General features: G+C 34.3%; 1 pseudogene, besides 3 other annotated features; it reads left to right on the forward strand.

Moving 5' to 3' along the window:
- Positions 31847-32465: an enhancer, noted in NCBI's record as "OCT4-NANOG-H3K27ac hESC enhancer chr4:116339738-116340356 (GRCh37/hg19 assembly coordinates)". NCBI's record gives its function as "activates a minimal SCP1, AML or CMV promoter by ChIP-STARR-seq in primed H9 embryonic stem cells {active_cell/tissue: H9 hESC(primed)}" and the evidence as "EXISTENCE:reporter gene assay evidence [ECO:0000049][PMID:30033119]".
- Positions 32466-33085: an enhancer, noted in NCBI's record as "OCT4-NANOG-H3K27ac hESC enhancer chr4:116340357-116340976 (GRCh37/hg19 assembly coordinates)". NCBI's record gives its function as "activates a minimal SCP1, AML or CMV promoter by ChIP-STARR-seq in primed H9 embryonic stem cells {active_cell/tissue: H9 hESC(primed)}" and the evidence as "EXISTENCE:reporter gene assay evidence [ECO:0000049][PMID:30033119]".
- Positions 209667-210310: an enhancer, noted in NCBI's record as "OCT4-NANOG-H3K27ac hESC enhancer chr4:116517558-116518201 (GRCh37/hg19 assembly coordinates)". NCBI's record gives its function as "activates a minimal SCP1, AML or CMV promoter by ChIP-STARR-seq in primed H9 embryonic stem cells {active_cell/tissue: H9 hESC(primed)}" and the evidence as "EXISTENCE:reporter gene assay evidence [ECO:0000049][PMID:30033119]".
- Positions 242074-242969, forward strand: RPF2P2 (ribosome production factor 2 homolog pseudogene 2; annotated as a pseudogene).

The raw sequence follows: 288358 nt of genomic DNA on the forward strand, positions 1-288358 counted from the left end.
GGAATTTATTCCATATCTTCTAGGTTTTCTAATTTGTGTGCACAGAGGTATTCATAATAGTTTCTGATGATTATTTTTATTTCTGTGGGATGAGTGGTAACATCTCCTTCATCATTTCTAATTTTGTTTTTTGGATTGTCTCTTATTCCTTATTAGTTTAGCTAGCTGCTTATCTGTCTTATGAATTTCTTAATAAAAACAACTTCTGGAGAGGGCTGGCAAGATGGCTAAATAGGAACAGCTTCGGTCTGCACCTCCTAGCAAGACCAACGCATAAGGTGGGTGATTTCTGCATTTCCAACTGAGGTACCCAGTTCCTCTCATTGGGACTGGTTAGACAGTGGGTGCAGCCCATGGAGGGTGAGCAGAAGTAGGGTGGGGCATCACCTCACCTGGGAAGCACAAGTGGTCAGGGAACTCTCTCCCCCAGCGAAGGGAAGCCATGAGGGACTGTACTATGAGGGATGGTGCTATCCAGCCTGAATACTATGCTTTTCCCATGGTTTTTGAAAGCTGCATACCAGGAGATTCCCTCGTGTGCCTATACCACCAGGGCCCTGGGTTTCAAGCACAAAACTGGGTGGCCATTTGGACAGACACCTACCTAGCTGCAGGAGTTACTTTTCATACCTCCGTGATGCGTGGAATGCCAGAGAAACAGAACTGTTCACTCCCCTGGAAAGAGGGCTGAAGCCAGGGATTCAAGTGGTCATTTTCAGCAGATCCCATGCCCACAGAGCCCAGCAAAGTAAGATCCACTGCCTTGAAATTCTTGCTGCCAACACAGCAGTCTGAAGTTGACCTGGGACATTCGAGCTTGGTGGGGGTAGGGGCATCCACTATTACTGAGGCTTGAGTAGGTGGTTTTCCCTTCACAGTGTAAACAAAGCTGCCTCAAAGTTTGAACTGTGTGGAGCCCACCACAGCTTGGCAAAGCCTTAGTAGCCAGACTGCCTCTCTAGATCCCTTCTGTCTGGACCAGGCATCTCTGAAAGAAAGGCAGCAGCCCCAGTCAGGGGCTTATAGACAAAACTCCTAACTCCCTGGGACAGAGCACCTGGGGGCAGGGGTGGCTGTGGTTGCACCTTTGGCAGACTTAAATAGTCCTGCCTGCTGGCTCTGAAGAGAACAGCAAATCTCCCACACAGTGCTTGAGCTCTGCTAGGAGACTGACTGTCTCTGCAAGTGGGTCCCTGACCCCCATGCCTCCTGACTGGAAGATATCTCCCAGCAGGGGTTGACAGACACCTCTTACAAAAGAGCTCTGGCTGGCATCTGGCAGCTGCCCCTCTGGGATGAAGCTTCCAAAGGGAGGGGCAGGGAGCAATCTTTGCTGTCCTGCAGCCCCCACTGGTGATACCCAGGAAAACAAGGTCTGGAGTTGACCTCCAGCAAACTCCAGGAGACCAGCAGAAGAGAGGCCTGACTGTGAGAAGGAAAGTTAATAAAGAGAAGGCAATAACATCAACATCAACCAAAAGGATGCCTACACAAAAACCTCATTTGGAGGTCACCACCATCAAAGATCAAAGGTAAATAAATCCATGAAGAAGAGAAAAACCCAGTACAAAAATGCTGAAAATTCCAAAAATCAGAATGCCTCTTCTCCTCCAAAGGATCACAACTCCTTGCAGCAAAGAAACCAAACTTGATGGAGAATGAGTTTGATGAATTGACAGAAGTAGGCTTCAGAAGGTAGTTAATAACAAGCTCCTCTGAGCTAAAAAAGCATGTTCTAACCCAATGCAAGGAAGCTAAGAACCTTGATAAAATGTTACAGGAACTGCTAACTAGAATAACCAGTTTAGAAAAGAACATAAATGACCTGATGGAGCTGAAAAACATAGCACAAGAACTTCATGAAGCACCCACAAGTATCAATAGTCAAATTGATCAAGCAGAAGAAAGGGTATCAGAGATTGAAGATCAACTTAATGAAATAAAATATGAAGAGAAGATTAGAGAAAACAATGAAAATGAACAAACAAAGCCTACAAGAAATGCGGGACTATGTGAAAAGACCAAACCTACATTTGATTGGTATACCTGAAAACGACAGGGAGAGTGGAACAAAGGTGGAAAACACACTTCAGGATATTATCCAGGAGAACTTCCCCAACCTAGCAAAACAGGCCAATATTAAAATTCAGGAAATACAGAGACCACAAAGATACTCCTCAAGAAGAGCAATCCCAAGACACATAATCATCAGATTCACCAAGGCTGAAATGAAGGAAAAAATGTTAAGGGTAGCCAGAGAAAAAGGTCAGGATACCTACAAAGGGAATCCCATCAGAGTAACTGTGGATCTCTCTGTAAAAACTCTACAAGCCAGAAGACAGTGGGGGACAATATGCAACATTCTTAAAGAAAAGAATTTTCAACCCAGAATTTCACATCCAGCCAAACTAAGCTTCATAAGTGAAGGAGAAATAAAATCCTTTACATAAAAGCAAATGCTGAGGAATTTTGTTACCACTGTGCCTACCTTACAAGAGCTCATGAAGGAAGCACTAAATATGGAAAGGAAAAACAGGTACGAGCCAGTGCAAAAACATATCCAAATGTAAAGAACATCAACACTATGAAGAAATTACATCAACTGATATGCAAAATAACCAGCTAACATCATAATGACAGGGTCAAATTCACACATAACAATATTAATCTTAACTGTAAATGGGCTAAATGCCCCAATTAAAAGACACAGACTGGCAAATTGGATAAAGAGTCAAGACCCATCAGTGTGCTGTATTCAGGAGACCCATTTCACCTATAAAGACACATGTAGGCTCAAAATAAAGGGATGGAGGAATATTTACCAAACAAATGGAAAGCAAAAAAAGCAAGGGTTGCAATCCTAGCCTCCAATAAAACAGGCTTTAAACCAACAAAGATAAAAAAAAAGACAAAGAAGGGCATTACATAATGGTAAATGGATCAATCCAACAAGAAGAGCTAACTATCTTAAATATATATGCACCCAATATAGGAGCACCCAGATTCATAAAGCAAGTTCTTAGAGACTTAAAAAAAGACTTAGACTCCCACACAATAATAGTGGGAGACTTTAACACTCTACCATCAATATTAGACAGATCAACAAGACAGAAAATGAACAACGATATTCAGGACTTGAATTCAGCTCTGGACCAAGCAGACCTAATAGACATCTGCAGAAGTCTCCACCCCAAGTCAACAAAATATACATTCTTCTCAGCACCACATAGCACTTATTCTAAAATTGACCACATAATTGGAAGTAAAATACTCCTCAGCAGATGCAAAAGAACAAAAATCAAAACAAACAGTCTCTCAGACCACAGTGCAATCAAATTTCAAATTAGAACTCAGGATTAAGAAACTCACTCAAAACTGCACAACTACATTGAAACTGCACAATCTGCTCCTGAATGACTACTGGTTAAATAACGAAATTAAGACAGAAATAAATAAGTTATTTGAAACCAATGAAAACAAAGACACAATGTACCAGAATCTCTGGGAGACAGCTTAAGTGGTGTTCAGAGAGAAATTTATAGCACTAAATGCCAACATGAGAAAGTGGCAAAGATCTATAATTGATACCCTAGCATCATAATTAAAAGAACTAGAGAAGCAAGAGCAAACAAATTTGAAAGCTAGCAAAAGACAAGAAATAAGAAAGATCAAAGCAGAACTGAAGGAGATAGAGACACAAAAAACCCTTCAAAAAATCAATGAATCCAGGAGCTTGTTTTTTGAAAAAAAATTTAACAAAACAGATAGACTGCTAGCCAAACTAATAAAGAAGAAAAGAGAGAAAAATCAAATGGACACAATAAAAAATAATAAAGGGGATATCACCACTGTTCCCACAGAAATACAAATTAGCATCAGATAATACTATAAACACCTATATGAAAATAACCTGGAAAATCTAGAAGAATTGGATAAATTCCTGGACACTTACACCCTCCCAAGACTAAACCAGGAAGAAGTCAAATCCCTGAATAGACCAATAACAAGTTCTGAAATGGATGCAGTAATTGATAGCCTACGAACCAAAAAAGCCCAGGGCCAGACAGATTCACAGTCGAATTCTACCAGAGGTACAAAGAGGAGCTGGTACCATTCCTTCTGAAACTATTTCAAACAATAGAAAAAGATGGACTTTTCCCTAACTCACTTTATGAGGCCAGCATCATCTTGATACCAAAACCTGGCAGAGACACAATAAAAAAAAATTTGAGGCCAATATCTCTGATGAATATCCATGTGAAAATCCTCAATAAAATACTGACAAACCAAATCCAGCAGCACATCTAAAAGCTTATTAACCATGATCAAGTGGGCTTGATCCCTGGGATGCATGGCTGGTTCAACATATGCAAATCAATACACATAATCCACCACATAAACAGAACCAATGACCAAAACCATGTGATTATCTCAATAGATGCAGTAAAGGCCTTCAATAAAATTCAACACCCATTCAGGCTAAAAACTCTCAATAAACTATGTATTGATGGTATGTATCTCAAAATAGAAAGAGGTATTTATGACAAACTCACAGCCAATATCATACTGAATGGGCAAAAGCTAGATGCATTCCCTTTGAAAACCAGCACAAGACAAGGATGCCCTCCCTCATCATTCCTATTCAACATAGTATTGAAAGTTCTGGCCAGGGCAATCAGGCAAGAGAAAGAAATAAAGCGTATTCAAATAGGAAGAGAGGAAGTCAAATTGTCTTTGTTTGCAGATGACATGATTGTATATTTAGAAAACCCCATCATCTCAGCCTAAAAACTCCTTAAGCTGATAAGCAACTTCAGCAAAGTCTCAGGATACAAAATCAATGTGCAAAGAATGACATGCACTCCTATACAACAATAATAGACAAACAGAGAGCCAAATCATGAGTGAACTCCCATTCACAATTGCTACAAAGAGAATAAAACACCTAGGAATACAACTTACAAGAGATGTGAAGGAACTCTTCAAGGAGAACCTCAAACCACTGCTCAAAGAAATAAGAGAGGACACAAACAAACGGAAAATCGTTCCATGCTCATTGACTTTATTCATGGATAGAAAAATCTACTTTAAATTTCATATGAAACCAAGAAAGAGTTTGTATATCCAAGACAATCCTATGCAAAAAGAACAAATCTGGAGGCATTATGCTACCTGACTTCAAACAATACTACAAAGCTACAGTAACCAAAACAGCATGGTACTGGTACCAAAACAGATATATAGACCAATGAAACAGAACAGAGGCCTCAGACATAACGCCACACTTCTACAACCATCAGATCTTTGACAAAACTGACAAAAGAAAGCAATGGGGAAAGGATTCCTTATTTAATAAATGATGTTGGGAAAAACTGGCTAGCCATATGCAGAAAAGTGGAACTGGAGCCATTCCTTACCCCTTATACAAAAATTAATTCAAGATAGATTAAAGAATTAAATGTAAGACCTAGAACCATAAAAACCCTAGAAGAGAACCTAGGCAATACCATTCAGGACGTAGGCATGGGCAAAGACTTTATGAAAAAAACACCAAAAGCAATTGCAAGAAAAGCCAAAATTGACAAATGTAATCTAATTAAATTAAAGAGCTTCTGCAAAGCAAAAGAAACTATCATCAGACTGAACAGGCAACATACAGAATGGGGGGTTATTTTGCAATCTATCCATCTGACAAAGGGCTAATGTGCAGAATCTACAAGGAACATAAACAAATTTACAAGAAAAAAACAAGCAACCCCATCAAAAAGAGGGCGAAGGATGGTAACAGACACTTCTCAAAAGAAGACATTTATGTGGCCAATAAACATATGAAAAAAAGCTCATCATCATTGGTCATTAGAGAAATGCAAATCAAAAGCACAATAAGATACCATATCACGCCAGTTAGAAAGGTGTGATCATTAAAAAGTCAGGAAACAAGAGGATGTGCAGAAATAGGAACACTTTTACACTGTTGGTGAGAGTGTAAATTAGTTCAACCATTGTGGAAGAATGTGGCAATTCTTCAAGGATCTAGAACCAGAAATACCAATTTTCCCAGCAATCCCATTACTGGGTATATACCCAAAGGATTCCAAATCATTCTACTATAAAGACACATGCACACATATGTTTACTGCACCACTATTCACAATAGCAAAGACTTGGAACCAAACCAAATGCCCATCAGTGGTACACTGGATAAAGAAAATGTGGCACATATATAACATGGAATACTATGCAGCCATAAAAAAAATGAGTTGATATCCTTTGCAGGAACATGGATGAAGCTGGAAACCATCATCCTCGGTAAACTAACACAGGAACAGAAAACCAAACACTGCATGTTCTTACTCATAAATGAGAACTGAACAGTGAGAACACATGGACACAGGCAGGAGAACATCTCACACCAGGGCCTGTCAGGGGCTGGGGGGCTGGGGAGGGATAGCATTAGGAGAAATATCTAATTTAGATGATGGGTTGTTGGGTGCAGCAAACCACCGTGGCACATGTATACCTACGTAACAAATCTGCACATTCAGCACATGAATCCCAGAACTTAAACTATAATTAAAAAAAAAAAAAAAAAACTTCTGGACTTCTTGATCTTTTGAATAGATTTTTGTGTCTCAATTGCCTTCGGTTCAGCTCTGATTTTGGTTATTTCTTGTCTTCTGTTAGCTTTGGGGTTGATATTGCTTCTCTAATTCTCTCGGTTGTGACATTAGCTTGTTAATTTGAGATCTTTCTAACTTTTCGATGCAGGCATTAAATGCTATGAATTTCCCTCTTATGACTGCCTTACTTGTTTCCCAGATTCTGGTATGTTCTATCTTTGTTGTCATTAATTTCAAAGAACTTCTTGATTTCTGCCTCAATTTTATGATCTACCCAAAAGTCATTCAGAAGTATGTTTTTTTAATTTCCATGGAATTGCCCAGTTTTTAGCAATTTTTTTAGTATTGACTTCTATTTTTATCACACTGTGGTCCAAGAATGTGTTTGATATGATTTCAGTTATTTTCCATTTGTTGAGGTTTGTTTTTTGTGCAATTATGTGGTCAGTGTTAGAGTATGGAGTATGTGTCATGTGGTAATGAAGAGAATGTATATTTTGTTGGGTTTGGGTTGAGATTTCTGCAGAGTGCCAACAGATCCGTTTGGTCCAATATTGAGTTCAGATCCTGAATACCTTTGTTAATTTTCAGCCTTGACAATCTATCTAATGTTGTCAGTGTAGTGTTGAAGTCTACCACTATCATTGTGTAGGAACCCATGTCTCTTTGTAGGTCTCTAAGGATTTGCTTTATGAATCTGGGTGCTCCTATGTTGAGTGCACATAGAATTCTGATAGTTATTTTTGAATTGAACCCATTATCATTATTTTATGCTCCTCTTTTTCTTTTTTGATCTTTGTTGGTTTAAAGTCTGTTTTGTCTGAAGTTAGGATTGCAATTCCTGCTTTTTTATTTTTTCCATTGTCTTGGTAGATTTTCCTCCATCCCTTTATTTTGAGCCTATGTGCATCATTATGTGTCACATGGGTCTCTAGAAGACTGCATACTATTAGGTCTTTATTTCTCATCCAGCTTGCCACTCTGTGGCTTTTAAGTGGGGCATTTAGCCTATTTACATTCAAGGTTAGTACTGATATGTGTGGATTTAGTCCTGTAACTATGTTGTTAGCTGGTTATTATGCTGGCTTGTTTGTGTGCTTGCTTTATAGTGTCACTGATCTGTGTATTTAAGTGTGTTTTTTCATTAGCTGGTAGCAGTCTTTCTTTTCTGTATTTAATGCTTTCTTTAGGAGCTGTTGTAAGGAAAGTCTGATGGTAATGAACTCCCTCAATATTTCCTTTTCTTATAAGGATCTTATTTCTCCTTTACTTAGGAAGTTTAGTTTGGCTGAATATAAAATTCTTTGTTGATTTTTTTTTCTTTAAGAATGTTGATATAGCCCCCCAATGTTTTCTGGTTTGCATGTTTCAGCTGAGAGGTCTGCTGTTAGCCTGAAGGGATTTCCTTTGTAGGTGACCTGCCCTTTCTCTCTGGCTGCCTTTAACATTTTTTCTTTTACTTCAACCTTAGAGAATCTGAAGATTATGTGTCTTGGGGATAATCTACTTGTGTAGTATCTTTCAGGGTTTCTCTGTATTTCCTGGATTTGACTGTTGGCCTTTCTCACAAAGTTTGGGAATTTTTTATGGATGATATCTGAAATATGTTTTCCAAGTTATCTGCCTTCTCCCCTCCTACTCAGGGATGCCAGTGATTCATAGATTTGGCCTCTTTACATAATCCCATATTTCTTGGAGATGTTGTTTATTTATTTTTTTCTTTTTGCTTTATTTTTGTCTTACTGTCTTATTTCAGACAGATTTCAAGTTCTGGGATTCTTTTCTCAGCTTGGTCTATTCTGCAATTAATACTTGTGATCGTATTGTGAAATTATTGTATTATGTCTCTCAGCTCTGTCAGAACTGTTAGGTAATTTTTGATACCAGATATTTTGTCTTTTGGCTCCTGTGTCATTTTATTGTGATTCTCAGTTTTTTGGATTGGGTTTTGCCATTCTCCTGAATCTCAATTATCTCTATTCTCAATCATATTTTCAATTCTATCTCTGTCATTTCAGATAGCTCAGCCTGGTTAAGAACTTTTGTTCGAGAACTGTTGTGATCATTTGGAGAACATACAAAACTCTGGTTATTTCTGTTACTAAAGTTCTTGAGTTGGTTCTTTCCATCTCTGTGTTTGAGTATTTTTTAACTGCAGTGTAGATTGAGTAACACTCGTAAACTTCTTCACTGGATGTTTTCACAGTACCCAAGCCTTTGTGCAGGGTCTTTATTTGGAGCTGACATCTTGTCTTTGGTTTCACAGAGGTTATATGAGTGAGGTATTTTTGGTGTTGAAGCTTTGGGGGTGTGATTCAGTAGGTGGCACTTAAGCATATTGGTCAGTTGGTAGACTTGCTGCGTTGTGTGGCTCCCCTAATTTTCCTCACAGTTCCAGCTGTGTTTCCTCTCAATGATCTGAACATGTGGGCTCCTCTCCCCATTGAGTTCTAGCTATAGAATGTGGCTTGGCACTCCTGAACTGCCCATTGCAGCTCTGGGACAATCTCAGTGTTTATGTTTCTTTCCCAACTTGGAGGCAACAGAGGCAGGAACCTTAGCAGTGATTGTGGCCAAGGGTCTTTTGCTTCTCTCCTGGGTGTTCCACCCCAGTAAGATGCAGGTCAGTAATCTCTCAGTGCAATCAGTCCAGGAAGGAGGGTCTGTGCTCTTGGCCCAAGCCAGGGGTTCCCTTTCTGGTAATGAGTGGTGTGGGTGGATGGAACCCATAGGAGTTGGACTGGTCTTTTCTCTTTGGGTTGACTGCAGCTTGTTAAAGGTGTGGATAAGGCACTTAGAGTCTTTAGTTTTTTGTTAGTCTGTGGGTAGCAAGGGCAGTTCCACTGCAGAGGAAGTGGCAGAGAGGCTTTCAGTTGCCCCTGGGGGCTCTGTCTAGGGAGTTGCAGAGCTGCTAGTTGCTCAATAACCTTAGCAGGGGTGAATGGAGGCCCAGGCCTGGAGGACCTGCCCAGTAAGTTCCACCTCAGAGAGATGTAATGCTGCTGCTGATGGCTGGCTGGAATTCCAAGTCAATGGGTCTTGTCCTGTGTGGTGCCATGGAAGTGGGACCTGCAGACTGTCACTGCTAAGTTCCCTGGATTCAGCCCCTTTCCTATGGGGTATACCTAGGGGTCTAACCTCCTGCTTTGCTAAAGTTGCAGCTGCTTTTGCTGGGAAGCCCGGAAAGCCTAGGTATCTAAGGCCCCCCATGTGTGCCTGAGTGGCTGCTCTACTGAGACTCCATGTAACTGTGTGTCAGAATAAAAGCCCTGAGGAAGTGGGCTCATGAGGAAATCTCCCTACCTGAAGGTTGCAAAGATTCATGGGAGAAGCATGGGTTCCCAGGGTAACTTGCTTGCTCACCACTCCTTTGGGTGGTTTAGGTTCCCCCGGCTCTGTGTCACTCCAAGGTAGGCTATTGTCCTACCTTGCTTTTCTTCATTCTCCATGAGTTGAGTTATTTACTTGATTAGTCCCAATGCATGTACCTTGATGTTTCAGTTGAAGGTACTGTATTTACTCACCCCTTCTGTTCTTCTCCATGAGAAGAACATACCAGCCACATACTAGCTGCTTCTAGTCAGCCATCTTGGCCACCCCCATTCTTTATTTATATTACTTCCTTTTGATTATTTATGAGTTTCATTCTCTTTGCCTGCATTACCCATTGAACCTTGCATGTTATGTGCTTTTATATTTGGGCCATTAACTTAGGACACATAGTTATTTTAAGTGCCCTAAATACCTTGCCAAATAATTACATCTGTGTCATCACAAATTTGATTCTAATGATTGCTTCATTTCATTAGACGTGCATATTTTTGCATTTTGATATGCCGTGTGATTTTTTGTTTTGTATTGATTAGTAGAAAATAAGGTACATAGATCTTTATTGTGCAAATCAATGTTATTCTGGATACAAATTGGGCTATGTTTGATGTTTGTTTTAAGTATAGGGTCCAAAAGCTGCAACTTCCCTTTGTGTCCTCTCGACTTTAAGCTTCCCAAAACACCCTCCTTCAGTGACTGTCTCATCTCTTCTGCTGTAATCCACTGTTAGTTTAATGGAACTCAGTAACTTTGGTAATATGGTGTGGGGTAGGGACAGTGTTCTAATATTTGTTATCCGTCTTTTTGATGATTTGTGTATCAGGTTTGTGAGCTTCACTAGTTTGTTTTCTTTTACTTCTCCCAATTGTAGCTTTCTTCCTCCCTCCACCCCTGCCCCACCACCAAACCCTACTCTTTTCCCTGACTGTAGTGTTCTCAATCCATATTTTTAAAAACCTTCTGGAAAAACAGTAAGGCTGGGGACCGCTTGAGTGCAAAGGCATTCCCTTTCCTCATATGAAATAAAGTTTTGAATGGCACTCTGACAAAGTTATTTTCCTTAGAGAGTAGGACTCTGTTACTGAGAATAATTTGGCAGTATATCACATAGTTACTGCTAGAGCCTTGAGGGAATCTTTCTAGTGTCCTCACCATAAAAACCCAAGGCAGGGTAGGGGTGGTTTCCTGGTGCAAAAGCCCATGAAAATGTGGTGTCCTCCAGGGATTTATAACTCACCCTCTACCAATTAATGAAAATAACAATTTAATGCTGCTGTCAGTTTATTGCTCCAGCCACTTCTGCTGCAAGTAAACAGATCTTAGTTGGTACATCTCTCTGGCTGCACCTATCTCTCCAGTTGTTGGAGTGATGGGTTGTTCTGTGACTCAAATTTTCTAATGGTTCCAAGAAAAGTCACTAATTTTGTTTGTGTAATTTTTTGTTGGCATAAAAATGGGAGTGAAGACTTCTCAGTTCCTTTTATGTTGGAGCTGAAATGAGAAGTCCTACTCAGTCTCTTTTAAAGGTAAACTCACTGTAAGTGGTTTAATTTAAAAGTAAAATAAAATGGATATTCATGTGTTGACTCTTTTGTCAGATATCTTAATTGAAAAGTCTGGATTATCTAAAATAATCTAATTAAGATACCTGAGAGTCAACCAAATAGAAATCCCCAAAAGTTTATTAACTTTTACTTAAAAAATAAAAACATTTTTGGAATAAAGAATTTGAAGAATAGTAGAAGTATAAAATACTCTGAAAAATGGCATCAGAATAGATCACAAGGTATTGATGTCAATACCTTACCAATTTTAATTACCCCTGCATTTTATTAGCAAACATTAAAATATTTATTTTCAATAAAGACATATGACTATGAAAGCTATAGTTTAATTTATTTTTGCTCTTTTGATTGATTTTGTTTTGATTGATTTAAATACTGTCCCAGAGAAACTTGCACAACTTTTGAAAAACATGGCCAGAGTTAATAATAATCCGCAGATTTCTCAAACAATTAGTAGCAACAATAGTTTATGATAAACTTTTGTTGTCTAGGAGATACCAAAACTTGAAGATTTTGGCAGATTTAAGTGAATATTAATTCAATCACAGGAGATTTTCAGGGCTTTATTAAATGTTACTAATGTAGATGCTTCTTTCCAAGATAAGCAAAGTAGAATCACACAGTATGTATTTGCAGATATTGAGTAAAAATGATTATCTAGTGAAAGAAAAGTGTGTGATTTTTTTTGCAAACCTCTCTTTTTATATTAAGTTCAAACAATTTCAACTAAATTAGCAATACAGAAAAATACAAAGTCAAGAAATGTTACATGTTACCATTTTGAGTATAAGCAATTTTATAAATAATTTTTAATGAAAGAAATTATAATTTGGTAATTTTGTGTATCATAATAACACACTATTAATTTATATATTGCCAAATTTTACTTCAAATGGGTATTTATTGATCTCAAAAAGGCAAGTTCCCTTTTTCTAAACATAAACATGTATTTCTGTCTAAAATAAATGTTTTTTAATTTGAATATATTGGGAAGTTACTGTTAACATTATGACAGATGTATTTTATTTCATGGTTTTAAATATTTCGATGAGACATATAGATTAAAATTGTAAAGAAACATGAAAAAATAAAAATAGAAAATCAAGGCCAGGAGTGGTGGCTCACACCTGTAATCCCAGCACTTTGGGAGGCTGAGGCAGGGGGATCACGAGGTCAAGAGTTCAAGACCAGCCTGGTCAGCATGGTGAAACTCCATCTCTACTAAAAATACAAAAATGAGCCACATGTGGTGGCACGCGCCTATAGTCCCAGGTACTCGGGAGGCTGAGGCAGGAGAATCACTTGACCATGGGAGGCGGAGGTTGCAGTGAGCCAAGATCATGCCACTGTACTCCAGTCTGGGTGACAGAGCAAGACTCCATCTCCAAAAAAAAAAAAAAAAAAAAAAAAAAGTAAGTCATAATAATATGCTTAAGGGGTTTAATAGACAAGAATTAGTGCTATCTTTTTTTAAAATCAGAAAACATTAATTTTATTTCTTTTTACTTCATTTTTAAAATTATATTTAGTTTTATCTTAGTGCTGCCTAATTACATGCCTAATAAGCATAGCCAGGTGCAGATCGTGCCACTGACTCTAGCCTGGGTGACAGAGCAAGAGTCTGTCTCAAAAAAAAAAAAAGAAAATAATAAGCACACAAAATACTAATATTAAAATGAATACATAAATACTAATGTTATAATCTTATGTTTATAATTTTATCATAAAGTTTGATTATATAAATTACCCAAAAACAGCACTTAAAATACGTATTTTTTAAATATATTTAAGTAATTTAATTATATTATCAGCTTAATGAAATTTACAAATGTCTTAATTAGGCCAACTATTATTCTACTTGTAGAAGAATGTGTGTGACATTACCTGTTACCAAATAGACTGTTAATTTATGTATTCAATTTTTTTTCTTTTTATGTAAGATAATGTCTCAGAATCCTCACAAAAACACCTACTCACATCTATTTTCATGTATAGGAACCCAGGTGCAGATATTTGAAATAATCCTAATTTTATGCCATTCTATATTATGTGCTAAAATTTTTTAAAAAATAAATATATTTTTCCTTTGTTTCTAAGTTTCTACTCCTAACCTATAATTATACTTCTTATATTTTGTTTGATATGCCTTTAAATCTGTACATAAATTGTTAAGCTATATATTTTTGCTTCATGTTTATAGGTTTTAAAGTTATATAAATAAGATATGCTTCAAATTTTACTTCCCTCATAATGTTTTCACTTAACAGTTTTTTAATATGTCCATGTAGCCTGTTTCTTTTAAATGTTGCATAACATCAGTGGTATAAAATCTAAAATAGTTTACATAATCATTCTTTAAAAAGTAGTCAGCTAGGTTGCCCCCTAATCTATATTACCAAAAATAGAGCAATCTTTCTACTACTTACAAATGTAAGTAATTTGCATGAATTTGTCTGGGATGTAAGTTCATGATGAATTTGCTGTGTTGTAAAGTGCAGGAGATTTCTCCAGGTGGCCTTGAACTGAACTAGTTTTCCTCCTTTCTCACTTATAATTCTCAAGAATAACTGTGGAATGTGCTGGGAATGTAATATCCTCCATTAAGCGGAAACTAGCTGGAAGAGTTAAGGCTCTGCTCTAGTCCTCTAGGTCTCCAACCCCACTCCCCAGAAACTGATGTCTTTCATTGCATTAGCCCAGCAATTCCCAACACTGTGTAACTGAACGCAGGTCCGGATGCTCTACACTTACAGAGTCCAGTTACGAGCAAGTTCTGGGAGAAAGAAAGTGACTTTATTACCCAAAACTAGTAATGGGGAAATGTCTGATTCCCATCCAAAGCAACCACTTCAATTTTGGGGAAGAAAGCAGAGATTTAAAAAGAGGAAACTTGATAAGGAATGCATGCAGGAATTGTTCTGAGTACATTGTCTGTGTGTCTTGCACTGTGGCTATCATGGGTAACAGTCCACCTGGATCTCGGACTGCTGTCATCTCAAAAATGTCAGAGTTGTTAACTACTGCCTTGAAGTAAACTCTGAAATTCTGCCACTGGGTCTCCAGGCTTGATTTTTGTGTCTCAATATTAGCCCCTGGAACTTCTAAGAAGGCACATAATTAGAAAATAGCATACAGTTAGATAAATGTGAATAGAGTATATATGTGGTGAGAAAAGGCGGGACATGGAGTCTATTTGAAAGCAGAGAAAAAAGACTTCTTTAGTTTGCTTCAAGGTTATCTCTTGAAACCGAAGGGAAAGGAAAAAAAAAGTTTAAAGTGCATTTTGACGTTGAGTTGCCCGGTTACCCTTGGGGTACATAACTCAGAGATAGCTGCTTTCTGGGTTCTCTCAGCTGCGGTGCAAATGGGGCATGTGCAATTGAGACTGTATCTGTATCTGCCCCAGACAGATTTTCTGAGCCTTGGAGGATCACTGGCCATGAATCCTAGGTTTCTGTTGTTCCTTGCTGCCTATCTGTTAGTAGCAGATGCACTTCATGTAACTTGTGGAGGGCAGGGAATGAGTTGTTAACCCATGCACATAAACAGGCTGCTTCACATAAGACCTGTGAATTTTTAATTTGTCAGTCAGAAATTTTAAATTTATATTTAGGGTGGTTCTACCAGGCTAATGTTTCAGTAGCATTTCACATCTCCAGATATTTTGCCATTTCAATTGGTGTACAGTGGTAATATGCTTTAATTTGTATTTTCCTAATTATTAATGACCTATGAAACCTGTTTTATCTATTAGGTGGAACTTCAGATTTCTCCCTATGAAAATTGATAATTCACATCTTTTGCCTATTTTACAAATTTACTATTTTTTTTCTGGTTAATTAACAGGTGTTTCTTACATATTCTAGAGAAGAATCTCTAACTTATTTTACTTTGACTATGCTTTTGCCATGTTTGTTTATTTCTTTGACTAAATGATTCTTCAATGAAGAGAAATCCATAATTTTGTTGACAAATTAATTTATTTCATGCCTTTTGATGCTTAGACTAAAAATATCTTTTTCCACAAATATATGTATAATATATATTTGGTATATCCAATACCAAAAATTTGTCTTTTATTTATACTGCTATCTTTATTATATAGGAAGCTCTGATAGTAATAAAGGTCTTTCTTATATTGTTATTCTGTTTCACTGGTCTGTTTGCTTCAACACAAATTGATTTAATTAATTTGCAGTTGTTTTTAGTAACTCAGAAACTTTTATTTATATTTACCTTTAAAATTAATTGAAAGAACTTTAATGGATAGAAAAGTGTACGGTCCTAAAGGTAGAGAATAATTACAAAATGAACACAAATGTATAACCACCATTGAGGTGAACGAAATGATACATTGCCCTCTGAAGGACATTAGAGGTCTTCCTTGATTTCCTACACAGTCATTACCTAACTGTGCTCAGTATATATTAATTTGTTTTAAACTTTATGCAAATAAAATTATGCAAAATGAATTTTTAATCTAGCTTTTTACATTCAAAATTACATTTGTGAGATTTATTCATGCTGAATATAGATGGTCTTCATTAAAAAGTCATATTCCACAATAGAAATAAGCTAAAATTTTATATTATAATGTAGCTAGTATTTTCAATTTGGGGCTATTTGAAAAAAGGGCTGCCATGAATATGCTTGTCTTCATCCTTAGACACACATATTAATAAGTGTTTGTTGGAGATACACCTGCAAAGGATAATTGTTGTATCCTAGCATATGCCATAAAATACAAGGAATTCCTCAAAGTGATTTTACCAAACTGCCTCCTTTTGGTCAATGTCTTTGTTAATGCTTGGTGTAATCACATTTTAACTTTAGAAATTATGGTTTTGGATAATGGTATCTTATTTTGGCTTTAATTTTAATTTATCTGATGATAAATGATTTTGAGCATTTTTTCAAATGTTTATTGCCCATTAGAATATACAAATTGACTTTTTAATTTTTACTGTATCACTTTCATTTTTGTATTGTTTTATGGGGAGAATATATATTTGGGGTGATGTAGATATATAATACATAAAATATTGAAACTAATATATAAATTATATATAGTTCAGTTTCATATATTGAAAATGTTTCCTCCATGTCATAGTTTACATTTTTACTCTATTAATGGTATTCTTTAGTAGAACACAGTATTTTTTCTTTATAATTTGTGTTTTTGTGTTATGATTAAGGAATCTGTTTAATTCAAAGTCTGCAGTGTTATCTTTCAGAAGCTTTTTCCTTATACCTTACATTTATATCTGAATCTGGTAAGGATTGATTTTTGTGTATGTTGGAAGACAGGGGTCCAGTTTTTCTGTTTTGTTCTCATAAGACTACCTAATTGATCCAGGTCTTCCTTTCCATTTCTCTGGAGAGCTATCTTGGCCAGGTGATATAAATCAAGTGACTATAAAAGTGTGGGTCATTTTCTGGACTCTTTGTTAATGCCTCCAGCAGGCAAATAGGCCCCATTAGGCTCACTTTTCTGGGATTTCATTCTTCCTTTCTTGAAAGTTATCGATACCTTGATAATTCTCTAAGACCTTCAGCAAGGTTTTATGTTTTCTATTATTTTTTCCATCTAGGTATTTTCAGTGACCATGTAGTTCTGAAATAAACTTCTCTGCCACACAAAGAAGAAGAACTGAACATTTAGTTTTGCTTTTAATGAAAAATAATTGATTTATACTGTTTGACACTGTTTCTAAGTATATTAAATTGATCATGTATTTTTTCCTTTAGTCCATTTTATAGACTAAATGGATAAAACTAATCATCCCTATTTGCACAAGACTGTCCCCATTTTAACACTGTAAATCCAGCATCTTAGGAAACTCCTTGGGCCCAAGCAACCTGATATACTGGTTTACCATATTAATATCGGCCCATATATTGGTAGATATTCTAATTTTATGTTTTTCATTTATAGTTGGGATAAACTCTACAGTATACTCAAACTTTAACCTTAATTGTATTCTAGTACTAAGTAATTTTTTAAAAAAGGGTTTTATATTAGCTTAGATTAGGTTTGGCTACACTTAACAGATGAACCTAAATAATGGTGGATAAATAAAATACTTGTTTTTATTCTGTTTCTCATGTTTTGAAATTCTAGAACTGGTAGGCTCCAAGTTGGTATGGTCTATTCTCCATGAAGTCAAATTCCCAATTCCCTCTTACATTATTTCTTCCTCATAAATGGCCTTCATTCCAAACCACTACTCATGGTCCAGCATGCCTACTAGAGTTATGACCATTAAGCCATTAAGCAGAAAGTGTGAGAAGGCCTCCAACTTTCCATTTGTAAGAACATTTCCTATGAGCTGTGCAAACCACTTCTATCTTTTTAGCCAGAATATAATCATATGGTCATATCTATATGAAACAGATATTTAATATTCTCATGGACTCTTTTGTTCATTATGTGTGTACTATTGAGGAAGATAAGAATGGCTATTTAGTAAAAATTAAGTATTTGCAACAGATATTTTAGAATAAAAAGAGTTTATATTCTTATGTTCTTTTATTTTGATATCTGATTTGGGGAATCTAGAATACATAAGCATCACAGAATGATGGAAACAACTCTTTCTTCTTTTTTTCTTTTCTGGAAAAACTGGTCTCTTAAAGTTTGTTAGAAGTTATTATAGTGTTTGGCCAGACTTGGTGTCTTACATCTGTAATCCTAGCACTGTGGGAAGCCACGGCAGGAGGATCACTGTTGATGATATATTACTAAGTGTAGTCTAAGGTCATATATGTTCTTCGAACAAGAATGTCATATTTTATCTTCTCTCCATTAACTCATTTTTGACTATGTGACTAGAAAGCCTCTTTTAAAGCATTGAATTCTGTTCCAAATCTAGACTGCTTTAGTATTTTGCATTTTTTAAAGGAGTGGAGAAAGCTAAAGGCAAGAGTGCAAGCAAGGCCTTACTTATGATAAATGTGTGTGTATTTTTCAAAAATATATTCAATTCAATACTCTAAATTATCACATGTTCAGTTTTTTGGAGTTCATTTGAATAAACTTTATGAGATCCAAAAACTGAAAGATAGATATTGAAGAGGAGACATCAATCAAAATTTAGTGTATTATGTGTATGCTTCTGGGATGGAGAGCGGACATGATTTAGAAGCATTTGGTGACATTTTAATGCTATTGGTAATGTTCTTATTCTTAAAGTGTGTAACTCTATTAAGTGTTAATCCTTTTTTCAAAACCAGCATAAATATTATACATATTATTTAATGTGTATCTAACTACACTTATAAAAGTATAATTTTTCAAGAAAAGCTAAAATCATAACTAATGCTAATATAAATTAAAAATACATCAAATATTTTAATTTAATTAAATAGGAGAGATTAATAAAGGAGAGATTCAGCAAAACATTTAGATCAATGCAAATAGCAGTTGAGAACCTGTGTAATTAAAGGCAAGTTGATAAAGAAATGTCATTACAAGATTATGGGGTCAGATACATCTCTAATTAATATCCTATAAAGAAAATGAAGTGTGTCTTTAGCCCACATGATGTTGTCAAGATGTGCAACTCAGATGTTTGCCTTGTTGTCAAGTTTTTGGGGTATTTTTTTAAATAAGTTTAAAAACTTAGAAAGAAAGTAAAATTAATAAATTAAAAAGAAAATGTATATTTGTACAAAAAATATTTGCTTCACTTAAAATTATTATTTAAATAATGTTAATAACCCACATCTCATTAGATATTAAGTAAGACATTTTCTTATATTTTCTTTTTTTTTTTTTTTTGAGATGGAGTTTCACTCTGTCACCCAGGATGGAGTGCAGTGGTGCGATCTCGGCTCACTGCAAGCTGTGTCTCCCGGGTTCATGCCATTCTCCTGCCACAGCCTCCCGAGTAGCTGGGACTACAGGTTCCCGCCACCACGCCCAGCTAATTTTTTGTATTTTTTAGTAGAGACGGGGTTTCACCGTGTTAGCCAGGATGGTCTCGATCTCCTGACCTTGTGATCCGTCCGCCTGGGCCTCCCAAAGTGCTGGAATTACAGGCGTGAGCCACCGTGCCCAGCCTATATTTTCTTAAATTGTCTCTTTTATCAATGTTTAAAATAGAAATGAAGATAAGAATATTAAATAAAAATCAATTAATAGTATCTTAAGAATGTTTCTTTTTCTGCATGACTCATCTATTCAACAGCTGTTTGTTGTGTTCTATAGTGTATCTTGTACATGTTGAGTGCTGCTCTGAGAATCTGGAAATACGAAGGAAACAAGATATAATAATTATTGCCTCTTGTTGCATTTACATTTTAGTGGCAGGCAGTAGATAACACTTAAATAAAACCAATAACAGAACTTCAGATAGTGATACATGCAATGTAAAAATATATATAAAAAATAATAAAGTTTGGATAATAGGAGAGAAATATGGGGAATAGATAAAATAGACTGTCGGTTTAGGTCAGTGAAGCCTTCTTAATGAGAAAAGCTAGTTGTGCTAAAATCACATGTGCTTCTGAATGGAATAAGTGATAAAAATCGCATCTTGCAATTTAAAAAATAGGTAACTAATATACATCTCTCAGATAAATTGAACTTATCTAATATACTGTGCCGTCAAATTTCCAAATAGAAAAGGCTTATGTTTCTATCCTGATACTGTTTCAAAGCCATTTTTCAAAATATAAAACAAAATATGAATTATCTTTGGAGTTGTGGGAATGCCATGGATTATAGTATTAGATTAAGTTTAACAAGATTGTTTAATCATATTGCAAAAACCACAATTGCTGCTCAATCTTAAGATGTGGTGGAAGTGTTTATATTATCTTCATCTCTATTGCTATAATTACCATTAATCTTTAGGGTTTGAAATGAATAGCTTCTTTTTTATTATAAAAGTGATACATGTACATGGGAATAAAATTTTAAACCATATAGATGGGCATATTATTGAAAGTAAAATTTCCTTCCCTGCCATTCCTCAAATTCTTGCTCATATTTGTCATTTTCTGTTTTTGGTTCATCTGACATGTTATGTTCAGTAGACTTGATTAAGTTTTCCCAGTTTCAGATATCATTCCATATTATATATACATTATTTTGTATAAATGAAATACTATGATTGAATCATAGAGAAAGAAATATGTGTATGTTATTGAGCTTATGCTACTTTGTTCAAATTTCAAGATCAGATGGAATATGTCTTCTTCTTCAACTGACTAGAATGTTTTATCTTGTTTTTGAATTTTCAGTTTCTTGTTCATCTTCTTCCCCCAGTCCCTCTTACACTTGAATTTTCTACTGATTTTCTATTATTTTGTTATTAAACAAGAAATTTTACTTAATAAACCACTAACATGTTCATTTAATCAAACAACTAACTAATATGCTTCCTTCTTTTTAGGAGCATTATATGGCTGTTGTCCGGGAATCTTATTAAGTTGCATATTTGGCTACTCTTTAATTCTAATGTCTTACACTTTCTTGACTCTTTTTTTTTTTTTCAAGTCATATTGCAGCACTCCAGAAACATACTGGATGCTTGCATGTTATCAATTCTTTTCATTTTATCCTTATACTAATTGATAATACATGGCATTTTATGTGGAAAATAATTTTTCCTGAGAACTGTACAGACATTGTTTTTTCTAAATTCACTAACAATCACCTCTTCCCCCAGCGTTTTTCTCCCTTAGTTTGGGTTTTCCCAAAGGAGCCTTTTAAGCAAGATTTTGATTTCAGATAGTTGATTTTGGAGATGAACCTAAAAATATTTGCAGTGTAGACAGGAAATCTCACAGAAAAGGGAAGGCAACCAATACAAGGTTTGTTATCAAGTGAATTATCACAGTGGGTATCTGAAACCTCATCCCGCAGAGGATCCTTGAGAATCAGTGTAACTGTTGTGCCTCAATGTAATTCCCCCTGAGGAGTGAGGAATTAGGGGTATTTACTCTCCAGTTTTTATCATGCATTGAGCGGGGCATTGGATTCCCTGGCATGGGTTCTGATGAGCTGAGAATCTTAGACAAAGAAACTCAGGTGCTGGCAGTTGGACTTTGGGTGAAGAGTTGGAGCTCTGACTGCATATGCTATGTTGTTTATTTCTACACAGTCTGTCATCTTGTATCTGTTTTCCTACTCTAGAAGAATTTATGAAATTATCTTTATTCCTTGAATTTCAAAATTTCAGAAGAATGAATCTATGTATATGAGGATCATTTAGTCTGTCTAACATTTGGTAGTCTAAAGTCTTTCTTTAGCTCTGTGAAAAGTTATTGTTATTATTTTGATTATTTCCTTCATTCCACTCTCATTCTTTTTTTTCTTTCAGAAACCACTATTAGACAGATGTTGGTAGATTTCCTAGGCTTTATTTTCTCACACACATATTGATTTTTCCCTAAACAATTGTGTTTTTATGTTCCGTGACCTCTATCTTGTTTACTGCTTTTTTTCACAGCAAGCTGTTAGGTTTTATATATTCTTTTTTATCTTTTTATAGAAGAAATATATTCTGAGGACCTTTTAGGAGCATTCTCTGATTGTCTTGCTCCCATCTATGGCCTTATTCTTAAATTAGTCAAAGTGTTATTGAAAAGAGGCTTTATTATTGTGACAACTCCTTCCAGAGAAAACTCTTTCTGATGCAGGATGCAGAGAGTGGTTTTTCAACTCTCAGCAGCCACTCTTATTTTTTGGTATAGATTTCAAGTACATGTCAGGTATATTTCATTACAGATTTCTCTTAGTTTTGATGTTAAATATTCCTCCCTCCTTTTATTTTATTTAAAATTTTAATTGATTTAGATAGAAGGATATGAAGTAGTTCACTAATTTTATCTCAGGTTAACTCATCTTAAAGTTAATTCATATAAATAGAACCTAAAAGATATACCTTTTTTTGTAAGTAGCTTTCTAAATAGCTTTCTTTCTTTTTTTTTTTTTTTGTATATAGGTTTCTTTTTTTTGTAAGTAATTTCTTAGCAGTTATGAATATTTGTACTTAGTTTCAAAATGAAGTGTTTTTCATCTTTTATTTATTTTGTTTTGAGACAGCGTCTCCCTCCATCTGAACTCCAGGCTGGAGTTCAGTCATGTGATCATAGCTCACTGCAGCCTTGACCTCCTTGGCTTAAGCGATCTTCCCACCTCAGCCTCTTAAGTTGCTGAGACTACAGGTGTACACCACCATGGCAGGCTAATTTATTAATGTTTTGTAGATACGGATCTTGCTATGGTGCCAGGACTAGTCTCAAACTCCTGGGCTCAAGTAATCCTCCTGCCTCAATCTCCGAAAGTGCTGGGATTACAGACGTGAGTCACTGTGCCTGGCAAAATGATATTTTTCTAATTATACAAGTGCTATAAGTTCATCACAGAACTATTTTAAGTACATGAATATATATAAAAAGTAATGCCAGAATATCTATTACAACAGCTCAGATGTTACTTAATCTTAGGTAGTTTTCTCCATATATATTTTCACTAGTGCAGTCCTTTAAAAAATATTTTAGTGTGCATATTTTCATTATTATAATTTATGGTACAGAGATTAACACATACGTTTTCTAATAAAATCTATGTTTTTAGTACTGTTAGGGTTCTCCAGAGGAACAAAACTAATAGATGATACATGTGTATATCCTATTTGTTTATGGAATTTTTATTGCTCCTATAACTAATTATTTAGCAAATATGTATGTATATATACACACAAATACATATATTTCAGGTTACAAATTATAGAAAAGGGCATGTGTATACATACATATATAATTTATACATACATATGTATGTGTATATGTACCCTTTTCCATAATTTTTAACCTGAAATATTGTGTCTGTTGTAGACCTAATTCTAAAAATGAGACAAAGAAGTCAAGACCATGGCTTATACCCATTAAACCATTCCAAGAAATATTACAAACGGACCAAGTAACAGAGCAACTGGTTGTAATGAATTCAGGATTTGAGCCAAATGTCCAGCTCATTTAGTCTGACTTTAAATATATATATTAAAAACCAGCTGGGCATGGTGTCTGTAATCTCAGCACTTTTTGGGAAGCCAAGGCAGCAGTATTACTTGAGTCCAGAAGTTTAAGACCAGCCTGGGCAACACAGCAATACCTATCTCTACAAAAAAATAAAAAATTCGCTGGGCATGGTGGTGTATGCCTGTGGTCCCAGCTACTCAGGAGGCTGAGGTGGGAGGAACGTTTGAGCCCAGAAAGCTGATGTCGCAGTGAGCCATGACTGTACCACTGCAGTTCAGCCTAGGCAACAGCAGGACCCTTTCTCAAAATAAATAAATAAATACATATATATATATAGAGAGAGAGAGAGAGAGAAAGAGAGAGAGAGAGAGAGAGACAGACAGAGACAGAGAGAGAGAGACAGAGAGAGAGAGAAAGAGGGGTAGAATTAGGTCTACAACAGACACAATATTTAACCTTAAAAATTATGGAAAAGAGCACATATGTACATACATATGTAATATGGCTTACAGCATATATATATACATACATATAAGCATACATATATATAAGTCATATTATATGTATGTGTCTATGTGCCCTTTTCCATAATTTTTAACCTGAAGTATATAGAGGAACAAAGCTAATAGGTAGTTGTATGTATATATCCTATTTGTTTATGGATTTTTCATTATATAATATAGTTATATATATAATTGCCTATTTGAAACATTCAGAAAAAATAAATTGCATTAAATATAGTTTTGACAGGCCTCACTTGTATTTTTTAAAAAGGAATTACAAAGTAGATTGAGCCAGAATAAGATAAAGATTACTGTAAATTCTGTACTTATTTGTTTTATTTGTAATAAGGGAGTAACAATTAGCTTAATTTAAATTTTAATATTTTTCATCTGCAAATCATTTCCTAATACCTTAACATGCTTTCTAGTTTCTAGTTTATTTTATTTTAAATTAAAAATCTCATCTGCTATTTGACACTAATATCATTATCCTGATTTTTAAAAACAATTTTTTAAATAATAATATTTATGATGGCAATGATGGAGACTAAAAACATGAAATAAGAAAAAGATTTGGAGTCTGTGTACTTATGTTGAATAGAAGTGAAATAACCAATGTTAAGCAGTGTGAAGAAGGTAAATGGCATTCCCTCTAAAAGACATTGCTTATTAGGGAAGAAGCGCTATTTGTTTTTAAAAGCAATCTAAGTGTAGAGAGAAGAAAATGTGATTATTCATAAACACGTCCAATTTGAGATTTTTTTCTTCTGTGCTTTCTGGTGGTGACATCCATGCGATTCTAGTTTAAATGAGATGTTTGCATTGAATTTGTAGACATTGTGTGTCTCTTCTATATTAACAGTCTGTTCAATTAGGAAAATTACAGAAGAATCTACAATTAAAACAATAACAACAAAAAGTGGTCCACACATGGAAACTTATTGAAAGATACAAAAGAGTTCATAATGTTAGAATGAATTGGGAAATAGAAATAATATTTTTCAAACAAATATGTAAAGGAGGCTGATAAGAAGTCTTCTGAGATATAAAAGAATCAAGAGATTGCTTTGATATGGACACCAAAGGGGAAAAAAAATTAAAAAGACATGCTAAAGTGTAAAATATGATTAAAAGGAGAAAAGAGGGAATTTGATCCTAATAAATAATGTTTTCATGTTGTTTGTTTTTTACGCAAGCTCTTACTCTGTCATCCAGGCTGGAGGGCAGTGGTGTAATCACAGCTTGCTACAGCCTGGACCTGCTGGGCTCAGGTGATTCTTCTACCTCAGCATGGGCCACCATGCATGCCCAGCTATTTTGTGTGTGTGTGTGTGTGTGTGTGTGTGTGTGTGTGTGTGTGTGTGTGGAGACAGGGTTTTTCCATGTTGCCCAGACTGGTCTCAAACTCCTGGGGTCAAGACATTCACATGCCTCAGCCTCCTAAAGTGCTAGAATTATAGGCATAAGCCACCGCACCCGGGCTAAATAGTGTTTTTACAAAAGGTGTACTATTATTGACTTAATTAAATTTTAATCAAGTAATAAAAGATACATTACATAGGACCAAAATAAAATTATAAGAAGATAATACAAGAAGCAAGAGACCCAATTCTCACTGGAAAGTATAGAAAGACTATAACAAGTAATAAGTATATAGAAAGTAAGTAAAAACAAACAAACAAACAAAAAACTGATGGGCTGGGTGCTGTTGCTCATGGCTGTAATCCCAGGACTTTGGGAGGGTGAGGAGGGTAGATGTCTGGAACCCAGAAGTTCAAGAGCAGCCTGGGCAACATGGAGAAACCCCATCTCTAAAAAAAAATAATAAGCCAGGAGTGGTGGCACATGCCTGTGGTCCCATCTACTCAGGAGGCTAAGATGGGAAGATCACTTGAGCCTGGGGAGGTTGAGGCTGCAATTAGCCATGATTGTGCCACTGCACTCCAGCCTGGGTGACAGAGTGAAACCTTGTCTCAAAGCAACAACAACAACAAAAGGAGTGGTAATTCCAGTCTTAATTCAAATCTGAAAAGAGTATTACATTAGTCAGAAAAAAGTAAATGACAAAATAATAATCCTTGACATTCAATTCATATGCAAAATATTTCACAGAATATTTTTACAAATTATTTCCACAGAAACTGTCACTTACATTACACCATATAATTTTCCACATCATACATCATATAGGTGGGCTTTGACTTGTCAATTGGATGCACATATGCAATGAATAGAGTTAACAAAAGACCATTGGTTTCTCCAGAGGAAAAAGGAAAACTTAATTTTCTAAAAGCAGTCTGCAGACTAGGGGCACACTAACTCATCAACTTCAGAGCAAAAGAAAAGTACACTCTGTTGGGGGGTGTTGGAGAGTTAGAGATTATAATGTTAAAAATCTCAGGTCAGGAGAGGAGTGAAGAGAGTGAAGTATAGAGTCTTGACTGAATGACCTTTAAACCCCAAATCATCATTCTCTCTTAATTGGCTAATTCCAGGTGGTTGGTGGGATGGCACCAGCTTGTCTGTTGGTGGCCAGTTGGGGAATTTCTAGCTAGAGATGTTTTTGATATTGTTTTCAGGAATTGCTCTTTGATTTGGTTGCAGATAAGCAGGTTTTGCAATACTCTCCAAGGACACACGGAGCATGACTGCTTGCTCACCCTACCATGGCCTCTTGGTTCTACTTTTCACTATTGAGACAGGGAGTTCATCTTTTCATCTTGTCTGTCAATTGAAGGCATGATTTGACATTAATAAGGCCTTATGAATGCATCCCTAGTGTCATTTCAAAAGGATTTTGGAGTGAGTAATGATAAATGGAGTTACACCATGGAAAAATGTGTGATCTTAAGTAGGTTTAACAGGATCACAAGAGCTCACCTGTAGAGTCAGCACAGTTTATATATGTTGGGAATTGATTCTCTGTCAATTTTTCTTAAATTTGAACTAAAGTTGTGACTGCTGGGTATAACATCATCATTAGTAGTGCTTCAACTTAGTAGCATTTTAGCTTCCTCAGAATTCGAGGTTGGAAGAGTTGATTTTATGAACTGTCATGAGATGGTAAACTAGACTTCTTCAAACTTAAATTTTTTTCTGACATTATTTCAATCATTTCATGTGCCGTAACAGTTAAAAATGGTCAAAGTATACATGCTTAGATAATCAGCTATTACCCTGCCTGTTTGACTAATTCGCCAGTGATTATTTCCATCAGATAAAGGTTCTCTGGCATGCCATTAAAATGCATAAAGACAATAGAAGGAATTCTCAATTATTCTGTAACACTCAATACAGATCCTTGCTTGCCATAGATTATTTGTAAGAAAATCACAAAGCTGTACTCTTTCTGGTACATAGGTGGTAGTATGCTATTCTACCTCCTCATTATGACTGGTTGTTACATTTAAGCAATTTGCTTTCAATGGAGCCACCACCGCATTTCTTCGAAGGACGTGTGTTTTATCAACTTAAAGTAGTTTTGACAACTCTTTGACTCCAAAACATATTAGTCCACTAGAGGAGAGTGTTCCTACTTATTTTGAGCTAGTCTTTTCCAAATGTATCTACAGAAAATGAGAAAGGAAGATGTAATTATATATAGCAAGTACGTGAATGAAATTCATATACTCTTGACTATGAAAAGAAAAAATGGCTTTCATAGATTATTTCAATATCTGTTTTATTAATCAGTACTTTAAAAATATCTGAAATGAGTAAGACTTTTTTTTTTTTTTTTAGTTTCAACATTTCAATTGGCTTTATTCAGGATTCTACAACTGGGCATTTCATTTAATAAAATAGAATAAGTGTTCAAATGAGCTGAGCAAAAGAAGTGGGATTTATATACAGTCAAGGACTGAAGAAAGCAGAAGCAAAGAACAAAGAGTGTATTAGTCTTTTCAAAGCCATTTTTTTGTAAGGCAGAGATAGGAAGACAAAACAATAAAATAATGACTGATAGCTCATATTAGGTTACTTCAGCCTTCTTTTGCGTAGGGATTAAAGCAGAGGGAACTTCATTACAATGCCCACTGAAGATTTAAACTGGCCTGTGTGGGTAATTGGCTGTTATTTCTCCTGATTTTTTGGAAGGTCAGGTAATAGCTGAGATTATTTCGATTTGGTGACCTGGAACTTTAGCATGGGTGACTCCATTTTGATTTTTAGTCTAGTATGTTGGGGCCTAGACTTTTAAAAGTCCTTTTCATGAGGAACCTTTGAGATATAATTGTATAATTTACTTTTTTTTAACACTTACACAGTCAACATACTAGATTACCATTAAGAGAGAGTGAAATTGATTTACTGTATTTTCAATTTGAGTGTGTGTGCTCTCACATCACGTTTTGGAACAATACATGTTTCAAATAAAAAATAATGTAACTAATTGCATTACATAATGTAACTAAATCCAAAAAGGATATACAATTCATCCACAAAACTTCATGGCATTTCGTTATGCAATAATGGTGTACTATTACTACATATAAAAAATTAAAAGCACATTTCAAAATCAATCATTTTTTTAAAATTCTAAGGTGTTAAAAATCTTATATTCTAAGACTTTTTCCTGGGCAATGTTTCCTATGGCATAAAACATCTATATGGATAATTTTCTGAAGAGAAATTAAAGGAGGAAAAAAATTATTATATTTAATTTTACATATATGCGTATACAATATGTAATAAATATACCCTTATACTTACACATTAATGTAAGCACATATACATTCATATAATATGAAGGAAAACAAAAGTGCAATTTTAGAGGTGATTTCATCTTAAGAATAAAAGAATAGAAGGAATTTCTGACAAAAAAGGCAATATTTAAAAAAATTATGTGCTTACTTTTACATTCTAATAATAATACTGATGGCTAAATTACTCTATTCATTGAAACAGAATGAGGAAAGGTCATTACTGTTTTTCATTGAGCACTTTTAAATGTTCACACACACAACACACACACAGGGTGGGGTAGGGTTTTTTGTTCTAAAAGGTGTTTCAGTGTTTATTATCATGTATTTCATCTGGTTTCTTCTAAAATTGTTTATGCCTACAGCTTGGAAAATTATAGTTTAAGTAAGAATAGTTATTTCTTTGTGCCACACTTTTAGAGCAAAATTGGAAATCACAGTTTGAATCCCCTTCTTTCTCTGTTTCTTAAATGCAAAATCTACTAGTCATAAATGTCAGTTTTACATTGGAACACAATCTACTTAAAAATACAGTACATACAAAATTGAAAGTGTCTTCTTTGTTCTTTCCTACAACTTGAATAATGTTGAGTCAAAGGCATTTTGTTGTTTAATACTATTAAACTTTAGTCCTATACGTGTTATCAAATAAGCCTACATTTCAAGTTTAAAATCTTTTTAAAACATGTCTTTTCCTTCCTACTGTTCTTTTAATTTTGCACATTATAAGCCTAATTCTCCAGTCCACAGGTTTACGCAGGGGGTGGGGAAAATTGCAATTCTCACCCCTGTGGGAGCTTTGCCTTTCTCTGCAAGTCTGTTCTACCCCAAGACCCAGGAGATGTTGAGGAAGCAGTGTGTGTCCCCTGGCAGAGTGATCTACTCCTAGTCTGTGCTACATCACATCTTTGTGTCATCTCTGTGTGTAAGTGTGTGTGTGTGTGTGTGTGTGTGTGTGTAATATTGTGATATTGTGCCAGCATACAATGGCTCAATAACTTGACAACTGCAGGCAGGTGGAATTTATTGCTTGTAACAGGGAACTAAAAATGGTTTTGATGTGGAGATAAGTTTTTTCACACCCTATAGTTAAGGTGGAACCCCATGTAGATGATAAGAAAAATAAAACAATAAATGGAGTATGATCTTTTTTGTAGTCTTATTATGTTGCATAATTTTTTATGTTATACAACATAAAAAATTTTTAACTTGCCTTAAACATTGCATTATATTGAGAATCATAGTGCAACAAAACAGGGCTAAGTATCTCAACAAGCAGTGAAACCAAGTACTCCAAATATTTGTAAATTAAGAACATCTCTATAAAGTATTTTAGTACACTATGTCTGGGACGAATACTTTTCCTAAAATTAATTCTAATGACTGAAACTTAATTAGACATATTGCATGACAGAATTTAATAATAGTTAATAAAGAAAACCATGCATTAGTAGCTGCAGATTTTGAGTGAGACAAAATAGGAGTACCTTAATGATTAATAAAAATAGAAAAAATAAAAAGAAAACCGATATGTAAACTTACTACCAAATTTCTGTATATTCTTTCAACAGGTAATGGGGAGATGAAGGAGAGTGTAGATGAATAATTTCCCTTAAAATATTCTTATCTATGTTTCAAGTGAGTTCAAGTGTCCAAAAAAATAAAATGGAGAGGGAAATGATATGCATCATTAATGAGAAGAACTAAAACACTTAATTAGTATTTTTTAAAAAAGCATTTCCTCACATGTTGCAGTCATTTGTGTTAGTGTGGTACACACATCTGTGGAGTATACAAACATCTGTGAAGTGCTATAATTGTTTCTGGTAATAGGTTCTTCAGAGCTAACATCTGATGCTCTGCAATTCCAGAATATTTGATGCTTCTATCTAGATGAAGAACTCACATTATAGGCCCATACCCCTGTGTCTCTATGCCCACCCTCACTATTGGTTTGAAACATTTTAAAAATCTAAATGCATACCAAATGTGTCACATAGAGTTTCCTTCTCTAGACTCCTTAAAAATTCTACCTGTCTCCAAGACCTTTGATTCTCTATTTTAATGTTTCAAATATCTATACAATTAGTTGGCAAAGAATTGTTTCAAATCAGATTTATTGTGATGAATTTATATTTAATACTTAGAAAAATTATGATGACATGTTCATGCATACTGGCTATATAAATGAATGTCTAATATCAGTGAAATGATGGAGGGATTGAGGACCAATTGAGTATTTCACATTACTAGTCTAAGCATTTAACAAAATCAATTCTTATTCATAATGTTGTTAAAAGAGCACAGGTCTTGAGATCGGATACACTTGCTTTGGAACACTATCATTGTCTTTAAATGTGATTTTGACTCAGTTTTCATTAATTTCCTTAGGCCTCTTTTTCTTTATCATGAGAATGATTATTTATGAAGCAAAAACTGTGCCAATGTTAGATGTTCAGTTCCCTGCCACCTTTCCTTTTCAGTGGCAGCTGAAGTATCAAAATACGAGAACACAAATGATATGTTTATACAATTGTAACATTATCAATATATTTTTTAAAAAGCATTTTGAAATATGGCTGTATTGTCAGAACTCATTAATATCTAGTGAGTAGGAAAAATTATAATTTTCTAATTTGTTATTAATAATTCATGTCTAAGAAATTTATAAAAAGATGGGTAAATGAATTAGTTCTGTATTTTCTTATGACATTGCAAGTATTCTCACTTTGGAAATGTTACTACTTTTCTGGCATTTAGATTCTGAATGAAAACTACTTAAATCATTGCAATTGACACTATCCAGATTTGTTAAATACCATTGATAGAGGCAGGAGACAGCCAAGTGCCTAGGCAGGTAGGGGAGGGTCCCCCAAGAACCTCCAAACCACCCAGGTCATTGTGCACAAGGGGCTTGCCTACACACGCCCACATTGAAAAATTCCACCCCTTAACACATGCACAGTAAGGGAAATAAATCAATGTGGAGTGGCTCAGACTAAGGGCCTGCATGTACACTGGATGGATGGGGTGAAGCCACCAGGAATTCATGCCTTATGCATGGAAGGAGCCTGGCCTCTTCAGCTCGTGTGTGGAAGTCCTGGTACTCCATTGTGAGGGGGAAATCTGCTTGGAGAACCCCTCTCTTTGCAGAGCTTTCCTTTCACTTAATAAATTCCAACCTCCTCACCCTTCAATGTGTTCATATTCCTAATTTTTCACTGTCTTGAGAAAAGAACCTGGATTTAGCTGAACTAAGGAACAAAAATCCAGCATCATTTTGGTGGTCTATATGGGGACACATCAGAAGGGTGAGTAAAATGCAGACACAAAAATCTCTTTTACTTTTGTTTCTGAGCTTTCTCGTCCTCAGACTTTTTCTGAGGGCAAGGGAAACTGTCCACTCCTACCGTTGTTCTCAGGGGTTGGGAATGTTGGCCTTGGTCCAACCCAGTCTTTTCTTTGGCATTTTCCTTATTTTTGTTTTTGTTTTTGTTTGTTTGTTTGTTTTTTCAGGACTGTAATGACATCGATCTTTTCTCTTACAATATTGGGGGTGTTCCACCCCTCACCCCAATGGCCACGGGCTCACGTGCGGAACAGATGGACAAGTGGTGGCTCCCGTCCCCTGCCCCTCCTCCCCAAGGGCCCTGCATGTCCTGCTGGCCAGCATTTCCCGCTGGCCATCCCCTCCTACCAGATGCCCATGGAATGTTTCCCCCTCTGGATGAGTCAGGAAGGAGAAGACAGCAAGAGTTTCTCTCCTTGTTGGAGAAATCCATTTGCATAAGAATAGGAGGTTCTTCCCCCAGGCATCTTCCCCACCCAGCACTCAAACTGTTCTTTTTTCTTTTCTCCACCCTGTCAGCAGTTAACACAGCCCTACACTTAAGCTGATTTTTTAATTTTTTTTTTTTTAATTTTCTCTACCAGGTCAGGAGTTGATGGGTTGGCATGAAGGTAGTTGTGGGGTTTTTTTGCCATTAGAATGGTAGGGATGGCAATTGCTTTTGCACCAACCTAATAACATAGCCCTGTGAGTACAGGGGACTTGTCTATGCCAGAGGATTTTTCTGAAAGGTGTTTTACTAGGCCAGGACCTCAGTTCACAAGATACATTTCTCTTCCTTGTTTGAGGAGGCAGCAAAGGAGCAACGCTGCTGACTGGTGGCTGCCGTCTGGCGAGGGACACCTGACACTTAATAATGAGTCCATGCAACCTCCTGAGGGAGTTATTTTGTCCCAAACTCAATTCCAAGCTTTGGGTTGAAGCCCTAGGAAAGAAAACTGGATTGGAGGGATCCAGAGGCAGACAACAACAGAGGTTAGAAGGCACAGTGCAGGTAAGCATGACTAATTCCTGCTGATTAAGGCAAGCATCCCATTTCATGCATGGAGGTCATGCTAACATCCATGGAATAAATGAGGTCTAGGGAACTCAAAGGTTACAACAGCAGGGTGGGGCAGAGGGTATGTGGGTAAGAGTAGATAATCCCAGCCCCTAGATCCCCTGTTAACATGAGTGAAAGCTGCATTGGCACCCACAGTGGCACCCTGTTGAGGTCACCAGGACTCAGGGATATAAGGATGGAAAAAAGAGAACGGATGCCTCCTCTCTCTCCCTCACATAGTCTGGGTATTCACTGGGAAGAGAAGGGAGTTAGGAGTGCCTTATCCCCTCTTCCCTGATTGGTAACCTTTCATCTTCTTCTTCCATCTATAATTCTCTCGAATCTCTCCTGAACCCCTAGAAATTTGAAATAAAAAACAAATAGCCTTCCTTTTCCTTTTTTCTCCTCTGTCCTCTCTTCACAGATAGGTAATTGTGTCCTCATACTACAGGACACTTCCCTTGGATGCATACTCCAAACTGGGAAAACTAAAATTTCCTAAATCTTAAACTGGTTGGCTTAGAATTGAGCTTGGGGGAAGGGAACCCGGAAGCCTGGGATGCTGGCAAAAAGGTAAAAGATTTTTACTACTCGGACTTTTGGTTTCTCTCTCCCTGTGCAAACCAGTAAAAGGAATGGTAAGGATCACTGTTTATATTCTCTGTAAAGTTTTGATTAATGGAAAAGGATTTGTGATGTTGGTTTTAAGCTGTAGCCAATCTGGTGTGCTTTGCATATCTTTCTATATGGTTCTGTTAGAAAGAAGGATGTCTTAAGATAAGATGCAGACCTAGGACCCCCATAAACCAGCTGTTCACGTCAGCCCAGCAAACTGCCCAGTAACAAACTTTGCAGCAGGCCTCCATCTTGTTTTACATTCTTAGGAACATGACCTGTAACCTCTGCAGTTTTACAATAGTGAGCCAGGTTCAATTCTAACTTGGGGAATGAGTACTTTAATAGTTGTGTGAGTTTTGTCATTTGTTAATTCTCTTCCCCTCTATGAACAACTTCTACCTTCCTTTCTTAAATCTTCCTTTCTCTGGGTTACCCTTAAAGATTCCAGATGTTGTAAAAACTGCTTTCCCTACTTTGAAAGACTTTTCACACTCACGATTAAGTCAGAACCTTAATTAAGGCTTGTTGGTTTTACCTGTGAAGTTACTTTTGGTAAAGCACAAAAGCCAGAAATATTGGCCGCTTGATATGGCTGAGGTCAGGTAACAAGGGATCCAAAAGGATTTTCTTAAAGAGCTCTCAGCTTAATTAAAAGTGGATATCCAAGCTATAGGTATATTTAAAAGGCATTTATGTTTTTCTTTTCTTGGATCTTGTTTTAGTGGAAAAGATTTTTTTTTCTTCTCAGTTGACTAAATTACTTTTCTCCACTTTGTCTTGCTACTCTTAATGCATGTGTGAGTGGCCCTAATAAAATTCCTGATGGTCTGGGACTCTTTGGAAAAAACAGAAAAGGTGCTGTAAATTCCATTTTAGTAGAAACCTGTGTTTTTCTCATAGGACCCCAGGAATTAGAGATGGATAGATTCCCCTCAAAATCTGTTTTGTCTTCTAGCTGTATCTGTTTATTAGACCCTAGAAACTGCATGCTTTCTTATGCTTTCTCTTAAACGGCACTCCCCAGAGGCGAATAAGCCAATTAGGAGATTGGCAAATGAAAAATCTTGTAAATACTGGATCTTCGTCTGTCTGTCTGTGTAGTTACATATGTGTTGTGTGTTTTGCATATAAAAAAGAACTCTAATGAATTGGCTTAAAAATAGGTATTTAGATCAAATGTATTTTTAAGAAAAGGTAAAGCTGTAATAACTTTTATTTCACATGACTTTAATCTTTGAGAAATAAAAAGTATTAAAGATAATTGGTGAAATGCAAATGTTGTTAAAAGGTAAATAGGTGGTCTAAATTGTGCAAGTCAGATACTAGGTTTGCTAAATGTTTTAAGTTGTAAACTGCCTCTTTGGCCTTTGAGAACTGTTTGACTTGCCTCCTTTACATCTTGGCAAGGCCTCAGGAGATATGGAATTAACTACATCCTTAACTATGCTGGAAGGAGTCAAATTTTTTCGGGACCTAGTTCATAATTAAAACAACTTACCAGATTTTTTATTAAAGTTAAAAATTGCTAAGTGTTACCATTATAACATGTAATTGAGACCACTGAAAACAGATTTACCTGCAAGATAAGTAAGAACAGTAAAATGTGTTTTTAGTAAAAGATTTTAAGAAGGCATGGAAATGTAAATTTTCGCCTAGGGTTAAAGGCTGGTTTTAAATTAGGTAAAATAAACTAAGGGTTTAAACAAGTTGTGGAAGTTTGTAAAAATGAACTTTGCAAAAGGAATTCTGTGTGTAAATATATTGACTAAATTCAAAAGGATATTATATGTTTTTTCCATAAATTGTGCATTAAAATAAAAGCACTACAAGGTTCTCTTAAGGCACTAATCTGCTCTTTAGCAAAATTTTTAAAGGGTTATACAAAGCTTATAAGAATCTTACCTCATAGTCAAGCTGGTTAAGAATGGGTATAATTGTCTTTTAGGTTTCTTTAGGAAATTGAGGTTTGGTTGGGCATGGTGGTTCACTCCTGTAATTCCAGCATTTTGGGAGGCTGAGGCAGACAGATCACTTGAGGTCAGGAGTTAGAGACCAGCCTGGCCAACATGGTGAAACCTTGTCTCTGGTGAAAACACAAAAATTACCTGGGTGTGGTGGCGGGTGCCGGTAATCCCAATTACTCTGGAGGCTGAGGCAGGAGAATCACTTGAACTCAGGAGGCAGAGACACAGTGAGCTGAGATTGTGCCACTGCATTCCAGCCTGGGCAACAAAATGAGAATCTGTCTCAAAAGAAAAAAGAAAATTCAGGTTGACGTTAATAGTAAACTAATGTAAGGGTAAAATTTGGTTTTCTCTTCTTGTACAAAATTTTCATGTACTAGTAAAGGATAATGGAAGATTTTCATTTGCCTTGCAAATAAACTGCCAAGGAAAAGAAAGTGAAGACCAGAGACAAATTGGAAAGCTAAGTCTTCCCTCTTAATGAGTAAAAGTTTTTGCTTTGTTTTAAAAATTTTTTAAATCATTATTTTGGCTAAATAAATAGCTAATGTTAGTCTGGAATTGTAGTTCATTATTTCAAGTGTCTTAAACTTCTAACATATTTAACAGGCTTCCCAAAATCAAACTGCAGTTTCAAGGTTATCTTTTCTGATTCCTAGCTTTTGGATGCTACAAAGGGCCCCTGGAGCATCCAAAAGAGAGGTAAACAAGATTATTTGACATTTTTGGGTATAGGGGCTTGCCAAAATGATGCTTAATCTTCTTCACATTATATTGCAGTGAATAACATTAATATATTTTCCAAAATTATATGGGATTTTTAAAATTTTAAAGTCTAAGTATATGCTATCAATCTTAATTAAGGTTATTAAGTTATTGTAAACCACAAAGATAATGAAATTTCTTTGTCATTTGTGTTTTTAACTGTAAAAATGCTGGACATTATGTTATTTACAGACAATTGTTTTGATCCTCTTCAAACGATAGTTTATGATAAGCTATAGAACTTTGACAGGTGCTCTCAAATGCAAGTTTCTGATAACTTTGGAGGATGTAACATTGGAATAGAGGAAAAAAGTACAGGACTCCATGAAGAGCTGACATGTTCATGAATAGTAAGCGGAGCAAGAACTAACGGAATGGACTGAACTAATAGAAAACGGAAGTAATCTTTTTTTTCCTTTTGCTTAAAACATTGCTGATCCTTGTTTTGTTTTTCAGAGTCAAGGAAACTTATTTTGAGCTATTTACAGCCTTTAATAATTGAGTAAGGTATACTCTTGTGAACATAATTTGGAGTATATTTCTTTCTTTCTGCCTGGCTTCTCCAAAATTTTGAAACTAGTTGTGAGTATTCTTAACTTACGGCAATATAGTTATTTGCATCAGGGCAGTAAGAATCCATTTTCTTTTGCAAAGGAACAAAATTGCAGAAACTGGTTGTTTTACCAAGGCTTTGACTGAAAGAATGTGCTTCCCTTTAAGGAATCAAGCTTAACTTGCAAAGCCAATAAAAGCCCCTTGGGAAAAGTGACCTCATACCTTGTCTACATAGTCCCCTTATGGGGTTCCTAACCTGTGGTGAGTAAAGAATACCACTTTCTAACAGCCCTAGGAACCCCATGTTCTTGGGACCTCAAGAAGAGAGGAGTTTACCCAACTCTTAGATATTTGAGGGCACAAATCCATGGCTTGGCTCAACTTTAAAAGGCTTTATCTGAGGTTCCTTGTGGAAGAGAGTCCCATCAAAGCCAATTTAAAAGGCCTATGTAAAGTTAATTATCTTGCTGCACTTTATGCAAATAATCAACCCAAGTATAAGGCTAAAGTTTGTTTTGCAAACAATATGGTCCTATCATGATTTGTTTATAACAAAAATGAGGACTGGAGAGAGAACAATTATGTTTCAAAAGTTATCATGCATTTGCCACTAAATTCTAATCTCATTAGTTGTTTTTAAGTCCTTTGTCTACATTTTAGACTAACCCTGTTTATCTTATAAACCAACCAGTTATCTCTGGCTGCAACTCAGAAGACACAAAAAGGAATCAGTAATATAACAATGTGGATCAGAATTCTAGTTCTGGGCAATTATCCTGCAAATCCTGCCTGGTGATAGGAATAAATAGGGTGCCCATAACCCAGATATTTCCTCTGGGAAAATAAGACCACAGTAGCTAAACAAAGCAAAGCCCATGCACCCCAATCTTAGTAGGCATAACTGTAGCCAGTTATCTGGCTGTGGCAGCAGCCTTGGGATTTTTGAGCTGTCCTTACCCTACCCCTTGTTTCATTTTGATACATATCTTCTAATAACCCAGTTTGTATAACCAGTTTGTCTCTTCTCACTTTCAGGCCATCAAACTCCAAATGATCATGCAACCAGAGCCTCAGAGAACACCCCTTTAACTGAGAACCCTTAGATTGGCCTCTGAGGGAGATTTAAGTGCTATTTTCCCAAAACAACACCCCCTTTCAGAAGGAAGCCGTTAATATTGGTCATCATCCTTATCCTCCAACCCACCTAGGTCATTGTGCACAATGGGCTTGCCTAAACATGCCCATGGTGAAAAATTCCATCCCTTAGCACATGTGCAATAAGGAAAGTAAATCATTGTGGACTGGCTCAGACTAGGGGCCTGCATGCACACTGGAAGGACAGGGTGGAGACACCAGGAATTCACACCTTATGCAAGGGAGGGGCCTGGCCTCTTCAGCTTATGTGTAGAAGTCCTGGTACTCCATTGTGAGGAGGAAACCTGCTTGGAAAACCCCTCTCTTTGCAGAGAGCTTTCCTTTCACTTATTAAATTCTGTCCTCCTCACCTTTCAATGTGTCTATGTGCCAAATTTTTCCTGGCTGTGAAACAAGAACCCAGCTTTAGCTGAACTAAGGAGTAAAATCCTGCCTCATCATTAAGAAAGCACTGTAAGCCTCTTTGAAATACATTTTTATGAAAATAGAAACTATAATAATTACTAGAATTGTGCCAAATTACAGACATACCAATAAAAAAGAAAGAAAATACCAGTTATGACAATTTGCTTCTCAGCTATAATTTTGTTCCATATTTTACTCTTTCCTTAATGGAGTAGTTTCTAGGTGAAGATACAAAATATTTATCTTATTGAGAAAAGTGTGGCTTCATTACAACTGATTTGCCAAAACTATAATGTCATCAATCTGAATTCTATTATTTCATTGTGGTCAATTTAGCTTCAGTCTCAATTTTTGACATGGACTTGTATTTCATGCCCTTCTTGTAGGAGTTAGGGATATTTTAAATTCAAGATGTGGCTTCACATTTTACATTTTGATATTAGAACTCCACTTCTATCAATGGTATATATTAAAAATGCTCATTTGCAGAAACTTTCTATAGATTTTGTAAAACTAATCTTGAGAATTCTATTCAAAATCGTTAAATATCACTTATATAATAACTACAACCAAATGATTCTTAGGGTTTGGTATTAAGCATTTTATTTATTCTCCCAAAAACGGGCTTGCACTTCTTAGACTGTGAAAGCCAAGTATTCACTGTATTTTCACTTTTAATTCATTTAAAGCAAGTGAATAAATAAGGTTTTATTAAAATGCAGTAGTTATATGTATCCTAATTTTTGGCACAAATAAACACTCTCTCATTCTCATTCATTAGTTGGGTCTTATTATTTTATTTGTTGTCAGAGTTCTAGGGCTTGTGGGGTGTGTGTGTGTGTGTGTGTGTGTGTGTGTGTGTGTGTATGTGTCTTTGGTAAGTCAACTATAATATTTATGGAGGTCCTTAAATTATAGATGAAAAACGAAATCAATTTATATTTGTAAAAAGGATCATGAATACTATTTTTTATCCTGAATGAGAAAAGCAAGGTTACTAAGTGTAGCAATAGGTTCTAATTTTGCATAGATGATTAAAGTGAAATAAAGGGTAAGATTGTGGAATTTTTTAATACTTCAGAGCAGATTACTGAGGAAAGTTGAGAAATCTTTTTTAAAAACTTAGAGGAGGTAACAACACTCTGAAATTCCTATCTATACACTGCAATTATTTTTGAAAAAAATATGATTTAATAATGATAAACTTTGGACAGTGTTTTGCTGAAAATTAAATAGGCACCACCTTCCAGAGCAATATCAGTATTGTGGTATTGCTAAAGCTTTCCAAGTTTGACCATCTGTACTCCTAGACTTATCCTAAAGAAGTAAACAGCCTCACTGAAAAATCTCCAGTGCTTTTGTCTTCTTTACAATTGCCTTGAATATGAATAAGAACTTTCATCCTTTGAACAGTGTTTGAAAGAATCTACCTGAAACACAAATGATTAAAAACCAACAGCTGTATAGTAATGGTATGTAGAAACTTTACAGAAGAGAGTAGATCTGTTTCTGTAACTTTATATATGAAGAAATAAATATGAATCAATTTTTATTTAAAATGTGTTCAAATATCATACTCTTAATCAAGAAACAAAATAATGCCTTTTATTTTTTAAAAATTAACAGAAGATAATTTCTACTTTTTAAACTTTATTTCTGTCAGTAAAGTATCACACTGTATTTGTTGCCTTTCTTCAAGAAACACACTATTCCATAACTTCCTTCTAAGAAGCATTATGAGTATGCCTTTTACTAAAGTACCAGCTACAGAAGTCATGCATTTCTCAGAATTTTACCTAAAAACTGCTGTTATATTCTTTCCCTTTTTCATTTAGGCATTTAAATGAGATGGGTACTTTACAGATACTCATTAGTGGATCTGATTCTTTCTCTAGCAGTCACCTTCACAGGAGGAAATAGAACTGGCATCATGCATACATTCAAATTCTAAAATTGTATTCGAGAGAATAAAAAAATTATCTTCTCTTCTTTCTCAATTTTAATTCATTTTCTCTTTTGGCTCACAAAAGGGGCACAATTAGGTGAGGTGTCATGGGGAAGAGGCCGGGGAGACAAAAGGGAAAGACATTCTCGTTAGTTGAAATTGTATTTCCTGCTTGTTAATTATCTGGATGCTGAGCTACCTGACTTGAGAAAAGTAACTTTTTAAAATGTTGCCATGTCTTTGTAACAGATTATTAACATAAAGTTTAAATTTTAATTGGATATTTGGTAAGTGACCTTTATTACTCCTGGAAGGAACATGATATGCAATAATTAAATAATCCCATTGGAGTCAAGAGGATTCCAAATGTCAAGATGGCATTGAAAGTGGAACAGGCTGCGCTTCTAATTTTCAAAATCAAAATAGCAAAACAAACCACACACAGTAAACTCACTGAGACAATGAAAATAAGACTACTGTCCACCAACGCATTACCGATACATCTTTAGAAATATGTAAAAATAAAATCCTGAGCCCTTCATGCTTAACCACAGTAATGAATAGGACCTACTACTTAAGTGTGATTAGATGTTCTCAGGGATGAGAAGAGTATTGAATTAAATATAGTATTGAATTAAATATGTGTTTTATTATGTAAAAAATACGTCACAATGCTACATGGAAGTAGGTTTGATGGAGTCATTGACATTGGAATTTACTCTGCAAAAAATTTGACTACTGCAACTCCACTAAACTTGTGATGAGGAAACTTGTGATGATGAGTGAGAGTATGAGATTGTTCAGAAAGTAATATAATGTGTACCTTCCCAAGAAGGAGGAAGTATGTCTGTGACAGGATAAACACTGTTTGGGAATTTTAATACTGTATTTTCTTCTTCCTAAAACATCAGTTTCCTCTGATCATATTTAAGAGGTTAGCCAGCCTTATATTTCATTTCCTCAGGGTATGTCTAAGGCAGAGCAAAAAGTAAAGGGGGCAAATCAGTCTAGTTTTTGCTTTCTGAATGTTTAAGCTCTTGGAAGAACTTAGTAAATTTAAAGTATAAGTAAAAATAACAAAGAGCCTGGTGCAGATGTCAAAATAGGTCCCAATCTTGCCACTGACTAAAGTATTTTATCAAAGAGAGACAAGCTGATAAGGAAGACAAATTGTTTTCGCTATGATTACCACTTATGAGGAGACCCGTGACAGGGCAAAGTATTCAGATTTATCATTTGACCTGAGAATTAAAAGCTCAAAGCTATTTAGTAATATGTTTAACATATATTTTAGCAAGAATGGTGTACAGGAGCAAGGTAAGCCTCTCATTCTATTGCTAAATATACTCAGTAGAGCCTTCAATTTTATCTCTGCTCCAGAGGGTTCTGGCTCTGAAGACTTTTTCTCTGACTGAAGTGATGTGATTCATCAATTTCTGCCTTTCACAATCGTAAACACAACTTTACATGCCATAAACTATTTCTTTCTACTATGATCACTGTTAGCAAATTATTACTCCTACTTTAACTTACAACTGGACCCAATTTGTATGCAGACTTCCATCAAAACATTTGCTTTGCTTCAGCATTTCCTTAAATCAAAACCTACTGTTGGATTCTATGTTAATACAGCACATACGTATTGGGTAATCTACAAATGTATATGTAGAGTATAATTATGCATAGTTATAAAAGTACATACACACATATCATATGTATACAAATTATGAATTATTAGGTAAACCACTTAAAGAAAATTTAGAATATACTTCTGATGGTTAGTATTAAGTGTCAACTTGATTGGATTGAAAGATGCAAAGTATTGTTTCTGGGTGTGACTGTGAAGATGTTGATAGAGTTGCATCTGTAACTATTGTAGTACTTTCAATATTTGTAATTTCACTTATGACTATAATTAATTATTATATATAATTATTTTGAAATGCCTACCATTGAAAACATAATTTTGAATCAACTACTGCTGCTGCTGCTATTACCACCACTACAACAAATATAATTATGACTACAGCCAGACAATATTTATTGAAAATTTATTCTTTTCCTTCCTAATCACATTGTAAATAATAAGCTTTTACTAAGCACTTATTTTGTGTCTTTCATTGTTTTAAGTGTTTTGTATGTATAAACGATTTCGATATTATTTTATTCTTTTAAGCTTCACAACATATTAATGAAGCAGCTACATTTGGTTAGCTACTTTAGAGATGAGGAAACAGAAGAACAGAGAAACCTATAAAACTAATATGTTGCATAAAACTAACGTAACATTTTATAATATACCATTAAAATAATTTGCATTGGAAGTGGATGTTTTTTTTAAAAAAATTGTTCTTTGAAGCTTAGAATATTGAGTAATAAATCATTTGAATAAAGTAACAGGCAACTCTTTATATATATATATATATTTTGGGGGGGTGGTAGTTCGCTTACCCTTAAATAATTTTGTTATACAAGTTTTCTATACCTCAACAGAAAAAAGAAAAGTGAACTCTCTGGTACTGAATTCCCTAGTGTTGTCCAGAAGTCCAGCATTTTGCTACTAGAAGGAATCAATTAGGGGCATAGTATTTACCTTACTTAAATGTGATATGAAAATACCCTTGAATATGGTTTTTGTCTATTTTAGATTGCATATAATTTTATAATTACAATTTACCCTTAATTCATTTTTTATTTAAATATGTAAGTTTTAGCAGGAAAGCACCTATATTGAAAAAGATTCTCCTATAAGGTAGTAATCTGCCTTCAATTACTGTTCTCTCCTAGAATTCGTCAATTTTCTCTATTGACTTTTTCTTGTTATTTTAATTGTAAAAATAACACTTTTGGAAGAAACCTATTGCATTAGTCATTAAAACGTTTAGAAGAAAAGCTTCAGCCATCACATCATGTTTCACCTTATAGTTCTAGAAGACAAAAACCATAATTGTGTTACCAATGTGCCCTCCCATAACATAGTTCCTAAATGATTCATCTTTATAAAAAAATGTTTTTAAGACTGATAAGAAAGATTTAAAAGAGAAGAAATATGATCTTATCTTCTTTTCTACAATCCATAAGCCAATATAGAACAGGAAAGTGTTTTTAAGTAATGCTATTTCATGCTGAACGTGAACAGCACAGGGAAGATTATTTTTCCTATGGAAAGGAAAGTCAAATGGCCAAAAGCTTATTACTTACTACATAGCCCAAGATACAAATATGAGTAGCAGGTATTTCCAAATGAAAGTGCCACATAAAGGCAGCAGTACAGTCAAATATGAAAATTTTTCAAAGAATCTGATATATAAGCACAAATACTGAAGGAAAATAGTTTCTATAATCTTTTGCTATTTGTGATATTTGGAATCAAATGAAGCCATTCCATTTAACTTTCCACAGGCAAAAAAGATTATCCTGTATTTCCCTTAAAAGATAAATGAAAACTTATAAGAAAAACATTGCTTGTAACCTACATAACCTACAGGCACAGCACAGTCATATTAAGCCCGTTTTGAACACAGTGGTGCAGATCATGACTTGGGAACATTTTTCATTATCTAGGCAGATGACATCACAACAAGTCAATTTAACATTTTGGTAAAGAAAAATCTCACTACTTGATCACACTGTGATAAAAATAAGTTTATAGTTGGTTGACATTGTTCTGAAAAGAGAAGCTTCTATCATACAATCATTTGTATCTTACATTTAAATATTTTATATTTCTTTCACTTCAACTTTCATGCTTTCTAAACAGAAAGAAGCCAGGTAATGAATATTAAAAAGAATAATATTTGAAAGAGAGATATCTGTGTATTTACTAACACAAATACATAAAAGACACTTTTCCAGCCAGGCGCGGTGGCTCACACCTGTAATCCCAGCACTTTGGGAGGCCGAGGTGGGCAGATCACCTGAGGTCAGGAGTTTGAGATCAGCCTGGCCAATATGGTGAAACACTGTCTCTACTAAAAATACAAAAATTAGCCAGGCATGGTGGCAGGTGCCTGTAATCCCACCTACTCAGGAGGCCGAGGCAGGAGAATTGCTTGAACCAGGGAGGCGGAGGTTGCAGTGAGCCGAGATCGCGCCATTGCACTCCAACCTGGGGGACAAGATCGAGACTTCGTCCCCACCCCCCCCAAAAAAAAGACACTTTTCCAACAATGTGATTACTGATGAACCTCTCATACAAATATAATATTTATATATTTTAATTTTTATAACAAGTAGATGAACAATTCAATGCTATATATGTTAGATCTCATGAAATTATGGCACCTGAAGAATTTGCTCATCCTTTAGTTGCTATATAATTAGTTTATTCCAAAGTGTCTCAATGTCTTCTCTAGTCATTAAGTTCGAGTGATCTCAAAAGCAATGAGAAGTTTTTATTTTTCCCCGTTATCTGTCAACACAAGTTGGTATTTTCCAAAATACTAAATAAGGCCAAAGTTTATAATAATATAATTCATATATGCAAAACAATTTACATATGTATTGCTATCATTACTCTTAACCTTTGAATAATATTTTAAGCATAGAAAAATTTTTTTCATTATCTATTAGATATTTTTGTTTCTCTGAGCAACGCTGTGAAATAAATAGCATTGGGATTTTATAGCTTTTAATAAATGAGGACCTAATGCTCATTGAAAGGAAAAATGAGTTGCCCACTGTTGGAAAGTCATTCTCCATGTATATCTTGCATTTCTGCCTATCCTTTGAGCAAAGGTATTGATATATTTTGATTAGAGACTATGTTTTCAAGAATATTTATATAGCAAATAGCCTGGGATAAGATTTTAACACATTCTCACTAGAATGAATCATATTGTAAAGACTGACAGTACTAAGCATTGGTAAAGATATGGAGCAATGGTGACTTTTATTTTAACATTGAAAACATGCTGGGACTGGGCATTTCATCTTTTGTGGTTCTACGATTCTTAAAATCAAAACATAGGTTTGATTTTCACCATAATCTGATGACAACTGCAGATATTGTGGGTATCCCTTTAAATATTTCCATAAAGGCTTTCTGGCTTTCCTGGTATGCCTTGAATTGTTCATTGTTTGACTTGAACCTGTCATTCTCTTTCTTTAAATTTTCTAGGACCCTAGACAAAATCCAGGCAACTCCAAAATCTTTAACGCTATTGCTCCATTAAAACTCAAGTGCTAGAGCTATTGCAATGAACAATATTTCAGTTTTCTTCTTTCTCTGACCCAACATTGCTGTGTCTTTGGTGCCAAGGTAACATTTTAGCTAGCACATAGCATAAGTTTTAGACACTTCATAGTTCTTGACAATTTTGGTGACAAAGCTTACATGCTAAAAGAGAAATGATTTTCTCAAACTGAAAATATAAAGGCTATCTATGTGATAGAAGATACAAAAACCACTCTGGGAAATGGTAGGGAATGCTCTTTCCCAAGTTATGGACAAGGAGGACTGAAATAGGATCCCTCCGTTGTCCTATCTGTTAATGAGTATTGAAACAAGGTGCCCAAATTATTCTTTGGGTGTTAATCGCTTTCCTCTTAGCAGGATAAAAGAAAAGGTCCAGGGGTTCCTAAAAGTGAAATAAGTCATATCAGCAATGAGGAGGTGGAGCCTTGTCTGGGACAAAACCATAACTTTGTTTAGTTAAGTCCAGGCAGATGATATGATGCACAAAATGGGAAGCAAATGCAAAATATTGCTTGCTGCAACAAAGCCACTCTCTCACTCCATACATTTTTAAATTTACCCTTCTCTCAATCCCAGCATCAGCCACTTTAAGGAGAAAGATGATTAAAAGTGGGGCCAAGGTCTCCTTGTGTCCAAGTAGGAGTGAAGGGCATACATTCCTAGATTTCAACTTCTATGGCTTTGCTCAGTCAATGGTATTCAATTGATTAACCTACTTAGATCCATTGGGTATGAAGGTAAATGGTTTCAACAAAGTGAGTTTAGGCAGGGTTTACAGTGAGAAAGAGAACTAACATGTCTCTGAGGGTTATTTATGTTATTTTGCTTCTTCAATTTTCTCTTTCTGTTACTTCTAGGTCTGAGTGTGTAGTAAAAATTATGTGGGTTAATATGCTTGTACTTCCTTATTCTATAAGTGCCAAAGACAATTATCTCTACCAGGGAAGAGCTGCAAGTGTAGAAGAGCTAGTAAGACAAACTTCCTGCCATTTGCCACCAGCAACTGAGTCATGATCTAATGCAAATACTTCTACCCTATGATTTGCAAAGTTTTTACTGTATAAATGACATTCTTTTGATTAATAAGTTAGAAGCCTCAGTTGCAATGTCCCTGATTGTGGAGTCATCACAGCTCTCTCAGAAGGGATGCCTAAATAACTTTGAAAAAATTCAGGATCCTGAATGCCAAGTAGTTTCCAAGGCTTATGCAGGTTGATTCACAATACTCTACCCCTTTAGCAGTGGTAGAAGTACTGCCACCACTTCAGTGCCAAGAGCCAGAAAGGTGACTCAACTCTCATTGTACTATTTGGGTATTGAAATCAGTCCAAGTCTGTATTTTAGTTTTTCCATCTGGAGCCTCCAGCGGCAGTGGCCTCTGCCTCTTAGAGCAATTCCCTGTTGTTCTGGACTTGTAACCTCACTGACATGACTACTTTTTTGAAAAGCAACTTGCTACTGAGGGCTTATTGAAATGGGACACCTAACCTATAGAGACCCTATGATTCTCTGGCCTGATATTTTTATATTGGGATGGGTCAACTAGTACTCAATAATTAAAATAGGAGAGCTTCCTAAAGCCTAGCTATATGTGTCTGTTATCAATATATTGCCTCTAAACTTTAAATTCATCCTTCATTACTGTGAAATAATAAAAACCAAATTCCTTGAACCATTTCTCCTTTACAAAGTATATCATGTTTTCTGGATAAAAGGTACGGGAGAAACTGTTGCCTTCTGCACACCCACACCAATAGTTCCTGTTCAGTGGAATGAATGTGAGGACAAATGGTGGAGATTTCCTCAAGCCGCAGGTCCAAAACACATGGTCCCTTGGCAGCCTTGCAGTTTTGGTTTGACCTGGCAATGACCTTCCTATGACTTTCTAAAGAGAGAATCCAGTATCCTGGGAGTCTCTGCATACACTAGCACCACCATTCTCTCAGCAGATTGAGTCCCAGAGGCTCACCACCAGACCCTCACTGTTACTACTGAACACCCACCCTTCACCATACACTGCTGAAGGCTTTTATATGGTGTGATTGCATCCCACAGAGTTTCCACTTAGCTGCAAATCCTTCTGCAGATTTGTACATACACTGATCTTTTTCTCTGCAGAACAGCAGGCACTCACCTGCACCCTTAAACCACACTTTTCTGCATAACCTCACCACTAGTTCCTGGTTACCTGAATATCTTGCATGTACTCTGAAGTAAAAGAAGAAAAGTGAATTCATGAAGCCATCACTGTAGCTATGCTGACAGACATAAAAACCATGCACTTTTTGTGAAATACCTTCCTATCCCATATTAAAAATGCAGCTTTTATGGGTGGAGGATTTTTATAAGAAAGTCATTACTATAGACTCTAATGTCATTTGAGGAAAAGCAAAGTCATAACATGATAACTTAAAGCAAAAGGAAGGTAAAGGTTCTAAAGCTGGATAATTTAATGTAAGCCAAAGATAATTTGATAATTTTAGAAACAGATTTGGCTTAAAAAAAATCAAGGTTACAGTAGAAGCATATTCTGCTAAGCAAGATGCGACAGACAAGTTCCTAGATGTCATTAAGAAAACCATTGAGAAGAAAGGCTATCTGCCTGAACATGTTTTTAATGCAGAAGAAATGGCCTTATCCTGGAAAAAAAAAAAGCCACAAAGAACATTTATTAGTGAGAAAGAGAAACAAGTAGCAAGATTTAAGGAAAGAAGAGATCAGCCAACTCTACTGTTTTGTCCAAATGTAGTCATCTTTATGGTAAGTGCTATAATAGCACTAATCTACAAAGCTGCTACTGCCTACAACTTGAAGGGAAAAGATAAACACAAGCTTCCAGTTTTGGGGTTGCATCAGAAGAAAGCATGTATAATGAGAAGACTTTTTCTGGATTGGTTCCATTGATGTACCTGAAGTCAGGAAGTACCTTGCCAGTAAGGGACTGTCTTTTACAGTTCTTTTGATATTGGACAATGCCTCTGGCCAACCAGAAATCCATGAGTTCAATACTAAAGATGTCAAAGAGGTCTATATGCTCTTAAATGCACTGTCTCTAAATCAGCTTCTAGATCAGGGAGTCATGAGGGCCTTTAAGGCTCATGACACATGATACTCTATACAAAGGATTGTCAACACCGTGGAGGTAAAACCTGATAGATAGAACATCATGAAAGTTGGTGGAAAGATTTCACCACTGAGGATGCCATTGTTGTAACAGAAAAAGCTGTGAAAGCCATCAAGAGTGAAACAATAAATCCCTGCTGGAGGAAACTATATTCAGATGTCGTGCATGACTTCACAGGATATATGACATAGCAAATCAAGAAAACCATGAAAGAGATTGTGGATGTGGCAACAAAAATGAGGGGTAAAGGGTTTCAGGATATGGATCTTGGAGAAATTCAAGAGCTAACAGATACCACACCAGAGGAATTAAAGGAATACTACTTGATGGAGATGAGTGCTTCCAAACCAGTGCTAGATCATGAGGAAAAAGACAGAAGAAGCAGCACCAGAAAACCAATTGACATTTGACACAGTGGCAGAGAGATCTGATTATTCAAGACTGCTTGTGATTTCTTTTATGACATAGACATTTCTATGATACCAGAACTGAAACTAAAGCAAATGGTAGAAGAAAGATTTGTACTGCATAAAAATATTTTTAGAAAAGCAAAAGTCAAATAGAAATTATTATGTATTACTGTTAACTTACATCAAGTGTCCCTGCATTTCCTGCCTCCCTTTCAACCTCATTTACCTGTTCCACCTCTGAGATAGCAAGACCAGGACCTCCTTTCTCTCCTCCTCTGCAGCCTACTCAATGGGAAGACAATGAGGATGAAGTTCTTTAAAATGATCCACTTCCACTTAATAAGTAGTTACTATATTTTCACTTCCTTATAATTTTCTTAATAGTATTTTCTTTCTCTGGCTTACTTTGTTGAAAGAAAACAGCATATCATACATATCATACATATATCATACATATAACATACAAAATATGTGTTAATCTGCTGTTTTGCTATTGCTAAGGCTTCCAGTCGACAGTAAGCTATTAATAGTTAAGTTTTGGGGGAATTAAAAGTCATACATGGATATTTGACTATGTGGAGGGTCAGTGTTCCTAATTTTTGTGTCATTCCAAAGTCAACCGTACTTACTTGGCTGCTAGGTATGCCATCCCTAACATACAACTCTGACCATGATTTGATTGTCATTCCTCTTAAGCTTACCTGGAAGACAATCAGAAACTGCAGAAATGGTCCCAGTTTAAAGCAGCTATAATTGTTTTCTATTCTCCATCATTCCTTTGGGTGGATGAATGCAACCTGGCTGGTGGCATGAACAAACAGGACAGGTGGTACTGACTGATCTCAGGTATTTCTCTATAAAAGGACTAGACTCAATTATTCTAAATGAACTGGGAACTCTAACTCCAATCAGCCTGTTGGGTGACCACATAGGGAGTATTTCACCTTTGCCTCCCTATTAATGCAGGTCCTATCTGGAAAGCCCCAACAAGTGTAAATATTGCTTTCTTTCCAGGGGCACTATGTGCACTTTTGGGACTCTATTTTCTGTATGTAAATTAGCCATTAATTTGCCTCTCGACTTGACACAGTGACTTGAATCTTGGGCAGGTCATACGTTACCTTCAAGTATTTAAAGAAATATCACCTCAGTCTTGGAAGGCATTTGGTTCAACTTTAACTCACTGGCTAGAGTGGTTATGGAATGTGTGCAATCTTGCTGTACCTAGATTAATGCCTCAGGACAAATGGAAATGTCAGTAAGTAACGTGGCTTTGTATGGTAGATATTGATGGTTTAGCGAGTTTTCTCAGCCAGGACCTGGAGGGCATGGCTGAAGTCAATACTGCAGATCGAGCTCATCCTTTTGCTTGGAGTCCTGTTGATAACAACCTTATTCAATGCAGTACAAGAAAAAAAAATGATCAGATTAGGTTTCAGCTCCTATTGAACAGATTAATCAGAGGAGATGAGTGAAGTGCTCATGAAAAAATTCATCTGAAGCCAAGTAGGCATAAAAACATAGAGTTGTTAATGTTAGAAGAAAATCCTCAATGGATCCCTTATGTTTCTTCTGTTCTTCTCAGGAAAGACTTTCTTTCTGGACTATCTTCTCAAAATTTCTGTATAGCAGCGATTTTAGTAGTGTACTGGATAGTGTCTTCCTCCAAACAGAGGCTAGATTTCTTTTCTGATCAAGTCAACAAAGATCTCTCCGTGATGGGCACAGACTGGCAGGTTTACCACCAGCTCATCTATAACAATTGGGGTTTCCTAAGCTTGGGGATACAGAGCTGTGATGTCCACATTGCCCTCGTGTGATTGGGATCAAGTGGAAACCAATACAAACATGCAACTCATACTACCTGGTGTTTTGTGAGTAAAAGTCATTGTTAGAGCAAATAATTTTATATTTTCTGCCAGTATCCATTAACCTATGCAACCACATTGTTAGCTTGCAGGTAGTGTAAAACCTCAGACCCGTCACTGGTCACTGGTCTTGCTACCCACATTTACTCCTCTGTCATGCAAAGGAAACAAGACTAGAATCTAGATCTCATATTTCTCAGTAATACAATTTTTACATGCAATCATGATATTTGTTATTACTCCTAAGCTATCCACTGGGAATATACGCTCTAAATACATTCTGACATAATAAAAAAGTATTCCATGTGTCCTTATTTCTAATATTTAAGAATACATTTCTTGGAATAAACAGCAACATCCAGAAGTTTATTGAAATCATGTTTTCCTATAGGAAGAGTTCACCACAGTCACGTTGATTTTAAACTTGGGAATCTTATTTTTTTATTTCAAATTGAAACTGAGAGAGTAATCAGCAACAACAGGGCTGTAGGGGAAAACAGATGCTGAAGTAAAAGTAGCTTTGGTTCTTCGAATTACAGAGATTTACTTTGTTACAAGATTTATGTACAACCTAAAGCAATGCACATTAAAAAATACATCCTGGGTGATTAATCTGCAGTCTTTGGAAAAAACAATGCAAACTTGAAATTTTTTGATAAAAACTTTAAAATAATGTGCTTCGGGAGTTATATGTCATAATTCTTAGATAATTCAAGATATTAAAATTCTCATAAAAGCTATAATAGAAAAGTTAGTATTTATAATTTATAATATGGCATATAATAAATTAATTTGAGCATTTGATTTTATGACATAAGATTATGTTATTACATATTTATAACCATCATGTAAATATAATGAATTTCTACAAACAGATTATTCTTGAAGTATATTTATCACAAATCACATAGAACCTTGTTTCTTCAAAAAGTGTAGGCTAGTTCTGAGAATAATTAACTGACGATAACCTTAATAAAACGAACACAATAAAATACGTTTTATTTATTTTGATAGGAATTCATTCAGAATCAACTGAGTCTAAATTATAAAATAAATTTAACCAGGCTGCAAAATAGCCTTTATATATTTATATTAATAAAATACATAAATAATATATAGTATGTATTTATTAGCCTACTTAATTCATGAATGTACTGCTTCAAAAAATCTTTGGATTCCTAGATCTAGTTTCAATATGAAGGAAAAAAATGTTTAAGAGTAGTGTATCCTGTCCAGGGGAACTGTGACAGTTTCTGAATAAGTACATCTTGTGTTATGCAAAAGATATATATTTAATTCATCCTTCTCAAATTCTTGTGTTTTTACCAAGCTATATAATTTTAAAACATGAAGAATTCTCCATGTAATAAATATTTTAAGGTTTTTGTTTCAGCCTAAATACCTTTCTCAACATTTCAGGCACAAGTAAATCTATACCATTTTGCTATTGCTCATAATTTCTTTTTTTCTCCACTTTTTAAAATTCTCTATTTCATTTTGAATTATGCCTACCATTGTAGGTTTAATTATTTCTCCACAAAAGATATGTTGAAGTGTTAAACCCCACTGCTTATAAATGTGAGCTAATATGAAAAGAGGGTCTTTGCAGCTGTAATTATGTAGGAAGTCATACTGAATTAGGGTAAACCTTAAATCCAATATGAATGGTATCCCTATAAGAAGTCACACACACACACACACACACACACACACACACACACACACACACGCTAGAGTGATGCATCTATAAGCCAAGGAACACCAGTGATTTCCGGCAATAAACAGAAGCTAAAATAAACAAGTAACGACTCCCATATAAACTTTACAGAGATGCTCTGCTAGGTGCTAGATTTCAGACTTCTAGAACTGTGAAGGAATAAATTTCTGTTGTTTTAAGTCACCGAGTTTGCAATCCTTTGTACATAAGCTAGGAAACTAAGCCACCTACATACTCAGTATATTCCATTCAGCCAAAAGTGTTGCAGAGAGATATTTATATAATAATCATTGAGCTATTTAAAAATAATGACCCCAGAAAAACTTTTAACTCTATACAACTTGGAATAATATTAACATGTTTAAACTAGACGGGTTTGATCAATTCACTGAAAATTATTTAAAATATATATCATTGAGTCAAGAACTGAAACAAGTTTCATTCATAAACACAAAGGCATATAAAGATAGATGCTTATGACGTACTCTTATCAACTTCAATCGGGAATGAAATAGAAAAGCCTAAGTAAAATCTGTAATTCCAACGTAAAAGATGTTTCCTTACATTTAAGAAAAAAGTAAAATAATTGTCATGCGTATATTTTTGCACAGTTGTTGTTTTTTCTTGCACTTTTCACTCATTAAATTTTTTCAGGCCTTGGATTATTAATATGTTCTAGTCAAGAAAAAGGTCCTCAGCATTATGATTGATCAACATGTATTCAGTTTCACTAAAATTCAGTTGTATCTTGTGGGAATTGTATTGAAAAATGTTCAGTTCCTGAAGCATCAATTCAGTTTATGAACCTGAAAAATGGTTAAAAAATAAAGTGTGCTAGTTCCTTGGTCTGATTACCAGCAGAATTGGCAACATCAAGGGAAAGCTTAAGAAATTTAAACGCTTGGGATTAATTCTTGAACCATTTTTTAAAGAAAGAATCTCCTTTTTTTTTAATTCAAAGGGTATATATGCAGGTTTGTTACATGGGTATATTGTGTGATGCTGAGGTTTGAAATACCAATGGTCTCATCACAAATGTAGTGAACATACACCCAATAAGTAATTTTTTAGCCCATATCCTCCTTCTCTCTCCCTCCCTCACCCCCCCAGTAGTCCCCAGTGTTTGTTGTTCCCATCTTTTTGTCCATGTTTATTCAGTGTTTAGCTCCCACTCCTGAGTGAGAACATGTGGTATTTGGTTTTCTGTTCTTGTGTTAATTCACTTAGGATAATGGCCTTCTTATGTATCTGTGTTGCTACTAAGGACATGATTTTGTTCTTCTTTATGGCTGTATAGAATCCAATGGTGTATATGTACCACCTTTACTTTATCCAGTCCACCACTGATGAGTATGTAGGTTGATGTCTTTGCTTTTATGAACAGTGCTGTAATAAACATATGAGTACATGTGTCGTTTTGGTAAATCTATTTATTTTCCTTTGGGTCTATACCCAGTAATGGGATTGCTGGGTTGAATAATGGCTTTGTTTCAAATTCTTTGACAAAGCTTCAAACTGATTTATACAGTGGCTGAACTAATTTGCATTCCCACCAGTGTATTAAGTGGTCCCTTTTCTCTGCAGCTGGGACACCATCTTTTTTTTTTTATTTTTTTTAGATTCTAGTAATTTCAATTTTGACTGTTAAAATAAATCTCGGCAAATTGTGGTTTTGATTTGCATTTCTCCAATCATTGGTTATCAGGGAACCTGCCCCGATAGTCACATGGGTTCTTTTCTATTTTCCCTAAGCGTTGGCCAGTTTGAGAAATAAAGGGACAGAGTACAAAAGAGAGAAATTTTAAAGCTGGGCGTCCGGGGGAGACATTGCATGTTGGTAGGTTCCATGATGCCCCACAAGCCACATAACCAGCAAGTTTTTTATTAGGGACTTTCAAAAGGGTAGGGAGTATACGAATAGGTTGTGGGTCACAGACATCAAGTACTTCACAAGGTAATAGAATATCACAAGGCAAATGGAGGCAGGGCGAGATCACAGGACCACAGGACCAGGGCAAAATTAAAATTGCTAATGAAGTTTTGGGCACCATTGTCATTGATAACATCTTATCAGGAGACAGGGTTTTGAGAGCAACCGGTCTGACCAAAATTTATTAGGCAGGAATTTCCTCTTCCTAATAAGCCTGGGAGCGCTATGGGAGACTGGGGTCTATTTCACCCCTACAGCCTCAACCATAGAAGATGGCCACGCCCAGGGGGGCTGTCTATAGACCCACCCCCTGGCACGTATTCTCTTTCCCAGGGATGTTCCTTGCTGAGAAAAAGAATTCAGTGATATTTCTCCCATTTGCTTTTGAAAGAAGAGAAATCTGGTTCTGTTACGCCCGGCTCACCAGTGGTCAGAGGTTATGGTTATCTCTCTTATTCCCTGAACAATTGCTGTTATCCTGTTCTTTTTTCAAGGTGCCCAGATTTCATATTGTTAAAACAATCTGCTTACCCAACAATGATTGGCTACCAGCCTGAAGAGTGACACAGTAGGCTCATTGTGGGCCATGAGTGAATTTCAAGAGTGCAAGAGGTAGACTGTAGCAGATGTGGTAAATGTCTTGCCCTCTATGCTCATCTCTGAGTTTACCAGCAGCCATACATGCTGATAGCTTCTCAGTTCCAGTGCCTGCTTCCTATGTTCCTCTGACTGAAGGATTTAGCCACTGGAATCTGCTCAACCCACATTCAGTGAAGGCTGCATGTGCCAGGAATTTGGTGTCCACAGGGGAGTTCACAACGCATGAAAAACAGAAGTTAGCGGATATGTTCCACACTTCTCAATTCCTTGGTGTAACTTTGGTGTAACCTCGGCATAAGCACATTCTATGTGCTTCCTCAGAACTGTTAATAGGATCAAGCACCAGTCTCCCATAGCAGTCACCTGCTCATTTAGACATACTTAATCGGACTGTCTCCCTTTCATGGCTCACCTGTACTTCCCTCTCACTATTGTGATTACTTCCCACAACTACCTGCAACGAGATCTTGCTTTAGGACCTGGTGCAAAGGGAATCAAAATATTGACAATTACCATATTCATATTCTTCATCTTTCATTTCGCTATCTCAGACATTTGAATTTCTCTTCATATTTATTCTAGTCTTAAGCATTTATCATCTTATGAATTTTTCTTTATTTTTAAATTTCCTATCTCTTCTTGCTGATTTATAAGAATTCCATGCATATTCTTGGTATCATTTTCTTGTCTCTTTTGGACATTGCAAATATATTCTTTTAATATATCACTATCTATTAGATTCTTCAATGATATCTTTCACTGATATGAATCCTTAATTTTGATGTAATCATATTCATCTTTTTTTTTTTTTACTTTTTCTTTTTAAAACCTTAGTTGGATGACCCCTCTTTATAAAATTTATTTTTCTGGTTAGCAGGTTAGCTCACCTGTTAGTGGATGTTTGCTTCTCTATATAAATTTTGGAGTAAATTGATCAAGTTTTTTAAACAAATAGCTGCAATGTTGGTAGAGTTTATATTGATATTTAGGTTGTTTCATGGATATAGTTTATCTAAGTACATGGACTATATTTGCATTTATTCGGGTCACCTTCATGTTCTTAATGGCTAGTTTATATTCTAAAATATTTTTATTTTAATGCTTTCAAATGATTACTCCATAGTACTTTTTCTGTAATTTAAATATATACTGGCATCCACGGTTGTTGTCTAAAGATCTTATATCCATCTGATAATAGTGTTTTTCTTTTAAAGATGATGTTCTCTGTTTCTCAAAAGCTTTGAGAATTTTCTTTATATGCGTCATATTTATAAATAAACTGTTATGTGGCTTAGGTTTGGAATTTTTTCTATCTTGCCTACTTGTCATGCAATGAATCTTTTGAATTTGCCAATTTTCATCTTTCTCTAGGTCTGAGAAACACTTTCTTCTCTTCATTTGTGTTTCATTGGGTATGTCTACATCCCGATGCTGAAAATGCTGTAACTACCACCTTTCGTTTAGAAAGAGAGGCAGTGAAGAATACTTTTCTCTCCTCAATATTTCTTAAACCCTTTTGTAAATAGTGGTAAAAGGTAATGGACCTTTTAGGTTGTAATCCACCAGGTTCAGGAGTTTGGACAAGGAAGAATTGGATAAGTGAAAGAACCAGATGATCTGAACTGAAGACTCCAATAGGGCCTTTAGGCTGCTTTGATTTTACTCCAACTATTGGCTAAAAGACAATCAATATTTTTAACGACAATGTGAAGAAAAGCCAAGGGCAGACATTTACACATTTCTTTCGACCTGCCCTTTCTCTGCCCCTGGCTTCAAGTTACAACCACTATGTAAGAAATGCAAAATGCTTGTTCTCTGGTGCCGCAAAGAAATAGCACTTGAACATAAATTTAATTCTCTCAGCAAGGCAATTTTTACTTTCTGCAGAAAGAGTTCACTTGGCACCAGTCTTGCCACAAGAGTATACCGAACAAAGAAAAAGCAGACATATTTATCCCTTACGCATTTGGGTTGTCCTTAATGCTGTGTCCTGCATCCATTGGTTGGAGCCAAACCTCACAGTCTAAACTGACACCCGATTTGCTAACAACCTAAAACCTTTTTAAGTAGGTAAAGGTAAGGGAGAACAAAGGAAAAGAGGAAGTTGCTTACGATAGATTTAAAGAAGTAATAACATTTCTAAATAAGGAAGGGACGTAGGCTGTGAGCTGGAACATGCCTGTGAGCATGTTCAACAGCTACATAGAATAGGGCTTAGCAAAGAGTTATTAGCACAAAGCAAGGAGGCTTGAAGAAAGTTAGTCTTTAAAAGAAACTATTATTTCTAACATTTACGATTTATTCTTTAAGAAGGGAAACTTTGAAGAGGAAACTTTTTACTTTCTATAACTAGCCAATACATATTCCACTTCAAGGAAGCCTTTACTTTCTCTGAGAGTCTTTCATATTAGGTTTGTTAGTTTCTGTGATTCATATTTGCTCCTTTCTTTCATAATTTTTTCATCACTTTTGGAGCAGATCCAGCAAATTGTACTAGTTTACTATTTTGACCAGAACTGGAAAACATCCTCAGTAGTCCTAAGAATGCCTAAAGTTATTCCTTTCCTTATTACACCCCTCTATAAATTGTTTCAAGATTTGAAGCAATTCTTGCATGAGTGCATACATTAATCCAGCATCACTCTTGTTCTTTACAGGCATTTTCTTAAAATATGACAAAAAATCATTTATTTTGATCTCCATAATACAGTTTTATCCCAATCAAACTTATTTTAATAAGAGTATAGGATTGCCACAAAAGTTTAATTTTTTCTTCAGTAAAGTTATATAAATAAAACCTATTTTTAGTAGAACCCAAGACATTTTTCTAACACTATATGTTATCTATTAAAAATGTATTTGTCCATTTATAATACTTGCACAGTCCTTAGTGATATATTTCTTTATCAAAGCAATGAAATAGCAAAATCAATAACATTTTAAATAATTTTGGAAAGTATACATAAAAGTACACTACAATTTTTCTATATATTGAGCTAAACCAAATATCTAAAAACCTAAAAAGGAAAATAAAAGTTTTAATTTGAATATAAAAATTGAATGCTTAATAGGAAAAGTATTTGTGTAAGGTTGTGTTTTTTTCTGATCGTCACTTATTGAGACACTTTAGGTGATACACTAGAAGCTAACAGAGCAATAACTAAAATTAATTATCTCATTTCATATACATAATCACTATTAATACCTTGGTATATATCCATTCATGTATTTACATCACAACCATTCATACATACATTAATATGAACATATGCATGTAAAATATATCATATATAATCATTTAGCAAACCTTATTTTATAGTTTGTACTTTATTACTTAACTCTATATTTTTTCTTTATGGTCACCTGTTTCTCTTAAGCTTGATTTTTCTTTTTTTTTTTTTTTGAGATAGAGCCTCGCTCTGTCGCCCAGATTGGAGTGCAGTGATGTGATCTCCGCTCACTGCACCCTCTGCCTCCTGGGTTTAAGTGATTCTCCTGCCTCAGCCCCCCGAATGGCTGGGACTACACACATACACCACCACACCTGGCTAATTTTTGTGCTTTTTAGTAGAGAAGGGGTTTCATCATATTGGACAGGCTGGTCTCAAACTCCTGACCTTGTGATCCACCCACCTCAGCCTCCCAATAAGCTTGATTTTAATTAGTATATTTAGGCAATGCCAATTGTTGGACAATAATAATTATTTTATCAATCAGTGTATAATAGATATTTTTGGTAAAGCAGCTCAAAAATCTTAGTGGCTTATGAAGATAAGATATTATTACACATGTCTATAGCATGTCCAGTAAGAGGTTGCTAAGGCCTCTAATTCATATTATCTTGAATCTTGGATCCAGGTTGATGGAGGAGTCAAGATCTCTAATACTGCATGTGGCAGTGTTAGAGGGAGGGGAAGCATGAGAAACCATGTATTTACTAGTTTTTAAAATTTTCCTTGAGAGAAGACACATATATTATTTCCCCTTATTTTACGTGTCAAACATATGAATTTTTCTAATTATATTTGGCCAGGACTAACTATATATGACCATATCCAAATAAAAGGCAATTGGATATTAAAAGCTTACATGTTTCTTGAAAAAAAAATGAGAAGTAAAATACTTATGAACAACTCTGAAAACCAATGTCAACTTACCTCGAGTCTTCAAATATTCAGTTCACTCTCCTTCCAACTCAAAAACGCAGTCATTTTCTCCTGAAGAAAGACAATTTCATATGGTCACAGCATGGAACTCGAAGTACAAGCCTTCTGGATCATGAACAATAATATTTTCACTTAATGTTATTATAGTTATCAATATGGATGAAGATATTAAACTAAACATTTTTATTGAAGAACTGCTGCTTTAACATCTTAACAGATATAGTCAGTAGTTTTATCATCCCAAAATATGCAGCATATAATATTTCTATTAAATTAAATTCAATATAGTCACAGTATAGAAAATATTTGATTAAGTCAGTGGCAGAAAGAGTATTGACAATATTTCTTAGCAACATTGCATCAAGATTTCATCACCTCTTTTTTTTTATTTTGTTTTATACTTTAAGATCTAGGTTACATGTGCACAACGTGCAGTTTTGTTACATAGGTATACATGTGCCATGTTGATTTGATGAACCCACCAACTTGTCATTTACATTAGGTATTTCTCCTAATGCTATCCCTCCCCCAGCCCCCCACCACCTGACAGGCCTCAGGTGTGTGATATTCTCCACCCTGTGTCCAAGTGTTCTCATTGTTCAATTCCCATCTATGAGTGAGAACATGTGGTGTTTGGTTTTCTGTCCTTGTGACAGTTTGCTGAGAATGATGGTTTCCAGCTTCATCCATGTCCCTGCAAAGGACATGAACTCATTCTTTTTTATGGCTGCATAGTATTCCGTGGTGTATATGTGCCACATTTTCTTAATCCAGTCTTTCAATGATGGACATTTGGGTTGGTTCCAAGTCTTTGCTATTGTGAATAGTGCCACAATAAACATATGTATGCATGTGTCTTTATAGTAGCATGATTTATAATCCTTTGGGTATATACCCAGTAATGGGATGGCTGGATCACATGATATTTCTAGTTCTAGATCCTTGAGGAATCGCCACACTGTCATCCACAAAGGTTGAAATAATTTACACTCTCATCAATAGTGTAAAAGCATTCCTATTTCTCCACCTCCTCTCCAGCATCTGTTGTTTCCTGACTTTTTAATGATTGCCATTCTAACTGGCATGAGATGGTATCTCATTGTGGTTATGATTTGCTTTTCTCTGGTGACCAGTGATGATGAGCATTTTTTCATGTGTCTGTGGGCTGCATAAATGTCTTCTTTTGAGAAGTGTCTGTTCATATCCTTTGCCCACTTTTCGATAGGGTTGTTTTTTTCTTGTAAATTTGTTTAAGTTCTTTGTAGATTTTGGATATTAGCCCTTAGTCAGATGGATAGATTGCCAAAATTCTCCCATTCTTTAGGTTGCCTGTTCACTCTGATGGTAGTTTGTTTTGCTGTGCAGAAGCTCTTTAGTTTAATTAGATCCCATTTGTCTAATTTGGTTTTTGTTGCCATTGCTTTTGGTGTTTTCATCATGAAGAAGTCCTTGCCCATGCCTATGTACTGAATGGTATTGCCTAGGTTTTCTTCTAGAGTTTTTATGGTTTTAGGTCTAACATTTAAGTCTTTAATCCATCTTGAATTAATTTTTGTATAAGGTGTAAAAAAGGGATCCAGTTTCGGTTTTCTACATATGGCTAGCCAGTTTTCCCAGCACCATCTATTAAATAGGGAATCCTTTCCCCGTGTCTTGTTTTTGTCAGGTTTGTCAAAGATCAGATGGTTGCATATGTGTGCTGTTATTTCTGAGGCCTCTGTTCTGTTCCATTGGTCTGTACATTTGTTTTGGTACAGAATCATGCTGTTTTTGTTACTATAGCCATGTAGTATAGTTTGAAGTCAGGTAGCGTGGTGTCTCCAGCTCTGTTCTTTTTGCTTAAGATTGTCTTGGCAATATGGGCTCTTTTTTGGCTCCATATGAACTTTAAAGTAGTTTTTTCCAATTCTGTGAAGAAAGTCATTGGTAGCTTGATGGGCATGGCATTGAATCTATAGATTACCTTGGGCAGTATAGCCATTTTCACAATATTGATTCTTCCTATCCATGAGCATGGAATGTTCTTCCGTTTGTGTCCTTTTTTATTTTGTTGAACAGTGGTTTGCAGTTCTCCTTAAAGAGCTCCTTCACATCCCTTGTAAGTTGAATTCCTAGGTATTTTATTCTCTTTGAAGCAATTGGGAATGTGAGTTCACTCATGATTTGGCACTCTGTCTGTTATTGTTGTATAGGAATGCTTGTGATTTTTGCATATTGATTTTGTATCCTAAGACTTTGCTGAAGTTGCTCATCAGCTTAAGGAGATTTTGGGCTGAGACAATGGGGTTTTCTAAACATACAATCATGTCATCTGTAAACAGGGACAATATGACTTCCTCTTTTCCTAATTGAATACCCTTTATTTCTTTCTCTTGCCTGATTGCCCTGGCCAGAACTTCCAACGCTGTGTTGAATAGGAATGGTGAGAGAGGGCATCCTTGTCTTGTTCTGGTTTTCCAAGGGAATGCTTCCAGTTTTTGCCTATTCAGTATGATATTGGCTGTGTGTTTGTCATAAATAGCTCTTATTGAGGTATGTTCCATCAATACCTAGTTTATTGAGAGTTTTTATCATGAAGGGCTGTTGAATTTTATCAAAGGCCTTTTCTGCATCTATTGAGATAATCATGTGGTTTTTGTCTTTGGTTCTGTTTATATGCTGGATTACATTTATTGATTTGCATATATTGAACCAGCCTTTCATCCCAGGGATGAAGCCCACTTGATCATGGTGGATAAGCTTTTTGATGTGCTGCTGGATTCGGTTTGCCAGTATTTTATTGAGGATTTTTGCATCAATGTTCATCAGGGATATTGTTCTAAAATTCTTTTTGTTGTGTCTCTGCCAGGCTTTGGTATCAGGATGATGCTGGCCTCATAAAATCAGTTAGGGAGGATTCCCTCTTTTTCAGTTGATTGGAATAGTTTCAAAAGGAATGTTACCAGCTCCTCTTTGTACCTCTGGTAGAATTCAGCTGTGAATCCCTCTGGTCCGGGACTTTTTTTTGGTTGGTAAGCTGTGAATTATTGCCTCAATTTCAGAGCCTGTTATTGGTCTATTCAGAGATTCAACTTCTTCCTGGTTTAGTCTTGGGAGGGTGTATGTGTCCAGGAATTTATCCATTTCTTCTAGATTTTCTAGTTTATTTGCATAGAGGTATTTCTAGTATTTTCTGATGTTAGTTTGTATTTCTGTGGGATTGGCAATGATAGCCCCTTTATCATTTTTTATTGCATCTATTTGATTCCCCTCTGTATTCTTGTTTATTAGTCTGACTAGCGGTCTATCAATATTGTTGATCTTTTCAAAAAACCGGCTCCTAGATTCATTGATTTTTTTGAAGTTTTTTTTTTTTTTTTTATCTCTATCTCCTTCAGTTCTGCTCTGATCTTAGTTATTTCTTGCCTTCTGCTATTTTGAATTTGTTTGCTCTTGCCTCTCTAGTTCTTTTAATTGTGATGTTAGGGTTTTAGAACTTCCTGCTTTCTCTTGTGGGCATTTAGTGCTATAAATTTCCCTCTACACAATGCTTTAAATGTGTCCCAGAGATTCTGGTATATTGTGTCTTTGTTCTCATTGGTTTCAAAGAATATCTTTATTTCTGCCTTCATTTGTATCCCTGGTATGTTGTGTTTTTGTTCTCATTGGTTTCAAAGAACATCTCTATTTCTGCTTTCATTTCGTTATTTACCCAGTACTCATTCAGGAGCAGGTTGTTCAATTTCCATGTAGTTGTGCAGTTTTGAGTGGGTTTCTTAATTTGAGTTCTAATTTGACTGCACTGTGGTCTGAGAGACAGTTTGTTGTGATTTCTGTTCTTTTACATTTGCTGAGGAGTGCTTTACTTACAATTATGTGATCAATTTTAGAATAAGTGTGATGTGGTGCTGAGAAGAATGTATATCCCATTGATTTGGGGTGGAGAGTTCTGCAGATTTCTATTAGATCTGCTTGGTGCAGAACTGAGCTTAAGTCCTGGATATCCTTGTTAACCTTTTGTCTCGTTGATCTGTCTAATATTGACAGTGGGGTGTTAAAGTCTCCCGTTTTTATTGTGTGGGAGTCTAAGTCTCTTTGTAGGTCTCTAAGGACTTGTTTTATGAACCTGAGTGCTCCTGTATTGGGTGCATATATATTTAGGATAGTTAGCTCTTCTTGTTGAATGGATCCCTTTACCATTATGTAATGGCCTTCTTTGTCTCTTTTGATCTCTGTTGGTTTAAAGTCTGTTTCATCAGAGACTAGGATTGCAACCCCTGCTTTTTTATTGCTTTCCATTTGCTCGGTAGATATTCCTCCATCCCTTTATTTTGAGCCTGTGTGTGCCTCTGCACGTGAGATGGGTCTCCTGAATACAGCACACTGATGGGTCTTGACTCCATATCCAATCTGCCAGTCTGCATCTTTTAAATGGGGCATTTAGCCCTTTTACATTTAAGGTTAATATTGTTATGCGTGAATTTGATCCTGTCATTATGGTGTTAGCTGGTTATTTTGCCCATTAATTGATGCAGTTTCTTCATAGCATCAATGGTCTTTACAATTTGGCATATTTTTGCAGTGGCTGGTACTGGTTGTTCCTTTCCATGTTTAGCGCTTCCTTCAGGAGCTCTTGTAAGGCAGGCCTGGTGGTGACAAAAATCTCTCAGCATTTGTCTGTACAGGATTTTATTTCTCCTTCACTTATGAAGTTTAGTTTGGCTGGACATGAGATCCTGGGTTGAAAATTCTTTCCTTTAAGAATGTTGAATATTGGCCCCCACTCTCTTCTGGCTTGTAGGGCTTCTGCTGAGAGATCTGCTGTTAGTCTGATGGGCTTCCCTTTTTGGGTAACCCAACCTTTCTCTCTGGCTGCCCTTAACATTTTTTCCTTCATTTCAACCTTGGTTAATCTGATGATTATGTTTGTCTTGGGGTTGCTCTTCTTGAGGAGTATTTTTATGGTGTTCTCTGTATTTCCTGAATTTGAATTTTGGCCTGCCTTGCTAGGTTGGAGAAGCTCTCCTGGATAATATCCTGAAGAGTGTTTTCCAACTTGATTACATTCTCCCTGTCACTTTCATGTACACCAATCAAATGTAGATTTGGTCTTTTCACATAGTCCCATATTTCTTGGAGGCTTTATTCATTTCTTTTTACTCTTTTTTCTCTAACCTTGTCTTCTCACTTTATTTCATTCATTTGATCTTCAATCACTGATACCCTTTCTTCCACTTGATCGAATTGGCTATTCAAGCTTGTGCATGCATCACAAACTTCTCATGGCATGGTTTTCAGCTCCATCAGGTCATTTAAGGTCTTCTCTACACTATTTATTCCAGTTAGCCATTCATCTAACCTTTTTTTCAAGGTTTTTAGCTTCCTTGCTTTAAGTTTGAACTTGCTCCTTTAGCTCGGAGAAGTTTGTTATTACTGACCTTCTGAAGGCTACTTCTGTGAACTTGTCAAAGTCATTCTCTGTCCAGCTTTGTTCCATTGCTGGCGAGGAGCTGTGAGCCTTTGGAAGTGAAGAGGTGCTCTGTTTTTTAGAATTTTTAGCTTTTCTCCTCTGGTTGCTCCCAATCTTTGTGGTTTTATCTACCTTTGGTCTTTGATGTTGGTGACCTACAAATGGGGTTTTGGTGTAGATGTCCTTTTTGTTGATATTGATGCTATTCCTTTCTGTTTGTTAGTTTTCCTTCTAACAGTCAGAGCCCTCAGCTGGAGGTCTATTGGAGTGAGCTGGAGGTCCACTCCACACCCTGTTTGCTTGGATATCACCAGCAGAGGCTGCAGAACAGCAAATATTGCAGAAGAGCAAATATTGTTTCCTGATCCTTCCTCTGGAAGCTTTGTCCCAGAGGGGCACCCATCTGTATGAGGTGTCTGTTGGCCCCTACTGGGAGGTGTCTCCCAGTTAGGCTACATGGTGGTCAGGGACCCACTTGAGGAGGCAGTCTGTCCGGTCTCAGAACTCAAACACCATGCGGGAGAAACACTGCTCTCTTCAGAGCTGTCAAACAGGGATGTTTAAGTCTGCAGAAGTTTCTGTTGCCTTTTTTTCAGCTATGCCCTGCCCACAGAGGTGGTCTGTAGAGGCAGTAGGCCTTGCTGAGCTGCAGTGGGCTCTGCCCAGTTTGAGGTTCCAGGTGCTTTGTTTGCCTACTCAAGCCTCAGCAATGGTGGACACCCCTCCCCCCGCCAGGCTGCAGTCTCACAGGTTGATCTCAGACTGCTGCCCTAGCAGTGAGCAAGGCTCCATGGGTGTGGGACCCACTGAGCCAGGCACAGGAGAAAACCTCCTGGTCTTCCAGTTGCTAAGACTGTGGGAAAAGCATAGTATTTGGGCAGAAGCATACGGTTTTTCCAGGTACAGTCTGTCATGGCTTCCCTTGTCTAGGAAAGGGAAATACTCCAATCCCTTGGGCTTCCTGGGTGAGGCGACACCCTGCCCTGCTTTGGCTCGCCCTCCGTGGGCTGTACCCACTGTACAACCAGTCCCAATGAAATTAACCAGGTACCTCAGTTAGAAATGTAGAAATCACCCATCTTCTGCATCGATCATGCTGGGAGCTACAAACCGGAGCTGTTCCTATTCAGCCATCTTGGAACGGGCTCATCACCTCTTTTACACTGGTTAGGAATATGTAACTATCAAAAGAAAAATCATCAATATTTGTGCCAAAGTATCTCATCAGGGAAACAAATTGTTTATTTCCCCTAGTAATCTACCCAAATTTACCATACCTTTGACAGAGAGTTAGATTGTGTTTATTTTTCAAATTCCTGATATACTAGTTTTATTGCCTAGGGGGTGGTTGATAGTACTAATTTATATTTCAACATCAGTTGTACTTTCTTCCCCTTTATCTTTTTCGCCATGTTTATTGATTATTCTGTCTACTGATTGAAGGTCTTATTATTCCTTTGCTATTTTTAAAAGTTGATTAAAAAAAAGATAATTTCATAGTCTGCTCTTCCCTAAACTCTCCATTTTTCTTGTGAATTCTGTTGAGACCACCACAATTTTTAGTTGGTATTTCTATTTGGTATGTCAAAATTTGTACATTTTGTATTTTTACTCAGTTATGAGGCTTAACAGAATCAGAAATCAAAACCCTATAAATTCATCTTCATACCTATTTGATGCTCCGTAGTCTGATATATTTGGTAGTGTTAAATTATTTGATTAGTTTTGTTGTATAAGATATATTCACTTAAAATATTTTTGATGTGCAATCACAAGTACATATAAGCAATTTCTCCTACAAATTCTCAGTAGAAGTGATGTAATGTGCTAAATTTATTCTGACATTCTCCATAAACATTAGCAATAGCATTTTTAGTGTTACATGTCTGGGCAAAGTTCGTTTTGCTTACTTAAGGCAGTGATATCACTGTGTCAATTGTCTCCATAACTGAAGAGTTGCTCATTTTAACCCTGGCTATATATAGCAAATGCCCAAGTTTATCATCTTGGATAACTGCTCAGCATTAAAAATAATGTTGAATCTTCTGCCCCTTCTTTTTTATACCAGCAGTGTTCCCACTTGTCTTTAATATTCTTTCTGAGATCATATTCGAGCTCTTTCTTTCCTTAACTCAGTGGAAAAATTGCTGTATCTTTGGGAACATTGAGATCCAATGGTATTGATATAAAACCAGAAAATCTATTAACAGTAGAGAAAGTAACTGTGAAATCCTAGTAAAATGGCAATACAGAGCATTGCTACTGATTTTGCTTCCCAATTCAATACCAACTAGTAACGTCTCTATGATTAAACAGCTTTTTATGGTCTACGAGTTAGGGTAAAAATTGTGGTCTAGTGAAAAGAGAAAAGTTATAAGATGTTTTTCCCTTAGAGCAAATGATTGCTGAAATACCACAGGTGGAATGTCTCAGGATATGCATTCATAAACAAAGATTCTGGAGACTCTCTGCCTTGAGCAGATCTATGAAGTATGGGTAAGAAGGGTGGCATTCTCTTTGTTCCCCAAGGAGTTGAAAAATAGTAAATCAGATAGGCTGAAGATTCTCTTACCCTAAAGCTGGGAATGCTCTAATTTTGCGGCTAACATTATAAGGAAAAACACTGCTTAGTGCCTGGACAAAGGAACCGACAAGTTTTAAGCTGGTTTAGCTCTGGCACACACAGAGGAAGATTTAATTTCCACCACTCTTAGGAACAACTTCAGTGAATAACTGAAGCCAAATTCCAAGAGGTACTTAAAATACTCTGACAATGTACTTAATATGTTCCAGCAGACAGAAAATAAACAAAAAAAGAACTAGCAGTAAAGTAGGGTTACAGGAAGAAACAGGTGGCAATTTGAACAATGGGGAGACAGAGAGAAAAGGGAGAGAGAGAAATGGAGAGAGAAAGAGCAAAAGATTCCTTTTAGGGATGTCAAATAAAAATCAAATCCAAAACTAGTATGGAAAGATTTTATTTGCAAAGATTATTGCAAGTGGGGGAAAAAGCACTACTGTAACAGCATCTCCCCTGTTTGGCTATTGTGACCAGAAGAATAATCTGAATATAAAATATGCAAATAACCCAAGGGATAGAAGAAAAAGAATTTTTTCTTCATAAAGACAAGTGAACAAGGTAAAAAAGAATGAGCTATGGGCATGTGGGATAAACGAAAGAATCATGACTGGACAGTAGATCAGAGAATGTTTTACCTGGAGGCCAGCCTACTCTCAGGAGAGACTGGTAAAGAGGGATTGAATGCTAGTTAAGGCTGAGAGTGAGTGAAAATTCAAGAACCCTGAAGGAAGGAAATAATCTTAACCAAAGTTTGGTCAATAGAAATTTTATTCTGAATCATCAGCTAATTATTTATGAGGCAAAAAATGGAAATATGAAAGGTGTATGTCTGGTCTCGTCATAAGTGCACACGGTGGCATCCAAAGTTTTATCTAAGTTAATATGGGGAAGGGAGCTTCTTTGCAGTATGTTGTTTCCCAGAACAAGAAAGAAAGGCTGTGTGGGGATAGGGTGAAGGTGGGAGGAGGGGAGCGAGTGAATAGTGAGGTGTGTGTGCAATTTCTTAACTTCCACTTTTTATTAGTATTACAGGGCTCAAATAAGATTAAATGTCAGGGAGATGTTTTTATAGCACAATAAAATTGTGTAAGACTTATACTTTTTGTCTTGCAAACAATCAGGCGATAAAAAGAAAGAATAGTCACTGTTGGATAACTAAATTCTTAACTGAAAGACCACATGTTAGAAATATCATAAAACTTAGACCAAAATTTGAGAAATAAAGCAATGAACAAAGAGGTAAAAGAATTAGAGTACAAATAGTGACTATCAATGTGGAAAAAAATTTAAAATAGTCATGAAGCATCTTTTAAAATGATAAAATTAAGGAGAGACAAATATGTTAGAAGCTATAAATAAAACTTATTGATATGAAATTTTACAGTTTGTTTACCCAAATTCAAGGCAAGATTAAAAAAAATGTACACAAACAAGCACTCCTATAAGCAGATATTAGTAAAAAAAATTAATTTTGGGGGGTCAACAGAAAATATTGCAAGCCTCCAATTAGATAACGTAATTGATTTGTAGAAGTAGAAATAATGAAACTGATATTAGGTTTCCTAGCTGCAGGACTGGAAGCTGGAAGACTATAGAATAGCATCTACATAATAATACAAATACACCTGAAACTCAGTGTCCATATATGCAACTAAAAATATATCATTCATCAGTCACGATAATAGATATTTGCCAAGTTCAAGAATTCAGAGATTATATCACTCATGCCCTATACCAAAAAACAATTAGTAAAAAGACATCGAAATAATGCATTAATCAAAATAATGCATTAACCCAGGCTAAAACTTGAAATAGAGGAAGATGAAGAAAGAAAGATTGTGGTGAGCAATCAACCTTTTTGCATATATCTCTATCTATCTATCTATCTATGTATCTATCTATCTATCTAGTCTATCTATCTGTTGCAATCTAAATTAAATCTTATTAATGGAGTGCCTCAGATTGTAATATTTATGCTGAACAGGATCCTTGAAACAAAATAGACATAATATTTAGTTTAGTGCAAAAGTGATTGTGAGTGTTGTCATTACTTTATATACCTTAACAAGAATAATAGAAACTGCCAAACCTCAGAGCCAGACAGGCGGAAGGTGAGGAGTGATATATTTCAAGGTGACACCAGAGTGGGTGGAGAGTACAAAAGTCACATTAGTTTAATACTTAACTCTTATACACTTATCTCTAGGAGGAAAGCAGTGAAAAAATAGATTTGTACAGGGAAACCACTAAATTAACTTGTGGGAAAGACAACAATGAATAGTAATATGGTTCACACTGGCCAAAGTAAAGAATTTTGGGAGAAAAATTAAACAAGATAATTAAAGTATGATTAAAAGTAAATCTAATATGTATACTATTAAATTAAATGTAAGTGGGTCATTGATTATCAGAGATTATCCTACTGAATTAGGGAGAATAAAGAGTTACATGGTGCTTGAAATGACAAAAACCAAGTGCAAAGATGCACAATAGACAACCACATAAAAACAAATATTAAATGGCACTGTTAATATCAGATATGGGCAAGTTAATGGTAAGATTATTAAATAAGATAAATATGCACACTATATATTGATTAGAAGCTTAATTAATGAATTAGAGATACTAGATTGATCCACATACTTACATGCGCACCCCAAAATATCAATGAAATATACAAAGTCAAAACTATGAAAAATTCAGAGTAAAGAGAAATAAAACTTGGAAAGCAAAAATTTAGTGCATATTATTTTAATAAGTAGACTATTTAATATTCCAGTTACTAATTGTATATTCAAAATAAAATTAAGTTATTGATGGCACTAATATATAGAAATTTTTGTATTCATTATTTAAATGGAGAATATAAAGAGAATATTCATTTTTTGTGTTTCCAGGGAACATTTTCACACATAGTCTTTGAGAAAAGTTTAGCAAATTCTCTTATCAGTGAACTCCAAAAGAAAAATGCATATAAAAAATACCATATATTATTATTTTCAAACCAAGACACAAATTTCTGAATTACCTTAGAAAGAAGAAGAGACGAACCCTAAAATTCAATCTATCTGAAAAGCAATGAAAAGGAGAGAACACTTTAAACCAAATTCTAAGCCTGAGAATTTTGAGGAATGGTGTCATTATTGTAAACATAATTAGGTGGTGAGCCCAATTTTAGCCAGAGCAAACTAACAAAGTCTCTGAAACTTGGTGTGGAGCTACTGAATTGGAAAATGTAGTTTTTACCATTATGATTGGCAAAGACAACTCAGAGAATGAGAGATGAGAAGAGAGACATCACCTTCTCTGCATTGCATTGTAGCTCACAGCAGCTACATTTCCTCATGGCTCCACCTCTTGCTTGACTGGCCCACCTGTCAGGCAAACTGGCCTCTTCTTTTACTAGAAGAGTAAAAGAAGTTAACAAAATACCACAGATGGAGTAACTTAGCAGAATTTTAGCATTATTCTAGCATTATTTTCTGCTAGAAGCCTATGATTAAGGTGTCAGTCTATCTGCTTAAAGAGTCTATTCTTGGTATGCAGATGGCCACTTTAGTGCTATGGCTTCACATGGTCCTTTCTCTGTGTATACAAGCATTTCTCAGTATCTTTTTATGTGTCCAACTTTCATTTTCTTCTAAGGACCCAAGTCAGATTTGATTAGGGGCTACCTTAATGGCCTCATTTTAATTTAACCACCCCTTTAAAGGCTCTACATCCAAACAGTCACATTCTGAGGTACTAGAAGTTAGGGCTTTAACACATGAACTTGAGAGGAATACAATATTGTTCGTACCACTCTTTTATTTGCTCTTCAGCCTAGGAGTGGTAGCAGTGTCTGGCTGTGGTTAATCACTCATAATTTTGTGTTAGCATTGTTGCTTTTTGATCACCTTTGCTTTTTACTTTTGGAAAAATTTTGGAATTATACTTCACTTCATTATTAATTTTAATACTTTAAGAATAAAGTCAGTGACCAGTAGTCCCTGAAAATTCTGATCATTTCCCTTTCCCCAGTGCACAGTTATCCTGGTAAAAGGCTGGAGGTCTCTTTGGGGAAGGATGGGAGAAATATTCACTGCATAAATTGTCAGTAATGTAGTGGGGTCCTTCCTCAAGGGAACCAGGCCTCCCCTTCATTCAAGGGGTTCTGGGTCTGTAAACCTGGCTCAAGTCTAGAAATTGATTGAGGAGTTGTGATTCTCCTTTGTCCATTCGACCTAGAAGTTTTCTCCTTGTATAAATTAAGTAGAGATGGAGTAGGCTTCCTATCAATTTCACTTCTAGGAACACTGCGATTAGTTAGCCAATGCAAGAGCTCTACATGAGTCAGAGTATTCTGATTCCCACTTTGCCTCTGCTATCCACTATGGTAGCTACGCCCACCTTGCCTTTAACGGTTGAGAGCCAACACTTGGCTTCTGCCACCTCAGGATCCAGTTATTCCTATTGTATTTAAATATTGCAGTTGAGTGACTGCAGTTCCCACTATTAGATCTGATGCATAGAGAAGAGCAATTACAGGGCTCTTCAAAGATGCAGGTGCTGCTCTCACAAATCTATTTTGCAAGGCATTGGTCAAGAGTATATCTTCTGTACCTTCCCCGCTGGGATGAGTAGATGCAAAGTGACTAATCCACTCCACCATCCCAATCTCCTTAAACCTTTGGATAACTTCTTCTACATTAAACCAAGGGAGATCAGGCATTTCTGGCTCACTCACAGTGGACCATCTTTTAATACACATTTCAGCTAACCAAACAAATAAACTATTAGAACTTTTTTTTAACTCCCCAAGCTGCAACATTGAACGCAGAGTTCCTATTTAGTGAGCCCAAATCAATAAATTCAGCCTGATCCAGCTGTATGTTCCTTCCACCATTATCTCACACCCTTAATATCTATTCCCATACTTGTTCTCTAGATTTCTATTTATAGATATTAGAATACTCAAGCAGTTTTTGTTTTTTTTTTTAGAGTCTGTCTCTGTTGCCTAGCCTGCATTGCAATGGCACTATCTCGGCTCACTGCAACCTCCGCCTCCCAGGTTCAAGCAATTCTCCTGCCTCAGCCTCCTGAGTAGCTGGGATTACAGGCACATTCCACCATGTCAGGCTAACTTTTTGTAGTTTTTTTAGTAGAGACCTTTAGCAGGTCAGCCACTCACATGATAAAAGCTCGTGACTGTTTCTCCACAATTTCAGCTCTTTCTCTGCAGGAGATAAGCCTCTCATTCAGGGCAGTCTTAGCAGATTCGAGGCTCAATATCTGCTTCTGAAGCTGGGAGACAGAATCCCTGAGTTCATCATTTTCTTTCATCACTTTGTCCACTGAACTTAGGAGCAAATAAACAGCTTCATTTTGTTGCTTGGTTCTCTACATATGGTCAAAGGTATTATGTACAGAGTCACTAAACTCCTTGCCTCTCATGAGCAATAAATCAGGAGTGTCAAATGCATTTATTCTGCATAACTCTCTAAACAGTTCATGCCAAGGACTACCAGTGTTCTCCATACAATTAGAAGTAGAGTCCTTAGCAATTTGGGGTCTAATCATATTAAGCAGCCAAATCCAGAAACCCCAAAACCAATGAAAGAACTCCATCCTTAATATTCTTTTCCTCTAGAACCACTCCTTGTACCAAAATCTGTATTAGCCAGGATTCTCTAGAGGGACGGAACTAATATATATGGGAGTATATATATATATATATATATATATATATATATACACACACACACACACATATATACACATATATAATAAAAACATATATAAACTCCCATGTATATTTACATATATATATCAGAGTTTATTAAGTGTTAACTCACATGATTACAAGGTCTCACAATAGGCTGTCTGTAGGCTGAGAGGCAAGGAGAGCCAGTCTGATTTCCAAAACTGAAGAACTTGGAGTCTGATGTTTGAGGGCAGGAGCATGCAGCATGGGAGAAAGATGCAGACTGGGAGGCTAGGCAATCTCTCTTTTCACATTTTTCTGCCTGCTTTATATTCTAGCCATGCTGGCAGTTGATTAGATTGTGCTCACCCAGATTAAGGGTGTGTCTGCCTTCCCCAGCCCACTGACTCAAATGTTAATCTCCTTAGGCAACACCTTCACAGACACACCCAGGATCAATACTTTGTATCCTTCAATCCAGTCAAGTTGACACTCAGTATTAACCATCACAATTGTTTTAGAAAATTTGCCTTTAAATGCACTTCACCCACAATGGTGGCACAATGTATTTTGAGTAATGCATGGATAGGCAGAGGCAAAAGAGACAAAGAAAAAAAATGAAAACTTTGTAACTTTTAAAGACCCCCACTGACCACATCCCAATTTTCTTCAATTATCATATTTTCTCTTCTACTGAGTCTCTTCTTCATTGACTTTCCCCAAATCGGCACATCTATACCATCTTTGAGAGAAATCCTTCAAGTTCTGTGGCCAATAATCCTGCATTAAACATCACACCCTTGATTCTTTGTAATTTGAGATAACTGCGTTGTGCTTTTCTTCCTTTCTTTTTTTTTTTTTTTTTTTTTTTTTTTTGACAGAGTCTCGCTCTGTCACCCAGGCTGGAGTGCAGTGGCACGATCTCGGCTCACTGCAACCTCCACCTCCCAGGTTCAAGAGATTCTCCTGCCTCAGCCTCCCAAGTAGCTGGCACTACAGGCAAGTGCCACCACCCCTGGCTAATTTTTTGCATTTTTAGTAGAGATGGGGTTTCACCGTGTTAGCCAGGATGGTCTCGATTTCCTAACTTCGTGATCTGCCCATCTCAGCCTCCCAACGTGCTGGGATTACAAGGGTGAGCCACCGTGCCCGGCCCCAGTGTTGTGCTTTTCATACCATGGAATACTATGAAGCAGTAACATTGAAGGGACCAGAATGAATTCGTATCACAAATATAATAATAGTGAGCCAAATAAGCAAATTGAAAAATATAGAGGATATGATTCATTTATATAAAGCTAGGATCAGGCAAAAGTAAACAATATTTTAAAGGCATAAAAACATATAAAATTATGAAGAACAGCAAGTGGATAATAAATACAAAAATTTGTGGTGGTGATTCCCTTTGGGGTAAAGGAAGGGGTTCACAAAAGGATTCAAAGTTCTTGCAATGTTCCATTTTAAGCTAACTAGTGTATATAGTTGTTCTTTTATTTTCACCTAACACATGTGTTATGTTGTTTAATATGTATACGATATTTAGTAAAAAATTTAAAATCAAACAGAAAAAGTTAAATTTTTCTTGGGCTCTATCAATTATATTTCATCTTTCTTCATCTTTTATATTCTTTGAAGGGATATGGAAAACTAATCATTTAACAAAAGTTAATTAATTAATTAATTTTTATTATTTTTTTAAGTTTTAAGTTTATAGGTACATGTGCAGGTTTGTAATGTAGGTAAACTTGTGTCACTAGGGCCTATTGTAAGGTGGAGGGTGGGAGGAGGCAGAAAATCAGGATAAATAATTAGTGAGTATTAGGCTTAATGCCTGGGTGATGAAACAATCTGTACAGCAGACACCCATGATGCAAGTTTACCTATCTAACAAACCTACACATGTACTCCTGAACTTACAAGTTATATAAAAAAATAGAGAAAGTATTTTTTTAAGTATTTTGTCTTGAGAGTACCTTACGTCTTTATACTACTAAGATTTTATACATAGGTTTGCTGAATATCAAATTTGCATTATATAGATTTATATCTTTCAGGACTTAGAAGATTTTGCAGTTTTAAAGGCAATGCTTAGTCTAAAGTACCGCTATTAATAGTGTATTTAGGTTTCATGAACCATGACATTATCAGAGGAACATCTTTAAGACAAACTTTTTCATTTTATGGAGGAAGTGTCTCAGAGCCCTGAATTTTATGTTAAAACAAAATTTCAAACAGAGTAATATCAAAACAGAATCAAGCAAAATGAACTAAATTTAACATTGTAATTGTCTTTTTAATTGCTACATGTACACAAAATTACAGCTTTGTACATATGATTGCTACATATACATAGACTTACAGCTTTGTACATATCTATATAATAGATTCTTAAAGTCTTCACTAAAAATTTTGGGGCAGCAATAATTTACACAGAAATATTAAAGTTAAATTATTAATACAAAAGTAAATATTCCCTTAGTGATTATAACATTAGCAATATAGTGATAGGACTGCAATAGCATAGTGTATTAGTTTACCAGGGCTGCTGTAACAAGGAATCACAAACTGATAGTTTAAAAAAGCAAAAATTTATTGTCTTACAGTTCTGGAGGCTAAAAGTCCAAATTCAAGGTAGCAGCAAGGTTGATACCTTCTGAGTGCTGCAAGGCAAAAATCAGTTCCATGTTTCTCCTCTTGTCTTGCAGATGGCTTCTCTTCATGTCTCTTTACAGTGTTTTACCTATACGTATGCCTATCTCTATGTCCAATTTCCTCGTTTTATAAAGACACCAGTCATATTGTATTAGGGTCCACCAAATGACAATTCAAGGAATAAAAATATGCCTTAGGCTTTCTCCAAGATTCATACTTAAAATATGAAGTAAGTAATTTTTAATACTTAGCTATATGGAAAAATGTACAATAGTATGCAAAAAATTATTTTAAAAATGTCTAAGGTAAAACTTTCTAATCTTTCATTCAGATCTCTAGCTTCCCCTTTCTGAATTGTGGGAATATTTCCCTAAATATGTGTACTGATGGTAGTGTTTTAATTTATTTGTCCCAATGGGATCAAGCATATTTTCTTTTAAATATGCTGAGAGAAATGGCACTTTTGGTAAATACTGAATCTTGTTTTAATGAAGATGTAAAATTTAAAAATGTGAAGTTTAGCTTGATCATGGAACATGTTATCCCATATATTATCACACCTTTAATTTGGATACTTGGTAGGTAGAAATGATAACATTTGACATACTTTAAAATTGCCTACAAGTGGCAATTTTATATGATTTAACTTAGTAAGGATGAAAAACAAAGAAGATAATGTTTCACAACCCTCATCTCCCAAAGGAGAGTCCAGAGAGGAGGCACACCAGTTTAAAATACTACATAGATCAAAACTGCATCTTTTCCCTTGTCGCCACATCTTAAGAAAAAGAAAATACTAAAATAAGTCTAGGAAGGATTCAAGGACCAATGCAGACAGCATGGACCATAATGCAACATTGTGTAATAAAGAATTTACTTTACCTAAAGAGAGGTCTCGATTCTGTCCAGCGCTTAGGAGGTGACCTTTTAAACCTTTGAAATTTTCCAAGGGAGAAGAGTGCCTTTGCTATTGATTGTAGGCCCCTCAGACCACAACTTCATATTTTATGCGAAGAAGGTGACTCTTGGTGGGCACCTAGACATTTTATGCTAACACAATGAGTATGGATGGTGGCCATGTCAGAAACATGAATTATATGGTTTTCCCAACTGGAGCTCTAAATCATGTGCTATCAGTTCAAACTCTGGGAAGATGAGGGGCTGGATATTAAGTTCAACCGCATGGGCAATGACTCAATCAATTACACCTTTGTAAAGGATGAGCCTACCTGGTTGGCAACACTCTTTGAGCAGTGTCACATCAGGATGTGGAAAGGGACTTTTCAGATGGAACCTTGAGAATGATAAAAGCTTCACATTTCACATTTAATTCTTTGAGTCTTCACCTTATATGTATTTCTTTGGCTGATTCTCATTTTTACCCTTTTGCTATAATAAAACTGTAATTGTATGTATGGCACTCTTCTGAGTTCTGTGAGTCATTTTAGCAAATTATCAAACCTGAAGGAGTCTGTAGGCAATGCTGGATTTGTAGTCAGTTGGTCTGAAATGAGGGTCATCCTAGAAATCCCTGAACTTGGAACTGATAACAGAAGTCTTGGACAGACTCAGCAGTCTGGAAGACTGTGTCATTATTCTTATCACTATTTAGTTTTGAGACAGGATCTCACTCTATCGCCCAGGCTGGCTGGAGTGCAGTGGCACAAACAGGACTGATTGCAGCCTTGACCTTCTGGGGTCAAGTGATGCTCCTGCCTCAGCCTTCTGAGTAGCTGAGACCATAGGTATATGCCACCACACCTGGCTAATTTTTCAAATATTTTACAGAGGTAGGATTTTGCTATGTTGCTCACACTGATCTGAAACTCCTGGGCTCAAGTGATACTCCCACCTCAGACTCCCAAAGTGTTGGGTTTAGAGGTGTGAGCCATCACTCCAAGCCTGAAGGACTGTATTCTTTACCTCTAGTTTGACCTAACTTCATGTAATCACAAAGTAAGTAAACCAAAGACAATTTTAGCAGTAGATGTGCAGAACCAGTTAGAGACTGGAGAAACAGAGAAGCTGAAAAGTTAAAGAAGTGCTTTAGCTAAAAGACATAGGTTTGTCATATGGAGGACTATGTTTACGGTTTAGTTTTTATGAGATATTACTTTCATTTATTTGAATTGACTGGCTCCTTTTAAAGGAGTGGGGATGCATCGATTTCATTTAAATTCCAGGCTTTGCTGTAATCTTATCTTTTTTTTTAATTATACTTTAAGTTCTAGGGTACATGTGCACAACGTGCAAGTTTGTTACATAGGTATACATGTACCGTGTTGGTTTGCTGCACCCATTAACTCGTCATTTACATTAGGTATTTCTCCTAATGCTATCCCTCCCCCATCCCCCCACCCCATGACAGGCCCCAGTGTGTGATGTTCCTCACCCTGTGTCTAAGTGTTCTCATTGTTCAATTCCCACCTATTAGTGAGAACGTGCGGTGTTCGGTTTTCTGTCCTTGTGATAGTTTGCTCAGAATGATGGTTTCCAGCTTCATCCATGTCGCTACAAAGGACATGAACTCCTCCTTTTTTATGGCTGCATAGTATTCCATGCTGTATATGTGCCACATTTTCTTAATCCAGTCTATCATTGATGGACATTTGGGTTGGTTCCAAGTCTTTGCTATTGTGAATAGTGCCACAATAAACGTACGTGTGCATGTGTCTTTATAGTAGCATGATTTATATAAATCATGTAATCTTATCTTCTTCAGTTTCTGCTGGACCATAAAACACAAATACCTTTGATAATTTATTTAAATGGGAGGTGTTTCCCATTGTGATCATTCTAAACTATCTTTCTTATGAATTCTCATCATCTCATTGTACTCAATAGAACAAAATCTATTTCATTTTCTGATAAGTCTTCAACTTGTTTACCTTCAACTGTTAGGGAACTCTTATGTAAAAACTTGCCATTTATTGTACAAGGAAATAGGGAAATGCTGAGCAATAAATTACGAAAAGTCATCAGATCATTCATTTATTCAGTTATACTGACATCATACTATCAGAAATTTTTTAAAAGATTGGCCTTTTTATAGACCTGCAATAAAGAAAGCAATAAATAAAATGGTTACCAACCTCAGGCTGGGTACCATTATGTACATGGTTCTTTAATACATCAGATGTGTTTCTTTTATACAGGTTTTCTTTAATAGAGTAGATCCAAAAACTTGTCTAAGAATGGCCTGGAGTCTTGTGATGGAAGTTCCTTATGAAAGATTCTCCTTTCTTATGTCCTTGTAGGGTAAAAGAGACTTGGGAACACTCAATTAGGGAGAGTAAAATGTACCTTCAAGCTTTATACTTCAGAAAGGATTTTTTTTGAGATAGATGTTCAAAATAAAATACTGGAAAGGATCACATTATTTTACACATAAAATGTTTAATATTTTTTATAAAGAATCATACACTTTGAGAAAGTCAGGGTTGCTGCAGCTTTCCAACAAATACAGTGCAGGTAATTTATTTTTTCATAAGCATTTTCCAGACTTATTGATATGCTTATGTGTAGAATTGTCTTCTTATTGCTTGCCTTAATTCATCATTAGTGATTATCATGTTCCAGACTTCCCATCACGGTTTCCACTTTCAATCCCAAAGCCATTCATTTGGGAGTGATTATCCTTATCTCCCTGATGCAATACCATTTTCGTCTTTCAATTTATTTTGTTCAAATTAGTAGCAACAGAAACAATATGCAGCAAATTAAACCACAAAATATATGAAAAATACATTGCAATGGACTAAATGTGTTTCCCCCAAATTCATGTGTTGAAATCTGACCCCCAGTGTGATGGTATTAGAATGGGATTAGTGACCAGATGTGATGGCTCATGCCTATAAACCCTTTACTTTGGGCTGAGGCAGGCAGATCACTTGAGCCCAGGAACTTGAGACCAGTCTACGCAATACAGTAAAACTCAGTCTCTACAAAATATATCAAAATTAGCTGGTGAGACGGTGGGCGCCTTTAGTCCCAGCTACTTGGGAGGCTGAGGTGGGAGAATCAGTTGAGCCCAGGAGGTGGAGCTGCAGTGAGCTCTGATTGCACCACTGCACTCCATCCTGGGTGACAGAGCAAGACTCTCTCTCAAAAAAAGAAAAAAAAAATGAATCAGTGCCTGCTGTGATTTGAATGCTTATACCTTCCAAAACTCATGTTGAAATTTAATTCTGAATTAAATTTTGGAAAGTAGTATTGACAGATGGTCATTTAAAAGGTGATTGGCTCATGAGGGCTCTGCCCTCTTGAATGCATTAATCCACTCATAAATTAATAGATTAATGGATTATAAGTTATCATGGGAGTGGAACTGGTGGTTTTATAAGAAGAGAAAAAGAGTTCTGAGCTAGCAGGCCCAGTCCACTCACCATGTAATGCCCTGCACCTCCCCAGGTTCTTCAGAGTCCTCATCAGCAAGAAGGCCCTCACCAGATGGGTCACCCCAACCTTGAACTTCTCAACCTCCATAACTATAAGAAATAAAATCATTTTCTTTATAAGCTATTTGGTTTCGAATATTCTGTTACAAGCAACAGAAAATGAACCATGAGAGGAAATAGATCCTGAGAGCTGAATGTTTGGGCAATGAATACCTAAAAAAGTGAAAGTGTCTTAGGAACTAGGTAATAGGTGGAGACTAGAATTTCGAGAAGTAGGCTAAAAAAAGCTTAGATTCTAGCCTAGATCCTTGTCTACAAGACTAAAAGACTAGGGAAAGTTTCAAACTCCTTAGAGATTAGTGAGGTGGTTTTGACAAGATTGCTGTTAGAAATATGAACAGTAAAGGTCATTCTGATGAGGTTTCAGATGGAACTGAGGAAAAAGGTATTGGAAACTGGAGTAAAGGTTATTCTTTTAATAGTAGGCAAAGAATGTTGCTAACCTCTGTCCATGCCTGAGGGCTTTGTGTAAGGCTTCATATGGGAGTGATGAAGTAGGGTATCTGGCCGAAGAAATTTCTAAGAAAAATATGGAGACAGTTGCAGGGTTCCTTCCTTTCAGCTGCTTACCCTGAGATTCTAGAGAAAAGAAATAATTTTAAAACAGAGTTTATAATTAAAACTGAAGCAGAACAGAAAGATTTGGGAAACTCTCAGTCTGGCCACCCAATGAGTAAAAAAGGATGTTCAGGAGAGGAAATTAAGGATATAGCCCAGGGACTATTTGCTAAAAATGATTAGCACATGTACAAGGAAGCCAGATATTATTCCTGAAAAGAATGGAAGAAAAACTCCAAAGTAATGTTAGAGATCTTCAAGGCTGCCTTCCCATCATAGGCCCAGAGACCTAAGATGGCAGAATTATTTCAAGGGACAGGCCTAGGGTACTCTCCACAAACTTATTTCCAAGGGCTGCCTCAGGACTCTGCTTCCCATACCTCAGCGCAACACTCTGAGGCTGCCCCAGCCATGGCTCCTGCTGCAGCTCCGGAAGTTACAGGTTATAAGCCTTGACACTGTCCATGTGATGCTAGTTTGCAGAAAGCGAGAGCTGTGGAGGGTCAGCAGCCTCCACTCAGATTTCAAATGACGTATTGAAAAGCCTAGGGGCCCAGGCAGAGATTTGTCATAAGGCCTACCACAGAGAGCACTCACTCACTGGAGCAATGCTGAGTGGAAATGTGGGGTTGTAACTGACACAAAGATTACCAACCAGGGCAATGCATAGGGGAGCCATGCAAGCAGGACAAATACTGGGACTCCATAACTGTGAAGTCACCAGCAGCATGCAATGCCCACCTGGGAAACTTTAGACACCAGAGTCCAACCAGTATGAGCAGCCATGTAGACCCTACCCAGCAAAGCCACAGGGCCAGGGCCTCCTGATATCTCGGGGGCCAAATCTCCACCTCAGTGTGTCCATGAGATGGCCCACAGAGTCATAAAAGGTTTTTCTCCAGCTTTAAGATTTAATGTCTACCCTGCTGGGTTTCAGGCTTGCTTGGGGCCTATTATTCCTTTTTTTTCTCCCTATTCTTAGCTTTTGGAAAGGAAACGTCTATCTTATACCGGCACCACTGTATCTTGAAAATGCAAAACTTGTTTTGATTACACAGGTTCACATATGAGACTCTGGACTTTGGACTTCTGAGTGGGTACTGAGACAAGCTAAAGCTTTGGACTATGGGGAGAGAACAAATATATTTGTATGTTAGAAGGACATGAGTTTGGGGGATCCGTGAGTAGGATGCTATGTTTTAAATGTTTGTCCCCTCCAAAACCCATGTTGAAACCTCATCCCCAATATGATAGTATTGAGAAGGGGGTCCTCAAAAGGTAATTGGGTTATGGGACCTCTACCATTATGAATAGACTGATCCATTCATAAATTAATGAATTAATATGTTAATTAATTAATGGGTTATTATGGACATCAGACTGGTGGCTTTATAAGGAGAGGAAGGCAGATCTGAGCTAGCATACTTACCTGCCTTGCCACGTGATGCCCCCTGCCACCTCTGGACTCTGCGGAGTCCTCACCACCACAAAGGCCCTCATTAGATGCAGCCCCTTGACCTCAGGCTTCTCAGCTTTCATAACTGTAAAAATGGTTTTTTAATTTAAATTATTCAGACTCAGGTATTGTTTTATAGGCAACAGAAAATGAACTAAGACAGCACCCTTAAAAAAAGAATCCCAGAGAGTTCTCTAATTCTCTTCCTGCCATGTAAGGATATAATAAGTCATAAGAAGTCAGCAGTCTGCAACCCAAAAGAGGATCCTCACCAGAACCTGAGCATGCTGACATCCTGATCTCAAATTTTCAGCCTCTAAAGCTGTAAGAAATAAGATACTGTTGCTTATAAGCTATCCAATCGCTGACACATTATTATAACTGTTCAAACTAAGATATACATACATTAAAAAGTGAACAAAGATAAAGTTAAGATAATCTTAAAATATATCTTTGGCACAAATATTACAAAAAAATTTTCAGTTCGTTTTCATTCAAATTATCTAAGAAAGTCTATGAAAATCCAATAATAATTTTTATTTCTGCTTTTCTATCCACTATTTCCCTCCAATTAAATATCCCTAAGGATTAGAAAAATGACCCAAGTTTATGTTACTAGGAGTTTTGCTATTGAGATTCTTGCAGAGTGATGCTCTGGAAGAAAATATACTTTAATAAGTCTCTTTTTGTTCTTGCTTCAGTTTTGTTTGCATCATGTAAATAATTAATACCCAATGGGGAAGCATTCCAGTTAGTAGGTCTACTTTCTATGTATCGTATTTCTAGATGTAAAAAAAAAATTCAGTCCCATTAATCTGTTATTTGTAAATGTTATGAAATGTATGAATAACATTAGTATTAATTCATAAGACATGTTGAGCAAAGTTATAATATCCTATTTTGCATAATTGTGATATAAACGTTTATTTTTTTCTTTAGATATTGTAGAAGGCATCTCCTTTTTAATGACGAACATTTCCTTTCTTTCTTACCCTTTAACTTATTGCTTGAAATATTTTCTTTTCTTTTTCCTGTTTTTTTTCCCTTTTTTTTTTTTGAAATAAATTTTCACTCTTGTTGCCTAGGCTGGAGTGCAATGGCATGATCTCAGCTCATCACAACCTCTGCCTCCCAGATTCAAGTGATTCTCCTGCCTCAGCCTCTCAAGTAGCTTACAAGTAGCCTCTCAAGAGATTACAGGCACCTGCCACCACACTCAGCTAATTTTTGTATTTTTAGTAGAAACACAGTTTCACCATGTTGGTCCGGCTGGTCTCAAACTCCTGACCTCAGGTGATCTGCCTGCCTAGGCCTCCCAAAGTGCTGGAATTACAAGCATGAGCCACCACACCCGGCCTTCTTGAAATATTTTCATAACAGTCATCTTAAAATAATTTTCTTTAACATCAATATACTTTGGAAAAATTTCTTTATTACTATTACATTTTCACACCATGAGAATACCGAACTCTTTTCTAGTTTTGTTATATTTAATGTAAATTTAAGTAGTGAGGAAAATGGGAAGAGTCTGGATGTTATAGTACTGTATTTTCTTTTGAGGTTAGTTTTTGTAGTGTCAAACTATATTTTTATTCAAAATTTTTATAGCATATAAACTCATACAATAATTAAGTTTATTAGTGAAATTACTTCAGTAATTAGAAGATATTAGTGACTATATAGAGAGCTATTTCAGCTAAAAGTCTTTATTCAAATAAGCTGAATTAGTTTTAAAGTTATCTGTTCAGAATTAAGTTGCAAATAAATAAAAAGTTAAGTTCATCACAGCCATATCTTCTGTTTACTAACTATTCTAATAATTTTCCGTAAAAATGCATCATTAATTTTAAAATAAATGCATCATCATCATTATTATTTTGCTTTGATAAATTGCATGATACCATATTTTATTTGATGGTAATATTACAAAATTAAAATCATATGGTATAGCAAAATCTACTTTTATTTTATTAATTTAAAATACTATATTTGTATGCTAATTTAGGTTATATTGATTACAATTTTTTTCAAAATGAATTTGTTCTATGGATCAGATATATTTTGTTAACCATTTCTTTTTCCGGTCATTTTTTAAAAACTAAATCACTTTAACAAGACTTCATTGGTCAGTTATTATATTACAAAGTATAAAACTCTTAGATACTCTTGATTCAATAACAGCAAATTATCTCTACTTAATATGCCATATAAAATTTTTTCACAATACATTGGAGGAGTCAATGATAATAATAAAAAAATTCTCATTACTTATAACTGCTACCAATCAAGTACATGGTTTTCCTCAAAATGTAATATACTAGGTAAAACAAGAAGTTAAACTGTTTTATCATTAAAATAGAGTGCAAAATAATGATTACTTTTTATGAAAAACTCAGTGCTCAACTTTCAACATAATGCTAAATATGAAATTAGTGAACTAGAATATGGGGAAACTGCATAGTGTACTGAAACATTAAAACAGGGTCCCGAACATCTTTCCTTAAATATTACCTTCTCAAAAAGTCATTCCATGGCAAATTTTGTTTCCCATACATATTTTCTCCTTCTGCTCCTAGCATTTATTTAGCCCCCTGGAATTTATGACTATCTAAAATATTTGTTATATCTGTTAAACTTTTTTTTTTTTTTTTTTTTTTTACAGTCAGTCTCTTCCCATTGAAATATCTGAGAAGGATTCTTTACTACTTTGTTCCCTGATGTATTCTTGGTGCCTCAAACTATTTATTACATAATGGAAGCTTTATTAATCAAGATTCACTAACTTATACTGCTGTTAACAACCTAAACAAATCTGAGTAAATTAAGAGTTGACTCTCCATATTCCATATCCTTATTCCATAGAGTAGCTTCAGTCAATAAAAGCTCCAATATTCCGGGCTACACCATCTGGAACATGTCTCCATGTTCTCTCCAGCAAGGGATGAGAGCCCTAAAAGGCTTGACTGATAACTAGATGCTTTGGTCCAGAAGTGCTACCCATCACTTTTTTCAAGAAGTGAACACATGGTCTGCTTAACTTCCAGAGGAAATAAAGTGCAACCTTCTAGTATACCTGGAAAAGAAGGAGAACCATATGTGTGTAAACAATAACAGTTTTTTTTTTCAATACAAATTTCTATCATAAAGACCAGTAAATAAATATATGCACTAATAACTGAATAAATTGTGATTGATCACATCCCTTTGATTTAGGAGACTGCTAGTGTACATGCTGTATGAGGGTTCATTCAGCTCTAGGCCAAAATGCTGCTTGTGATATTTTAGGCTTGATATTGGTAAGAATACATGGTATTCTTAGGAATCATTAAATTGGCATACAAATAAATAACTACCATTAGAGAGACACAAAGAAAAGATTTACCTGAGAAGCTGATATAGTTTGGCTCTGTGTCCCCATCCAAATCTTATCTCAAATTGCAATCATAATTGTAATCCCCATGTGTCTAGGGAGGAAAGTGGTGGGAGGTGATTGGATCATGGGGACAGTTTCCCCCATGTTGTTCTCATAATAGAACTCACATAAAATCTGGTCGTTGACAGTGTGTGGCTCTTCCACACTTTCTCTCTTTCCTGCTGCCTTGTGAAGAAGGTGCTTTCTTGTCCTTCACTTTCTGCCATGATTGTAAGTTTCCTGACACCTCCCCAGCCATGTGGAACTATGAGTCAATTAAATCTCTTTCCTTTATAAATTATACAGTTTTGGGTAGTTATTTATAGCAATGTGAAAACTGACTAATACAGAAGCTTTTAGTCAGTAATTTGGAGGAAGGGGCTTTTGGGTAAATATAAGGTTAGTCTTACGTAATAACATAACAGTGAATATTACTGCATTTTGTTAATGCCAAACCAAAGACCAGTTTATGGGAACTAAAAGCCAGTGGATTCAACAGTAAGGTTTTTAAATATTTTTCCTTTTTGACTTTTTTTTATTTTGGAAAAAAAAATCACTTTAGCTTTCAAAGGTTTAATATTTCCTCCAAAATCTTTGATAAACTGCAATTATGTGTTCTGTTTTTTGAACATGAAGGAAGTATAAAGAATTTTCTCTTCTGCAAGTAGTATAGATATGCAGAACACATCCTTTTCTACTAAATACATTTTTTCTAATAAATTACACTCTTTTGAAAATTAAACTAATCTAATATAAAGCATCTGCAAATTATTCTTGAATTTTTATTTTTTAATATATTTTACATTGAGCATTTTCTTATCTCAATTCTGAAATGATACAAGTTAGAAAATATTACTTTCCAAATCCAAAATAGTCTATAAATATGGATTACATATTTTAAATAAATACTAAATAGCAAAATTGCATAAAACTTAGTTATATTATTAGTTATTAAATTTTATTATTTTTATTAATTAGTTATTAAAATTTATTACATTATTTTCAGTTGCCAACAAATATTTATATTCTAGTTGTGCTAAGATGGTTGGAAGCCTCTGAAGATCCATTCTCTATTCATTTTCTGGTAACAGAATTATAGCTGGGATAGAATGACTAGCTGTGAATTTTCTAGCCTGTGAAATATATTCGAATTAATTCTCTTGGACATAAAATGAGAAAAGATGCGTGTCAGTTCTACACTCAGTCTAGAGAAAACCTTTCTGATTCCTTCCTTTACAGCCTTTCCCATTTCCACAAGCTAGAACATGGAAATGCCAGAAAAATCTTTGCATACTTGCCAATGAAACAGCCTAGAGGTGGTCAAAAAATATCACAATAGATAAAATATCTATCTGTAAATGATCCTGTGGACCAGAGTCACTGGTCATTTGGAATTGTTACATGTGAGATAAATAAACATCTATTTTTTAATTAAGCTGCTAAGTTATTATTCTCTGATTCCTATACATGAGTTATACAAAACCAAATGTTCATTCAATTAATGTCATATAGTATAAATACAAAGTGGAAAAAACAAATTTAAAGAATTAGCACAATACAGTTGATGCCCTGATTTTTCATTATCTCACAAAATGATATCTTAGGTTGAGTATAGATGGACAAAAAGTCTACCACATCATCTTTCTACTCCTATTAAAAAATAAACACCTTTACATTTTTGGTCAATCTTATTATTTAAATGGTAATAAGAATGAACATTTCTTTTTACCTTCCTCACCCTCCTAATTACCTTCAAATCCTATGTTTTGCTGCGATAATTTAATCTATATTTTTATGTTGTTTATCTTATATCATGTCTATTGGAAGACAATTTTTTATGGTTTCTTGCATTCCTGCGAGTTCTAGGCCTTTTGAGTTAAGGGCTTAGAATAACTCTGTTTGAACAACAAATATACCTTAGAAGCTAGACATAGTGTCTCCATAAATATAGAGACTCCCAGAGACATTCTACGGTAGTAAAGTTTTCTTCCTGTCTCTAAGACACCGCTTCTTACCTTTGAAGCTAGTAATGGTAGACAATTTCTCCTCCTCTCTCCAAAGACTTATTTGTGTCTTTCCAAAAGAAGAATCGACAGATTTGTGAGACATCCAGTGTTAGCTTTGAGTCTTATAATTTGGGTGTTCCATTCCTTTGGCACAACCTACTATTTACAAAAATACATCTCACATCATATCACTCTGTCAGAATAGTGTCATAAAGAATTAACATCAGATGTTGCTTTGGCTGCTATGGTTGCTGTGTCATTTACCCAGGGTCTTGCATCCTGTCTGTATATATACATATAAAATTGTGGCAATCATTTTATATAAGCTAGCTTGCATTCAGAATAATATCAGACCCTTTATAGTCTCTGACTTAACAATACCTATCTTCTGACTTAACAATACCTATCTTCTTTTTATTATTTACTTATTTTCATTATTATTATTTTTTAATTACATCTTAAGTTCTGGGGTACATGTGCAGAACATGCAGTTTTGTTACTTAGGTATACACAGGCCATGGTGGTTTGCTGCACCCATCAACCCGTCACCTACATTAGGTATTTCTCCTAATGTTATCCCTCCCTCAGCCCTCACCCCTGATCAGGCCCCAGTGTGTGATGTTCCCCTCTTTGTGTTCATGTGTTCTTATTGTTCAATTCCCACTCATGAGTGAGAACATGCGGTGTTTGATTTTCTGTTCTTGTGATAGTTTGCTGAGAATGATGGTTTCCAGCTTCATCCATGTGCCTGCAAAGGACATGAACTCATCCTTTTTATGGCTGTATAGTATTCCATGGAGTATATATCCCACATTTTCTTCTTTTTTAAAAAATCTCCAAAGCTCTATGATGATAACATATTTAACTATCCTTGTATTGATTCAACTTCTCTACTGTATGTTGTCCTGTGTTTAACTATCATCTCTAGTTCAATAATTGTTGTGTCAGAATATATTATTGTGTATTATCCCCAGGTAGAATGCATAGGTAGCATATCAAATGAAACTTTGCATTTTGAAAATCACATCCACTGTTTCTGAGAGACGAGGTTATAAAGAGTACTTTGGTCATATCCACTTGCCTACCACCCAATATATTACTATTTTTGCCTAATGCTAACCTATTATTTTTAACTTAATATGTGTGTTTGTACATTTTTGTTTAAAAAGAGAGCACATGTTGTTTAAGAAAAAAATGAAAAGCTTAGATGGCTAAATAAATGTTTTCACATTAAAATAAGCAGACATTCACATTTCGGGGAAATCTAGAATACTTCTCACTTCAAGTGTCATTTGATCATGAAGATCATGATGTCATCAGCATTCCCATTCCATTTCCCAGAAGTGAAGTCATCTTGATATTTATAGTGTGCTTCAATTTTGGGTCATTTTTATCAGTAAATTCAGACATCTTAACTGATTCAAAAAAAGACAATGCACACACTACATTTCCTCTCTTAAAACTATCTCCTACAGATGAGCAAAATCACATTTTTAAAATTACATGTTTTTCAAAACTTCTTATGTTTTGTGAGCTCAAGATGTTTTATGCTATAACATAATAAGAAGAGAAAGGTAATCCTCCTCCTCCACACCCCCCATACACAGTAAGAGTATGCCCAAGAGAACAGAGGCAACAGGTGATTAAGGACAATCTCCTAGTGTCCACTAAAGCAGGCATAAACAGCATAAGAAATCAGTTCTTTCTGACTGAAAGCATTTTATAAAATGCTAGGATATTGTTGATATTGTCAATGTGAGATCAGAGATGACACAAACAAATGAAAAAACATTCTATGCTCATGGATAGAAAAAACAGTATTATTAAAATTGCCCAAAGAAATTTACAGATTCAATGCTATTTCCCTCAAACTACCAATGGCATTCTTTACATAATTAAAAAAAAATTTTAAGCTCATATTGAACCAAATAGGAGCCTGCATAACTAAAACAATCTTAAGCAAAAAGAACAATGATGAAGGCATCACGTTACTTTACTTCAAACTATACTACAGAGATATAGTAACCAAAACAGACTTATGCTGACACAAAAGCAGACAAGACAAATGAAACAGAATAGAGAGCCCAGAAATAAGGCTGTACCCCTACAACCATCTGATCTTTGACAAAGCTGACAAAAACAAGCAATGGGAAAAGGACTCCCTATTCAATAAATGGTGCTGGTATACCTGGCTAGCTATATGAACCTGGAACCCTTCCTTCCACCATATACAAAAATCAACTCAAGTGGACTAAAGACTTAAATGTAAAACCCTCAAAGACAACCTAGGCAATACCATTCTGGACATAGTAACTGGCAATATTTCATGACAAAATGCCAAAAGAAATTGCAACAGAAACAAAACTTGACAAATGGGATCTAATTAAACTTAAGACCTCTGTACAGCAAAGGAAGATTTCAACAGAGTAAACAGACAAACTACAGAATGAGAGAAAATATTTGCAAATTTTCCATCATACAAAGGTCTAATATTAAACATCTATATGAAACTTTGGCAAATTTACAAGAAAAAACAAGCAACTGCCTTAAAAAGTAGACAAAGGACATCAACAGACACTTTTCACAAGACCTACATGCAACCAACAAATATATGAAAAAATGCTCAATATCACTGATAGAGAAATGTAAATCAAAACCACAATTAGGTACCATCTTACACCAGTCAGAATGGCTATTTTTAAAAAGTCAAAAAGCGACAAATCTAGTGAGATTGCAGAGAAAAGGGAATGCTTATACACTGTTGGTGGGAGTGTAAATTAGTTCAACCATTGTGGAAGATGGTATGATGATTCCTCAAAGAGTTAAAAACAGAATTGCCATTTGACCCAGCCATCCCATTACTGGGTACATACCCAGAGGAATATAAATTTTTCTACCATAAAGACACATGCATGTATATGTTCATTGTGGCACTATTCACAATAGCAAAGACATGGAATCAGCTTAAATGTCCATCAATGGCAGATTGGATAATGAAAATGTGGTACATATACACCATGAAATACTACACAGCCATAAAAGAAAATGAGATCATGTCCTTTGCAGGAACATGGATGAAGCTAGAGGCCATTATGTTTAAGCAAGCTAATGCAGAAACAGAAAACCTAAAACCACATGTTCTCACTAATAAGTGGGAGCTAAACTATGAGAACACTTGGACACAATGAGGGGAACAACAGACAATGGGGCCTACTTGAGGGTAGAGCATGGGAGGAGGGAGAGGATCAGAAAAAAATACTATTTAGTGGTAGGTTTAGTACCTGTACAGCAGACCCTCATGACACAAGTTTACCCATACAACAAACCTGCGCATGTACCCCTGAACCTAAAATAAACTTTTAAAAATTAAATGAGTAAAATTAAAATTTTAAAAAGAAATATTAGAATTTCACTGTGTCTTTCTAGGACTATGTCTTTTAAAAATAAATAATTATAATTTTAACTTTTTTTTTTCTTTTTGAGATGGAGTTTCACTCTTGTTGCCCAGGCTGGATGGAGTGCAATGGCGTGTTCTCAGCTCACTGCAACCTCCACTTCCCAGGTTCAAGGGATTCCCCTGCCTCAGCCTCTCAAGTAGCTGAGATTACAGGCGCCTGCCACTACTCCCTGCTAATTTTTGTATTTTTAGTAAAGATCGGGTTTCACCATGTTGGCCAGGCTGGTCTCGAGCTCCTGACCTCAGGTGATACACCCGCCTCAGCCTCCCAAAGTTCTGGGATTACAGGCGTGAGCCACTGCGCCTGGCCTTAACTGATATTTTGAAGCATTTAAGAAAAACATTTTGAAGCACAGTGTAAATGTTAAATTGTACCAATACAAAAGATTTCTTTTTTCATCATTTTGTCATTTTTCTACCTATTCCCCTGCCAAGAAAAAGGTATAAAATGTACTCAAGCTATGCTATATGTGGCAAAATTAGAAAAAAAATATTTTCAATTACTTTATTTTAGACTAATTATTAATAATACATTCTAGAAGTTGTACTAAATTATCCTGGCACTTAGTACTGTGAAATAATATAAAATGTAAAAATTCCAGGTTTTTTTATTAGATTAAAAATCCCAGATAAAATATATTAGATATATAATAAAACACATATTTGAAAAGATCCATTGGGAGGAAAAGGCATATTAGCACAGTACACAGATAAAAATCTGTATTTCATACATCCAAATGATGTATTGGTTAAATAGAAGGATAATAACATTAAGAATTCTGCCAATCACAGATAATTTTCCAAAATAAAATTGTATCTGCTGATCATATATTTCTTAAAATAAACATGTAATGGCATTTTAGCAGAGACTGTAAGAGAGTCCAAAGCTCATACAGCTCACTGCACAACAGCTAAAAATTGAGAGACAAGGTGTTGGGGCAAGGAAAGCAACTTTATTTCAGAGATTGAGCAAATCCAGAGGTTAGTGGACCAGTGTCTTAAAGAACCATCTTAACTTAATAGAATTTGAGGTTCTCTTTATGTTATAGGAAGAAGAACGAGGGAGGGGCTTGAGATCAAAAGCTGGCAGATAATCACAGACATCCGAATGGCATCAAGGGTCAGGGGTGGGGGAACCTTGTGAAGATTATTTGTTGTTGGTCAGGTCACAATGCTCCTATAAATCTTTAACATGACATTGTATTAATACTTGTGTATTCACCCTCCTTATTTGGGGGAGGGAGCTATTATCATCCTTGCTTTAAATTATACACTAAATTCCTCCCGTAGTTAGCTCAGACTACTTGTAGAGATAAGCAAAAGGATTTAATGGAAAAGATATCACTGCATAGTACAGAGGGTTAGGAGCAAAATGGAGCTAGTCATGTTAGGCCTCCTTTTGACTGCTACCAGTTGATTTCCATATATGAACAGAAGAATAAATGGTTTATTGATTTATAATGAAATAAAAATAATTCAGAAATGGTGGATGACATCAAAATTAAAAGACCTGTTAAAATAAATGGACTTTTCTGTCCTTTTCTGTTTTTGATCTTAAGGGGAAGATGTTTACCATTTAATATTTTATAATTATTTCAGCTTGTTGGTATTTGCCATGTAATTCTAAGGTGGAAAAAAGTAAGATGCTAGGGAAAATATATAACTATTGTTAAGATTTTAATAATCAGTGTGAGATGGTATAAATGTTTTGGAGGGATGAATCCCTAGACAAAAAAAAAAAAAAAACAGAAACATCTGTGCAGTTATAAAGCACAAAAACAGACAACCACACAAGAAAACAGTAGCCTATCACTTTAGCCTTGTGTTTTTTAATTAATATTGTATTAAAAATAAAATGAATTGGGCCATTTTTGTATGAAATTTGTATCCAAATACAAATATAAATTTGTGTTATGTGGGGAAATTTATATCTAAATAATACAATTGATCACAGGTTATAAAGCATACAAAATTGCAAATCATCTTTATTCTACCTCTAAATGATTTCCTTAATCATTAAAGATTCTTGGGAAACAGAAGATTTACATTACACAGATGGCAAATTAATCACATTCATCACCATTTTAAGCATCGTATTTTGGCAGCTGTCAAACATATAATTGCATATATATGCATATTAATATTTTTAGGTAGTTAATGTTATTGTGATAATATTTAACATTTCAGTATTAAATTTAAATCAAGATAAATTTTAACATATAAATTATTATGTTTCCTTACTCTTAAAATTCCAGTAGTTGATTATAATCTTTAATTTAATTTTACATATTAAAAAGTCATGAGTTTAGTAAGTTTACCCAGAAGTGTAAAAAAACTAGGAACTCAGCAGTGTGCAATCTCTGTATCACTGTTTTCCCTAGTGCAGTTTTGTTGCAGTCTCTTCCTCAGAGAAATCTTGTGCTCTTCAGAGAATCAAGTTCTTATTAGATGAATAATTGGGACAAATTTTAGTTGAAATCATATTTTCTTTGAAACAGCATAACATGTGTATTTCCAGTATCTGAGTATTACATGACCATTTATTGTAAGACCATACACTAAACTAATCTCTAATTTTTTTTTGATATAATCTACTTGTGAATTTTTTAGCTATATACAGATATGCTTATAAAAACTTCATAATCGGCTGGGCACGGTGGCTCACGCCTGAAATCCTAGCACTTTTGGGAGGTTGAGGAAGGCAGATCACCTGAGGTCAGAAGTTCAAGACCAGCCTGGCCAACATGGTGAGACCACATCTCTACTAAAAATACAAAAAATTATTTGGGCATGGTGGCAGGGACCTGTAATCCCAGCTACTTAGGAGGCTGAGGCAGGAGAATCACTTGAACCCAGGAGGCGGAGGTTGCAGTGAGCTGAGAGTGTGCCATTGCACTCCAGCCTGGGCAACAAGAGTGAAACCCTGTCTCACAAAACAAAACAAAACAAAAACAAACAAACAAAAACCTTCATAATGTATCATAACAAAATATTGAAACACAATTCCTTCTCCTTTTAGAATTATTATGTTATTAAACAGGACAACACTCTCTTTAAAATAAAGGAATAAAGGTATTACCATTGTGTATTAGTCCATTACTACACTGCTATAAAGATACTACCTGAAACTGGGTAGTTTTTAAACAAAGTGGTTTAATTGACTCCCAGTTCCACATGGCTGGGGAGGCCTCAGGAAATTTACAATCATGGCAGAATGGGAAAGAGGGACCTTATTCCCAAGGTGTCAAGAGAGAAAGAAGTGCATTTAGGAGAAATGCCATATGCTTCTAAAACCATCAGAACTCATGAGGAATTACTCACTAGAGTGAGAAATTGCCCCCATGATCCAATCATCTCCCATGAGGTTCCTCCCTTGACAGGTGGAGATTATTGGGATTACCTTTCCCAATGAGATTTAGATGAGGATACAGCCAAAACCATGTCACATTGATTATTATCTTGATAATACTATTTCAGAATCCAAACATTATAAACTTTAATAAGATAATCATATGTTGTAGGGGCTAGAATCCATGTATGCTGGACAGTGTCTGGCACTCAAACTACTCATGTTTTATTGATAAGTCTGATGAGTTTAATGAATACTGATATGGTTTAGATCTGTGACCCCACTCAAATCTCATGCTCAGTTATAATCCCCAGTGTTTGAGGTGAGGCCTGGTGGGAGGTGATAGGATCATTTGGCAGATTTCTCATGAAAGGGTTAGCACGATCCCCTTGGTGCTGCTGTCATGATAGTGAGTGAGTGCCCCATGAGATCTGGTTGTTTAAAAGTGTGTAGCACCTTCCCCCTTGCTCTTTTGCTCTTGCTGTGGCCATGTAAGGTGAGCCAGTTTCCACTCCACCTTCCGCCATGATTCTAAGTTCCCTGAGGCCTCTCCAGGATGCAGCCATACTTCCTCTAAAAACCGCAGAACTGTGAGCCAATTAAACATCTTTTCTCTATGAATTATCTAGTCTCAGATATTTCTTTTTTCTTTTTCTTTTTTTTTTTTTGAGATGGAGTCTCGCATTGTTGCCAGAGGTTGGAGTGCGATGGCACAGTCTTGTCTCACTGCATCCTCCGCTCCCCGGGTTCAAGCAATTCTTCTGCCTCAGCCTCCCGAGTAGCTGGGATTACAGGTGTCCACCACTACACCTGGCTAATTTTTTGTATTTTTAGTAGAGACAGGGTTTCACTATGCTGGCCAGGCTGGTCTTGAACTCCTGGCCTCATGATCCACCAGTCTCGACCTCCCAAAGTGCTGGGATTACAGGTGTGAGCCACCGTGCCTGGCCATCAGGTATTTCTTTATAGCAATATGATAATGGACTAATAGAAATGCCAAAATTTTCTTTATAATTTTGCAACTCAATTTAACATGTAATTTTAAATTGATTAATCATTATTGCATAATTTTGTACTTTGTTTTAAAATTATTTAAAATACATAATTAATTAAAGGCAGTATTCTACTCAAAAGTTTGTGAAAATCAAAGAAACCATCAAAAATATAATGAATACTTTTTTGAGGCCATCCTTTCCATTTATTCCATCCTAGTTAGAGAAAAGATCTAATTGGTACAGAATGATTTTCAAAATTACTCTGCATTTAATTGATGTTTAAAATCATTTGAGGATTATTAGGCAAGCAAAATATCCAAAAGGATATATTACTAGACTCTAGCAGTCTAGTGTATTTGAATATGATTTAAAATATTTCTACATTAATAATCATATTCTCTGAGATATAACTTTTTACCTTATTGTAAAGGAAAAGGTATGCAAAGAAGTTATATAATTTGCTTAGAATTAGATAGGTGGAGACTCAGTTCAGCTACACATTGAATTTATATCATAGAAATAAGACTTAATGATTAGCATAACTTTAGAAATACATTTTCCCCTCTTTATAGAAGCTTCATTACAAGAAGGAAGATCATCAAAACATGCTATCAGGAAGAAACTTATGGGCAATCAATATTTGACATTTATGAGAAACAAATATATGAATTGATAAGATGATAAAAATTTATATAACTTTATATGCATTTCATCCTATATTTCTGCAAAGTAAAAGATGTAGTGATAAATTTCCCTGTTCAATACAAAATTATATACTAGGTAACATTTTCCCAAAAAAACTCAATTTAGAAGTTTTATATATTATCCATGAATGTCATTAATTTAAATATTGCATTAACTCAGAAAACTGGCAGTTTCTCTTCCAAACCTGTCATAGCTCATTGAGTGGTAAATGGGGCAAGGGTGTGTCTTAATTAAATTCATATATGGTATCTCTTTGCTAAACTTGCAACAAATGATGGGATTCAAGATTTTCTCTTCATTTCTTAAAGATCTTCAATGATTTTCTCTATTATTTATCTTATGAAAGTCACTATAATAAATTAAACTATACACTATAGAACCCATTTCAAAAGAAAATCCATAGACAGAGCTCCGTCAGGGATCAGGCAAAGTACAAATTCTGCATAATAGTTTTACACATTAAAGGACTCATTATGTCACTGCATTCCCAATCTCTTCTGTATGGCAATGATTACAAGGTAATTTTGCTTACATACATTTCTATTAAAATGAACGAGAAAATACTGAAGTTTTAAAACTACTGAAATATGTTTTAATTTATTTCACAAAACACCATTAACTTTTAATATTTTATAAAGTTAACAAATTATAAAACAAAGAAGAAAATATATCGTGACATAAGAAATAAACTGCTCATTTTATTTAGAAGCTGAATCTAGTTATCTATTAGTCTGTGTATATTTAAATTACTGCCAGACTATTTTGTGTTCAACTTTTTAATTTTGCTATGTATGACAATAATTCAAAAGAATTTTATATTATTTGTAGAATAATAAATTCACAAAATTTTTATCTTTATTTCTTTAGAAATTATTAATAATAGTCCATCAGAGCAGATAGTATTTTATTCTTTTTTTTTTTGTATCTAAGGCTTAGAATGAAGTCTCATATGTAACTGGAATTTAACAAGTGTTTTCTGAGTCAGTACACCAGAAACAAACAATGGCATTTTTAATACTTCTTTATGCAAAATATTTCTTCGGTGATTGAGGATAGAACAGTAAAAAAATACATAAAATTCTCTGTCATGAATATTGTATTCTGAAAAAGACAGACAACAAATTTCACACTGACATTCACATAATACACATACCACTGAAAGATTAATACTATTATGTAATTAAGCCAGATTATAAGGACAATGAGAAGAAATGAGTTTCCATAGTAAATAATATAAAGTTTCGTAAAATATATTAATTAGGCTATCAATCCCCAAGAGAAAAATTATGTAATAATTGCTCCAGTTTGAATGTTTTACCACCTTCCAAAATTCATGTATTAGAAACTTAATTCCCAATGTGTCCGTGTTGAAAGGTGGTGCTACTGGGAAGTGTTTGGGAATGAATGAATACTTGTATAAAAAGGGCTTGCAGGAATAAATTATTTCTCTAAAATTTTCCTGCCATGTGAGAAACAGTGTTCCTTGCCTCTAGAAGATGCAGTGCTCAAGGCTCATCTTGGACGAGAATATTGGGTCCTAACCAGACACCAAAACCCACCAGTTTCTTGATCTTGAACTTTTAAACCACCAGAAGTGTGAAAAATAAACTTCTGCTCTTTATAAATTACTCAGTCTCTGGAGTTCTGTTGTAACAGCACAAAAGAAAGTAATATTTATCACAGATTTTTTGTTTGTTTGTTTGTTTTTGAGACACAGTCTCACTCTTGTTGCCCAGGGTGGAGTGCAATGGCACGATCTCGGCTCACCACAACTTCCTCCTCCTGAGTTCATGTGATTCTCCTGCTTCAGCCTCCAGAGGAGTTAGGATTACAGGCATGCGCTGCCTTGCCCAGCTAATTTTGTATTTTTAGTAGAGATGGGGTTTCTCCATGTTGGTCAGGCTGGTCTCGAACTCCCGACCTCGGGTGATCCACCCACCTTGGCTTCCCAAACTGCTGGGATTATAGGCATGAGCCAACACCCCTAGCCTATCACAGATGTTTTTTATCTTACCCTTGGAATATCTTTTGTAAATAGTGTTTCATAGAACACATATTAGATATACATAATCAAAGTCATTTTTATTTATTCTACTCTGTGAAATATAGCTATTTCCTTAAAAGTTAGCACAGTAAATGAGTCCTGCAATATTATTAAAGTGATTAACTGAAAAATGATTTATTAATTTTTGTTTATTAATTAATGCCTATACAAGTAAATTTAATTTATCGAGCACTGTACTAAATGCAGATGATGTGAAATTAAATAGCACATACCCTCATTCTAGGAAGAGTTTACTTTCATTATTAATATTTTCTTCTTGAATAAATAAAGCACTTAGTTTTCTCAGAAGATTAATAAAGTCTCTTATTACTATGTTGAAGTCAATCTGGTTGACAAAAAAGTAAAATTCGTATATATTTCAACAGGAAAAAAGTACATTTCTAGTAATGACTCAATAAGTTCATGTACGACTAATTTCTCTGCAGAAAACAACTATAAATTCTAGACATTATTTAAAATTATCTGGTGGAAATAGAGAGTGAAACAAAGTAGGCAAATTCTTGTTGAGTATATATGTGTGGAGAAACAGAGTTGTGTGCAATGAGTGCTCATTTTCACAATGTTGCCAACCACATTTCAGTGTGACATCTGGGCTGTTGGTTGTTTTGGTGAAAATAAAAATCAGTCATTCTTGCCTAAGGAGCCAGAACCCTGAATACAAGGAAATTTTCTGTTAAATAAGTGGATGGATAACCTTATCTATAAAAAAGCCAAGAGAAGATCCCAAATTCTGTCTACCCATATTTGGCTAATACCTGAAAGATGCATATGCTAAACAGACTCAAAAATCTCAGTTAAAAATATCAAATGTAAGACTGAAACATTTCTGAAGAAACAGTTTGCAGTTCAAGCCAAATTAAGGAATTGCCTGCTAAAGCAAAAGAAACAACACATTAGAAAAAGACAACAAAGTATATAACTTTTATTACTTACAATTCAAAATTCATTAATACATTAAGTCTCCCCAAATGAAGTTCATTCTCAAATAAAAGAAAATTAATTAACTGATTACAACTCTGAAATTACTCAGTTTTTGGAACTTGAGGCAAGAATTGTTAAATGGCTCTTTTATACTACTTTGAGTAATATAAAACAAAATGCTTGCAAGAAATGAAAAGATAAATTTAAGCTATTGTGAATGGTGTTACTATGAACATATGCTCACATGTATCTTTATAATAGAATGATTTATATTCCTTTGGGTATATACCCAGTAATGGGATTGCTGGGTCAAATGACATCATGTCCTTCACAAGGACATGGATGGAGCTGGAGGCCATTATCCTTAGCTAACTAACACAGGAACAGAAAACCAAATACTACATGTTCTCACTTAGAAAAGGGAGTGAAATTATGAGAACACATGACAAGTAGAGGGGAACAACACATAATGGGGCCTATCAGAGGGTGCAGGATTAGAGGAGAGGATCAGGAAACATAATGAATGGGTACTAGGCTTAATACTGGGATGATAAAATAATCTGTACAACAAACCCCCACGACACAAGTTTACCTATGTAACAAAACTGAATCTGTACACCTGAATGTAAAATAAAAGGCTAAAAAAAAGAAAAAGAAAACAAAATAAATATAAATTTAAGCAAAAAATGGAATGATAAAAAATAAGTGATTCTACAGTGGAAGGAAACATTAAAGAATTACGATAATATGAATAATGATATGATATATATCATATCATATATAATTGATATGATATATAGAAACATTATAACATTATTATAAACAAGTTTAACAGTAAAATGGACATAACAGAAGAAAAATAAATGAAGTTGATAATTGATCAATAGAAAGTATGTAATGTGAAAAACAGAGATAAAAATTGAAAAAGAAATTGAACAGTGACTTGAAGACTGTTAGATAATATGAAAGTGATTAACCCATCATTTAATTAGAATCACAGTGTGAAAGTAGAGAAATAAATGTGACTGAAAAAATTTTTAAGAAATAATAGCAGAAAATTTGCCAAAGTTGATGGAAGACATAAATGTGTAGATTAAGATACTCAATAAACACCAAGAAAGACCAACATGAAGATGGTCACACTATTAAACATAAAAGGCATACTACTCAAAACCAAAGGTGAATCTTGGGAGCAGTAAGAGAAATTATGCTAATTATGTTCAGGAAAATGATTCAATTAATGGTTAACTTTTTAATAGAAATTATGAAAAGAAATATTTAAAGTTTTTGCCTCTAATTGTGTATTTATTAAAAATGTCACTGAAGAATAAGATAGATTTTTACATCCAAAAAAATTAAGAAAACTTCTTTTTTTTTTTTTTTTTTGAGATGGAGTCTCCCTCTATTGCCCAGGCTGGAGTGCAATGGCATGACCTCAGCTTACTGCAACTTTGGCCTCCTGGGTTCAAGCGATTCTCCTGCCTCAGCCTCCCGAGTAGCTGGGATTACAGGTGCTCACCACCACCCGCAGCTAATTTTTGTATTTTAGCAGAGACAGGATTTCACCATGTTGGCCAGGCTGCTCTTAAATTTCTGACCTTGTGATCCTCCCGCCTCGGCCTCCCAAAGTGCTGGGATTACACGCATGAGCCACCACGCCCGGCCAGAAAACTGCTTATCAGTATTCTTATATTACAAGAAATGCTAAAAGAAGTTGTTCATGATAAGGGCAAATAATTTCAGGTGGATAGTCACATACTCAGAAAGGAGGATTAAGCACTAGAAATGGTAAACATCTTAATCATACAAAAGACCCTTTAACAAATACCTCTTAATTTTTTATTAGATATCAGATGGTTTAAAACAAAGCCATAACATTGTCATATAGGTTTATAAAGGATGTAGATACAATACATATAATAATGACAGTGGTCCATTGACCTACACAATTTCAAATTTTTAATAGTATACATAAAGTTGTACAGCAGTAACAGGGACTAGAGTGAAAAGAGTTAGATATACTTATATCTTTAAGTTTTAACAGGCATATGAGAGTGTATGTGTATGTATTTATGTGTATAGAGTGGTCTCTATCACATGCATTGAAATGTATAATATAGTCAAAGACATAAGAAAATTAAAATAGTATTAAAACAATATAAATTAAATCAGAAAAATCATAGAGAAAACAGACAATAAAAATGGAAAATAAATAATGAAATACACCCAAATCCAAGCATAAACATAATTTTATTGAATATTATGAACTGAGAACTCCAACTTAAAGACAGAAATTATCAAATGGGTCAAAAGCATAATTTAAGGGGTGAAAAAAAATGGTGGCTAGCAGGCAAGACTGACTTGCAGCTTCCATCCGGATGGACAGAGCATTGTGTGGAGACTCATACTGTGAACTTTGGCTCCGATAACTACTGCAGGAACAGATCAGGAAAGCAAAGAGAATCCACAAACCCTTTGATGATAGTGGCTTGCTGCTGCAGGCTCTGTAAGACAGCTGAAAAACTGTGAGTGCCCAAAGGGTGAGGGGGGGAACATCTGCCCTTGAAAGCATACCCCCACTTGGGAACCTGAAGGTCCAGATTACAGGAGTAGACTTGACCTTACCTGGAGCTGAAACAAATTTAGAGAGCCAAATGAAATATAGTGAAAGAGGAAGCAATGGGAAGAGCCCTGTGGGCACTCTTGGTTCCCAGGGAAGTCATTCCTGACTTTGCCTTGCAGGGGTCCTTGGGTAGAGCTGCCAGTGGAATTGGGGAAAAATGATAGGGAGGAAAAGAAAACTTCTAGCAGAACTTTGTAACAATTTCGGCCAAATAAGAAGCTTCCTGGAAAGAATCTGGGGGAGGTGGCAAACGGGAAACGCAGATATGAGCACAAAAACTGTGGCAGGTGGGAAGGTGCAAAACCTGAAAGCCCTGCTTGCTCTCTCAGTGGGGAGGCTTGTAACCTGGGTCAAGTTCCAAGCACTGCTCACTGGCTGCCTAGAAATAAACTCAGTGCTCTTGGTGGGGTATGGTGGAATTGAGGCTGGCCTTTCAGGCTGCATTGGAGCTGGGTGAGGTCTGTCACTGCCAGCTTTCCCCCACTTCCCTGGCAACCTGTATAATGCAGCAGAGGCAGCCATAAACCCCCTGGGAACATAACCCCTCAGCCAGAGAATGATACCTCCATCCCCCATAGCAGCTGCAGCAAACCCCACCAAGAAAAGTCTGAGCTTATATACACCTAGCATAACCCTGGCCCCACTGGATGGCCTTTTTACCCACCCTGATAGCTGAAGACAAAGGACATAATTTCGTGGGAACTCTGCAGCCCTGCCCACTGCCTGAGAAACCCAAATTCTTATCCAGGCAATCCTAAGGCAAGCTTGTATTCTCCCTGTACTACCACAGCTGATGCTCTCTGAAAGTGCCAACTACTGGCTGTAGGCCAACCACACAAAATCAGCATGCTAAACAAAACTACAACCAAGAATTCTCAAAGAGTTCAATTCACTCCCCTGTTATGTCCACTGGAGCAGGTGCTGGTATTCACGGCTGAGAGGCCTGAAGACAGATCACATCACAGGACTCTGCACACACTCTTCAGTACCAGCCCAGAGCCTGACAGCTCCACTGGGTGGCTAGACCCAGAAGAGAAATAATAATAATTGCAGGGAGGCCCCATCCCTAGAGGAAGGGGGAGAGCACAACATCAAGGGAGTACCCCATGGGATAAAAGGATCTGAACCGCAGCCCTTGAACCCCAGATCTTCCCTCTGACACAGTCTATCCAAATGAGAAGCAACCAGAAAAATAATTTTGATCATATGACAAAACAAGTTGTTTTAACAACCCAGAAGATCACACTAGCTCTCCAGCAATGGATCTAAACCAAGAAGAAATCTCTGAATTGCCAGAAAAAGAATTCAGAAGGCCGATTATTAAGCTAATCAAGGAGGCACCAGAGAAAGGTGAATACCAAATTAAAGAAATAAAAGATATAGTATATGGATAGAAAAATCTCCGAAGAAATCAATAGCATAAGTAAAAACAATCACATCTGAAAATGAAGGACACACTTAGAGAAATGCAAAATACACTGAGTAGCCTCAACAATAGAATCAAGCAAGTAGAAGAAACAACTTTAGAGTTCAATGACAAGGCATTTGAATCAACCCAATCTGACAAAGACAAAGAAAAAAGAATGCCAAAAAATGAGCGAAGTCTCCAAAAAGTTTGGAATTATGTTAAATGACTAAACCTAAGAATAACTGGTGTTCCTGAGGAAGAAAAGAAATCTTTAAGTTTGGAAAACATATTTGAGGAAGTAATTGAGGAAAGGTTCCCTGACCTTGCTGGAGATCTAGACCTGCGTATACAAGAAACTCAAAGAACACTAGAGAAATTCATCGAAAAAGATCATCACGTAGGCACATTGTCATCAGGTTATCTAAAGTCAAGACAATGGAAAAAAAATTAAGAGTTGTGAGACAAAAGCATCAAGTAACCTATAAAGGAAAACCTATCAGATTAACAGCAGATTTCTTAGAACAAACACTACAAGCTAGAAGGGATTGGGGTCCTATCTTTAGGCTTTTTAAACAAAACAATTATGAGCCAATAATTTTGTATCCAGTGAAATTAAACTTCATAAATGAAGAAAATATAGTCTTTTTCAGACAAGTGAATGCTGAGAGAATTTGCCACTACCAAGCCAGCACTATAAGAACTACTTAAAGAAGCTCTAAATATTGAAACAAATGGTCAAAATTAAACCTCCTTAAAGCATAAATCTCACAGGACGTATAGAATAAAAACATAATAGAAAATATTTGGTCAATAAATATGATGAATAGAATAGTACCTCACTTCTCAATACTAATCTTGAATGTAAATGGCCTAAACGCTCCACTTAAAAGATACAGAATGACAGAATGGGTAAGAATTAACCAACCAAGTATCTACTGACTTCAGGAGACTCACCTAGTACACAAGAACTCACATAAACTTAAGGTAAAGGGGTGGAAAAAGATGTGCCATGCTGCAAATTGACACCAAAAGTGAGCAGAAGTACTTATTCTTATATCAGATAAAACAAACTTTAAAGCAACGGCAGTTCAAAAAGAAAAAGAGGGACATAATAAAATGATTAAAGGACTAGGTCAACAAGAAAATATCAAAATCCAAATCTATGCACACCTAACACTGGAGCTTCCAAATTTATAAAACTATTACTACTAGACTTAAGAAACTAGATAGACAGCAACACAATAATAGTGGGGACTTTAATACTCCACTGACATCATTAGACAGGTCACCAAGACAGAAAGTCAACAAAGAAACAATGGACTTAAACTATACCCTAGAACAAATAAAATTAACAGATATTTACAGAACCTTTGACTCAACAGCTGCAGAATATACATTCTGTTCATCAGCACATGAAACATTATTTAAGATAAACCATATGATAGGACACAAAACAAGCCTCAAAAAATTTAAGAAAATTGAAATGACATCAATTATTCTCTCAGACCACAGTGGGATAAAATTGGAAATCAAATCCAAAAGGATCCCTCAGATCCATGCAAATACCTGGAAACTAAATAACCTGCTGCTGAATGATCACTGGGTCAACAATGAAATCAAGATGGAAATTTAAAAATTCTTTCGACTGAATAATAATAGTGAGACTACCTATCAAAACCTCTGGGATACAGCAAAAGCAGTGCTGAGAGGAAAGTTCATAGCACTGAATGTCTGCATCAAAAAGTCTGAAAGAGCACAAATAGACAACCTAAAGTCACACCTCAAGGAAGTAGAGAAACAAAAACAAACCAAACTCAAATCCAACGAAGAAAAAACAAAGATTAAAGCAGAGCTAAATGAAACTGAAACAAAACAAACAAACAAGAAACTGTACAAAAGATAAGTGAAACAAAAAGCTGGTTCTTTTAAAAGATAAGTAAAATTGATTGACCATTAGTGAGATTATCCAAGAAAAGAGAGAAGATCCAAATAAGCTCAATTAGAAATGAAATGGGAGATATTACAACTGATACCACCAAAATACAAAATATCATTCAAGGGTACTATGAAAAGCTGTATGTGCACAAACCAGAAAACCTACAGGAGATGTATAAATTCCTGGAAATATATAACCTTCTTAGGTTAAACCAGGAAAAACTAAAAACTCTGAACAGACCAATAATGAGTAGTGAGATTGAAATGGTAGTAAAAAAAATGCCAACAAATAAAAGTGTAGGACTAGACAAATTCACAGTTGAATTCTATCAGACATTGAAAGCACTGATACCAATTCTATTGACACTATTTCAAAAGACAGATACAGGGGGTATCCTCCCTATCATTTTATGAAGCCAGTATCACCCTAATACCAAAACCAGGACAGGACATAACAAAAATCAATCAAACAAACAAACAAACAAAAAGCCTACAGACCAATATCCCTGATAAACATAGATGCAAAAATCCTCAACAAAATACTAGCCAACCAAATCCAAGTATATCAAAAAGATAATCTTCTAAAAGATTAATACATTGATATTTTAGATAAAATGATCAAAAACAATAAATAAATTACAATATTAGAAATGGAAAGGAGAGCATCACTATAGATTATGTAAGTATTAAAACATAATATGAAGATTATTCATAAGTTTATGCCATTTAATTAGAAAAATGTGAACAAAATGGACAAATTCATTGTTGCTTACCCAAAGTGAATTCAATCATGGTTCCCAACTCATCTTATGAGGCCATTGTCACTGTGATACTGACAAGAGAAAGTATTAAAGAAAAGCAATTCACAAATTTTCTTTTGGAATATTGCCTCTTTTTACCCCATTGGTGAAGGAGTGATTACTTCCCTAGATTTGTGGGAATGGCCAATACACAACACCCAATATTTGAACAGGTAACATTAGCAGCAGTTTGTTGGTCATACATACTGCCCACAGGAGGAGGACATTGCATGCCATGCAGGGACACAAAGATGTTGCACTCAGAAACAGTGAAAAACTAAGGATTGTGTGAGGCAGACATTATAGTAATGGAAGGTATCCTTGGCTCCTAATGGAGAATATAATTGGATTATTAGAATAATTTCACATTTGGGCAGGAAACTGTAACCCACTAGTTAGGGACAATCAAGAACTGTACCTGGTTCATTTGATAGAACATGTTATTTGGCTACAGCAACTTATCTTCAGAAGCACAGTAGGATGGGAACTTTTCAGTTAGGTCACTCACGGCTCTCAAAATTTTACCAAATATTAAGACAGCAGATAATATTGGAGCTTGATTTTAGTTCTTCCCCTAAAAACACAGACATAAAAAGTTATTAATATAATTTTAGAAAATTATGAGAATAATATATTAAAATATGTAATAATAATATATGTATAAAAACCCAGCCTGATATGTTTCAATTTATTCCAGCAATGTGAGGCTGGATTACCACCTAGAAATGAATCAATGTAATTTATCATTTTAATGAAATAAAGTGGAAAAATACATCATCATTTTAACGGATGTAGAAAAAATTATTTGAAACAATTGTAGAAACTTTCAGGGATGTCAGCAAAAATGATGGAATAAGTATATCCAAGGGATTTTTACTTCACTGAAACAGCAAAATTATGAGGAAAAAAACTGTCAAAATCCACCTAGTTAAAATTCTAGAAAATAGTCAAAGGTTTATGGCAACCAATCAAACACAGTATCAAGATAGAGGCAAAATGATAAGTGAATTTGAAGCATTTTACTTGCCCTTGCCTTACCTCCTTCCCTGGTTTGACAGCATTCTTTTTTTTTTTTTTTTTTTTGAGACGGAGTTTCCCTCTTGTTGACCTGGCTGGAGTGCGATGGCGTGATCTTGGCTCACTGCAACCCCTGCCTCCCGGGTTCAGGTGATTCTCCTGCCTCAGCCTCCCAAGTAGCTGGTATTACAGGCATGTCACCACGCCTGGCTAATTTTTTGTATTTTTAGTAGAGACGAGGTTTCACCATGTTGGCCAGGTTGATCTCAAGTTTTGACCTCAGGTGATCTACCCGCCTTGGCCTCCCAAAGTGTTGGGATTACAGGCATGAGCCACCGCGCCTGGCCGGACAGCATTCTCAAAGACAATAGCCTGCATTCCCTGTGTGGAACCCTAATTTGTGGTTCTGGAATGAGCAAAGCAGACCTTCTTCTCAACAACTGTGTTTGTTTTGACCTGTCTAAAGGCTAACTAAAAAGCTAACGCAAGGTACTTGCCTTTCTTTTGCCTAACTTGAAAATCTCTCGTGGTGGAAAAGTGGCATACTTCATAAATATTGAAAGGCAAATGGCCAAACCACTGCCTCTAGAAACAAAAGATTGCAATTGAGACAAACAATAAACACACAGAAATCCTGGGAGAAAATTCTTGACAGAATTAGAGCATTGAAAAATACCGTGAAAGCTGGGTATTTTAAAAAGCTACATGAATGCCCAGGGTATGATGTATGCTCAAAAAATGATATGATAGAATCTAAGCTTCTAACTCTGCTTTTTAGGCTCTTTGCAGGCAGAAAGTGAAAGCAGAGGCAAGATTGCCTGGCTGGCTAAATAATGAAGAAGTGCCTGATACCTAGCTAATCTGCAAATACAAGAAGAGTCGTTTTCCTTTCTCTTGTTTTTTCTTCTACAAGTATTCAAAAAGAAAATTGCAGTCAAAACACAAAACAGTAGGTGACCACAAACTTTAGGAACAAATTTCAGACATCACAAAAAGTCACTGAGCAAACAACTGCAACATATAGCAAACAACAAAGATAAACCTTAAGAAGGAAAAAATCTTATTTCCAGAGTTATCACATCATATTATTCAAAATGTTTATGTTTTAACAAGAGATTACAAAGCATGAAAAAAAAGTACATATGACCTATTTGCAAGATAACCAAAACTGTCTCTTGAAGCACAGAAAATAAAATTAAATAAAAATTCTCAAGCTAAAAATTACAATAACTGAAACAAAAAATTGACTAGAGAGTTTCAACACATTTGAACTGGAGAAGAAAGCCTTAGTGAACTGAATATTGGTTAATGGAAGTTATCCAGTCTTAGGAGCAGAAAGTAAAGTGAACAAGTAAAATGATCAAAGCCTAAGGAACCAGTGGGATGCCATTGAATGAGCTAATGTACATAATGTGAGTTCTGGTAGGATGGTATAGAAAGAAATGAACATAAGATGTGTTAAGAAATAATGGCTGAATTGTCTTTCAAATTTGATACATGAATGCACACATCTATGGAGTTCAGCAAACTCCAACTAGGATAAACATGAAGGAATCTGGTAGATTATAATCAAACTATCAAAATTTAAGGACAAATAGGGAATCCAGAAAGCAGCAAGAAAGAAGTGACTTCTAAGGCAAAGTAGTTTCCTTTTACCTGTGGTTTTGCTTACTGCAATTTTAGTTACCAAGTGTTACTCATGGGTCAAATATATTGATTGGAAAATTCTAGAAACAATTTATAAGTTTTAAATTATGTAATATTCTGAGTGCCATGATAAAATCTCACATTGCCCTGCTCTGTTTAGCACAGGATGTGAATAATCCCTTTTCCCAGCATAGTATACACTTCCTACCCTTTAGTTGCTTACTAGCCATCTCAGTTATCATGTCAAAAATATGATACAGGTATCTCTGGATAAGGAGAGACTACTGTACAAGAATCTTCAAGATTAACAGCCTATTTCGGATATAAATCTATGGAAGCCAGAAATGAATGCAATGACAGTTTTGTAGTGCTGAAAGAAACTATAGTACCTAGGTTAATATAAAAGTATTAATGAATTTTAGTTTATACCTCCAGTGTTTTCTTATATGATTTTAAAAATCAATGGATAAAAAATAGTGATAATTATGTGAATGTGCACACAATTTATAAAGATGTAATCTGTGACAATAGCAACTTAAAAGGGAGGGATAGAGCTGTATAAGAGCAGAATTTATACGGTAAAACTGAGATGCTATTAGTTCAGGGTAACTGCTAAGAAAATAACAAAATCCAGAAAAAAATGAAAAAGGAATTAAACTGATAAACCATAAAAAATCACTTAAACACAAAAGAAGGTAGTCATGACAGAAGGGAAGGAACAAAAAAGATATGTGATACAGAAAGCAAATATTTTGTAGCATATTGTAGCAATATGATATTTTGCTATTCTGATAACATTAGTTATTTTAAATGTAAATAACTCCATTTACATTTAAGTAGATTTACTCTCCAATTTAAAAACATACATTGGAATAATTTGTCAAAAAACACCATCAACTATGCTGTCTATAAGAGCTCACTTTATACCAAGGACCTAAAGTTTGAAAATAAAAGGATTAAAAATAATATAACATGCAAATGCTAATCCAGAGGCAGTTGGTATGGCTATAGTAATATCAGAACAAAAATAAGATTGAGAATAGGATATGCCAGCTTAATAGATAGGGAGTTTTCTTTTGTGATGATGAAAATGCTTTGGAACTTGGTAGAGGTGATGGTTGTACAACATTGTAAAGGTAGTATACATTTAAAAATGATTACTTTCATGTTATATGGGCTTCATTTTAATATAATGAAAAAAATAAACAGAACCTCTAAAAAATTGGAAGAGAGACAACATCCTCAATCTGATTAAGCAAATAAAAAATAAAACTATAACCAACATACTACTGAATGCAGAAACACTTAGTGCTTTCTTTGTAAAATAAATGAAAAGATTTCCACTCTTTTTTTTTTTTGAGACAGAGTCTTGCTCTGTTGCCCAGCTGGAGTGCAGTGGAGCAATCTCGGCTCACTGCAATCTCCACCTCTAGGGTTCACGCCATTCTCCTGCCTCAGCCTCCTGAGTAGCTGGAACTACAGATGCCCGCCACCACACCTGGCTAATTTTTTGCATTTTTAGTAGAGATGGGGTTTCACCATGTTAGCCAGGATGGTCTCGATCTCCCGACCTCGTGATCTGGCCATCTTGGCCTCCCAAAATGTTGGGATTACAGGCGTGAGCCACCACGCCCGGCCAAGATTTCCATTCTTACCACTTCCATCCAACATTGTATTCATGGTCTTAATACATGAATACAGATAAGAAAATAGAGATAAAGACACACCAATTTGAAATAAAAAAGTAAAACTTTTTTTTGCAGATGAAATAATTATGTAGATTTCTAGAGTCTAAAAAAATTCTAGAGGTAATGAGTGAATTTGCAAGTATATATGCAATTTTATTTCTATATACAAGCAACAAAGAAGTATGTAATAAAATTCTACTAATTGCTTTTATAACACATAAAAAAGAATAGATTTAACAAAAGAAATATAATGCTTATATATTAAAAACTACAAAATATTATAAATGCTATTTATATTCAACCTAAAGATATACATTATTCATAGGTTGGAAATCCTAATATTAATCAGATGAAGTTTCATACAAACCACTCAAAGAATTTCAATAGAAATCTTAGCAGGCATTTTTGATGAAATAGGCATGTGGATCATAAAATCTGTAAGGTAGAGCAGAGTTCTTAAAATAGCAAAGAAATTTGCATTAAAACTTTTATTACCTCACATTTCAGCTCTACCATAAAGTTTCAGTTATCACAATAGTGTGACATTAGTATAAAGATAGAAATATTACAAAATGAAGCATAACAGAAAACCAAGAAATAGATGTACACTTTTATAGTCAATATTTGACAAAGGCTCAAAAGTAATTCAATGGAAAGAAAGATATATTCAACAAACTCTGCTGGAGGAATAGAATATTTATGTGAAATTAGTAAACTTCTATCATTATCTCATGCCATGCACACAAATTAATTTTAAAAATTACAAAAATGTAAATGTGTTGAAAGTATACAACATTTATGATAAAACCAGGAGAAAATCTTGGTGATGTTGGATTAGGCAAAGATTTATTAAAAGATAAAAACATAAAGTATTTACAAAACACTTAAAATGGAATTTCTCAAAAACAGAACCTTATGCTCTTTACATAAAGTGATTTTGAAAATTCAAGTTTCATACTAGTAGAAAATATTTTCAAAACATATAGCTGACAAAGTTGTCATATGAGAATATAAAAGAGGACTTAGAATTCAATAAGAAGACCATTAACTTTACAAAAAAATGGCAAAATATGTGAACAGCCTTTCCACAAAAGAAAATGCATGAATAGCCAATAAAAACATGAAAAGATCATGTAATCAAGATTGATAGTCATCAAGGTAATACAAATGAAAGCCACAATAATATTCTACTATATTGTCACTAGAATGGCTAAAAGTAAATAGGTTTGATATACAGTTCCTTTGGAAAACAGTATGGCTGTATCTTATAAAGCGGGAGGTCCCCAACTGCTGGTACCTGTTCGTAATCTGTTAGGAACCAGGCTGCCCAGCAAGAAGTGAGTGGCAGGTGAGCCAGCAGAGCTTCATCTGTATTTATAGTGGCTCTCCATCACTTACATTACCGCCTGAGTGAGCCCCCCTGTCAAATCAGTTGCATCATTAGGTTCTTATAGGAACACAAACCCTATTGTGAAGTGTGAATGCAAGGGATGTAGTTGCATTTTCCTTATGAGAATCTAATGCCTGATGATCTGTAACTGTCTCCCATCACTCCCACATGGGACCAACTAGTTGTAAGAAAATAAACTCAGGGCTCACACTGATTCTACATTATGGTGTGCTGTATAATTATTATAAATACAATGTGATCATAATAGAAATAAAGTGCACAATAAATGTAATGCACTTAAACCATCTCAAAACCATCTGATGCCTGTGGAAAAAATTCACAAAACTGGTCCCTAGGTCAGGTGCAGTGGCTCACACCTGTAATCCCAACACTTTAGAGGCTGAGGTGGGTGGATCACGAGGTCAGGAGTTCAAGACCAGCCTGACCAAGATGGTGAAACCCCATCTCTACTAAAAACACAAAAATTAGCCAGGTGCAGTGGCAGGCACCTGTAATCCCAGCTACTTGGGAGGCTGAGGCAGGAGAATCGCTTGAACCCGGGAGGCAGAGGTTGCAGGGAGCCAAGATCGGGCCACTGCACTCTAGCCTGGATGACAGAGGAAGACTCTGTCTCAAAAAAACAAAAAAACAAAAAATACTCACAAAACAAACAAACAGAAAACCTGGTCCCTCATGCCAAAAAGGTTGTGGGCTGCTGTTATGAAGTTAAATATATGCTTATCATATGGCCTAGAAATCTCAGAGTTGATCCAAGAGAAATAAAGATCTGTTTCCAGAGAAAAATCTGTAAAAAAGAATATGTATCATAGTATTTTTCTTAATAGCCCAAATTTGAGAAAACTCAAACGTCCATAAATTGACGAATGGAAAAATGGTATTATATCTATACTATGTTTTTCTGCTTTGTTAAATTGCCAAGCACTATACTAGTGCTTAGCAATTATAAACAGAGTATAGATAAATAATTATAGATAAAATAAATTTGATTATATGTTTTGTTTTTATTAATATTCTACTTTGTAGTTTATTGCTAAAGTACTACTAGTGCTTAGAAATTTAACAGCATATTATTGTAAGTGGAACCCATATTTTTTAATATTATATTTTAACACTTTATAATGTTAAATATTAATATAATTAAAATATTATGTTAAGTGGAACACAAAATACTACATATAATATCATTCGATGCATATGAAAATCTAGAAAAATAAAAATTCAGTGATAGAAAGTAGATTGTAGTTGCCAGATTCAGAAGTCAAGGGCCGGGCTCCTCTCTAAAAGCATATGATTGTATTTCTAAAAATTGATGGAAAGGTTCTATATCTTCATTGTGATGGTAGCTACATTATTGTACAAGTTTATCAAATTGTGCATTTAAATTGGTGAATATCTTAACGTAAATTACATATCAATAAAGCTGGGGGAAAACATAACCAGCTATTCACCTGAATGTAAGCACAATGTAGACAAGAAATAGGTCTAATTTAAATCTGAATTCCTCCATTGTGCCCGGCACGTATTAGGTAATTAATAAATGTTAGCTAAATGTCGAAAAAATAACCATGAGTTGCATTATTTCCCATTCATATAAAACATATACTCTTAATTTATTTTACATGTATACTTTATTTTATATCTGTAATTTAATTTATAGGTATACTTTTGTGGACTTTTGAAGTCTATTTGAGATCATATATTTAAGATCAAGTAAGATTTTATATTCCATTAAAAAATGTAAAATTTGTTATATAATTTAATAATACTTGATTTTTTGGTAGTTTTTCATTTTAATATTTTGCATATGATTATTCTAAAATCCATGGCTTACTGATTTGTCAATGAAAGACAGGAAACAAAAACCAGTCACTGAAATCGTGGTGGGGAAACACTGATATAACAGCAATCAACTTTTTTTTTCTGTGTTTATGTTTTCCCTCTTCTGCATGTTTCTTGATTTTTTTTCAGGAATATTTCTTTTCCACAACCATAATAAATTACAAACAAATATTCAAAGAAAACATAAACATAAGCATAACAGAAAAGCTAGCTGGCAAAGGCAATATTTCACCATTAAGTGCCTGAAATAGGAGACGAAAAAGAGAAGCAAAGTGATTGAATATACTGATTGAAGAGAGAGGTGTTAGTATAAGGGAGGAGGTCATCACATAGGGCTTTGGAGCAAGGTGAAATGGACTCTGAGGATAAACTACCACTGAGCATGCATGCACTTTTCTATGGTCTGAATGTGTGTTTCCCCAAAAGGCACATACTGAAATCCTATCCCGCAAGGGATGGTATTAGACAGTAAGGCCTCTGAGGATAAACTACCACTGAGCATGCATGCACTTTTCTATGGTCTGAATGTGTGTTTCCCCAAAATGCACATACTGAAATCCTATCCCGCAAGGGATGGTATTAGACAGTAAGGCCTTTGGGAGGTGATTGGTCATGACTGGCAAAGCCCTCATGAATGGGATTTGTGTCCTTATGAAGAGATCCAAGTGAGACCCCCTTCCTCCTTCCACCATGTGAGGATACAGTGAGACGACACCATCTATAAAAAAGTGGGCCCTCACCCGGGGCCTTGATCATGGACTTCCAAGCCTCTAGAACTATGAGAAATAAATTTCTGCTGCTTATAAGGCATATAGTTTATCATATTTTGTTATGGCATCCTGAAAAGTCACCCTTCTTGCTTTTACCTCTGGTCAGCCTGACGTATAACAGCTCGAAACATTTATAAGCATTACCCCTTCCCTGACACAAACCAATGGAAAACAGGGGCTTTGGACACTCTGTTTGTAGTGGCAGCCTGAAGGGAAACTCTTATCCACTGACAAAGGAGGAATTCAACATAACTGGGGGAGGAATTTCTCACGAACATGGGCAGTGTATGCTGTATGTGACTGTTATTCTTCTTAGATAAAAGGAGAAGAGCCTCTCCAGCCTAATCAGATCCACTTAATGTCATTTTCCAGAAAGAATGAGAATCCTCCTCAAGGAGGCAAGAAGAAATAGTCTGCTTGACATCCAGATGCCTCATTACAATGAATCAACACTAGTCATATTGTAACTTTATCAGGAGAAAAAAAAATATCTTTCCCATTATATCCGTATGGAACTCAGAAATTTCTTGGCTGTGTAAATTAATTTTTGAACATTTCAGTTTTTTCAGTGGTAATTTGGCAGAGTTAGCAACCTCTGCTAACTAAGTCATTGCTCAAAAAGAACAGTTCATCTCTGTTGGGTTGTGCATCATTTTGGTCTGTATGCCACTCTTGTTTCTCTGCTTTCCACTTTTATGCCTTAGAATTCAGCTGTGTGTTGGTGCATCCTGATAGTATTTCTTTTGCTTTCATTTAAAATGAAAAGCACCAGCTGTTCGGATGTCTTATTGTACATCTGTCTTCTCTGTCTGCTCTGCTTTCTAAATTCACAATTCTGTCAGCATCATTACTATTCTTTCCATTTACTCTGGGTCATAATTTTAGCGTTAGTTTGACTTCTATCACTGTTTTATCTCCCATCAGTCACCTTGTTTATCAACTTTTCTCTGTTAATTGAGTTTCAGGTTCATCTTTTATATTTGTCTACCACAGACTATTCTCCAATCTCTCTTTTTTTGTATTTATCAGACAACTTAATACTCTCCAAACATTGCTTTTAGCATTTTGTTCTCTTGGTTAAAACCTCTTGCTGCTTCTGCATTGCCTAGTATATCAAATCCAAATGACTCAAATTCTCACCTAAGGCTTCTTATAACCTGAAATTCTCACACTGATCCTCTCCTCTACCTTTCAATGCTCATATCTGCTTGTGTATCTAAATGTATAGTCCTTTTTAGACTCTGTGAAGTCTTATCCAGGAGAAATGAGTCAACTAATTACATGCATATTTAAGCCACACATTTTTTTTCACAAAGACATACAGTCAATTCTCATTATTTGCAGTAGTCATGTTCTATAAAGTTGCTGTGAACATTGAATTACTGATTACTTCACTCTTACTCCAAAGGGAAACTATATAGCTATACATTTATCTACCTATATCTATGTCTGTGTCTACACACAGACATGCCCGTACAAATCACCTATAAAGTATAATCTTAATTTCTAGGAAAAAAACTCATCCTGGTAGATTCTGCATTCTTTATAAAAGATAAAATTAGAATCAAAAGTATTAAGTGGCTTGTCTGAAGTACCCCACTGTAGGTGTCAGAGTTGAGATTCAAACCCTGTCCAATTGTCTTCAGAGCTGGAGCTTCTTGCACTACATTGCACTGCCTCCTACCATCTCCATCTTCTGGTAACCTCCGTATGAGATCTTAGACAAATTGCCTTGTTTGACTTAACTGCTAACATGGTCCTAGGCTCACTTAAACTTTGCTACTCCATGAATGTCTGCAAATGACCATGAAAGCACTGTATTGATTTGGGGATTACAAAAAAACTTTATACAGGAAGAACCCACTAATAATAAAGATCCACTGTAAACTGTATATGCCTCTTCTGGGAGCTCCTAATTTAATATCTGCGTCAGCAGCAAAAAAATTATGCATTTTCAGTAATTTCATTGTGCTTCATGTGGCAATTTACTATATGAACAATGTAAGTGTGTGTGTACGGATAAGGGTACAACACTTGTCTTTATTAAACAGTTACTACATAGCCAGCTAGATTGCTGTAGAAATTTCACCCAGTGCTCATTCAGCAGACATCAATATGAAATGTAAGTACCAATGTTTGTATAGAATGTATAAGACTATTTTTAGTCTTATAACTCAATATTTAGAATTTTGGGGATGTTTTTGTTGAAAATCTTTGTAGATGTATATTATATTTGTGCTGATAATTATAATGATGTCTAATGTTTATTGAATATCAACTACACCATAGGCCCTATGCTCAGCACTTCACATACACTAGCTTTCTTAGCATTTACATCAATATGCCCTGTGTTCTCTCATTTTTTACATGTCAAACAACTTGGCCGTGGCAAAGCAAGCATTATAATCAGGTTTTTCTGATTATGGAATTTGAGCTTAGAATCTCCTTGTACGTGGATAGCTCCACATTCTTAGCCAATCATTTCTATAAAATTAGAGAATATTCTGTTAAATTATTCTTCTTAATATGAAGAAGACTTCCAAATCTTAAAAAAAAATTAGTTAGTATTGGTTGAACAAAACAAAATCGAAAGCCTCAGAAAGGACATAGGACTTTAGCTTACAGATGAGAGCTAGAAAGAGTATTGTTCCACACAACAAGGAGAAAGAAATACAAACCTTGCATGATGTCATCAGAGACCTGAGGTCACCAGACAAAAAATTACTTTAAATCCGGAGGGATACATTCCCCTATCTGGAGAAAAACCTTTTTCTCTTCAGGAGCCCAAAGCTGATCATAGGAAATACCGATGAGAATCTTAAAAATAAAACAAAACCCACCCAATTTTCTCAATGGTACTGGGTCAAGGAATAATAGGCACTGCCAAAATCAGCCCAGATTCTCTCCCATATGAAACAGAAACTTTTGTTTGTAGAAAGAAGTCCAAGAAAATAAAATCCTCCTGAGGGCACTGGTAAGGTATTCACTGGAGTTGGGGAGCAGGAGAGCAGCCCCCACAGCAAATCTCTTTTCTCTGTTATCTACTCAGTGAAACAGTAGCCTCACATTGTGGGGGGAATGGCAACTGGACTATAACCTGAAGGTACTGGGGAAACCATGAAAACCCACTGCAGATGGAGGAAGAGGCACAGCAAATGAAAGAAAGAGAGAAATACCTCATACTTGGAAAAAGGACAGATATACTTGCTAAGCCCAGGATTACTTTTAGAGAATGGCAGGAATACTTGTGAAGGCCAAACCCTAAGACCAGTGTTCACATGGCCTACTTCAGACTGAGATTTATCAGAACATTAAAGAATGACCTCCCTAGCTCAGTCCTGAAAACATAAAAACAGTAAGTAATAATGCAGTCAAAATACATTTGGGAAAGTTGCAAGTGACAGTGGCTTGGTGTGAACCACAAAGGGAAAGCCGAGAGTTTAATTTGAAGACCCAAAGGCAATGAGAAAGCAGCGCTCAAAACTAACTCAACCTGTAACCACATAAACACGAAAGCTCACACTAAAAGCCTATTAGAAGGAATGACATACTCATTTCTGTGCAGAAACAATAGATATCTCAGTTTTTATCTTATACAACATTTCTAGCTTTCAGCCGAAGTTCCAAGGCATACAAAAAAGCCAGAAAATCCCACTTAAAAAAGACAAAGGGATAATCAAACCCAGGCTCAGATATTTCACAGATATTTTAATTGTCAAGCAGGACATTTAAATTAAGTAGAATTAATATGTAAAGTTTGCACTAAACAAAGTAGATAGCACACAATACCAGATATCTAATTTCAGGAAACAGATGGAAACCAGTAGAAAGCGTCAAGCAGAAATATTGGAAATCAAAACTACAGTAATGGAGGTGAAGAACGCCTTTAATGAGCTTATCAGTGGACTCAACACACAAGGAAAAAGTCAGTAAGTTTGAAAATAGGTCACTAGAAATTACTCAGATTAAAATACAAAGAGAAAAAAGAAAGAAGATCGTGGGGTTAGGGAAGATACAGAGCATGCAATAACTATATGATCGTAGCAAGAGTTTTAATGCATATGTAATTAAAATCTCTTCCCAGAAAGTAAAGAAAGAACATTAAAAAATTTGAAGAAATAATAAATGACTAGTTTTTAGTGGCCAGCACCAATTTACAGAATCAGAAAGTTCAGAGAATATTAAGGAGAAAAAAAAATCAAAAACAAAAACAAAAACAAAAAACAAAAGGCAAACCAAAGCATTCAAATTGTTGAAGAAAATTTATGACAGAAAAAAAGTGAAGGTAGCTAGAGAACAAACACGTTACCTAAAAAGTAATAAAGATAATAGCTACAATAGGCTTTTTGTTAGAAACTCTACAACCAAGACAAATATTTGGTTTTGGTCTATAACCAAGACAAACTCTCCAACCAAGACACATTTAAAGTGCTGAAAGAAAAGTGAAAAGACTATCAAATGAGACTTCCATGCCTAATGAAAATATTCCTCAAACTAGAGTTTTTAAAGACCTGATTCATAGGAAGTATTAAAAAAGTATTCAGACAGAAAGAACAACACCATTAGAAATACTGACCTGCACAAACTATTGAAGAGTATCACATATGGGATAAATGAAGATTAAGAAATATATTTTTACATTTTTTAGTTCATCTAACATATAAATGATTGCTTAAAGCAATAACTGTAACAATGTAGTGTGTGTTTATGACTTACATAAGAGTGAAATATATGAATACAATGACAGAAAGGATGGACGATGTTAACTGAAACTATGTGTTATAAAGCTTTTAATATTACACAAGTAGCATTATAATATTAAGTAATACAATATTCAAATTGTTTTTACAATACATTGAAAACTGTGGGGTAACCACACAATGTTAAGGAAAAGAGATACACATAATAAATTAAGAAATGAGATAAACAAAATCATAAATATATTCAGTTAAACTGATGGAGGGCAGAAAAACAGAGGGAAAAACAAACAAAAAATAAAGCAAAATGGAAAACAACTAGCTAGATGGTATATTTAATCCAACAATATTGATATTTACTTCAAATTCAATGGTTTAAACCTACCAAGAACTTACTGGACATGTAAGAAAAAACAACTATATTTTTTCTACAAGAAACTGTCTTTAAATGTAAAAACACATAGGTAAAAATTAGAAGGTTTAAAAATATGTTCCATGAAAACATTAAGCAAAAGAAAGCTAAAAGAGATATATTTATCTTAAGTCAAGTCAAGAACAAAGAATGGTTTTAGGAATAAATAGAGACATTCCACAGTGAAAAAGGAGTCAGTCCTCCAAGAAGAAATAATCCCAAATGCATCTTCACTTAAGAAAAATATGTCAGGCAAATAATTGTGGATATAAAAGGAGAAACAGATAATTCCACAGCTGTATTTGGAGACTTCAACTCTCCTCTTTCATTTGTTAAGAGAATAAGTAGTGAGAAAATCAGGAATGATATAGATGGCCTGAAATCTTTTCTCTAATTTGATTTAATGGATATTAGAAACAGTGTCCATAGTAGAATATTTATAAACTTTAGACCATATCTTAGCAAATGGAAAGTAATAGAAATTTTACAAAGTATTTTGTTGAAACATCAAAATATTAAATTAGAAATTAATTACAAGATGATATCATAAAAACTCCCCAAATATTTAAAAATTTAACAACATATTTCTATATATTCCTCGGGCCAAAATGTTTCAAAAGACACTAAAAAGTAGTTTTAATTACATGAAAAGAGAAATACAACATATTAAAATACGTTGGTTGAAGCAAAAGCAGTGCTGAAAGGAAATGTGTAATGAATATGTATATTAGAAAAGTTCTAAAGCCACTATCTCAAACTTCTATCAGAAGACTCTAGAACAAAAATAAAATTAAACAAAAAAAAAATGAAGGTGGAAGAAAATGCTACATGTTAGAGAAGAAAACAATAAAATTGAAAAGATAAAAATGGTGAAAACTAATGAAACCAATAACTGATTAATAAAATTAATAAACTTCTAGCCAAACTGACCATGAAAAAACAAGACGCAAATTACTAATATCAGGAATAAAATGAGAGACATTACCCTTTATCTCACAGACTATAAAAGCCTAACAAGTAAGTACCACAAACAACTATATGACCATAAATTCAACAACTTAGCTGAAATAAATGAATTCTTTGAACAACATAAACTGTTATCCAACACAAACTGCTTGTGCTCTATAAATACAACAAGACCAGTTAACAGCACATCTGTTTACAGCATGATTTACTAAATACTTTAAGCTCACTTTTGAAACCTTGTACTCGGGGAAAAGATAATTATTTTTTATATTTTTAGAATATTAGTACTCAATGGATATGCACTTGGTCGCCCAAGAACTCTGATGGACATGTGCAGGAAGATTAATGTTGTTTTCATGTCTGCTGACACAACATTCATTATGCAGCCCATGGATCAAGATGTAAATTTGATTTTCAAGTTTTATTCTTTAAGAGATATATTCCATATTTCATAAGGCTATAACTGCCTTAGAGAGTAATTTCTCTGATGTACCTGAGCAAAGTAAGTTGAAAACCTTCTGGAAAGTATTTACCATTCTAGATGTCACTAAGGAAATTCATAATTCATAAGAGGAGGTAACAATATCAACATTCATAGGAGTTTGGAAGAACTATATTACAATCTTCATGGTTGAGTGAGAGGGTAGGGCTTCAAAGGGAGAAATAACTGTAGATGTAGTGGAAATGGCATCACAAGAGAATTAAAATTAGAAGTGAAGTCTGACGATGGGACTGAATTGCTACAGTCTCATGACAGAACTTTAAAAGATAAGGAGTTGTTTCTTAGAGGTAGGTAAAGAAAGCAATTTCTTAATCTGCAATCTACTCCTGGTGAAGATGTGAATATTGTTTAAATGAAAACAAAGGATCCTAAATATTACATAAATGTAGTGGATAAAACAGTGGCAGAGTCTGAGAGGATTGACTCCAATCTTGAAGAAGTTCTATTGTTGGTAAAATGCTATCAAACAGTATTGCATGCTGTAGAGAAAAAATTTGTGAGAGGAAGAGTACATCGATATAGCAAACTTCATTGTTGTTTTATTTTTAAAAGTTGTCACAGCCACCTCAGCCTTTAACAATCACCAACTTGATCTGTCAGCAGCCATCATTATCAAGGCAAGAGCTTCTGCCAGCCAAAAAATTACAACTTACTAAAGATCAGGTGATAATTAGCATTATTTAGAAAGAAAGTATTTTTATTTAAGGTATGCACTTTGTTTTTAGACATAATGCTATTTACACTTATTAAGTAATAGAATAGTGTAAATATAACTTTTATATGCACTGAGACACCAAAAACATGGTGTAAGTTACTTTGTTGTGATACTTGCTTTATTGCAGTGGTCTGGAATCATACCTGCAATATATTCAAGTTATGACTATAATGAGACTGACTGGCTGTTCATCATGTAATTGAAGAAAGTGGGGAAAAATAAAGGTGAGCTCATGCTTTTGAATTCCCAGTTAAAATATCCCATAAGTGCTATGAAAGCTTCTATATATGCCTTGAAGAAGACATTTATTTCCTGGATCCTTAGAGCTGAGGTTGCTGAAAATTAAACCCATAATCTTATGGTGTGATTGGCTGAATTAAAATGCAAACTGAACTTCAAGCCTTGTAGGGTATTTACTTTTCAAGTGAAGGCATGGATTTTGTAGGAATGAGATCCTTAATGTTGTATGTGAATTAGTGGAAAAAATCTTATGAAGCTGGGAACATTGTGCTCCACTGCCCTAATGAGTCTTCTTTGCCAATGAAAAAGACCTCCCCATACTCACTGAGAGTATCATCTCCACCCACAATGGAACTGGAAGACAGAATATCAAACCAAACGGGATTTTTTAGTGAGTTTTTTTAATCTTAATATCAAATGAAATATTCTTTTCTGGGTTGTAGACTTGCCTGGGACCCATTATATTTTTTCTTTATGTCTACTTTCCTCACTGGAATGGAAATATCTATCCTATGGGTGTCCCACCACTGTATTTCGGAAGCACATAACTTGTCTGGTTTCACAAGTTCACAGCTGGAGAAAAAATTTGCCTCAGGATGAATTGTACCTCGTGTCTCACCTATATCTGATTTATTTATGTAGATAAGAACTTGAACTTTAAAATATAAATTTGATGTTTGAATGAACTAAAGGTGTGGGGGACATTGGAGTAGGGCAAAGGTATTTTGAATATAAATAGATCAAAATTTGATGGAGAGGTGAGGTGAAAAATGTTATTTCCTCAATTATATCTCCCCAAATTTATATATTCAAGCCCTAATGAACAATGTGACTATATTTGGAGAGAGGCTCTATAAGGAGCTAATTAAGGTTAAGTGAGTTTGTAAAGTGGACTCTTTATCCAAATGGATTAGTGTCCTTAAAAAAGAGATATCAGAGAGCTCACATTATTTCTCTCTCCACATTCACACTCTAAAGAAAGGCTATGAGAGGACACAGTGAGAAAATGGTCATCTGTAAACCAGGAAGAGAACTTTTACCACAGAATGAACTCTGCTAGAATTTTGATCATGAACATTCTAGCCTTCAGGTATATGAGAAAATAAATTTATATTATTTAAGCTATAAAGTCTGTGGTATTTTGTTATGGCATTCTAGACAGAAAACTACACTAAAGATAGTAAGTTTCTAAAGAGTGCTTCTGAACATTATTACACTGTTCATATTATACCTTTATTTTTATCCCATATTTGATGAGTGTGTCATTAGAAAAAGTATAATGTCAAAGTTCAGTAATGAACAACATTTAGTCCTATATTATCAGTAAAAAATGGGCATTCTTTAGCTTCTGTATTATCATCACCTTATACTGTACCATTTCTGCAGTGCTCAAGACAATTTGTCATATCCTTATATGTGTACATGAAGAGCAGATTCAATCACGTGTGATAATTTATCCTCTCAATTCCAAAAGAAGTTTTGCTTTCTACATGCGCCTTCGGTAAAATTTTCAAACTAATATGCTATTTATGTTTTGAATTTAATATTATTATTTTAGTAATTTTAGAAATTCTGACTAGAGCTTAACAGGATAAACTATTCAGTAATAGATATGCACAACATGCTTAAAAGATGGAACAGTTTTGCTTTTTTTACTTGCTATGTAAATCAATTATGTTACAATTTCAATCACACACAATTTCATATTGGTTTTACATTTTTTAATTTCACTAATAGATGTATAATAAATAAATATTGCCATTAATAAGTGACCTTTAAATAATTGTAAATCAGTTATTAAAATTATTAAAATTAGCCATTTAAATTTAACTATGATTCAGAATTAGAATCAGTATTAACATAATTCTTCCCAATCTTATTTTCAACATGTTATTATTAATAGAAATTTTTTTAAAATATTCAAAATATTATGTTAAAAAATATTTAAAAATGTTTAGTGGTTTTGGCTTGGGCTGTACCTTATGTTATGAATGTGGAAATGGAAAACACTAAAGATAAAGAACAACTATACATTTGAAGTTTCACTAACAGAATATTAACTGTGTTCTGTGTACTTAAATATCTAATTTATTTTCTGTAGTTCTTCAAGCAAAAGTAAGAAGTGTTTGTTTCACAAGGTATTTTTTATTGTGAGATTAGAAATAAAATTACAAGTGTGTTTATCAATTCAATATTAAAGCTGAGTCATATATTATCTTTGCAATGTATGCCTAAAATGAATACAATATTCCACATCCAAGCAATTTCCTTCTTCATAAATTCTGAACTTTAAGCCTAGAATTTGATCTATGTTTTTCTCATAAGTATGTCTGGTGTTACTCATGTAGAATGTAAATCAAACTTAATTTATTCAACGTATTGGTGACTTGAATCACTCTCATATTTGCATCCTTTAGGCAATCTGAAGGCGCAAAGATTAGACAAGATATTTATTTATTTTATCAACAACATTTTATTGAGAACTTTATATACGTTTTGCCTTTTTTGGTGGTAGAAACACAGCAGTTAGCTAAATAAAGTTTCTGCTCTAACTGATCCTGTGCTTAACGTTAACAAAGTTTATATGTACAGACCTTCTTAGAGTATTTATATGTATTATGGAGGCATAATAGATTTATGTAAGATGGCAGAAATTAATTTTCAATTAAATGAGACATGAAAATTACACTTAAAAATGATAAGTTGAGAGAAAATCCTAGCCATCAATAAAATCTACATGGGTATCCAATGATACAATCTGTTTTTGTCTCATTGAAAATGACTCATGCTATTATTTTTACATCTCCTCCAAAACTAAAGTTGAAATTTAATTGTCATTGTTAACAGTGTTGAGAGGCAGGATCTTTACGAGATGACTAGATTGTGAGCACAATGGATTATTGCCATTATCCCAGGAGTGGGTTAGCTCTGTCTAGCATATTGCTTATTCTTACACTTTCCTGCTTTGGGATATAATCTAGCAGGAAAGCCTTGTCAGATGTCTGTGCCCTGCACTTGAACTTCTGGCCTCCAGAACTGTGATTTGAATAAATTTCTATGTTCTATAAATTACTCAGTCTGTGGCATTTGGTTATAGCAGTAGGAAATGGACTAAAACTTACTAGAACTGTAACACAGATTTTTAGGAGCTAAGAATCAAACAGTGGTACTTAATACATTTATCTGTGGTATTTAATAGAGGTCCATTAATGTTTTATATTTCCTCTACTTTTTCAATCATCAGCATCATTACTTTGCATCATTATTATTGATGTTATCATTGTCTTTATCTTTTTTATCAATACTCTTATCTTATTGTTTTCACCAGATATTTATTGAGTGCTTGCTATGTTGTTAAGATATTAGGTGTTATATGTACCAAACTAAGGTCACAATTCATCTCAGTAAATAGATCCACAATTTATCCTACTGATCAAAGCAAGCATTTTGTATATGTTTCAGACTCCTCATTGCTATCACACCTTGCATTAAAGCAAATGCTGTCTTTTGTTGTTAAGATATATCCTAAATCTTACTCCTTCTTACTTTAGCCTATTCCATTCTATTTCAAATCATCACCATCTCTCACTACTTGTTACTAAGCTACTGAAATACTTATCCAAGTGGTTTTTCTGCTTCCATCCTTGTTTTCTACAATGTATTCTCCACATAGCAGCTAAATGGCTTTCTTAAAACAAATCATATGAGGCCATTCTCTTTTCTGGACTCACCAAAGGCATCTTTAGCATATTGAATTAGTTTCATATTGCTGCTAAAGCCAATTACCATACACTTAGTGACTTAAAACAACACAAATTTATTATCTAAACTCTGGAGATCAGAATTCAAAAACGGGTTTCACTGGGCTAAAATAAAGATGTCATTGGTGCTATGTTCCTTGTGGAAGCTCTAGCAAAGAATCTGTTTCTTTGACCCTTCCAACTATTCACACCCTTTGCTTCATAACCTTTCTTCATCTTCAAAGAAAGCAATAGTCACTGTTTTTCATGCCACATCACCATGACACTGACTATTCTGCCTCTCCTTTATACATTTAAAGACCCTTGTGACTACATTAGTACTATTCAGATAATCCAGCATAATATTTTTATTCTAAGGTCACCTAATTAACTACCTCAATTTCATCTAAAATTTTAAATTCCCATACCATATACTGTAAGATATTTATAAATAGTGTGTATTAAAATTTGGACCACTGGGAACCACTGTTCTGCTTACCAAACATATTTATTACAATTTCACATAATCTGCTCCAAACCATCTTTCTGATTTTATTTTTTACCACCCTGTCTAATTCAATGCATCTAAGACATGATCAACTCTTTGTTCCTCAAAAATGTAAATTTTATTCAAATGGCAGGGCCTTTATGCCATCTTTTCTCTCCTCCTTATATAGTCTTCTCCAAGATACATGCTTCAATCCTGCATCTGCTTCATTTTACTTGTTTAAATTATCTTTTTTTTAAAAGTCCTTCACTAACAAACCTACCTAATATAATATCTTCTTTCACTATCCTTTTACTCTACCTTTATTTGTTTATAATATATATGTAGCTTTTTTATTATTATCAGTATCCCTCATAAGAATTTAAGTACTGTGATGGTTAATTTTAGAAGTTAACTGTAAAGATTACCTAGATAGTTGGTAAAGCATTATTTGTAGTTGTGTCTGTGAGGGTGTTTAGGGAAGCGATTGGTATTTGAATCAGTAGAATGAGTAAAGATTTACCCTCAGTGTGGACAGGCATAATCCAATAGGCTGAGAGCCTCAATAAAACAAAAGAGTAAGTAAACTTACTCTCTCACTCTGAGAGGGAGCTGGCACACCCTCAGAGCTCGGACACACTTCTTCTCTTGCCCTTGGACATCAGAATAGCAGGATCTCCCGAATACCAGATTCTCTAAGCTTCGAACTGTGGGATTTGCACTAGTGGACTCAGGACTTACCCCTGAGAATCCAGGGTTTCCAGGTTTATGACCTCCAGCTGAGAGTTGTATCATTGGCTTTACTGATTCTGAAGATTTTGGTCTTAGGCTGTACTTGCTACAATCATCTCTGGCTCTCCAGTTTGCAGATGGTTTCTCCTGAAGCTTCTCAACCTCCATAACTGTGTGAGTCAGTTTCCCTAATATGTTTTCTATCTATCATTTTCTATCTATCTATCTATCATCTATCTATCTATCTATCTATCTATCTATCTATCTATCTATCTATCATCTATCTCTATCTATCTATCTATCTATCTATCTATCTATCTATCTACTATCTATCTATCTATCTATCGTTTATCTATCTATCTAATCAACGTCTATATCCTATTGATTCTGTCTTTGTGGAGAACCCTAATACAAGCACTATGAGAACTGAGACTTAGTATGTTTTGGGTTCACCTTGGTGTTCTTAGTATCTACAAAAGTGACTGTTGGAGACTAGGCACTTAAACATTTGTTATATCAATGAAGGAATGTGCAAAAGCTTTTTTTTTATGCCAAGGTCTATAGTGGGCACTTCACATGTTAAATCTTATTTAATCTGCACAGTTTTCCAGTGAGGTCACTTATTGCCTATATTTCATAGCCAAGAAAACTCTGTTTCATCGAAATTAACTTATTTGAGACTACACAGTAGCAAAACTTGGATGCAGACTCAGCTACATCTGGCTTTATATTTCGTATTGTTCCACATGGAAGTCTATACATCTACAAGACTATGCTACCTTACAGAGATAAGTAATTCTAGTCCATGCTTTAAAAGCAACTGTCATCTTATTGTAAATGTAAGATATTTAATTTAAAGGGCATAAATTAGGGTACAGAAAAAAATTAGAGTATGGAAAATATAACACTGTACTTGATACGTAATTTACTCTCATAAATTTTATTGAATATTTGTTGAAAATAAATTTCTTTAAGGTCAGACCAGTGAAAAAGCCACTGAAAGTTGGAGTCGTCTGTGAAATCATCACAGAAGCAGTGAATTGGAGTAGCATGAGAACAAAAATTTCATACATGTTGCAATACCTACTAATTTTAGAATTCTTTGATGATTTACTTGGCAGATGAATTTGCCTATGTCAAATAGAGATAGAACAGAGAAACCTTGGTTATAACACAGTTAGGACATTTTATAGTACAGTGGTTCTCTACCCTGGAGTAACACTATAATCACCTGGGAGTCTTTACAAATACTGCCCCATGGGTAATTCCCCCCAGAGACAGAGATTCAGTTGACATCAGAATCTTTGAGAGTTTCCCAGGTGATTCTAATGTTCAATGTCGAGAACCACTGCCATAATATCTGTGTTGGTGAGAATATTGAATGAAGGCCAGGGGCTTCATCAGGCATGTAAATACTTTGACTTATTAAATTAATGGTTACTTTAAACTGTGCTTTGGCAAAGAAAGAACATTTAAATAGAAGCTTTGTACTGTCTTCAGTGTAATTTCTGTATGTAATAAACATTAAGTGATACATTTATTTATCCAATAATTCAGTTATGATAAACCTATGCATATCTTTGCATTAATGATATAGATTAATATAGTGATGTAGTTAAAATTATCTCTTTGTGCACTCAAAATAAGATATGACTTACTTCAAAAATCTCAGAAGTAATGGTTTCTTTCCTTTTCTCTAGGTAGAAGTTTTTTCCATATGGTTCTCATAGAGTAGCAATTTCATTTAAAATCACAGATAGCTTATCAATGTAGCAATCTGAACAACTGAGCACAAGCATTACCTAAAATGTCTTAGGTTATTTTGCTGTATCACTTATTTTCTTTGAAAGAGATTGCTTCTTCTAAAATGCCTGTATGTAAGTGCTTTAGGAGTAATGGGGAAACCACAGTCGATTGTGACATAGGTCTGGCCAAGGCTGACCAAGATAGATGTGAAGTCCCTCTATGGAGCGCTGCTTAACCTCAGCTTGGTGACAAACTGCTCAATTGTCATTGCTGCCAGAGTTGTTTGAAATATCAGTAGAAAGTTACTCCTTGAAATTAGGACACCCAAATTCAGATGACCCTTTAATAGAAGAAGCCCTCTTTTGTGTATACAGTTGCTGTTGCTACAGAGGACTGAGGATAAAGAATTGTTTGACACATCGGGTCGTTCTGCTTAGCTTGAGAATCTGTAAGTTAAAAAAAAAAAAAAAAGCTTTTAAACTTTCACATTGTGGTTGTGTATTGAAGCCATGCTTGTAATCTGACTCTTGGCCAAGAGGACCCACCCTGAAGGAACTCAAGTCAAGTAGATCACCTGCTTGTGGTCTTCCCTTTGGGCCTCTCCTGGCTGCTGGGAGCAGTAGCTACTGGCTATGTTAATAGAGAAACCAGTGTTTCATATGAAACAGAAGAGTGAATGCAAGCTCCTTTCACTTTCTATTGTTTTTTTTAAATCATAATTTCCCTAAAGCCAGATACACTGAATGACAGAATACAACCTAACTTTATTTTAACATGATTATATCTTAATAATTGTAAATGCCAATGCAATTATTCCTCTTCCAGCCAAGAATAAACCTAAGAATCTAAGAAAAAGGAAGCAAAAAATGACGGCTTTATAGAGTAGGTTGAAGGCTATATAATAAAAAGTTATCATAACCTCCTAATGGAATGACACTGAATATCTGAATCTGCAATTGAATATCTAAATCTGGTCAGCTATACATACATCACATAAAATAGCAAATAGCACTAAATCAGTATAAATTTTTGTTCTCTGGTTAAATTTACAAGTAAAACACTCCTTAAATCTGTGATTTTTCTTAAGAAATATTTTTTCCTTTTAGATTTTTATACATTTGCTCTTTATATTGTATTGAAAATTTTCATGTGTGTGTTCTTTCTATATTCCTCGCTGAGTGATCTGCAGTGTGCAATGAAAGGGTCTGTGTTCAGGCAGAATTACAATTGAATGCATAATCAAAAACCATGATGAAAAATTTTATTCAAAATGTAGAGCAAAAAGAGACAGGACTACAGTATGATAAATTTCTGGGCTTTTATAATCATAGATTCTCCATGAACTTTTCAGTTTAGTTTTCTGTAAGTGACTTATTTTTAAGCAGCAGACTTTTTACACATTACATCTTTACTGAAAAGGCAGTCATGAGAATACGTTTGAAATTATGTGCTGAAGTTAAAATCAAATGACAATAGTCGTGACTGAGAATGGAGAAAAAGCGAAAGAAAAAAAAAATAAAGGTAGATCTGTAGATTTGGGGATGTGACTAACCAGTTATCAAGATAGTAGAATACTTTGTTGCTATAGCAAAGGGACAGCAAAATGGACATGTTGACATTAACTCAGCAGGTGCAGAAACCAATCAATGCCTTCAAGTAGGTGCTCTGTAAATGTTATTGAGAATTAATGTTGACTTCAAAAATATACCTTAGGGAGGGACTGAGCCAAGTGAATGAATATTCAGCCACTTAGTCATTTAGTTGCTTGTTTTCTTCCTTTGCCTCTTTATGTATTAAGCAAACTACCTACGGCTGCATTTCAGGCTGCACTGTTAATTTTCTATTTTCAGCTGTGGCCTCACAAGTACTTGACTTACTTTTGCAATGGCTGTGATATTATTATTAAAATTTATAAAAAGGATTCTGACATTGTTTTATTATTTTGGATTTTATTTTCCAACAATGAAAGTTAAATTGTGGCTCATTACCAAGTTCCTTTATCTTAAGGATATCATAAAAACTTAATTTCATAGATTAATTAGAATTGAGATGGAGATGAAATCAGTATATTTTACTTGAAACTTTTATATATTTTTTTCTTTTTTCCCTTTAACTCTACTACTAGTCTTCTTTTATCACTTATTTCTTTCTTTATCAGTTCCTGCTTTCCCAAACATTCAGATCCCTTGTTTTCTAGCAATGTTGTGGTCATAGGAAACATGGCTGGGTCTTGGATGGGGCAAGCCAATGACCAGGGGAGTAAGGTGGTTAGCCATGGTTGTATATCATTGTGTATATACTTTGTGTATACATTGTGTATATACATTGTGATATACTTTGTGTATATCATTGTCTGCTAGAGATGTTAGACATGTTGAAAGTACTGGCTTGATTTTTTTAATGTTTTAAAAGGGAAAGTTATTGTTTAAAATGAGAAAGTTTTAATAGAATCAGAAAGGATAGAAAATAAAGGCTTTATGATAATGAAAGTTTTTATTAATAAGTTTTATGAAAAACACATCTAAATTAGCACAACTGTACCAAATATATGTGATTTAACCATATAGATCTTTGGCCTAGTTCACCAATTTTAGACATAAAACATAAAAATAAGAAAATAAATACCATTATAGCAATTTGTATAATTACACTCTATTTTATACAAAAAAAATTGTTTTCATATCACTTTCTTGGCAACAACATGAACCCAAATATTAAAAGCTAAATATAACATTTCCTTGGAAGGGGTAGAAATGCAATTATTTTCCTAAAATTACTATTGATTACATAAAATCATTTTATAAAAGGTCATTTCAAATTGGTCATATTCATTATTCAAGGGCCTATTATTCTGATTTGAATTGAAATGCACATTTCTTAGTATCACATATATAGAATAATAAATTATGTATTATTAAAATCTCAACTTTTGCTTTCAATAAAAATTGCAAAAATTAGCATGAGTGAGTTGAAATAGAAATTTTAAAATATATTAATTAATTGGAATGTTACTTCCCAAAGTTTTTAATTAAATTTTATTCATGGGCTTTTGGAACTTTCTGTGGGAAATGTGGTAAAAACTGTTAGTTATCTATTGAAAATTCAGTCTTTCTTTTTGTATCAGTTTATGAGCAGACACAGGAATATATTCAGCTATTTACATTTGCTTCCCTTGGAAAATGTAAGTGGTCAAACATATCTTACAAAGTCATTGGCTAGGTCTTTGATAAAGAATGTTTACTTAGCTGGAAGACTCTTTCACTTTCCTCTTCTTGTCTTCCTGGGTATGCTTAGGAATTAATGGTTGGTACTTTACCATTATGGTTGGTGTCTTGCCATTTATGAGTGCCAACAGTTGTCTCTTATTCTTGCTCTTACCAAATAGGTCTTACAATGTAAGGGTTTCATGTGGTTAACGTACACAAAAAGATGTGACTGTTCCAGTCATGGGGAGTAAAAGCTTTGGGAGTTAAAGCCTTGATATTTACTGATTTGAATGTGAAATTAAAATATGTATTAATGAGTAGAAAGTTTAACATGCAGGCATATAATCACATTAAGGCAAATATAATTTTTAAAGTTTTAAAGGACTATTTATTTTGATGTTTTCTCACTTAAAAAAACATATTAGTATTCATTGTCTACTGTGAGTTTTTTCTGTAAAAGTTCAATATATTTTTCTCTATCATGTTAATTTTTTAAAATTTTATTATACTTTAAGTTCTGGGATGCATGTGCAGAATGTGCTGGTTTGTTACATAGGTATACATGTGCCATGGTGGTTTGATGCACCCATCAAACCGTCATCTAAGTTTTAAGCCCCACATGCATTAGGTATTTGTCCTACTGCCCTAATGCTATCCCTCCTCTTGTCCCCCACCCCCTGACAGGTCCCAGTGTGTGATGTTTCCCTCCCTGTGTCCATGTGTTCTCATTGATCAACTCCCACTTATGAGTGAGAACATACAGTGTTTGTTTTTCTGTTCCTCTGTTAGTTTGCTGAGAATGATGTTTCCAGCTTCATCCAAATCTGTGCAAAGGGCATGATTTTATTAATTTTTATGGCTGCATAGTATTCCATAGTGTATATGTGCCACATTTTCTTTATCCAGTCTACCATTGATGGACATTCGGTTGCTTCCAAGTCTTTGCTATCATAAATAGTGCTGCAAAAATCATATGTGTGCATGTGTCTTTATAGTAGAATGATTTATAATCCTTTGGGTATATGCCCAGGAATGAGATTGCCGTGACAAATGGTATTTCTGGTTCTAAATCCGTGAGGAGTCACCACATTGTCTTCCACAATGCTTGAACTAATTTACATTTCCACTAACAGTGTAAAAGCATTCCTATTTCTCCACATCCTCTCCAGCATCTGTTGTTTCCTGGCCATCCTAGCTGGTGTGAGATGGTATCTCATTGTGGTTTTGATTTGCATTTCTCTAATCACCACTGATGATAAGCTTTTTTTCACATATTTGTTAGCCACACAAATGTCTTCTTTTGAGAAGTGTCTGTTCATATCCTTTGCTCACTTTTTGATGGGGTTGTTTGCTTTTGTCTTGTAAATTTGTTTAAGTTCCTTGTAAATTCTGGACATTAGCCCTTTGTCAGATGGATAGATCGCAAATATTTTCTCCCACTATTGTAGATTGCCTGTTCACTCTGATGATAGTTTTTTTTCCTGTGCACAAGCTCTTTAGTTTAATTAGATCCCATTTGTCAATTTTGGCTTTTATTGCAATTGTTTTTGATGTTTTAGTCATGAAGTCTTTTCCTATGCCTATGTCCTGAATGGTACTGCCTAGGTTTAGTTCTAGGGTTTTATAATTGTAGGTCTTACATTTAAACCAATTAATCCATCTTGAATTAATTTCTGTATAAAGGGTAAGGAAGGGGTCCAGTTTCAGTTTTCTGCATATGACTAGCCAGTTTTCCCAGTACGATTTATTAAATAGGGAATACTTTCCCCATTGCTTGTTTTTGTAAGGTTTGCCAAAGATAAGATGGTTGTAGATGTGTGGTGTTATTTCTGAGGCCTCTGTTCTGTTCCCTTGGTCTATACATATATGTTTTGGTACCAGTACCCTGCTGTTTTGGTTACTGTAGCCTTGTAGTATAGTTTGAATCCAGGTAGCATGATGCCTCCAGCTTTGTTCTTTTTGCTTAGGATTGCCTTGTCTATACGGGCTCTTTTTTGATGCCATATGAAATTTAATGTAGTTTTTTCTATGTCTGTGAAGAAAATCAATGGTAGCTTGATGGGAATAGCATTGAATCTATAAATTGCTTATAGCAATTTTCACAATATTGATTCTTCCTGTTCATAAGCATGGAATATTTTTCATTTGTTTGTGTCCTCTCTTATTTCCTTGAGCAGTGGTTTGTAGTTCTCCTTGAAGAGGTTCTTCACATCCCTTGTAAGTTGTATTCCTAGGTATTTTATTCTCTTTGTAGCAATTGTGAATGGGAGTTCACTCATGATTTGGCTATTTGTCTATTATTGGTGTATAGGAATGTTTGTGATTTTTGCACACTGATTTCAAATCCTTAGACTGCTGAAGTTGCTTGTCAGTTTAAGAAGATTTGGGGTTGAGACGATGGGGCTTTCTAAATATATAATCATGTCATCTGCAAACAGAGACAATTTGGCTTCCTCCCTTTCTATTTGAATACCCTTTATTTCTTTCTCTTGCCTGATTTCCCTGGCTAGAACTTCCAATACTATGTTGAATAGTAGTGGTGAGAGAGGGCACCCCTGTCTTGTGCCGGTTTTCAAAGGGAATGCTTCCAGCTTTTGCTCATTCAGTATGATATTGGCTGTGGGTTTGTCATAAATAGCTCTTATTATTTTGAGATATGTTCCATCAATACCTAGTTTATTGAGAGTTTTTAGCATGAAGGGCATTGAATTTCTTCAAAGGCCTTTTCTGCATCTAATGAGATAATCATGTGGTTTTTGTCATTGGTTCTGTTTATGTGATACATTATGTTTATTCATTTTCATATGTTGAACCAGCCTTGCATCCCAGGGATGAAGTCGACTTGATCATGTTGGATAAGCTTTTCGATATGCTGCTCAATTTGGTTTGCCAGTATTTTGTTGAGGATTTTTGCGTCAATGTTCATCAGGGATATTGGCCTGAAATTTTCTGTTTTTGTTGTGTCTCTGCCAGGTTTTGGTATCAGGATGATGCTTGCTTCATAAAATGAATTAGGAAAGAGTCCCTCTTTCTCTATTGTTTGGAATAGTTTCAGAAGAAATGGTACCAGCTACTCTTTGTAACTTCTGGTAGAATTCAGCTGTGAATCTGTCTGATCCTGGACTTTTTTTGTTTGGTAGGCTATTAATTACTGCCTCAATTTCAGAACTTGTTATTGGTCTATTCAGGGATGCAACTTCTTCCTGGTTTAGTCTTGGATGGGGAGTATGTGTCCAGGAATTTATCCATTTCTTCTTAATTTTTCATTTATTTGAGTAGAGGTGTTTATATTATTCCCTGATGGTAGTTTTTATTTCTGTGGGATCAGTGGTGATATCTCCTTTATCATTTTAAATGGTTCTATTTGATTCTCTGTTCTTTCCTTCTTTATTAGTCTGACTAGTGGTCTATCTATTTTGTTAATCTTTTCAAAAAACCAGCTTCTGGATTGTTAATCTTTTGAAGGGTTTTTCATGTATCTATCTCCTTCAGTTCTGCTCTGATCTTAGTTATATTTTGTCTTCTGTTAGCATTTGAATTTGTTTGCTCTTGCTATCAGTTCTTTTAATTGTGATGTTAGGGTGTGGATTTTAGATCTTTCCCATCTTTCTGATGTGGGCATCGAGTGCTATGAATTTCCCTCTAAACACTGCTTTAGCAGTCCCAGAGATTCTGGTATGTTGTCACTTTTTTCTCATTGGCTTCAAACAATTTACTTATTTCTGACTCAATTTCATTATTTTCCCAGTAGTCATTCAGGAGCAGATTGTTCAGTTTCCATGAGTCATGCAGTTTTGAGTGAGTTTCTTGATCCTAAGTTCTAATTTGATTGCACTCTGGTTTCAGAGACTGTTTGTTATGATTTCCATTCTTTTGCATTTGTTGAGGAGTGTTTTAGTTCCAATTATGTGGTTGATTTTAGAATAATTGCTATGTCATGCTGAGAAGGATGTATGTTCTGTTGTTTTGGGGTGGAGACTTCTGTAGATGTCTATTAGGTCTGCTTGGTCCAGAGCTCAGCTCAAATCCTGAATATCCTTGTTAATTTTCTGTCTCATTGATCCATCTAATATTGACAGTGGGGTCTTAAAATCTCCCACTATTGTTGTGTGGGAGTCTAAGTCTCTCTGTAGGTCTCCAAGAACTTGTTTCACGAATCTGGGTGCTCCCGTATGGGTTATATATATTTAAGATCACTCTTCTTGTTGCATTGATCCCTTTGCCATTATATAATGCCCTTCTTTGTCTTTTTTGATCTTTGTTCATTTAAAGTCTGCTTTATCAGAGACTAGGATTGCAACCCCTGCTTTTTTTCCTTTCCATTTGCTTGGTTAATATTCCTCCCTTTATTTTGAGCCTATGTGTGTCTTTGCACATGAGATGGGTCTCCTGAATACAGCACACCGATGGGTCTTGATTCTTTATCCAATTTGTCAGTCTGTGTCTTTTAATTGGGGCATTTAGCCCATTTGCATTTACACATAATACTGTTATGTGTGAATTTGATCCTGTCATCATGATGCCAGTTGGTTATTTTGCACATTAGTTGATGTGGTTTCTTCATAGTGTGATTGGTCTTTATATTTTGGTATGTTTTTGCAGTGGCTTGTACTGGTTTTCTTTTCCATATTTAGTACTTCCTTCAGGAGCTCTTGTAAGGCAAGACTTATGGTGACAAAATCCCTCAGCATTTGCTTTTCTGTATAGGATTTTATGTCTTCTTCACTTTTGAAGCTTAGTTTGGCTGGATATGAAATTCTGGGTTGAAAATTTTTTTAAGAATGTTGAGGCCAGGCACTGTGGCTCACACCTGTAATCCCAGCACTTTGGGAGACAAAGGCAGCAGATCACGAGGTCAGAAAATCGAGATCATCCTGGCTAACACGGTGAAACCCTGTCTCTACTAAAAAAATGAAAAACAAAATTAGCTGGGCATGGTGGAAGCAGAGCTTTCAGTGAGCTGAGATTGTGCCACTGCCCTCCAGCCTGGGCAACAGAGCAAGACTCCGTCTCAAAAGAAAACAAAAAAAAAAAGTTGAATATTGGTCCCCACTCTCTTCTGGCTTGTAGGGTTTCTGCAGAGAGATCTGCTGTTAGTCTGATGGGCTTCCCTTTGTAGGTAACCTGACCTTTCTCTCTGGCTGCCCTTAATATTTTTTCCTTCATTTCAATCTTGGAGAATCTGGCGATTATGTGTCTTGGGGTTGCCCTTCTCAAGGAATATCTTAGTGGTGGTCTCTGTATTTCCTGAATTTGAATGTTGGCCTGTCTTGCTGGGTTGGAGAAGTTCTCCTGGATAATATCCTGAAGTGTGCTTTCCAACTTGGTTCCACTCTCCCCATCACTCTCAGGCACACCAATCAATAGGAGGTTTGGTCTTTTCACATAGTTCCATATTTCTTGGAGGCTTTGTTTGTTCCTTTTTTTCTTTTTTCTCTAATCTTGTCTTCATGCTTTATTTTCTTAAGTTGATCTTCCATCTCTGATATCCTTTCTTCTGCTTGATTGATTCAACTATTGATACTTGTGTATGCTTCACGAAGTTCTCAAGCTGTGCTTTTCAGCTTCATCAGGTCATTTATATTCTTCTCTATACTGGTTATTCTAGTTAGCAGTTCCCGTAACCTCTTATCAAGGTTCTTAGCTTCCTTGCATTTGGTTAGAACTGCTCCTTTAGCTCAGAGGAGTTTGTTATTACCTACCTTCTGAAGCCTGCTTCTGTTAATTTATCAAACTCATTCTCCATACAGTTTTGTGCCCTTGCTGGGGAGGAGTTACAATCATTTGGACGAGAAGAGGCCTTCTGGTTTTAAGAATTTTCAGCACTTTTGCGCTGGTTTTTCCTCATCTTTGTGGATTCATCTAACTTTGATCCTTGATGCTAATGACATTTGGATGGGTTTTTGGTGGCGTCCTTTTTGTTGATGTTGATGTTATTGCTTTCTGTTTGTTAGTTTTCCTTCTAACAGTCAGGTCCCTCTTTCGCAGGTCTGCTGGAGTTTGCTGGAGCTCCACTCCAGACTATGTTTGCCTGGGTATCACCAGTGGAGGCTGCAGAACAGCAAAGATTGCTGCCTCCTCATCCTCTGGAAGCTTCATGCCAAAAGGGCACCTGCCTGATGCTAGCCAGAGCTCTCCTGTATGAAGTGTCTGTCGACCATTCTTGGGAGGTGTCTGCCAGTCAGGAGACACACGGGTCAGGGACCCACTTGAGGTGGCAGTCTGTCCCTTAGCAAAGCTTGAGTGCTGTGCTGGGAGACCTGCTCTCTTCAGAGCCAGCAGGCAGGAATATTTAAGTCTGCTGAAATTGTTTCCACAGCTGCCCCTTCCCTTAGGTGCTCTGTCCCAGGGAGATGGGAGTTTTATCTATAAGCCCCTGACTGGGGCTGCTGCCTTTCTTTCAGAGAGGAGGAATCTAGAGAGGCAGTCTGGCCACAGCAGCTTTGCTGTGCTGATGTGAGTTCCACCAAGTTCAAACTTCCCAGCGGCTTCCTTAACACTGTCAGGGAAAAACCACCTACTCAAGCCTCAGTAATGGTGGCTGGCCCTCCCCCTACCAAGTTTGATCATCCCAGGTAGACTAGACTGTTGTGCTGGCAGCGAGAATTTCAAGCCAGTGGTGCTTAGATTGCTGGGCTCTTTGGGAGTAAGACCCACTGAATGAGAACACTTGGCTCCCTAGCTTCAGCCCCCTTGCCAGGACAGTGAACAGTGCTGTCTCACTGGAGTACCAGGCGCCAATGGCGTGAGGAAAAAAAAAAAACTGCAGCTAGCTCAGTGTCTGTCCAAACAGCCACCCAGTTTTGTGCTTGAAACCCAGGGCCCTGGTGGTGTAGGCACACGAAGGAATCTCCTGGTCTGCGGGTTGCAAAAACCATGGGAAAAGGGTAGTATCTGGGCTAGATAGCACAGTTCCTCGGGGCTTCCCTTGGCTTGGGGAGGAAGGTTCCTGGCCCCTTACATTTCCCGGGTGAAGCAATGCCCCACCCTGCTTCTACTTGCTCTCCGTGGGTGGCACCCACTGTCTAACCCATCCCAATGACATGAACTGGGTACCTTAGTTGGAAATGCAGAAATCACCTGCCTTCTGCAGGTGACCAGTGTCTCGCTGGGAGCTGCGGGCTGGAGCTATTCCTATTTGGCCATCTTGCCAGATCCCGTATCATGTTAATTTCTTAAGGAAAATATTGTAGCTAGGGTTTGGCAGTCATAACTTATTTTTTGGTTTGAGGATACCTATTTATGGAGCAAACACTGGTATTTATATGCTGTGCACACAGAAAAACAGAAATGAGAATTAAGTGAGAAATATGCATGCATCTGAGAACATATATATACTCTATGTATATCTTTTTGTTAAACCTATTTTGGTCTGTTTTGAGATTACCTTATCTAAAACATAATTTTAGACGTTTAGAAAAAATAAGTAAAATTATTCTATTTATATATTTGTTACATATTTCTCACATTAAAATAAACAATCATGAAATATTCAATTCCAATACAATATTCAAACGTATCTGGGTTTGAAAATATGACCTGGTTCAGTGCATTCTTATTCATAAATCCTATGGAAGACTTTCAACTTTCTAATTACATGATTGGCTAATCTTAGTTTATACACATTCAAAATAAAAAATATGATTTATTCACAGGCACAAATAACTGATGAAAGTTACAGTAGGACCATTGGTCTTGGTCCTCCTGTGCTGTCTGGAGACAACAGAAGTACATACTTCTCCCTTCAGCCAACATGTGATCTGATATTTTATGAGTTAACATTTAACCATTTAAATTCTATGTCATTTCTTTTTAAATTACTACCATTAAAAGTATTATCAAACATTTCTATCTATTACTGTTATTTTGGTAATTATAATAATAAAAATGTTGTTTGTAAAGAAATGAGCATATTTTAAAGAAATGAATTTAGAGGTATATATAAATAAAATTATCTAATGAGTGATAACTTGCTTTCAAGTTCTTCACATAAATATTGAGGAATAAATAGAACAACAGTGATGAAATCCTAATAATTGCTTAATCTAAGTGATGGCCTTATGATGTTTTATTGAACTGTTATATTTTTAATATGTTAGAAAAAATTTTGTATTTGCTTAAAGACAGATTTCATTGGAAAGAATGATACATTCCAAATATTACCATGTCATTAAAGATAAATTTTCTGAAATTGGACAAATAAATATTATCAAAATATCATAATTTAGGTGCCACAAAATTTTAACATTTTTCTTACTATAGGACTCAGAAAATCATACATAATATTTCAGATGTGTAAGTGATTTATGGGTGAGGCAGGTGATTTCCGCATTTCCAACTAAGGTACCCAATTCAACTCATTGGGACTGGTTAGACAATGGGTGCAGGCCACAGAGAGTGAGCAGAAGCAGGGTGGGGTGTCACCTCACCTGGGAAGTGTAAGGGGCCAGGGACCTCCCTTTCCTAGCCAAGGGAAGCCATGAGGGACTGTGCTATCTGGCCCAGATACTACACTTTTCCCATGGTTTGTCCAACCTGACCAGTCAAATGGGCCTGACTAGAGATATGTTACTGTTAGTTTCCTGTTCTTTATCTGGATTCTTATCAAAAGAGTCTAAACCTATCATAGTAGTTTTTGACACATTCATCATGCTAATAGTTCATGTTAAACACAGAACAATTATTTTGTCTAAAATGACAGATAGATAGATAGATAGATAGATAGATAGATAGATAGATAGAGATACAAATACCAGTATACAGTCTGTTGGTGAACTACTTAGTTTTCTTTTCCACAGGGAACATTTAATTAAATAGTGATGCTTTCTTTGTGTAGGGTAGTTGTTTCTCTCTAAATCCAGTATGTTTTCTTTTTGCTACAGCCTACTTCTCCAACCTATAAAGATCACTTTAGATATTAATGCTCTCATCAAAATAATTTATTTCTGTTCCTGGCTTCTTTTGATCTGAAAATCTGGTGTATATTATTTCTGTGGTTACAAAGAAGTTTTGTATATGGAAGTATAAAGTTTGCTAAATTCCATTTTAATTTAACTCATTACTGTTACTAGTAGGCTTAATTTTTTAAATAAAATAAAAATGATAAAATCACTGTAAACAAAGACCTAGTCAAGGCAAAAATGTTGTCTAAATTGCAATGGCTTATTAAACATTATTCCTTCAAAATATAGTGAACTATTTTTGACATAAACAATTATAAATAATGACACATAAAGCACCCAGACTCTCACTACACATGTGATGTAATATGTCATTAACATATTGTAATTCCATTCAAAACTTTTGTTTGTGTTTTCTATACTCTGTGCCTCATTTGCCTCCTATAATTTTCTTGAATTTATTTGTAGTTTTACTACCCATTTGTGTATACATATGTATATACACACATACATATGTATACATACATATACATATGTATATGAGTACCTTTTCATGTTTTAATGTTCATGTTTATTTATAATCTATATGTCCTCATCCAGCTTGTTTTTGAAAAATTTTTATTCAAGTATGTGTATTATTATGTGTATTATTAAATATAATGACAATGGCCCCTCTTGCCAAGAAGATTGACTACTATCTTACTGAGTCTCTGTTCTAAGGCAACAAAAACCAATGTCCCACCATGTTTCTTTAAGGAGATCAAGCAATGGCTTAGTAGAAAGTTGATAATTGTGTCTTTTCCACCTTGGAAATAACATTTCATCCTAATTGTGTTTAGCATGTGTTTCAGTTATAAATTAGACATTACTGTTCACAGGGTTTCACCCAGTGTCACTATCAGAGGCTTTTGGAAATCTCATTTACAGAGGTGAACTCCTGATGACATGCTTAAGTCGTAGTAATCTACTTTATGGCAAATGTAATGTTGCAGTGGGTACTCTTATCATGGGTTGAACTGGTTCAAGTACATGCTGTAGCATCCGGTAGTTTGTTTCCTGAAAGAACATTGGGATAGCCTCTTGAAAATGAAGCAGAAGCACAAGCTTAGAGATTGTATCTGGGGAGACCGCAGCACTCTCCTTCAAGACCTAGTATATCCCTTAAATGAACATAGTATAGTTCTGTGATCCCAAACAGATAGAGTAGATGGACCTGGGAATAAGAGATTGAAGTAAGAGCAACTCTGACTACAGAAAGTGAGTCAATTCAAGCGACCTACTTAAGAAATTAGTTTCCACAATCTTAGTCCACGTGAATGTAAAATTCCTACTTGTCAGAGGTTGGAGTGTTAGAAGAAGAACTGAAAGAAAGACCAGAAAGAAGAGGCCTATTCCAGACAGAGAGAATAGCAAGTGTAAAGTTGTGATGTGTCCAGAGCAATGTAAGCAGGACAGAGAATATCAATGGTTCATTGCATTATTCTCACAGGTGCAAACACACAGTGCAAAAGACAAAATTTTGACTTTCTTCCTGGCTGCTATAAAATTAATCATTTTTTTTCCTGTTTTCTTCTAAGCTCCTGTGATTATTTTCTCCGAATCAACTCTTCATCTTTGCAGTTTTTACCAATAAGTTTTCTAAGACTCACTGTAGTCATATTATTTGCCATAAAACCAGTAACTGTATGCCATATCTAAACTCTTTAAATTACACAGAATTATGTACTGTGAATCATCCACTCCTTGAAATTCTTCTTTAGTTTTGATGATAGAATGGTTTGCTTATTCTACACATTGCTCCTTCTACACAGTGAAAAGGAGCAATGTGGTTAGGAAGAAATAGCACTGGGAAGATTTATCACTCTACAACTGACCAACCTCATTGCTGTGAGTTTTGGTTCTATCACGCATATTAACCATTCACTGAATGGCTTATCTTAACCACATGCTGATCTAAGTGTGCACATTATCTTGTCTAATGTGACCTTTAACATTCCTACCAAAGTAACTATCTTTTGCCACTAAAACATTTCTCCTCTTGTAATAGGTTTTTTAATATTTTTGAGTGAATTCATGATTATTAGCTATAGTATTCCCTGCTTTCATTTCAGCCTGAAGTCTACAGACATAAATAACATTTATAAATCATTGATTTATTCTGATTTTTCTCTTATGTATAAAATTTTACCGTATTATTTAATTTATTAAATCCAGTCATTGCTTCTGGCCTTCATAATCTAGTATAGAATGATTTTAATATATTTAAGCAATGCTGTTTTCTAGTATTCCTCAGGCACCTAAAAAAAGCTTCAGTTAGATACATTTTCACCAAGAATAGTCCCAAGATTTTATTCATTCTTTTCAGAGTTTCTGTTTTTGATTGACAACCAATGTTTTTCCATTCCAAAAAGCCTTTTTCACTTAGTAAAAGTCACTCATTTTTCTTCTCTGAAGTATGTAATATTTAAAAATCATATTTTTTTGTAGGACTTATTATTTTCTTGCCATCTAATCTCTAAGTCAATATTCATATGTATACATGTGTTTCTGCATGTATGTATTTATGTATATGCGTACATGTGTGTATGCATGGGTGTATTTTCTTCTTTTGTGTCTGTCACAAACCTTAGAAATGCTGAGTGCACAATACATACTTAGACAAAGCAAATGTTTTTGATTAATTGTTCTTCACTCTAGACCTCCCTTAGTTGAAAGTTAGAGGTAGAAATAATTGGTTTTATATATTCATTTTTCAGGCTCACATTAGAAAATATTTATTGTGAGAGTATTTGTACTAATGACCACGTGCTATGGAGTCACAAAGCCTGGTCTGGAACCCTTGTTTGTGGGTTATTAACTGTGTGACCTTAAACAAGTTACCTTTTCTGAGTCTTCATTATCTTATCCTTATTATACAACTCATAGAGTTTAGAGGGGAATAATAATGATGATGGTGATCATCATTACCATCATCAATACTAGAAATAATGATTGCACTAACTGTGTGCCAGAAACAGTACTAAGAATATTCCAAGATAAGGAACACAGACATGAATTTTACTAAACTCAGTAATCTATAGAAGCCAAAAATTTGGAATGACATAATAAGAAATTTATAAGACTGTGCTTTTAGCTCACAATTGGTATTCCATCAGAATTCTTAGAAAATTAGTAGATCAAAAAATATGTATAATATTCAGAATCCATTCCTTATTAAGAAGTAGAGCAGTGGATCAGCAATAATATATTGGACAGTGAAACTGGGTACTCATAATGCATAATTATAATAATCTAATAAAGGATATTATAGAACTACACAATAATGATCTTATACTTAGAAAACTAGATAGAGGATTTTTTTCAGTGAGAATTTATAAAGTACTTTTATTTCCCAGGCTTTGAAATAATTCCTGAAAGAGTGTGCAAATTTATTTGAAAATATTATGCTTATAAAAATTTGACTATAGGACTTTAATAACAAAGTAAGCCAATAAGAAAGCATAAAACAGTGTGCTCACAATTAATGGTTAAATACAGAACATGCAGTAGCAATTCACTCTGAATCACTATTAAGATGCTGAGTATCTTCCTAAACTCGATATGCCTTTGGTACCCCATTTAGAGTATATTCATTGCTTCATTACTTTTCATCCCTCAGGATGATATGGAACATGAGGGAAAAAAACAAAATTTTCCAGCGATGCCTAACGGTTGTTGATGGAAAAACATTTGAAAAATAATTTTACAGTAAGCAGCAAGTTGCTATAAATTAATATGTAGTCACAGATAATTTTGAAAATTTATAAATGTTGAGGAAGTCTGGCCTTCTAGATATTTTAGGAGGAGTATATTGGCCAGACCTTTTTCTTAAGTGCATTGGCCAGAAATTCTAGATTTACAATATTTAAAATTGCCAGCAATGATGTACAAATTCATGGCAACTCCAAGCATAAAAATAAAGCTATTTAATTAAGAATTTGCCTACTGTGTTTCATATAGTCTTAAAAATGCATATGCAAGTCCTTTACAGGGAAAACTACAAATTGCTATTGAAGAAAAGCTGTATGGTGAAGTATATACATATTGCAATGATGCCAATAATCTTCAAACTGTTTATTGATTCAATTAAATTCAGGTCAAAATCTCAGCATACTTTTGGCAAATTGAAGTGATTATATTATGGAATGGTGAAGAGTCAAGGTTAATCAAGAAAAATTTAGAAGAAAATGAATGTGAAGTTCTCAAATTATTATTTATTTGATGTAATTATAAAACTATAGTAACTTAGTCAATGTTGCATCAGCCATAACATTGAAAACCCAAAAATAAACCCCTCACCATTTTATGTAAGATCTAAAAATAGAGACATACATCGTTCATTATTTATAACTATCTAAGTAGTTAAACATCAATATCAATATAATTTTAGGTATGTTAAAGAAGGTGTAAAATGTCTGTCAAGGACAAGAACAGTGAATCAGAATTAAAATATTGAACAGTGAAACCAAATACTCTGGTTGTATGAGTCCAATAGTCTAGTATTGGTCTTTATAGAATGTTAGAAAAAAAGTCTTATTGTTCAAACAAACTTGCACCTCAATATTTTTAATGGTACTGCTTAGAATAGCCCAAATGTCCATCAACAGATAAGCAAATAAACAAAATATGGTATAGATACATAGTGATTTATTCGCACAATGAGCTATTATTAAGCAATAAAAAATAAAATACGGATGCATGATACAACATGAATGCGTTTTGAAAACATGTTAAAGTGAAAGAAGTATCACAAAAGAATATATACCATATGATTCCTTTCATATTAAAGATCAGACTAGGGAAATTCATAGAGATAGACAATAAATTAGTGGTTGATTGTGACTGGTAGTGAATGAGGGTGAAATATGGGATTGATAAGTGAAGAATACTTGGTGGTTTAATTTAGGTAATTTAACTGCTTAAACTGACAAGACCATCGTGTGTGTGAACATGCTAAAAACCAATGAATTGTAGAATTTAAATAAATGAATTTATGGTGTTTGAAATATATTTCAGTAAAGCTGCTTTAAATTGGCAGATGTTATTCACATAGAAAAACTGCATACATATTGCTACTAAAAATAGACTATTCATGCCATATATGCATATTTAATAAAAGTATATCAAATTTATATTATTCCTCAAAATATAAAATTTCAGAAAAGAAAAAAGCCATTAGAATTCATAATAGAACAAAGAATTACTTCCATTGTGGCCTTTGATTAATTGGTAGATTTTAACAAGTAGATTTTGACATAGTATATTTTTCTTTTATTCATTCTACAATGGTAAAACGAAAGGTAGAGATTATTTCTATCTTGGGAAAAGATTAATAAGTAGTCAATTACAATCAAAGCATTGTATTTTTAAATGGAAGAAGTGAGTAATAAAAGGAAAGATAAGGACATTAACATTACAACAGCAAATCTTGAACATAAAATTTGGTTATTATAACTGAAATTTCAGGCAATTACAAACTCTTTCTGATTTTTTTGTTTGTGAAAACTAACAACAAATACTCTTGGTTCAGGACATTATTAAAGTTCCACCTAAATAACCCATGTTTCTTTTCTGCATTAAAGTTTGTAATCTTGATAACAATCACAATAACAATAATAATTTAAATATTGATATTTTATAAGTGAAAAATAAATTTACTAATTTTTTAGGATATACTAGTTAGCAGATCAGAATTTTGTTTAGCAAACATAGAAGAAGATTTTGCATTAGAATTTTTTTTTTTTTTTTGAGATGGAGTTTCACTCTTGTTGCCCAGGCTGGAGTACAATGGCACGATCTCCACTCACTGCAACCGATGCCTACCATGTTCAAGCAATTCTCCTGCCTCGGCCTCCTGAGTGGCTGGGATTACAGGTGTGTGCCACCACGCCTGGCTAATTTTTGGTTTTTAGTAGAGACATTTCACCATGTTGGCCAGGCTGGTCTCAAACTTCTGACCTCAGGTGATCCACCTACCTCAGCCTCCCAAAGTGCTGGGATTACAGGCGTGAACCACCCCACCCGGCCAGCTTTAGAGTTTAGAATTTGGTTCAATCCAATTGAATTGTGCATCTCTGCTCTTAAGTAAGGTTGGAGCTATATATGCAGATGTGATGCTTAAAACCTTGAATTCACTAAAATACCTAAACATTTCCTAGAAAATAATGAAAATAAACAAAAAAACAGCACCTTGTCTATTTCTTAGAGTTGTTGAGCAGAAGAGTCTGTATAGGTGACAGAAAGAGGACTTTAAAAAAATGTATAAAATGAATTTGAAGAGTGTGATAATATGTAAAGAAACTTATAATCAAGAGACATAAAAATAAAAAGTAGTCAAAAATTGAGAAGATATTTTAGCCTTTATGTCCTTACCCTTAGAGTAAGATATCTTTCATTATACCTATCTATGCTTCTCTATTTACCTATGTATATATACACATTCATATACTTTTTCAGTTGTATCATGTAAGTTCATATGGTCTTTCTGAAATAAAAAGCCAAAACCAAACAGTAGAACATAATAATTGACTTTATGCTGTTTTTCTCTGAATGACAATATACAGACATGACAAAATGTTGACTCATTTGTACCACAAATATGAGCAGAAATATAACAAATAATTTACATGTTAAACAATAAAGAGAAAAACTAATGGAATATACCTAATTATTTACAAATTTTAAAATAGCTAAAGTGTTTCATTTGTTCCACAACATTATTATAGTTCTTTTTAATTTTCACAATTATAGTGTGTTGTATTTTATTTTTAATTTGCATTTTTCTGATGATAATAATAATTATATTCCCATGTGCTTTTTGATCATTTATGTGTATGTGAAGTGTATGTATGAAGTGTGGAAATATTCTATGTGTATGAGAACTGTGCAAATATTTCATTCCTATTTAAAATCATGTTATTTTTCTTATGATTGACATGCAATAGTATAGGAAGGATAGATAGCAGAAGGATATGAGGAAGCTTTTAAGAAGATAGAAATGTTGTATAATTTCAATTGAATGCTTTATAAACAGTTTATCCTATGTAAATTATATATTAACAAATTTGGTAAAATACAAAAATTAGGTAAAACTTTAATCATTAAAATTGCAGCATTTAGGGCAATTGATACAGAAATAAAATATCTTTATAATAGTAACTAACATCTCATTTTAACCTGAACAAGACAATTATTTTAATACATAGTGAATGGAAAAAGAAAATAAGGCATCTATATTGTTGAGCAACTTTTTGAGTCTGACTTATAATCAATGGAATTGGTTATTATATCCGATTATTCAACTAAATAACTTAATGCACTTTTGTTTTTACTCTTCCCTTTAGTTTTGTCTATGGTATGAATAGGAAGTATCTTTGATTATTTGAACTCCCTTATTAAATTTAGAACAGTATTGAGAACTGGTATTCTAATATCTTGTTCATGAATCAGACCCATAAACAGGAATTTATATTTGAAAAGAGAATAGAGCAATATCTAACAGATCAAGATATTTTAGTAGTGTGCTTTATGAATATATTATTTGATATCACTCAATTCCGCTCATAAATTCTTTGTCTACTTCTTCTTATCATCTTTATGACTTTAGATTGTTTACATTCTCTCAGTTTCAGGTGTTTTTATCTGATAAATGGGATCAAACATTTATATTAATGCAACCGTTGTGAAGGTTGACATCAGTTCAATGATTTAAAATTTATTACATGTCTCTGTATCTAGGAAATACTCCATAAACTGGAATTTTTAACGTAATATGTTAGCATTTTGTTTGCATTAAATTCAGAACAAAACAAAAATATGGCAAACATCCAGCTAGCACCCAGGAATCTACCACCACCAACAAACATTGCAAGTTTAGAAAAGTAAGGTGAATCTTGCTTTGAAAAGAAGTTTACCTTTCATCAAAAATCTTCAACGCCTTTTCTGCTTTCTTAAAACTGAGGTACATCCACGACCAACTGAAATGTAGATGTTAAGAAATAAGCTTGAAAATTTTTACTTTATAGTAAAAAAATAATGTTAAAGGCAGAGGTTAGTAAGATTTTTATGAAACTATAAAGGATATTAAAATATTTTAAAATATTTGAGAGGCGTATAGGAAAGTGTATTCTAAACATTTACATGTGCACATGTGCAAACCTCCTGTAATTTATAATGTGGAAGAATAATGTGACAGTTTCAAGAAGCTTCCAAAACCAATTTAAATATTTATCTGAAATGAATCTAAATACCTCTTGAGATTAGCCTAATTCAGATTCTATTGTGTTATGGATAAAAATGAAGACACTATAAACTTGGCTTATAAGTAATATAATAATCAACTATAACCTTTGGTTTTCTATGTTATAGTAATAAAGATGTGTTGAATTTAGAATTTTCTAGAACAGAGAGAAAGATTGAGGAGGTGATAGTTTCCTTAGGTTAGAAATCACTATGTTTTTGCTGTAGAAATTGTTCTCAGGTTCTTTGTAGTTAGAATGTATGTAGTTCCTGTCATTTATCTACTCCTTTATTAACATCCATTTTTATTGAGGCAAAATAAAATAATTCTTTCTGAGATAAAACAATGAGAAAATTAGACTGTTTTCATTTTGGCTACTTCTGTAGGCCTTCGTTTTGCAAACAGTGACTAAGTAACTAATTGGGCACACATTATTTTCATTGCATAGAATAGCTATAATTTTATTTAGAAATGAAGTAGATTTTGTATCTTATTATAGCATATTCACCTGGTTTTTCAGTTTCAATTTTTTGTATTTGTGCCCCAAAGATAAATGTGCTATGGTTTTATAGCAGACACACATCAGTTACCACCCCAAAATATAAATATGTATGTCATATACATGTGTGTGGATAAAATTTAGTAACAGCGTTACTCATGTGGCATGTTAACTCATTATTAAGTATGACTTCTTTTACTAAATTTGCTCTTTTTTGCCTGATTTAGCAGAATAGTTTTGTTTTTTAAATCTCATATGCACTTTCATTGCCTAAATTGTATTTATTCAATATATTTTTTCCCTTTTCTGTTTTATAAAGAAGTGCTCAGATACACATATTTTCAAAACATTCTTTGTACCAATAGGGTAAAATATTTACTACTTGATATTTCTGGCAGTTTTATAAAAAAGTTAAAAATTGGTATATTTTTTGTACTGAATGATTCATCAGATAAATGTTTCCTTTTATGATTCCCAACTAAACCAAACTCCAAGGAGTTTTATTATTTGGAAATTTAAGACTAAGGAATCTTTAGAGGTAACTATCAAAAGAGAAAACTTTTTAAAAAATAACATTATTAATGCAAAATATGTTTGAATGTTTACTAATTGCCAGGAACTGTTTAAGCAATTTATGTGTATATCTTATTTAAATTCTAATGCAACTTTACCACCTTATCACAAAGTAAGCTTAACAAATTAAATTTAAACAGAGAAAGAGACACAGAGAGTAAGAGGTGGTAAGAGATTTATTTAAATTTCCCAATGTTACACAGCTACGAATATGGCAGAACAAGAACTCAAAATCACACATTTTGATACCGGAGCTTGAGCTCCCATTATTGAATTTACCTACTGCTCAAGATAAAAGCAAATGAAAAGGAATGATATATTATTGATAATACTAATGAAGCTTGGAAATTTTTTGCCCTTAATCTGACATTGGATCTATCTTTAAAGTTAGAAAACTAACTAAAATGGCCTAAGTTTCATGATGGAAATGTAAAACACATATCAGAAACATACTTTACTGGGAGAGAATATATGCTGTTTTCTCTTGTTATGAGAAACATCCACTTGATAATCTGTAAGCTTCCATTTTTAAGAAGCTCAGAAATGCATATAAATTTGTAAAATGAGCATAAACTGTTAGAATTATTACTGCTGTGTTATATCTGAACTCAAAAATAAGTATTCCTGGTCAGTGCCCCATACAACCTCAAAATGTACGTATTGTCTTTATCATTTTAATCGACTCTTCCAATGCTATTTTTCTGCCTTTAGAAATAGAATAAAGGAATGCACTTATTAATAAAGGGATTTTAAAGTTGAGTCTTTTGGTGCCACCTTCTGGCATAAATTATTGCATAAAGTATTTTAAATTATAAAAATGTCTAATGGTTAAATAAGTTAAATTAGATGGTTTTATGTCTAAGAAAAGACATTTCTACTTTAAGGTAATTTACTTGCACTGAAGTCAGTATAGAGAAGGAAGATTTGAAACTGATTTGAACCATACAAAGACAATTATTCAAAAACCAGTATAATTTTTCGTATGTAATAACTGTAAATAGAAAAAAGAAAAAAGAAGAAACCAATAGGAAATGGTAGTAACATTAAACAAACTTTATTAATCTATTAATTTTATTAACTAGATATTGGCAGGAACGTTAACAGTTTTTTTTTTTCCTGAGCAACTAAATACAGGACTCAATACCTTTAATTGTTATTTGAACCAATTGCATTTGATTCATGACTTTAGTTTTTACAAACTACTTCATACTCAGGTTATTTTGTTTCATTAGTATTTTATTTATTGCAAAGTTTAATATTGTGCTATTGTATTTACCACACATTGTGCTGATAAAAATAGAAAAACAGTTTCTAGAAGTAAAGGTGAGGTAAGAAAATTCTATATAATCATGATGACCTATTTTTTCAGTAATCCATTAAATATTGAAATATTTATTAACCTGTCAATCAAGCTCTAAGTTCACTGAGATTATATTTCAAAATTATTTAAAGTCTCCCTTTTTTCCTTCAGAAGAAGCAAAGTGTATAAATACATACACACACGTATATGAGTGAAACCTCTCAACTATATACATGCATATGTTCCTGACCTAATAAACCACGTTTTGCCAGAGTTGCCAGGGGTGATTTGAAAGTTGCTGAAATGTTAATTTGGTTGATACCGATTGAACAGAACTTAAATGTAGACTATGTTCTATTCCACTTTAAAGCAAGTAAAAAAAGTAAATTTTTGTGAATTACTTTGAAATTTAGTTTTCATGAACTCAACATACCCTGAAAATGAATTTTGACATACTACCTGAAAATGAATTTGACATATCACAATCACACAGTTTTTTTCAAAAATAAGCTATTTAAGTAAGGAAACACCTTATTATATTATTAGACTTTACCCTGACTTAACTTCTCTTAATTACTTAATTATATAAAACACTATCCAACTCTTTTGAATAATTTATGTAACAATATGCTACAAACATAAATGAATGGACATTTTAAAAAAGCATTTCACCAAGAGATTTCTGGAATTAACTTATTGTGTGACCTTGAGAAGTCCTTTAACTATTTTGAGGCTTTGTTTCTTCATCTATGAAATGAGAGGATTGGAGTCAATAACCCTTTCAATCTGATCAGCTCCTGATATTCTTTGAGCATATACTTCTGCTAGCTAGGGAAATATGAACGTAATGGGACACTGTATTGTATTAATTTCTTTGTTCTGGTGGCTGGAGGAGAATCTCAGGAAAAACACATAAGTAGAATGAACAAACTTTTTTTGTATTGTTTGGGCCTCATTTGTCTTAAGGTATATTAATGGACTTTATGTTTCAGAGTCTCAAAGAAGTTAATGGCACCCCTGAAGATTATCCTCAACCAAGCTTGTATATAGTAAAAGCCATTGGCTCATTGACAATAATTCATCAAAGTATAGAGGAGGAAAAGATGTATTGAGAAGTACTGATGCTTTGAGTTTAATGAAGTTCCCCAAGATGCAGAGAGATGAGATTTGAGAGTGCGGATGGGTTTCCTGATTGGCAGGGACCTGTTCAGTTGCAGTACCTGTGGTAGGTTAGTAAAATTTGTGTGTGTGTGTGTGTGTATACACTTGCACACAGGCATGCTTGCATGTTGGAAGAGGAGGAAGAGATTGAAATGCCACTAATGAGAATCTAGAGAAAGTAAAAATACTCCTGCTGAATGCTGATACAGAAGAGTAGAGCTGTTTATCTTTCAGTGCTTATGCAGACCATGGTCATTTGGGAGTACCAAAAGTAGCAACCATAAGTTCGCTATAGAAAAAAACAGAAGCCATGTCTTTGTTGTTAGCCTTCTACCTGAAGGGAAGATATTTTAATAAAGGCTTATTTTTTGAATTCCTTTACACTAGGTATTGGGGGCTCAGAATCAGATTTAAATTCAAGAAATCCCACACTTGTCCGTGAAATGTTTAGGTAAACGGGGCTTTGGACAGTGCTTCACATTGAACAGTGTTTTGTAGAACAATGACAATTTCTTTTATTCCTCTAACGGTAGGTTGATTTAATTATATCTGACTTCTGTCAAGATATTTTCTTTTCTGGTTTTCTGCAGTTTAAATATGATACACCTAGATGTAGAGGGTTTGGCATTAATTCTACTTTGTGTCCTCTGAGCTTCCTGGATCTGTAGTTTGATGTCTATAATTAATTGTTGATAATTATCATTATTATTCAAATAGATTTTTTGCTTCTTTTCCTTTCTGCTGCTGGTAATCTAATTATACATATGTTACACATTCATAATTGTTCTGTCTTCGATATTGTATTCTTTTTTTTCTTTCATTTCAGTTTGGGAAATAGAAACAGTTAAGTTTCTATTGACATGGCTTTTCTTGGCCATATTATGTCAACTGGTAAGTACATCAAAGGCATTCTTAGGTCCTGCTTCAGTGTTTGTGATTTCCAGCATTTGCTTTTGATTCTATCTTGGAGATTCCATCTTTCTGCTTATATTATCTATCTATTCTGGCATATTAATTGACTTTTCCATTTAGGCTTTTGACAGGAGTCAGGTTTTTTTTTTACCTATCTTGTCTGTTAATTATAATATCTGTGTCATATATGAGGTTAGTTATGATTAGTTCTTTGTCTTTTCAGAGGGTTTTTTTTTTTTTGCCTTTTGGCATTTAATAAAATGTTTTTTGAACACCAGACATGGCAAATGAGCAAATGGAAGCAGGGTAAATAGGTCTTTGTTATGAGAATTCATGTTAATCTGGATAGGATTTGTTCTGTAATAAATGTTTATTTTGGTTATAGGTATCGGAGGCTTCAACATCCTTCAGAATCCTTGTTTATGCCTTCACTCTTGACTTTTGGATTCCTTATATACACTTATAAAAGGTGGACTGTGTCTTGCAGCTATTTCAACTATAATCCACTGTTATTATAGAGGCAGCATTCTATAATTTTATGATTAAATCTGCGTCTGTTAGGGGGCCAGTTTCCCTGGGTTGTAACCTGCACAAGTGTTCCCTAGCCTTTTTTTTTTTTTCTGTAGGTGAGACAGAAAACGTAGAGAGTGCTGGAGTGTATTCCTGATGGGATAAAGCTATAGAATAATTTCAGAAGGTACCATGAACTTAGGTAAATATATGCCTGCGGTTGTAAAATATGATAGCTTTGGATCATCCTGAGGTTTTTATATCCACAGATTAATACCTTGTTTGCCATATATGGATCTGTAGTCATACTTATATTCATAACTGTACCTAAATATCCATGCATATATCCACATAGACACATATAAATAATGAATGCCATTGTTCGTAATTTTTAATTTTACTTGAGATTATAAGAGCTTGGTTTTGAATTCTCTGTTATGGCTGATCAAAATTGTCTAAGTTCAGTAGTTTTGGAATTAGACTAGAGATGTAATAATTTGTGCAGATACATTGAACAAGATAGAATTGTAACAATCAATTTGAAAATAATTGGCATCTTTGCAATATTGACCTCCAATCATGAGAATGGAATATTTTTCATTTATATAGCTTTTCTTCAGTAGTGATTTGTAGTTTTCTATGTAAAGGACTTGCATGTATAGTATGTTTGAGACTATTTTAAATAATGTCATGTCTAAAGTAGATTTTGTCTATTTTATTTTTATTCAACAAAATAATTTTTACATTTATTTTTATAACGAAGTGGTATGCTATATGATTACCAATTTTCCTGTTACATATTTTATGGTAAATTTAATGTAAAATTTTCATGTTATTGACTTAGAATATGCCCCTGAACATTGGATACCCTAGATAGATAGATAGATAGATAGATAGATAAAACGTAATTCTTTCTCGTTCTACTAATATCCTGAACGTTATATATATTTTTATTGATCAGTCATATTCTATAAACTATAGAGGAAACAATGCAATGTATTTTCCACATCAAATTAGAATAAATTTTGACTATTTGGTTCGAATTTTTAACTTGGGTATATATTTAATTTTCTAAGTTTCAAAATTATATTAGGTTTAAGAATGATTATACCCTTTGTAGGAACAATTTGAAAACCAGAGACAAATATATTTAAGGAACATAGAAGTTATGTTACTCAACAAATGGTAGTTATATTGTACAGAAAATAGGTATCATTGGTCTTTTATTTCTTGGATTAGTGCAGTCCAATAAAATGTACTGTATCCTTCTATATTCCTTCATAGTATTTCTCAAACTTAATTAATGATGATATTACTGTAATATTAGTCAATCCACCTGGCCATAAATTCCACAGGAACAAGTGCCATCACCTCTGTGTTGATCACCTCTGACTCTGCAGAGCTTGATATCTAGTAAGTGCTCAATTAATGTTTATTAAATAAATAAATGAACTGTTATCAGAGTACTCATCATACTATATGTAATGACAAAAATGAAAAAGTGTAATTCTAAGAAGATTTTATTTTAAAATATAAAATAATTTTCACTAATTTAATTTATGTATCAATATTGGAACCACTACAATGTTATGACTGAATCAAAGAGCACCTGAGAGCTAAGATGTTTATGGAGAATTTAACAATGAATTTTTAGCATAAGATTGTTAAGTTAGATATAAAACTGTCAGTGTTCAATAGGTCATGTATTTTGGGGGTTGTTTCTTTTACTGAGCTTCAGAAACTATTTGTATTAGCTAAGAGCAAAAATTATAAAATTTCTTTACAAATTAATCTACAAATAACTTCTGGGATCTTTAGTCAATAGTTAACAAAGAAAGGACTAACTACTTTCTCCTAAATAATTCCTGGGAAGCCTTTGCCCCATGGGATACTGTAAAGGTGTTCCGTACATATTTTTGTTTCCTTCCTAATTTTCAGATAAATTTTTCCTTATAAGTATATTTGATGACATTAATATTGCTTTCATTCTAAATATTTAATGATTAGTATATACCATTATATCTGTGGCTACAAGCTGAGTCTCAAGAGCCATACAGGCCTGGGTACGAGACTGAGCGAATTAGGAAAAATGACTAACCTACTTATGCCTCAATGTTCTCATATGTAAGAGTAATGTGTTCTATATCCTAGAAATCCATCAAGGTTGGATGCATATAAAACTTTTAATAAATGGTAGCTACTATGTGTTCTTCAAATATTTATATTTAAAAATAATGTATAATAAAGTTAATTGAGATTCCATGAATATTAACATCTGATAAAGCAATAACACTAGGAAGAAGATAGTTATATTTTGTATTTCTATAACATACACTTTATAGGTTTAAATGGCTTATACTATTGGTTCCAAACTTCCTATACTACTAGAACTACCACCACTATCATCACCAGCACCACACAAACACTCTCACACACACACGCATGCATACACACATCTCTAAAATCCAACTTTCACTTTGAAAGTAAAAGATAGGGCCTGCAGATTAAACTTTTCAAAAATATTTCAATCAAAACCTTAGATGTGTTTAGTGTGCCTCTTTATTACATGTTAATTGTATTGTGTCTACAACTTATCAAACATATTTTAAAATCAAGTGTTATTAAGTGCTTTTAAAATCCAACATGTGAATTGTTTTGTGGATACGAAAGAGTAAACAGATGAAACCATAGAAATAAACTTTCTTCATGTTAGCTTACAAAAGAAGTTTGTTTGTTTGATTACATTATTAAAATTCTAAATATAGCTTTGTTATTTCTTTTTGCCTTTTTTTTGGCCTAAATAATTCTTAGTAATTTTTTTTCTACTGGAAGAGTGAAACATATTATGAATATAAAATACATTATATTCTAATATTTTTCCTCACATTTTTTCAAATTCCAGTAATGAATTTTGAATAAATAATTCATGGATACTAAGCTGATTTCAGTTTATGGTGTGTAATAGTTATCTTTGCACTTTCTTTCAAGGAATTAGAAGAGAGGTATAATATAAATTAAATGAACCAGAGAAAATGCTTCTGTGAAAAAGTAATTGGTATAGGATAGGTTTTCTCAAAGTTTGTTGTGACAACAACTTGAAAAGTGTTGCCTGTGATGCTTGTTAACAATGCACATCCTGACTCTCCGTGAGTCAGACATTGTCTCTGGGATGTTAGTGGCTCTCCAGGTAATGCTTAGGTGAACTAAAAAGTTTTAAGTAACACTAGACAAGCAGGCATCTGTTTTAATAAAATAAAATATCTTTTTAATTCAACCCAGAAATAGGAAATCTTACTTTTCCATTTATTGAATCTTCAACAGATACTCATCTTAGCTCTTGCAAAAGCGAGTTATTAAGTGTGTGAACCCCTAAAATCTGAGACAGATCTCAGTTAATTTACCAAATGTCAAGTTTGAGGACACGTGTCCATGACACAACCTCAGGAGGTCCTGATGACATATGCCCAAGGTGCTCAGAGCACGGTTTAGTTTTATGCAATCTAGGGAGACATGAGGCATAATCAACACGTGCAAGATGAGCATTGGTTTGGACAATGCGAAGGAAAGGCAGGAAGACTCGAAGTGGGGAGGGGTCTTTGAGATTAGAGACAAACAGTTGCATTCTTTTGAGTTTCTGATTAGCCTGTCCAAAGAAGGCAATCAGATATACATTTATCTCAGTGAGCAGAGAGGTGACTTTGAATAGAATGGGAGGCAGGTCAGTCCTAAGCAGTTCCCACCTTGACTTTTCCCCTCAGCTTAGTGATTCGGGAGCCCCAAGTTTTATTTTTCTTTCACATTTCCCCCCTTTTCTTTTTTAAAAATCTTTTGGAGAAAGCATTTTTAAAGAAAATGAGTCTCTGATTTCAGGTTTTGTCTGATCTCTCATGGCTAGGATGGTTTATTCCTAGACAGGTAAGTCCCAAGTTATTAAGAAAGCTCATTTCTAGAAGGTTGTGAAGTCTCATGTCTTGTGAAGAGAAAATAGGGGGAGGAAGGGAGAAAAACAACAACAAACAAAAGAATAATCCTGAAAAATTGATATAGGCCACATTACTCTGAAGTCCATACATCAGTAGGCAAGTATGAAAGTGGCTTATGTATGTAAATAGGTTGCTGCTATTTTCTTCTGAAGTTTAAGTTGTCCAGCTTCAGTTCCCAGGGCTTTATGAAAGCACAGCTTAGTTTTCAGTGACTCCAAATGTTAAAAAAAATGGGTAAAAAGAAGGAAAAAAATTGAAAACATTATTTTGCAGGTGTTTTGCCAAGAAAAATTAGAATTTGGTTCAAGCTGTAGAAAATAATAAGAGCTTCATATACTTCACTCTTCACTGTTCATATACTTCACTTAGTTGTTAACAGCTGTAAATAGCTTAAAAGAAAAACATCAGGCAAGACTAAAATCTAACAACAGGTATATTATAGTTTTTTGAAACATTATTTTTCTCTCCCCAGTATCTCATTTTTACTACAGACAAATCCTGGTAGGACTGATTCGCCTTATTATGCTTGGCCTGATTCTTTGTATACAGTGCAGCAAGAATAATTTTTTTTTACATAGGCTTTTAAATTGGCTTTGATGGAAATTTGTTCCATAGAAAGAATCTCAGATAAGACTTTTTTAAAGAGCAGCCCAGCCATGGATTGGTACCATTAAATACCTATGAGTTGGGTGAATTCCTCTCCTCTTGAGAGGAATTCTCAGGATAAAACTGGGGCTCCTGGGCCTGTCAGAAAGTGGAACCCTGTACAGGGACTGTGTAGATAAGGATATGAGACTACTTTTTCCAAGGGGCTTTATTGGCCTCATAAGTCAAGTTTGAGTCCTTAAAGGAAAGCACACCATTCCGGTTAAAGTCTAGGTAAAATAACCCGTTTCTCCAATTGTGTCCTGTTAGAAATAAAAACAGATTCTTATTGCACTTATGCAAATAACTGTATTGTCATAAGTTGAAAATACTCATAAACATTTTCCAAATTCTGTAGAAATCAGGTAGAGATAAGTAAGCTCCAAATTCTGTTCATATACTTCACTCAGTTGTTAACAGCTGTAAATAGCTTAAAAGAAAAGTTTTTGTAACTCTAAAAAACAAACCAAAGGATCAGCGACGTTTTAAGCAAAAAGTTAAAAAGATTACTTCAGACTTCTATGAGTTTAGTTAATGCAGCTAATTCTTGTTCTGCTTGATATTCATGAACATTTCAGATCTCCATGAGTCTTGAAAATTTTTCCTGTATTCTGATGTCACAACTTCCAAAGTTATCAGAAACCTGCATTCAAAGCATCTGTTAGAATTTTATATCTGATTATGAAACCACCTTCTAAAGAGGATCAAAATAAGACAATTGTTCATGGATGACAAAAGTTTTAGGGAAGCCACTGTCAAAGACACAATTGACAAGAAAAGTTGTTACCTCTGTGGCACAAAATAATTTAACATAACAATTACAATTATTACTGATAATGTGCACTAAGTCATATTAAATTTATAGGAGTTTCCCATAATTTTGGAACACATACCAATAACACATTTATACAAATACAGCCCAAAGAAAATCAAACACCATTTCATCTTTGACAATGCTTCCTGTATAATTTTTATACCAAATAAGCCAAATATGTCATTTTTGGACTTTAGGGAATCTCTCTCTCTTTTTTTTTTTTTTTTTCTTTTTTGGAGACAGAGTCTCACTCTGTCACCCAGGCTGGAGTGCAGTGGCATGATCTCAGCTCACTGCAACCTCCGCCTCCCCAGTTCAAGCAATTCTCCTGCCTCAGCCTCCTGAGTAGCTGGGACTACAGGCGCACACAGCCACACCCGGCTAATTTTTTGTATTTTAGTAGAGATGGGGTTTCACCATGTTGCCCAGGCTGGTCTTGAACTCCTGAGCTCAGGCAATCTGCCCGCCTCAGCCTCCCAAAGTACTAGGATTACAGGCATGAGCCACTGCGCCCAGCCGGGAACCTCTTAATAATATCTTAAAGGATTAATTATATCAGAAAAAAACATAATTTATAATTTTATTTTGGAAAGTTTGTCAAATATCAAAGATTTAAAACACTTGATATCACAAAATAGGATTACAGGTCATTGTAAAATTAGTCATTCATTTCATAAAACTGATAACTCAAGGATTTCAAAAAAAGGCAAAACATTCATTCTTTGAGAGAGATTTAATTTTTCCAAACAATATGCCCTAATAAAAAACAGCATGAAGCCAATTAAATTTGTTTTTCAAATTTTATAAACAATCTATAAAATTTAATCTTGATCATAAGATATGGCTTTCATAAGCCTTTTATAACCTTTATAACCTTTAATAAGGAGTTGGTTAATGGTTCGAAAAAAGTGTGTTAATCTGACACAGGTGCCCATATGCTGGCCTTGCATCAGTGTGCCTTTGACATTAATGGTTAATTTATAGAGAAATTGAACTTATTTTATCTCTTAAAATTGACCCTTAAAATCTTACATGCCCAACTCTTCTGCAATAGTCCCTGGGCCTCGAAGAGTTGAAGGGCTTTAATTTCTGGCCCTGTGTCTTAAGAATGCAGTTCATTTGATTGGCATCTTCTATGGGCCCTGAAGTTGAGGCTTTAATTGCTTTAAGATTTAGCAGGACTTGGTGTCTTTTTAAGACCCAGGAGTCAAAGGCCTGTAACTTAATGTCACAAGTATTTTGAAAGCATATACAAAAAGATAAATGGATGTAATAAACTTAATTAAAAAATTTTTTTATCTCAGGTTTTTTTTTGGTAAGTGAATCAAAGCTTAATGATAATGGCATAGTAATTATTTTGATAAAACATAAAATCTGTTAGGCCAGTTACCAAAAGGCAAAAAAAAAAAAAAAAAAAAAAAAAAAAGACATTCTGCAGTGTACAGAATATTATGCTGGAAGAAAATATTTTCTTTAGATCTTTAACAAAAATATTGTTAGCATCAGGCCACAACAAGCAGAACTTGAGAAAAAAATTTATATAACCTGAAACTGATTTGAAGGAGAGATGATCATTTAGCACCTTTTAAAAGAGGAGAGAAACTAAAAATGGTGAGATGCAATAAAAGTTGAACTTTCGGGTAAAAAATTAAAATATCTTATAATTTATTGAGTAAATCTCTTAAGGAAAGTTATTATTCTAATTAATTCTTTAGTGTATAAGTGTTTTTTTACATTAAACCCAATCTCTAGAAAGACCATTATAATTTCCCTTTAATTATAAACACTTTTGCTCAAAAAAAAAAAAAAAGACAAGGTTTTAGGAGAGAAAAAAACAAAAACAAAATTAAAAAAACACGAAGTCTTGCTAAATACAAACACACACACCACATATGTTGAATGTTAGCTTTTAATTAAGCTGGCTTTTAATCATCAAGTTCCTTTAAAATAAATCCTTTTAAATCTCATTACCGTATTTCAACTAGGACAAATTGCTGCTATTTCATCAGTACCAAATATCAAACCAGAAAGGGCTTGATTTAGGAACGAAACTTAGGCTGTCATGGTGGGAAAAAAAGAAGACAGAACCTTAGCTATGGAACTGAAGTATGGGGTGACAGTCATGGCTTTCTGTTTGGCTTGGCTAGCAAAAAAGTGGCCTTGTTATGTAAATAAAGCTCATTTAATAGTTAATCCTTTTTCTGGCCATTTGTCTCTCCCACCACAGCTCCTCCTTCTCCTCCTCCTCCTCCTCCTCTTCTTCTTCTTGTCCTTCTCCTTCTTCCTCTTCTTCCTCTTCTTCTTCTTCTTTTTTTTTTTGTTTTGTGGGAATTTAGCCACTTCAGCAAACTTGTTCTCTGAAAAAGGCTTAGCTATTACAATAGTTTGGGGCCTTCCCGAGCTTAAACCTACTGGGCAATATAAACATATCACATATTTGTGACATTAAAATTTTATGGAGGTGGGGTTAGGAAAAAGTATCTAGAAACCTTCTAGGAGTTAATAAAGAAAAATTGTTTATAAAACAGTATTTCAAAGCCGTTTTTTATCCTAAATTCTAAATGTATGGCACTTCCATAAAAACTGATATTCTAGAATGTGATCCTTGTTCAGTATGTATCTTTAATATAAACTAAGAAAAGTATCACCAAGCAGTGAGAATTAAACTGATTATTCATTTAGATAGCCATTGCAAATTTAGGTGATCTTTGAAAAAAGAATTAAGTTATACACTTAACTCACAACATAAATCAGTGAAATTTCAGAAAGATTAAATGTTACATGCTTAGATATTAGCAGGGTTAGTTTTTGGGAGACTGAGTGAGTTGAGAACAGACAAAATCCAGAGATGTTTCCTCTTACTTCAAAACCTGTGCTGGTAGACTGAGTTTTCCCCAAGAATTTGATGTTGCTTCCTTTTTAAAAAACAGTTAGAGATTCCCACCCTGCCCCACCCCCAGCCTTAGAAAAAATAGTGGACTTTCTGCACAGAAGTGAAAAAAAGTGCTAAGACTTTTTTTAAAACTTTATCTCCTTTTATTTAACCTCCTCCGTCTGTTTAAGAACAACAGGGCCTCATCTGTTTTCATGGGGCAGATGGTTCCCAACGCTCTGTATAGTGTCTTGCATTTTGTAGTCTAGGCTGCAACTTCTTTACTTTTTTTTTTTATGTTGGAATTCACCCCTTTACAAGCTATTCATTGAATTTCACTATCAAACATACTCTCTTTAACTTTTAATACTTAATTCCTTTGATTTTTAAACTACTCTTCTAATTTTACTAGTGTCTCAGATGAGGAAAGACAAATCTTTTTTTTTTTCCTGTCCTCCATCTTGAACTTCTCATGAACAACTGTTAAAAATTCATTTTGCTAAAATTTGTATTTCATTCAAGGATTCTGCATCTCCACTAATAATTACTACATCTCAGCAAGCCCCAGATTTCTTGTAAGGGAAGGGATTCAACTTCTGGACCCATGAATGAAAAGAGCATGGGGGAAAAGTGATGTACTTGTAATCCTATTAATTGCCTGTGAGCCACAAATTCCTCATAAGCTAGCCTTCAGTTGTCCTTATCATAATTTTACATGGTTTTACTAAATTAGAAATACATAATAATTCATTTTATGAAATACATGTGCCTTTAAAGCCTTGGCTGAAAATTTTTTAACATTTAAAAAATGGAATTAAAAATTAATAAATTTATATAGTACAATATTATCTTTATTTACCTAGGGTTCATAATAATAAGTATGTCAAATTTCAAAAAAATTAGAGCTCTCAAAACAAACTTGCATTTTTTATATAAAAATACATTCAACTTTTAGTAAAAATTGTTTATATTAATGTCAATATTTTTGGTGAAGTAAAATTGAATGTAGAAATTTTACATTTAAATTTTATTTTAGTTGTTGAATTTTTTATATTATTCTGTATAAGATGTTTAATTGAAGGTATTAACAAGAATGCCTTATATAAATTAAATCTGTTTATGGATGTAAAATATAGCACTTTTAACATTCAATGAAGTAAAACCAATTCAGTGTAAGAGCAAATTAGGCAGTAAACTTGTTTTTAGAAGGAAACTTTGAAAATGTGCCTTGTACTATATGATAACATTAAAATAAGTTACAAAAGTGTTTCGAAAAATCATTTATGTGTTATTGAAAATAGTAAGAAGGAACAATGTACTCAACACCTCATTGCATTGATGCCTGTTTTATGGCTTCATTAATAATGGGTTAATTTAACAATGTATGCTCATTGAGAGAGCTGACTTTTTTCTTGTATGCACAAATTATTCTATTTACATTTGAATTTAAACTCATAACTAAAAATATCTGTTGCTTAAATGAAATACAGGGAGCTAACTTTTTTTTTTTCTGGATGCTACCATGAAAGCATAAAAAACTCCAATTTTAACAAAGGTAATTATTTTTTAATTATTTACTAAAAGGTGTACATTGTAAGTGGCTCCCAAATATAGAATATGAATAGTTTATAATTAGCCTTTTTGTAACATTAAGCAGAACACTATAAATACTCTGTAGCACTAATGCAAATTACTGTATCACAATATTCTCTTTATAGCTGGTAAGTGTTGGACTCTATCTAAGAAGTCGCATTAAAAAGACCTTTAGGTTTTTTCAGTTTTACCTAAGAAGAAATCCTATAGCATGAAACACAATGACAGTACTTTAGCTATAAATAGACATTATTATTTACAGTAGAAAAACTCTACATATATCTCTTTTCATGATAAAATTGTGTAAAATTATTCTAAAGAAATTCTCTTAAAATAATTCTCAAGTTAAAACACTATTTTAACTTCAGAAATGTCTGCTTCTTCAAAGCATCTCCTTTGAGTTCACATCTATATAATTGCTCCCTTAATAAGAGTAATTATTACCAGCTTTAAGGAATATTTCAATCTTACAACTCCCCTCCCACCAAAAAAATAGGCTGTTTGTCTTCAGCTTGGGCTTTTCCCATGAACATCAGATGATAAATCTACCTCTATATTCAACACCTTCACCTGGATGCCCAACAAGCAACCCAAGCTTCGAAATATCCAAACTGAGCTCCAAGTCTTTACTCATCAAACTTGGACTACTGAAATTTTCTCTCATATCAGTTATTGCCAAGCTCCTCCTTTCAATTTTCCAACTCTAGAATACTGGAATTATTCCTGACTTTATCTTTCTCTTACACTATTTGATCCATCAGAAAATTCTTTGGCTTTTACCACTTCCCCTTATCTCCATTGCTATCATTCTGATTCAAATTAATGTCATCTTTAGACCCTATTTTTATGTTTGTTTTTCCTCTTTCCTTCCGTAGTTCATTCAATACAGCTAAACAGAGTTCTCCTTTGGTGTTATAACCATATCTACTGCTCAAAACCATTCAAGTTACAAATTGCACCATATTGCTTGTCTCTGATATTAAATATCTTACTCCTCAGAATTTATTTCTTTCTACATTTCTTTTGTTGCTTTGCTCTAAGTAGTTTCACGTTCCTCATTTATACCAAAAATATCTCCATCAAGCAAATTTTGCATTTGCTTTTCTCTCTTATCTTATTCAGTCCAGGCTGTCATAACCAAATACCAAAGACTGAGTGGCTTAAACAACATTTATTTCTCATTGCTCAGGAGGTTAGGAAGTCCAAGATCAAACCTTAGGCAGATCCAGTTTCTAATCAGGGCTCTCTTTCTGGTTTGCAAAAGATGGTCTTCTGCTTGTATCCTCATCTGACAAAGAGAGCAAGCTCTAGTTTCTTTCTCTTTTCATAAGGGCACTAATCCCATCATGAGGACTCTACCCTCATCACTTCATGTAAACCCAACAACTTCCCAAACATCCTACTTCCAAATACCATACTATTGGGGGTTAGCGGTTCCTCAGGTGAATTTCGGGGGAACACACATATACCATCCAATACATGCCACACCCTAGTCCCCCAAAACTCATTCCTTGCTCATATGAAAAATACATTCGTTCCATCTCAACAGCCCACAAAGTGACTTTGGACTAAAATCCAAAGTCACATCTAAATGTCATCTCAAATAGATATGGGTGAGACTCTAGGTACAATTATCCTGAGGCAGAATTTCTTTTCAGCTGTGATCCTGTGAAATCAAACACGTTATATACTTCCAAAAGAAAGTGGTGGGACAAACATAGGATAGACGTTCTTATTTCAAAAGGGGAAATAGTAAAGAAGAAAGGATTTATGGGTCCCAAGCAATTTCAAAATCTGCATTTCCTAACCCCTGCTCTGCTTTATTCATCAGGTTCATCTCATTAGAATGTGAGGTTCAAGAGAACAGATTTTTCCCTCCATCCCTATTTACTCAAGAAACTTTGTATATAGAAGATGATGCATATTGAATATACCATTGACTAAATGAATAAATGTATACTAAAAATTAAATATTTTGACTTTTCAAATAATTTAGTAAAGATAAATAATTTCAGGATTTAAGAAAATTATATCATCAATATGACTATAGCAATAAGAAGTAAGAAGATTAAACTCAAACGACAATTGTTTTGATCCATCAGATCATACAATGTTTTAAGACTACATAGAAGAAAGTATTTGAAGAAAAATGGTTTAAAATGTCAGTTTATCAAAAGATAGATTATCTTGATTTTGGGATTTAAGATTGGTAATCTTAATTGATTAAAGTTTATCTGTCTCAGAGTCATCACCAATAATTGACTGTTGAGCTAGGCATGGGACACTCTGACTCATGTCCCCTCTTAATTGAATTTGAAACAAAAACAGAATAACTTGGGTAATCTTTAACCACTTATGTGAGAATAAACTAAAATACTAAAAGAAATTCATTTAGGCTAAAAGGACAACTGAATAAAATACTTCTACAGGTTTGCAGGTGGTAACCATGCATAGTTTCCTTCTGTAAGTTAGTGATGTGATCAGTCTGAGAGACTATATATATATATGCCCTTATATATTCTACTAATATATGCCATATATATATCCTAAATATATTCTACTGTTGCATAAAGGGAGGGAGTTTTAAAAATCATTCTATTACCAGTGTGAAGAAAAAATTGGTAAAGAATTCCCCAGATGTCCTCAATCTTGTTAGGAGTGGTAAAGGGTAAAACTGCATGTTAACAGTAGACTCACCTTTTGTTCAACAAGGGTCAAGAGTTAACCGTTGCCCTAGATCTAAAGATTATGCTTTCTTAAGCCTTCTGTCTCCTTCTTCAGGGATAAAGAGGAAGCCTGAGACTTAGAGTAAAACTCTTATCTTCAGAAGTCTCAACCCATCAAAAATTTACAAAGCAAAGCCCATAAACCAGTTTTACATAGGCTTATTTCTCTCTTGACATGTGTCAAGGTGAACTCACACTCCTGGTATAAAACACACCTCCTCTAGGGTTTATTTCTGCCAACAGAAGCCAGAGGGGCTCTCATTATGGAACTAAATTAGAGCTTCTCCACACTCCTTGGCTCCACTGACACCTTGACTTTTACACCCACTATCTATCTTGAATCTATTACAACTATTTTCATTCTACCTTTTCTGTTTTTGTTACTTACCTCAAGAAAGCCTCGAACTACCAGGTCATCCCTTATTACTGTATTCTACATCTCATGAAGCTCCACACAGTCACAAATTATCACCTCCTACCTTTTCCATTCTACTGTTGATGGATACTGGGCCATTTTCAGGTTCTGGTTATTACTGATAATGTTAGAAACATTGCTGTACATTTATCTTTGTGCACATGTGCAGACATTTCTGTGACATATACGTAAGGTTTCCACATAAAACACAGATATCCAGTTAAATATCTAAATTTCAGATAAACTTGTACTAAAGATAACTTGTTAGTATAAGTATCATTAAGTATTCACTCCTTCCAACTCTCACTTGGCACTGTGGAACTCACAGTCCATCAACAAGAAAATTGCTTGCCTCCTCAGCTTCACTGAATTGTCTCTTCACGTTCTCATTCTGACAAAAACCTGTGTTTGTCTGAAAACACTGGATTACCAGCAGACCTCTCATGTATTATTATTTCTTTTTCTCCCAGAGTCCTCACGCCTCTGGGACTGGGGGTTGGTAGGAATCTTTCTTTTTCTTTATTGCTAATTTTCAACCATTCTTCCTCTTTCATTCTTTAAACCTCTCAGTTTTGAAACATGCTATCATATTGTATGATCCAGAACTACTGATTACTGTTCCATCAACTTTTTGTATACTCCTTGAATTTCTCTGTGAATTTAATTCTTGTTACTTATTATTTTCTCCAACAGTGAACCTATTTTAATGTTTAGAGATTTTAATTAATAATATATTGATGATCCCTTCAACATCCTGGCTCCTCATGTCCTTGAAATGCTCTCTTCTGAGAATCTTAGCAAACCATTCCTATGATCATGCTCTAGATCTGGTTATCAATAATAATTGAAGTGCTCTTGGTTTTCATCATGTCTCATGGATTATTACAACTCACATTCTTTTTCTGGTTCCTTCTGGTCTCTCCTCTTCTTCCAGACGTGAATATTATGACCCTCACTCTTGCAGTCTTCCTCTTTGTCATTTATAGCAATTCCTTTCTTCCAATTACTAAGGCAAAAACTTATCTTTAATTTTGTTTTCTTTCACAACTTACATCTATTTCAGCAAGAAATCTTCCTATCTCTACCATCAAAGTAGGTTCAGAATCTGACCACTTCTCACCATCTCAGCTGCTGTGGTCCTGGTTCAAGCAGCCATCCTCTATCACTTACATTGCAAGAATAGTTTATCAATAGGTTATCCTAACTCCACCTTTGTGCTTTCAAAGTCTAACCTCTAAATTCCAGCTGATAAATACTTTTAAAATGTATTTTAGGTGAAGTTGTTTTGCTGCTTAAAATTCTTAAACGGTTGTCGTTTAATTAAGCCTATAATCGCAATCCTTACAATGTCTTCCAATTCCTTAGACTCTCTAGACTCCTGTAACCTCCCTGACTTTATTTACACTCTGTCTTCACTCACTTTCCTCTTGGCACACTGACCTCTTTGCCAGTCCATGAACCACCGGGCTTATGTCCCCACCTTAAGCTTTTGCAATGGATTTTCCCTCTGCCTGGTGTACTCCTTCCCTAGTTATATGCAGACCTATTTCCTTATATTCTTTAAGTCTGTTCTCAATGGTTATACTCTCAGTGACTTATCAACCTATCTAAATTGCACAAATCTCCTCTCTTATGCCTGCAAATCCTCCACACCCTGCTCTATTTATTTTTAAATTATATATATCACCATTTAATATAGGCTGTTTGTGGTTTATTCACTGTTTCCCTCTTTGGAATGTATGCTTGACAGAGATAAGGTTGGATATCTGGCACCTAGTCGATACTCAACACATATTTGCTGCATTAATCGAGTAAACCAATGTTTTTTAAAGTGGTACAATTTTGTAAGTATTTGCTTTTCTTTAGGCAATATGAATCTTGTCTATAGCTATTCAACATCATTTTCTTATGATAAATAAACTTTATAATTCACTCACCTTCACTGACATGTAGAGACAGCTAGGTTAAGAGTATTATTCATAAACCCAGGTTCTGAAACAAATTGAGTGCACAAATAATGCTAGTATATATATATATATTTTTTTTCAGGGGGGTTCCTTAACAACATTTCCTTGTTCTTCCTTATGCCATCTTCTCCTAGCTAATTTCTACTTCAAATTTAATGTTTTCTTATAAGAAAAGATGTCCTTTAATAATAAAGTAATTTTATTGTAAACTACTATACATTACCTCACTTAAATCATAATTTCTACAATTGTAATTAGATAATTGCTTCACACCAAGTTTACCTTTTCCCAATAAAATAATAAGTAATTTTATTATAAACTAGTATACATAAACTCACTTAAATAATACTTTCTACAATTGTACTTAGGTAATTGCTTCAATCCATATTTATCTTTTCCCAATAATGAGTTTCATTAATATAAGAATTGGTCACATTACATTTCTCTAGTATCTATTTATAATTTGTATAGCAATACCCAATAACTATTGAAATATTCCAAAAATAATGGTAATTTTGTGTTGAATAAATTATATACAAGGAAATCAATGGCTTTATAAACCCAACTATATTTTCTGACAATCAATTCATATTATTTTTTGCTAATGAGTATTACAAAACATTCTCATTAAGAATGATTGTCAACAATAATATTAGGTATCATTAAAACACTTGAATTTGCATTTGGCAAAATTTACAATATAATTAATATATTTATGTACATTTGTACAAGAATGAACATTACATTTCTTAAATGTTCAATGAATAGCATATTGCAAGTTCTTAAATGATTGATTTTATTTAACAGGATCATTAAAATTATCTATCCTAATTTTGCTTACGAAGTATCAAGGATGAGATCTGTTTAAATACTGAAGCTGAGTGGCCTAGAGAATCCCTATAACTTTCAAAGTTCACTTCAATCACATTTACTCATTTAATTTCAAAAAGTAACATTTTTGTTTGTTGTAATGTCATTTTAAAGTTCTTAGTTTTTGCTATATGGTATATCATTTTAAGCATAAATTATCTAATGAATAACACTGTCATCCAAAATAAGTTATCTTATTAGATTATACACTAGAAAAATATGCCCTGGGAATTCCCAAAGCATTTGGAGCATAGTAAAAATTTTTAAAATGAATTAGACTTTATGAACTAGTTTAGCTCCTGAAAAAAAGATACTAAAAATATATGTCTTTATAGCCTTAGGCAGGAATGAAACTATATATCAAAACCACACTGTTACTGCAATTGATATATTTAATCATTGACTATGGAATATGGCACTCCTCTATACAGGAATACTTATTTTTATCAATCAATAATATTAAATGAAAATGACTTTTCATCAATCTCACCAAGAGCAGTCATGCTTTTCTAGTTTGAAACCTGCTATAAAAATATGTCTTTGGCTATCAAATCTCTATGGCAAACAGAGCTGAAAATGCTAGCTCGAATTAGTTTGTGAGAGAGTAAATAGCCCTATTTGGTCTTGACCAAGTTTTAAAAGATGTTCTTAGGTTACAAAATTGGATAAAAGCTAAATGCTACATTTAAGAATCTTCTTAAAATTTATGGTGAAGTAAACAGTTGTATAAATTTCAACCAACGTTTCATCAGAAGTGAGTTTCAAGTGGTAATTTGTAAATATTAATTACTCATTAAATATAATTCCAAAGTAAATGAAAAGAGAATCTTTAAAATATAGCATAAGAATGTATTCTCTGTAAATAAATAAAAATGCAAAATTTTAACCCAGATTTATTTTTATGGAATATTATTTTAACAACATTTTAAGTTATTTTATTATATTACTATATGATAAAGTCTTTTATTATTTTTATAAAGAAGTGTTGAAAACATAAAACATCATAGCGTAAGTAATACATTTTGTAATCTGACATAACCAAACAATTTAATGATTTTGGAACATCCTGCTTAAAAAAATTTGATTTTCTGGTGTGCTTTGACCAAAGTGCATGATATATAATAAAAATATAAAATTAGAGTGCCTGTCATTCAGAACCCAGACTTGCATAAGATATATTGGTTTCATGTTAAAAATTGCAATTTTTATGTTTACTATCACTTTCATTTGATTTTTAAGCTGCCATGTTAGTTTATATTGTGAAGAAAATATAATTAATATTGATCTATTTTTTAATTTGGTTTCAAAAATACAGTAGAAAGTTTTAATGCTAAGAAGTACAAAGGTAGACAAATAAATGATCTATTGAAATATGAATGAGGTCTAGAGACTGAGTGTTTCTTGTATATATAAGAAGATGTTACACAATAACTTTTGATATTGCATATTCATATAAAAGTATGAGGAAATTATGTCGTCCAATTTCTGAACAGAATACTAACATAAGCCATAAAAAAACCCCCAATAATGGTCTTAGGTCATGCCAGCAAGATACACAGCAGCAAAAATGGACCAGTGATCACGTTGCTAACATCCAGAATTTACATGTACTATTTAGTTTTAATTTTATGTAAGAAATATAATATATACTAATTATAAATAACATGAATTATTAAAGCACTATGAAGAAATTCTTCTGTCATCCACTTAGTCATACTGACCTCCTGGCTATTCTTCAAATATATTAAACAGGCTACCAGCACAGGCTATGGTTCCTATTGTTCCTTATACTCTTAATACTTTCTACCAAGAAGGAGTTCCTTGATTCACTCCCATGCAACATGACCCTGTCCCTATCCCAATACCTTGCTTTTCGCGTCTTTTACAGCTCCTTTCATTATTTGGTATATCATATATTTATCTTTTTTTTTCTATATGTAGCCCCTAACTGCAATTTAATCTCCATAAGAACAAATACTTTCGCCACTTAGTTTACTACTGAATCCTTCATGTCTTTACTAATTCTGGGCAAGTAGTAGATACTCTGCAAATATTTGTAGAATGAATAAACATCTCTAATCTACCCCTCTCTCCAAAAGTTGAAATTTAAATATGCGCGTTGCAACTCATGGTCTGGGCAACATATATTGTGACGATGAAAGAATCTTTGACACAGCAAGAGCAGGAAACTGCAAGAGGAGGAAACCATTTCTAGAACTAGAGATAGCATGCAAGGCCTGGAGGAAGCAACTTGAAAAGAGACGTGACTCTAGTTTGGAGATGTCAGTCCTTGGCAACTCCAGAAGAAGGGAGCCTGAAAAATAAGACCTTGACCTAACTGCCTACCCTACCTCCAATCTCTTGCTGGGGCTCACAATGGCAGAAGTAATAAAATTCCAAAGAACAAGGGAGCCCATTGAGACCGATCATTTAGGTCAGCCTCCCATATAGGTCTGGGCAAACACAGAGATGAAAATAGACTTGGAGGGAGAAACAAAAACAAATTAGCACAATAACATTTTCAAACACTTTTACAGTTATTTCTGATTCACAAAGCACTCTATGTGGCCAAAATCCCATATATTAAACACTTCTCGGATGTAAAATGGATGTAATAAAAGTAAATTCCTTATATAGTTTATATAAATATTCAATAAGTTAATTCTGTTAAAGTGCTTAGTGGGTGCCTGCCATGTAGATAATGCTCAATAAAAACCAGCCATTATTATTTTACTTTTATTGCTGGGTTATTGAGTTTCAGTAATTATAAATTATTTTTTTCAGTAATTATATAAAAGTTTTTTTGCATAAATCTTTGAAAGAGTTTCTATTTTTCAGAATTAATCATTTGCATAGTGGTCTTATAGGGACAAACTATTAAAAAGGCATATTTTATGTTACATATGTTTATATCACTACATTGAAATTTGGTAACGATTTTTATTCTCAGAACAATAATTGAGGAGACTTATCACCACTCACTTATTGAAACAGTATTCACAAGATTTACATTTTTGTTAGTTTGACAGATAAAAATCCTATCAGATTATTTTTAATTTAAAGTATCTCACTAGATTTTATATGTTTACTAGACCCATTTAAAATATATGTGTAATGGGAAAGATGTTATTGAAAACCAAGACTTACAGGTCACTTCTGTTTTTGTTGTTTGTTTTTTTTGAAATGTGGTCTCGCTTTGTCACCAGACTAGAGTGCAGTGGCACAATCTCAGCTCACTGCAACCTCCACCTCCCGGGTTCAAGTGATTCTCCTGCCTCAGCCTCCCAAGGAGTTGGGACTACAGGTGTGTGCCACCACATCCAGCTAATTTTTGTATTTTGGTAGAGATGGGGTTTCACTATGTTGGCCAGCAAGGTTTCAATCTCTTGACCTCCTGACCTGCCTGCCTCAGCCTCCCAAAGTGCTGGGATTACAGGCGTGAGCCACTGCGCCCAGTCCACTTCTGTTTTTTCAAGGTTAGAAATCTAATTTTTGTGAATGGTGAAAAGAGTTTTTAAATTCTCTTATTCTTAGAGACTTTAAGGGGAAGGAAGAAAATACTGAAATTTTCAAATTTTTAAAATGTTTCAAATTTCAAATGTTTACTCAGCAATGAAAAGCTGGAGTCTTCAGCCCATTTCAATGTTGGTTAAATATCAGTTTGCTTTAGTTGGTGAAATATAGAGGAGATCCAGAAAGGTTTGAGATCTAAATTTTACTTGGAAGAATTTAAATTTAAAGGGAATTTGAAGGGAGAAGATCTACAAAGAGAGGTAGAAGGAAGATATCCATTGTCAGGTATGTGATTTTCAAATATACTGGCTCTGTCTGTGATTTGCATATTCATTTTCTTAACAGTGCTTTTTGATGACAAGAATATTTTAAATTTAAAGAAGTCCAACTTAGCACACTTTTATTTATGGTTAGTAGTTTTCTGTGATCTCTGTAAGAAATATCAATGAAATATCCTGCTATGTGTTCTTTTAGTCGTTACAATTTTAATTTTTTTGTTATTTTGATCTATCATGAATAATTTTTGTATATAGTATGAAACAGGCATTGACCTATTTTTTTCCTACATAGACATTCATTTTTTCCAGTACTACTGGTAAAGGTTTTATTTTTCTCATTGATGGCACCAGGACTCTTTTTAAAAATCATCTAACATAAAAGCTTATTCTTTCACAAATTTCACTATTACGAACACTGTAACTTTTAGAAAATTTTAAAGTCAAGAGACTCAATCTTTAACAATTTTATTGTTGTTCCATAAAAAAAAAGGTTTTGGTTAGTCTAGGTGTTCTGTATTTTAATGCATATATATTTTAGAACCAGTTGGCAATTTTGTTTGGAATTTTGTTTGGGCTTGCATTGAATCTATACATCAATGTGGGTAGTTCAGTTACTTTAACAATACATATTATTTCAAATTATAAATTTGCTGTATCTCTTCATTTATTTAGGTGTTCTTTAATTGCTCTCAGCAGAGAATTTTGTTTTGCAATAAATATTTTTTCTTAAATTGATCCCTAAATATATTGTGACCGTGGATGCTATTGCTGATGTCAATCTTTAAAAAAATTATATTCCAATTGCCTGTGTTAATGTGTAGATTTTAATATATTTATTATGTGATATTACTAAATTCATTTATTAAGGTTAGCCTTTTTGCAGTTTTCTTACAATTTTCTGTGCATTTTCTAGTTATCTGAGACTAAAAGCAGTTTTACTTCTTATTATTGTTACAGTTTTTAAATTTTTTACACAACGTATTCCATTTGCAAGAGACAGATAAAGTAGTGTTTAGAGAAAGACAAATTGACTTAAACACACGTTCATTTAAGACAAAGAGTTAGAAAAATGAATCATCAATAGACAGGCAATAGACCATAAGTAAGGCAAACTTAAAGAGGGTTTATATAATTGATGTCAAAATTTATCAAAGAGCTGTAGGAACCTTGACTGTGTGGAATGGGTGCTCTAACAGAAACACTGCACAATGGAGGAAGAAAACATGTTTAGAAGCAGTCCCTCACATGCTCAGTGCTTGACAATTGAAATTGACACTTTAGTATATTTGAGTGAGGATAATCATCACAATAGATTTTGCTGGATCAATTGGTTATTATGTAGGAGAAAATGAATATGGATTCATATGACATGTCATATACATATAAATTCCAGATTCACTTTAGGTCTCTGTGAAAAATAAAATAATAAAGTCATTACAACACAATATGGAAAATAACTTCATGAACACTAACATTATCAGAAGTTTCATTAGCAAAAATGTAATAAATCATAATACAATAAGATATTATATACCACGTAAAATATTTAAAAAGTTGTTTATTCAAAGATATCAAAAAGGAGTGAAAAGGTAAGTTATTGATTGAAAAATTATTTCCCTCATGTATTTCCCCCAAAATATGAATATAGAGGATATCAATAAACCTTCTAAATTAATGGAATAAAATTTAAAATTTAAAATTTGGCAAGAGACTTGAACAGATAATTTACTAAAAAAAAAAAAAATACAAATAGATAAGAAACCCATGAGAAGCTCATCAGTCTTTTAATTATCATTACAATCTACGTAAAACCATAATGTGAAATACTGCATACTACTAAAATGGCTAAAATGGAGAAGATAGAAAGCATTTATCGTTAATGAGAAAATAGAATAATCAGAAGTGTTATACAATGGTCGATTGCACAAACTTTGAAAAACCATTTGGCAGTACCTACTCAGTTTGATACTCTATGGCTAAAACATATATCCCAATGTATATGCTAACTAAAATGCCTATATGTCTTCACAAAGCCATCTGCAAGAAGGCTCTGGGTAGCAGTGTTGTGACAAGCAGGATAGTACTTCCCTACTCTGGCCACACAAGATACACATTCTTTATTCTAAAAAGCTGTAATTATCTTATGATAATTATCTTGTGATAAAAGGGCCTTGCAGATATCATCAAGGTTAAAGACTTTAAAGTAAAGAGATCATCTTGGATTATCTGGTTGTGCTACTCTAATCACATAAATCCTTAAAAGCAGAGAAATTTCTCCAGCTGAAGGAGAAAAAATGTGGCATAAGTGAAAGAGCAATTAAAAGCATAACAAGAACTTAACGTGTTCCTGCTGGTCTGAAGCTGGAAGTGACAACCTGACAAAAATGTGGGTTATCTCAAGGAGATGAGAGAAGCCTCAGGCTTAAAGCCTGCAGGGAAACAGGTACTCAGCCCCGCAAGGAAGGAACTGAATTCTGCCCACAAACTGAATTTGTCTAGAGGCAGCTTCTTCCCCAGGACCCCCAGATATTGCCCAGCTGGCTGACACCTTGAATTCAGTCTTATGAGACTTGGGACAAAGGAAACAAATAAGCCAATCTGAATTTCTGACTTAATAGAACTGTGAGATAACTAATTAGTTTTTTAATCCACTAAATTTGTTAGTTTGTTCTGGAAGTAAAGAAAAATAATATACCTATTCATTACAGCCTCAAACTAAAAAGAAACAACTAATTTTCCTCTAAAGTAGAATGAATGCAAACATTCCAGCATAAACATATGATGCAATAAAATACAGCAGTGAAAACGAACTGAATGTCACTTTATACTATAGCATAACAAATCTCACCCACCAAAAATGTTGAATAAAAGAAGTCAAAGATAGAGAAGTGCATACTGTATGATTTTATTCAAGTGCCTCTAGATGTTAGGATACTGTGAAATTTTGGGCAGGAATCCTAACTGGAAATATGCATGAGAGAGTTTTTGAGATTTGGGTAATGTTTCTTTTACATATTGCTAGTTACAATTTGTGTTCATTTTGAGAACATTTATCAAGCTGCATCTTAATAATTGTTCCCATAAAATATTAGGTGAACATATAGTACTAAATATCAACAGTTCTTAGATAACTAAAATGAATAATCCATTGGAAGAGTCAGTCCAATGAATACAACAGAAATTCCAGAAACATATTCATACAAATATGATCATGTGATTTATGACAAAGAGGACTCTATCATGCAACAGAGAAATAAATGGTTTTCAATAAATGGTGCTAGTTTAATTGGATATCCATATTAAAAAATGAATTTTGAACTCCAACTCACACTATATGAAAAAGATTAATTTCAGATAGATTGTAGATCTAAAAAGGAAAGAAAAACAATTAAGCTTTTTATATAAGAACCTACATGGGATAGGCAAAGATTTATTAAATGACATAAAAGTACTAACCATTAAAGAAAAAATATTATAATCTGGACTATATTAAAAATGACAATTTCTTGGAATCAGGAAAGATAAATCTTAAAGAGTGAAAATAAAATATTTATAGTGAGAAAAGATCTTTGCAATATATATTAGAGAAAAAATTTATGCAATAATACTCTTTATTAGTGGGGCATATGTTTGAGGATCCCCGGTGGATGCCTGAAACTGAGTAGTACTGAACCTCACATGTACTATTTTTTTCTATACATACATACTTATGATAAAGTTTGACTTAAGCACAGTAAGAGATTAATGACAGTGACTCATTAGTAAAATAGAACAGTTACAATAATATATTGGAAAGTAAAATAAGGTTTACTTGAATACAAGCACTATGATACTCTGACAGTCAATCCAACAACCAAGAAGGCTAAGTGATTAATAGAGAGGTAGACAGTAGACAGATTGGTATAGTACATGATTTCATCACAATACGCAGAACAGGAGTGCAGTTTACAATTTATTAATTGATTATTTCTGGAATTTTTATCTAATATTTTGGTCTGTGGTTGATTACAGGTAACACAAACAATTAATCAATTGTTTGTTTACCCCTGCAAAGTAAATAACAATAATTCAAGTAAACCAACAGAAAAAAAATGTGCAAAATATTTCACAGGCACAGAAAAGAAGATGTTAAAATGACCAAAGCATTAGAAAATTTGCTCAATTTCATTAACTTTCAGGGAAATGCAAATTAAAACCACTATATCAGACCATTACACATCAACAAAATGAGTAAAGGTAGAAATGAACAAAACTCCAAATCATACAGGTGTTGAGGCTGAAAAGAAATTTGAACTCACATACACAATGAAAATCTAGAATTCTATCTGCTTTTATATTTATAATCAATTTTCACGTTCCTTGGGTTTTTCATTTATCAGACTTTTGTGTCTAATTTGTACTCATTTTTGTGATTATTTTCTTATTTAATAATGAATATACATAACTATATATACTCGGATATATATATATAGTTGGAGATATATATTATATATAGTTGGATATATATGTGTGTGTGTATATATGTGTGTGTGTGTGTGTGTATATATATATATATATATCCAGGAAGGTAAGAAGTCTGGCTGTATTTTAAGCTATCTACTGATCACTGTTGAATTTAATTGGTAAAAATCAGACAATGGTGAAGCACAGAGGATTTTTAGGGCATAAAACTACTCTATATGATACTATAATGGTGGAAACATGTCATCATTGAAACCCATAGAATGCACAACACCAAGAGAGAACTCTATTATGAACTATGAGCTTTGGTTGATGATGTATCAATGTTGGCTCATCAGTTATAACAAATGTACCACTCTGGTGTGGCATGTTGTCAATGGGAAATACTAAGCATGTGTTGGGGCAGGAGATATACGGTATATGTTTAAAACTTTTTCTCAATTTTGTTGTGGGCCCAAAAATGTTCTAAAAAGATCTATAAAAAAAGCATACATACACACACACACATCAATGTATTTAAGTCTCAACAGTTACCCTTCTTTAATTTTTTCATATATTTTAACCATTAATATTAGTATATTTAATTGCTTTCATATTGAATGCATAATTCAGATGATTATATTTGCACTTGGGAGAATATGTTTTCTAAGTGTCCATTTTGATGTTTATAACTATAACTTCTTTTAAAATACTTTAATGTTATCATGTGTCACGTATTTTTTATGCTTTATAATTGGCAAAAATCAGTTGCTAATCTTTTTATTATTAGTCCTTCATGTCATCTTGTTTTATTTTGGGAGTGCTTGTTTTTAGATTGGAATAATAGCAGTTTCAAGTACGTGAATTACCTCAGGAAACAACATTTGTAGTATATTTTAGAATGTTAGAGTACTTAAGACTGTGTTTCTGAAAGTTTATTTAGACAATTTATTTTGACTTACTATAAAAACTGAAAAATAATTTCTAGAATAATGATAATTGCATCTCTAAATAGCATCTAAATGTAATTTTTGAAGAAGTTTTACAGATTTTCTATGTCTCACATTATCATTGATTCAATGTTTAAAGAACATAATTTATTTAAAAATTTCATATAAACAAAATATGCTCTGTAGTTGAAAAAAATAGATCTCTGCTTCTATGATGGCGGAGTATTTCACTTCTAAACACCTATTGTAACTTGATATTAGTCTCTTAATAATATTAAATAAAATGCTAACTGATTTTATAGTATAATAAAATGATATTACAATATCTTATGTTTTATTTTTTCTAATCCATTGAAAAATTAATGGATTAGATAAATCTTTTCTTTATTGATGGAATGATCCTTTTTATTTCTGCACTTTTTTACATGTTATATCTATCCTTTTACTCTGCTACAACAAGTATTTTATCTTTTTCTCTATTGTTTGAATTATATTGATATCGGATTGAAAAAGGAACAAACAGTATATAGCTCATTATTTTCACATTATTGAGAAACAGAAGAGTTGCTTATTTGTAAGTCATCAAAGCTAAACTTTCCTGTTTTTCAGTGAAGATTTCTTTCAACAATGTATGTTTTTTTCTATAAATCCCTAGAGAAAATCTTACTGTGAAATAGCTTCAAATTTTAAATTTCTTCATTTTTAAATAGTATTTCCCAGAATACGTAATTATATGCTGAGGAAATTACAAAAATATTTAAACATCCAAAACTTTTTTGTTTTTTATACACATTATCTCTGTTGCATCTTCTAACTTTCCCCAATGCCTTGACTTGACCTAGAATGAGTACTACTGAGATATGTTTTTCTATTAGCTTCCTTGTTACAGGGATACGGATACATTTTTTTTTTTAAATTGAGACAGGCTCGCTCTGTCACCCAGGCTGAAGTGCAGTGGCACGACCTCAGCTCACTGCAACCTCCACCTCCTGGATTTAAGCAATTCTCTGCTGCAGCCTCCCAAGTAGCTGGGATTACAGGTGCGTGCCACCATGCCCAGCTAATTTTTTGTATTTTTAGTAGAGACGAGGTTTCACCATCTTGACCAGGCTGGTCTTGAACTCCTGACCTCGTGATCCAGCCACCTTAGCCTCCCAAAGTGCTGGGATTACAGGCATGAGCCACCGCGCCCAGCCAGACACCTTTATAAAGTGCCTCTAATACAAAAGAGAGCCAAGAAATCAACTCCCTCTTGATGTGCCACTGGGCCCATGACAATTAATTTGTGCTGAATCAATGAGTGTGGCTTAGGTAATACCAACTTTGAATAATTTGTTGAGTTAGACTCTTTGGCCTAGGATAAGATAATAGTAGAGAATGTTACATTTGCATTTGAAAATTGTATATTATTATTTAATAGGATGTGCATACATCTCTTAAGTCAACCAGCTTGTCTTCTATAAACATTCTATAACCACTGAAAACAGTATGTTAAAGAGTCCTAATAGTATTTTGTATTTGTTCATTTTTTTAGCAATTGTTTTCTATATTTAATATACATTTTGAAGCAGTATTATTAGGTACTTGAAAGTCATTAGCATCATTTTCATTTTCAATGGATTTTTAAAAATTTTGTCAATATGAAATATCTTTATCTCTAACATTTTTGTCCTTAAAATTTTTAACTACATAAATATTTTTTGCATTCATCTCTGATTATGTAATTTTTCTTTACTGTTTCATCTCCTGACTTTTGTGAATAGAATATAAAAATGCTTCATTTCTAATTATTTATTGTGTTAATCATAATTTACATCACCTCAAAAATTTAGAATATTAATGTATATTTATTTGCCTTCACTCGTTTTCTTCCACAAAACTCAAACTTCCTGAGTAGATCTGGCAATCAAGTTGCAAATTTTCCCTTTACCGTAGAGCACAAAATGTGACATTTTGACTTTTTCTTCTTCCTTTCCTCCAATAGCCTCCTTCTCAGAGGTTACCTACTAATATGATTGTATTCTCCTGGCCTTTTTTCTATACATTTATGCACTTGTGTATTAAAATATACATATGTTAAATGTTCCCATATGCACTTCGCTTTACTTGTTATTTTATGTGCTGTTTTACACAAAGAGCAGTATTCTGCATGTATTATTCTGAAACATTTTTCTTATATAAACCTATTTCAGAAATATTTCTACACAAGTAAATCCTAGAGTTACTTGCCTTGTCATAACCAGGATAGTATTTTATATTTAGCATGAAACATGAAGTAACTAATCCTACACTGAGGGATATTGTATTAGTCATGGCTCTCCAGAGAGAGAGCCAATGGTATAATTCAATTTGAATTTAAAGACAAGAGAAACAGGGGAACTGATGGTGTAAATCCCAGTCTGAGGGCAGGAGAAGAGTCCCAGCTCCAAAAGTAAGGCTGAAAATTTTTCCTTTCTCTGTTTTGTTTGTTTATTTGTTATTATTCCATTCAGGCCCTCAATGGATTGAACAATGCCCAAGTACATTGGGGAAGACCATCTGCTTTCTGAGTTCACCATTTAAATGCTAATATCATCCAAAACACCCTCACAGACACACTCAGAAATTGTGTTCAATCCAAGCACCTGTGGTCCACTCAAGTTGACAGGGAAAATTTAAGCATCATGGACAGTTAAAGTCAATCCTCTCCATGGGGTTACAAACTAAAATTGTGAGAAAATACTTCTTTTTTCTTTTTTTTTACTTACCAGAGCTTGGATTTAAATAAGAAGAATATTTTAAATTCTATTAAATACTTCCAACTTGTTCTAAGGAAATGCCTCTACAAGTTTATATTATGACAAAAAATACAAAAACATGCCTATTTTTTATATCCTTACAAACTCTGGAAATTATTCAACTTCTTGATATTTCTCAATCGGATGATTAAAGAATGCTATTAAATTGTGGTTAGTTTTGTATTTCCATTATTAATGATGAGAGTAAGAATATTTTTGGTATCTTTATGGATGATTCAAATTTCCACTATCACTGCTTTTCACATATGCTGCAAATATTTATATTGAATTATTAGACTTTTTCATATCAATTTCTTGGAATTCTTATTTCAAATATTATTCCTTTGTGACATATATTGCATATAGTATCATGGGTCAGTTATTTGCCTGTAAATTTGCTTATGATATTTCTGCTATTCAGAAATATTTAATCAAGAAGTATAAATTATATATATCTTTATCTTTGTGCTCTTGATGTCCATGTTTTTTTTTAAAGATTTGTTTACAATTATAAAACATATTCTCTTACATTTTAGAGTGATAGTTTAGATAATTTTAATGATACATATTTTTATGAATGCTCTAAGAATGACACTTATTTTTTTAAAGAATTGTCTCAGCCCTATTTGCATTATTTCTTCAGTCCCCACTTATCTGAAAATCAGCCATTATCATGTAACAACATCTTTTTCTTACCTGAGTAGATTTTCAAATTTTCCTTTTGATACAATTGATATACTTACTTAATTTTGTGCAAATATATCTTGACGTATTTACTTAAATCCTTTTCCAAATTGACTTGCCTCATTTTGGGCATTTATTCTTTAATATTCACTTTAGAATCTGCTTTTCAAATTACTTGACTAATAATGTTGACATTGTAATACCTTTTTTATTTTCTAATGTGTATATTAACTAGAGGAGAAACAAAGTGCTTATATCATTGAGTTTTTCTAGCCATGAACACATTTATATTCATTTTTGTGTTCATTGAAAGCTCTTGTGGCATTCTATGCAAACACAGTAAATATTTCTACTTGGGGACATTTTGAGGACAATTCATTGTTCACATTGCTATTGTTAGATGGTTTAGTGTAATTATTGCTTGTGTAAACCACATTATTGATTTTTGTTTATTGAGACTATTATAAATTTAAGTTTCCTATAGTCACAGCAATAATGCATAATGAATAACCACAAAGTATCAGTAGCATACAGTGATCTGTATAAGCATTTATTTAGACCATGAGGCTACACTTTGGCTTGAGGTCAGTTGACCTAGACTGAATCCAGCCAGATACTCCTGTTGGTGTTATCTAGTCTCACTCACACATCTGAGCCTGGCTGGAAGTCAGCTGAAGTAGAAGTGACTTGTCTAGGAATGCATCTTCTCCTTCCCATCCTCAGCCTTTCATAGTCAACTGGCTTAGGAGAGTTTCTTCTCATTGATATGGCAGAAATGAATGCAGGGAGAACATGCCCAATATTACAAATGCTTTTCAAGCCCCTGCTTGAGTAAATTCTGATAACATTCTGTTATGCAAAGCAACTCGTGTGGCTAAAACCAAACAGAAGTGGAGTAATATACTCTACCTTACTAGTTGCAAGAACTACAGAGTTACATGGCAAAGGGTGTTGATTGAGAAACAATAGTTTTAATGCCATTAATGCAATGTATGAGGCATCTACAATTTTTAGCTTCTTTATTATTTCTAACAGTCTTTCAGTTTGTAGTTGTGCTCACTTCAAAGGAGCGTATATTTTTACAAAGTTATAACTATTATGCACAAATATATATATTGCAGATGACAACAAGTGCTATCAAGCAAAATAAATCAGGGTTATGGAAGTAGAGAATGCTGGGACTGCAGTAATAGGAACTTCTCTTTTTTATAGGGAAGCCAGGAAAGGCTCCTCTGATAAGGTAACATCTAAGTTTAGCAGACATCTGAACCTAATGTACGAGTGAGTCAACGAGAATATGTGGTGGGAAGAATGCTCAAGTCAGTGGCAAAAGAAAATGCTATGCGATCATTTTGAAAAACAGCAAGTAGGCTGTGAGGCAGAAGTGAAGTGTAACTTAATAACTGTGGCAGAAGATGAGCTCAGAGAGGGAGCTGGAAGTGAGACAAACAAGCTTTCTGCCCTACGATAGGCATTTATTCTCACTGATGTATAACGCTACTGGTGGATTTTGATCAGAATAGGAATGTGAACTAAATTATTCCATCAAGTTCATTTTACCTGCATTATGGAGAACTGATTATACGTAGACAAAGGTGGAGAATAACTTATACCAGGGTAGTAGTGGTTGGTTGGTGAGAAACACCCATATTTGAGATAAATTTTGAAGGTAGAGCCAATATGTCAAGTTGATGCATGGGCTATGATATAAAAAAGAAAGGAAGGAGCCCAAATATTTAGTTTTAGTATCTAAAAGAAATTATTTACTATTGAGATAGGAAAGAATGCGGGAAGAACAGCCTTGAGAGACAAAATAGGTAAAACAACTTGGGAACATGAAGTTTGAGAAAAATATTACATACACAAGTGGAGATGTTGAAAAAGCAGTTGTATATATGCTTGGCGTTTTAAGGGGCAGGTCACAGCTGGAGATAGAAATTTGAGTGTTGCTCTTCTATAGATAATATTTAAAGACCCTACTGAGTGATTCAAAAGGAAATCCTCAAAGCACCAAAGGAGTAAATGTAGAGAGTAAGGAAAAATGGAAAAAGAACTACGCTTAGAGGGACTTCACTGGTAAGAGATGGGTGTGGCAGATGAAGAACAAAAGTTATCAGGAAGTGTGGCTAGTGAGGGAGAAGGAAATCCCCCAAAAATTGAATCCTCAGAATAAATTAAAAACAAAAAAGGTTTGAGAAGTAATCAATATCAAATGCTGCTAAAGTATGATATTTGTTTAATTTTTACAATAAAATATCATTTTAAAATTAAAGGCTTCATGCCTGTTTCTAACTTGCTAATAGTGGTTTTCCTTTTTTCATTTGCAATAGGAGTGTTAACCTTTCCTAATTGTGATTATCTTGTTTTCATGCTTCTAATTTGTGATGGGTGTATTGGAGTAAGTGTATTCATATTATAGCCTATATTTATGTACTAGAAGAAACCATATTAAATCTTTCATTGAGATATTTATATTATGCGGATGCTCTGAAATTATAAAGGGATTTAATAGCTAATTAAGTCATTATTTCTTATTTTTGTATAAGGTAAATGAGTATTTGGTTGAAACTGGTACAATGATATCAGTGATGTAATTTTTGAAAATGCATCTATGGAGAAGAAGGATGTACATGGATGCTGGAAAAAGAGAGACTAACTCTAGTACCTATAATTTTCCTTCTGCCTAGTCTCTACTCTTACTTATTTTATTAATGACGTTTAGTTTTTTCTGAGAAGCCACTCCTCCTTGACTGGAGGCTGACTAGAATTACATTTCAACTGTATAGCAATTATCAGGTATATGCTCCTGGCTTTAATGACCATAACAGCACAGTCCCTTCATAAAATAACAGTTTTTATACACACAAAGCCAAAACGCTAAAGCTGTATCCCAAAATTATTGAGGGGGAAAATAAGATGTCTTTCCTCTGGAAATAAATCTCTTTGATACACTCTTGGGGTCACAATGTCAGGAAAGATCTTCTGAGAATGAGACCACAACAGAAGAAATGGAGCAAAAGATTATTATAGCACACAAGCTTCTGACAGGGCCAGTTCAACACCAGGATGCAGTTTGTTTGTTTGTTTGTTTCCACGAAATTTGATGCTACACTCCTCTCTTGCACAACTTCTTAAGGGAATTCTATCTTGGATGCTGTAAGGATTCACTAAGTTGCAAGGGACAGAAATATCAAGATAAAATAGCTTTTATTGGTCCACCTAATTGAAAAGTTCATGGTAGATTTTGTTTTTTTCAGAAACTGCTGAAAATGGACACTTAACTGATTTTTATTCTGACTTCCACTCCATTTTCACATCATGCCATTTTTTGAAGTGACAAGATACCATACAAATGATGGGAAGAATCTGTCAGACCTTTCTGTATTTATCTAGACTAGGCAAATTAGGGATCACATATCTATGAATGGTCAATCACTTTAGTTCCAGACATTCAGGCTTATTGTTGGCTAGAAACTGATCTGAGCCACAAAGACTGAGAATGGTAGAGAAACTTCAGGGCATTGTGACAAGGAAGGGTGAAGTCATGGTCAGCAAAGCAAGAATTATCCACTACTAATGCCCATCCATATATCTATTTATTTGAACAATTATCCCTATTTTCATTTCATCTTACAAACTTTTTAATTCAATTATTATATTTTTACATTCTCAACTTTTCGTTTCTCTAGAAAGATGAGTTTTCCTTACAAGTGTCTTGGTTAATTCTTCACCATGAATATGATAATGTATCCATCTGTTTGTCCTCTTACCTGTTTGGCTGTGAAAATTTTCCATTGTTGAGGATGATGTTTGTTTGTTTCTGGTACCTCAATGTTTAGTGATTTGTGGATATAGACTTATCTATGGCTTCATATACTGTAACATAGTATCTGTTTCTCTAACCTATCTTTAGTGATTGCATTGGTGCAGTCAGACCTGCTATATATGGTTTACCAAGTGTGTGTCAGCTGCCCTTCTTGCCTGGTAGATAGTAGCTACTTAAGGAATTTCTTGATATTGCTAGCCCATTGCTCATATTCATAGCAAAAAAAAATACTTTGCTTCCTGCTTTCTGCTGTCACAGTATTAGAGAACAGCAGCTGAACAACTAGAGGCTTTAAAAGCAGCATCTCATGTATCAAATTGATCATCGAATCAGAACTTAATCCTTAACCTTCAGTCCTCTAACTTTGTTCTCAAAGCTCTACCAAACAATGCCTATCTCCCTAAATATTTGCTCCTGCTACATTTTTCTATTTTTTTATCCAGTATTATTTTCCACATATACACTACAATTTTTTATCTTCAGACTGGTCTCTTCTTTTCCAATGTTGCATTAATTTTTAGTTTCGTAATCTTCCATTAATGGTATTTAGTTTGAGGCATAAGAGATAAGTAATGTTGTCTATATTTTCAATCCTATTTATAGTGTCTTTGTTTTCTTTATTCTTTAGCCAGAAGATATTTTTATTTTTTAAAATATTTATGTATGTAAGTATGTATGTAGGTATGTATGTATTTATTTATTTATTTTTGAGACAGAGCTTCGCTCTTGTTGCCCAGGCTAGAGTGCAAGGTGTGATGTTGGCTCACCGCAACCTCTGCCTCTGGGGTTCAAGTGATTCTCCTGCCTCAGTCTCCTGAGTAGCTGGGATTACAGGCATGTGCCACCATGCCTGGCTAATTTTGTATTTTTAGTAGAGATGGGGTTTCTCCATGTTGGTCAGGCTCGTCTTGAACTCCCGACCTCATGTGATCTGCCCGCCTCGGCCTCCCAAAGTGCTGGGATTACAAGTGTGAGCCACCATGCCCGGCAGATATTTTTATTTACTTTTAGCAATTTTATTATTTCTTACTGAATGTTCTCTCTCTTTGTTTTCTTCTGAGTTAGCTTTTGAAAACATAAAGTTTAAAAATATAACATTTGAAAATATAAAATTGTGGTATAAATATTTTGAGATTCAGTATAAAAATGATTCACTACGATGTATCCATGAAACACTACTAAGTACCTTTCCTGGGTAAGAAGACTGGGGGCAGTTTTTTCTAAATAATTTATTAATAAACTTAATGCATACCACTTGGTCATGAAAATGTGTTTTCTTTAACATAGAAAATTATTAACAGAATGTAATATTTAAGTGGCAAAAAATATAAATGAAGTTCTGAGTATATAGTTACACATGCCATACATTCCCAATGTACTTTAATTATTATATCCCACAATCTAGTAATTATAAAACAGATTCATTGGTACACAATGACTAAAAGATTTTGAATATGAACCAAAAGAGTCTGTTTCTAAGAATGGTGTTTGGTAGAACTTTGAGACAAAAAAAGAATAGAAACTCAACATGGAAGTTGATCAAATTTAGCTTTATATAACTGAAACTGATATTCATTTTGTTTCATTAACAATTTAATTAGTGTGCTGAATACTCAATATTAAATACTAGTTTTAAACATACATAAGTTTGCATGTGCAATTATTTTATTACAGTTTTATTAAACCAGATTACAAGCAGATTTTAAAAATAGGTAATTATTGGGTATTTGAAGGGATATGCAATGGTTCTCCATATACAGAAAATTGGGTCACCACGAAACAATGTTAATGACAATAACACTAATTATAACAGTAAACATGTGTTAACAGTTAATCAAGATAAACATTCCTGAAACAAATAGCCATTTACATGATACTAGGCCTCTGAAGAACATAATAACAGTCAAAAATTGAACCATATCTTCACAGCATATATTACGTTTTAGGATTGAAAACAAATAGAACCTCATAACTCCCCAGGTAGAAGAATTTGGGCACCAAAAATGCAAAACGACAACAACAACAACCCTCAGGGTAACTCATCTTATTAATTATCTTACATAAAATTAAAAAAGAAAGAAACTTAAGAAGTGTCTGTAGAATTTTGAACCAACTCATGCTTTTCTGAATGAGGCAACAATTTCAAATATATAACAACTTTGAAAGTATTCTTATCTTTCTTTCATTATAAACTTATTTAAAAATTTTAACAATTCAGCTAATATGTGAATCCAAGTTAAACTTTCAAGAATGGAAGTAGAGGTATAAAAGTACTGGCAGAAATCAATTAAACTCACTTATACAGAGAATGTACAAGAAATAACCGAAGCACTTTTGGTCCCAAAATGAAATACAGTTTTCAAGAAGCATTGCTAGGTGTTCATTGAGAAATGTCTTCTTCTAAGTTTTATCACTCCTTTTTTCTGGATTTCTCTGAAGTTGACGTAATCATGAAAAACTTTCATTTTCTTCACCTTCTCCTTTATAAACATATATACTTATACACATATACAGAGCTTTTTATTCTTTGCACTGAAAGAAAAAAAAAATTTTTTTGGTTAAGCTGAATGGTAGATCTTCATGATCAATGATATCTGGGCTCCAAGGGAAGACACATTCTATTTTCTGTATATTATTTATTCAGTCTTATGTGGAAGCTTAATAAGCAAGAAATGGTTGAATCTGACACCACAAACAAAACTTTCTTATTCTGTCTTCAGTGTGTTGGATGAAAATGAAAGAGCTTTCTCCTTAATACAAAAAGCAAGACTTAAACCAGGGTTATGTCTGTCTCTTTGTAAAATAGTAGCATAAAATAAAAGGCAGAAGATTGAACATAAGTTTAGGCTTATAAATCAAAGCAACTCCAACATTCACATGAGTTCCAATGAATGAATATATTGTCCTCTGATTAACTAGATACATAATTCTCCCTCTGAGGAAGAGAAAATAAGGAAGAGGAGTTGAAATGTTCCCTAAAATTCTCTCATGTGGGTAGAATAGCTTGAATTTTTCACATTCCTATAGGCTACATAACAACAAAAAAGACAGGATTTGAACTTAACCTCATTTCAGTCACAAGTATTTGTTATTTTCCTCATAGCATTTAAGAATTAAGGGGTGAGGTGGCTATTCCGGGGGGAAAACAATCAGTAGCATATCAGCTAATTCTTGCTCTCAGTTTTGTTGGGCCAGTATCCAGTCCCTGTCACATTCCCTATGCATTCTGTGCAGCTCATCAGAGGATACTCCATAATAATCTAACTTAATTCAAAGAAAATTTCCAGATTTGATCTCTTCATTAAATCACATGAGGAGAATCAAAATGTAAGTGAAAAATACATTGCCTCTTATTAAATACCACTATAGTGATTTGTGCCAGAAAAACCTGTCTAAAGGTTACAGATTTGATTTGAGACTCAGAGAGAATCCTCTCAAAACACAAGTCAAATAGAGCATTCAGAAGTTAAGGGAATAAGAATAACAAAATAAAAAACAAATGAGAAATACACACACACACACACACACACACACACACACGCAGATTGAGCAAGAGAAAACACTGGAGGGAAAAAAGGGTGTTTCTTTAGAGAAAAGGTTAAAAATTCAGTATCTAGAGATATATAAAAGTTAAAAGAATATAAAAAATACTTATAATTGTTGCTAAAGGTAAGGCTAGAAAACACTGCATATTATGGCTATTACTAGGTCAAAGGGACCACTGAGACTCAACATTGTTTAACCATGTAAAGACCTTAGTGATCAGACTAGAATTGCTTACCTGGAGGAAAGCTGTATCAAGAAAATCAGTTAAGAGTTGTCCTCTGAAACTGGTAGAGAGTAAGTTGATTGTAAGAGCAATTGAGGATTCTCTCCTTTATTATTTGCACAGCTATTGTAGGTTATTATATATGATTTGAAATAATTTGATGGTAAAGTCCTGGAATTTTACAAAATGGCACAGTTTCTGGAGCCAGGAAGGTACATACATTGAGGAAATCTTCAGAATAACAGCATTTTGAGTATGTGAGTGTCTGTGTCATGAGAATGTATTTATTTGTAAAAGAAAATACGGAGATATAGCTACATAAATGTGACTGCAAAAACTTCCTCCTAGACCTTGATTAGATGTTGGGAAGATATGTCCTGGATAAGTAACCATAAATAAGAAAGTGAGAGTCAACAGATATGTTTAAACAATAAATAAATCATCAGGCTCAGAACCATTGGCATTGATATCTTACAGAGGGAAATTTGCAAAAAATATATGTATATATATGAGGATAATAAGATAAAACAGTAAAGGTCTGGCCAAAGGCAAAGAAAATATAAAAGAATAATGAAACTCAAATGTAGAAAACTGACTTATTCTCTTTGTTGGAAAAGATACCAAATTAGAAAAGTGACTTATTCTCTTCGTTGGAAAAGATACCAAATTAACATTTATGAACGAATTAGAACCTTTAACAATTCAAGAAATATCAAGGGATAATGGAATGGCACTCAAGGGTAGGAAACATTTTGGTTCTCTCTGTTGAAAATGATACCAAACTTATTTTAAAAAGTAGACAAAACTTTTAACAATTTAACAATTTAAGTTGACCTGCTTAAAAGGAATAGAGGAATAACAGGAATGAGCACTTAGAAGCAGATATAAATTATTTGAAGCCTGGAAAATGCAAATGCTGATAACAGAAGAAAGAGAGAACAGCACAAGGCATAGAGTTCATTGATCTTCAATGTAAATATGGGCACAGACTTTGGAAATATTTACAACAGAAACTTAAATTTGAGTTTTCTGCTAAAGCTGATTTTTCAGCTTGACAGTTGATGGTATGCATGGCTAGAAAGGAGGATTCATAAAAAGCTGAAACATCCACTGGGACAGTGATACAAAGAACTCTTGGAATCCTACTGGAGATAAAAAATGCATAAGCAATAGCAAGAATTGTATTTTGGGTAGAATACAAACAAACATAGGCTCAAATGGAGAGTGTTGAGTTGTGAATGAGTGTTGCTATGTTCAGGAGACAGACAGGATATAAATAAGCAAATAAATAATCACCACCAACAAAACATGCACTTAATTCAGCATTTGGAACTCAAAGACACAAGGAGCTCATAGAATAAAGAACTTTAAGACCATTTTCTTTCTTTCTGTGTGAATATGTGTGTGCATGTATGTGTTTTAAATATTACTCGATAAGAAAAGAGGCAAGATGCAAAGGAACCAAATGTCTCAGTGAACTCATAAGGATAGGTTCTACGACTGGAGTAGTCCATAGATTTGTGGTTCTCAAAGAGCTGGCAGTGATGGATTTACAAACTGGAAGATTAAATGAAATGAAATGCTTACTTCTCTTAGGTTTTATTGTCTATTCAGCTTTTCCCAGAACATATAAAATTACTAATAGTTCATGCCTACCAAGTGCACTACTTTGGAAATCTCACTCATGCAGAATATGTTGTGAATGACCTGTGTCTTGCAGAGTTGTACAAGATAGTTCCTCTGCTATAGTTCCCACTTGGCAATGGCAAAATGGGGCATCATGCTTTGGGGCTCCAATTAATATGAAGTTAGCCTTTGCTGCATAAAAAAACTAACTTGAAACTAAGCATTTGCATTTTTAGGTCTCTAGATTGGCTATGGTTGCTCTGATTCAAGGTGCAGACAACTGATCTTTTAATGGAGTTCAAATGCTGTTAGGGACAAGGATAAATCTAGATTGGGCAATCTGTTACTGTTGCCCACATTCTATTGGCCAAAGCAAATCACATGACAAAATCCAACATTAATAGAGTAGGAAAATGTACTCCTCCATGTGGAAGGGAGTAATGTTTGCTGGTGACTGTAATAATCAGAATAATGCTCTCTAAAAGATCTTGATCTGTAAATATGTTACCTTACAGGACAAAGGGAAAAGAAAATTGCAGATGTTTTAAATTTGCTAATTTGCCGATTGTAAAGCAGGGAGATTATTGTCAACTACCTGGATGGGCCCCATGCAACCAGAAATTCCTTTCAAAAGCAGAACAGATAATCAGATATGAAATAGAGAATAGTCAGAAAAAGATGCAATATTGCTGGCCTTGAAGATGGAAGAAGGGGTCTTAAAACTAAAAAATGAAGTCAGCATTTAGCAAGTAGAAAAGATAAGCTAATAGATTCTCCCCTCTATCTCCAAGAATGGAATTTAGCCCTGCTAACTAATTTTAACTCTACCCCAATGAAGCCGATATCAGACTTAAAACTTACAGAAGTGTAAGATGATAAAATTGTGTCACTGGAAGTCATAAGTCTGTGGCAATTTGATACAGCAGCAATAGAAAACTAATACAGATAGTAACCCCATTGGCCATATAATTGAATAATTCCATCTTAACAATTTTAATTGAAGTTGATTATTCTTGTTTGCCAATGAGACTTTGGAAAATGTATAAAATTTTCAGATTGCTTTAGGTTTACTTTGTTCTTTTTTTTTTTTTCCTAGTTCTTCAGGTAAATCCTAGATTACTGATTTGAAACCATTCTTTTTCTGTCATATAAAATTACTTCTAAGGACTGTTTTAACTTCATTCCATAAATTTTGATATGAAGTTTTATTTTTTGTTGTTGAAAACTATTTTCTAATAACTCAGGATTTTTCTTTGATGAATGGGTTATGTGCTGTTTTTTTTTTAATTTGGGATGTCTCACAGAATTCTTTCTGCCATGAACTCTAACTTAATACAATTTTTTTGTCATCAGAGAACATATTTTATTTGATTTTAATTGTTTTTGAGATGTATTTTATGGCCTAGAATATGTTTTTTCCTGGAGAATTTCTTTATGATTGAAAATAATAGGCATTTTGTAGTTATTGTGTGAAATATTCTATATTTGTCAATTGTTTTGGGCTACTGGATGTTATTATTCAAGTATTCTCTTCCTTTTTAAATTTTCCTTGTTTTCTTTCTTTTAATTAGTGAAAAAACTGTTAGATATAAAGGAAAATACACAATATAAAATTAATAATAGCTGATTTTAATACTCATCTCTCAATAGTTAAGAGAAGAAATATATATATATGCATATACATGTATATATGTGTATGTGTGTATACACACTTTGGAATTGGATTAATTTAATTTTAAAAATAAAGATTTTTGTGTGTGTATATGTATTTCAGTACTGCCAAAAGTAAATTAAATATGTATATATTTAATTTGTTTTTACATTATTCATAAAATAATTAAAATAATCAAATTTTAATGAAATAACATTTAATTATTTAAATATAATTAAATATGTACATATTTAATTTAATTTTGAAGTACTGAATACATGCATACATACATGCACACATATATATATATATATATATATATATATATATATACACAAATATATGCCTACATTATGCCTACAGACACAGAGAGATAGATATGAGCCATTTACCTAAGAATAGAGGCATGGATAGATGAAAACCAGCCCTTGCAACTGCTAATAATGCTCCTACCATAAAATTCAAACCAAAGCTATCTCAAATAAATATCTCCTGGTTAAAATGAAGGTAAGACATTGACTACTATGATATTTAGATTTTTTACATTTGAACTTAAAAAATAATAATTTTATAAGAAAAAGTGAAATAAATGAATTACATTTTATAATAAAATTATAACAAATAATTACATTATAAATATTAATATATCAATGTATTATATTAATATTGTATTAATATATTATTAAATATAATAATATTACCTTTATTTTATCTAAAATGGTATAATTTGTGGTAATATTCAACTTTTCATCTAGATTAATATATAATATTGTCTGATTAACATTTTGGACTCATAGATGGATATGATTCAAGATAATAAAAAAAGGGAATGTGTGAAGTTTTGTTCACTTCAGAGACCTTTGTATACAATGAATGAATTGACTAACTGTAGTCCATACAGAGTAGTTATAGATACTGACATAAAGACACAAAAGAAATGGAAATGTTCATTGTTATGCATATGCCTTTTTATATCCATGCATATGCAATGGTTTATTGTGTCCTCCTCAAATTCATATGTTGAAACTTAATGACCAATATGATAGTCACAAGAAGTGGAGCCTTTAAAGGGTGCCTAAGTCATGAGAGCAGTCCTCATGAATGAGATTAGTGCCCTTACAAAAGAGGTTGAAGTGACCTGACTTTTCTCCTGAGGATGTAGTTTCATGGCACCATCTTCAAAGCAGAGAGAGAAGCCTTCACCAGACACTGAATTCGCTGGCAACTTGATCTTGAACTTCCCAGCTTCAAAACTGTAGGAAATACATTTCTGTTCTTTGTGAATTACCCAGTCTAAGATATTTTGTTAAAGCAGTATGAACACACTAAAACAGCGTACCTACTTAAACAACAGCAACAACAAACAAACAAACAAACAAACTCAAATTTAAAAAATGGCTGGGTGCAGTTTCTCACATTTGTAACACCAGCGCTTAGGGAGGCTAAGGGAGGAGGATCACTTGAGCCCAGCCATTCAAAACCAGCCTGGGCAACATCATGAGACCCCCATCTCCACAAAAAAATGAAAAAATTATTCAGACATGGTGGCATCCAAGTGTAGTCCCAGCTACTCAGAAGTATGAGCAGGCGGGATCACTTGAGCCTGGGAGGTTGAGGCTGTGGTGAGCTGTGATTGCGCCAGTGCGCTCCAGCCTGGACCACAGAGCAAGACTCTGCTCCCCATCTCCCATAGACAGAATATGTTAGATTTTATTATTGAGTTAAAAATACAGTGAAAAAGGATGACTTTTAGTAAAATAATAGCAGACCAATATACAAATAAAAGATCACAGAAACTGAGAGGATAGTCTAAATATCTTTGCCTAAAAAATCAACAGATCCAAAGTATTTAGGTTCACGTTTCACCCAATCTTTCTAAAATAGGTATTTACTAAACTGTATAATTTTTGTAAAGCAGAGGAAAGACAAGAGAGTTTCATATTGGATTTATTTAAAGATAGAAGTAAGTAAATATATGTTAACAATTGAAGTACAATAGACTAATCATATTCACGAAAGCAGATACAAACCTTCTAAATATAATAATAGCAACCAAATTTATCAGTACATTAAATGAATAAATATTAAAAGTACTGCCATAATAAAAAAATGGCAATTTTTAAATCAACCATGGTCTGCTTACATTTTGAAAAAATATATTTAGGCCAGGCACGGTGGCTCATGCCTGTAATCCCAGCACTTTGGGAGGCTGTGGTGGGTGGATCACAAGGTCAGGAGATCAAGATCATCCTGGCCAACATGGTGAAACCCTGTCTCTACTAAAAATACAAAAAGATTAGCTGGGCATGGTGGTGCGCTCCTTTAGTACCAGCTACTTGGGAGGCTGAGGCAAAAGAATTGCTTGAACCTGGGAGGCAGAGGTTGCGGTGAGCCAAGAGTGCACCACTGCACTCCAGCCTGGTGACAGAGCAAGACGCCACCTCAAAAAAAAAAAAAAGTATATATATATACACATACATACATACATATATTATATATATATACTTATACGTTACTAAAGGAAATATGTTTTGGTAAAATTTAACTCATACTTACTAATGTAGGAAATATGGAAACAAATTTGCTGTAATTTGATAGATGATATTTACTTGAAAAAATATAATGATGAAATATTAGAATATTTTATTAAAGGGAACAAAAATCAAGGATGTCTATCATCATAATTGCAACTCTATATCATATTGGAAATTCTAACTAATTGAAATTACATAAACAAAATTTATACAATTGGACAGAAGTGACAGAAAACATAATTATTTTGCAAAGTTATAAGCAAATCAATTGACTTGATTGTTTAAGGACATCAAATAATTAATGTAAGCATGATTATTGGATCAAAAACAAATTTCAGTAAGGTAAACAGAAGATCCCAAGATAGTATATTTCTTGTTATAAGTACCAAGAGTTATAATATGTAATGGAATAGAATTTTTCATTCACTGCAGTCATAATTATTACCAAACATTTCTAATAAATAATGAAGAAAGCATATTACATAAAATAAATAAAATTTTGAATAAAAAGCAGACATTTTCTTGTGTGGAAAAATTAGTAAGGTTAATTCTGTGGTGAGCTGTGATTGCACCAGTGCACTCCAGCCTGGGCCACAGAGCAAGACTCTGCTCCCCATCCCCCATAGACAGAATATGTTAGATTTTATTATTGAGTTAAAAATACAGTTAAAAAGGATGACTTTTAGTAAAATAATAACAGACCAATATACAAATAAAAGATCACAGCAACATACTGTATTACTCAGAGTTCTCTAGAGGGACAGAACTAATAGGATAGATGTATATGTAAAGGGGAGTTTATTATGGAGTATTAACTCACATGATCATAAGGTCCCACAATAGGCATCTGCAAGCTGAAGAGCAAGGAAGCCAGCCCAAGTCCCAAAGCTGAAAAACTTGGAGTCTGATGTTCAAGGGCAGGAAGCATCCAGCATAAAAGAAAATGTAGGGTGGGAGGCTAAGCCAGTCTGGTCTTTTCGTACTCTTCTGCCTGCTTTTTATTCTGGTTGCAAAGGCAGCTGATTAGATTGTGCCCACCAGGATTAAGGATGGGTCTGCCTTTCCCATTCCACTGACTCAAATGATAATCTCCTTTGGTAACACCCTCACGGACACACCCACGAACAAAACTTGGCATCCTTCAATTCAATCAAGTTGACACTCAGTATTAACCATCACACATACTATGGAACTTTGGCAGTATAACCTTGCATTAACAAAAATATGATATGTAAAAAATAATCAGAATTTGGTTCTGCTACTACTTGCTTTGGTTTTAGATCCTCTAACAACATTCTGCATGATCCTTTCAGATTTTCTAAAGAACAGACCGATAAATTAAATGGTAATAGAATGGAACTAGCACCCTACATATGCAGATCTTTTAGAGTGGAATTTGTCTTTCTCATCATACCCAGTTGTGATATTGTTTGCAATTTACTGTCTTATCTGGAGGGTTGAAGGTAGTTCCAGGAGCTGACACTGGTGGTTTTGCCAACTGCAAGGCAAGTTCATTCCAATTATACATCCATGGTTTGGGAAAAGAACTACAGAGTGGTTCTTTATTCTGGTGGACTCATGAACTGACAGAAACTCATTTATTCCTTGGCCCACATATGCCCTGACTCTAAGTGTGGTTATAATGATGTGTCAGGTTTTTATTTAAGTGTCAATATTCTCTTGGAACCTGAAATATCTGTGAATTTCCCTTTTCCTCATGTAAGTTACATAAATAAATGATCATAATTCTCTTGGGGGAAGGGCAGGTTTATCCTTACCAAATATTTCTGATTCCTGAAGCTTGGGCTCTGTGTTAGTTGATGGGTCCTGGGTAGTCAATGTGTTCTGGGTATAATTACTAGCTTAGATCTAGAAACTGCATAAATCTACCACTAGCCTTCTGTTTATTCATCTTCAATTATTTTTGGTTGTGTAAATTGGCTAGCATTATTGCTGGATGGTTATGGAGGCTGCCTTTAGGAGCACTATTCTGTTATTTTAACCATAGCTTTCTGAGTCCAGGACTTCTAACCACCATTCTGATATTTCTCTTCTTTACAATAACTTTCACCAACTGACCTCTGGTGCTTAAGAATTCATACCTAGATCTAATTACTTAGGGGTCTTTTTGTCTGGATTGTTCACAAAGTGGCTAGTTACATAATAGTATCTTCAATTGTCCCTTCTGGCTTTCAGATGACAGAGATGACAGCCATCACTGAAATTTCAAAGAACTCTGGCACATTTTTAAAATTATTATTCTCATTTTAATTGTTTATTTTTATAAGTTCAACTTTTTATAGATTTGGGGATAGATATAAAGGTTTGTCACCTAGGTATATTTTGTGATGCTGGTTTGGGGTACGTTTGGTCCTGTCATGCAGGTACTGAGCATACTTAGTACCTAATAGTTACTCAACCCTTGCCAACCTTTCTCCCTCTTTCTTCTAGTAGTCCTCAGTATCTATTGTTCTCATCTTTGTGTTTATCTGTGCTCAATGTTTAACTCTCACTTATATGTGAGAACATGTGACATTTAGTTTTTTGTTCCTGCCTTAATTTGCTTAATGGCCTCTAGCTGTATTCATGTTTCTGCAAAAGACATGGTTTTATTCTTTTTTATGGCTACATAGTGGACCATTCTATGGTGTATATGTACTGTGTTTTCTTCATCCATTCAATCATTGATGGGCATCTAGGTTGGTTTCATGTCTTTCCTGTGATGAATAGTACTGTGATGGACATATGGGTACATGTGTCTTTTTGTAGAATAATTTATTTTCTTTGGAATATATGCTTAGCAATAGGATTCTAGAACATTTCTTACAGCCTTGTAAAATAGAGTGTTTGTCAGACTCTCTAGTGACACTATTATTCTATAATGAGTCTCCAGTAATAGTTATACTTCATAGTATGCTCACTCTCAAAGGCTTTGTTCTCTCCCTCTACAATGTGCCACAGCTATTCTGGTCATTTTATTCACTTAATATGAACTTTCGCTTTTCACAAAGCTTCTAAGACACAACCTAGGGATGTGTTAACAATGTTTTTGAGTTATTACCGAAGTGTCAAATCCTACGAAATAACCATATCTTATTTCCATATTAATAAACTGTCATTTATTGAATCCTGTTTTCTTGTTCTTTTGGATTTATACCCTCAGAATCTAGTCTTATACATTGTATTATTGCTGGTATTAATATTTTCTATAGCTTTTGGAGGTATAATACTTTTTTCCATGATTAGGTCCTAATCTCTCCAGTGAAGATATGTAAGACTTTAATCATTGGTCTGCTAACAGGAGGAAAATTGGGAGCAGATTCTGAAAATGTTTTGCCTCTCAAGGCAGAGGCCTCTGTAACAATCACCGTCATGAAGCAATAATATGGGGAACAGTATTCTCTAGCAATGTGAAGGTAACTATTTCTATAAACTGAGAATGTTCAGGGGACTCTGGGCTGCTACAAAGCAGATGTCATCATTACACACTTCAGGGTCTCAGGACTTTGGCACAGAGGACCGGCTATGGTTAAAAATTTATTTAAGTTCCTTTGTAGATTCTGGATATTAGATCTTTGTCAGATGTGTAGATTGCAAAAATATTCTTCCATTCTGTAGGTTGCCTGTTCACTCTGATGATAGTTTCTTTTGCTGTGCAGAAGCTCCTTAGTTTAATAAGATCCCATTTGTCAATTTCAGCTTTTGTTGCAATTGTTTTTGGTGTTTTTTGTCATTAAGTCTTTGCCCATGCCTGTGTCCTGAATTGTATTGCCTAGGTTTTCTTCTAGGGTTTTTATGGCTTGGGCTTTTACATTTAAGTATTTAATCCATCTTGAGTTAATTTTTGTATAAGGTGTAAGGAATGGGTCCAGTTTCAGTTTTCTTCATATGCCTAGCCCATTTTCCCAGCACCATTTATTAAATAGGGAATCCTTTCCCCATTGATTTTTTTTGTCTGGTTTGCAGAAGGTCAGATGTTTGTAGATGTGTGGTATTATTTCTGAGGTCTCTGTTCTATTTTATTGGTCTATATGTCTGTCTTGGTACCAGTACCATGCTGCTTTGGTTACTGTAGCTTTGTAGTATAGTTTGAAGTTAGGTAGCATGATGCCTCCAGCTTTGTTCTTTTTGCTTAGGATTGTTTTGGCTATAGAGGCTCTTTTTTGGTTCCATATGAAATTTAAAGTAGTTCTTTCTAATTCTGTGAAGTATGTCAATGTCAATGAAGAATATGTGAAGAACATGAAGAATAGGATTGAATGTATAAATAAATTTGGGCAGTACAGCATTTTCATGTTATTGATTCTTTCTATCTGTGAGGATGGAATGTTTTTCCATTTTTCTATCCGTGAGTATGGAATGTTTTTCCATTTGCTTGTATCCTCTCTTATTTCCTTGAGCAGGGGTTATAGTTCTCCTTGACAAGGTCCCTCACATCCCTTGTTAGACGGATTCTTAGGTATTTTATCCTCCTTGTAGCAATTGCGAATGGGAGTTCATGATTTGGCTGTCTGTCTATTGTTGGTGTACTCGAATCCAGAATCTACAAGAAACTTAAGCAAATTTACAAGAAAAAAACAAATGACCCCACCAAAAAGTGGGCAAAGGATATGAACAGACACTTCTCAAAAGAAGACATTTTTGTGGCCAACAAACATATGAAAAAAAGCTCAACCTCAATGATCGTTAGAGAAATGCATATTAAAACCATAACAAGATACCATCTCATGCCAGTCAGAATGGCGATTATTAAAAAGTCAAGAAACAATAGATGCTGGCGAGGCTGTGGAGAAATAGATATGCTTTTACGTTGTTGATGGGAATGTAAATTAGTTCAACCATTGTGGAAGACAGTATGGTGATTCCTCAAGGTTCTAGAACCAGAAATACCATTTGACCCAGCAATGTCATTACTGGGTATGTACCCAAAGGAATATAAATCATTCTACTATCAAGACACATGCACACATGTGTTTGTTGCAGCACTATTTACAATAGCAAAGACATGGAACTAGTCTCAAATGTCCATCGATGATAGGCTAGATAAAGAAAATGTGGTACATATACACCATGGAATACTAAGCAGCCATAAAAAGGAGTAAAATCATGTCCTTCGCAGGAAGATGGATGAAGCTGGAAGCCATTATTCTCAGCAAACTAACACAAGAACAGAAAACCAAACACCACATGTCCTTACTCCTAAGTGGGATTTGAACAATGAGAACACATGGACACAAGGAAGGGAAGGGAACAACACACAGCAGGGCAAGTTGGGGGGTAGGGGGGTGAGAGGAGGGAGAACATTAGGACAAATAGCTAATGCATGTGGGGCTTAAAACCTAGGTGACAGGTTGACAGGTACAGCCAACCACCATGGCACACATATACCTATGTAACAAACCTACATATTCTGCACTTGTATCCCGGAACTTAAAGTACAACTTAAAAAGAAAACAGAAAATTCAACGTTCTCTGGAGTTCTGCTACTTTTCTATAAAAGTTCCAGGCATAGCCTTCAACTTTCTACCATCAGCTTATTCTACAAAATGAAGGTTCTCTGGCTTTCTCTCTTAGCTTTCAATTGGTGATTGATCACTCTCAAACTTTGTTTTTATTTCTCCAACCACAAAACTGCTTCCAACAGCAGAAGCCATCTGATATCATTATTCTTATACTACAGTTTCCCCCATATTTCTTTAACGCTCTGATACATTGCACTCATCAGTTCATTTCCTTCCAGTATTATTTCATCTTAAGTCACTACTAATGAAAGTTTAATGATCATACTGCTATCACATACCGGGAGCTGTATGAGCTCCACCTACCCACCAGTGATGGGGTCCTAATTGATTGGTGGACAATACAGCTGCAAATTCCATTTCCTGTAAATCCCCAAATCCCATAAAATACTCTTTTGAGACCACTTCTTGTAGCAAATATCACAGGTCAGTTATATGAAAAACATATCATGTGCAGGAGGGCTATTATGGTGTGTTTTTGAATTCATCACCTGCAGGTTGATAACACAGCATTGGTAGAGAGAAGCTGGGTTGTGTTGCAGTCACAACAGGAGATTCAATTGACCCAAGGGGAGCTCTGGAGTTTGAATGTCCCTGCAGAATTATATCAAATTAGGAAAATGAGACTAGACACTTTATACCAATGTTGACCAATAATTAGTCACCATAATTGATCAGTAATTGTTCACTGCCTGAGAAGAAGGCATGATACTGAGGGATCATCTTCAGTCAATAGCAATCTCCAAAGGGTAGCTTAGCTCCAATCTTTCAGTCACCAACAGTTTCAACACATGGAGGAAAGAGTGCTTTAACCCTGCTTTTTTTTTGAGGGGGAGTTTTGCTCTGTCACCCAGGCTGGAGTGCAGTGGTATGATCTCAGCTCACTGCAACCTCCGCCTCCCGGGTTCAAGCAATTCTCCTGTGTCAGCCTCCCAAGTAGCTGGGATTATAGGCGCCTGCCACCATGCCTGGCTAATTACCTTTTTTGGTTTTTTTTTTTTTTTTTTTTTTTGTATTTTTAGTAGAGACAGGGTTTAACCATGTTGGCCAGGCTGGTTTCGATCTCCTGACCTCAAGTGATCCGCCCACCTCAGCCTCCCAAAGTGCTGGGAATACAGGCATGAGCCACCACACCCAACCTATCCCTGCTTTTATTGTGTATGGCTTAAATATTATTTAACTGGTGCTTTTATTATGTATGCTCTTTATATCCTTTGCTCTTACATATTTTTATTCTTATAGTTTGTTCTTAAGACATACTCTTTTTCTTAAATAGCACATCCATACAAATTCTATGCTCAATCTTCTATATTTTTAATTTATTTTAATACAAGTTCTTTGTCTTTTAAAGTTCGAAATGTGTGACGTTAACAAATGTCTAGGCATATAGCTGTTATTTTTTATTTTTTATTTATTTATTTATTTTTTTGAGACGGTGTCTTGCTCTATCACCAGGATGGAGTGCAGTGGCACGATCTTGGCTGACTGCAATCTCCACCTCTAGGGTTCAAGCGATTTGCCTGTCTCAGTCTCCCAAGTAGCTGGGATTACAGGTGTACAACACCATGCCTGGCTCATTTTTTGTATTTTAGTAGAGACGGGGTTTCACCGTGTTGGCCAAGATGGTCTTTATCTCCTGACCTCATGATCCGCCCACCTAGGCCTCCCAAACTGCTGGGATTACAGGCGTGAGCCATCGTGTTGTTATTTTACTTCTCATTAAGTCATGTTGGATTTCCTTATCATAGTCCTGTTATGAAATGGTTTTTAAGTGATTTGTGTTTTTCATCAACTTTTAAAAATTTCTTTGTCTTCTATTATATAAGAGCAATAGGTAATGCAACAACGCTAATTTCTTATGAAAAATCCCACAGACACACCAGAAATAATGTTTGGTAAACTATCTGGGCATCCTGTGGTCCAGTCAAGTTGGCATACAATTAAACAGCACATTTACCAATTTACATATGTTGCCACATACAGTAGATTTTTTCAGTCCCTATCTTGCAATGTCTCCTATTAGCAACATTGACCATTTTACTTCCAAATTGCCTTTACTATTCTTTGTAGGCTGCTTTACATAATGCAACTTATATAAAATATTCATATCTTTTTGTTTTAATATTTTGTTTTAGCTTCACCCCTCATGGATATTGGCTTTAGGTTTGAGAATTTTAAATACGAAGCTAACTGGGAAATTTGTCAATTTCACTTCAGTTTTGGCTTCTACGTTTAGATGTATTTGATAAGATCTCTTCAACAATTTTATTAAATAGAGTTAAAATTAGAATATTAAACTAATCATTTTGTAGCTCATTGGATTTTTTAACTGGAGTGCATGCCATTTTATGATAGTGGTATTAGAAAAGCCAGTGAATAAAATAACATTGTATTTTAAGTTTAAAAATAGAAACTGTTGTGCCAATAGTGTAAGTTTAGTTACACTATTGAGTAAATAAAAGAATATTATGTTTCAACCACTTACTTCATAACCTCATGACACTTATTTGTCCATTGGTTACTATATCAAAAGCGTAGAGGACTTTATTTCCTGAACTCCTTTATGTTATCACTATCACAGATACTGCCACCATTTTATGAGATTTCAATAGACAACAAAGCCTCAAGAACTCTCTTACTCAGTTCATGACTTCTTAATCCCCAATGAATTTTTCTTTCTCTTCTCTAAAACATTCATTTACATAGTCACAGTCTCAAAATGAGATAAGCATAAAAATGTGTGCCAAAGCACTAATAAATTAATTTTATTGCTTAACTATAAAATCTCATTTTTACAGTGCAGTTTTTAACCTCATTATATCTTTCATTCAACTGATATTGAAAATCTATCACCATATTTAATTTATGGATTTTCCTCATTGTACATCACTGTTATCATTTTGTGGGTACCATCAATTAATCTCCACCCTTTCTTCTCTCCCTCTCCTTTTTGTCCTACCTGCTTGAAAAACACTTTATTCTCTAATGAACCTAATGTAAACTCTTTTGGCACCCATACTGTGAATCTAACAATAGTTGGAGGAAATAAAATATATCCAAGCTAAGGTAATTGTATTTTAAAGATCACCAAATTCAACTCTCCCACTACACTCTGTTTCTTCAGGTCAATGATTTCATAATTCAATATTGCTTTTTGAACCTTTCACTTCTTCATGTGCCTATGTTTCCATTCCTCAGTTACTGACCTACACTTCTATTTTATTTAATAAATAAAAAATGGATTGTAACTCTCTTTATTTCCACTTAATGTTCATATATGGAGATTTTTACAACTGTACTGTGTCCTCTTGTAACAATAATATCCTTCCTATCAAAATCCAATTTCTCTTTAAGTATCCAGGATTTCGTCTTTCTCTACTTAGAAAATATCCATAATTTGGTATCCTATTTTGATTTCACTATTTATACCTCTCCACATTAACTCAATTACTTTAACATTTTTATAATCATACAAACATAATTTGTGTACTCTTATTAAAAATAAAATAGGACAAGCAAAGAAGCAAATGAACTACATGTGTTGACCCTACTATTTCCTAAATCTACTGATATCTGCTCATCTACACTGTAAAGAATGCTCTAAATTTCATGGTTCAATTTTTTTCTCATTTATTTTTTAGCTTACTTCTATGTGCCATATCCACCCACCAATGTGCTAAAATTTTGCTATAAATTCACTGTATTAGTCAGTGTTCTCCAGTGAAACAGAATCAATAGGATACACATACACACATGTATACATAGAAATTTATTATAAGGTATTGACTTCTGTGATTATGGAGGCTGAGAAGTTTTACAGTCAGCCATCTACAAGCTGGAGACCCTGGAAAGCCAGTGGTATAGTCCAAAGTCCAGAGAGCCAGGGACACCAAGGGGATGGGAGGATCAATGTCTCAGCTAAAGAGTAAAACACACTTAATTCAACCTTCCTCTACCTTATTGTTCTATTCAGTCTCTCAAAGAATTGAATGCTTTGCATCCACAAGGAGGAGGGCCATCTGTTTTACTCCATCCACAAATTCAAATGAAATGATAATCTTCTATGGAAACTCTCACAGACACACCTGTTGCGGGAAGTCAGGGACCCCGAACAGAGGGACTGGCTGGAGCAGCAGCAGAGAAACATAAATTGTGAAGATTTCATGGACATTTACGAGTTCCCAAATAATACTCTTATAATTTCTTACACCTGTTTTACTTTAATCTCTTAATCCTATTATCTTTGTAAGCTGAGGATGTACGTCACCTGAGGTCCACTATTGTGTTAACTGTGGAAATTGATGGTAAAACGTGTGTTTGAACAATCTGAAATCAGTGCACCTTGAAAAAGAACAGAATAGCAGCGATTTTCAGGGAACAAGGGAAGACAACCATAAGGTCTGACTGCCTGCAGGGTTGGGCAGAATACAGCCACATTTTTCTTCTTTCAGAGAGCCTATAAACGGATGTGCAAGTAGGGAAGATATCGCTAAATTCTTCTCCTAGCAAGGAATATTAATATTAAGACCCTGGGAAAGGAATTGCATTCCGAGGGAGAATTCTATAAATGGCCGCTCTGGGAGTGTCTGACTTACACAGTTGAGATAAGGACTGAAATAACACCCTGGTCTCCTGCAGTACCCTCAGGCTTACTAGGATTAGAAAACCCCACCCTGGTAAATTTGAGGTCAGACTAGTTATCTGCTCTTGAACCCTGTTTTCTTTTAAAATGTTTATCAAGACAATATGTGCACAGCTGAACACAGACCCTTACCAGTAGTTCTGTTTTGCCCTTGGCCTGTTTCCTCAGAAGCATGTGATCTTTGTTCCCATTTTTGCCCTTTGAAGCATGTGATCTTGTGACCTACTCCCTGTTTGTGCACCCCCTCCCCTTTTGAAATCCTTATAAAACTTGCTGGCTTTAAGGCTCAGGTGGGCATCACGGTCCTACTGATATGTGATGTCACCCCTGGACGCCCAGCTGTAAAATTCCTGTCTTTGTACTCTTTCTCTTTCTCAGCCAGCCGACACTTACGGAAAATAGAAAGAACCTATGTTGAAATACTGGTGGCGGGTTCCCCTGATACACACCAGAAATAATGTTTAGTAAACTATCTGTGAATCCTGTGGCCCAGTCAAGTTGACATATAATTAAACATCACATTTGCCAATTTACGTTTGTTTTCACATACAGTAGATTCAGTCCTTATCTTGCAGTGTCCCCTATTAGCTACTTACTGGACAATTGCTTTCTTCTATAAATATTCTCTTACACTTTCTATGGCAACACAATTTCTATTTTTTTTCCTACTTTTCTAACCACTGTTTCCAGGCTGTTTTCCAGGCTTGTTCTTTTTCAAAATTCATCATGATTCATGTTATTTCAATCCAAACGAAAATAAAATAAAAATAAAACCAAAAATAAAGATAATAACTTAATAAAAATTTTAAAATTTAAACCAAAAAGAAACAAACTAATAAAACAATAAAACAGATATGCTTATCAAGCACTTATCGTTTGCCAGGATGATTGCTAAGTGACTTTACATGGCTTTTCCTATTTGAACTAGATAAGAACTTTATTAAGTCTCCACCTAAATTTGGAGATGATTGAACTGAAGACAGTGTATGACTAGTTCAAGGTGATGCAGCTCTTCTTTTTTTTTTTTCTCTCCTTCCATGTTATTTGTGATCTAAACCACTTCTATTATTTTAAATGGCATCTCTTGGTCATGACTTCCAAAATTTATGTCTCCTAGTCAAATTTCTCTATTACATGCAGCACATACATACAAGCATTTCTTTGCATACATAGTCAGATGCTTCTTATACATCTCTTAATGAAGATTTTCAAAACTAAACTCCTTTTCACTCCCATACTCCCACCGCCTTTCTCAAATATTCTACCTCTAAGTAGATGATCTAAATAGATGCAGTTACTCAAATTCAAAATCCTGGTGTGGGTACATTATTCTTACCTATCACATTAACAATATTCAATTTTTCAACAACTGGTGGTGGGTGTACAACATATATTGAGGACTCAGCTACTCACATCTATCTCAAATGTCAGCATCTTGGTCAAAACCACAACTATCACTCACCTAGATTTTTGGAAAAATCTACTAATTCCACACTGGCCCCATTGCCAATCTAGTCACATTTTGCACAGCAGCCAGAATGCTCTTTATGAAAGGAAAATAAGACTGTGTCATCTCCCTGATGAGCAATACTTAATACACTCAAGACAAACTATAGAAGTCAACATCTGGCCTGTGAGAAAGTGCATTATCTTTCTCCTACCCACTACTCCAGTATTATTTGGGCCATTTGTTTTCTTATTTATTTCTTTCTCTACAGTGTTTTGTATTTCTCTCTGTCTCTATCCCTCTCTCTTTCTTTAATTTACATAATTTTATTCTAAATGATATATAAATATAACTAATGCCTTTAATTTAAATAAATATTTAAAGTATACGCACACATATTTAGTCTTAGGGACTTTGCATGTACTCTCCCTCCACCTAAAATCATTTCACTCTATAATGTACCTGGTTTCTCCTAGTAATGTTAATGGTTTGAGCTTAATTCTGACTTTGCCAAAATCATTCTTCCCCAGTAATTCCACATATCCCTTTCCTCAGTCAAAATTAGAACCCTCCTCTCATATGTCCTCATAACATTCTGTCATTTTATTTTATAGTTAAGTATGTTTAGATGACTTATAAAAATAGACATCTGACTGGGTGCAGTGGCTCATGCCTGTAATCCCAGCACTTTAGGAGCCCAAGGCAGGTGGATCACCTGAGGTTGGGAGTTTGAGATCAGCCTGACCAACATGGAGAAACCCCATCTCTACTAAAAATACAAAGTTAGTCAGGCATGGTGGCACATGCCTGTAATCCCAGCTACTCAGGAGGCTGAAGCAGGAGAATCGCTTGAACCTGGGAGGTGGAGGTTGTGGTGAGCCAAGATCGCATCATTGTACTCCAGCCTGGGAAACAAGAATGAAACTCCGTCTAAAAAAAAAAAATAGACATATATGCTACAATTGTGCTAGATTTAGCCTCAATGATATGTCTGTAGCAGAATTAAAAAAAAAAAACAAAAAACAAAACCCAGGGGAAACCGGCCATAAGAAATTTGGCTTATTTTTAATTTCAAAATAGTGAAGTAACCAGATAACAATTATATTTTATAAAAATTATGTTGTATGAAATTTTTCTCTTCATAAAATACAAAGAACTTTTGTTAGTTTACTTTTTTAAAAAGTAATTTTTAGTTAAAAATCTTATTGCTCACAAAGTGACAGTGAGTATGTGATTATATATTACATGTATAAAATTTCAGTTTATTAGCAGTAATATTCTCATGGAAATTTACTTACGATAGGGACCAAGTATCCAGCAATGTCATCATTACAAAAGCTTTTTGAAACAATTTGGAGAAAATTAACTTTCTTAGTATTGCTCAAAACACCTAAAATCATAATTAATAAATTCTTACTCTCTATTATTATCTTTTTGAATAATAATTGGTCAAAGCAATCCTGTGACTGTAAAGATAGGAAAATAGCTTTGGTTAAACATTTTTAAAACACTTGAAATATGAGGCCTGATATGATTTAGATCTGAGTCACTGCTCAAATCTCATGTTCATTTGTAACTCCTAATGTTGGAGGTGGGGCCTGGTGGCAGGTGATTGAATCTTGAAGGTGGATCCTTCATAAATGGTTTAGCGCCATCCCTTTGGTTTTGTTCTCATGATAGATTTCTCATGAGACCTGGTTGTGGCAGCTCCTCCCTCAGTATCTCTTCCTCCTGCTGTGACCACATGAAGTGATTCCCCCTTTGCCTTCTGCCATGATTGGAAGTTTGCTGAGGCCTCTTCAGGAGCAGAAGCCACTATGCTTCCTCTACAGCCTGCAGAATCATGAGCCAATTAAACTTTTTTCTTTATATGCAAGAATAGCTAATACAGAAAATTGGTACCAAGGAGTGGGGCATTGCTATAAAGATACCTGAAAATGTGGAAGTGACTTTGGAACTGGGTAATGAGCAGAGGTTGGAAGATTGTGGAGGGCTCAGAAGAAGACAGGAAGATGAGGGAATGTTTGGAACTTCCTGAAGATTTGTTACATTGTTATAATCAAAATGCTGATAGTAACATGGACAATGAAGTCCAGGATGAGGAGGTCTCAGATAGAAATGAGGAACTGATTGGGAGGTTGAGCAAGGGTCATTTTTATTATGCATTAGCAAAGAGACTGGCGTCATTGTGCCCCCGCTCTAGGGAACTGTGGAATTTGACCTTGAGAGTGATGATACAGCGTATCTGGCAGAAGAAATTTCTAAGCAGCAAAGCATTCAGAGGTTCTTTAGAGGCATCTAACACTGTATGCTTATTTGCATGAGTATGGAAATGATGTAAAATTGGAACTTATATTTAAAAGGGAAGCAGAGCATACAAATTTGGAAAATTTACAGCCTGGCCAGCCAAGTGGTAGAAAAGAAAAACCCATTTTCTAGGGAGGAATTCAAGAAGACTGGAGAAATTTGCATAAGTAAAGAAGAGCCAAGTGCTAATATCCAAAACAATGGGGAAAAGTCCTCCAAGGCATTTCAGAGACCTTTGCAGAAGTTCCTCCCAATACAAGCACTGAAGCCTACAAGGATAAAATGGTTTCATGGGAGAGGCCTAGGGCCCTGCTGTCCTGCACAGCCTCAGGACACTGCTCCCTGTATTCTAGCTGCTCCAGTTCCAGCCATTACTCAAAAGGGTCCAGGTACAGCTTGAGCCACTGCTCCAGAAGATGCAAGCCATAAGCCTTGGTGGTTTCCACATGGTGTTAAGACTGCAGATGTGCAGAGTGCAAGAGCTGGGGCTTGGGAGCCTCTGACTAGATTTCAGAGGATGTATGGAAAAGCCTGGGTGTCCAGGCAGAAGCCTGCTGCAGGGCAAAGCCCTCATAAAGAACCTCTACTAGGGTAGTTGCAGAGGGGAAATGTAGAGTTGGAGCCTCTACACAAAGTTCCCACCAGGGCACAGCCTAGTGGAGCTGTGAGAAGGGATCCACCATCTTCCAGACTCCATAATGGTAGATACATTGACAGCTTTCACCCGTCACCTGGAAAAGCCACAGGAACTCAACTCTAGCCCATGAGAACAGCCATAGACCCTGAACCCTGAGAAACCACATGAGCAAAGCTGCCCAAGACTTTGGGAGCTGCCCAGGGCTGTGGGAGCTCACTCTTACATCAGCATGACCTGGATGTGAGACACAAAGTCATAGAAGACTATCTTGAAACTTTAAGGTTTAATGATTGCTCTATTGGATTTTGGACCTTCATGGGACTTGTAACCCCTTGGTTTTGGCCAATTTCTCCCATTTGGAATGGGTGTAGTTCATCAATGCCTGTATTCTCATTGTATTTAGGAAGTAACTAAGTTGCTTTGATTATACAGCTCATAGGGAGAAGGGACTTGCCTTGTCTCAGATTAAACTTTGAACTTGGATTTTTGGGCTAATGCTGAAATGAATTAAGACTTTAGGGGACTGCTGGGAAGACATGAATGTGTTTGAAATGTGAGTACATGAGATTTTGGAGAAGCCAGCATTGGAATGCTATGGTTTGGCTGAGTCCCCACCCAAATCTTATATTGAATTGTAATAATCCCCATGTTTCAAGGGCAGGACCAGGTGGAGATAATTGAATCATGAGGGAAGTTTCCCCTATACTGTTCTTATGATACTAAGTGAGTTCTCATGAGATCTGATAGTTTTATAAGGGGCTTCCCCCTTCACTCACACTCATTCTCTCTCCTGCCATCTGGTAAAGAGGTGCCTTCCACCAAGATTGTAAGTTTCCTGAGGCCTCTCCAGACATGTGGAACTGTGAGTCAATTAAATCTCTCTTCTTTGTAAATTACCCAGTCTCAGGTATTTCTTCACAGAAGTGTGAGAACAGACAAATACAGGAGCCCACTCCTTGCACCAGAGTGCCCTGGATGTGGGACAAATAAATGAGATTATTTGGAAGCTTTAAGATTTAATGACTGCCCTGCTGGACTTGCACAGGGCCTGTAGCCCCTTTCTTTTGGCTGATTTCTCCCTTTTGGAATGGAAGTATTTACCCAATGCTTGTGCTCCCTTTGTATCTTGGAAGTAATTAACTTGTTTTTGATTTTACAGGTTCATAGGCAGAAGTTACTTGCTTTGTCTCTGATGAAACTTTGGACTGTGGGCTGGAGTGAGTTAAGACTTTGGGGGACTGTTGGAAAGGCATCATTTTATTTTGAAATATGAGAAGGATGTAAGATTTGGGAGGGGCCAGGGGTGGGATGATATGGTTTGGATCTGTGTCCCCATCCAAATCTTACGTCAAACCATAATCACCAATGTTGGAGATGGGGCCTAGTGGGAGGTGATTTGATCATGGGGGTGGATCCTTTATGAATGGTTTACACCATTCCTTTGGTACTGTTCTCATGACAGAGTTCTCACTACATCTGGTTGTTTAAAAGTGTGTAGCACCTTTCCCTTACATCTCTCTCAGTCCTTCTCCTGCCATGTAAGATGGCCTGCTCCCACTTTGCCTTCTGCCATGAATAAAAGCTCTCTGAGGCCTCCCCAGAAACAGATGCTGTCATGCTTCTTGTATACCCTGTGGAATCATGAGCCAATTAAACCTCTTTTCTTTATAAATTACCCAGACTCAGGTATTTCTTAGCCATGCAGGTATTATAGCCATGCAAGAACAGACTAATACAAGACCATAATAAGTCTTGTGTCTCACAACTGTTACAATGTCTTAAAGGATTCAGACTTAATTTCTTACACATTTTAGTTTTTTAAACAATGCCTTTTTAATGTTTTGATGTAAGTGCTCCAATATGATATAATTCAAATACAATTTCTAGCCAAAAGAAATATCACAAGAGTCTGTTTTCACAGGTATATTTATTCACATATGCCATTAATCATCATTCTCTGGTAAGTAGGAGAACACTTGGATTCTTAAAAAAAGTCACAATAAAATTTTACTTTAATCATAAGCTGAACATATCTTTGGACCATATTTTATTAGAATTAGATTTACTCTTGGCTAAATTTTTGTTGTGTCCTTTCAAATCTGAGATTGCATGAATTAGAAAGCTGGAAAATCAATGAGCCTGTTTTGGTGTCAGCATAAACACATGATGGCATTTCCAAGAAGGGTCACACCTTGCTGAAAGAGAAGAAAATCAAAATTCCCAGAGCCATTCATCCTTTTAGGGTCTGTTATCCAATCAAATAAATGAGCTACTCTTATTTCATAAAAAACAACTTGCTTTTATTATTTGTGTTGTAAGAAGAAAAAACTGCCAAAAGCCAAATGAATGCTGTAACATACCTTACCCAAATCTGGTATTTAAATTCTTTGGAATACACAGCCAATAGTCATAGTACTAGGTCAGCCAAAAAATACTTCATGTGTAGAGGTAAGATTACAGATATTGACTTGAATTAATGGTATCTATAAAAGTATCTGTTTGGCTTTGTGATTATTGTCTCTAATCTACAAAAGTATTTTTATATTTTCTTTTCTAACTGCAATTTTGACATAAGTAACTATTTTATTGTAATAAATCATGTTGTTATAGCCTTAACATCTAATAAAATATTTAAACTTTACAAAATGCTTTCTGAAAAATAAAGGAGATAACATTTAATAGTATCTTATTTGTTTATCTTGGAAAAACAATGGCAACAACAGAAACATTTTACAAAATAAGAGATCAGTTTACTTTTCCACTGAAGCTCTTACTATCCAAAATACAAAGATAAACTGGCATAAGGTCAAATTACAGATGAAAAATAGAATGAAAGAATAAGTGAAATGGACATCTCCCCATTATCCTCTTTTAAAGGTTATTTTCATCTTGACAAAGTATCTCCTTCCATGTCACAGTGATTCAATTGGCTTTATGCAATCCAAATATCATTTGAGACTCTCCCTTTTTCATAAATATTTGCCAAAAAAAATTTTCTTTTGAGAATAAGTAACTTATAACCTGACAGTTGTAAGTCAGGTCATTATTTTTTATTAAAACAAAAAACTTTTAGCAATTTTAATTTAAAATTTCTTCACCAATAATTGGAAAACATGTACTTAGTTTAAATAGATTATTAGCTGTATTCCTTGAGCAACTCTTACAATTCCTCCTAAGGGAAAGCTTAATCATTTGTAAGCCCTGTTGGCAAAATGGCATGTAGTACCAAGGAAAACACATTATTGGAAAAATTCATCAGAGGTCACATACTGTGGCTACTTAGGAAAAGTGGCACATCCAAAAATGGTTATATTTTAAAGATGAGATTTCTACTCTTTGTGTTAAAAATATGGTAACTCAAAACAAATGTAGTGTTATCTCATTCACGCATGCTTTTTTTGAGGTAAAATACATATAAAATTTACCATTTTTGCAGTTTTAAAGTGTACAATTCAATGGCATCTGATACATCCACAACATTGTGGAACCATCACCACCATGTAGTTCCATGTTTTATAGGTATGTATTGCAGGCATATGAAGAGAATTAAAAAATGAAAATAAAGTCATGATTTCTACATTCAGTCTTAATTCAGCCTTCATATCTGCTCTGTTCCTTTGAATAGAATTTTTAAACTTTGGAGCCACATTTTACTAATCTCTAAAATGTACGTGTGTGTGCACATGTTCGTGTGTGTGTGTTTTTAAACTTTAAGGGATCTCCAAAGTCTAATTTTATGTTTCTGAGAGAAGCCTGATATTAATGTGATATATGACACATTAATTTAAGACAAAAGTCTAAAAGACAAATAGATTACTCAAGCCACAAAAACAGTGTATCATTTGTATTTTTAAAGTTTTCCTACTTTTAACAACTAAATATGTTTAAACTAATTTAAATGAGACTTTTACTGAGAAAGCATTGCTTAGCTTTGATAGCTAACTTCTCAATTATAATCCATGTTATGGTGGTATCTAAGGATTTCCATCCTGGCTTGCTGAGTACAGTTTTTAACTATAACAACCATTGACTTTATTTTTTAAAAAAATCTACCAGGTATTTGTTTTTTTGCCATTTCTGTACAGTTTTTTCTGTTTTTATTTAATGGATATTTTTGTTTTAATCTTTGTATGTCATTAAATTTTAAATGTTTCTTGGCTCATTACCAGAAGCATAATATGAATATTTGTTTCTTGCCTTGAAGCTATATTTTTAAATGTACCCTTTTTAAAAGTAAGCATATCATTTTAGTTTTGTTTCATGACTATAATATTTGATTTTGTAATTTATAAATTTTGGGGTTTTCTTTAAGTTCGATTATTTTGCTGAACTACATGAATTTTTTAGGCCCCCATTAACTTTTTAATGAGATTCCTAAATACTTAGTCTCCTATAAATTTTATTATAACTTACCTTAATATTTTCAGCCACAAATGGACCCATTGAAAATGTACTTGAATATGGTAGCCATGTCAAAATTCCACAAAAGTTTCTAAAATATTCTATCAATTTTTGACTTTCTCTAGTTCTAGACTGGTAATTAGTTGTTTAGCAACCAGTGCTTGTGAGCAGGCTGCACTTTTAGTAGAAATGTTTTACTAGTCTCCTTGGTATCTCAGCAACATAGTCCTCAACCAAGAAAAGATCAAGAAAGTGGACTCATGGACTCATATTTAAGAATTCTCTGGTCTTCCAATGTTTTCCATTACCTAGAAGTGGCAAACCTGGAAAAACAGTAAAATAGCTTATCGTATAATCAGTTAAGATGCCAGTAGGTTAAAACATTTTCTGCAAGCACAGGAAGCTGTTCTATAGCCTTTATTGTATTTTTTTTAAGGTCATCATATACCTTATCATGTAAGCTACTATACCTTGTTGAGGAAAAGGAAAAAAATATTCAAAATGATGAAAATAAAAGCTGTGAACTGGTACTGTTTGGGGATAACTCCAAAATATAGTTACCCCCACCTTCAACCCAGGGCCATTTGGTATGGTCTCCTCCACGGAAAGAAAGCAAAGGACTGGGATGCATGAGAGTGAGTGAGAATAACTTCCCTCACTATCATACCTAATCAACCACTTATAAAATTGTTATGTTCTATTTCTTTTGTCTTAGAGTCATTAAGTTTTGCTGTCCTGGTACCTAAGGAGGAATGCTTTCACCAGGGAACCCATCTATCGTTCTGTTACATTAAGAGAAGGTAAGAAAGTTCCCCTCTCATTCAAGCCTTCTATGACACTGACCCAACAGGCAGAGAGGAGTTAATGTACTGTCTAAGGGATTTATCTTGATTACTAAAAGGAAATTGAGCTGCTCTTCCATAATGGTGTCAAGAACAGCTATATAATCATATTGCAAAGTGAAGAGCGTCTCTAAAATTCATTCTAGTTTTTCCATGCTGAATAATCATGGTCAATCTATCAGGACAGAAACACAGAAAACTTGGACCCATGGGAATGAAGACTTGTGTCAATATAACTCTTTACATAAAAATATCCAACCAGCAGATATACCAGCAGATACAGAGGGTAAGACGAATATAGAATAAGTCATACACGAAAGATTTTTTTGCCTAGGCCTAATGACTAGTTACATAAAAGCAACCATCTTTTATGTAAATTTATCAATGTATTTGCCCTCCTACCTTTCCTGAGTCTTTCATTCAAATGAAATATCTGAGTCAATGTTAAAGGCAAAAAGGTGAAAAGATTGTGAAAGTTACTCTGTTAGTTGTCCATCCACATTCATATTTCTACCTGCTCTATCCTGTTACAAGCACTGAAAAACTTATTTCCAGGTGCTAACAACTGACATCTAAAAAGCCCCTGAATCTCCTTCCAAGAGGGTTTGTCCAGTGGAAGGAACTGAAAGGGGTTGAAGAACAGTTGAAGAGAGAAGTCACAGGATTTACTATCCTGGCTCACATGAATCTCTGTTTGGCTGTACTTTGACAGTGATTGCTCACCACATTTTTAAAAAATAGCCCCAGCAATCAGATTTTATAAGTACTAGTTCCCTATTTCCTACCAGCCTAGGGGTGGTAAGGAATGACCGCTCTTGCTAGCACTGTACAATTCACCATCCTGTGTTAGGTTTTCTTAAGCTTTTCTTTACTTTTATTAATAGCATTGCATTAAACTCCTCATTTATGCATTTTTAGTCACCCTCTGTTTCATGTTAGAATTCTGACCAATCCTATAATGGACATTTGACACTGTTAGAATTGCTGAAGACCTTTTCTTTTTTAAAAAAATTTATCTGTACTAATTATAATTTTCATTGTGTATAGAATAACTGCTGCTGGTAAAGGTCAAAGAAGGTGGGATTTAATAAAGAAGTAAGAAAGAGGATTATTGATATAAGGTAGATGAAAATTGGTCTTTCATTTTATAGTTGTATCTATATTAACATTACATACACATACATACATATATACTGAGAAATTACTTCATGAATAATAATTCATAAAAATAAATGAGCTGCTTGAGAGCAAAGACTTGATACAGTTTAAGGTCATAAGTAAATTTCTCTGCACATGATACAGCATTTTTGAAATAGGAATTAACAGAAAAGAGATAAAAGACAATGCAAATTCAAAAGTGAAAAGACCAACTAGGTAGAGATGTAGAAAGCTAGTGAACATGAAATTTCTTAGGGAAAGGTTGACAACCAACTTTTTATTACTATTAGAGACATATCCACTGTAGATTATTTATTCTATTGTATAATAACATTAATCCATCTCCTCAAATATTTAGTAAAAACTGGTACACCAAGAAAAGGCTTGAATAATAGAATTAGGAGTAAAAATAGTGCAAAGCATTGACATAAATGATGGCCTACCCAACATTCACGCCTCTGCTTCAGTTAAAATGGCAAGGCCAGCACCGAGAAGATAATACAAGTCTTTTGCTATTTTCAGCCATGACAAAAGCAGCAGAGTGAATGCACTGGAGACGAGAATGGCAAAGAAAAAAAGCTACGTCCTAGAACTGCCCTCGGAAATGATTAAGACAAATTCCTTTTTGGCCTAATATACTAAGGAAAGAGGAAGATTGACACTCGGGTTACTTTTTAAATGATATTTTTATTACAATCTTTAATATGAAGTTTTATAAGTCAGGAATCATGCATGTTCATCAGTAAAATAAGCATCACATTTATAATACTTACGTTTAACATATTTTGAATGAATTAGATTCTATATGGTAAGACAATTTTATTTCACCTACGGTCTTTTCATACACTTCTCCTGAATATAATCCCCTGAAGACATGTTTTTCTTTCACTTTCTGGTTCCCCATTTTCTCTCCTTATTTGCTGTTTTATCCCCTTTGGTATGACAGGGCAAGTTTCGGGAGGTCAATGAAGATACAGGGAAGGTTTTCAGATGATTGGTTTCGTGTAATTGGGTCATGTACTAATCTTTATTTGGTAGGTTCAAAACTTCTTGCACTTTCCCTTAGGTGATGCTTATGTGGATTTCCTAAAAAATTCGTTTGCTGTGCATTTCAGCAGTTCACACTGTTAATTAAGAAATTTTCCTTCTGATTGGCCATTCTTCCTACAACCCCTGTTTGGTACCTCTGTTTGTATATCCTGGCCTTTTCAGGCATATCTATTAGACAGAGATGGCTCAGTCTAACTCCATTTTGCCAGGTTCACAGGAGAGTTATAGGCATCCTTACCCCATCAGTTTCTGGGGGTGTCAGCTATCCCTGCTCTGCTGCCCACAGTCGTGATTCTAGTCATCATTGCTCACCTTTGACTTGTGTAGATGGAGTCAGTATACCCTGGTTCCATGACTTTACAGCAAACTCTTTCAGTGTTTAGTTTGAAGACCCTCAACTGGCTTGATACAGATAAAAACACTTCTTCTCATTCCCCATGAGTTAGAGTTGAGAAAGAAAATACAAGGAAAACCATCAGCTCTCTTTACAATAGAAACTTTTCTTTGTTTTATAAATAATTCACATATACCTGGATGTACATATATATATATGTGAATATACATACACAAACATATGTATATTCATTTATATACATCTTCAAAAGTAGTAGTCTATTTAATCTCCTTAGTGATTACTTTTTATTTAAAAGGATGGAGGTAATGGGCCAGGTGCCTTGGCTCATGCCTGTAATCCCAGCACTTTGGGAGGCCAAGGCGGGCGGATCACCTGAGGTTGGGAGTTCGAGACCAGTCTGACCAACATGGACAAACCCAGCCTCTATTAAAAAAAAAAAGCAAAATTAGCCAGGCGTGGTGGTGCATGCTTGTAATCCCAGCTACTCCGAAGGCTGAGGCAGGAGAATCACTTGAACCCGGGAGGCAGAGGTTGCAGTGAGCCCAGGTCGTGCCATTGCACTCCAGCTTGGGCAACAAGAGCAAAACTCCATCCCCCCACACCCACAAAAAAGCATGGAGGCAATGATATGCTGTTTGTGAGAGTACCCTTTAATATCTGTTTAGTGTATCCTGCAGCAGAGATCTCTTCTCTGTCTTTAGGATGCAGGACTACTTGAAACCAATAATTTATTATTTGCTTTCAGTTTGGGAGCCACAGTCCAAATGAAGAAAATCAAGTCTCCTTGTAAGTGCTTGCACATGTTTAAAATATTGTAAACCTATACACTGTTGGTTGTTTTAAAGAACAAACATCATTTTACATTGCAAATATATTATTTTAATTTTGAGTGATATTAATTTGTGTTCTTTATTTCTTTTTTCCATTTTACTTTTCACTCTTTCCCCCTCAATTCTCTTACGATTAAAATTCTCTCCTCAATTCTATTAGGATTCAATAATTTAATACTTTCAGTGCCGATTTTCCCAGGGGATGTATATAACCAAACACAATTGAACCTTTTTAAAAATACATCATGTTTTTTTTAAAAAAAACCTTTGACATTCCATGACATTAGGCAATTTGATAGTCTAGTCATAGACAAAATTGTTGATAGATATTCAGGGATTATAACAGGGCATCTGTCAAGTACGAAGACTTCCTCTAAAGACTAGAAAATATTTTTCCTGGATTTAGGCTAAAGAAGGGGCAAATGATAAAACAATGTTCCAGTTTAGGGTCTGTAGCCTGTGTGGTGGAAGACAGAGAAGTCCTGTGCCCTGCTTTTTATAGGCATCCAGTAAAGCTTATTAAAAAAATAGCATGTATGAACTCAGTCACTCTGGGCTATACAGAGGTTCTTTGAGAGCTATTATCCCAGCACAATGAAAAATTGCAGATGGATTCTCAGCTACAGCCTGACATTACTACAGAGTGCTGCTGATCCTGAGTCTTTAGAGACAGTAGGGAAGAACATGCTCACATTTACAATTTGGAAACAAATAAACAGATGTAATGAGGCATCTCAACAATTTGGTTGACATGCATGTAGACAAATGATGCCAGGGCTACATGTGTTTCCTACTACTAGTATAATGGCCTACCAGCATTTTCACTCAACTGGAAATCTTCACTTCTGAAAATGGAGATAAGTAGCACATTAACTAAGATGAACTTTTTCCTATCTTAATGAAAAGGTGATTCAAAATAAAGATTAACCTGAGTTCCCCAAAAAATATGCACTAATGCATATCAGAGCTAAGACTGAAAACTGGACAGTGTTTCTGTGTGTGTATAAGAGAACATACACCAAATGAATACAAGTATTTAGAAAATAATATTTGTATATTACAGATGTCATTTGGCTGTATAATCAAGAAGATGAGTGGCAAATAAATTGTAAGTTCATATGGAATAATGAAAGAATAAATTTAACATTTCATAAATAATTTAAATCTAATTTATTATACACAAGCTATCTTTGTCCCTTCATAGCACAGAGAATTTTTTAAAACCTGCAGAGAACAGGGTGATGTTTTCCATTATCACTTTGAGTTAAAGCTCACCGCATGCAATGCCTTAGGCGTAATAAATTACTCAATTCTACAAACATTATTTATGCCGCCAGGTGCCTTATTTTCATAAAGAATCAATTTTCCATAATCCCTGGAATAATTAAATTACACAAACAATATTGTGAAAACACATACAGAAAAACTAAGCCCAGAAATATTTAATCGCTTATGGGAAAAAATGAATGATAGAAATGTTAAGTAATGAAATATTAAATGATTATTTTTAAAACATGATGGTTAATTTGCCTTTGCATGTAATTTGTACACTGTGCATATTGACTCCTAAGACCAACGTATCATCCCCCAATCCTCTCTAATTGCAAAACTGTCAGGCTCCTTACTTTGGCAAGCAGTGCCCTGTTCCAATAGCTGTTCAAAAAATCAGTGCTGATGAGAAGACTTGTGCCAGAACTCGTAAGCAATTAATTTCTTCACCGATCTCTGGAATTCATCCAAACTCTTCAAAACTGAAAAGAGCCTTGCCATACTGTCACTCATGGATATATTTCCAATTAGGCTGTCTAATAATTTCACCTTGAAGTGGTGAGATTAACTAAATCTAATATTAAGGTATTTGGTTCCTATTTTAGTGTATAAATGTATAATGCATACTTCTATCAGTGAAAGATGTTTATTAAAAACAAACCAATGAACAGAGCTAGTTCCTGTTAAAACACATTTGGACCAGAAAATAATATTTATTTCAACATGCAACAAAAATAAAGCATCCTGATCAAATATCTTGAGATTATCCTTCTTCGAGGAATAAACTTGTCACACCCCATATTTGCCTTCTCAGAGAATCCTCATGACTATAATTTCCTCATATATATAAGGAAATTACATATATATACATATTATGTGTAATAAATACATATATTCATATTTTTATCTGTACCTAAATACCTCTTACCACTTACCATTTCCTCTCCAGTCCATGTCACCAATATTTCACTCCTGTACTGATTTCAAACTTACCTTCCTAATATCTGTTTTCCATATATGAATCATAGTCATTGCGTTAGTTTTCTAGGGATGATATAACAAAATCACAGGCTGAATGGCTTAAAGAAATATAAATTTATTCCCTCACAGATCCAAGATGAAAGTGTCAGCAGGTTTGGTTTCTCTTAAGGACTTCTTCCTTGACTGGCAGATGACTGCCTTCTCTATGTGTCCTCACATGGTCTTTCCTCTGTTTGCATGCATCCCTGGTGTCTCTCTGTGTATATAAATTTCCTTTTATTATAAGAAAACCATTCAGATTGGATTAGAACCAACTTATATGACCTCATTTTACCTTCATTACCCCCTTAAATGCCTCAATTCCCAAAGCAGTCACTTCTGGAATTACTGAGATTTAGGGCTTCAATATACAAATTTTGGGGTAACAAATCCAGCCCTTAATAATCATCCTTTTCAAGCCAAAGTAATACTCTGTCATACCTGTGGTGTGATTACTTCCCAAAACATCTAAAATGAAAGTAGCATTTGGTTCTCTCTTCAATATCTTTCTCACAATTTTCCACCCCTGTACCAGACAAATTTACTTCTTTCTTTTCCGTAATACTGAAGTAAGCTAGAGCTAGTGAACTGGTGATTCTTCAATCTGAAACCCTCTTCTCTAGATATCACTAAGACTTTCTCCAACTTGTATGCTAAATCTTTGTTTTACCTATTTTCTGATACTTATAGAGGGTTCCCTGGTCACCTGTCAAAAGTACTACCACCCTACTTCTCTGTCCTTTTACTTGCTTTTCTTTTTGTTTTTTATTACTGTCCAATATGTATTTGTTGATTATTTGTTAATCTCTTACTGGCACAAATAGAATACAATGACTTCTCACAGATTCTGTCTAAATGTTCCACCCTACCTTCCCTGAGGAGTGTCTTAGTTTTAAGCTTCTTCTCACATAAACAAAAGTAAGTTCTTTTATTTAAGAACTTACTTTGTAGTTTTCTTCATACGTTGAACTTCTCTGATAGTTGCTATATGAGATAGGATCTAATAAACAAATTTTAATATAAACAAGATTAGTAATTTTGTACCTACAATATATTCACATGTTTTAAGCTTAATGACTTAAAATAAGGATGGATAAAGTTTCAGACATCAGAAACAAGATAGTTTGTCAGATGCTGGGTTCTCTTCCTCCAAGACCAGTTGAGAGAAGCCTAAGAGTCTCAACCACAAGCCCCACTACTCAATCGAATAAGCATCAGCCTCACTTCTTGTGTTTTGATTACTAGTGATTCAGATCTGCCTTATTTTTCCTAAAGAAACATTTTCTTCACTGTTAGCTTATATACTGATCTTTCTGTCTAACTAGAAATTGCATCTACCTATTAGATCTTTTGTTCTATATATAATTGCTTTCATGTTTTAGCTTGGTTTTCCTTCATATTGGTTCCATTTCCCCCAACACTGCAAATATTACCATTTGTTTCCCATGCTTGCTTGGGGAAGAAATGCATGAGGAGAGGTTAAATATTTAGGGTAAACCATCTGGTCTCTTAAATCGTACAATTTGCACTTTCTATTCTTTGTAGAAAACACATTGAATGAAGATGATATGGTGCTGGCTTATGGTTTTATACCGAGTATTAATAATAAGGCTTTTTAACTCTCAGGAGAATCCTGGTTTGGATGATACATTGTATGGTCACCCTATAAAGGAAAATGTTAACACAGTGGGTTGGGTTACTCAATATTTATATAACTCTGAAGGGTCCTGGAATGATGATTGATCTTTAGTCATCCCTTGGAAATGTGGTCTTTGGATTGTTCTTTATGTCACAGACAGATGATGTTGTTTTATACACCTGGATAAACAGGGCACACTGTACTATTAGGTTATGTTGTAAATATATCTGTAAATGTTTACCAAAATTTATAATATAGATCTGGACCCTGTACTAGGTCTTGGGTATCAGTTATCACGGCTGTTAGCAGGAATGTGCCTACATGATCAATTCTTATGATCATTAACCACCCAGGCCTGGAGAATTAAGCAGAATTCAGTGGAAAGATACTTCTCTCATGGGTTCCTATAGTTTGCTGCTAGAGAGAAAGTGCATCCTATGGTACCCTATGAGTAAAGGATTTGTAAACCTGTTTTTGATGACTCTGGACTTTGCCTAATATAGATGTTTTACTTGTTGCTTTTACTCTTTTATTTTTTGTTTTTAATCATTCTGTAATAAACTCTAGCCATGTGTATAACCTGCTGCTATGTCCTATGAGTCTTTCTGGCACATTAATTAATTGAAGGTAGTTGTAGAACCCATGAAACACTCTGATGTGGCCACCATTCACTTTCTTATAGATAATGGAAGTACCGTAGGTAGATATTAGGTAATTTGCAAAATTATCTAATAGTCAGGTGACACATCAAGAGAATTTGCTGTTGTAACTTCTCTTTCAATTAGCATAATTTTTAAATGAAGTTATTCTGTTTTTTTTTTAATTTAAATGCCACCTGGATAGCTGCATCTAATGATATCTGTTTTGATTTTTAAATAAAATGCCTGTGGGTGATCTCAGGATTATCCAGCTCTACAGACCAAAGTCTGCTGAGTTTATAGGCCTTATATCTAAATGCATACTCAGTATTCTCACAGAGGTATCTGAGAGATACATCCAACCAAACAATCTCAATTCTGTATGGTAACCTGAGCTATTTTATCTCCTGTTTCCCCCAAGATTCTATTAAATAACAACAGGGAATTTTTAAAATAATGAACTTACTATAAATAGGATAATTAGACAGGACTGGCAAAATGAAACAATTTCAAAGTTTCTGGAAAACATTAAGGATGGTAGGATAAAATGAAAAAATAGAAGCTAAAATATGAGGAGAAAAAGATACAGCTGAGACAATTATCAATAATCTCTGCAAAAATACAGTAAAGTAGCACATACAGGGAGAGATGGCCATACAGAACAGGAGAAGACAGAAAACACGACAATCTGCTAAAGTCTGTACAGTTCTTTTCACTGCTTGTCCTTCAGTATTCTCATGTTCATCATGTCCAATAATTTGGCATCTAGATGAAAAAAACTAGGTTACAAACTTTACCCAATTCGTTACTTGTCTGAAGTATTTTGCTAATAGTTTTTGGACTGCTATGTTGCACATTCTTACATGTACGAAAACAAAACATTCAAGTCTGTTTTACAAACTTACTCATAAAAAATTAAAACTTAAGCCCTGCACATATACACACAATACCTATAGCTTTATGCCTAAGCCTGAATTAAAACTTAAGGCTCACTAAATATTTCCACAAAGTTTGTGCATTGCCACTTGTGATGCTAATGGAAAAAGATAGAAAAACAAACCCGCTTTAATTTAATTCTGCATTATTACCTTACAGACACAAAATAGGAAACATAGTATGAATATCATTTTCATCTCATCAGGAATTCTAGCAGCTATCCACACACATCTTTATTTCCTCCTTCCTTACCCACGCCAGATGTTCAAGCCTGCTGCAGACAAGAGGCAAGGTACATGAGTATCACCTAACGCCAAGTCTTCATGCAAACTCACATGTCCAGGGATTTGTAAAAAAAAAATCAAGAAAGATATATCTTATTATAATTTCCTATGGCTTCCAAGGGTTGAGGAAGGAAGAGAGGCAGGCCAGGCCCAAGGTCATTTTACCTAACTTGACTAGGCCAGCACAATCTTCAAAATTCCTTAGTCAAAGCCTGTATCATAAAAGAGTAGTACACACCCTCCACACCAACACACACAGATTAAAACATCATGCACACACACACAGACACACATAAAATCCTAGGTCTCAGTGAATCAGAGTTAATACATGATATAACTTACAATTATAATTGACAATATAATTTTTAAAAATACCTGAGAAGATATTTGTTCATAATACAAAATTAAGAGAAAATGTATAAATTAAGAATAATAGGAATAAGAAAAAGTGTGTAAAATTTTCATGTTTTTGCCGTAATAAATTTTTCAATGAAGGATTCTCAAGACAAAATGAGAAGTTTTAGCTAGAAAAAGTCACATGAAAATGATTAAAAAATAAGAAATATGAGAAATATTCTATAAAGTTCAGAAAAATAAAAGGGAATGAAATATTATTTAGTGCTATAAAAAACTAGCTATTAAGCCATGGATAAACATGGAAGAAACTGAAAGTGCATATTACTAAGTAAAATAAGAGAACCTTAATAGGCTACATACTGTATAATTCTAGCTATATGACATTCTGGAAAAGGAAAAACTAAAGAGACAATAAAATAATCAGTGGTTGACAAGGATTGAGAAAGGGAGGGATGAATAGAAGCACAGAAGATTTGTAGGGCAGTAAAACTATTCTGTACAACACTACAATGGTAGATACATGTCATTATACATTTGTTCAAACCCATAGATTACAGAGTACCAAGAGTGGACCTTAATGTGTAGTATGAACCTTGGGTGATAATGATGTGTCAATACAGGCTTATAAATTGTAATAAATGTACCTCTCTTGTGGGGGATATTAATGGAAGAGGCTTTGCAGATGTGTGGGCAGGAGGTACATGTGGAATCTCTATACCTTCTCTTCAGTTTTTCTGTGCACCTAAAACTGCTTTAAACAATAAAGTCTGTTTTTAAAAAAGCAACTCACAGAAAGGACTATAGTATTATGTGGACATTTACCTTGAGTAATTAGGCTATATCCAGATTATTCCCAAATCTTTTTGTCTTTGCTTTTGCTGGCATATGAAGATGAATTACCAGCACCATTGGAGTATAGTACAAAAATTTAACCAGATGAAAGATAGTAAGCTGGTCTTTTACTGTGCTATTAAATTCAAAATGACCATCAAAGTGGTCAGTAAGATCCTTTAAAGAGTCCTCAGTTTGCTGGGCACAGTGGCTCACACCTATAATCCCAGCATTTTGGGAGGCTGAGGCGAGCAGATCACGAGATCAGGAGATCGAGACCATTCTGGCTAACACGGTGAAGCCCTGTCTCCACTAAAAAAAAAAAAAAAAAAAAAAAAAAGAGTCCTCAACCACAGCAATCAAATCTGGAGATTATGAAAATGTGCAAGAAAGAGCCTGCCACATTCACTAAAGTCAAGGAATCTTTGGATAAACAGAGTCAAAGATATTCTAAGAAAAGTTTCCAAATTTTTCCTCATCTCAATCACTTCTTATAATGATGCTAAAGAGTCAGGACTTTATAGATAGGAGAAAAATAGCACAACAGTGAGGGAAAGGAATCACAGAGACGTCCTTGTGGTGATTGGTAATAATGTGAGCTAAATTCACATCTGTCAGATTAGAAACTCTAGTATGCATATGTTGCATAATATATGACACTATTCTACATGAAAAGGTGATAATAACCACATGAATTAAAACAAAATAGATACAAAATACTGCCCTGAAAACTCTGATTATATGTAACTAGTGGTGAGACAAAGGCAACTGCTTTGATTATAATCATAATACGTTTGTATTTTTCATATGCATCCTTATATTGAATACATGTGACTCTTTTTTAACCTTTATATCTGATTTTATTGTTGTCGTAATTTAAATACTTAGCAGTGACATTGTTCAACCTGTAAATTCAACTTTTGGCAGGGTTCTTCTTGTCTTTATCATCACTGAATTTATGCTACTTGAGAGTATCAATTTATCAGAGTAAAGTAGAAAAATAATTCTAAGCCAGACATGGTGGCACATGCTTGTAGTCCTAGCTACTCCAGAAGCTGAGGTTGGAAGGATCACTTGAGCCCAGGAGTTCCAGGCTGCAGTGAGCCATGATCCTGTGATTGCACTCCACCCTAGGGGACAGAGAGACCCTGTCTCAAATAAATTAAATTAAATTTTAAAATGAAAGAAGAAAAATAATTATATTCAAGTTATTTTCTAAGATTTACAGTCTCTCAGTGAATAAATCAAGAAATAGGTATAAAGATTTAGGGATTGATGCAATGGGAGTTGAGCACATTAGTAATAGCATCATTGATGATGTTTTGGTTTTCAGATGTTTTGTGTTTTTGAAGCAGGAGACAGACCAAATGGAGGGCCAGAACTTACAGATCCAGAAGTTCTCACTTTCAGATGGTAAGACAAAATGAGCTACTAATTGTCTGTTATTCAAAGATTCCACATTGACCTTACTCTAAGTGAAAATTTCTCCAAGGGTTTGCACTGTGTCTCTTGAGAGTTTTTTGATATTTTTATTTATTTTCTTTTATGGTATGTTATGTGACACTGCAGTGAGGAATACTGACCAAATGCTATTCCAATCCCAAATAAATGCCTTAATTTTTTTATCATTGTTGAATATGAATATAGTATTTGCAAATAATGATTCAAATTGTTGCACTTCACCTGCTCTATTCCTTAAATTTGCAATATCATATTCCTACCTATAACAATTTTTAAAAATAATTTATAATTAAAAATGTTTATTGTTTACAATTAGAATTGTTGATTCAGAATTTCCTACTGCTCTGAATATATCCCCAGTATATAAGACATTAAAGTTAACAACTTAGGTGAGGTCACATAAAATGTGAGTTATTTAAATAACAAAGACAAATAGAAACTAATTGTAATTAAGCCAAATGATAGATATAAGAAGGTTTGAGAAAACAATAGAGATTATGGAATGACTTAGTAGGTATTCATTACGTTTTCTGCCCATTACAATTTTATCAATGGTGATTTTATTCTTTTAAATAAAGGAATTGACATATATCTCTTTCTGTAGGGTTATAAATGTGTGCATTTGTTGGAGTGTAGAGGGCAATGTCTACAGAAATTTATTAATTTTTTTCTTATCTTTGTGGTGTAACTCATTTTAAAATTATGCTTCATATTCTTGGACATTGATGGCTAGAAAAGGCCACTAGCTAAGATTTAAACCCAATACCCTCCAAGTGTCTTGAATTTGACATTTGCAGCCAAGCTCGCTCTCAGTTTCGCTATGCTTATTAATGATCACCAGGAGTTCACAGAACCAGGTCACCCAGATGTGATCTAAAAGTTCTCTGAAATTCAAAAGTGAAGGAAGCCCATTGCTACATCTCCCTACACTTCTAAAGTACATTAAAATATGAAATAAATAAATTTAAAATAAATTATAGGTAGCTAGGGACAGGGAAAATTTTTGTTTTTGTTTTCGTGAGTTTTGAAAATCTCAAGTTCCCTCCAAGGGAATTTTCATTAAAAATGGTATTTTTCAAAGATGGGCATCAAGGACAATTGGTAGCAACACAATACATTTTCATCATATGCCATTCCCAGAATGATCAGCAACATGTTTGACAACAGAGACCCAGGTACAGTCTAGATGTCACAAGGTAGTAACATTCATTCCATATGCTGCCTCATATTTTAAATCAATAATTATTAAGGAGACATTATGCATTAGAGAAATTATCCTTGGTTCTGAAGAAGATACACGTGAGTTTGAATCTGGCTTGTATTAGCTTTAGAAGATTAGACATATAGCTTAATATCCCCGAGTTTCATTTACATTTTTCTGAATACCTAAAATAGGAACCAAAAATGTTGCTTTTTAATTTGATTTTAAATTATTTAAAAAATGAAAGTTTTTTTACTCCAGTTATGAGAGTATAAAAATGACAATCATTCAGATAAGAGCTGTTAGTTTGCAAAGCAATATACAGTTTACACAGGAATTTCATACCCATTAAAAATAAAATGTTTTTTAACAAAATCTGCATTAAATTTTTTGATTTTTTAAATTGATACAAGTACATTTTTGAGTTTTATGGAAAATATGGATATAGCAAGTTATTTAGTAGAAATAAGTCACATCAGAGTTTATTGAGATTAGGGGAGCATCATTAGACTAAGTGCTTTATATGTACCATCTTACATAATTGTGATATGCTTGTGATTGTTATACTGAACATTTTATTCATTGAAATATATTCAAATGAGTGATGATATTATTAAGCAGCTGTCTTCTGGTTTTTGTTATAAAAAAAAACTATATGTGGAGGACACATTTTGTTCTTTCCCAGCCTTCACCTTAAAATTCCATACTCTTCATATCTTCAAATTGGTATAATAGTGGAAAAATATACATATTTACACTTTATAAAATTGTTGTGTCAATTAATGTATTTATTTTCTGAGCAAATATTTGGCATTTATTTTTCTCTCAATGTATCTCAGAATAATGATGTAAATTTGTAGAGCCTCAACTCATAAGAAAACAGTTATTTTTACATACAAAACAAACTGTTTTATGCTCCCCACAGGTATGTTGGATTTTCTTTGTAATTAATTTTGCCAATTTTGATGAAAAATCCTTAAAATTTTATTTTCATATTTATTTATTTTATCTATTTTAAAATCATAATAATGATTAGATTATATTGTTACTTCTCATGCTGCTCTCTAAGGATTTTTCCATATGAAAAATTGAATAGTTTGACAATAACATCATTCCTAATTTGCAACACTAAGGATAATTTAAAAACAACTGTTGAATATCAGTATAATTTACTTATAGAAGTAGTATCTCAACAAAAAATATATGTTGTTTGGTATATTCATTTACCTAACATGCTGTTCTGAGGGAGGCTTAGTATTGTAAATGCACATTTACATATGATTTTTCAGTGATTATGTATCAAATAAGTATGTTTCTCTATATTTGTATCTGTGGGTATGATAGCCCCAGTTGAGACAGGTGCTGGCAGTCTCAGCCAACTGTTCTTCAAAGGACTATACACAGCTACTTAGAATCATAGCATCATCTTAATATTCCCAGATACTTTAATGAGTTTTCACTCTAATTAAATGTGCAACTTGCAGAGATTATTGGGTGCCAGATTGCTGTGACTGGCAACAGGCTTTCTGTGTTCAGAATCAAATTTTATATCACCTAAACACATCTATTTTTAGTAGTTTCATTATAGATGAAGTTAGGCTTTATTTCAATTAAATAACTTACAAACTAAGTAAACAATTACGATTTTCAGGAGTGCAAACAAAAACAAAGTAGAGGAAATAAAAACAATATCCACCAAGAAGGAAAACAGATGGAAGAAATAAAGTTCATCAAAGTTCAGTGTTAAAATTTCATGTTGGAATGTTAGAATACTTACGGGCGTAACACCATGGTGTGGTGGCATGTTACTTCCATCTCTAAGTGGTGATTAATTAACACCAAATATATTTTTGCTGCGGCTTTAACAAGGTTAAATGATGCCTTATGCATTGTATGGTAACTTTTGTCAGAAGTCACTTTCAAAGCATCTTTTTAGCTGCAACAATCACACATTTTAACCATAAAAATACTTAACATAAAATATATTCTGTAAGTTTTAAATTTTAGGTTATTTTGTACATTTTATTTATTTTAAAATATTCTGAGCTGGCCTGTGTTAAAAAGGGTTTACCAGTTGTTTTCTGCACACTACATTCAATGTTGTGTTAAAGATAGCCAACTAGGAACACATTCATCACTGGGACTGGGAATCTAAATAGCAACTTTAAAATACTATGCAATAGATATCATTTTTCCATATTTCTGCCTAAATGCCAAATCCATTTTTAGTTTGTCTCCTAAGCAGGAAGATAAATGTGGAAAGCAGAATAACATCTTTCCCATTGCCTCAGTGTGCTGAAAAAAGGAATCAAGGAAGAATATAGCTCATAAAGGCACAGTGTTTAGGTCAGAAAGTAGAGCTAGTGAGAAATCCACAGAGAGAGTATTCCAGGTTTATAATGTAATGGGCTGCAGGGCTTTTGCAGACTGTGAAAGAGGGAATGAAATGTTTTAGAAAGGCAATTGAAAAATATGGTATTTAAAGTGAACTTTGATCTATCTCATAAACAGATCCCTGGAGATTTTTTTATACAAATAGAAATTACGATTTCAATTTAAGATTATTGCATCTAACCACCAGGGTTAAAATAAAATGATAATACTCGGATAAGGATCAGCAAAAGTCAGTATACATTGAAAAAGGCAGATCAGAATAGATGTTTAGAGAAGAGAATTTGATTATATAAAAGTCCCATTATGTGGAATTACATTTCGTTGTATATAATTTTATATAAGCTAACTCTCTATCAGTATTTGTTTAATTGTGTGTAGTAGTAGGGACTGAGATTGTCTTAGTCCATATAATGTTGCTATAAAGGAACACATGAAGCTGCGTAATTTAAAAAGAAAAAAAAAGGTGTATTTGGCTCATGATTCTGATGTCTGGAAAAGCTCAAGATTGGCCATCCGTGCTGCTTCTACTCAGGGTGGAAGGTAGGCAAGGGATCTGGTCATCAGTGTGTGTGGAGATCACATGGTGAGAGTAGGAACGAGAGAGAGAGAGAGAAAGAGAGAGAGAAGGTGCAGGCTCTTTTGAACAACCAACAACCAACTCTCTCTGGAGAACTAATACCGTGACAACTCCCTAATCTCTCCACTGCATTAATCTACTTACGAGTGACCCACCGCATGATCCAAACACCTCTCATTAGGTCCCACTTCCAACATTGGGGATCACATTTTTTTTTTTTTTTTTTGAGATGGACGTTTGCTCTTGTTGCCCAGGCTGGAGTGCAATGGCATGATTTCGGCTCACTGCAACGTCCACTTCCTGGGTTTTCAAGCGATTCTCCTGACTCGGCCTCCCAAGTAGCTGAGATTACAGGCATGCGCCACCATACCCAGCTAATTTTGTATTTTTAGTAGACACAGGGTTTCTACATGTTGGTCAGCCTGGGAGATCACATTTTAACATGAGTTTTGGAGGGGACGAATATCCAAACTGTAGCAGATATATTTTAAAGTCATCATTTTTGTGACCCTCAAAAAATTTTGTTTTCATTTTTTGGTGTGACAGAATGATAATTTTTGTTTTCCTCTGGTGTTAATGGTCATCTAACCCTGTTAAGGTAAGAACTTTAATATAGTAATCCTTGCAAGGTATATATGAACAAAATAATTGTGTACTTGCCTTACGGGAAATTCATTCTGAAGAAATGGGAATATCCAAGCTTTTCTATATGGAGGAATGCCATGATCCACCATCACGATCATGCTTCCCTGAGAAAGGGAAAGAAAATGATATCTTAGACTCTGACCACAAGAGGTAAGAAGATGAGGCAGTTAGCTCTGGAAGATTGAGGAAAGATTCAGGTGAGAAATAAGATAAATTCATGGAGGAAAGAGAAAGAATAGAGGAGAAGGAACTTTTATCTGCTCAAGTATCGTTGAATCTTGTACTCTGAATATGTTCAAAATTGCCTATCAGAAGGCTCACGTTCTTTTCAGTAATGAGCTCTTTACTCATGTTTCAGGTAAGGCTGCAGCTAACAATCCCAGACAGCACTATATTTTAAAGGATTCATAATACACAGTCCTGCATCTTATTTTTCTCCTCTTCCTCTTCTGAGAATATTAAATAAGGTAATCAAAATATGTGAAAGAATAGATTCATATTTGGATTTTATTCTCAGTGAATGTACAAAACAAAGAAGGTTCTAAACACTAGAAATAAAAACAGCTGCCCTTTATTCAGCATCTACTAAGTTTAAAACACTGTTCTGGGTGATTTATACTTGTTATTTATTTACTGCTTAATATTTCTCTAGGAGTTTGTATTATTTTGCCAATTTTCCTAAGTAGGAAAGCTCAGAGCTACCCAAGTTTACTCAGCTGGAAAGCCATAGAGATTGAAATTTGACTGAGGTTTTTCTAACTCCAAAGCCCCTTCTGTTACCACACAAACACACACACATACACACGTATACACATATATACAAATCCAAATTGAACACTGTCTCTGCCCTACTGGAGCTTAGAGCATCATCTTTTAAAATTAAGACATATATATTTTTAAGTAGCATACATCACATAATGTTATGTTTTATTTTGCAATACAAACAAACTTGCTAAAGCTCCTAAACCTGCTCCTTTTGAATTCTTAAATTTCTTCTGTATTAGCAAACAGAAAGGCCACCTTTTCTTCCTTTAACTAATATTAACTAATTATTCTAAAATTTTTGCTGTTCATGAAAGTTCCTTTTCTGTTGTTTTTTTTTTCCCCTCATCTCCTTGAACACTACATTCTCCTGGATTTTCCCCTACCTCCTGGGACCTTCCTTTTCTTTAGTTTTTGCCGCTTCATCTTATAATATTATTCTCAAGGCTCTGTCCTTGTCCTATACCTCTCCTACGAGGTAACCAATTGTTGGTCAACCACATCTATTTTCCAAGCTTCATCTGATGAACCAAATGTCTTTAGCAAAAATATCTATTGAAAAGTATTTCATTCAACATTTATTTCTTCAGTAATTTTTTACTAAGTTACTATTGTATGACAGGCACAGTTTTTGGGTCTGGGAACACAGTAGTCAACAAAACATATCAAGTGCCTTCTCTCAAGCATTTTGGATGTCCCATCAATATCTCAAACTCATTTTGCCACAAACCAGACTCTTTGTCACTTCCTATGAAAATACATTTTTCGAACGCTCTATCTGAGTGACTAATTCATTCATATTCTTAAGTTAGAATCTTGGAGTCGCCGCATCTCTGCATTTACACACTCTATCATGTCAATAAATGCTACAGGTTTTGACACTCATTATCTCATAAATCCTTTTCTCCCTTTCTACTCTCATAGCCCAGCTCACCACTTCTCATGGGATTCATCAGGAAAAGCCTCAAACTTTTTTTCTACCTACTTTGTAATCTATTTTCTACACTACTTCTCAAATGACCTTTCTAAAAAGCAAATTTGGTCAGCACACTCCACTGCTCAAAATCCCTGAGTGCATTCCCAAAACAGCTTAGTGAACAAAACTTTGTCTCATTTACTCTTGTCATATTAATTTTTTACTTATGTACAGTCTTATATGCAATTCTTATATAAAATCTACAAACTGAATAGTGCAATTTCTTACTTCTGTATATTCATGCATTTAATATTTGTCAGTTCTGACACTGTTGATTTTGGAGAGCTTTCTGTGGATCTATCTTGATTTATTAGAGAACTTTCTGACATGCTTCCTTTTGTATTCAGTGCATCTCTAAAATGCACTGAAGTTTAACTGATTTCCTTAATTATTTTTCAATCTGAATCATGAGTGTGTTAAATACATTTGAGCTCTACTTACTTTCCAACCCCGTCACACTGCCTGGGCCATGAAAGGCACTCAACTCATACTTACTATGGTGGTGAAGAAACAACCGTATACCAGACCTATGTGGCCTGAGGTTAAAGGTTTTATGTGGGAGTGGAATAGACTTGGCATTGAAGTACATATACTGTTTGCATTTGGTGTTGAAGAAAGAAGCTTTTGGTAAAAGCAACATCATGTAAAAAGTGACAGACAAGTAAAATGTACTGAGGAAAGAGACTAACCTTTTGGAAAGACGGGGTGTCAGTAGCTAGCTAGCCTGAACTGTGCACTGGGATTGATAAGTGGTATCTAATGTAACAAAAATTTGTGGAGCTCCCTTCCTTCCCTCCATCCTTTCATCCTTTCTTTTTCTTTTTTCCTTAAGGTTCTTTCCTTTTTTTATTTCCAGGCACCACATAATACTATTGAAGGTGCAAAGTTTATTCATTCATTGATATCAGAAGTTGTCAGTACCTATGGAGTCCTTTTTTTTCCCGGAGCCATGTTTTCTTTCCATTAGACATGTGCACATATTTGTTTACTTTCTCATCTTTTCACACAAATGTAATCTTTACATAGAAACTAAAACGTGGGTCTTGCTATTTATCCTCCCTCATTCTGCTCTACCGTTACATCTAATGAATAAAATCTGGAATTCAGACCCCATGGACTCCTGTTTTAGTTTCCTCTTGTCTGTTATGTGGATTAAAACTTTAACTTGCTTATCAGAGGTTCTTGGTTTGAACCTGTGTTTTGAGACTATCTGTTACACATGGTGTCCTCTCTAAGACTGTTTCCTATCTTTCTCCTCTCCTCTGTGTACAACCTCATGGAACATGTAGAAAACTTGTACAGCATGCTGACTAAGGGCATGGTCTGTGGAACCAGACTAGTTGGCTTGGAATAGTGGTTCTGCTCCCTACATACTGTGTTAAGTAGATTACTTAACATTTTTTGTGTTTCAGCAACTAAATAGAAATAGGAATAAAATATGATTTGCATAGAGTAATCATGAGATTTAAAATATTTAATATGTATAAAGCATTTAAAAAGACAGTAATAACTAATAAATTTTATATTATACTATTCCTCTGAAATATCACCTCCTGCTAATAACAGATACACACAATGTATATAGGTGTATGTATGTACGTATATACACACACATACATACATGCATATATATACATGTATTTTAACATGTAGTTTACTTAAACACTTGAAATTTTGTATACAGGGCTTGGTGCCTCTCCCTATGTTTGTCTTCTATTTAAATAAGCTATGAATATTTATTTTTTTCTTAAATGGTCTTTACATTTTATTGCTCATTAGTTGATTGCCAGTGTAGTTGCATTTTTTCTTTTCATCATCATGAGTGACAGGATGTCAAGTTGAAGCATTTTAATGCCAATGAAAATGGTAAATTATGTATCTTGATGACTAACAAAACCTTAATCAACAATGTGGAAAAGTTTATGTGCATTCTATTGACATTCATTGGCACTCTCTGATATCCTTACATAATTAAGCATATATATATATATATACTTAACACTTAACACTCTCTCCCTCTCCTTCTCTCTTTCTTTCTCCATATATATGTGTGTGTGTGTGTGTGTGTGTGTGTGTGTGTGTAACTTTAAAACTTAATTATTGGTCAAGGTTTAAAATTTTTGTCAGTTTGAATTTATATTTTTTGAAAGTAAATAGTTCTTATCTTTTTTGAATACCTGATTTTAAACATTGTATAGAAATATAATAATATTTTAATCTTCTTTTTGAAGCAACTTATTTGTCAAGTCAGAGAAGCTACTAGTAATAGCTATTTAATCTGTGATGTCAATAATCACATCAAATGTAAATGGTCTAAATGTTCCAAAATATTGTATGAATTGTTATAGCCTGAAATTTTGACTTTAGAAAGATGTTTCTTCACCCAACACTTACAAAGCTGGGCAAGGGTGCAGTGATATATCATTTAAAATAAAACAAAATTGAGAATACTGAAAAGTTGAATGTTTGTGAGAAAGACCAGATATTTTGGGCAAATAATAGGGAAAATAATGACTAACTTCTGTGGATATAATACTACTTGATAGAATTGCTCAAATTATTTGGGATTTCTGGTTTTTAAAAGTTGATTTGGAATTATTTTAAAATACAAAACATTTAGACTTTTTAAAACTTTTTAAAATAAAATTATTATCCTTGTTTGGTTATTTTGTTTTTACTCTATATTTTTGAGCATAAACTTATATTTTTATAAATGTTTATCTTTCTCGTTTTAGTGTCTTCATGGCTATATGGCTTATATGTAATGCTTAAGCCTTGTTAACTTATTTCTGTGTAGAAGAGATGGTCAAGCTTAATTTTATCATTTTCAGTAGGTTGTATGACATTTGTACCAACATGTTATATTGAAAACCAATCATTCCAAGACTGACATATATTTGTGTGTGTCTATTTGTGTGTTTGTATGTGGCTGTGTATAATATGAATTACAAAATCATATTTATTATATAATGCTAAATTCACGTCAGTAGTTACTGACACTACATACTACTATCTATTTCTTCAAATTTTTATAATTTCTGTTTATTCCCTCTATCTATTCATTTCAATACCAATATCAAACTTCTGTGATTTTTATAGCATGTATACATATAATGCTATATTTCAAATTATCTTTCTCACATTCAACAATTTGTGTGCTTTGAATTGCTTCACAAAATAACACTATTCTTGCCAACATTTAGCGTATCTTTGAACATACATTTCTTTAATTTTCAATATAATACTTTGGCAGACTGCATTTTCCCAAGATGACTGCAACATTATCTCTCCTCGAACATGTTTTTATTTCTAGTATCCTGTTACTCTTCATCATGAAATATTGTATAATCCTCATCCCCTTAAATTTGAATGGGTTTTAATAATAATTCGTGACCAACAGAATGTATCAGAAGGCATGCTCTATAACTTTCAGTCATGGATCATGAAAAATGATGCAGATTTTGTCTTTTCAGCTGAAATACTGGGATACTCAAGTTTTGAAGGCTTCATGTGTCATGTAAACATACTAGTGGCTATTATATCACCCTGCTGTTAGAAACACTAAATTAGCATTCCATGGAGAAAAGAGACATTGGGCTAACCACTTGCGCATCCAGCATCCAAACCCCAGCAATATGCCAGCCTCAGCCATTGTTTGACTGAATCTACATAAGCACCTAAGGACGGAACCACAAAAGTGAACATTTTTTGAATCCTGGATCCAGAAAAACAACGAGAGTTAATAAAATAAATGTTTTGTTTCAAGTCACTAAATTTTTAGGTAATTTTTAGGTACACCAATACCTAAGTGGAACAGAAATGCAATACTTGGAAGTAGGGATCTGATGTAACAGAAACATACAAAATGTGGCTTCGTCTTTGAAACCAAATGGTTGGTGAATGTTAAAAAAGACTTGAGGATACTGGTGGTAAACACTTGAAGGTCAGAGATGAAAGTGTATGAGACAAGAAATAAAATAAGACTTTAAAAATATTTATAGTGTTTTCTTATCAGTTATCAGGGTAAGAAGTTGATGTAATAATTATCTCTGATGTTAATCAATGGATGGTTTCATACACACTGTAATTTAATTTTAAATATTTTTATTGAGATATAATTTATATACCATATATTTGCCAATTTTCAAGTGCACAATTTAATAGTATTTGCATATTTGCAGAGTTTTGCAAATGTCACAATAATCTTAGTACATTTTCATCACTCTTAAAGAGATCCTATAGCCACTAACAGTCACTCTCTATTTCCTACCCCCAGCCTTAGGCAACCACTAATCTACATTCTATACTTACTGATTTGCCTATACTGAATATTTTATGTGAATAAAATAATATAATATGTGGTGTTTTACACTTGACTTCTTTGCAATAGAGCTTTAATATTGGCCCATATTGTAGCACCAGTACTTCAATCCATTTTAACGTCAAAAATAATTTGTTGTATAGTTATACTGCATTTTCCTTATCCATTCTTCAATTGAAGGGCATTTTGGTTAATTTTACTCTTGGGCCACTGTAAATAAATCTGTATTAATAGATATGTCTCATGTATGTGATAACTCTGCGTTTGTCAGTAACTGTCATCTCTTTTCCAAAGTGGCTGCTCCATGTTATAATCCCAACACCAGTGTCTAAGTGTTCGAATTTCTCTGTTTCCTTGCTAAATTAGTAATTGTGAGCCCTTCAACTTGTAATTATTTTTAAGATTATTTTGAATCTGGGACCATTGCATTTCAAAATGAATTTAAGAGTCAGCTTGTTAAGTTCTGCAGAAAAAAAAAAAAGTAAAGAAGAAGAAGAAAAAAGAGAAAGTTTTTACAGGGATTGAATCTGTATATTAACAACGTTACGCCCTCCAATCAATGAATATTGGTACTTTCCAGTTATTTAAATCTTAAATGTTCCCTGCCTGATAGTGCCACAGTGGGTGCAACCTGGGCCATGTACATAATCTTCCTGAGCTTCAGAGATAACAATGGTTTTAGCTGGTTCTGTTGGACTGCTTATTTCCTGATGTCCCCATTAAGCTTTTGGCTGGTCTGTCTCTATTAGTATTACACTCAGATTTTTGCCTCTATTAATTAATTGCCAACAAATGACTGTATTCTTTTCAAAAACATCCCAGGATGTTCCATATGTTGTTTCAGTCTGACCCCCCAAAAAATGAGCCTCTTGGCAGGGATAGAGTGTTGCTATGCTTTGATAGTTGTTATGGTCCTCCCTTGGACATCAGCTATGCACTATGAAGGTTTAGTTTGGATTAAATTTGCATCATAGATTTCTACAATGCAGGAGAAAAATACACCACCCACACTGATATTTCCTTCCTTCAAATAAAAGATTGAAAGTTATTATAGTTACATGCATTCAGTTTTATGCATACTAACGTTTTGATAATAACTTGAAGATTTAGTTTACTTCTTATCCACGATATTTTGCAGTTAATATTTTAAATATCTAAGTATTTTAATTTACCTTATAATTTGCAGTTCTGAAATTTAAACAGAGTTTAAAAAGAAATGTTGCATTCTCTTATGTTCATATTCACTATCATATCTTTTAAAAGGAAATTATTCTAATCCCAAATTTATTCAATACCCAAGGGTTTTTAAAAAATTCTTTTCAACAGAAAAAGTAGTATCTTCACAACAAGAACAGTTGGATTGACAGACTGGAATGAGATTTGTTGTATGTCTGATAAAGAATCAGGAAAGTCATGATAATTTCAGAAAACTAATAACTAGACCTGAGGACTAACCCTCAGAATAGTAAAGATTTTATATTTGTTAAACAACTTTGGAGCAAATTTTTCTTAAATTTCTACTACATAGTGTGTATATTCTGCTTAAGCATGTGCATTTTTGTGAAATTTAATTTAAATCATATTAATATGTCTACAAAATAACTTCTACAGAAAATATTTTATGGGAGTTAATAATTGGTTTATGTTTTACCAATCTTAGAATATATGTTTATTGTGGTATATCATATATGAATCCAAGCAGAAATAAATGTAATTTAATAATGTACTTTTAATAATTATAAAATTGAAAATACACTCATTTAGAAACCATTGCCCAGAGAGTATACTGTTACCCATCCATGGGAGAAATTTAATTCAGTAATTTCAAGAACTTGACTTTCTATGCTTTATTATCTACACAACAGTTGGAGTGATCTTTAAAAGCAAACAAGTATGTCATATCATTCCATAGCTATAATAATTAAAATGATGTCTGACTATTATTATAATAAAAAACCAAACTTACATCATTCATTGAAGTCCTGTATATAATCTGGGCCCTGGATCCTTCACTCTATAGTTTATTTGTTTCTTGAACAAAACATATTTGAAATAATATAACATAATGCCTATAAGCATGCAAATTATGAATATGAGTTTCATTGCTTCATAGCTGCATTTCCTTAGCAACACATTTATAATCTTTAAAGATAGTAATGCTATCTACTTTGTAGACTTCTTGCAAGGATTAAATCAAATAATACATTTAAAATATTTAGTGTCTGGCTCACAGTTTGTGCTGAGTAAATATAGGCTATTTTTATTATGACGGTTTTTATTTCAGAGGCTTTGCAACTCTTTACTCTTACTGGAATGCTCTCCCCATACAACAGCTTTTTATAAGGCTGTTTCTTTCTCATACTGCGTAACTCAACACAAATTTCATAGTTTCAGAAAAGCCTGTCTGAAAAACACACAAAATCAGTCACTTACCCAACTCATACTATATCCCGTCATTATATTTTATCTTTTCATGGCAGTTATATTTATGAATAAATATTTAATATTGGCACATACTGGTTTAATTATATCCAATACAATGTAAACTCCATAAATTCAGGGACTTTGTCAATCTCATGGGTTGATTTCTCTACAAAAGCTGAGAGGCTCTTATGTATAATAGGTCTCAAAGAATAAATAATTAATACATATGTATGTCAAAACAAAAGCATAAGTTCCAAACAATATCCATTGTAAAAAAGACATTTATCAAATTTATATATTGTGCTTAAAGAAAAATATAAAACATTTTGTCTCAGTGTCTCTACCACAACATATTTTATCAACAGCAACAATTCGATGGTAAATTCAGTGTTTAATTTTTATTTCTCTTCTGAGTCCTCTAAAGCTTTAACAGTGACCACTGCCTCCTCCTTAAAACACATCCTTGATTTGGATTCCAAAACATTATGGTCTCCTAGATTCCTTCCTACTTTGCAATTTGCTTTTTCTTGGTCAACTTGGCTGGCTCCTCTTCTACCTCCATGTCTCTCAGTGGAAAATTGACCTCTTGGTTCTTTTCTCTTCAGTCTCCTGTCACTTCCTTGATGATCTCATAAAGAGTCATGACTTTAAGTGTCACTGAAAATTCCAAAATTTTTATCCCCAGCCATGCTCTTTTCCCTGGAATCTTAATTTGAATGTTTGTTTATGTGGCATCTAGTTTAGAATTTCTAATAGACATCTCCAAATTAACATGTCCCCAAATTGTTGTACTCTCAACCCTCCAAACTACTCCGTCTGTAGTCTCCGCCTTTCTCCATGTTGATCTGGTAAGAATCCTTGATTGTATCTGTGAGTTTCTCCTTTCTCTCAGACCCTGAGGGCAATGCACATGAAAATTCTGTTCTGTCTTGTCTTCAAAACATACTACCACATCAACCTCTAATACTCTTGTCCAAGACTCCATCTGATCTTATTTAGAAATATTGCTATACCTTTATAATTGGTCTCCCTGCTTCCATTCTTACTTTCCCTTCCAGAAATGCACAGTTTACTCTCAATACAAGATCTAGAATGACACTGACACTTATAATGGGTAAGAGGTATCATGTCACTTCTCTTGTTTGCTTTTTTTTAAATCTCATTGAACATTAAAAACAAGCAAACAAACAAAAAACACTTGGCATTTTACGTGGTTTGGGTTGTGGGTTGCAGTAGCCATGGATTAAGTTGTAAAGCCTAAAGTAATAAGAACAAAGAAATTCCTTGAGAAGAGAGAACTGAAATTCAGTGAAAATATTAAAAATGCCATGTTGATTAAAGAGGAGAATGCAACTGCAACAGTGACACAAGTACTTAGAGATGTGTATGCTTTGAAAAATCTATGTGGCTTTTTGTACAAAAAGAAAAATATTATAAGACTGTTCTAGAATCAGATATCACTGGAATTCTTCAAAGAAGTCAGATTGTTCCTTATTCACATACGGCTCCCATAATAAGAAATGAACAAATAATCTAATAAGAGATCACATGTATGGCTATCTTTTGCTAGATATGATAGAATTAGGCTTTGAGAAATTTGTCTCATTAATAGACATTAAGAACAGTAAATGCCCTGAGAAAACAAAACCCATGATAATATTTGCTGGTGAGGATTTTGTTGTAAAAGAAGACTATAAGGCTAAAGAGTCTTCTTACTGATTTCTTCAGCAGCCCAGGAGTATCAAATAGCCTCCCAACTGGATCAGAGTATGTTTTACACTTCACCACTCAGTAAGGGAAGATTTATTTTCGAAGCTATGAGTTACTGCTGAAGAAATCTGTTGCAGAATACCACAGATTGAAGTGGAGATATGGAAACCTCATTGGATCGGGTTCCGAGGAGGACACACCTGGCATCAGATGAACTTTATAAATTATCTATGCAAATGCCAACAACTTTCAAGCCAAAGAGGAAGAAAATTATCTCCCATGATACTTTTGGTATAATTTGTGGAAGGATTCACATGCAGAAGTAAGGCCTAAGCAAACTACAGACTGGGGAAATGAGGGGTTTGATGTGAACTGAAGAAAATAGAAGACCATGAGAAAAAAAACAAAGAGAATTTTTAAAAATAATAAAACTTAGCCAACACACCAACAGCAATCAAACCACAAAAGCAAAAATTTATAGTACTCTACAAGACCCCATATAATATTTCTCTTTTTCCCTCTGATCTTATATTTTGCTTTTCTCACCCTTGTTCTCTCCATGCAGGCCACTTGGTATTTTCTCTGCACCACAGAAAAGCCAGGTATGCTCCTAACTCACAGTGTGTGTACTTGCTGATCCCTCTGTGTGGAATACTTTTCTGTCAGATAACTTCATGGCTCCTTCCTGCACTTCCTTGGATTTTCTTCAAATGTTTCCTTTACAGTTAGGCTTTTCCTGACTACTCTCTTTAAAACTGTAATCCCAAACTCTACCTGGCACACCCAATTTATGTTCTCAGGTTTATTTAAAAAAAAACAACAAGTTTTATTGATTTGACAACTACCCATTTATTTCATTTTTAAATTTTCTGTCTTTTCTCAGTAGATAGAGGATAATTTAAATCTTATTTTTTAATTGCTGTATTTTTATAGGAGGACAGAGTTAAAGTAGCTAGTCTGTGATCCATTCATTTCCTTTATTTTCCAGAGAAAGTGAGCTCCTTTTAATTGAAATTTTAGATAAATAGACTAATGATATTTGCTATAAGCAAGAAATTATCTATTAAATACTTTTTCTAGGATGCCTTGGTTGCAGGATTCCTTACATCAAATCAATATAAAATCCTATGAGACATGATTCTTTGAAGAATGTTATGAAAATGAAACAGGATTTGAGGTATAAATTGATATTTCTCATCATTTAAATGCTCACTGCAATGTGAATAATTACATAAACCTCACATAAAAAACTGATTTATTAATCTGAGCCAGATATGTATGCCCTATGCAAGAAAAGGATCTGGAGAATGCTAGAGACCCTAGGAGACCCTAGACAGGTCTCAGAGGTCTGTCTCTGCTTCATGAGACACTTTTAGTTGTCTACATTCTTGAAATTGTTAATAAACATTGAAACTGGCTGAGCTTATACGATGTGAATATAATTCAACAATTCCATGTTATGTCACCTCACCAAGCACTTTAAACAGTGCCTGAAATATTATGATTTATGAATATTAGGTGTATGAATAAATAACTAGATTGTCCTCACAGTACTCTCACAAAAATATTGAGTTTTTGAATTTTAATATCATTAGGTAACCACTTTTGTTTAAAATGATAAATATTGTAGATGTAGAACTGTATTTAATAAAACGAGAGAGCAGAGCTCTTTCTTTTTATAGAGATTTACTACTGTTTTTTGTTTCAATTTCATTTAGTTCTGCTCTGATCCTGTCATTTGTTTTCTTCTGCTGGGTTTTAGTTTGGATTGTTCTTGTTTCTCCACGTCTGTGAGGTGTGACCTTAGATTGTCTATTGTGCTCTTTCAGACTTTTTGATGCAGGCATTTAATGCCATAAACTTTCCTCTTAGCACCACTTTTACCGTATTCCAGAAATTTTGATAGGCTGTGTCACTATTATTGTTCAGTTCAAAGCATCTTTAAATTTCTATCTTGATTTCATTGTTGACCCCAAAATCATTCAGGAGCAGGTTATTTAATTCCCATGTATTTGCATGGTTTTGAGTGTGCCTTTTGGAGTTGATTTCCAATTTTATTCCACTGTCATCTGAGACAGTACTCAATTGTTTCTTTGTTGACTTTCTGTCTTGAAGACCTGTCTAGTGCTCTCAGTGGAGTATTAAAGTCCCCAACTATTACTGTGTTGCTCTCTATCTCATTTCTTAATTCTAGTAGTAATTGTTTCATAAATTTGGAAGCTCCAGTGTTAGGTGCATATATATTTAGAAATGTGATATTTTCCTGTTGGACTAATCTTTTTACATAATGATAATTATATAATGTCCCTGTTTGTCTTTTTTAGCTGCTGTTGTTTTAAAGTTTGGTTTGTCTGATATAAGAATACCTACTCCTGCTCACTTTTGGTGTCCATTTGCATGGAATATCTTTTCCACTCCTTTACCTTATGTTTATGTGAGTCCTTATGCATTACGTGAGCCTCCCAAAGACAGCAGACACTTGATTGGCAAATTCTTATCCATTCTGCCATTTTGTATCTTTTAACTGGAGGATTTAGGCCATTTACATTCAATGTTAGTATTGAGATGTGAGGTGCTATTCTATTCATTGTGCTATTTGTTACATGAATACCTTGGTTTTTTTTGTTTTTATTTTTTTCATTGTGTTATTGTTATAGATGTCTTGTGAGACTTTAAGGAGATTCTATTTTGGTGTATTTCAAAGATTTGTTTCAAGATTCAGAGCTCCTTTTAGCAGTTCTTGTAAGTGCTAGCTTGGTAGTGGTGAATTCTCTCAGCATTTGTTTGTCTGTATACAAAATTCATGGTTGATAATTGTTTTGTTTAAGGAGGCTAAAAATAGAACCCAAATCCCTTATAGCTTGTAGTGTTTTTGCTGAGAAATCTGCAGTTAATCTGATAGGTTTTCCTTTATAGGTTATCTGATGCTTTTGCCTCCCAGCTCTTAAGATTCTTTCCTTCATCTTGACTTTAGATGACCTGATGAGTATGTACCTAGGTGATGATCTTTTATGATGAATTTCCCAGGTGTTCTTTAAGCTTCTTGTATTTGAATGTCCAGATCTTTAGCAAGGCTGGGAAAGTTTTCATCAATTATTCCCTCAAATATATTTTCCAAACTCTTAGGTTTTTCTTCTTCCTCTGGAACACCAATTATTCTTAGGTTTGGATGCTTAACATAGTCCCAAATTTCTTGGAGGCTTTGTTCATTTTTAAAATTACTTTTTCTTTGTCTTTGATGGATAGGATTAATCTGAAAACCTTGTCTTCAAGCTCTGAATTTTTTTCTTCTCCTTGCTTGATTCTATTGTCTAGATTTTCAAGTGCATTTTGCATTTCTCTGTGTCCTTAATTTCCAGAAGTTGCTATTTTTAAAAAATTTATGCTGTATTTCACTGAAGAACTTTTCTTTCTTATTCTGAATTATGTTTTTAATTTATTTAAGTTGAGCTTCACCTTTCCCTGGTGCCTCCTTGATTAGCTGAATAATCTACCTGAATTCTTTTTTTGGCAATTCAGAGATTTCTTCTTGACTTAGACCCATTGCTGGCAAACCGGTATGATCTTTTGGGGGTGTTGAAGAACCTTGTTTTGTCATATTACCAGAATTGTTTTTCTGTTTGCCTCTCATTTGGGTAGACTATGTCAGAGGGAATATCTGGTATTCAAGGGCTGCTGTTCAGATTCTTTTTTCCCATGGGGTGCTCCCTTGATGTGGTGTTCTCCCACTTCCCCTAGAAATGGGGCTTCCTGAGACCTGAACTGTAGTAATTGTTTTTGTTCTTCTGGGACTAGCCACCCAGTGAAGCTACCAGTACTCCACTACTGGGGAGTGTCTACAAACAGTCCTGTGATGTGATCCATCTGTAGCAGGGGAATGAAGTAGACTCTCTGAGGGTCTTGGTTGTGTTTCTGTTTAGTGTGCTGATTTTGTATTGGTTGGCCTCCAGCCAGAAGGTGACACTTTCAAGAAGAGTGCATCAGCTATGGTCCTATTGGGAGGATGGAAACTTGCCCTAGGGACACCTGGTTAAGTATTTAGGATTCTCAGATGGTTGGCAGGGCCATAGAGCTCCTAAGATATTATGACCTTTGTCTTTGGCTACCAAGGTGTGTAGAGAAAGACCACCAGGTAGGGGCAAGGATAGGTGTGTCTGAGCTCAGCTATTCCTTGGGTCTGGGTTGCTGTGGCTGCTGTGGGGAATGGGGGTGTGGTTCCCAATCCAATGGAATTATATTCCAAGGGGGATTATGGCTACCTCTGCTGAGTCATACGGTTTGCCTGGGAAGTGGGGGAAAGCCAGCAGTCATTGGCCTCACCCCACTCCCATACAGCTGGCAGTCCTAAAGGCAGGTCTCACTCCCACTGTGCCCCCTAAACAGTACCCAGTCAATTTCCAGGCAGCTGGTGACCAGGACTGAGAACTTGCCCAAGACCACAACCCTCCCTGTTGAGAGACCAAGAGAACTCACAGTTTTTTGGTGTCTTGAGGAGCCTGCAGTGGTGATCCAGTTCCTTCAAAAGGTCTGTGGATTTCTCTTCGTTTTTATATAGATTTACTAAATTAGAGCAAAAGAAATGATATCATGTAGCTAATATTTATTAAAGTTGTTGGTAAAATTAATCCCCTGTGATAAACATACATTAAAATTTTAAGTCAATAAAAGCATCTTCCTTTAATAAATGATCTGCTTTGTCAACAAGTTTTTGTTTAATCTTCCTTTCAAGTATACATGTCAATAACCTTTGGAAATACTCAAATAAATTTTTCAGTATTTTAGGAATGTCCATTGTCCTTCCTAACAAGTAGACTTATATGGGAATTCAAATTTATGATGAAATATTAGAGAAAGTACACAGTTAATGTAAAATTAGGATATTGGTTATGTAAATATTTGATAATTTAGTGCTCTAATCCATAGTTAGCTGAGTTGTCTTTCAAGACCTGTACAAAAGAGTTCTATTTTTTTTAATTCTTATCTGAAAACTCAATTTGATAGTAAACTTTCTTAATTAGGTTTTAACGAAGAACATGAAACATGTATCTTTTTACTCCCCATTTATTATTCAGTGCTTCTTTTTGCATTACTCCAGCCTTTAACTTGAACCTATGTGAGTCATTGTTTTTTGAAACTTTTTCAATTCTGTTTTAAATTCATATTGAAGTTTCCTTGTCTAACACATTACTAAAATAAGTATTATTTCTTTCTAATGGCACAGTTGAAGAAATATTTTGACAGCACCATTGCTACAAATTACATATTAAGGAAAGATTTGTGTTTATTAACTTTCATGCTGAAAAAAAGCAGAGAATAGGCAAGAATAATGAATATATTTGTCCATTGCAGCCTCTCAATTTTGTTATATCTTTTAAGACTTTTGAGGAAAGTTGTGTAACTGAATATGTCTAGCAATAGATATCTTGGACTTAAAAGGTATTTAAAAAATAAGAGTTTCTGGCTGGGCGCGGTGGCTCACGCCTGTAATCCCAGCACTTTGGGAGGCCGAGGCGGGCGGATCACGAGGTCAGGAGATCGAGACCATCCCAGCTAAAACGGTGAAACCCCGTCTCTACTAAAAATACAAAAAATTAGCCGGGCGTAGTGGCGGGCGCCTGTAGTCCCAGCTACTTGGGAGGCTGAGGCGGGAGAATGGCGTGAACCCGGGAGGCGGAGCTTGCAGTGAGCCGAGATCCCGCCACTGCACTCCAGCCTGGGCGACAGAGCGAGACTCCGTCTCAAAAAAAAAAAAAAAAAAAAAAAAAAAATAAGAGTTTCCTAGGAAGATGACTGTACTTTAAAATTTTTAGCTTTATGCATGATATTGCATATGCTAAGCCTTTACCATGAAAGAATATCATAATCAGCTAAGTGTTTGCCACTTCTGATGGTGCACAAGCTCCTTGAAATCCGTGTATCTCTTTCTGATATGTGTCAAACACTTAGCTGATTTCAAGGAACTAACTGTTAGCTCCCAACAGAAGTCTACCATCTGAAGTCCAACTACCATCAGAAGTTGAATTGTTTTTCTGTTTACCTCTCATTTGGGTAGACTGTCAGAGGGAATATCTGGTATTCAAGGGCTGCTGTTCAGATTTTTTTTTGGAATGCAGGAAGAGTAATACAGAACTTAGCTATGGCATTTTACTATAGAGTTGAGTAGGGAAATATTACTGTGGTCCCTGTGCCTCAATTTAAGTGATTTCCCTTCTTGGATCCAAATCTTGGCACTGTTTTGCGGGTGCTTAAAAGGCTATTCTGTAGAGTTTGTTGTATGCTTTAATAGGGTTCTTAACACAAAATATTTATGAATTATAACATTTTAGTAACATTGCAACTTAGTATGAAATTTATCCTTGACTTTAGTAATGTGTTCATGGGCAAGACGTTGTGAGTCTGAAAAATTGTAAGGTTCCTGTTGATAGAAAATATAACAAAAAATATGCAAAAGTTTGCATTTGCCTATTTGACATAAATAAAATGTACACCTGAACATTGTTCTTTCACAAAATTAATATTATATATGTGATACAAAAAAGAAATAATTTGTATTTTAAACTTTACTAAGGGGCCAGTTTTGGTTTTACAAATAGTGAGTTCTTACGTCTTTCTATGCAAACTATCATAATTTGGCCAGTGGGAGCACATTTAAGATGACTGTCATGCCCTGTTAATAAATTGTATAAAATTTAAAAAATCTTATTTTTTTCCTGGAAAAAAAAAGCCATATGTCATATAACCACTATGTACCTTTCCTAAGCCAGCTATAGAAACAGACATGCATCAAATAAACCTGCAATTCCTCTTAGCAGAAAAGGATATTAGTAATTATAATCTTAGCCATAGTAATTATTTGAAATTTGGAATCGTGAAGTGGCTTTGTTTTGGGGAAATTAATAGAATAGTGGTTAAGAAAATAAACTTTGAAATCAAGTATTCGTTTTGATATTTTTACAGTTACTCTCCAGCACTACTTCATAATGTTCTTAAGCATATATATGTACTTAAATATAACTATATATCTAGGGATTTTCTACATATTTTGCTCATTTAATGTGATTGTTGTTATAACTAAAATGAAATTAGAATTCATTTAAAAATATAGATTTTTAAAGGTGAAATAAAATGTTTATTTTAATTGGGGAACAACTATTTCTGTCAAATCTAAAAGCAACAGAAAATATAATGTACATGTTTCTTAAGTATACAATATAGATGTTTTCAATTTTATTTTTATCAGCATTCTGTTGCAATAAGAGAAGATTTCAATTTAATTATTTGCCTTCAGGGGTTATCAGACTTTCACAATAGTAGCATATATATCTATACCTATAGTGAAAACAAATAATATATTTATACTAGATCTTAGCCAAAAGGCTGAGAAGTGATCCAAATAATATATTTAAATTACAATGTTATGATTTGCTAAATAACATGTTTAAATTAGAATAGTATGTTTTAAAATCATAGGCTAAATTAATCAAATTATATTAAACACTCTAAAATACAATACAGAAAAATCTTACTGTTTTAGTGTTGAACCATATGAAAAAGTTTCTACAATGATATACCTAAGTATAGAACACAAGGTGATGGTCTGAGATGCAGGCTTATTTCTTATAAATTCTCCTCTAGATAGCTAAGAATTAGGCCTAGCCAACCTGAACACAGTGCCTATTGCCTGAGAAGTTGTTCTAATTTAACTTTGAAGACACTAGGAAAGACATCTAGATTTAAAACATATTTCAAAATAAATGAGAAAACTATTTAAAGAATCATAACTTTCTGAAATTATACTTTTTTTTGCTCTTTGATTTTTCTGAGCCAAATTATAGATTGAGTTTATTCATATGAATATCTACAAAAACATACGTATATAGGCACATTAATGTTATTGCACCTATGTGTGTAACTTTTATTTAACTGTCAGCTTTATATAATCATTTTCTCAGAAGTGTTCTTAGGTAAGTGCAGACTGTTAATTACCTCAGTACTACTAATTATTCTAAGGATTAGAAGGTTACAAAGGGATTTCAGAAAATATGTACAACTTAGCCTCACCGTACTTGTAATATTGCTGATATTGTTTATCTCAGAAAATGTTACATATCAAAAATTAAACAAAGTTTAAAATTTCATTAGAACAATATCTTTGATCCACATGGTTTCAAAATCATCTGAATTTTATGAGCCATTTATGAAAGACAGTAGTATTTTTAAATATAATATAAGGGTTCCAAAGCCATCTTTATATTTATATAGCCTCAAATTTTAGCTTAATTCAAATGATCTGATTTACAATATTAAAGATAAGAAATATAGAAATTAAATGTTCCATTCAATTCAGCTTTTATGCAAAATCCAAATAATTTGTTGAAAAGATATATTATGCTCTTAAACAATTTTCCCTCTAGGAACGCATAGTCACCACAGAGATAAAACAATATTAAATTATCTTTAAGCTAATAGGATAAAACAAACTTACACTAAATGCCATAACATAATTTACTTTGCCAAATAATTTATTTGTAAATGTGTGTGAAGTAAATTTTGCTCGAGGTTTAATGTTTAAAATTTGTTAGTCTTCAGTTGTAACTCTGATTTCTATTCAATATTTTTGAATTAAGTGCAACCAATTTCTGATTCTTAACTATCTAACTTTAAAATATACCTTTTGCCAAAAGACAAACACAAGTACCTTCTATTTTTCTTTGTGAGTTTGTGCGCTTGTGTATATGTGTGTTGGTTATGTTTATTTGTTGAGTTTGGCATAGTTGATTACTGACTACTGATCTGCTTTGAATTAGAATATTTTTATTCTTTTATTCTGGATAAATTTGGCTTTACCTCATGGATTCTGAGGCTGTTTGAAAAAAATAATATTTCATTTGCATTTCTGCTTTTAAGAATTTAAAAAATATTACACTGGAAAATGTTTTAATTTTAGATACACTTTAAATTAATACTAAGATTGAAGTCATTCTTATTCAACTATACTTACATTAATTTAATTAGAAGAGGAATTTGTTTTCAGTATTTCTTAATACATTGTAATTAATTAACTTAAAATAGGTTTTGAAAATACTAAGAGGTCAGATATACAATAATCCAATTTATCAGTAACTTCCCAAAGTGCATTTTTTAATGAGTTACATATCAAGATAGGTTTAACACATATAATATAACCTTACCGCACCCATAAATAGTACAAAATTAAATAATACAGAAGTTTATTTTTCTCTTTAAAAAAAAAATGAACCAGGTCCGGGCGCGGTGGCTCACGCCTGTAATCCCAGCACTTTGGGAGGCCTACTCAGGTGGATCGCAAGGTCAGGAGATGAAGACCATCCTGGCTAACACAGTGAAACCCCGTCTCTACTAAAAAAATGCAAAAAAAGATTAGCCGGGCGTGGTGGCAGGTGCCTGTAGTCCCGGCTACTCGGGAGGCTGAGGCAGGAGAATGGCGTGAACCTGGGAGGCGGAGCTTGCAGTGAGCCGAGATCGTGCCACTACACTCCAGCCTGGGGAACAGAGCAAGACTCCGTCTAAAAAAAAAAAAAAAAAAAAAAAAAAAAAAAAAAAAACCGGAAGTGTCACCTCAGTCTGGAATAATGACTCCACAAAGTCATCAAGGTAGCAGGTGCCTTCTAGATCATTGCACTGTCACTCCAAGGTTTTTTCTTAGTCTTTGTGATGGTTAATATTGAATGTCAACTTGATTGGATTGAAGGATGCAAAGTAGTGTCCCTGGGTGTTCTGTGAGGGCGCTGCCAAAGGAAATTAACATATTTGAGTCGGTGAACTGGGAGAGGCTGACCTACCCTCAATCTGGGTGGGCGCCATCTAATCAGCTGCCAGTGTGGCTAGAATAAACAGGCGGAAGAAAGTGGAATGACGAGACTTGCTGAGTCTTCTGGCCTTTATCTTTTTCCCGTGCTGGATGCTTCCTGCTCTCCAACAAAAGACTCCAAGTTCTTCAGCTTTTAGATACTTGTACTTAAACCAGTGATTTATCAGGGGCTCTCGGGCCTTTGGCCACAGACTGAAGGCTGCACCGTCAGCTTCCCTACTTTTTGAGGTTTTGGAATTCGGGCTGGCTTCCTTGCTCCTCAGCTTGTAGATGGCCTATTGTGGGAATTCACCTTGTAATCGTGTGAGTCAAGTCTCCTAATAAACTCCCCTTCATATATACATATATCCTATTAGTTCTGTCCCTTTAGAGAAAGCTGACTCATACAGTCTTCTTTCTCCATCTGGCTCCTATCACACTGGTCATCGTATACGTGTCCTAAGAAGCAGGATGGAATAGGAAAAGGAAGTTGTAGCTTCCATAGTTAACAGTATACGCTGAGAATATCATGATTAACTTAAGTTGCCAATGTTGTTCAGCTCTTGCGTACGTCGTCTTCTCTATTCTAAGAGAGGCTGAAAAATTCAATCTTGTCCGTGGTTGCCATTACTGAGATTTCTTTCAGCTAAAAACAGGGATACTGTGATTAAAGTAGATAAATACACATTCATACTATTAACTAGTCATCACTGCCTCCTTCTGTGCAATGGCGCCTCAAGGAATTAAGGAGGAAAATTAGAATTCACTTCTTTCAGATTGTTTTTGACAAAAGCTGCTATAGTACAATATTACTCAGGTGTGTTTAAGAGGAATGAAAGTATTATTTCCTGCCTTTTACATTATTTCCTAAAAGTTCCTTTAACATAAGTTTAATAATTGGTTTCCAGCTACGTGGAAATATTTGACACTGGCCATTAGGCTTTTCCAGTAAAATAGTTTCAATAATGACTCTCAAAAAATATTAACATTCAGACTTCAGTTACCTGCTTAGCTTGATTTTATAATTAGAAATTTTGATTTTTCTTACAAATATATAACAAATAAAAATATATAATTATATCATCATTATATTACAAGAAGAAAAATAGTACAATGAATGACCACAAAAAGGTAGACAGTATGGTATTCCCTTTGTGTTGGAGAAGAAAACATGAAGCTGACAAATATATTTTTGGTTATGCTGAGTTCGAAGTGTTGGTAATACATTTATTTGGAAATATCCTCTAGACATAGAACAAATATTTGAAGTAGAAATTTGAGGCTCAAAATAAATGAGATTTTTGAAAAGCAGATAACTGCTCTCAGTGATTCTGAATCTCTTGATCTCTAAAAATTATATCTTGGGATACTAAAAATATTTGTAGGTGAATCCAAAACCCTTTTGAGAAATAGACAAGAAGTTAATAAACTGGAAGTACCATAAGTTAACATGAAGTAAATGAAATTGTGACTCCAAGAAAATGTGAAAAACATTTTACAAAACAATCTATCCTGAGGAAGTTTATCAAGCACATTGAATAGATTTTGCATCATTAAAAAATAAGTGATTATCAATTGGTACCATAATAATAAACAGCCATAAGAATGACTGTTTTTTATATGACTGCAAGAGATTTGAAACACTGGCATATGTGAAATTGAAGATATTTGATGAAGCAAACCAAGAAAGAAACATACTGGCTCTATGACACAACTGTTAGGTTAAACCGCAGTTGACTAAGTCACCTTTGAAAAAGTATTTCTTAATAGTCACTAAACAGGTGTGGGCTGAATAGAAGTAACATACCTCTATGTGGGTTCATTTGCTCTTTTTTGGGTTATAATTTTTGATTTTTCTACGACAAATTCCTGTTCATCCTTTGGAAGAAATCAAGCATCAGTTCTTCTGTGAGGGAGTATCTAACCCTCTACCTAGAGGACCACCTTTAACATATATATGGCACCACACATGTCTCTTTTGCAGAACTTGCCCCATTTGCTTGGGATGCTCATTTATTTTGACCACACACATACTTACAGTCCCATAGATCTAAAAATATAGAGGACAGGAATTTTGTCTATTTTAATCAGTAGCTTGAAAAAGTACTTTGGTGCTATGCTAATGAAGAAGTATAGTGAGAAAAAAACAGAAATATTTTAGATACAATTTTAAACATTTTGAAAAGTATTGAATATGCCAGGATAAAAGGAAACATTAAGAGTTTAAAGTCACATACGTTGGGACACAAAATGCACAATAACTGAATGGGAAATACGTTCTTCTTATTAGTAAGTAATGATTGTGAAAAATAGAGGTATTTTAATTGATTTTAATTTAAATAAGGATTGACTATGTGGAGGATATTATAATTCTATCAGTATTTCAGAAACATAAGAATGCTGCTTAGAATAAATAATTCAAAAAACACAGTACTTTGATCTGGTCAGATCACATCTCACTTTTGAACATTTTGTTTGATTTTTTTATTACATTTATTTAGTGTAACAGTCAAAAGGCATAAGGATGTAAACAATGAAAATATTTTCTTGAATCACAGTCCTCTATCTTCTTGGTTTCCATCCCTCTCAAACTCTCTCTTGAGTTTCCTTATGTCTGATAAGAAAACACAATTATGAATTATCCCCTTCCCCCATTTTACATATATAGGCAATATTTATATTTTGCTTGTTTTCCATTAAAATATATTTTAAAATATGCCCAACTTGAAACATAAAGTCTTTTTTATTTTTACTGCTGCAGAATTTTCCATTGAATTTTATTCAGTCCTCTATTGATAAACACTTTTGTTGTTCCCAATTGTTTGAAATTATAAGTGATACTTCAGTGAAAATATGTCAAATGTTTTGTTTCACATAAAGTTGCATAATCATGTGGGATATTCTTATATGTAGAGTTAATGTCTCACAGTGTATGGGAGATCATTTATAAGTTTAATATATGTCATCAAATTGACCTCTTAGTATCATACTTTAAGTATAATTCTGGTGCAATGCACATATCTTTGCATATTTTTCTATTAGATTATTAATCTTTTTTATCATTCACTAGAATCTTCTAGCTTGTTAGCAAGAGTCATCTCTTTTCATGATATAAGTTGCCAAGACTTTTTGTGTTTTGGTATTTATCTTTTGACTTTAGAGTATTTTTTGGGTCAGTCAAAAAAATTGAACTCATTTTTTGTTGATATGGTCTATTTTTTCAATCTTTTTATTTCTACTTTGAGATTGTGCCATAGTTTTAAAACAAAAGTTTCTCTAATTTAGAAAAAAACTTCCTTGTCTTTCTCTAACATTTTTGTCTCATTGTTTATAGTTAGAATTTTGATCTATTTGGAATTAATATTGTATAGTTTGAATTATATATCCAACACTTTTTTCCAGGTCATTAGCTTTTTATTCCAGCAATATTTAGTCTATTTATCCCTCTATCATCATTGCTTTCAAATGTCACTTCTAGTAGAGGCAATTAGGACTCACCAGATAGTCCAAATGATTCCTTATATATTCTTGTCTACTGTGCAATTTGGCTGGGACCATATGTGTTCTTGTGTCTGAAGAGCAGTTACCAATTATAGTGGGTTTCTCTTTTGAATAGGAGGTCATTGAAAGCTGATGTGCCACACTCATCCCATTTTCCTCCCTTCATGTCAACTCAACTGTCACATGTTGCAGAAGTTTTAATTCCACAGTGGCAGAGCCGTTATCAACCTAGGTACCCGAGTGAGCATGCATAACAAAACCTTGCCAGTCCATATTAGCCATGTAATGTGAACAAGAGATACAACACTGAAATTTGGAGGTTAATAACAGCAATATATCCTCTCCTAGCTAAAACGCTAAGCCATATTTGTCTTATACTAAAAACACATGTCTATTTAAACATATTTCTTAATTTTTATTTCCATTAGTGTGTGTGTGTGTGTATGTGTGTGTGAGGAGATACCTACCAAGATTGACAAGGAGGCCCCTTCCTGTCCTCTTTTTTTTATAGCTTAACAGAAAAGTATCTCACAGGCCTAGATAGCTTAAAGTAAGGATACATCAATGACACAGAATTCTCGAGTCTCATTTTTTTTCTGCAAAGATGACTTTACCAATTTGGGAACTAGATTTTTGAAACATTTTAGTATTTACAAATTTCCTTTTACATACAAAGAGGTTTTGCAAAAGAATTACTTGGCCACATTGATGGTACTAGCACTCAAAAGACACACATTATCTCTAGTTAAAATGCTGCATTTGGAGTTTAAGACCATCACCATTAATATAAATCTCAAGTATCTTGGATATCCATATTTATATTGAATTGCTCTAAATAGATCTACATCTATAATTATCATTAAGGCTATAATCTTACATATTTATAAACACATTGATTTAATCAATGTTTGACAGTTTTACATTCATGCCAAAAATTGATTACCAATTTAAAACAATGTGGATGTCTTTAAATGTATTGCTAAAATAGTTTTTATTTGTTGTAGGAAACTTTGAAAATTGAATAAAAGTTAGGTCAATCTATATAGAATAGAAATAAAATATTTAAAAAGACTGCACAGTATTTCTTAGAGTTTACAGATTCTACTGAATTTATTAAAGAGACTATCTGCCTCACTTTTTTTCCTATAAAGTGGAGATAGTAAGAGATAATCATTGTAAAGATTTTGACAACTCTATGTCACAACAAAGAGTGTTAGAATTAGCATTATAGCTACCTCAAAAATTATGACTACATTTAAAAAACTAAAGCCTTTGGAAGAATCAATGGGATACAAAATGCCAATAATTATTAATATTATTAACATTGAAAATGCTGACAGTGTTCAAAGACTAATACTTTTAAGATAATCATCACCTTAGTATGAAAATTTTTTAAGTTTTTAGTTGTAATAAATGTTCATTATTTTTAAAAAGATCATACTTGGAAGGTTTGAAAGGTATAAAAATATCAAATTCTTTTTTTAAAAAGCTCTAAGATTTGGTGGTCGTATTCTTTGGAGGTTGAAAAAAAATATCGAGGAATAGCATTTAGCACACAAATTCAGTCACTGCATTGTTCAGATGGCTATTTTTTTCTACCATCATTATTTTCTGTTAACATGGATTCCACTCAAAACAAAACAAGAGGCTGACCATTTTTCTAAAGTTTTATTCCTTATATTGGGGAGAATGTGATGAGTAAGAACAGAATAAATGTTTATGTCTTTCTAAAATAAATATTTATATGTCTTTCTAAAATAAATATTTATAACCATGGTTAATATTAATAATGGAGAAATAAATCATGCTCTGCCTCATTGATGTCTTTATCATGCCTCCTTAGGTGTGTATCGCTGCTTATTCCAACATTTGGTCATTGCCAACATTTTTAGGTTGACTTGATTTACAGCATCTTCCGTAATTAAATAATTTCTGTACTCTAGCCAAGCATTATAAGATTTATCTCATGCCTACCTGGACTCTAAATTTATTCTGGAAATTAGCTGGCATGAATTTATTTTCTCTATTCTCATTTGATAATTTTTCAGATACATCAACTGTTTTGCCAATATTTTATTAAGATATATCCACTCTTTTTTCCTTTGGATTTTCATGAATTTGATGGCTTTTCTGCAAAGTTTTCTAGAACCATATTTTATTCTAAAAACATTGTAACTATAGCTCATCTGGAAGAAAACTCAGAGTTAATTATTCATAAATTTGAATGTTGCTTCTATTGACCTTGTAAATGATTATATTTGATAATCTTGACCTGATTTATTAGGTGCTTTTGCTTACAATACCTCATGTATTTTATATATTATATACTACATTTACATAAGACTGCATAGAATACATGAATTGTGTATAATACACATGTAAATATAACACAATAAGGAATATGTGCATCATACACATTTCAAATATACACATATGGTATACATCAGAGAGTAACTGTCTCTGCCTCTGGTGTTAAATTTTATAAATAAAAAATAATGATGCCAGGTGCTGTAACATATTTACTAGCACCACTTCATCTTCATCTTTCTGTAAATTTCTTCTCAAACATAGTCTAATTTTAAGATAATTCCTCTCTTTCTGTTTTCAAATTTTGTGCCAGAAAATAACTAGAAATCATTCATATACTAGATTCCATTTCCCGCAATTTATATGTAATATTTATGAGTTTTGTTAGTTAAAACCAATCCAAGCAGACTTTCTTCTGTTGCAGTTATCATTAGGCAGTTTAATTTTGTCTCTCTACTAAGATGTTTGTTTGCCCTTCAACTTTCTTAAACATTTTTCCATTTTTCTCTCTGCAATTTAACCTATCAACTGATGTGTTGCAGTATTGGCAATTCTACTTTATTTTCCAATTTTCTGGTACATGTTATGAATGAAATGTCTTCCTAGTTACAGAAACATTCTGTGTATCTGGCTTTCTCAGAATCCCTTTAAAGATACAGCAGGTAGAGTGACAACTGAAATGTTTAATGAAATGTTTCCTTTATGTATCCATTTGTGGGTGGTTAATAAGAGTCTAAAACCCCCTTCAAAGTAGCGCATGTGTAGTACCTGTTCAGCTGGCACTGATTCTGTGGCCTTCTATATTGTCAGCAGCAGAGAATTTGAATCGTCATTAATTTTCTTATAACAGTAACTCAAATAATTTAAAAGTATTTATTGATAATGGATGCAAGATTAATGTAAATGAATTTGCTAGGAATAAGATAAGTTTTCTGGGAACTAGATGAATTTACCTGAATAGAAAGGGAAAAGGTAAAATGACCTCAGAGATGGTGGCTTTCTCAGTCTGAAGTGGTCTGAATTCATTCATTCTTATGTCTTGAACACATGCTGCTGAGATTTGATATAGGTCTGGCTTCAAAGCACAGCTTTTTAAACACTTGTTTATATTCCCTAAGGGAGTATTACAGATCACAATCTTTGAAAATAATTCAATAACACATTATTAATAAACAGACGACCCCCAAAATCAATGACTTAGAAATCAGTAGTTTCAAAATGAAGGTTGTAACAAAGATGACATTAAAACTAATATCTAAATTACATTTTGATTAATTTTGGCCATTGCATTTTTCCAGAAAAAAATTAATGTCCTTTAATTTGTATTTGTTTGCCGTGTAATTGAATTTATGCATCTTTTAAAACAAAATCTCAATGATTTTTTTCTTCTAAATTTATGGTTATATCTTTCATTCCTAAACTTATCCAGTTTTTCTGGCTTCTCTGTCCTTTTATCTGACTCTCTCTCTCTCTTTCCCTCTCTCTTTCTCTTGCTGTCTCTCTTTCTCTCTCTCTCTGTCTCTCTCTCTCTCTATATATATATATACATATAGTGTTTTTACTTAAACAAATTCTAATTTGTCTCTGTGTATTTTAAAATAACAAAATTTTGTATTTATCATTTTTATGTTTTGATTTTTAGTTCTTTAATATTTTAATATTTTCAGCTTTTAAATTAAGGAACTTATATTTCTAGAAAGTTTTTTTTATTTTTTTATTATTTATTTATTTATTTTTGAAACAGAGTTTCACTCTTGTTGCCTAGGATGGAGTGCAATGGCGTGATCACGGCCCACTGCAACCTCCACCTCCTGGGTTCAAGCGATTCTCCTGTCTCAGCCTCTGAAGTAGATGGGATTACAGGCATGCATCACCACGCCCGGCTAATTTTGTATGTTTAGTAGAGATGGGATTTCTCCATGTTGGTCAGGCTGGTCTTGCACTCCTGACCGCAGGTGATCTGCCCACCTTGGCCTCCCAAGTGCTAGGAGTTTAACTTGTTCTTTTGTTAAGTTTTTAGAAGATTAGTACAAGGTTTATTTATTTTCCTTTTGTGTTAAGTAATAAAGGCACTAAAAGTAAATTAAAGGCATTCAAAGGCTTATATGGAAATACTCTTTTTCATTGGTTTGTGGATAGATTATCACTTTGAATTTCCTCTTTGACACAAAGGCTATCTAAAAGTAGGTTTTCTAATTTCAAAGAAGTTATAATTTTGAATAATTTTTATTATTTGTATTTAATTCTATTGATTTCTAAAATGTAGATTTTTAAATGTCTTACTTTAAGAATTTTAAGCACTTTGTAGTAAACAATATGAAAAATTTTCTGCAAATGTTCCAAATGTATCCTTGATTTTATGCCTGAATTTAAGAGCATTACTGCTCTTTTGTTTTGCCATTTCTTGCTATTGCTTGAATTGCCCTTTATTTTTAAACTTCTGCAAAATTAAGTATATATACTTTAAAATTTTACAGAAATAATTGAAATTCTGGTATTTCCATGCAATATACAGAATATATTTTCTACTAATAGAATTTTCCTGTTTCAAGAATCCTTAATAACCACTTAACTAATTATCAATCTCTCAATCATTATATGTATATGTGTGTGTGTATATATATGTATGTAAATATATACATAGTCAGATAAAACATTTTGTTTTTCACTGCAGACAGCTTAAACATATTTTATTTCTTTTGGAGGTCTTTGCTTGTTTGTTTTGGGTTGTGTGTGTGTGTGTGTGTGTGTGTGTGTGTGTTTTGAGTTATTATTTATTGAGTATTTTCCTCAAATTGATATGCAGGATACATAGTCTGAAACATTTACTAGTTTACACATATATTTATTTAATCTGCTCTGTGAAAATTATCTTGACTGCCATATGTTTCTTGGGCTAAACTTCTCAGATTTTAATGTGCATATGAATCTATCAGTATTTTAATAAAATGCAGACCTGACATTGTAAGTCTGAGATGAAGTCTGATACTCTGTTTCTCTAAGAAGCCCACAGGTGATGCCAATATTTCCACTCTGTAGATTGCAAATAATTTAAATAGTAAGGTTGTACTTTGCCATTCTTATCTCTCTGTAGTCTATAGATGTTATTCTATAACTTTTTGTCTATAGATGTTACTCTATATCTTTTTGCTACTCTATATGCTGTCTGATTCTTTTTTCTTTAACTTTTCTTTTTTTTCTTTTTTTGAAATGGGGTCTCACTCTGTGGCCCAGGCTGGAGTGGTGCAGTGGCATGATCTCAGCTCACTGCAACATCCACCTCCTGGTTCAAGCGATTCTCCTGCCTCAGCCTCCTGAGTAGCTGGAATTCAAATTGCACACCACCACACCTGTCTAATTTTTGTATTTTTAGTAGAGAAGGGGTTTCGCCATGTTGGCCAGGCTGGTCTTAATCTCCTGACCTCAGGTGATCCACCTGCCTCAGCCTCCAAAAGTGCTGGTATTACAGGAGTAAGCCACCGTGCCTGGCCTGATTATTTTTCTTCTGTTAGTTATTTATGCATTTTTCCAGAGAGCTTGATAATTATTTTCTCCTTACACTTACAGCTCGATAATATTTTTTATTATAATTCTGGGTGTACTTCCTGATGTTGGTGAAGGTTTAAATTTGCTGATTTAGGTTCTCCTTTCTGTATTAAAATAAATTTCTGTTGTTTAATGGTCACATTTTATTATTTCACATTAGATCTCATGGATCTCATGTACTTTTCTTTTAGTATTTTAATCCTGTGTTTTGAGATAGTTTCCTTCAATAATTGTAGGATACCATTTTTATTTTCATTAGTGATCATGTTTTTCTCCAATTCAATTACATCTTTTTACTTGAAGATTATTTTGTTAGTGACAGTATTTTTATTTTTGTACTATACTTGAAACACCCCAAGGGTTTAATAACAACACTAAAACTCTTGTTATTGTTTCTTTTCTTCAAGTTGTCTTTTATTTCCCCTGCCCTTTCTTTGCAGTAGAGATCTATTTGGATTGGTCTTTTGTTCTCTCTGTTGGAATAGCAGGCTTCAGTGTGATTTTGGTTTTGCTTTCCTGCTTGTTAGGGAGCCTTAGGGACAACAGTGGAAGCTGCTATGGCCCTTAATACCTCAAACTAGTGGCATGGCCTTAGCCAATTTCCTGGTCCCATTTCTAGGTACTGAGAATAAGTCATTTTCCCCCGTCCTTCATATTTACTGGTAGTCTTAGGGATGGAGAAAACTTAGTTAAAGCCTTAGCAACTTTTTATTTTCTGGTGGCAAGGATTACTGCGCATTCCCACCCTGACTGATGAGTCCAAGGATCTTCACAGACGAAGGAAGCGCCACATTCAAATCTTTGTCCAGAGGCTTTTTATATTTAAAGTCTAATCTAAAAATAAGAATGTGCAACACTGGGCCTCTGTTCTGTCTCCTTCAGGATCTGTCTCAGCAGGGAAATGGATTAGGTAAGCTTTTTGCTTGATTTTACATTGCGGATGTATGTTAGGTGGTAAAATCATAGTTTTCTATCTAACCTAAATCTCCCTGTTTCTCCCATGAATACTTCAAACGAAATAATTTGAAATATGACTGATGGAGTCCAGTACATTCCCATTATATGTGAAGAATTTGGATAAAAATAGTCTTTATGGCAGCCAAGTTTTAAGTTCGCTATTGTTCATAAAATTATTTCTGGAAATTGTAAGTGGTTGTTTTATTCTCTTCTGAGAGCGGACATGTCATAGCCATGTCCCTGATTTTTCTGAGCTATTTTTATTGGTGTTTTTAAAACATGTATCTACTTTATTTTTTTATCAGTGATATTCATATAGAATGCAGAAAAAACAGGATCTATGAAAATGACATTTGCTTGTTGAGTAACGTAAGAAAAGTAATATATTAGCATGGTGAGTACTCCACTGGTATGGCACTCTAGGAAACTGAATGTTGGGGTAAATGTATTAGGTCTTCTTTTCTAATTTGAAGTTAGTTTAATTATGTCTAAGACAATAGAACATAGAGATTTAACAGTCATCTTTATTGAGCACTGAATTGTACCTGGTTTATAATTCAGGATTATAAAATTAATATTATTTTTGTAGCCAATATTATTAACTTTGAGAAGAATTTAGTAAGAGTATCCATTTAACAATGTCAGCATTGGAACAAAGTGTAAATAGTTTTTGCTATCATACTCAATCCATTTATAAAGAAAATTTGAAGTATTTATAGATCCCATACATATTTTTAAATTTATGCATTTATCTTGAATAATAAAATAATTCTATATAAAACATTCTTAAAAATACAATGCACTTTGGATTATGATTTTTTAATAACACTAGATTACTATTGCTAGGTTCCCTCTACTTTCTGCCTGTTCACAATAACCTAGCAGTTCTGACCTAAAGATTTTGAAGACTGTCTTCTTGAATAATGAATGCAATTTAAACTAGATTCTAAATATGTTGATGTCTTACAGGGCCACATTTCTCAGAATTCCAATGTCAGATACATATTAGAACTAGGTTTCCAGTTTTTTTTGTATTTCTGTATACTTTTTATTGAAATGCTTTTAGCAAGTGCACATATCTTAAGTGCATATTCCAATAGATATTTACGAAATACATCCCTTTATAATCAAGATATAGGAAACTGCCAGAACCCAGAAGTCTTCCACATGTCTCCTTTTTCTTAGACATTGTTTTTGATGATGTTGACCATTTTGAGAAGTACTGGTCAGATATTTTGTAGCATGTCTTTGGTATGGGATTTTTCTGATTTTTCTGATGCTTTTCTTATGATTAGACTGGGGTCATAGGTTTTGTAGTGAAGGCTGCAGAGGTAAGTTGCCATTCTCATCATATCACATCAAGGACACATAAAATAAAAAAATCACTGTTGATGCTAATCTAAGCTGAAGTAACATTTGTCGGGTTTCTCCGCTGTAAAGTTCTCTTTTTTCCTCCTTTTTGCGGTACTGTTAGGAAAGAGTAACTATGCATGGCCCGCAATGAAAGAGTGGCAAGTTAGGCTCTACTATCCTGAGGGCAGAATATGCATAGAAATTATTCTGAATTCTTCTGTACAGGAAAGTTGTCTCTTCTTCCCCGTTTATTTATTAACTCGATCAATTAGTTGCATCACTATAAAGTCATAGTTATTTTATACTTTGGGTTATAATTTAACACTATTTTATTTATTTGGTTGTTAAAATTGTTCCAGCTTTTGTCAACAAGAGCAATTTCAGTTGGCTCCTATGTTGCTCTGAAAAAATCTAATCATTATGGAATTTTTTTTTTTAGCACTTTCTAACTTTCTGGCACATCAAGGTGCTCCAGGTTCATATTGCATATTTTTTGCCTGAGAATCAGTCATGTCTCCAAAAAGCACTTGATCTTTTTATTGATGAATGGAGTTAGATACCAAGATATGGGCACTAAATATCCTTGTTACTATGGGCATGTTACTTTTAGGCTCTCTCAGCTGATTGAAAAAGGGAATATACAAATGCATACAAACCCATGTATATATCATATATTCATGAATATTTTTATGGGTAGTCATCTGTATTAGTTTCTTTAGGCTGTAATTAACAAAGTACTACAATCTAAGTGTGTTAAAAAGACAGAAATGTATTATGTCACAGTTCTGAAGTCTAGAAGTCTGAATTCAAGGGACCAGCACAGTCATGCTCCCCCTGTGTGACCTACAGAGGAAAATTCCTTCTTGCCTCTTTCTAGCTTCTGGTGCTGAGACAGAAACTTGCTGGAAATTTTCAGCATTCCTTCACTTGCAGCAACATCACTTCAATCTCTGCCTCTGTGATCACATGGACTTTTCCCCTTGTGTGCCTGTCTCTGTATCTCTTTTCTTTTTAAAAAGACACCTTTCTTCCTATCCATGAGCATAGAATGTTCTTCCATTTGTTTGTGTCCTCTTTTACTTCGTTGAGCAGTGGTTTGTAGTTCTCCTTGAAGAGGTCCTTCACATCCCTTGTAAGTTGGATTCCTAGATATTATATTCTTTTTGTAGTAATTGTGAATGGGAGTTCACTCATGATTTAACTCTCTGTCTGTTATTGGTGTATAGAAATGCCTGTGATTTTTGCACATTGATTTTGTATCTTGAGACTTTGCTGAAGTTGCTTAAAAGCTTAAGGAGAGTTGGGGCTGAGATGATGGAGTTTTCTAAATATACAATCATGTCATCTGCAAGCAGAGAAATTTTGACTTCCTCTTTTCCTGATTGAATACCCTTTATTTCTTTCTCTTGTCTGATTGCACTGGCCAGAACTTCCAACACTATGTTGAATAGGAGTGGTGAGAGAGGGCATCCTTGTCTTGTGCCTGTTTTCAAAGGGAATACTTCCGGCTTTTGCCCATTCAGTATATTGGCTGTGGGTTTGTCATAAAAAGCTCTTATTATTTTGAGAAACTTTCCATCAATACCTAGTTTATTGAGAGTTTTTAGCATGGAGGGCTGCTAAATTTTGTCGAAGGCCTTTTCTGCGTCTATTGAGATAATCATGTGGTTTTTGTCATTGGTTCTGTTTATGTGATGGATTACGTTTATTGATTTGCGTATGCTGAACCAGCGTTGCATCCCAGCGATGAGGCTGACTTGATCATGGTGGATAAGCTTTTTGATGTGCTGCTGGATTCGGTTTGCCAGTATTTTATTGAGGATTTTCGCATCGATGTTCCTTAGGGATACTGGCCTAAAATTCTCTTTTCTTGTTGTATTTCTGTCAGGCTTTCGTATCAGGATGATGCTGGCCTCATAAAATGAGTTAGGAAGGATTTCTTGTTTTGCTATTGATTGGAATAATTTAAGAAGGAATGGTACCAGCTCCTCTTTGTACCTCTGGTAGAATTCGGTTGTGAATCTGTCTGGTCCTGGACTTTTTTTGGTTGGTAGGCCATTAATTACTGCCTCAATTTCAGAACCTGTTATTGGTCTGTACACAGATTCAACTTCTTCCTAGTTGAGTCTTGGGAGGGTGTATGTGTCCAGGAATTTATCCATTTCTTCTAGATTTTCTAGTTTATTTGTGTAGAGGTGTTTATAATATTCTCTGATGATAGTTTGTATTTCTGTGGGATTGGTGGTGATATACCCTTTATCATTTTTTATTGTGTCTATTTGATTCTTCTCTCATTTCTTCTTTATTAGTCTTGCCAGTGGTCTATTTTGTGGAGTTTTTCAAAAAACCAACTCCTTGATTAAGTGATTTTTTTGAAGGGCTTTCTGTGTCTCTATCTCCTTCAGTTCTGCTCTGATCTTAGTTATTTCTTGCCTTCTGCTAGCTTTTGAATGTGTTTGCTCTTGCTTCTCTAGTTCTTTTAATTGCGATGTTAGAGTGTCAATTTTAGATCTTTCCTGCTTTCTCTTGTGGGCATTTGGTGCTGTAAATTTTCCTCTACACACTGCTTTAAATGTGTCCCAGAGAGTCTGGTACATTGTGTCTTTGTTCTCAATGGTTTCAAAGAACATGTTTATTTCTGCCTTCATTTTGTTATTTACCCAGTAGTCATTCAGGAGCAGCTTTGTTCAGTTTCCATGTAGTTGAGTGGTTTTGAGTGAGTTTCTCAATCCTGAGTTCTAATTTGATTGCACTGTGGTCTGAGAGACAGTTTGTTGTGATTTCTACTCTTTTGCATTTGCTAAGGAGTGTTTTACTACCAATTATGTGGTCAATTTTAGAATAAGTGTGATGTGGTGCTGAGAAGAATGTATATTCTGTTGACTTGGGGTGGAGAGTTCTGTATATGTCTATTAGGTCTGCTTGGTCCAGAGCTGAGTTTAAGTCCTGGATATCCTTGTAAATTTTCTGTCTCATTGATCTGTCTTATATTGACAGTGGGGTGTTGAATACTCCCGTTATTATAGTGTGGGAGTCTAAGTCTCTTTGTAGGTCTCTAAGAACTTGCTTTATGAATCTGGGTGCTCCTGTATTGGGTGCATATATATTTAGGATAGTTAGCTCTTCTTTTTGAATGGATCCCTTTACCATTATGTAATGGCCCTCTTTGTCTCTTTTGATCTTCGTTGATTTAACGTGTTTTGTCAGAAACTAGGATTGCAAACTCTGCTCTTTTTTTTTTTCTGCTTTCCATTTGCTTCGTAGATCTTCCTCCATCCCTTTATTTTGAACCTATGTGTTTCTTTGCACATGAGATGGGTCTCCTGAATACAGCACACTGATGGATCTTGACTCTTTGTCCAATTTGCCAGTCTAGTTTTTTAATTAGGGTATCTAGCCCATTTACATTTAAGGTTAATATTGTTATGTGTGAATTTGACCCTGTGATTATGATGTTAGCTGGTTATTTTGCTTGTTAATTGATGCAGTTTCTTCATAGCATTGATGGCCTTTACAATTTGGCATGTTTTTGCAGTGGCTGGTACCGGTTGTTCCTTTCCATGTTTAGTGCTTCCTTCAGAAGTTCTTGTAAGGCTGGCCTGGTGGTGACAAAATCTCATAGAAATTGCTTGTCTGTAAAGGATTTTACTTTTCCTTCACTTATGAAGCTTAGTTTGGCTGGATATTAGATTCTGGGTTGAAAATTCTTTTCTTTAAGAATGTTGAATATTGGTTCCCGTGCTCTTCTGGTTTGTAGGGTTTCTGCCAAGAGATCCGCTGTTAGTCTGATGGGCTTCCCTTTGTGGGTAACCCGACCTTTCTCTCTGGCTGCCCTTAACATTTTTTCCTTCATTTCAACTTTGGTGAATCTGATAATTATGTGTCTTGGGGTTGCTCTTCTTGAGGAGTATCTTTGTGGTGTTCTCTGTATTTCCAGAATTTGAATGTTGGCCTGCCTTGCTAGGTTGGGGAAGTTCTCCTGAATAATCTCCTGAAGAGTGTTTTCTAACTTGGATCCATTCTCCTCGTCACTTTCAGGAATGCCAATCAAACGTAGATTTGATCTTTACACATGGTCCCATATTTCTTGGAGGCTTTGTTCATATTTTTTTCACTCTTTTTTCTCTAATCTTGTCTTCTCACTTTATTTCATTAATTTGATCTTCAATCACTGATATCCTTTGACTGTGGAAACTTGTGCATGTGTCATGAAGTTTTTGTGCTGTGGTTTTCAGCTCCATCAGGTCATTTAAGGTCTTCTCTACAGTGGCACTATTCACAGTAGCAAAGACTTGGACCCAACCCAAATGTCCTTCAATGATAGACTGGAGTAAGAAAATGTGGCACGTATATACCATGGAATACTATGCAGCCATAAAAGGAGATGATTTTATGTCCTTTGCAGGGACATGGATGAAGCTGGAAACCATCACTGTCAGCAAACTATCACAAGGACAGAAAATCAAACACTGCATGTTCTCACTCCTAAATGGGAGTTGAACAATGAGAACACTTTGACACAGGGCAGGGAATATCACACACCGGGGCCTGTCAGGGGGTGGGGGCTGGGGGAGGGATAGCATTGGAGAAATACCTAATATAAATGACAAGTTGATGGGTGTAGCAAACCAACATGGCACATGTATACCTATATAACAAACCTGCACATTGTGCACATGTATCCTAGAACTTAAAGTATAATTAAAAAAAAAGAGACACCTTTCATATGAGATTAAGGACCCATTCTACTACATTATGGCCTCATCCAAACTAATGAACTTATTATACAATGACCCTTTTTCTAAATCAGATCACATTTGAAGGTACTGGTGCTTAGGACGTCAACATAGAGTTTTTGGAGACAAAACTCAACCCATAACACTATCTATATCTGCATTAAGCTAAACATGAGTTCATACTGATGCTTCCAACTCTAATTCATTACCATATGGACTATTCTTGCCTTATTTACTTGCTTATCTGCTACCTTCCAATTTAACAGTCAGAACGTTTGCTCCTTTTATCTACCTCCATTTACTTTATTCAACCTCTGTATGCATGTTGTTGAGTTTTAAGAGTTCTTTGTATGTTTTGGATAGAAATCTTTTGTATGTTTTAGATAGAAACCAGATACTGTAAACAGGTTTTCCTAGTCTGTGGCTTTTTATTCTCTTAACAGTGTTTTAAAGAGCAGAAATTTTTTTATTTTAAAAAAGTCTAATTTATAAAGCATTTTTCTTAATGGATGATGATGTTAGTGTCATATGTAAAAACTTATCATCAAATACCATGTTATACACATTTCATATAGATAGGGTTACTTGATGAATTAATACTTAAATTTATTGATATAGTTTAATTAACGTCTGTCATTTTACATTTTGTTTTCTGTATGTCTCATATCTTAGTGTATATGTTTCCACCTCTTCTTTATTGATTTATTTTAGAATAAGAGACTATTTTCTAATGTAACATTTTAATGTCTTTAATCATTTTACACTATTTAGTTTTAAGTTATTTCTTTGGTGATTTCTCAAAGTCTACCATATAAATCTTAACTAACCAGAATCTGTCTCAGATATATACTGATTTAATTACAGTGAGATATAGAAAAGCCACTCCCATATAACTCAATTACATTTTCCTCTTTTTTAAGGTATTAATATTATACACATTTTATTTATATATGTTATCTATTCAGCAGTACATTTTTATAATTAATATTTTATATTTTTATGTGCCTTAAGGAAGGTAAGAAAGGAATGGGGAGCAACTATATATTTATGTATTTTGATATATTTATTTTCTATTTGCTATCTCACTTTTTCTTGTGAGTTTCATTGATAATTGGGAGTCAGTTTCTCAGCCTATTCTTGCCTTACTAGCACAAAGAAGATGTGTCTATGCATACTAACTCATGTATATATGGGACACAAAAGAGATGTGTCTCCTTTGTGCTAGCATGGGAAAATACATTATATTTCTATGTGTATGCTTGACAATATAATTATATATATTGATTTTTAATTCATCTGAGAGAAGAAAGGAGATAAAATATGCATTTACAGTGTTTTTTACAATTTCATAGTGATCTTCACTATTTTTTTTTCACACAGCTTTAAACTATTGTTTGGACTCACTTGCTACCAGTCTGAGAAATTTCCTTTTTTTTTTTTTTTTTCTTTTTTTTTTATTTGCCGAGATGGAAAGTGAAGTCTGAGAAACTTTCTTTGTTATTTCCTGTAAATCAGTTCTACTCACTACAAGTTCTTTTAGATTTTGTTTTTCTTGTAATGTTATTTCAGCTAGATTTTTGAAAGATAACTTTGCTGAATGTAGTATGTAGTTTCCTTGGATGACACGGATTTTTTTTTTACTTTTTGAACATTTTGAATATGTGATTCTACAGCTCTCTAGCTACCATTATTTCTGATGAGAAGTAAACTGCTAATCCTGTTCGGGATTATACGGAAGTAATCATTTTCTCTTACTGCTTTCAAGATTTCTTCTTGTCTTTAACGGTCAGCATATTCACTATGACATATCTGTAGATATTTTTTGTGTTTATCTAACTTAGATTATGATCATTTTCTTTAATGAATAAATTAACTATTTTCATCAAATTTTGGACGTTTTTAGACATTATTTGCTTAAAAAAATTATTTCCTCTCCTTTGACCTTCCCATTTGTATGTTGTTGCACTTAGTAGTCCCTAACATTTCCCTGAGACTATATTCATGTTCCCTCATTCTTTCTCTCTACTCTTCCAATTGCATAATCATTATTGATATATCTTTATGTTAGCTGTGTTTCCCATTGAAAGTCAACTGATGAACCTGTATAGTAAATTTTTAATTTTAGTTATTGTACTTGCAGCTCCAGAATTTCCATATATGATTGTTAATTGGTGCCTTAGTTAGTCTGTGCAATGAGAACATGTTTCCCGATGTCCCCGATGCTTGTGGATCTTTGTTCATGTCTGGGTATTGAAGAGTTAGATATTTAGTCTAATCTTGACAGTCTGGACTTCTTGCTGTCCATCCTTCTTGAGAGGGCTTTCCAAGAATTCCAAGGAGATTGTGTGTTGCTACTTATGCCTGTGATCACTGCAGCCCTATAAACACTCAGAGTGGCCTAAGCCCAGTAACTCTTTGAGTCTTGCAGACTCCTAGATCCACAGCCTTGGTGGAATTGGTGAAGATAAACGATTATACCTTGGTTCCCAGGTAAGGCAGCTCACTCTGTTCTCTCACTTTCCCTCAAGCAGAAGGAAACTCTTTATGCTGGCCTGCCTAAAGTTAGGGGAGGGGCGATATTGGACTCTCCCAGGGCCACAACAGCTGGAACTGTGCTGGGTCACACCTCAACCCCACAGCCTCCCAAACCAGCACAGTACTGAGGTTTGCCCAAGTCTGTAGCTGCTATTGTTTGGCTGCAGCTGATGTTTCTTTAAGGCCCGAGGCCACTTGATTCAGCAGGTGGTGAATCCTTCTGGGGCTGGATTCATCTCACCAGAGCAGCAGATTTCTTGCTAACCCAGGGTGGGTCTAGAAATTTGATCCAGGAGCAGAGGCCTGGAACCAGGGGCTTCAGGAATTTCCTGGTGCTTTTTTTTACTTTGGCAGAGCTGGCATTCAAGTTGCAAGACAACGTCTTCTGTACACTTTGCCCTCCTTCCACCAAGCAGAAGTTTTCCTCTCTCTGCACTTACTGGAGTTTGGGGAAGAATGATGCAGGCACTCCCACAGCCACTGCAGCTAATGTTACACTGGGTTACACCCCAAGCCCACCGCTTTCCAGACAAGCACATCATCAGAGCATGTCCAAGACTGCAACTTCTGTGGCCTGACTGCCACTCAAATTTATTTGGGTTCTTAGACTGTTTTAATCAACTAACTGGTGGTGAAGCTGGCTGAGATAAGGGTTCCTCTGTCTGGGGCAAATGATAGTTCTCTCACCCAGGGCTGGGGTAAATGCTCCCTCCATGAGCAGAAGCAAAATTCTGCCTGTATTGTGTTCCTCTGCAACAGGGAGCACTGAATTTTAATGCAAAGTCACACACTCACTTTGCTCTCCCTCTCACAAACACACAGATTCTCTCTGTGCCGTACTGCCTGGCCTTAGGGAAAGGGTGGTGTAGACAATGCAAGACTGTCCTTCCTACCCTCTTCAATGCCTCTTTCCTTGTATTTATGTTAAAAGAAGGAACTGTTCTCACCTGATTTTTTTGGTTCTTATGAAGGTGATTTCTTGTTTGGATCATTGTTCAATTTGGTGTTCCTGTGGGGAGATAATCACTGAAAGGTTCTAATCAGCTGTCTTTATCATACATACTTTTAATTGTAGAATATTTGTCTTTGAATGGCTGATCACAAAGAAACAGAGAAAATCATAATATTTTTGAGGCATTGTGTTCACAAAAGACCCAATTCTACCCTACATTTAACTGTTATCCCACCCATGAGTTAGAATGTACTGCTTACTCCTTTTCTTTTATCTGAGTGTATGTTCTGAGTGTATGTTTCTTTTATCTGCGTGTATGTTCTAATAAGATAGGGACACTGTTATTCTCAACCCGTATTCTTGAAATACTAAATGGAAAGCAGTGTTCAGTGATATGAGAAAAGATATATCAGGCAGAAATATTGTTTTCAATTAGCTTACAACACACCACTTAAGTAGAATATAATACATAAGTAATTGGTGAGCTTAAGGAATATTAATTAAGGGCACAAATAAATATGTTTGAATAAATGGAAATGATTTTATATGTAAGACAGATGTTTAGAAATCCCTTCTATATTTTTACTTATATATTAATATTTGTACTATATTATATCCATGCACATAGATATAAAATGTATATTTTACATGCATATACAAAAATCTCATAGATTAAAAGGTAAGTATGAACACATTAATAACATGTTAATGTGCAATATGCACGTAACACCTCACTGTGGCTATAAATCTTTTACACTTTAATTTTACTCTGTGATACTCAACATATTCTAGTTCCTGTCAAGCCTTCAGGGTAAGGTTTATATTAGTGTGTAGCCCAGTGCTTTTCAAATTTTAGAGTGCACTGGATTTCCTAGGGGTATATGACAGTATATACAAAATCATTTTCAGAAATATTGGTTCAGTGGGTCTACAGCAAGGAGCAGCATTCTGTAATTTTAACAGGTAACTTTTGAGAAATGCTGAATTAGTTTTCAGAATACTTCAATTGCAGATACGCTTGGATAGAACTCATTTCACTGATTTGCATTAAAGGAACAAATCTAGCCTATTATTTTGTGAGAATAGAAAAAAATGAATAAGTTATTTCTTTGTTCTTTACTTAATGTAGAATGCCATTATGCATTACTCCTGTCTGTATTTCTATAGTAAGTTCCTTAGAGGACAGAGTACAACTACCTTTAAACTTAGTTACTGCTGATTTCCTAGGTGACAGTGAAATAAGATTTCTGAAAAAGGGATTATAGACTAAGATTCGTTCATCTAATTCACATTTAGAGTGAAACTTTTCATATTTAATTTTCTATATTTTTCCAATCTTGGTCAAATACCTCAAAAGATATTCTTGCCCTTGAATTTTTTTTTTTTTTTTGGAAGTTCAGTGTTAAGGCTAAAAAATGACCTCAACGATTTCTCTTGATACTTTCCATTCTCTTAATTCCATCCCATTACTCCTTGGTATGCCTTCTTGCACTATGGTAAAGTATTCCTCATCTGTCTCTAATATTTACACATGTCAAATACAGATGCATTATTCTAAATTGAAATGAGTACCGTGGCAGCAGTAAACATGAGAGCGATGTAACAATGAAATAAATAGAGCCTAGCTAAGCATATACAAGGATTTACAAACTGCTGCAACAAAGATTAAAAGTCACTCTGACAAGAGCATTAGAAAGTCTTTGCCTGACCTTTAGTTAATGAGTGATCATGTTTCAGCACAAGCACTTTATGGCAGTAGCGAGTATCTAGCAAATCATTATTATTTATCTCCCATGCTATTATAAAGAATGCAATCATAGCTATTTGGATTAATTCATATTTATGAAACTAGTCTAACAACATATTGTATTACAAGTAAAAGAAAAATGTTCACTCCTTTCCTTGTATCTCCTACTCTATCCTATGTTATTTAAAAATTTATAGATAAGCTAATGTACCTGGAAACTCTCCCATACTTTCTTGGTTTCTTTTTTATTTAAATATGTGAAAATGTGTGACTTGATACAGGAATACATATACCCTTTTAATTTTAGGCCATCTACATTTGCCCAAAATACAAACCCATAATGTAATGTTATATATATATATTCATTTTCCCATTCAAATATATGATGAAATAGAGATTACATGAGAAATATGCTTACTTAATAGCAAACTTTTTTTCAATATAATGAAGGATATTTCAAGTAATTTCTCAGAATTTCTTGGGTCCTTAACTACAAATTGGAAACTCAATTAGTACCAGTCCCAAAGATTTGCTAGCTGTTTTAAACAGCAAAACTAAACTAAAATTTAATTGTCTATCCCAAAAAACAGAAAGTATAGGTGATATTTTTACAGAGATGAAATAGTGCCTTTTTGGTTCCATGATTTTTTTTCCTTTTTTTCTTAGTAACAGAATTCCAATTATATCCAGCCAAGCAATGTCAAACTACAATATCAAAGAGATGTTGACTGCAATAGTTAGGTGAGATTTTTAAATGGCTCTTTAAAGAGCAGAGATTTTTAAGAATAAAACCTTTAGAAGGTTTTCCCACCTTCTTTTATAAGCAATTATAAAATACTTTTCAGTTACTAATCTTTACCTACCATTTTTTTCCTAAAGTCTCACTCCTATAGCAGGGGTCTTCTCCTTCCTTCTGCTGTTTATCCAGTCTGAGATCATCAGTACACACCTAGATTCTAATCATCTCATTCACTTTCTTATTTTTAATTCTTTATGTTTGCACTCAGCTATTAAATTCATATGCTTTCATAATTTCTATCTTTTGTTCAAAATAATTTCTTAACTTTGCTTTGTCATACACAAACTTAAAACTAGCATTTAAGAGCATCCTCCATTAGATTGTATGATAACTCTCCATTTCTTCTTTCTGTCTCCTAATTGAAGGAAGTGGTTCCTGTGAGAACAGTTTATTCCAAATCCTCTGTTATCCATGTCTTTGCATGAAGAAGTGTGCCTTATCTCATTCTGTACTAAGATCCACATAGTGCCCCCTGATTATTTCCCTGTTCAAGGTCGTTGTCTTCCATAGAACCCTTCCTTAGCACTCTAGTATACCATGGATTTTCTTTCTCTAAATGTTTATATGTCATATATATCACACTAATCTATTAATGGAAATATTAATTTTATATCAATCTTATGCAACTTTTTATTGTGGGGAATTTAACCTGTTACTTATTGCCTCAAGTACCTCAAAGACAGAAAATATAACCATTTCATACACCTCATAGCTCACATTCACAACACCCAACATATTTGTATTGGTCTGGTCACTGAGAAAGTTTATCTATCTAAATATATTTTCACCACAACTTTTAAGACTTCTTTAAAACAGAAACTCACAACTTTCCTCTCCACCATAATATTAATCTGTTAGTTATTATCACAAATTACTCCAATTAACCTTAGTGTTCTACTTGACCTTGTGAACATAAGCTAACTGTTTTCCTCAAACATTCTAGAGTCCCATGTTAACTAGGGAACATGCAGACACACATACACACACACACACACACACACACACACACACGACAAATTAAAATGCATAATAATTTAAAAATAAACATTTGAGAAAACATTTTCCACTCCATTAATATCTTTTAACCTACTCACAACCATTTATGAAACACATACTTAATGTAAGCCAGACAAATTAAAATTCTTTCATAGGTTTTTCTAATTTAAGGTAGTATGGAGTCTTCATTTATTTCTTGGTCAGAAGTTATGCATATTACCCAAAACACAGCAGTTGTTAATTCCTCCCATACCATAAAAAAGGGGAACAGAAGGAAAAGTACCAGAAATAAATTAATTCTTTGCTCTGGAACCTGGGCTACATAGGATTCTCTTGATTCTTGAAATTTTTATTTCAATTCTTTTAGTTAGTTATTATAGTGTATTAATAGTAAATTCCTTCTTACATTAAGTCGAACAGAATTACTAATAAAGGCAGCTTAGAGGGTTCTAATTAATTTAAGATCCATATAAGTTAAGGGTTTTGATGCTTAAATATTATCTCACACTGCATGTGATGTATTTACTAACCATTCCTTCCAATGATGGAACAACATCAGGGCAGTGGGAATGGTTTGTACAAGGTGTCGGTGAAAGAAGGGGTTGCATTGTCTGTAGAGAAATATTATCAATAATAAAATCAATTCTTTGTCAGGCTACTTTGTTTAGTTTTTTTGTGCTGATAATCATAACATTACTTATTATAAATTATTTCCTGAAAGAAATAACTTTTGATAGATCATCTTCTAAGAAAACTGTTGCAGTTATTGCTGATCGTGTGTGTGTGTGTGTGTATAATTAAACTTTTAATTAGTCCATTGTGTTACTTATACTTTAGTAAAAGTCATATTCCATGTGATATTAGTTTGGAGAACTCCCACTAATACAGTGAGCTCCCAACATACCAAGCTTAGCTACATGAGTCTCCTCAGAGAATTAGTTCATAATAGTCAGAATTATATTCCTGCATTTAAATAGTAAATTGGATATAAACAACAATAACATCGGAACTGTAAATATGAGGAAGCAGAACTTTAATTACTTCAATTAAATCATTATATGTGCATAGCATCCTTAAACCTTGTAGAATGCAATCTTTGGAAGTGTTTGGCATTTGTATTTAAGTCCTTTTTATAAAAACACATTAATGTAATAATACATATTAACATGTTACTTCTTCCTATATCCTCTAGTAAAAGATTTCTTTACTTTTAATTATATATATTTCTTAACTTCTAAAATTGTTTATTCATTTTATTTTTACTTGCATTTTTACTTACAACTTCAATAAAAAAAGTCCATAGCTATTATTTGTCTTATTTCATGATTATTATCAAAGAATCTGGTTAAAAATGATCTAGTAACAATTGTCCTGCTCTTCCTTCCCTAAGAAACTCAAGTTATGGAGTGGGGATGGTAGAAAGGGTTTATATATATGAATGATATATTTTTCTTTACAATGTATAGACATATATTAAGTAAGATAAAAGTGTGTTGTTGCTGATGAAACACAAATTTTATTATTTTTCTCTTAAATTTCTTACTGAGTCAGTAAAATTCTAATATTTCAATATTTTATAGCTAACTACTATTTTCAAAATGGTATGGGTATTTGTTCTCATTTCTATCTCCTTTATTTCTATTTTCTATAAGTTGCTTCTACAAAAGCTTTTAAAAAAGGAAAAATGGCCACCAGCACCTGTCTTGAGAGGCAAGATCTTATCACTGACAGCTAATCAATAAAAACAAATGAAAAGTAATAACGTCAGACTTGAGAAGTAAGGTTTTTATTCCTAGCCTGAAGCAAGGGTTCACCAATATGCTAAAATCAATCAATCTTTCCTTCAGACCGAACCTAAATCCTAATCGTTAAATCTTTAAAAGTGCCATATGCAGAGCACCCTGCTGCTTGCACTCAGAGTACAAAATAGAACAGACTGTCACTGCTGTTGTTTTCCCCCTCGGGCCCTCATAACCAAGACAGATCACCGCGCAGGATAACAACTGACCCCGAGAGTAGAGGGAGCAAAGCATCCGCACAACTTTTCTTGCTAAGCAGATTATAAGCAACCCCCTTGCACCCACTGTGATGAAAGTCATTCCGAGCATTCTGAGAAGCAGGCAGTAAGTTGACTAAATGCAAAGCTGGATGGTGATCAAATACGCTGCAAGTAACGGTCAAAGGGCTGGGAGGGGGCTTGCATATGCGTCATAATCTATCACCAATAGGATAGAAAGCAGAATGCCTGTCTTTGCTGGAAATTGTGTATTTCATCAACCAAGAGAAAATAAGTCATAAAAGCTACCAAATAATGTTTTCAATTTCTTTTGTATACGCAGCTTGCATAATTTGATTTTTTCAAATGTTAGGAAACCATTATTCTCTTCATGTATCTTAATTCTGCTTAATCATGAATAGTCCCTGAACTTTGTCCTTAAGTAGACTGTCACAGAATTTTCCTAATAATCCAACACAGTTAATTAGAATATCAATGAACCTGAAAAAGGTGAGAGTGTGCACTATAAAATAAGATATTTGGCAAAATTAACAAGACATAGATTCTTATAAGAGCTCCACAAATACTTTATTCAGCGTGGGAAAACTAAATGAAGACCCTGCATGGAAAGAGAGTCCAGAACTATATTTACCTCACTTCTAACACTTCCATGTGGTCAACATTACCTCTGTGACACCAGGCTACATGTCACTTTCCTGAATTTAGAATACATAGAATAGATTCTGAGAATTAGAGAGTATTGGATTACTGGAGCACACCACCATAGCTGGGTAATTTTTGTATTTTTTGTAGAGACAGGGTTTCACCATATTGCCCAGGCTGGTCTCAAACTCCTGGACTCAAGCAATCTGCCTGCCTCAGCCTCGAAAAGTGCTGGGATTAGAGGTGTGAGCCATCATGCCAGGCCCTGATTTTATTATGCCTTTATTATGAAGCAGCTGTGTCCAAGAAAGGGTAAGAACCTTGGGCAGAGTCATAAGACTTGATTTTTCTTGTCTTTTTTTTTTTTTTTTTTTTTTTTTTGAGAGGGAGTCTTGCTCTTTCGTCAGGCTGGAGTGCAGTGGCCCGATCTCAGCTCACTGCAACCTCCGCCTCCCGGGTTCAGCGATTCTCCTGCGTCAGCCTCCTGAGTAGCTGGGACTACAGGCGCCCGCCACCATGCCCAGCTAATTTTTTATGTTTTTAGTAGAGACGGGATTTCACCATGTTGGCCAGGATGGTCTCAATCGGCTGACCTCGTTATTTGCCCGCCGAGGCCTCCCAAAGTGCTGGGATTACAGGAGTGAGCCATCGCACCCTGCCTTTTTTTGTTTTTTGTTTTTTTTCTATTTTTAGACAGAGTCTCGCTCTGTCTCCCAGGCTGGAGTGCAGTGGCGCGATCTCGGCTCACTGCAACCTCCTCCTCCGGGGTTCAAACTATTCTCCTGCCTCAGCTTCCTGAGTAGCTGGGACTACAGGCGCTTGCCATCACGCCTGGCTAAGTTTTGGTGTATTGTTTTAGTAGAGACGGGGTTTCACCGTGTTACCCAGGATAGTCTCAGTCTCCTGACCTCGTGATCCGCTGGTCTCGGCCTCCCTAAGTGCTAGGATTAGAGGCGCAAGCCAACGTGCCTGGCCAAGTTTCATTTTTAATAGTTACCTGCAATCAAACAGACCTAAATTTATTATCTAGATTGTTAGCTCAATCCCTAAATCCCTCCCTCCCTCCCTCCCTCCCTTCTTCCTCCCTTCCTCCCTCCCTCCTTCCCTCCTTGCCTCCCTTCCTTCTTTCCTAGCTAATTTATCCACGTATTTCTAGTTTGTACAGAAAGACAAAGTGCTCACATTGACCTATTACTTACCATTGATTCTACTTGATTAAACTTTGCTCAGGTTTTTCTCCTCCTTCTAGGCTCCCGAACTTTGGCTCACCCCCAAGCTTAAGTACCTAGGTAGATGCCTAAGACCCTTCCTTAAAGGCTTATTCCAAGAATCAGTTGACTAGGGGGGAAAGTTTTTGTTAACCATAGTTATGCCACCTGCTCAACTCTACCTGCTCATTCCACTCCCCCACTAGTTCCTGCTAGTCCTCCGTTATACTTCCCTATGAAAGAAAAGCCTTTGCTTTCTGTTTAATCTTGAGACATCTATAGACCTTATAATTGTTCTCCCTGTTGTAATAAACATTTGGAATAGTCTCTGTTTACGTCTAGATTTGTTGTTTATTTGACAGTAATAAATATCAAAAGCTATATTTTCAAAAAGAAAGCTTATTTTAAAGGAGTCGTTCTTACCCAATAAGGACCATCTTCTACCTTCATCCCTTTTCATATTCCTATAGTATGAGTTTTGCATTTTCAGTTTACTAAAACTGCTCTCTTCAAGCTCCTAGAAGGCTGTCTCAGAAACTTATTCTCTATCCCCAAACTGCTTGAACTCTTCCTATATGTCTATGCTTTAGCCAACCTTTTTTATAATATATATCTTAGCTTTCATAAGGATAATATTTCTCTTTCTTTCTTGTAGATATATCTAAAAATATAGTATACCAAGACATTCAATCTTCATTCATCTCTGTGTCTCTTCTACTAAGAGTTTTCTAATTTTTGTAATTGATTGTATTTCTTCTTTTTCATAGATAAATCATAATTGTTTTTCATCTAGTGTTTCCATCTAAGAAGTATTTATTTTTTGATACTTCCCTGGGATATCAAATTGATAGCCTGATATCTTGGTAGATAAACACATAGTGTATATGCGGATTCTCATTCCAAAGTTTCAACCATTTAAGTAACAATGATGATAGTTGCATAAAAATAAGTTAACATACGCAAACTGCTGAATGAACTTAAGTAATTTACAGTAAGAAATTGCTCAAAATCCCTTCTGAAAGCTCATAATTTTTACAATGAGGTGATGAATTTGTTATGAATTATATATACACAATCTCATCTTTTCCTTGAAGTAACTAACAACATGAATTTTAAAAGGGATTATCATAGTTAAGGATACGGTTTATGATAATAATTTTGTCTCTGTACACTGTTAACTGAAACTCACATGGTCTGCTTTTTTAAAGGAGTTAATCAGTGACTAGAAAAGTAAGAAAACAATTTTTGCTAAGTTTTCTCATGAGCTTAACCATGATGCATGAATACGGCTGCAAAGCAGGTGTTTAAAACAGAGATGACAGTTAACATGTATTATACAAGGTGCGCTCCTGAAAACAAATTGCAAAGATCAGCTAATGAAATGAGGCAATAGTGAAAAAGAAATATAGACAAAACAAGAGTCTAATACTTATATCTAACATAGTATAATTTTAGTGAACATTGTCAAATAGTAAAAAGTGGATAATTTTATTTTGTTAAAAAATGGCAAAAATAAGAATAATATTGTGGTCATATATCTGTGCACTGAGATACAAAGTAGAAAAATTAAAATGAGTAATTGATAAGTTAGACATTCTAGAATGAGATAGTCACATATATTTTCACTTAAAAATACCATGTATTAAACCTCTGAGGCATAAAATATAAAATTTTTAAAATCTGTACAAATTTATTTTACTCATTATACCCTTCCTATTCACCCTTTATTTCTACTTCTATTTATCCTCTCTTTCACCAGCCAAATATCCTGAAACATCAACTTATATTTTAGATTTTCACTTTCTTATTTCATATTCACTTCTTAATCATTATAAAATTTTCATGGTTGTCTCCTTTTCCTTTTTTAAAACTTTATTCATAACTCCATATCTCTATTACCCCCTTCAGCAATGATGCTTCCAATATATAACTTCTCTTCAGACCTCTCTATTAAGTGTCTAAAGTACATTTTCAGTTTAGAAAACTACTAATTAAAAATCTTACACAAATCCAGATATAACTGAACATCCTAACCATCATTTTTCCTTCACTTCTGTTCTATGGTTTATTCGGTTTCCTAAGTCATTATTTGGAGTCATTACTACTATTTCCTCTCCTACTCTTCTCATATTCCATTAATCATGAGGCCCCATTTTCACTTTTCACTGTCTCCAGTTTCCTTTCCTCCATTCATCCTATTATTCTTGTTTTAATCCATGACCACAACTTCCTTTCTTCTAGACTTTGCATAAATTCAGCCTCTGCTATCACATTAATGTTTCTTAAAAGCATAATGACCACATCATCATTTGATGCTTAAAATCCTTATCTGCCTACATTGTCATTATGAGCCTTGAGGATGAGATTATATATTTTTATTGTTTATGATTTTGCACACTGAATAAAATGTAACAATTGCTTAATAATCTTTTTTCTTCTTTTTAGTAACATTACCATAATCTTATTGGTACTCACAGTCCAGTTAAAATAGGGGACAATTAGAACCCATATACAAAGATTCAGGTTTTCACAGGGCAGGCATTTCCAGTAAAGGCAAGAATTTTTCAGTAGCAGGAATATTTGCTTGGTGGATAAATTACTGCAAAAATTCCAAGAGAGAGAAATATTAATATTTGGAAGATATGGGCCTCTGCCAAATGTAAGGAAGATAATACAAATTAGGGTAGAAGAAACCGCAATCTGTCCTGTTATCTGAACAGTTATGTGGGTAATTTTGTATTTCTACTGCAAGTAATTCACCTTTTCATTTATTTAATAAATACTTATTTTTATTATTTCTCAGTCACTATTCTAAGGATGAAAATTCATTAAGGAAACAGTATACAAATATACAAACATCTCTATACTCTTGGAGATTTCATACTTCAGTGGAAGGAGGAAGATATTTGAGTAAAGAGTAGAGGATTTAATGGAGTAGAACCATAGAATATTGGGGTAGGGTGAGGTAGGGAAGATCACCCAAACTAGAGGGAATAGAAAAAACGTCAAGTAGCAGTGTGCCTGGTATGCAATGACTAGAGAGACCAGTGAGGATGGAGAAATAGGAAAGTAAAAATAACTTGCTTAGTATTAGATCTTTTGGATTAAAACCTCAGAATACAGGACCTCAAGATCATTGACTTGGAAATGTAGATACTTAGATGCTTCTCCTTTCAGGCCCTTTGTCCTGGGATATAATTGGAAATGTTCTAAAGAATCAACTGTTATGATTTTAAAAGAAAATAACACCAAAAGAACTAAATGCAAACATTAGATGTGAGGATTATAATGCAGGAATTTGTCTTGTTGGAAGGGAGGAGTTTGTTGTTAGAATACTGTAGTGTATGTGTGTGTGTGCATATATATATATATGTATATATATGTATACATATGTATACATATATATGTATATATGTGTGTATATATATAAAATTAGTCATTTTATATATATATACACACAGTTTCAGTGATAAATAATTGCAGTTCTGGGAAGAAATAAAATATTAAATTATAAAGGATTTGCTTCACACAGATTTGGAAGATACACACGCACACACACATACTACATACACATATATATACATATATAAAATACTGATGAATTTTCATCCTTAGAGTAAAGCTTGAGAAATAATAATATATATATACACACACATACACATTATATATATACACATATATAAAATACTGTGGTGTGTGTGTGTGTTTATGTGTGTATCTTCCAAATCTGTGTGAAGCAAATCCTTTATAATTTAATATTTTATTTCTTCCCAGAACTGCTTTTTAAAAATTATTTATCATTGAAACTTCCACTAGTAACTCAGAGTAGATATTTTTGGTCACATTCTTCTCCTCTCATATATAACTGCTATAGCAGCTTGTCTTATGGATTTGTAATATATACATTTTAAATATAATTCTTAGTTTGGGGAACAGTTAAGGATACGTGTAGTTAAGCTCACAATGCATATTAAGTAACTTTGGTAACCAAACTATAAAGAGCACACTACTCACTGCTTTCTAAATTGCATTCTCTGCTAAACACATAAGCTAATACTCAAAGGCACCGTAAAATGCGTATCTATGTTTAACAGAATACTGTCCTTTTACATAATTGGAGTAGATTTTCACAATGTGCTGTAAAAAATTCTTATTAGTCAAAATACGTCAAACACTGCCTGTCCTAAGTGTCCAAATTTTGAGCACATTGAGACACTTCTGTGAACAAACAAGATATAATGACTAATTTTATTTTCCCCTTATAGATATTATAGAGCATGGAATGAAAATTTTTATGGAAGGGGTGGGTGAATAATAATATTTTGAGAACACTCCCACAGAAAAGTAAACTGAAGAAAATAGTTGGGTGTTTTACATTAAGCAGTTCATAAACTAGAGACAAACTAAAGGCCACCTTGGAGGTCTAAGTGTCAAGACGGCAGAAAGGAAAATAAGTTTTATTTATCATTATTCTTATTTTTGCAGACCATGTGTCAGAGGAATTGTCCCTTGCATGACTTTTTCCATTTATGAAAGTTATTTATATCTATAAGAAAATGTTACTTTTAAAAGTAAGGTAATTTTTTATGTGCTGCTTAAGGAAAGAATGTTGTTTTGGAGAACGGTAGAGAGCTCTCTGGCTTATCAAGTCTATCATCTTGCATATACCACTGTGGCTCTTGAGATGAGGACACAAATAATAGATATGAGGATTTCAGTGGAACTCTGAAGACAAGGATTAACTTCTACCTCCAGCAAAGCAGACAAGAGAACACCAAGGAGACTGATTTTCATATGGATATTTTACCATGCTACACGTAAGTAATCTTGTAGACAATGTCCTCACAATTTATCTTTCTTTCCCTCATTTACTGTGAGCTTTGTGACCTGCAGTTTAAAATATTTGCCCTCTTTGGAGATTTATGCTTAGAATGAAATTTTGTTTTGTCATATCATATGACATTGATTTAAAAAGCCATGTATTTCAAACTTTCTCCTTTTAACATTTCTTATTACAGCATATTTTAAAATGACTCTGCTGGATCTATATAATATTATGTTGTTCTTACATGGTTTTTGCACATTATTACAAATTAAAGTATATTTTAAAATTGATTCCAGTTCCCAGCGACAGCTCATGTAATTAAAATTCAAGTTTCTGTAGTACCTATAGCACTGACTTTGTAAAATGTCACATGGGCATCAGCTACTATTTATTAATACTTGTTTTTCAGTTAACAGTCAGCTGTGACAACAACTTTGATGCCAATGCCAACAGCAGATTATTGTGTATTATCTTATTGACATTGCCAGAATTTGGTATTCCTGTGTATATATATTTGGCTTATGACTGCGCATATTTGTGGAGGTCATTTTGTACAAATTTTATTTGAAAAGATTCCGTCTTAGTATGAGTAGGCAGTTTCAAATTTCCACACCTCATAAATCATTCATACACTCACGTCTTGTCCATTTCTGTTGTATTTATTTAGCACCGTGATGCGGTGGTCAGCATTATTGAAAGGACAAAGGTTCTTTGTCATAAGGGAGACAAGTCCTGGAATGAAAGTTTGTAATCATAATGTTGGAGCTTCTTCAAAAGTAGAGATTAATTCAAATGACTTCATTGTCAGGAAAGTTATTATTATGAACACTAAATTCCATTTGTGACTGGACTTTACATCAGAAAAAGGTGATGATCAAAATAGCATTCTGTTAATTTTTATTCCTAATTAATCTTGTATTAGCAAGCTTTTGTACTAGTAAAAATCAAGCTAAGCCACAGTAATAAAAATCACTAAATAATACGTGCTAATTTTTCATACTAAATATGTTGTATCCGTTTTGAAAGACATTGTTTTATTTTTCCAGAAGCACAGTTGCCCATAGAATGTTGAACAGTACCTCAATGAATGAATTTGATTTAGGTTAAGGTTAAAATCTTTATCGATGCTTAGCAATGAGGCATCATCAAAAGTTCTTTTAAAACATGCTAAGAAACATTATGGCCATTTAAAAGAAAAAGAAGTCTTTTTTCTATAAAGAATGTATATCACATTGATTTCCAAATCACATAGAGTAGTTATTAGATAGGCGCGATGCATGATGCTCTGTCTACCCTTCTTATTGTAATAAATATATCAAATTTTAAACCACTTTTTGTGGGATCTTATCAAAAGAATGCTAATAATGTGGAATGGCTCAATCAAAGACTTCATGCAGTTACTAACTTATAAAAACTAATTTTTCATTTTTCTCTTTTGGCTGAATATTGATGACAGAATAAACACATTTTACACAAAACAACATATGATATTACCTGTTCCCTATGCAGTTACTTTTATAAAGTAACTTCTAAATATAACAATACAAATTGGATTTTAAATAACATCTAATAGCATGGTAAATGATGACATAATTATTTTATTCAAATTATATATTATTTATTTTATTATTAGAAGCATAATTATTTTTAATTTTAAAAAGTCACAACTTACATAAAAGGTTTTTTCAGAACTCCTTCATTGAATTTACCTTAGACAATAAAAAAATACATTAAAACCTACACAATTAAATACATATTAAAACATACTTTTTTAAACATCTGGATATAGAATAGTTTGCATGAACTTTTCCTTTCTGTTAAAACACTGATATCGTTATACTAAACAATAAAGTAAATGAAGATAGTTCCAAATACAACTCTAATGTAATATTAATATTTATATTTGATTTACACATTTTGAAATTATAACTCACTTTAAGAATGATAATTCTAGCAACAATATAGAGGGGGGTACAAATGTGTTTAAAGCTTATGAAAGGAAGTAATCAAGTACCTGAAAATTGTGTATCAGGGCCCGCAAGGTGGGAGAAGTTATGCTAAGTGCTGAGCAAGACAGACATGGCTCATACCTTTGCAGTCATCCAAGACTATAAGAAAAACATATATTTAGAAATACAATATGAAGACAGTGCTGATTTCAAGATGATGTTGCTAGGGATTCTAACATAGCATGTGGCTTGCAATACTCTCACTTATTAGGTTGCTTTTCAGGTGAGTCTTAAAAATGTAAAAGAGTTGATTAATAGAGAAAAGCGTCCAGGCATAGGTTAGGGGCAGTACTCCTGGAAATAAGAATTGCATTATGCAGTTGTTTTGAGGTTTAAGAAGGAAATAGGAAGTTCAAGGTAACCAAAAATACATTTTACATCAGCTGAGTTTGTATTGTGGGACACAGATATGATATCCGAGGTCTGCTAATAGAGAAGCTACAGAAGATGGTGGTTGTTGTAAGTCACATTAAGATATATGAAATTTATGCTATGAGATAAGAAGCCAGCAAATATTTTAAGTAGAAGAATCAGATTTATATTTTTGTAAGATCACTATGGCTACGTTGTTTGAGAATCGTTGGAGAAAACTATGAATGGAAGCTAGTAAAATGGTTGAGACAAAAATTACGAGACCTTGATTTGAAAACGTTAAAAAAAAAAGCACTAGAAAGTAAGTTGATTGAGGTAATTGACTGTTTCTTTCCTAGGACTGCCATAACAAAGGAGGAGAAACTGATGTCTTAAAACAACACACATTTATTATATAATAGTTCTGGAGGTTAAAATTTAAAAATTAAGGAGTCAGTAGGCACATGCTCTCTCTGAAGCATCTAGGAATGAATCATTTTCGTGTCCTTTTCCAGCTTCTGCGGTTTGCTGGGAATCCTTGGTTTTCATTTGCTTGCAGCTATGTAATGATATTCTTTGTCTCCATCGTCACATAAAACTTTTCCCTCTGTGTCTCTGCCTCTTCTCTTTTTTTGTATGGATGCCAGTCATATTAGGTTTAGTGCATATTCCAGTATAAAATCATCTTAACTAATTATATCTGCAAATTACCCTGTGTCCAAATTTCACATGCTGAGGTACTAGGGCAAAGGACTTCAAAATATATATTTTTGGTGATACAGTTCAAACCACTACAGTTACCAGTGTGGGGATAATGAGAATGAGGGAAATCTGTTTCTGACCAATCCAAATGGTGCTTTATCTCTACACAATAGGAATATTGGAAAATAATTTTATATGTTTTTATATGTTTCTGAAATATATTTTAGTGTTTTATGTATTGACAACCATATTTTCTGTGATAACTCCTTTAATGGATACTACATTGTGGCAGTTAAGCTTCATTTTTCAAGCAGGATACTTTCATCAGCTGGTAATGAAAATCTGCTTGACTAGAGCTTATTATACAGTTGACACATATGACACAGAGCTGACACACAGCTGACACCATTTGACACCCATTTGAGATCTTTCACTCTCTTATACATTCCTCTCCAAACACTGTCATTGCTTAATGGAATAAAATTAACTTTTTCATTACATTTTCTTTTATAATTGTAATAATTATCCTTTTTCAGCAGGAAAAGTTATTTTTTTTTTAGTATTGTCAGGTTGTCCACTTTTATTTTTCACATTTTTTATTATTGTGAAGGAAGCTACACCTTCATTCATGTAATCTTATAAGTATCATGTATTTTCTAACTTTTTAAGCACATTTTTGTAAATATTTACTTAAACCTAATTTTTACCCTAATTAGAAAAAAAGATAGAAGTATAGGCTTGTTGATAACTGTGTATCATCAGTAAAATTATGAAGCCTGTTTGGAACTATCAGAGGGAATA

The sequence above is a fragment of the Homo sapiens genome, chromosome 4 (assembly GCF_000001405.40).
Source record: "Homo sapiens chromosome 4, GRCh38.p14 Primary Assembly".
NCBI lineage: Eukaryota > Metazoa > Chordata > Mammalia > Primates > Hominidae > Homo > Homo sapiens.